The sequence below is a fragment of the Erpetoichthys calabaricus genome, chromosome 3 (assembly GCF_900747795.2).
Source record: "Erpetoichthys calabaricus chromosome 3, fErpCal1.3, whole genome shotgun sequence".
Classification (NCBI taxonomy): domain Eukaryota; kingdom Metazoa; phylum Chordata; class Cladistia; order Polypteriformes; family Polypteridae; genus Erpetoichthys; species Erpetoichthys calabaricus.
In genome coordinates this window covers 38,961,097-39,249,454 of record NC_041396.2, presented here as the reverse complement: position 1 = coordinate 39,249,454, position 288,358 = coordinate 38,961,097, and the positions used below count along the sequence as shown (strand labels likewise).

Here is a 288,358-nt window from a genome sequence, read left to right as displayed (position 1 = left end):
TGCTGCTTAACTACACTTTCCCCTGCCACTACTTTGCAGTCTTCAATCTCCTTCGGATTGACTCTTCTGCATAGGATGTAATCTACCTGTGTGCATCTTCCTTCACTCTTGTACGTCACCCTATGTTCCTCCCTCTTCTTAAAATACGTATTCACCACAGCCATGTCCATCCTTTTGGAAAAATCCACTATCCTCTGACCTTCTTCATTCTTCTCCTTGATACCATACCTATCCATCACCTTCTCATCTCCTCTGTTCCCTTCACCAGCATGTCCATTGAAATCTGCTCCAATCACCACTTTCTGTCACTTGGGTACACTGTTCATTGCTTCATCCAACTCACTCCAAAAACCTTCTTTCTCATCCATTGCACACCCAACTTGCGGGGCATATGCACTAACAACATTCATCATCACACCTCAAATTTCCAGCTTCATAATCCATATTACTAACTGAGAATGGTAAACCGGATGGCATGGACGCAGGTACACGGCGATGGGACCATGAGACATACTGCGCAGGCACGTACAGCTCAACTAACGGAAATAGCAAATAAAACAACCGCCATATTGTGAGTGGCACTACTGCGGAGTGAAGTTAGGAATAATGTGCTGCGTGGGATTGTACAAACCACTGAACGCTTTACACCAAATTCAAACACAATACAGCTCAACGATACACACACGAGCCCACCTGGATAAGATCAATGAACGCGGGCGCCTACAACAAGCGTCAGAAACTGCGGAAGCAAAGCAGGCACGGGTTAAGACACTACGGGGTCCACAAAGGTCCACAAAGAGAGTACGGAATATATAAGAGCACACCGATCAAAAAAAAAATCAATCGTGTACAAGCACATAGTACACACAAATCATGTGCTCTCAGCGCATAGAAAGCGTATAAGGACAATACGGAGAATAGAGACCCAAAGGTATTGGAGACAAAAAAAGGCAGATAAGAGATTATGAAAACAGTAGAATTCCAAAGGCTCAAACGAACGATGGCACAATACACATGCAGACAAAGGGACACAATATGAAAGCAGTAAAATTCGAAAGTATTGTAGTGTCCCACCCAGGGTGAGGGCTTTTTGGTTTTAAGTGCGTCCACTATTAATGAACATTCATTAGGATTAATGAATATCATTTGCTGTCATTGTCATTCACTTAACTTCCCTGAAGAAACAACTGCCAATACAACTAATGAGTTTACACGTTGTTGTCAAATGAGTCAGGTTAGACTGCCTCCTTTAGATGAATATCCTGAATATCTACGGATGTTTCTAACTAACAATGTACCCGAACTTCCTTTGTTCGTCATCTACACCTTTACAATTCGATATATCTCATACATTCATCAATGCATTTCGGGTTACCCAACCCTGGGGGTAGGCGAGCGAAGCGAGCAGGGGGCGGAGCCCCCTTGTCATTACTCTGTCTGACACTCTTTTCACCTACAGAATACTCTTGACATACTGTTCCTTCAGAATAACCCCTACTCCATTTCTCCTCCTATCCACACCATAATAGAACAATTTGAATCCACCTCTGATCCACCTGGCCTTATTCCCCTTCCATTTAGTCTCTTGCACGCACAATATATCAACCTTCCTTCTCTCCATCATATCGGCTAACTCTCTCCCCTTACCAGTCATACTGCCAACATTCAAAGTTACTACCCTCTGTCTTCACTTCATCCATTGAGGACAAATGTGTTCCCTTCAGGTCACTTTTGATTTTTGTGAACAAGTAAAAATCACAGGGAGCTAAATCGGGTGAATAGGGAGGATGATCGAGGACAGGAATGTTTTTGTCAGTCCAAAACTGATTTGCGGAAAAAGCAGTACAATCATTTCGAACAATCTGATGCACAGTTTTGATGTTTTCATCCATCCAAGATGAGCGTGGGAGACCTGGGTGATGAACGTCTTCCACATTTTCTTATCCTTCCTTGAAACGTGTGTGCGAGACAAACTTATCACCGTACACTGTTTTTATCATTTCATAGGTTTCTGTGGCTGTTTTGTTCAATTTCGCAAGAAATTTGATGTTGATTCGCTGTTTGATGTTTTTTGACCGACATTATAGCAACAACTCGTGTAGCGATTGTTGTGCAGTTACTAACTGGGCTATTCACAGGATATACCTAGCCAGTTGGTGGTTTGAGAGGGTGTGTAGGAGGGGATATAGTTCTATGATTCTCGTTCGGCTGACCTCCACGCGGTTTTCAAGGAAAGCCCCAAGCCCAGACCGGTTATTTTTGTGTCTTACCTCGTACTGTGGCTTGAAGGCTATTTTTAGTAAATAGCATTAGTAAAAATCATACCAACTGAAAATGTAACTTTGGTCTTTGCTACTTGTCAACCTTTATTGTTTGCAACCTGCAGTCATGTACATTATGATCAGTGTATCTGAAACAAACTTTCTAACAGATAACACTGCTTCCTTATGCTGCCTTTACATTTCCAGATCCTTTACAGCAGGGGTGTCAAACTCATTTTGGTTCAGGGGCCACATACAGCCTAATTAGGTGTCAAGTGGGCCGGAGCAGGATTCATAACATAATTACCTATAAATAATAGTAAGTCCATGTTTTTTCCCTTTGTTTTCGTGCAAAGAAGTACAAGTACATTAGAAAATCTTCATATTTAATGAAATGTTTTACAAAACATATCAACATATCAAAACATATAAACAACCTCAGATTTCTTAAAACAAGTGTTTGCACAAATACAAACAAAACTTTAAGTCAGAGGTATTTGGAACTGAAAAATATAGTACTGCACCTTAAAATTTATGGCATTACATGAACAATAGGATTCCACCAAACCAAACTCTTTTGTAGTGAAGCTGTTAACTTACATTAAATTTAACATTTTTTAACTATTTCTACAGCAAGAATTCATTTTCACAGAACTGAATTCTTTAAGTGCAATCGGTGTCTGAAGCAATATTGTAAAGGAGTTAGTCACATCTAGACTACTTTGTTTTTGCTCCTGAAACTTGGCATCTTTTGGTCTGCACAAGTGCATCAATATCAGGTGTCATGTCCTGACTAGTAGCCAATCTCAGAATGTCATCTAAGTGCTTGTTTGTGAGCCTTGAGCGCAATTTTGTTTTATTGATGTTCATTACTGAGAAAACTTGTTCACAAAGGTAGGTTGTCCCAAAAATGCACAAAATTTTTGCAGCCAGGGCTGTTAATTTGGGGTACCCTGGCAAGAGATATTGATAAAATGTGTCCAAGCCCACTGAGGCAAACTTGCCCTTCAAATCTGCATCACATTGCAAATCAATTATCTCTAGTTGGATGTCGACAGGGACATCAGAAGCTTTGACTGTGAAGGGTGAGCGAAAAACTGCAAATTCTTTCTCGAGTTCACCAAAGATCTGAAACCGTTTCTCAAACTCACACAGCAATCCTGCAATCTTGTCTTTATACCGTTTCATGTCAGCATTAATGCCTGCTGCACATACCTCTCTTAGGCAAGGGAAATGTGCAGGGTCACCACTTGACAGCTGTGTCTCCCACAAAGTCAGCTTCAACTTGAATGCACATATGCTGTCATAAAACTGTGTGACAACTTTTTTGCGGCCTTGCAACATTTTGTTCAGAATATTCAAGTGCTCTGTAATATCCACCAGAAATGCAAGGTCCTGCAGCCATTCCTGACATTGTAATTCCATCACTGGATTTCCTTTTTTCTCCATGAACTGTCCGATTTCCTCGCGTAGATCAAAGAAACGCCTCAGCACAGCACCTCTGCTTAACCACCTTACTTCAGTGTAGTATGGCAGGGTATTAGTAACGTGATTGTCACTGAGAAGGACAATCAAACTGACGATGATTCAGGCCTCTGGCTCGGATGAAATTAACAGTTCGGACAACCACCTCCATGACGTGATCCATTTTTAACGACTTGCAACACAATGCCTCCTGGTGCAAAATACAGTGAAATGTCCAGAAACCATCTCCTCCATTAGCGGCTTGTACTTTCTCTCTTAATTTTGTCACAACACCTGCTTTTCTTCCGATCATTGATGGCGCGCCATCTGTAGCCAGGCTGACGGCGCGGGACCAGTCCACTCCGACTCTGTCCAGCGCGCCAACCACAGAGCCGAAAATGTCCTCAGCTGTTGTGGTGTCACTCATAGGCACCAACTCAAGGAACTCCTCAGTGACGGTCAATGTGTCATCAACTCCACGAATAAATATGGCCAGTTGAGCAACGTCTGTAATGTCAGTGCTCTCATCAATTGCAACAGAAAATGCAAGAAGTGACTTGACCTTGTGTTTCAACTGCCTGTCTAAATCAGCCGATAGTTCCGATATCCTCTCTGCCATAGTGTTTCTCGTCAGACTAATGTTGGCAAATGCTTGTTGCTTCTCAGGACACACGAGTTCTGCAGCCTTCATCATGCATCTTTTAACGAACTCACCGTCGGAATACGGCTTTGATGCTAATGCTATTTCGTTAGCAATTACGTAGGTGGCTTTTACTGCTGCTTCACTGACCTCTCGGCTCCGAGTGAAAATTGACTGCTCTTTTCTCAGACCCACCAGCAATTCATTTATCTTCTCTCTCCTCAGTCGTCCTTGCAAGATGTCGTATTTTCCACCATGATGAGTCTCATAGTGGCGCCGAATATTATATTCCTTGAGCACCGACACTTGTTGATTACACACCAAGCACACAGGTTTCCCATTTATCTCTGTGAATAAATAGGAAGTGGTCCATTTCTCTTGGAAAACCCTACACTCGGTATCCACTTTTCTCCTTTTTGACAAAGACATTTTGGCTAATGAGGGTGTCAAGGTGAGTAGAAAATAAGGTAGCCTACAGAGTGACAGAGTTGTTGCTTCTTTTACTCTAATTAAAACAGTGCACCCCTCCCCTTTGACTAACACAGTGCGCCCCTCTCATCTGACTAACACCCTAGCGGATGATTTAGGAATTGCATTTTATTATGAATTTCGAGTTCGTGTCTTTTATTAATTTTTTTACTTTCAAAATTCATCCAGTGGGCCGGATTGAACCCCCTAGTGGGCCGGTTTTGGCCCGCGGGCCGTACGTTTGACACCCCTGCTTTACAGGATTCTTATCCCATTTACATATCCCTATAAAATGTATTAATTATCCTCATCAATTTGTTTAGGCGATGGTTCAAAAGAAGAGCATATCTAATAGACACTTTTTCTAAAGTGGTCTCAAACTTAGCCCACCATGTCTTCTAAAATTTTTTCCTTTCTTGCTAGCCCTTCAAATGCGCCTTTTGCATCTTCTCCCCCATCTCCTGGCTGTCCCTGACAGTATGATGTAATCACTGAGCTCTGCTTGTTACGACTTCTTGTCATGTGCCTGCATTTATTTTTTCCAAAACTCCTTTTGAAATACATACAATTAAAAGCAAAGCTAGTTTTCCATTATGGGCTGTATAATATAGTTATAATCATGGTTGCATAGTTTATTCACTTCAAAGCTACATCTTATCTAAAGAACAAAATTGAATTTAATATTATGAGTCTTATTTAATTAACTAAAAAAACTCCAGTTTTTCATCCCTATTACAGTACTCCGAATGATAAAGTGAAAACAGGATTTTAGAATTTTTTGCAAATTTATTCAAAACTAGCCACTGTGGTTGAAGGAAGAAACACAAGTAAGGTCAATAAATGTTGTGATGCCGCCCCGGCCATCCCCATTTATCTAAACAAAAGAATAAACAAAAGTAAAAGCACTCAAGAAAAGTAAAGCATAGATAGCCAGATATGGGCTTCAACATAGGATTCCTTGCCAGAACATTAGATATGCAGGAGGTTTGTTCTGTGATGGTTCCTTCCGTTGACTCTGTGATTTATAGACAAAAGACTGAAAGAGGCGGAGTCAAGTTCTCTTACTGGTAGTTTTCTCAGCATTATGGAGGGAATAGGAGAAGACATGATTGTCCCAGTGTGGTACCACATACCTTAGATGAGCCCTGAGGGTGATCCACTGACATGCATGCATGACATGACGTAACAGGTAATAGAATAAATTGTAAAACATTTGATATCTCTTGCTTTGTGTTTACCTTCAGCACCTTTCCTAGGCATATTTGTGTGTCTTATCCTGTCTTGTCTGGTACTTCATTTCTCAAACTCATTCCCATAAAGCCTGCTTCTCAGATTCTGTCATTCTTAGTGACCTTGCTCACCTCCTGTCCACTTCTATACTTACCATCTTCAAAGGAGACTCTCAGCATACCTGCTACCCCTTTAGTCCTCATTTTGTGTCTCCGACTTGCACTTCCTCTTTCAATCACGTCACTAAAGCCAAACTGACCCATCAGATTGCTCTGAGGGACTGGACACATGCAGACCTTAGCGTTTTATTACATCTTCATAGAGATGTTTCTACACCTTGTTGCATGCCCACCTGTGGTAAGTTCAATTGATTGCACATGATTAAGAAAGTCACACACCTGTCTATAGAAGGCCCTACAAAGGACAATGTGGATAAGAGTCAAAACCAAGCCATACGGTCAAAGGAATTGCCTACAGAGCTTAGAGACATGATTGTGTTGATGCATGAATCTGGGTAAGACTACAAATAAATCTGCAGCATTGATGGTCCCCAAGAGCACAGTGGCCTTCATAATCTTTAAATGGAAGGAGTTTGGAACTTTCAGAGCTGGCTGCCCAGCCAAACTGAGCAATTAGGAGAGAAAGGCCTTGGAAAGACAGGGGAACAAGAAGTTAATGGTCACAAAGGCTGAGTTCCAGAGAACCTGTGTGGAGATGAGAGAATCTTCCAAAAGCACAACGATCCCCTTAACACTCCACCTATCTGTGTTTAATGACAGATCGGCCAGACAGAAGCCTATTTTCAGTAAAATAGACATGGAACCAAGCTTGGAGTTTGCAAAAAGGTACCTAAAAGACTCCCAGACTGTAAGAATCTAGACTCTCTGGTCTAATGAAACCAAGATTAGTGTTACAGTATGTCTGAAGGAAATCAGGCACCACCTGTTCAATACTATTTCAGTGATGGTGACAGCATCATCCTGTGGGGTTGTTTTTCAGTGGTAATTCTAGGAAAGTAGAAAGCTGAGTGGAGCAAAATATAGAGATAACTTGGGGGTTGGTGACAGGATTGGCATTCCAGCTACTGTTAAAAAACAAAAACCTCACACTCTTCCAGTGTGGTAATGAGGTGTCACCTGTTGTATGGCTGCAATAGGGTCCCAATCCGGGTGGTTTGTCATGTGGTGGGTGCGGCAACACCCTGTAATCAGTGCATGCTCCCAACCTCTCCTCCCCTCTCCTTAATAAAACCTGCTCCAAAGTGCTCTGATGTTCAGAGTTAGTCAAAGGTTCACCATCCAACAGGACAATGAACCTAACCACAAAGCAAAAATGACACAGGAGTGGCTTAGGGACAACTCTGGGTATGTCCTTGACTTGCCCAGCCAGAGCCCAGATATACAGTATCTGCAGAGACCTGAAAGTAGCTGTCCACTGATGGTCTCCGGTCTCCTTCGTCCTGACAGAGCTTGAGATAGTCTGCAAAAAAGGAATGGCAGAAAATTCCCAAATCCAAATGTGTGATGCTTCATGTGATATTTTTATTGGGGCTTTTTAATAATGAGGCTGAGTCTCAGTACTTTAGCAAAACCTACTTTATTTTACTTAAAACAGGAACAGCACTGTCATTTATTGCAGTGCACTCTCCTATACACAGACACAGCAAACAGGCAGGGTTGGGGCCAGGTCAGTGGCCAAGTGATACTGTTCCCCGAGTTTTTAATGTTCCTTGCATCACCCATCGGCGACAGGCGCTTATAGCGTGACCGCCATTGGCTCGTATTTGTTTCTGTGACACTATGCTACAGCCCTGCCATTCTACGGTTGCCTCTATGACGGACAAGCAACCTTCCATAGACGTGGCAATCACGCTCAGTGTGTCGTCCTGTGGGAAGGGGTCCTAAAAGAGTTCAGAAATATGAATAATTGTTTGCATATTTATTGCTTGAATTTTAAAAATGTCAATTTTCCCTCTGAAATATTAATTTTCTCATGTGGCGCAGTGGTAGCGCTGCTGCCTCACAGTTAGGAGACCCAGGTTCGCTTCCCGGGTCCTCTCTGCGTGGAGTTTGCATGTTTCCTCCGGTTGCTCCGGTTTCCTCCCACAGTCCAAAGACATGCAGGTTAGGTGGATTGGCGATTCTAAATTGGCCCTTGGTGTGTGCTTGGTGTGTTTGTGTGTGTCCTGCGGTGGGCTGGCACCCTGCCCGGGATTGGTTCCTGCCTTGTGCCCTGTGTTGGCAGAGATTGGCTCCAGCAGACCCCCGTGACCCTGTGTTTGGATTCAGCGGGTTGGAAAATGGATGGATGGATAGTTTGTCAATAGCTTCCAGTTTTTTTTTATTAATTTATTCTGTTATTGGTAGTTTCTGGCAATAACTTTTTTTCACTTTCCATCACAAGTCTGTCTTTTCTTCCTTTGTCTTTTTCTTTCATACTAATAGAAGTTAAGGCATTGTCACACACATGCAAATAGGAGTCAACTAAAGGGCCTGAATGATGGCAATTCCACGTCCGACCAAGGGGTGGTGGGGTGCACTAACTGTCTCTCTCGATCCCTTGCAGACTATTCTTGGGAAATCCCACAGGGTTCCGGTGCCCCGATGATGTCACTTCCGGCCCCTGCCTCTGACAACGTCACTTCCAGTCCCACTTCTTTCAACGTCACTTCTTACACTGGCCTTTAAAGATGCCATTTTGTCCTTCTTCAATAGTTCTGTTTTGGACTCAGTAGAGTGAACAACTCTCTAACCTTTGAATTACCTTTTTGCAGCCAAAGGATATTACACGGGTGGCTGGCCCAAACCTTTATTATGTCTAAGTGTCGTTCTTGTCACAGCATGGTATCTTTCTCTTTTGGTGTTTAATAAGAGTGCATCCTGGCACGTTTTTCACTTCCAAATTATAAACGTGTATACTGACTATTTTGTCTCATCCTATATTGCAAAGTGTAATTAGCTGTAGCAGTAACTTAACTGGCTCCATTTTACACTATTGAAATGAGAATTGAAAAAATGCTGCCATACAAAAAAGAAGTCATATTGATTTTTACGATAGTAGAGAAGAGAGCAGCTTTAGCTTATTAAAGTGTAACATTTTGAACTAGTGACAGATGCAAAATCAGTCTGGGATATCAACTGACTTTACTAAATGTTAACATGAGGTCATAAGTATGTAAAGAGTATGTTTTGTACTACACTCTTTCATACTGTGATATAAATTGCCCAATGCAAGAATAAATTAAATTGAATTGAATAAGATGACCTTAACATTTCCGCTGCCCTAATCCAAAATATTACTCTGGGGCTGTAAAACTGTTGGAGCTTATTTTTGGCTTGCTGATATACCATATAATAAAGTCACACTCATTGGGGCTGCAAAAATATTGCAAATGACTGGATCTGTGATAAGTGGAACCAGTGGTTTATCTGGCATGAAATTTCTGGTGGGGCCTTCCTGGGGAGACAGCCATAGTGTTTGTGTGCGTGTGTGTGTGTGTGTGTGCACGTGTTTGTGTGAGAGCAACAGTGAGAGGGAGAGTGCGAAAACGAGCAAGAGACGTGACCAAGCACTCCAAGAGCAGTATTTAGAACACATACTGGATCCCCACATCTGCTTAAAACCATCGGCATGGACACTTTGTGTGTCTCGGGAAGTATCTTGGCTCCGATCGATTCACAGAGTTGAGGAAAGTGAGTGCAGATGCCGTTTCCACTGACGCCAACTGAGTGGTGTGAATATGCGGGGGAATGGACAATGGTAGAGAAAAGATCATTGGAACCACATGGAGGGAGCTGGGGAAGATCAGAGCACTTTTGGAGGGCAGACGTTCAAGGAATCAGCTTTCAGTAAACCCTGCGTGAGAAAGCAATAGAGAGATACAGCATTTCATAACATATTAGGCTAACAGTGTTATATTTGTTGTGATCTTTCCATCTCCAACAAGTAATGATGACAGTCATGGACAATAAACACACTTTTACTCAATTACAGACTTCCGATACATAAATTTCCTTTTTCCCAACAAGGGCAACACCTAAACATTTTGCTTATGTAAACTGGAGTATTAATATTGGAGTTTTACAAAGGCAAAAATACATAACAATATTTTTGAATGGTATTTCTTCTGGTGGCCATCTTTTGTACCTTGAGTGCACCGCAGCTTGTTCCAGTTGCCAGGGTAAGCTTTCTCATCGTTATGGGGGTTGTGGCACCCAGAGGTTCGTCACCCAAACGTAACTGCAGTAGTGGCTTAAATAGTCACTCACTCCATAATGTCCTAATCAGAGCTGTGGATAAAAAGCCTTTGCTAAACCTATAGCAAATATTTTTTTATTTTCTGAACTGTTAGGATTTCTGACATTAGTTGTGTCCTTCTGGTCTCAATTTTCATCTTGCTCTTTGACTTCATTGTTTAGGCACTTTTCCATCTCCTAGTTTTGACCCTTTTCTGGTTCAAATCTTGTCTGTTTCGCAAAATTAAAAACAGCATCAGTGATGATAAAATTTCAGCCAAATATTATTTTGTCATACAGTACGACCACAAAAGGATATTATTTAAACTGATGTCAACATACAACAAATCCTCAACATTGAAAGCAGAAACACAAATGAATATTTATTCAGTGTATGAATATTCATTCACACTGCATGGCTAATACATAACAGTCAACACTCAGCATAGTCACAATTTCAATCCAAGAATGTAGAATAAAATTCTTCAAGTCGATTTAGATAGATAGATTTAGTCCTAATTGTTTAATTTGCAGTTTTTGTTCAATGGTTAAATAATTGGCATGATTCATGATAATGATGATGACAACTATTCTAGTGCAGCAACATGTACAGGTTACTGGAGCCTTTAAAATTGCTTAGTGGAAAATTCAAGTAATGGTTGAAAGGGCTCTAAGCTTCAAGTCCAAAGCAGAACGGAATAGTTCTGACTACACATACAGACAAATATGGCACATATGGAGCAAAGGTATGGGAACACTGGGGGTCGCTGTTGCCCCGTTAGACCCAACAGACAGACGCTGACACCGGGTAAAAGCACTAAGAAGTTTTCTTTTCATTCTTTTTTCCCTCTGTAGTGCCTCCAAAGCACCCTAGCCACAGCAAATACAAATAAATCAAAACAGAAACAATAATTTTCCTCCTCTCCTCCCAGGAGCTCTGTCACACTCCCTCCCAACTCCGGCTTCCTGCTGGGTTCCCATCCATCCTTTAAATAGTCTTTGACCCAGAAGTGCTTCTGTCCTTCCGACCACGTGACTGGTTGGCACTTCCGGGATTTTCTTCAGCCCGGAAGTACTTCGGGGCTTCTGTCCTCGTGATTACCTCTTCCTTCTGGGCTATACTGAAAGAATATGTCCCCAGGTCCTTTGACAGCTCCTCCTGGTAGTGTCCGAACTCCATTTCCCATAGTGCCCTACAGGAATCCGGGGTACCACTGCACTCCAGAGAAGCTGCCATCTAGCGTCTTGGGGGAAGCAGTGTTGGCAAGTAGCTGCCTTCCCCCATCCTTCTATTCCAGGGGCATCCCGGCCAGGTTGAGCTGCCGGCCATCCATCACATTGCCCCACAAGGGTTTTCCTTCTCCAGGAGGGGCTGTCTACAGCATCTGGACCGTGGCTTCGTCCTATAAAATAAGAATTGGAGAACTGCGGGGAGATATTGCACAAATGCTGTCGTTTAACCACCTCCCCAGTTCTCCATGGACAATTCCTCCACACATGGCCCAGTCGGCGAAATTCATAACACAGCTGTGTCCCTCTGGATATTCTGGCCCTGCAAGACTGAAAGCAGGCTGGAACTGCCTGCTCTGCCCCTCTATCAACTGAGGTTGGATTGTCTTTCTGACCTCGCAGCGAGCATCCTTCAGACACACATGAGCTTGCAGCTCCACGTACTGTAATATCAGGAGATCCCTGCTTTTCTCTTGAGACCTCCTTTTTAATTAGGGGTTTAATCACAGTTTGAGTCTTCCTATGAGTAACTGAGACACTCTTTACTGTCTGCACACCTTTGGATTTAAATGTGCCAATCAATGATGTCTTTAGGGGCGAGGTGATTCGGAAATCAGCACTACACCGCTGTTCCACCACTCCCAATCCTTCCACCGGGTGATCAGTCATCATTCCCCTCTCGACTGTAGGGCTCGAGATTACTTGACACCCGCTACTAAGTAATCTTGGGGCCATTTCACTCTGCGTCCCTATTCCCTTTACGGTACCGGTTATACTCACCTGTACCGCCGAATTCTTTACTTGGAGAAGCTTCCTCCCTAGTCGCCGCAGGCACTCTTCCACCCGCCTTATCGGCGTCTTGGGCGTCGCTTCCAGCTCCTCCATTATCTGCTTCATGGAAGATATCACTTGTATAAACTCGTGTACATGCCGGATCAGCCTCTCCAGCTCCCGCATGTCAAAATCGTTATTTTGATCGGCTGGTGACAGGCTTGGACCTTCATAAGCCCCATCCCCCAGCTGTGAGCTGGCAAGCATGCCATTTCCCAGTGCATGTGCCGTTGGGACTCACACATGCTGTTGGGAGTTGGAGTTTCTAACATTAGAGTTCCAGGGTTCCGCCACCGGCTGACTGTGATCCGCCTGTTCTAATTTATCGGTGAGTCGTTCAGTCATATCCCATCCCTCTTTACCTTCGTATATGGCGGGCGATGCTAAAATAAATAACAGTTATCGTGGAATTTCTTTTGTCTTTATTCTTGTATGATCTATGATTCACATGTAAAATGTAGAATGACTCACCAGATGTTTTGGCTACGTGGCAAATTGTGAATTGTTCAAGTAATTCAAATGCTGTTCCCCTTTAATGGGAAAGAGGGGGGCTCGCCTCCCCCTTCCCCTTCAGGGAGTTCGAATCCGTCGGGGGAAATGACAACCTCACATACGGGATGACGCTGACCTTCTCCTTCCCTCAATCCTTCGGGGCAGGTCACGTGTCCCGCTTCGGCAAACTGCAGGAAACCCTCCTTGTCACTCGGCTGATTGTCGGAGAGGCATTCCTCGTCTTCAGGTTTGTACCAGGCTCCTCGCCAGTCTTCCGGATCATCTTCATCTGTGAGATACGCGCAAGGGACAAAGTTTATTTACTCATAAAAATTCTTGGCACATACCTCACCCTGGATGTTAATATCCGGAAGATTCTTTCCCTGAAGACGACAATCTCTTCCTGTCTCTTCACTGACACTTGACAATTCCAAACGTGGGTTTCCTAGTCGTGCTGCCGATTTGCCTCGTGCCTTCCTTGTGTTGCAGCACTGTCTGTTGGGTTAGTGTTCACGTTAATTTTAATGGTTTTCTGACCAAACTGACGGCCAGAATCCTGCCGACTACGCCAGATGTGAACACCAGGGGTCGCTGTTGCCCCATTAGACCCAACAGACAGATGCTGACACCGGGTAAAAGCACTAAGAAGTATTGTTTTTTCCCTCTGTAGTGCCTCCAAAGCATCCTAGCCACAATAAACAAAAAAAAATCAAAACAGAAACACAATACTTTTCCTCCTCTCCTCCCAGCAGCTCTATCACACTCCCTCCCAACTCTGGCTCCCTGCTGGGTTCCTATCTGTCCTTTAAATAGTCTTTGACCCGGAAGTGCTTCTGTCCTTCTGACCACGTGACTGGTTGGCACTTACGGGTCTAAGAAAGAACAGGGATTTTCTTCAGCCCGGAAGTACTTCGGGGCTTCTGTCCTCATGATTACCTCGTACTTCCGGGCTATACCGAAAGAATATGTCCCCAGGTCCTTTGACAGCTCCCCCTGGTGGCAACAACAGCACCCAGCAGGGCTGTGTGTCCGAACTCGATTTCCCATAGTGCCCTGCGTGAATCCGGGGTGCCACTGCACTCCAGGGAAGCTGTCATCTAGCGTCTTGGGGGATGCAGTTTTGGCAAGTAGCTGCCTTCCCCCATCCTTCTTATCGAGGGGCGTCCTGGCCCCAGCCAGCCATCCATTACAGTATATACTGTATGCTGAAACACTGTGGGGTTGATGAGTCCAACATCAGGCACAAAGAAAATTTCTCAGTTTCTATAAAGAAATAGTTTTCAGGATAAGAAAAACTGCTTCAAAGCATATTGTGAAAACAAAATGGTTTAAAAAAATTTGTTAATAAATATTGTAACAATACATTAATTTTCTGAGATGAAGTTTCTGCTTATTAAGTTTTTGCAAAACAGCAGCATCTGCTGCAAATCAGTGACACTGTCTCACTTGACCCAAATGTAGAGACGCCAGTGAGGGACTGAGCTGCTCTTTGATCACTTGATAATTAAGTACAGTAAGGATGCTCAGCTATTGCTGGTGGCATTGAGCAATCAATTGATCTCCAACTAATTTGATTGTAATTTTAAATAGTGTGTAAAATAATAACATACTGTACAGTTGAAGTGAAGTATTCTCCTTAAGGATTCTCATTTCTGTCATTTATATATTGCTTGGGGCAGGAGTTTGCAGTGACTAATTGCTAATTCCAAAACAAAATGCTATTTTTGGTACTGTGAGTTTATAAGACCTAAGTGTGAGTTACATAGGTGTAGCTTAACTTGAAGCTAATGTTTCATTTTCTGTCACCTGAAGCACTAAACAGCTGCAGATTCCACAACTGCAAACAGGCAGTCGTCACTGTTTAGTTTGATAATGCTTGAGATCTTGTAATGCAGGCCCTCTCACTATTGTGATTAACACTTTCTTTGAGTGCTCAATTTATTTTCTGACACTCTCAGTGCTGGTTGAAGTTCATATGGAGCCCTGGGCAAGGATCTCCGCTGGCACACCTTCACTCGCACAAATGCACAAACACTGAATGTAAAAAACACAGGTGCCTTTGTTTAAGACAACAGACCAAAGTGATGGCAAACTAAACATGTGTAAAGTGCATGTAAAATATATATATAAGAATATAACGATAAATTGAAGAACATAATTACCTCTGGAACTATGTATATTATACATTATGTCACTTAAATATAACAATAATTGCGCAGCTAACATTTAACAAAATTTAAGGACTGACATAACATTGTCCTGGACACCCAAGTATGTATCCCTGTAGCCAAGAACTTAATGTTGAGTAGGAGGGGCAATGTCAAGTGGGATGGGACATACTTGACTGGTAGGATGAAGTTTTCAAAATAAAAGTTTCTCACACATGAAAGTTGTCAAAATAAAAGTTTGTCATGGATACTCAGAAGTTTTACCACTTATACTGCATATAATAGGCAAAATATATAATTTAAATATACAATTTAAACAGAATTGACAGGATATGCTGCAAGAAGAGTTAAGCCATGTTCCCAAAACACAGACCTAGACCAAGAACAGCCAGCCTAAGGCAATGTTAATTTCAAGCTGTCATATTTTAAATTTTACTTCATGCTAAGAGTTTTTTTCAATCTTCATTGCATGCATAACGATTTCAAGTGCACATTCTAGTGTCAAGTTCATGTGCTCAGATTTTACACTTATATTCATGCCGTCAAAACCCCCAGCAGCAGCTGTTTGGTGCACAGCGATTGCAGCCGTCTGCTGTTCAGGAACACCGGGTTTGCTTCCTGGTCCATCACTTTTCACTTTTCACTTCACATTCTGCATTTTTAATGTCACTTTCAGGCCGTCTCGTTTTCCTCATTCCATGCTCTCAACTTTTAGTATTCATTTCATTCCTTCACTTTCTCTTCATTTTATCTTCTCACTTTCTATTCTTCATTTCACACTAAACTTCATTTTTAATCTTCATTTCAGGCCGTCACCAATCTTGCCTAAAATGAATTCAGTGACATTCGCCTTCATATTCTTATCGCTTGCTGTTTGGCTCACCTCACCTACCCATTAATATTATTGTTTATGTTTCTAATATATCATGTGATTGGACTATCGAGTAGTCCTAATACATGCAAGCAAACAACATTGCAGTGGTTTTTGGCTTGAAGATGCAATACACTTAGCAGACCGTTCTTCAGATTCATAAGATGACAGTTGAAATGCGGGCCCTATTTCCCATTAAAGGGGAACAGCATTTGAATTACTTGAACAATTCACACCGTCAGCCTGAGCTGCCACGTAGCCAAAACATCTGGTGAGTCATTCTACATTTTACATGTGAATCATAGATCATACAAGAATAAAGACAAAAGAAATTCCACGATAACTGTTATTTATTTTAGCATACTGTTTGGACAAGCAAAGCCTAGACTGGGATTTCAAGCCAATAGTTCCTTCTTTTTGCAAGGCAGTGTGCGCAATGACAAGAGATTTCCTATTCACTTTACGTCAGGAGCAATCAGAAGTTAATAGGCCATAAACCCCTCCTACTTGACACTGTAGTCCCTCCCACTCATCATTGCCCCTCCTACTAGACATTCGGCTTCTGGCTACAGCAATACCCTTCTCTGCACACCTGAGGAAGATGTGTTTGTTGAGGGTGACCCTAGATATTGTAAAAGTGCATCTGAAATTCGATTACATTAGATAAACTTTATTTATCTCGTGGAGAAATTCATGACATAAATGACAGTGTTATAAAATACATCTAAGTAGTTTCTCTGTTACCTTTTATTATTACTCGGAATGAGTGAACCACACAGAGTTTGCTTAACCAGGAGTTTGTTTGAATCACAGAAATGTTTGGAAACTTCACAGAATTCCACGAAATGCATTGAAGTCAGTGGGGAATGGAGTAGCTGACCTAGTTTTGAATGGCTGAGATCTAGGTAATCAACTGCCAGCTATGCTGAACTGATTGTGGCCAACAATGTGATCTGAGCTGTGAGGCAGCAGTGCTAACCACTGTATCCAGCAGGGGGTGCTCTTTCTCTCCTGGAATGTGTCCTTTCTTGATGCAGAACAGACTAGGGCCAATACCCATCCCTTCTGTGACCATAACAGAAAAATAATCAGACATGGTACAAAAAGAGTTATGTATTTAATCATTAATACAAAAATAATCCATTTATACATATTCAGGCTGGAGAGAAGCCAAGGGACATCACAACCAGTTCTTCAATTGGGGAAATGCTGACCACCAGATGCCCCATTCGGCGGAATGTTTGACAGCATGGAGATGTTTCTGTCTTTGCGCTAGATCTTCGGCATTATAAACACTTACATATTTACATATTCATAGAATTCTTGTCAGATATGGTCAACTGTCAGACGGGCTGTCTGGTTATATGCCTTCACCTGTTCTCATCATTTCTGACAAATTGTGTTTTTTAACCATATAGGTCAAGCAAACAGCTTGTGTGTCCTTCGTATTTTCTGTCTATTTCTCTAACCTGCCTTCCAGTTGTTATTTGTCCATCTCTCTGGCAGTCTTGTTCTCTCAGCTGAATTGCATGGCTTAGAAATAAACTTCAAGACAATGAGTCAGGCCTACTTTAATCAAGAGAAATCCCTGCCCCATGGAATTCATACTTAAATTAGTCATGCACCAAATAGGGCAACTATCCTGCTGTGCCATTTTCCAGTTGTTTGTGTCATGAATCTCAGCCAGCTTGTCTCACACATCTTTTCTATCAGCTGGCTCACCTAAGTGTGTCTGGTTTCTGCTCTCTCTGTTTTTCACTCATATGAGTAAAATCAGATACAATGAAATAAACTTTACAGATCATAGTGACATATTGCAAATTTTGGCTACAATCACTGCACCACTATGGCTCAAACATCAAAAGATTCAGATGGGATAATAACCATAAAATACAACACACTGCCACAGATTAGCAGTAAGTACCGTATATACTTGCGGATAAGTTCTCCCGCTGATAAGTCAGGACTTGATTTTATTGTATAATTTCTGATATTTTATAATATCGGTCAAATGCAGAAAACTCACGCTATTGGTCCAAGAGATTATGATATGTTAATGCCTACCTGAGAGAGTAACCACAGAGCACACTATCTTTTTTTTCTATGTAGGTGTGGCAATGCGCTGTATCAGCGCGTGCTCCTAACCTCTCTCTCTCTCTCTCTATTGTGCCTATGTGACCACACAGTAATATCCGAACTATTCCGAAGCAACGCTTGCACTCATGTATGTTTTTTGTATCTCACACCTTCATATACCTTTATCGTAAGAGCATCCCTTTGTCTAGAAGGGAATGTTCAATCAGAAGAAAATATGAAGCTGGTTTTAAATTAAATGTTGTTGAAGTAGCGAAAGAAATTGAGAGATTGGAGGAGGCAAGAAGATGTAAAAAATAAAAAATGTAAGTTTCACATTTTTGAACGGGCGTATAAGTCGGGGTCTGATTTTATGATCAATTCTTCGGGTTTCAAGACCTGACCTATACTTGAGTATATACGGTAAATAAAAATATAGTTCTAGTTTTGGTTCACACATTGACCATGCCATTTAGTGGCGGCATGGGACTTGCTTGGCTCTGACTGCAAGTTCCCACCTACCTCTGCAGATGCTTCATATATTTTTTCCATCAAAAAGAAAATAATGCCTTGTAAAAAGTAATAAATCTTTCGGTTTTATAGGATCTCTTTTGACATGAGAATGCAGTGTTTCTCATCCTTTATGGTCCAGCGATCCAGTTTTGCATTTTAAAATTCATTGACGACCCACTAGCAGCCAATGCAAAGCGCCCCCTTGGTGAAACGAGCTCACTTGTAAAGAGGGAAACATATTGCACAATGTTGTCGATCATTTAGGAAACCCACTTATGAACCAACGGCAGCAACCCATGACCCACCAGTCATGACCTGGTGGTTCAGAACCACTGAGCAAATGTAACCCTCAAATGAAAATACTGTAAGTTTTTTTTTTTTTTTTTAAACATGCAGGATGAAAATACAACTGGATTACTGATTGAGCCATGATGGGAACTTACAATAGGCCTGCATAAAAGTTCTGTGAATGGTTGCTACAGCTTTGTGATGTCACACTGGCCTCACAAAGTATCATGGGGCACTGGGAAAAAAGGTTCAACTAAGACAGACCAAGGAGAATTTGGGGGAAAAATATTCGGTGAACAATCTCATTCAGCAAACAGACCTTATTAAGTGTGAAAAATGCATTTGTGAATTTTGCTGATCAGCAATAATTATAACATTACTTACCCGTGTCACTTAGTGCAGCTCTTAAATGATCAGGGATATAAACACAATCAAACCCTGGGGAATATTAACTCTTGACTTAATATGGCTATGAAAGCACATTTAGATAGGATTATTAAGATACTCATTATGACATTACAGCAACTTCAGGCTGAATGTGCAGAATTTTCCTTAAAACCATTCTGACTACTACAAGACATGTCTAGATATATCTAGAAGTGATGTCTCCTTTTCTTCCTTTGTCCTTTTGTGGTATTGAGCACCTGGTGGCTTTTGACTTTTCCTTTTGAAACAATCCTCAACAAGTCCTTGTCCTCTTGTCGTCACTTCACTTTCAATGTATTATTTTGGTGGGGGTGGTGGGAAAAGTTGGTCACACCAAACTAACCAAAAGCAGCCTTGACACCTTTCCTATCTGCCAACATCACATATCTATTCTGTGATGTCACCACAGAAGGCGTGCATTTTTAAGTAAGCAAGGAGCTTGTAGAGCATGGCACACACTGTCTGAGACAAAGATTAGCTTGCTGAATTGGCACTCTTGCAGAAGATGGTGCCCTAGGCAGATGCCAGTGCCATCTAATGGGATCACCAGCACTGCTCTCTCTCACACATGATCCAGTGGAAAAGCCCAGTCAATCGAAATTGTTCAACTGAAATGACACCATTACATGAGAAGAACTAAGAGACAACAGAACAGAACTGATTAAAAAAGAGTCAGCCCATGGATCTCTGGCACATCTCCTGTTTGTCCAGGTATAGCTGTTGCAGCTGCTATAACATGTCCTCATCCTGACCTAGGAGCTACTGAAGTTCCATGCCACCAGATCGTTGCAGTTTCTTTTCCTTCCAGAATCCACCAGAAGTTATATTAGGATACTTCCATGCTTTTGATGTTGGACTTCATGATACCTGAAGGCCTAAAGCATTGTTTCTGGAAAAAAGAATAAAGGTGAATAATGAGATGCTTAAAACTATGTGGAAGCAGTATGAGACAAGTAATAAATATTTAGGGCAGCATTTTAAAAAAAGGCTTTTGCTTTATTTTTGTTATATTTATTTTTGTGGTATTGATTGATATGTCTAAAATGGGTTGTTTAGATCAAAGTAAATAATTTAATCATGTGTCCTGGAAATGATGACTGAGCAGGCACTGAATGTAAACGAAGCAAGAAGGCCAAGTAACTAAAAGCAAGGGGTCCATTTCAACAATAGAGAAGACAGAAATTCTTAGGTACTAGAAACAGCAACAAAAAATGGATGGAAAAACAATACATTTATACGTCTCTCTGGACCTAGTCAAACAGTGGGTAATCCTGTATCTCTCTACTGCAGATAGGGTGGGTGACACACTTTCCTATGTCAGCTTTTCTTCCTGTTAACTCCTTCTACCTTTTCTCTTTTTCTGGCCTTTTCACCATTTGAACCCTTGTCAACAGGAATCCTCTCGACATTCAGGTTGCCTGTTAGAAAGTATTTTTAAGCCCCTGCTAGCATTTACTTTCAGGACAGGTCCAAGAATTACTTTCAGGGTCTGAAGTGTCTCAGGAACAGCCTCATAGCAGCCTACAACTCTGATCCCCATCTCCCCCACCTGTCTATCTCACAAGATAGCAGAAAGCCAAGTTTAAGCTAATGGACCTCCTGGCTGACACCCCTTTTACTTTTCCCAAAAAAAATTTTTTCCCTAAGATGTGATTATCTCTTGGGCCCCTAATATTACATTGGGCCAAAGCATCCCCTGTCAGTGGTCCTATAATCCTACCAGGGCATCTTACATCCCAACTACTGTCCTTCATCACTTTATTTGTGCTGTTGTTTCAGTCCCTTCTTTATATGTGGAAAAGATGAATTCTTTAAAAAGATTAACAAATTTTAAGGCATGTTTGTTCCACCATTGGAACTCTCCTAAATCAGATTTCAAACATGGCCGGTATCTTCAGAACACAACAGGTGCTCCTCATTTAAAGATGTCCATATTTCTAACAAACACATACCTTTTGGATATGAGTCAAGGCCGTAAATTAGTTGTCTGGGTCAAGAAAGCCAGGGACTGAGTTCTCATCTGCTCTCAGCAGGGTAGGGCTTTGAGAGACATCTGGCCACAATTGCTGGAGAAGTCATAAACCCCATCTCCCCCCACCCCCTCCCAAATTTTCCTTTGGTGGAATCTAACAGATTAGGTGCCTTCAAGAATTTTGAGAATGTATTCTTTTATTACAGACAATGAGACTTTGCTTTAAAACTTAAATAGTAACAAGTTAAAAAATTCACCAGAAGCAGGATTACCAAATTTTCCTTATACCATGAAGATTTTAACACTAGAATCCCTGAAGCCTACGAAAGAACTCGTAATCCTGGCCCACCTTAAATCCCTTTGCACCTCTCCATTAGCATCTTTTGTTTTGTAAATGCGTTGATCAGCACAAGCAGTAAGCAGCCTGCTGTCTCATCCCCCACCTTGACAGAGCTCAACTCGGGCAAAATGTTCTCCCAGCTCAAGCCTAGGCTCCTTATCTGTGTGTGAGGTGCCTGGAGTTGTATAGGGTAAATAATACAGTATATCATTATTTGGAATACATGCATTTCTTGTGTGCTTCATGTCTACACAGATCTGGTAAGTGTAGGGTGAAAGGAAATGTGAGGCAAGAAATGCTGAACACATACCTAAAGCAGAAACTTTTTCCATGTTATACTAATGATGTGAAGTGTATAATGTGTGAAGACCTTAGTCCAAATATCAAATAAACATGTGCACTTTTATTCAAGTGTATAACCAAAGAAAAAAAATGTGAATTTTCCCTACTTATAAATAAAATGTTTAACATATAACAGTTTGTCCTTTGAGTCGCAGGCAGCAGCACCAAATCTCACATATCACATACCCTGTGTAGCATTCTCTTTGTATTTAGTCAAAACCTGTACACTATACTATCCCAGACAGCTTTGCTAAGTACTCTATATAATATGGTGTTCTTAAAATGTCCAATTTCCATAATGTTGTATTTCACAGAACGCATTGTGGACAATAAACGGTGCATAGCTGTAATAATATTGTAAATTATATATTCTCTCTTGGCTTCCATACAAATAAGGAAAGGGACATGACACAAGAAAATCCCTCTTCTGAAAGCCCAGGGGAGATTTTGCAAAGTTGATATCACTTAATTTGATTGGTTCAGAAAAGCCAACAGCTTACTTGTTACATGGGCCCCTAAATTAAATCACAAGAATTGGACACATGTTGAAGGAAACACTCACAAATACCCATGAAATGAGAAGTAAGGAAGTGTTGACTGAAAGGGTAAGTCTAAACTGCAAAGCAAGTCTTACAGATGAGGTCTTAAACACATTAGTAAGAAATGAATAATTCCATGGTTTCAGCAAAGCAGCAATTCTGCAAGCATGTTTTGCATTCTTATAACATAAGGTTAACAAAAGGGCAGATCTAAAGTGCAAAAATGAAATTTTGTTTCAGTCTCAGCAAATCAGGTCCAGACTTATTTGCACACTTACTTATAAAGGATTTATCATACATATGGCACTCTCAAACAGACAAATATTGTCTGCAGTGAAATAAAAGCAGCAGCCTTGAAGATTATATCATGAAAACTAATGCAAAACCAGCACTCATTACTGTTAAAATTCTGAAACCAAACAGAAATCAGATAAGCAAAAATGTGCAAAATGAAAGTGTGGAGAAGCTCAGACTGCAGCTAATCATGGTTTTGGTAGAATACCAGAGTATTAGTGTGGGTCATTTTCATGGTCAAATTCAAGTGTATTATTATTTGAACACAGTACAAAAAAGTTCTTACATAGAAACTTATGGCAATTATGCAACACTAACAAGATAGAATGAATATGACACTATAAATTAAATAAAAACATCAAAAATGCACTTACAGCACCTTTAGAAAGTATTCAGACCCCTTCAGATTTTCACATCTTGTTATATTTCATCCTTATGTTAAAATCATTTAAATTACTTTATTCCTTCATCAAACAACACTCCAGAATTATTAATCAAAACTATGATTTTAGGAATTTTGGCAAATTTATTAAAAGTAAAATTTTACATTGACACAATTATTCAGTCTCTTTGCTATGATATTTGAAATTTGTCTCCCATGCATCCCATTCTATTGTACCTGGTTGGGAGTCTGGCTATGGTCATTTCAATTGATTGGATACGATGATGTAAGACACACATCTGTCTACATGAGATCTTACAGTTGATAAAAAAAGCCATGAGGTCAAAGGAATTGCCTCCAGAGCTTAGAGACAGGATTGTGTCAAAGCATAGATCTGGGGAAGGTTACAAAAACATTTACGCAGGTTCTGAAGAGAACAGTGGCCTCCATAATTCTTAAATGAAATAAGTCTGGAACAACCAGGACTCTTCCTAGAGCTGGTTGCCTGGCCAAACTGAGTAATCAAGGGATAAGGGCCTTATTGAGAGAGGTAACCAATAACCCAGTTCTCACTCTGGCTGAGCTCCGGAGTACATGTCTGGAGATGGGAGAAACTTCCAGAAGGATGGAAACCACTGCAACACTCCTCTAATCTCATGATACATGAAAGCCTGCCTGGAGGATGCAAAATAGCACCTAAAGGACAATCACATGGTGATAAATATGATTCTCTGGTCTGATGAAACCAAGATTGAAGTGTTTGGCCTCAATTCTATGTATCACATCTGGAGGAAGCCAGACATCATTCATCACCTGTGCAATACCATTCCAACAGTGAAACATGGTAACGACAGTATCATGCTGTCGGGTTGTTTTTCAGCAACAGTAACTGAGTGACTATTCAGGTTTGAGGAAAAGCTGAACAGAGCAAAGTATAGAGAAATCCGTAATGAAAACCTGCTCCAGGGTACTCCAGGCCTCAGACTGGGGAGAAGGTTCACCTTCCAACAGGACAATGACCCTAAGCGTAAAGAAAAGCCAATGCAGGATTGTCTTAAGGATAACTCTGGAAATGTCCTTGAGTTACACAGCCAGGACTTTAAACAAATCAAGCATCTACGGAAAGACCTGAAAATAGCTGTCCACTACCAATCTCCAACCAACCAGACAGAACTTGAGAGGATCCACAAAGAAGAATGGTAGAAAATCCCAAAATCCAGGTATTTAAAGCTTGTCTTTCATAGGAAAGAAGATCTGGGGCTGTAGAGGTTGACAAAGGTGCTTCAACTAAGTACTTACTGTAGTAAAGGGTCTGAATACTTGCCTCAATCTCTAAAATCTTATTTTTGCTTTGTCATTGTGGGTTATTGAGTGTTACCTGATGAAGAAAAAATACATCTGAACAATTTTAGCACAAAGTAAGAAATGTTTTATTGATTTTAATAAAATAAAATATTAATTAAAAAAAAAACTGAAGTTCCAAGAACAACAGCTATCTCAGTCAGTGAATGCATACTTCACATATGCATCACTGTGATGTACATTGTTTCCTGTTGCTTTTCAATTAACTTCTCTGAAATTAGCAAGCCTAACTACCAGTGCCTCCTACTGCATGCGTAGAGCCATGTAGGCAGATTGCTCAAGTCTTTACTTGCTCTTCCCGACTGCTCGGCTCCCTTGGGCCAAACCCACAGCAGCCACAATAATGTACTCTGGGACTGATTAACTCTGACATTTTTTTCTCCCATGTCAGCCTTAAGCCAACATTTTGCGTTTAACATTTTTATTGCCAAGCTGATTAGAATTCTATTTCGGCCATCCCTTCGCTACCACATGCCTCTGTAGCAATAAAATCCACAACAGCTGCACTCTTTATTACTTTCATTATAAACGTTGTGCCAGTTTTAGGCTAATCTAACTAAAAAAACCAACTTGGACACAAAATAATCATAAAAAAGATTTGTTTTTTTTTATTACACCCTTAGTGCTTAGTGGGAAATACTGAATGGGATGCATGTGCTGCTCATGTTATTACATTACTTTCAATAGTGGAGAACTTATGTATTAGTAATGGGTGGTGTGACCCAGTGGCTAAGACAGTGGTCTATAAAGAACAAAGCCATTAATTCAGTTCTCCACTTTTTTTTAAAGGTTGATCAGGGCGACCAGATTCTCAACGAAAGCATACGGGATGACCCCTTTGGGGGAAGCAGGGGTCTATTGTGAAGCAGTGGTATCGTGGTTTTACAATGCTGTATACAAACACGTTTACACTGCTCATACACACTACAGCTGTAAAGAATTAAACTAAACAAGTGCAGCCTTTAACATCATTCATGTAATAGAGCATTTTATTATTTTTGTACTTTAAACCAGTGGTTCTCAACGTTCAATCTTCGTGGCCCCCTTAGGCTGCAGGTTTTTGTTCCAAATAGTTTCTCAATCAGTCATTGTTACCTTTGATTGATCTTATTGTTATTTTTATTAACTGACAAATTTCTTCCCTTTAATTTTGCATTTAGAAAAGTGTCAGATTTACACTTATAGGAAATTAAGATTTATTTTCTGTATATGCAAATGCTTACTTTGCTTTGCTATTTTTGAATTAACTTTTTCTGTGGAGTTTGCTTTCTTAATTTTATCTGAATACCAACAATTAATAATGAGCAGAGTAGACATCAGCACAGATGACTCTGAAAGGAGCAGCTACCTCAGTGTTATCCATCTGAGTGCTTATTAGCAAATAATTGTCTAAATAACCAGAACATTAATAAATTAAAAAGGTAGCATTTTAATATAAGTACTGCAAACATGCATCTATTCCTCACGTACTCTTAAGCAGCTAGACCTTAACAAAGGCTTCTTTTGGTGTTAATTACACTAACAAAATATCAGTAAAGTGGTCATTGCTGGTAAAGTTACTTGTGAATATGGAGGATTCACAGGCCCATCTATTGAAGTGTGCAATAAGAGCAACGCCCCTCACTTAAGTCACGTCTGGTAGTTCCAAAGTGAAGTTATTTTAGTAGGCCACATTGTACTGATGCATTGGAAGTGGTATGAAGAGTGTTATGAGTAATAAATGCATGTTAACTAAAGTGTTACCAAAAAATATGTAAAAGGGAAAAAGAATGAATTCTTGCTCACATAACACAAATAAATCCCAGCTTCCTTCAGTAAAAATATAGCATAACCAGTTTGTAATTTCCAGTTGTAAAAACCACTGAAACTGGAAAATAACAGCTGGCTTAATTAAGGTGGGAATCCAATTAAGAGGAGAAATGGTTTGAAACAAAAACCTGCTGCCACTGGGGTCCCCCAGGACTGAACTAGAGAAGCACTGCTTTTAGATGGGAGCGCACTGCTATGTTACAGAGCTGTCTACAACACAGCTTGTGCATACAATAACTCAAGTGAATTTGAAATTCCCTTAAAGACGCGCTGATCGTATTTTGTGTATGCTGCATAATGATATGTGAACATCTCAACACTTGCACAAATTGTGTCTGCTTCAAATCTTGGCCTCCCTGGCACACTTACTGTTCTTTTTTTGTTTTTTTGGAATTAATATGCTGAGTAATATTTCTTTGTCCTCAACAGGAAGTAGAACATCTACTTCCACGTGTATGGCATGTTTGACAGTTTGTTGTTCTCCAAACCAGATACATCATTTTACAGAAATTGGAGTTCTTCATTAAACAAGCACACATGCATAATGTGATTACCAGGGGGCATTGCAGCACCCATAACTGCAGACACAAGTCCCGGTATAAATATTGTAAAAAGTTTATTCTCTCAAACTACTTTGTACAAAGGCTTCAAAAACAGCATAAACCAACACAGTTCTTCCTCTTCTTTTTTCCCCCCCTCAGTCCACTCCTTCGGGCGAGCTTCTTTCTATTCCATCTGACTCCAACTCTCCTGGGTGAGGTCAAGTTGTTTCTTTTGTCTTGGACTCTGGAGTACTCCCGGTGCTAACCCAATGGAAGTACTTCCAGGTCAATCAGAAGTCCCATAAAATAGGGATTGTGAATCCTATTAGCTCCTCCTGGCAGCCTCCACAGAACCCAACCCAAGGCTGCCTCCGCAGAAGTACAGGTTCCAGCATGCCCTGCGGGTGTTTGTGTGGAAATCCTAAACCATGGAGGCTGCCATCTAGCATTATGGAGGAGAAAATATTTATCTATGCTTACCACCCTCAGTCCTTCCATTGCACTTGGCTTCCCAGCCGGGTAACGGTCCTTGTTCTATTCTAGCCAGGATGTCATTCCTTGCATGCTGCCCATTACAACAGTCATATTGACGGATTAAGCACATAGCTAAAGCAAGTTGTTTTTAGGACTAAATGCCTTGATATTGCACAAATCGCATTTAAACTTTGCTTCATTAACAAAGAATATATGATTGGTCAGATATTGCCTATTCTGTATAGAGTTGATATGATTGGTGATTTTTAATACTCCAAAATGCTCATTCTGCAATGACGTGAATACTACTCTGTAGATGAACTGAGAAATGAGTCTTGCATGCTAAAAAAATACACCAGGAAACAAAATATTGTCGGTAAGCCTAATTTTGATCCTCATTGGCTTGTTTAAAGCAATGGGTCCCCAACCAGAGAAATCTTAAACAACTTATGATTTGAATAAATACATCATCATTCTATCATCTGGGACCACTTGTTGTCCTTTTGAGTCTCTATGAGGTACAGTATACTATTTTGGTGATCTCCCCACCTTAGTACTCTTCTACATATGCATTTTGGGAGCCTCTCTTGACTGCAGATTCTCAAGTCGATAATTATTAAGGAGCTCCATATCCATTTTAAAGCTATTTGTAAAGCTAAGCCTGTAACTATATTTGGAGAGTCATCAAAAAATCGGAATCAATTCTTTGTATGCGTGCACACTTGGCCAACAAATGTGATTCTGATTTTGGTTGTTATTTTATCCAATTGTAGGTTGAATTGGGCCCTGGCGGCATCAGATGCAACTGTGGATGAGGCTGCTGGGCCCGCTTATTTATATACCTACAAATGGAAAACTTGGAGTCCCCTTTCAAAATAACCTACAAGTCATGTTATTCATGTTGCATTGTGTTTTTGTGATTTTTGTCTCTGAGATTTACAAATGCAAAATGTTAGTTTTGTGTTTTATTACACTACTAGGGGGCTCCGCCCCCTGCTCGCTTCGCTTGCCAACCCCTGGTGTTGGGGCATGACAAAGAGTGAGATGTATGAATGAGATATAGAATAGTGTGAAGGTGTGGATGATGCATATAGAAAGCAAACAATAAAATGCTTGGCACAGTGTAATGGTTTATTGGAATATTTCTTTGTACACAACATTAGTAGTAAAGATGGTGTCTTGTCCTTGAATGAGTCTTCCTTGGCATGGAGCATTTATAACTTTAACTTTAATGTCAGATGAACATCGAACACGTGAGAAGGCAACATAAAGTTGTCCATGTCCAAAAACGGGGTCAGAGAGGTAGATGCCAACCTTGTCTATGGTTTGTCCTTGTGATTTGTTGATGGTCATGGCAAATGCAGGTTTAATGGGGAACTGTCGGCGTTTCAATGTAAAAGGTAATTCCAGGTCAGAACTTGTAAGGTCAATTCTAGGAATCAGAACAGTATTGTTAGCATGTGATCCTGTAAGAACTGTCGCTTGAATAACATTGTGTGTCATGGTGTTGACGACTAAACGTGTGCCATTGCATAAACCCTGTTTAGTGTTAAGGTTTCTTAATAGCATGATTATTGTTCCGTTTTTAAGGCTAAGATTGTGTTGTGGTAATCCGGCTGGGTTAATAGTGTTCAAATATTCTAAGGGTAAATTAAGATGGTCATTGTCGTCATCAAAGTCAAGTTTGTCAGAGCTTAGAAAGAGCCGTGCCTCTCCAGGAAGTAATGAAATGACCTGGTTATTAATGTGATTAACATTAATATTTTTTGGACATAATATAGTCCGTTGTGTTAAAAGGGGTATTTGGTCTAATGAGATTACTGTTCCAAATATCTCCGTTAAGTAAGTCGTCGCAGATAAAGGGTTGAGGAATTGTAATAATATCTGGGTGAAGTACATCTGTATTGGTGAGTGTACCATCTCCCAGTTGTAATAAGCAATTGCTATATTCGGGATCTGGACATCGCATGTTTTGTACTAAGTGTATATTTTGAAAGCAATGCCAATTGTCCGTGTAACATTTTTTTGAAGCGCGTTGTAGGTTCCCGACGTGAATTTTTTTTTTTTTTTGATGCGGGTGCGTGTTTGTGGTCCCATTACTCGAGCCGTCTAGTTTTGTACCCGTGATCGTATCGTTAGGAATATGGATAAGTAATAAGGAGGATCGCACTCACTGTTAATATGCAGACTGTTCGTTTCTTCGTATTATCACCAATCAGGTCTCACGCCTGTATATGTATTGTAGTTCGCTCTCTTGTTGTTTATGTATGACGTCGTCGCGTATTTTAAGGTGGACTGAATAATAGCTGAGCACATGGCATGTGGAGCAATAGCTAAGCACTGTCTAAAATCTCCTCCTAATAAAAGTACCTTTCCTCCAAAGGGAAAATTATTATTCATCAACGCAATGCCAATTGTCCGCGTATTTTAAGGTGGACTGAACAATAGCTGAGCGCATTGCATGTGGAGCAATAGTTAAGCACTGTTTAAAATCTCCTCCTAATAACAGTACCTTTCCTCCAAAGGGAATATTATTATTTATCAACGTTTGTAGAAGTTTATCAATGGTGTTGAGTAAGTGAGTGGATGCCATTGTAAATTCATCTATAATTAATAGTGTGGCAAGACGGATGTCACGTGCATTGTTACTGTTCATTTTCATAGTGGACACCGATGTTTCTGTGATTGGGATTGGTATATTGCCTTTTGGTGGCCTGATATTTACTCCGGTATATGCAAAAGCAAATGAACTATTGTAGGATCTAATGCAGTTCGTAAAGTTTTTACTTTCAGGTACTTCGTTAGTTAGAAGCTTCTGTAGATATGCAGGATATGAATGTAAAGGAGGCAGTCTAATTTGACCCTTGTGACAACAACGTGTAAATTCATTACTTGTATTGCCAGTTGTTTCTTCAGGGAAGTTAAGTGAATGACAATGATTGCAGATGACATTCATTAATCCCAATGAATTTTCATGAATAGTGGACTTATTATTGAACGCGTTGTCAGCCAACTGGCGCAATCATTTAGCAGGTGTCTGTCATTGATGTCCTTGACGTGTATGTTTTGCTTGTGCCATTTGAGAGGCGCGTCGTTGTATGTGCAGGATTTGGGACGTGCTATTCTGGAGCTGTAATCGATTTGCCTGTGCTGTAGTTTTGAACCCTTGCTTATTTGAGCTTTGCGTTTTTGGAGCCGAGACATTTTTTCTTGGCGCGTAGCCTCACTTTTTTTTAATCTCTGTTAGTGGAGGGGGTGTTTGTGTGAGGTGGGTCTGAATCGTCTTTTTTGTGTGCGTACCGTTTTGTGTGCTATGTGGCGCTTGCGTCTGACTCCTTTCTTTTTGGTTTTCTAGGGGTGCGTCGCCTCATTTCTTATTTCAGTTACTGGAGGGGGGCTTTGTGTGTCGTGGGCGTCTGAGGAGGGGGGGGTGTTGCTTGGAGGGGGTGGTGGGATTGGTGGGGTGCGAGCGGCTTCTTTTTTTTTGTGTGCTAGGGGCTTGTGGAATCCTCCTCTTTGTGTGTGTGTCCCGTTTCGTGTGCAATGGGTTTCGTGCAGCGCTGTGTGTGTCGCCGGCGTCTGACTCCTTTTTTCTGTGGTCGCGGCACCTCATTTCTTGGGGTGCCTGCGCAGTATGTCTTTTGCGTCCACGGCCCATGGCCGGATGTCCCTGCGTCCATCCGGTTTACCATTCTCGGTTAGTAATGTGGATGGAATGCTCCAAGCTTTAAATGAGAAATGTATTATATGAAGATATGTACTGCAACATTTTCAGACCTACTTCATCCAATTCAGGGTCCTCAGGGGGCAGAGCCTGAAATAAAAAAAATAAGGCAGACACCAAATCTGGAGTGGAGTTCCCCTCACACCCACACTTGCACTAATGTGGGAACAACCAGTTAATCTAACCAGCAAACTGTATTTTCAAAGTTGGACAACAACTGGGTGTAAGATGCAAACTCAATACTTTGCATCCGTGACACATTCAGTTACAAGTACGCATTACAGTTGTTTGCTTATTTGTATAGTGGAGCTAAGTGGCTTCTTCAGCGCCAAATAAAGTTAAACCATATCAAATTTTATTTTTTATTCTGCAACCCTTTAGGAAGCAAGAGGAGGTCAGAAAATGAATGAATGAATAAATTAGTTAATCTTTTGGGAAATCCATCCATTCATGTTCTGAATGCCATCTGTCCATTATAGTGTCTCGATCAATAGAAATCTAATAGGTATAAGGCAGTAAACCTCCTAAAAATAGTGAGAAGACACTTACTAGCACACCTAAGCCTGGCCAGTTTACACAAAATGCTTTGGGATGTGGAATGAAATTTAGGTACTGTACTCCGAGAAAAATGAGATAATGCCACACAGTTTGAAACAAAACTCAAGTCAAGGGAGCTGTGAAGAAAAAGTCTTCTTTAACACACTACAGTTCCATCCAGAAATAGCAAAACAAATCAAATACAGATGTAGCTAAGCGAACAAGGGAGGATACCGCATTATCGTGTTCTACCTGCGTTGATCAGTTGAAGTTTTTTGCAATGTGACTGCAGTACCACAAAAAAACATCAGGGGGAGAAGTGAAAGCAATTGGACTCTTTTGGACTCGGCATCTACTGGAAAAAAATATGTTTCGATCTCAATCAAGAACCTGTGACATTGTTTGTTCACATGTACAATTTAATTTGCACACTGTTTACAATTTTATTGATTTTAAACTGATGTTATTCTGTACCTACTGTCACACACGTGTGCTAGGGAGGCAGTTAAAGAAAGTCAGTACCATGATGCTTTAGTTTCCTGTTTATGATGTGCACTGGTTATTCTGAAAGTATATATTTAAAAATATTTTAGCAAAAAAGCATGTATTTTGCATGTCTTGAGTATACAACTGGATGACTTGACAAGTGGATTAAGCCACAAGAGTAACGTGAGGTTTTATTTATCTTTTTTCCATGGACGTTTTTCTTATTGTTTTCTCTTGAACAGCATTTGTCACTTTTGGCTTGTATTACTTCATAAACATATTTCTCTCAATTCTGCATGAAAATGTGAGATTAAAAATCATGACAAACTAATGTATACTGGGTAAGTAACATATAAAAAATATGTCATTTTTTAATTGAGTATTACTTTATTTTTTGTGGTTTGATTATTTAAGGAAAGGTTTTCCTCAAAGGTTTGGCCTTCTTAACAGAGCTTCCTTCTTTATTGTAAGGAGCCATCAGAACAGAACATTCAAAACATTGATGGGTGACACTTGCAGGCTCATTTGATTTCTGCCCGTGTTTGTTTGATTCTCTCTCTTCTGTTCAGGCTTCTAAACAGGCAGCTGTGAATTAGACAGTTGTGTTAACTGACATTTGGGCCATCCAGTCAGCATGAACTGTCCATGCTGCCAACCTAAGCTTACATATTCTGTTAAAAGAGGCCAATAATAAGAATACTGGAAATGAACAGACATCACTGGAGCTGGGGGAGCAGATACTACCGCCATTCAATGAATTAGTGCACCAAAAAGTGTAGCTTGCTCAGAAAAGCTGAAGCCAAATGCAAATGGATTTCCTGCGCTAACACTATAGCAACACATTCCAGCTTCCAGCACCAAATTCTCAAATATGCCACTTTGTAACCTTTGCACCAGGGGTGCCCAGCTCTGATCCTGGGGGACTTCAGTGGCTACAGGTTTTCGTTCTAAACATTTTCTTAATTAGTGACCATTTTTTGCTGCTAATTAACTACATTTAATCGATTCGCTATTTAAGACTCAGACTCCTTAAATCAGTGCTTAGTCCTGGAGGTCCGAAGTGGCTGCAGGTTTTTGTTCCTACCTAAACGCTACATGAGAAGTCATTTATTACTGATGAAGCTTGTGTTGCTCAGGAGACATTTTTCCAGTTCATTTTCTTTATCTTGCATGTTAAGATTTTGAACCCTTAATTGCTTATTTTAGTCTTAAACAGCTGCAGTCACTATTTTTTATTGGCTCATTATTAACAATGAGATGCAAATGACAAAAGGACCAGCAGTTCTCCATTTGGCTTGTTTCCATTCACACCGGTGTGTATTCATTGTAAACTATTTGTTTTAATAAAATACTCTGAAGGAAACTGAAGAGAAAGCAAAGAACTGAAAAATACTCATATGTTTTAGGCTTCAAATCATTTGGATGATATCTTCAGAAAAGAAAAAAAATCTGAAATTTAAGAATGACCTGACATTGTGGAGTTAAAACACTAACAAGTCATGATATTCACTACAATTTATTATTGGCAGGGATTGTTTTTTACTTAAGTAACAGGGTTGGAACAAAAACCTGCAGTTGCTGCGGCCCACCCGGACCAACACTGATCATCCTTGCTTCACAATATACTGTGATGTCCCATCGAATAAAACACAGTCAGGAGCCGCATCTATCTTTTTATATGGTCCACCGACTACCCATCCAAGTGCAGTCTTACAGTGTCCATTTTAGGACATCCTCCTCCCTCCGAAAAAACTCCATCCTTCCTACTACCTTCGACAAAATATTCCTCCTCCCTGCGAGGAATCCCCAGTCACCCCTCCTCCCTCCTCCCTCCTCTCTCCTCCCTCCTCCCTCCTCCATCCGCTCTCAGTTCTCCGCTGTCCGTTTTCCGCCATCCACCCTCCTATCTCCGTCATCCGCCTTCAGCTCTCCATCAAACCCAACACTCCCCCCCCCCCCCTCATCGACATTTTCGTTAATGAAGTGACGTAATACTTCAGCTCCACCTTCTTCACAAGTTCATTAACCAAATTATTTGTCAATTATATTTCACAGTAAGAATTTACAGCACGACTCAAACGTGGGAACGAAAGTAAATGACGTTAATTGTTGAGTGTCTTTTAATATTGTTTAAGCATACATATTAACACATGTGCAATTAAACGTGTGCATTTACGGTGTGATTTTTCAGGCTTAAAAGCTCGCCTTTTATTAAAAAGGTAAATGCAAACTTTTTTCATTCTGAAGGGCACAAACCACGCAAAAATGTCGGTACACCAGATAAATAAGCGCAACATATTATCAGTTGTATTGTATGCTTACAATACATATAGAAATGTGTTAATCGTTAACTAATAGTATGGGATGGTGTTTTTCAACTCAGCTACAGATGCAGATGGAAACCAGAACTGCTTTGAAAAATACGAACGCCTTAGGACCGATCTGGAATAAGGTAGCACAGCGCCTTGATTTAAACGATTCCATGTCTTGGTGGGTTTGCGTTGCTTGTTGTCAATATCTTTACACCTCTTTTTAAGGCTTATTGACTGAAAGGGGCTTTCGTGAAAAAAGTTAGGGCTTTGCTACAGGATACACCCTCCACAAGTTAAGGAAGTTAAAAATAAAGGTATATATTTCTGTTTTATTTAAACCTTTTAAGTTTGTATGCGGGCGGCATGGTTAATGAACTTGTGAAGAAGGTGGAGCTGAAGTATTACGTCACTTCATTAACGAAAATGTCGATGAGGGGGCGGGGGGAGTGTTGGGTTTGATGGAGAGCTGAAGGCGGATGACGGAGATAGGAGGGTGGATGGCGGAAAACGGACAGCGGAGAACTGAGAGCGGATGGAGGAGGGAGGAGAGAGGAGGGAGGAGGGAGGAGGGGTGACTGGGGATTCCTCGCAGGGAGGAGGAATATTTTGTCGAAGGTAGTAGGAAGGATGGAGTTTTTTCGGAGGGAGGAGGATGTCCTAAAATGGACACTGTACAGTCTTCATAGCATAGGGTCCACCTCCTTGGCTATATATGGTTCGTGACTTCTCAAAGATTTCCGGGTAGTTGATTCCTATTAAAAGATCAACTTCAGAGTCTATATGAGTTAGACGTACCTCTTTAAGATATGTCCACTTATCGATATCTTTTTGCAGTGGTCAGCATATCCTTGCTGAATGTAGTAAAATCAAAGGATTGCCACACAAAGAAAGAATTGACTTTTTAAAATCTAATGGTTTATGTTTTCGCTGTCTCAAACAGGGGCACCTTGGTAAGAACTGTAAAGAAAGAATGAAATGTCAGACATGTTCTTTTCAGCACCCAGACATCTTGCACATCAAAAGAGAATCCAGAACAACATCTAAATCCCCGCATGTCTGGGGGAGTCTTCCAAATGCAGACTGGCATTTTATTGGATATGCCATGTTATAAATGGTGTCCTACTGCCGCCCGTTGTCTGGGTCATGGTTACACCTCCAAAATAACAAATATAACCTGCTTTCGTCCTATCTACCTCTTGCCTAGTCTTTCACTATTCACTCCCTTCTCAACCTCATGCTGTCTTCCTTTCGCTCCAGCAACAACTACCACTTCCGACCACTCCATCCCCTTTTCTCCATGCACCGTTACTGAACCCTGATCCCTGTCACTCTACTCTCTCACTCGTCCTAAGCGCTTACAAAAAGTGTTCTCCCAAGACGCCACCCCAACACTTCTTCCACTCCCTACAGCCCATGCCATGGTAAGACACATCACAATGCTCTATTTTTGTAATGGGGTCAGTATGAAAATTGCTATAAAAATGAAGTGATAAACTGGAAAACTTAATCATATCAAAATAACCCACCTCTGCCCTTCTTCCTTTTTACATCCAATGTATATGCTTTATTGGTGCAGGATAAAACAAGTTTTTGATTTCCTGGAATTCTTTTAGCCTAACTAAGTATTGCTCTTGGTTTTTTTTTTTTTTAAAAATATGTAAGCCAAAAACAAAACAAAAAAAAACATTAAACCGCATCGTCTGTGGCTGGCTGACATGTTTTGCTTTCACACCTTTAGCTACATCTGTATTTCCCCCTTTTGGTTCACAGAGCGGCTGTTGAAACCAATGCCGACTCAGCGTGATGACTTCTTAGAAATAAGGTTCTTAAGTTTTCTTTGGCAAAAGAAGAAAAGCTGCAGGACCTGTAGTGTTGCAAGAGTGTCTTATGTGGCTTGTTTTAAATTAACCTCTCAGTTCAAAGTACAAGAGTTTAATTTCTATAGATGCCGGCTGCTTTTTCACACAAGAGGAAGTAACAGGGCTGAAGATTATGAGAGCGTATAACTTAATATGCACAAAAGCAGCATACTAGGAAAGCAAAAATGCAGACATTGATACCCAAACAACGACATGTCGGTTAAAGTGAGAATCGCTGTAATTTTTTTAAGGTTTGCTAGTAGCAACAGATACACAGTTGTACTCAGCCAGAGACAGTTCCAATAGCCCATCACAGGTCACAGTCACACATACCAGTCCAAATCAGAGCTGCATGTCGCCCTAGTGGGATGCCTTTGGAATAAGGGGAGCCCTCAATGGATACCCTCAAAACAAAAAGAAACCTGCACTCAGTACATCAGTCCAGTTGGCAATCAAGCTGTGACCCAAGTAATTTGATGCAGATGTACAGTAAATGACAAAGCACCTTCTAATGTCTCTCTATACACTATTAAAATAATATTTTTTCAAAATCAGACAACTATCCATCCATCCATTTTCCAACCTGCTGAATCCAAACACAGGGTCACAGGGGTCTGCTGGAGCCAATCCCAGCCAACATAGGGCACAAGGCAGAAACCAATCCCGGGCAGGGTACCAACCCACCGCAGGACACACACAAACACACCCACACACCAAGCACACACTAGGGCCAATTTAGAATCGCCAATCCACCTAACCAGCATGATTTGGACAGTGGGAGGAAACCCACGCAGACACCATGCAAACTCCACGCAGGGAGGGCCCGGGAAGTGAACCCGGGTCCCCAGGTCACCCAACTGCGAGGCAGCAGCACTACCCACTGCGCCACCGTGCCGCCAATCAGACAACTAGAGGAGTCCATTTAGTCTATCAAGCTTGTTTGATTAGCTAATAGCTAAGCTTTCTCAGTATCTCATCCAGATGCTTCATGGTTGTCAGGGTTTCTGCTTCACTGTCTTTGTAGTTTTTTTCCAGTTTCCCACAACTCTTTGCAGTTCAGTCTTAAACATCCTTCCCTTTGATTTCTACTGGTGCCCTCAAGTATGCTGTTCACCTTTGTCTTTGAAGATTGTGAAGATGTGGATTAGGTCCCTATGAAGGCTTTTATTCTTGAGAGTAAACAGGTTTGTTTAATTCTCGGAGTCTGTCGCAGTACAACATGTCCTTAACCCCCACAATGCACTGGGAGCTCCCTTTTGCACAGCTTTATGTGTTGTTATGTTTTTTTTTTAGCATGGTGACTAGACTTGCACACAACACTAGTGAATTATATAGCCTGAGCGTGGCGTAACTTGATTTATATTAAACAGTTCTTAAAATGTAAACTAACATTTTATTTGCCTTTTAAATTGCTGCTTCACAATGCTTAGATGGTAAGAGTGTTATCAACATATCAACATAAACCCCTAAATCCTTTTCAGAGGTTGTTTCCTGTAGGACAGTTTCTCCTATTCTCTATTTATAAATGATGTTCCCCTTGCCTACACATAGCACTTGCACTTTTGTACTTTAAAATTCATTTTACAAGTTTTTGCTAAGTTCCAGGGCTTGTCCAAGCCTTTCTAAATAGTTATTTCTGTGTCCATTTTCACAAATGTACTAACTACACCAGAATCAATGTCATTAACATAAATCAGAAAATGAAACAATCCAAGGACAGACCCCTGAGGGGCTCCACATGGAACATTCTCCTCTTATTTGTAGTCTGTCTCCTCCCAGTTAACCATCTTGAGATCCAGTTTTGTAGGTTACCTCTGATGCCTGCAGCTTCTAGTTTTAGAGTTAATCTGGACTGTATTAAAGGATTTTTGAGAAAATAGGAAAATCATGCTGCACTGCTGATCCTAAACAGGCTTATTCACCACTCTTGCCTAATTATGGTTGCTCTGCTGCTTTATTGCCTATCCTGTTCCACACATACATCTCATCTCAATTGTTGTCTCTCTCTATTTCTCTCTTTATGACTTATGAATCAAAAAAGCTTAGATTAGGGGCACATCCACGAGACCCTATGTAATACATTTACTGTTACTGCTATTACTGCTCTCAGTTGTTTTAGCTTTAAGAAGAATCAAGAAAGAGTAGAGAGTGACTGGCTGTTGGTCATCCTCCAGATTTTTTTAGGTGAATAAAATTATATGCAGCATAACTACACTGGAAAGAAAAATGGGCAAGGCCACCACACAAAAACTTTCATGGTAAGGCGCAATCATCCCTGCTAATAGGACAACTCCATTTTTCTCAAATCTGCGTTTCCAAGACATGCAGACAGGAGTTTTCAGCACCTCTGGTTTCATCGATCACTTTCACTTTCTATCTCACCCCCTCATGTACAACATCCAAACAACCCTTAAGAAAGTAATGCTAACCTCTGTTACCAATTTCAATAATTGTTAACATACTGGAAAGATCATCATCCAGTCATTTTTAAAGCCTTTTTTTAATTACTTGACCTCTTGCATTACGAATGACAGGTTTATCTATTGGAGTGTCAGAAGAATCCTTATCCTCGTTTGGATTCTGGATAGCAAAGTGTATTATTAAAGAGTTAGAAAAAATAAAAACAATGATGACATTTCAGACAAGAATAAGGTTTCTTATGCATGCATTAATGAAGCAATGAAACCCACCGAGTAATCACAAACACCTGTGATGCCAATTGTCCAAGACATTATGGTGCCCTGAAATGGGGGACCAGGTATAAAAAGTGTCATCATGTCCACATTGGTGTGACCAAAATGTATACAAATACCCTTAAATGAAAGTCTGTGATGGGCACTTTAATCTTGTCTAAATTGTTTGATTTGTAATTTTAAACTGTGAGAGCAGACAGGTAAGACAAGGAAAAATGTGTCTTTGACCCAAACATTATGGAGGGCACTGTATTAGGATAGTTCACATAGCTGGAAATTTGTTATTAATCATATCTTAAACATAAGATTTAATTTATTTGAATTTATTTTGTTTTGCTTTGTTGTTTATTTATGCTATTTAGCTGTCATATGATGATCATGTCATTGATTGCTATGATAGCACATGTCTCTGGGACGAGAGACTATGCATTAATATGTCTAGGCATATGATAATGTGATAGGCCAGATTGCTCATGCTCTTGTGTTGTCCAAACTTTGGTTATAAAAGGCAAGCCTTTATCAAGAAAAAAATAGTTTCTCTAGCAATTTCTTTTCAAAGTTTTTTTTACTTTGGTTTTAACTTGTGTATTAAATTCAAGTCTTTCTGATTCCTGTATATGAATTCTGCTCTGTCCTGACTACTCCTTTACTAAAGTCTCATTAGCCTCCTGCCACAGTCTTATTTAAAAATGGAATTAAATAACCTTTTCTCTTCTGTCAAAGTGTGATCAATTATGACAAAGGGAACATGCTGCTATTTTAAAGTTGAAACATCACAAGGCACAATGTACACTAAGTCTAGTTCAAAAGTATTCCTGTATAAGTGTTATAGAGTATCTGAAGGCATGCTTTGGTATTAATACCCGATACGTAAGGCAGCTATAACTCTAGAAAATATTTACAAGAAGAGTCTAATTAAGACATTACACTTCAATTAGAGAGCAGATTAGAAAAAATGATGGTTGGACTGACGATTATTTTTGTTGTCACTCAGTGCTCTCAAAAATGGCAAAGGTAACTGACTGTCCAGCCCAAAAATAAGTGTCACCCCAGGAGAGTCTGACACTTTGAAATTGGGAGGTTTTGGTATACTAGGTTCTTGATAATGAGGGCTTGCAAAGTGCTTAGAAATGCCCCAAAGTCTGGAAATATCTTACTATGGACAGAAAAAAAAACTCTGGATCTAAGATAGATCCAGAAAAATGTTTTTGATAAAGACAGTTTATTTAGCAAAAGATAGCAACATCTTACAAGAGAAAAAAGGCACTGTCCTTTCTACGTTTACCTGTTGCAATGTACACACTTCTCTCTGTGCTGTATTACTATTACACTGAAGGGGCTGGGGAAACGGCGGTTCTTGGAACAGAAGCTTGTCGATGTTGAATCCTCTTTTGCTTTATCCATCACCTTTTCTTGTAAGAAGCGATGACTAAGTTCCTCTGCAAGGTGAGCCGTGAACACTCTTCTCAGTGGCCCCGTGCAAGCCTTGTACAGTACATGTGCGTTGATTGCTGCCAAGTCAAGCGTGTTATAGCACAAGCAACTGGCTACCTGCATGCTCCTGCTGCACTGAATAAGCTCATGCCTTCTGGTGCATGATGTCAGCGCACCACCGGGCAAAAAAGAAAGAGACAAATATATGTGACATTTTGAAGAAATAATTTTATGACCTCAATAGTACTAATCAGAAAACATTGTTGCACTATACACATTATACAGTTCATGTCTACATTTTGTTATTTATTACTAAAACATGAAAAACGTTTCTGTTTTAACGATGTGTTTACACAGATTGTTGTAGACACAAAACACACATCAAATTATTTCCCCTTACAATTCTGGGTAGCTCACTCCCAGATAATTAATCAAGGCAGAAACTGGGAGAACTTCTTTCCTGTTCTGAGGCGGTGGGGGGATAGTATAGCAGGCTGATTGCTGCTTGGGCTTATCGACACATTTAGAAGACAAAAGACGCTGACGGAGAGGTGCGAAGGGATTTAAGGTGGGCTGGATTTATGAGTTTTTTCATTGGCTCTGGTAATTCTAGTGTTAAGGAACACAGTAAGAGAAAAATAGAATATGAAGAACTAAAAGAACTAAAAAGAACTAACAGAACTGCAGCTATGAAGAAAGATTCACTGATTTTAACAATACCATGATCTTCACAGAGATCAATGGAGGCTCTGAACAGGGCTCTCGAGAGACTGAGCGAGGAGTCTGAGTGTCTGGGCTTGTGAATGTCCTGATAAAAACCAAGATCCTGGCCTTTAATGACCTCTTGGGCACAGCCATTAGCAGTGTGTCTGTCTGTAGAGAGAGTGTCGACCTCATCGAGGGGCTTCTTACCTTGTCAGTGACATTCATGTCTCTGGTGACTTTTCCTATGAAGTCAGAAGACGGATTGGGAGAGCATGGGGGGGCGGGAGGTCATGAGGTCGCTGGAAAGGGGTGTGTGTTGCTCCCAAAATCTCTGCAATGGGACAAATGCCCTGGTGCTTCCTGTCTTGCTATATGGTTGCTAGTCATGGATGCTATCCAGTTACCTGAGACAAGACTGTGTCTCTTCATAGAATCTTTGGGGACCGATGGTTTGACGAGCCATTCCTTATTGAGTTCTGAATGAGGCCCATTGTCTGCTTTGTGGGGGAGTGTCAGTAATGGCACTATGGCCATGTGATGTGATTCCCAGAGGGTGATCTGTCTCATAGGATTCTCACTGTTGGGGAACTGAGCGGCTGGACCAGGCAAAGGGGACATCCATGTAACACCTGGCTGCAGCAGATAGATGGTCTTTTCCAGAGGGTGGGACTGGGGCATGTGTCTGGCTGAGGGGTTGCCAAAGAGGATCCCTAGCTGATTCATTGTGTGGTGGGTGCGGCAGCTTGCTCTATCAGTGCATGCTCCCCAACCTGACCTGACCTGAAGAACTAAAAGAAATATGAGCTCTGGGTGTAGTGTGTAGATGGGTGCAAATTTAACTAAAACACAGGAAATGAAGGGTTGTGATGTAAGGAGCTGGTAGCTGATTACAAAAAGACTTATAATGAAAACCTGCAGCCACAGTAGCTCTCCAGGACCGAAGTTAGAGACCCCTGCTGTAAAGGAAAGCCATGAAACAAAAAGAAATGCGAAAAGACCATTCAAACTGGTTTGGTGAGTTAATAATGAAGTTATCACAGAAACACATCGAGAAACTTTTTAAATGTTGTGAACATTTCAACTTCAACTAAAGTATATCAGTACCTATCTCCTGTCTGCTTTCTGACTGCCCCCAATGGTATTTGGTCCCCCATTACCTGCTGTGAAAGCATCCTTCCTATTCTTGCAAATACTTCCCATTTTTGAAGGTGACTTAGGTTACAACTCATTAGTATTTGGGAACCAAAAGTCACTCATTCCTGTCATAATCAGGAATTGAATTTTGCACCTGTAAAGTATCATGTCATCCTCCCTACATAAGAGCCACCAAAGCCAAACAGGCCAAGCAGACCAAAGCTAAACTGACTAATCAGAATGGTAGGAGGAACCGGAAACATATACACGCACACACACACACAGAGTGTTTTATTATGTAGTAGATTTCATAAGGAAGCATATCATGCTTTCAACATCTCTCATGTCAAAAATGATATGGATATGGATTACATACCACTTAGACTTGTATGGACTAGAAGAAAGCAAAGCTATTAAAATTATGTCTAGATTTAAGACAAAGCCAAATCTGCCCCCATATTGCAGTTTCAACAGCATTCATGTGGCTTGCAAAGGCAAAATGACATTTTCCAGCAATGCTTAGATTTCAAAAAAACTGCATGTATAATATGACAACTAAAACTCCCAGCTAAACATATTGAAGACATTTAAAGAGGCAGGAATGGGACCTGCCTTAAAGGCTCACATGGAACTTTAAAGAGAGTATGGATTTGATTAGGAAGCCATTACTTAAGAGTTGGGTTCTTTCAAATTTACATAAGCATTTCAAGTCTTCATCCTGAAAAAAACACAGCACCTCCTTCTTTACAAGTCACCTGCGATTATTAAATACTGAACAATTCTTTTAAGCAAGATTATGGTTGACTACATTTTAACAATGAACTTGGCCTGATTCAATATAAAACAAAATAACACGTTTATATGAAGCCTCTGATAACAGAAACACAACTTATAATAAACTGAGTGCTTCAAATGACCCAAATGTATTTTTGCACTGAAATACACAATTCTATCATGGAGATACTGCATCTTCTGGAACTGACAAACAAAATGATAATGAGAGCCTGGGAAAAGTAAGGTAAGTAAGGTTTAAAAACACATTGAGATTTGGAACATCAAAATCAATTAACTGAATGCTTATGTAAAACTTTGAAGAACTCTCTGTGGGTGACTACTCGTGCCAAAATTAAACAGAATCTAACGTGTAAAATATATTAATTTTGGCACAATTTTTTGTGTTGTAATTAAAAATAAATCAATCAAATGATTCATTGCTTCTCAAATCAGCATACAATATCTGTGCCAATTTGAAATGCATTGCAAAGACATATTATATTTTAATTAACTTCCATTCCAATTTGGAACTGAATATGCCTCAAGTTAAAGTAAAACTAACTCATTACATTTCACTTTTGTCTACTTGGATCACTCCTTTAAATGACCACATGTTAACTGGGCTAAAAGTGAAATCAAACGATCAATCAGCCTAAAAAGGTGGGGCAAGAAGGCATTCCAATCAATCACCACAAGAGAGGATGTGACTAAACCAAACAGTGAAAGGAATAATTCTGATGTTGCTGAAAATATTTACTTTTTAATTAAATTGTATAATGCTGTTTGTTGCTAATTACAAGTGTGGATACCTAAATCCTGAATATTAACAAACATTTCCCATCATTACTGTGATTACTGAGCTTTCATTTGTCATATTGTATTTATTTTTTTATTCTCGTTCCTGGTGACACTCACATATGACATCATTATGTCACGTTTTCCCGTATTCATCTCCGTTTTGCAGAATATATGACAGATGATGATGCTGAAAAAAAATGACCACAAATGATGTTATTGAGTTATTTAAGCATTATTCTCAATGTCACATTATGCAGCCTTGTTTTTTTTTAATTTTTATTTAAATGGCTAACTTATTTAGATTCTCAGCAGTAGTCTTTAAATCTCATTTTCTAAAATGGTGAAATATTCATAGTAATGTGTATTAAAATACATATCTATTTGCTTACTGAACATTTTTGAAAACAAGAAATTTATTATTACTTAATAAGGTAATGTGAATTTTTTTTATGTATCAGCCAACTAACCACATTAGTACTTGCTGTCTAGATCCGTCCATCAATTCTCTTCTGCTTATCCGAGGTCGGGTGCTGTCTAGATATAGATTTATATTTTTGTTTTATTTTTTTTTTTACCCTTTATTCTTATTTTTTACCCTTCATTCCTGAACTAAATAAAAGGGCTTAGGAATGGACGGAGTGTGGTTCTTACAGCAGAACTAAGCAATTGTATATAGTACAGTACTTTATGTTTTTATGATTAATCACAGTTTTACTTACAGGTGACCTTATCAACAAGCTCTTTTCTCTCTGGGTCATTTCCTTTGTGCAAGTAAAAGAGCAAATGATTTATATGATGATTGAGAAGAGCAGTCAGATTTAAGAGGGCTTGTAACTTATAACTTGTAAACAGATTACCGTATATACTCGTGGATAAGTTCTCCCGCAGATAACTCGGGACTTTACTGTATAATTTCTGATATTTTATAATGTTGGTTGTATAAGTCAAATGTGGAAAACTCACGCTGTTGATCCAAGAGACTATGATATACTAATGCCCACCTGAGAGAGTGACCACGGAGCACACAGACTTTTTTTCTATGTATTCTGCCTACGTGACCACACGGTAATACCCGAACTGTTCTGAAGCGAGGTTTGCACTGATTTGTGTTTTTGTATCTCACACCCTCATACAACTTAATCATAAAATATGAAGCTGGTTTTAAATTAAATGTTGTTGAAGTAGTGAAAGAAATTGGTAACTGTGGTACTGCAACAAAATTCAGACACATTGCTGTGTCTGAGAAACTGATGCAAGATTAGAGGAGGCAAGAAAATGTAAAAAAAATGAAGTGTCGCGTTTTTGAACATATGTATAAGTCGGGGTCTGATTTTATGATCGGGTTTCAAGACCCGACTTATACATGAGTATATACGATAATTGCTAAAGAGACTAGTTTAACAAGAAGTCCTTCCTCTATTTACAACAAAATATAAACTCTTGAGAGTGTCTGCTTAGGTTTAGAGTTCTTTTTTCATTTTGAATAATTCAGGAAAGTTTTGAAATGTTATTACTACTATTTTTAATTTACATTTATTTTTCTTATAGCCATTTAATTTTCATGATCAACACCATTTTACAATGATTAGACATAAAGTAAGGATACTGGCAGGTTCCTTTAATGGACTCTGCAAAGGAGAAAACTGCATTTAGCACCCCTAGTGGACACTGGCAATATCCCATCCTTCCAACGTCTGGTGGAGAGAGTGTTATGGCCCCAAAATTCTTATAGTGCTGCTTACCAGGATGATGTTGTTGTCTATTCCAGCAGCTGGAAGGAATACATTCAGAATGTTCGGACTGTGCTCCTGACACTGAGTAAGACTGGTCTGCAGATTAACCCCAAGAAATGTTATTTTGGGTTAACCTAGACCAAGTATTTAAGCTACCTGGTGGGCTGGAGTATGGTTCCAGCCACAGAGTTCAAAAATAGATGCCATTATAAGATTTCCCAAGCAGCATGTTTGGGCTTTCTTAGGGTTAGCGGGTGACTACTGTCACCCTTGACTGATTTAACAGGAAAGCATGCTCCCAACATGGTGGTATGGAGTACAAGATCAGAGACTGCATTCTGCGACTTGAAACAGGCCCTGATGTCAGCACTTGCCTTAATAGTAGACTTTTACTTTTAGTAATAGACTTTTCTTTACCCTTTGTCCTCAAGACAGACTCTTTAGATACAGGTATGCCATGCTGAGCCAAAGTGTTGACGGTGTTGAAACTGTTGGACCGAGAAACAAGGTAAGTGGCAGTGGAATGGGAGACCTTTGTGTTCAAGTGGGATGTTAATCCCCTAAGGCCTTTTTGGCCGAAAATGCCCCACTCCATTGGATGGCACAGCACAAAAAGTCAAACCCAGATGTCACCAGATGGTTTCTGGACATCCAGCCTTATCAGTTTAAAGTTCTCCGTCATCTGAGGTACCACCCAACGGGTCTGTGCTGATGGGGTGGCTGTGTCAGATGATGGTAATTTTCCAATCAAACCAGGTGTTGGTGCTGTCCTCAAATGCCTTATCTCTTCCCACCTCTGCAGAATGGATGTGTGACAACCTTTCCACTGATGAAATCTCTTCCGTTGTGTGCCATCCTGGACCCTCCCCTTCCTGCCCAGAATCCATATGACCTCATCCAACATCATTGCTGGCAGTTCTTGTTTGGAACTTGCATCTGGAAAGATGTACTTTGTCTTTATAAGTTTTTTTCTTGTGTACTTTTGTACATCTCACCTGCTGGCCTACTCTATGGATGTGCCCCAAATGTTTCTCTGTGTTGAGTCGCTTCTTTTACACCACGTAACTCCTACTCTTCTATTCTTAAATCTTTATGCTGTTTTTCAGCTAAGTTTAGGGTGGACATCAAAACATTTCTTTATATGTATAAAGTTTTCGAATGGTCAGGACACTGCTTATGTATCTGAAATTATCATTACTTACAAAACAGAGCACATATTAAGATTTCACAATGCCATCTTCCTTATGAGTCCAAGATTACTAAAATAACAGTGGGATGTCAAGCTTTTAGTTAGGGAATGATCTGCCTGTTTATAGAAGAGATGCCCTGTCAGTTTCAGCTTTTAAATCCAGGCTGAAAACTCACTACTTTAGTCTAGCATACCCTAAATAGACATGCAGACTAGATGTTCAAATTGCTGCTCTGTTTGTTAGTCAAAACAGACCGGTGGATGCCTCCAAGGTTTAGTTGTAACATATTTACAGTATATCATCATCAGTTTATATGAATCAAAATAAAATCTGTTCTGCTTTATTATGTATTTAATTTAATTTAATTTGATTTGTGTGGTCATGTATGTAAATGTGTGGCAATGAAAACAATGTATGCCATACAAAGAATTTAGCAGCTAAGTCAAAACTGATTTTATTCATCTTTTCATTGCTCTGGTCCCATCTCTTGCTTCTTCATTCTTCTCACTCATTCACTCTTCTACCTTTTATTTATAATTCATGATACTCCTTATTCCCCACACCAAACCCTGTATAGTTCCTACTCTTCTCTGGGGTTCAAGCCCTCTTGACCAATGTTCCTGTGAGTTTGGCCCCACTGCACTTCTCTGGGCCATTATGTCATAAGACTGTATTTTACTTATTCAGTCAAGTGTATTCACTCTTTTGGACAAAACCTTTATGTAGCTTTCACATTGATGGGTATAGTGGGCTCCAGTCACAAAGTCACATAACCTGCTGGCCTACATGTCCATCTTAATATAATTCCAAATGACCAGCTGTAATTTACCCTTCTATCTTTTGGCCATTTGTCCAAATTGCAGTCCTTTGAAGAAAGACTGCTCATAAGCAATGCAAATTTGTAACATACTGAAAATGCTGAACATATTCTGTTTGAGTGGTCCCAGGCTATTAAAAGGTAAAAGCAGCTTAAAGACAAATTTGTCACTCAATTATCTTAACCCCAAGCAGCTCAGTCTGAGAAACACATAATTCACACGCTCATTCCTGATTTAATTTCACACACTTTTGTCCCTGTGCTGTTTGTCACAGCAATGACATTTCACACTGGGATTTCCAGTTGATCAAGTGGAAACTCTTACATAAGTATGTAATGGCTGTGGGTTAATACCGCTGCTTATAAACAGCTAAATGTCTTGTTTTGAACATTTGATTCTGTTCTGAAAAGAAATATCACTGCTTAAAAACTTTTCAAATTGCTTAAAGCCAGTGAGAAATTTAAGTTCAGTTTCAAATTTAATTGTTACTTGGTGTTTGCATCAAACAAAAATGATTTTCTCTTTATTTCTGTTCTCAAAGTAACAAATATGCAGAAAGCAGAAATAAATTAAAAAAAAGAACTTTAGATAAGTAGCTGAAAAAGACACTGCCATATAGCATGCAATGTGTTAATAGGCAGAAAACAATAAACATATAATGGCTGACAAACCTTAGAGTAGCTCTAAGTGATTTAGACTGTGGAGACTGCGAAAATATGTTTATCTATTTCTAAAAGCGAAGAGCACAGCTATTTTGTTCCAGAGTTTAGGTTCATATTACAGACTAATCACTATCTTTATGGAATTTGCCTGCTTTCTTTGTCCCCACGTGTGTGTATTTACACCACAAAGACAATATTTTTAGGTTGATTGCTAACTCCATAGTCACTGGTGTGAGAGTGGGTGGTTTGGGTATGTGTGCTGTGGTTATCTGGTGTTGGATTCAATCTGCAGAAATTGTGTGATGCAATCATGGACCAGAAACTCAAAGGAATTTTTCCAACATCTTGTGGAACCCATGCCATTAAGAGAACAAAAGGATGTTTTGTTTTGAGAGCTAAAGGACGCCTTACTCTGTATTAGCATAACATTCCTGAAGATCAGTATATCAAGAGCAGCAAAGCTGTCCAGGGTGACTGGGCACTTGTCCTGTGTTTATGCATATTTTGTGCCACTGTCCTGGAGAAAGTTATTTTTTGCAACTATATCCTATAATACAGTTTATAGACAGTATAACAATAAAGCCACTTAGCTTGATTTGACTTTGTGAGTGTGTTTTGTGGTGGACTGATGTGCAATTCATGGTTGGATCCTGCTTTGCAACCAGTGTTGTCAAGACAAGATATATTCCACCTGCTGCTTTAGTTAATTAATGGAGCTGTACAATTTTGTTTTTGCTTTGTCAGTTGTGTGTTAATCAACATCTTCTTCTTGTTTTTTTGACTGCTCCCATTTACATCTTTTACATCATTTTTCTACCACACCTACTACCTTCATGTCCCTCCTCACCAGGTCCATAACCCTCCTCTTTGGTTTTCCTCTTTCCTTGTGGTTCCATCCTAAACATTCTTTTCCTGATGTACCCCTTATCTCTCCTCTGCACATGCCCCAACCATCTTAATTTAGCCTCTCTTACTTGGTTACCAAACTTTTCTACCTGTGTTATCCCCTTTAATATCCTTGTTCCTAATCCTGTCTACTTTTGTTACTCCAAGCGAAAATTGTAGCATCTTCAACTCTGCCACTTCCCGCTCTGACTCCTGTCATTTTGTCAGTGCCACCATCTCCTAACTATACAACATAGCTGGTCCCACTATTGTTTTACAGACCTTTCCTTTCCCTCTTGCAGGTACTTTTCTATCAAAAATCAATCCTGCCACTCTTCTCCTCTCATTCCATCATGCCAGCACTCTCTTCTTCACCTCTCTGCTGCACTCTCCGTTGCTTTGGACTTTCTACCTTCGCCAACTCTGCTCCTTGCAGTTGCACCCTTCCACCTCCTTCCCTCTCATTTATGCCCATGTACTCCGTCTTACTCCTACTGACTCTCATTCCCTTTCTCTCCAGTACATACCTCCACCTCTCCAGGATCACCTCAATCTGCTGTCTACTGTCACTACAGATCACAATGTCATCCACAACCATCATAGTCCACGGAGACTCCTGTCTGTCTGTCAAACTGTCCATCACCATTGTACACTGGAAAGGGCTCAGAGCTGATCCTTGATGCAATCCCACTTTCACCACTCCTACCACAAACCTCACTACAGTCACACTGTCCTCATACATATCCTGCACCACCCTCACATATTTTCTGCTACTCCCGACTTCCTCATACAGTACCATAACTCCTGTTTAGGCATCCTGTCATACACTTTCTCCAAGTCCACAAACACACAATGCAATTCATTCTGACCTTCTCTGTACTTCTCCATCAACACTCTTAAAGCAAACATCACATCTGTAGAGTCTTTCCTGGTATTGCAGCTCATAGATCTCCACCTCTCCTCCCAGTCTAGAATCCATCACTCTTTCCCATATCTTCATGGTGTGACTGATCAATTTTATACCCCTGTAGATACTGCAGCTCTACACATCTCCCTTGTTATTGTTGATCAATATAAAAAAAGAAGGGCTATGCTCCATGAATATACTGGAGTTATCCGGTGATTTCTGACAGCATGGAATTATGCAGTATTGTACTGTAGTTAGTAGTTCTGTCTGTCTACTTCACAGCTAAATAAAAACTGATATCACTTTCCTGAGATATGTGTTTATTAGATTAGATTAGATTAGATTAGATTAGATTAGATTAGATTAGATTAGATTAGATTAGATTAGATTAGTTATAGTTCTGTGTGAGAAAATTTCAGAAAAGAACATATCATTTTGGTAACCTGTCGTAGTTAAAATTCCCTGACATTCATGCACAATTTTGGCATGCATATTGAGATACCTTGCCATTGACAGATGAGAATTAAAAGACTTTATACAGTAAATTATAAACACAGATATCACTGATCAACCCTATCACGGTCACCTGTGAATTGCTTGTACATAGAGTGACCACAAAAAAATCAATGAGTACATGAAAGAGAATAGATGTTTGCCAAACAGAGAAATGGATATTGGAATTTAAGGTAATTTAATTAAAGGATACATTTGGTGTTTTTCAGGTTAAAGTTAATTCTTGAAAATTATGTTATATATTCATTTGCCACATAAAATTGTGTTCACATTAAAACAAATTTTCAAATTGCAAATTAACCACAATGTATGGACTTTGTTGAGGGTTTGCAACAATGCCGTCCTTTAATTGCATTATAATTTTTATGTAGTAATATTTTTATCACTGAACATTTTTAACACTGACCATAGCGTTGCAGTCCGTTAGACTCTCATCTGCCTCTTAACATGGAGGGGGAAATGAAAAATATTTAACAATACCAATAACTATGTTGTATTAGGTTGACAGAACAAGCATGACTTGTCAAAACTGTTCTTGGGCAACACATAAACATGTCTGATATTAAAATGACACAGTTTTCTCACAAATGTAATAATAATACATATTTTAAAGTAGCCATAAAACTGTCATGTTTTCTTATCCTTGTTGTCTGGATCTGCATGTTCTAAAAAAATGCATCTCTCACGCTAAGTTTAAATGTTTCACAGCTGGGAGGAAACACTTTGATTTCATATGCTGACAAACAAGTCTTATGGTATGCTCAAAATTTAATGTAACTAAAATCCATCCATCCATTAACTTCTGGAAGTGTATTTACTAATGAAAGGGTCATGGGAGCATCAGTTACTAAATAGGACAGCGCACACCCAACGCACACACTCACTTTCCAAACAACCTAATGTGCATGTCTTTGAAAATGAGGGGAAAAATTGGAGTAATTGGGCAAAACGCGCTAGAGAGAAGTGACATCCATACAGAAAGTGAAGGGACTGGGTAATTAGTCTTTGTTGTTTAGGGAAATTATTCCTTGAAGTCTTTATCTCAATGGAGCTTAATCTGAGTATTGGATCTTGGTGCACTGCAGGCTGTTTTCTCACAAGGTTTATAGTCCATAAGAAGACACGCAACAACTGCCTGAATTTTTTAGATCAGATTCTTTCTGCAGTAGTGCTTTGTCTTCATTCTTCTTGTAGAAAAATCCATTCTGGTAACAATATACAAACTAGGTCATTATGAGACATTGTTGTGAACTAAGCCTCAGGCCCCTCTTCTTATGTACTTATCTTGTTACTGTCTTTTGCTTGATAAGTAAAAGAAGACCAAAGCACAGCCTTCTGAAGGAGCTCGACCATTGTGCCACATTGCCTCTATTATCTGCCTAAAGGTTTGGTATTTTGGATTTTAGCCAGTTTTGGGATTATACCTCCAGCTGTTGTTTTTGTTCTTCTTTATCACACCCTTCTGGTTCTGCTTTTTTTCATTATCACCTCTGTTTTTATTATGGTTTCCATTTCTGATGCTGTTTTTATTGGATTTTATTGGATTTATCAGTTCCATTGAAGGTTGCACCATTGCATTGCATTGCTACAGTTGGGCTGTAGAATGCCCAGGTAGCAGGAAGTGCTGTCATCGTTAGTGACATTGAGTGACAGTCTGGTTAATGACTCCTGGGGCAGTAGTGTAAGCTCAGGAGACTGAAATCCACCATAAAGTTAAATGGTAGCAGAAAGACTTTAATCTAACATACTTGTATGTCTTTGTGATCCCCAGTATGACGGACAAGTGTCTTGAGATATCACATAACTCTTTATTGGAAGGCTGGGGTCCAGGAACGATGGGACACTTAATCCAAACAGGGGCAAAGTTTCTACTAGGATGACTCCAGGTACTCATAATGGTAGACAGGTCCTCCACTGAAGCAGTTTTTAGGTTGGAAATTAAAATGCTTCTGTCTAAATGCAAGCTGAATTTAGAGTTGGGAACAGAGTGAACAAGAGTTCAGCTGACAGAAGGACGAGTGGTCAAAGAAGAAAGTCCTCCCCCGACAGCACCCTCCTGTGGCACACAGGAACCCTGACAGGGTTGTACTTCCACACTCCAGTTCCCATTAACCCCTGTGGGTGTCCAAGTTGGCACACCTCCAGCAGACCACTGCCACTTAACATAAATGGGGAAGAACTGTTCCTAGGCTCCAGTTTCTGTATGTCAAGAGGCCATGCTGCTATCCAGTCAGGATGTCTTTCTGTCCTCCATGGTACTCACAGAGTGTATACAGCTATGTTTCTCTCATTGTTATTCCTTTTGTTTTTATTTATTTATTTATTTATTTGTTTGTTTGTTTATTTGTTTAAAGAGCTTCTGTAAAAGCCTAAAGCCCCTGGGACAAATAAAGTTCTATCTATCTATCTATCTATCTATCTATCTATCTATCTATCTATCTATCTATCTATCTATCTATCTATCTATCTATCTATCTATCTATCTATCCGATGAGAATGGTTGTCAGTTGTTATATCGTTATTTATTTTATTAACTTTTTATATTAAATTATTATATGTGTAACAATGCTTTGAGTTTTTGTACTTTCCTGCTGCAAACAAATTTCCCTCTCAGATAATAAAATCTCCCTAACCTAACACAATAAGAAAAAGCCATGGAAAGCAATTCTTCGGCGTCTGCTACATTGTGTTGGAATAAGGTGTTTCTCCTAAGAAAGGTGACCAATCAGGGAATGAGATGTTGTGATGAGCCAATTCCAATCATGGAAGGGCCATGTAATAAGCACAAACAAGTCAAAGGTCAATTGAGTCTTCATTGTCACCTGTCCACACTATAACACTGAGGCTATGTTTTCAGAAGAGTGTTTTTAGGAGTCTCTGTTTTTGTGTGTTGAAAACACTTTGGTAGTATGGAAACTGAAACTAATGTCTGTGTTTTAAACGAAATGAAAGCTTCCTTTCCCCAAGTTATCAGCTACCACAAGCCAGTTATCTACCGCATATGGGGAGGGGAGACACAACAACACCTGGTACGATAATTATCCCACATAAATGAGCTATTTCAAATGCTTTCTAAAATACGAGCAAAAATCAGGTGTACATGTAATCAAATTCTAAAATTAACTGCTTAATAACAAAAAAATGCAAAGCACATAAGTGTCAAAAGGCAGAGTTTGGGAAAGTCTTACTACACACATATACCGTACAGATGTGGCTCCCCTGTGCTCCACTAGCTCTTTCCACTACTTTATCTAAGCCAGCCTGCTGACATACATGTATTTCTGGACTGACTTTTATATTTATCAGATGCGTGTCCTCCTCTTGTTATTTTCTAAGCTGCATATCAGAAACAGCTTCAGCTAGGGAAATGGGGTTTTAAAAATATAAAAGCACCAGGATTTGCAGATCATGTGCATTATATTTAAGCATCAGTAACACACGGAAATCTTTATGAAAATGTCTTTATTGGTAAAATGACAAGCTGTAAATGTCAGCTGCTGTAGCACATCACATGTGATGCCAACAAAGCTTTGACTTATAAACAGTAAGAAGTGGAATGTGAAAGCTCCATAGACAGAAGAATTGTGCCACCCTCTGGCAAGGACTGGTTATTACTATATACATTTTTTAAACTTAGGCCCAAGTAGGCAGCTTTATTGAGAATTCATTGTTCCAAGGTTTTCCAAAATCTGTCTGCTGTCATTTGTTTCATGTAAATGAAACAATAAGGAGCTAAAGGGAAACAGAATGTTCAAGGCCATGGTGGACAGTTTACCCAAGACACCAGGGTGGACCCTACTCTTTATGAAGGATGCCCAGGGATCTTATATGACTACAGAGAGTCAGGACCCCAGTTTTACGTCTCATCTGAAGAATGGGACAATTTTCTTACAACATTGTGTCCCCGTTACTGCATTGGGTCATTGGGATCCAAGCCCAAACCACAGGGTAAGAGCCACCTGATGACCTCACTGATACCTCTTCCAGCAGCAACCAAAGCTCTTCCAAGATGGTCTCACATCCAAGTACTGGCCAAGTCCAAATATACTTAGCTTCAGGTGATTTATATGTTCTGATGATTGCAGATTGAACCTTCTTTTTTACTCACGGGGTGGATTTATTTTCCTAAGTTTATTTTCTCCTTCAGGTGTGGTGGTAATTGCTTCTGTATGAAACACAAGTTTTCAAACTGAGTATTCTCTTGGTGCATTTAACATGTTCTTGTTGTGTTTATGTTGATTTTCCCAGCATACTATAGTTTTCTCCATTATCACAGAGATGTCAATTCTATGACTGTTCAAATGTGCCTGATGGAACCAGTGGAAAAAGGAATTACACAAGGGGTTTGCAGAAAATATCATGGTGCTCATGCATCAGCTTGATTTATCAACAGGTACAAAGTTATTGATCTGGAAACAGATTCCGAAAGTACCACTCTTCTTCCCTTGAAAAGAATATCAGCAGCAGAAAGATAACATCTCTTTATGTCTTGAAGATTGTGTACACTCAACCATGAGGGTGTGATTTTGTCAGACACCAATATTATTTAAATACATCACACACCTGCCACTAACAGACCTGGTAACAATGTTTGAGAATAGAAATCAGTGTGCTGTTTCCCAGCTAACAAATTTATGAGGGCACACCATTAATACTTTGCGCTGCTGGGGTTTTGCTTGGCTTTGTTTCAGGAGGAGTTCTAAATTCTGGATCTGTCTTTGCTTTCCTAGTATTGATGGCTTTTAAGCAGGTGAGAATTCCTTTCTCCCAGAAGGGCTATGTACAAGGAGGTCCTGCTTTAAAAAGTGCCTACTGTGACGATGAAGTCAGTATATTCATAGGACATAGCAGTGTCTCTAGCTTCCAGGCCCTCACACCATAAACGTGCTTTGATCATTGAATTCAATACCTAAGCAGGCTCTGCTTATTCACTGGCATTCATTTTTGAGTCCTCTCTGTGAATCTCATTTACTGAAAATGCATTGTTTCTCCATGGCTGTACACAAGCATGGTCCCATTAATACTGTTTGTGTACCGCCACCTGCCAGGTTTGACATTATTTTTTTCTCACAGAAGATCTCTGCTGATTACAGATACACACTGAACAATGGTGAAGGCATCTGTTTTTGTCCTTGTGGCCAAAGAAGTTCTGACTCCTTCTAAATTACCTGATTGATTGACCATAAAAAGTGATTTTGTCCAACATCTCACATTAGGCAGCCTTCAGTTTAACTGTGGAATCACGTCATATCTATTTCCCTGAAGAACTAGTAAATATAATAAAAGTATTAAGTTGGTGAGTAAGCATTACATGGCTGTTAGCTGCACCTTCTGCACTCATTCACTACCTGACCCCAAATAGGTCACTTAGCCTGCCAGGCCTCCAATTAGAAAAATAATGGAATGGAAATAGAAATTACAATGGAAATAACTGCAATTTTCTTGTACATTAGTTTGAATAAAAGCTTTAGTTAAATACAGAGATGTAATTGTAAGGTGTAAAGCCCCAAGATTTAAGTAAGTAAAATCATTAGTCATGTGTTACTGGCTCTCCTGGCATATTGGAGGGGCTACAGTGAATATATGACATGCTATTCTACATGTTCTGATGGCCTCCTTAATCTGACATTTGAAAGTGGAAAAATAAGAAGCACTCTTAAGTGGAACATGCCCGGATTCTCTAAATGGAGTTTGCTATCAGCACCTTCAATCATAACATAACATAGCGTAACATAACATAGCAATTCAATTTGGTTTATTTTTGTATAGCACTATTCTCTGAGTGCAGGCTCAGAGTGCTGTGACCACTCCTATAAAATGCAAGTATAAATTTTACAAAATACTGAATACAGAATTAGTACACAAAAAGACAGCGAACCCTAGACACCCTAGAAAAAAAAGTAGTTTGAAGATGAATCAAAGAAACAGTATCTGTCCTATAATTTAATTGTTGAACTATCACCAACTGATAACAAAGGACAGGAAAACAAAAACTCTAGTCAGCAGCAACCCTGGAGAGAATAAACCTCTGTCCATGGCCAACTGTAAAAAAGAAATCCAAAGATAAAGTTAGATACAGTGTCAAGTGAAAGGATCCAATGGGAATTAATAGCTGTGTTCATTTGTCACTGCACTGTTTTGTTGGTACTCATTTGTCACTGTGCTGTTTTGTCCTACATGCTTTTATCGCGCCACCCTCTAGATAAAAAATACTAATTAGCGGTGAGCTTACAAGCTGCTGCTACACCACCAAGAATGCATAAAAAACACATTTGTGAATAAGTGAATGGGTCTGGCAAGGGGCCGTATTGTTGGTCTTCTCGAGACCGAGTAGCCAGCACATTGTATAGCAATTCATATTCACCATATGGATATGAGGGTAGGCTGTTGTTAATGATTCAAACCCATTTGGAAGGAACTGGGAATCACAGATGAACCCCACCATAAGAAACCATTCAGATCAGTGGCCATCACAGTGCTGCTGCATGTCAACCAATTTGACCATATACAGAAATGTATTGCCCCTTAAAGGCCTAATTAAATGGCTAGGATGGATAGGATAGCAATCAGTTCAAGTTGTGAAGCTGAAGTTTGGGTAAAATCATGTGAAAAAAATAGAGAAGCAGGCAAAAAGTTGAAAATAGAAGTAAAGGGTGATTTATCTTTTATATTTTATGTGAGCCTTTAATATTTTATTATAGAGAATTGAGGGGTATAATTTTAAACAGCAGAGAAGGTAAAGCTTCTGTCACCCTAAGTTCAAAGTCACAAGGTTTCATTTTCTTCTCTTGAAGTAGAGGCATGATGGGGTCCTAAATTCAAGGCAAAGTATTCTTCCCTCTTTCTGTTAAGGGGAAGATCATCAGCGGGGCGAGCAAGCAGCTGAAAGCGCTATGTGAAACATTTCAAAGAAAAGAAATCAACAAATTATGAAGGACTCTGAAAATGATGTTAAATTTAACAGTAAAATAAAATTTATAGGAAAAGCTTGGAATAAAGTACCTGAAGAAAGGGTCCTTTAGTCCTCATCAGCTTGTAAGCAATCCACAGTGGGACCATGCAAGTGGAGGACAAAGTAAGAAGCCAGCCAAGGATGTAAGCCCATGATGGGTACACATAAACCTTGTTGAACTTCAGAGGAGTGTACTTAGCCACAAAAAAGATGAAGGTACCCTGGAAAAGGTAAAAATGTTTAAGCAATTGGATGTGGTGCCTTTTTAAATATTTCCTCCCACACAGGTCTTATAATATCTTTGTATGCAGATAAGCAGTTGTGTTTACAGATAAGAAAATGATACCATTCTAATGTCAATCCAGGGAGCTGACTGCCTACCTGAAGGATTTTGTGTCCACACAGACTTGTCCAAATTGACTGAGCATGTGCTTTAAACAACGCACAAACATCACGTTTCACCAAACAAAAATGCACAGATTCAAACTGTGACACACAGTAACCCAAATGGTGGCAATAACAGACACAGAAATTAAGTATAAAAGGATAGCCAGACATTTTCTGCAGTTCATATATGCTGGCTTCATGTTCACTGAACAGTCATTCAAATTCCTGGGGACTACTTTCATTAATACAGGTATATTAAAATGGGACAGGCACATCACTTCCATCATCAGACAGAGATTGTTTTTCCTTTGCCAGCTTAAGAAGCTTTGTTTATCAAAAGCAGATATTGTGAAATTTTTACTCAGCCATCATAGCTGAGAGTCGGTTGCAGCGGGTGATTTGTTCAGCTGAGGAAATCATTGGCTGTTATCTCCCAACATTAAAAGCTCTGTTAGTTACCAGAGCAAAAAAGAGAGTAGGAAAGAATGCAACTGACCCCGGCCACCCCAGCAGCCATCTGTTCATTTAATTGCCATCACAGAGGAGGTACAGGTCTATTGCGACCCAAACTACACGCCATCTCCACAGTTTCTTTCCTCAAAGTATTCAGATCCTAAATAAACGTAAATAAGGTTACTCCTAACTTTTTACAATATATAACTGGTAACTGTTTTGTTTGTCTATTCATAAATACGGTACTTCATACTTAATCATCTTGTACTATTTGATATCTATTATTTTCTATAGTTTATCTATTATTTGAAGGTATTATTGAAGTTTATAAATGTTTTTGTTCAAGAAATTGTTGTATTTGTATAAGTTTTGCACAATGTCAGATTAATGGTGGGTTGAAATGGTGTTGTCTTGAGTTGGTAATGTCTTGTATTCCATGTTTTTACACCTAACCAAAGTCAAAGCTGGTATGTTTCACATGCTAGCAGTGAAGTGATTCTGCATTATGTGAGGCCATTAATTGCATCATTGGTTACCATTATTTTTTTAATTGCATTACACATAAAAATAACTCTCATTTTGATTTGGGATAGGTTTAAAAATGGATAAAGAAACTTAGTTGGACATGACAAGACATGGGAGGACATGTCTGAATGCTGAAATATTTGGTTTTTGATAGTCTCAGACTTCCCCAGGCTTTGGTCTGACTGATTGAGATAAAAGCCAAGATGAGACTATACAGACCAATAATCCTATTTCATATTTCCTTTATTTACCCATCTAAATTCCATTTTCGGCTTACTCCATCGCATGGTTTCAGGATGAAAGGGGTCTATCCAGAGCACATCAACTACAAGAAAGGACCTGACCCTGGATAGTTCTCTGGCACATGGGAAGAAACACCCACACTCACTCTTACAGTACATGGATACTTTACAGTGTGTCACACATGTGCACATAGAGGGCATCTGCAAAGCTCCTGTATGGTAAAACCACCAACCCGAATGCCTGAGGGATCACATTTTCACTGTCTTCTTTTCTCTAACTATCATAACAGACGATGAGCTCTGAGACAAATTCTGATGTCACCTCCAATTTGACTGGTCCTCTTCTGCCTCTGGAGTTATTTAAGAAACAATGGCACCAGAAATCATTATTCAGCTGGAGCTCATCAGAGGAAAACATAGATATATAGATCATAGTGTACAAGAAAGACTTTCCTTGAGAACCAGTAGCAATAGGCTACAGAGAATGGAAGACATCCATGATTACATTTGAGATTTTCTAATTTTCTTTATTTTCTTGTATTAAACGGGATACCCAAATGGTCTCTAGCCTTTCATGATCTCTCTTTTTGTTTGTTATTTTACAAGTGATTGATCAATCTAACGGGCAAATCTGTTGGAGCTGGTAGGAAAGAAGCTCATCTGGAGAACATGCACCCCAACAGTTGGGGAACATTCAGCCTTAACACAGACACTAACTGCAATGGGATTTGAACCCAGGGATATGAGGTGATCACTGTTAACCACTGTGTGCCACTGAAAATACATCTTATGTAATGCAATATTTCAGTATTTCTTCATCTCTTATTTCTTCACAGTGCTACAGTTAAGCTGCTGTGTAAATATGCATGCAATACTTCAATATAAACATTGCAAAACTCACAAACTGCTCAAATTATGGAATTTTCTATCATCAATGACTTACAATGCAAACTGTTGGGGTGACAATTGTCCAGCAGTATTTGAAGGGAGCCCAAGGTCGATAGCCAATCATGTCCTTGATGTTCTCAAATAAAAGGTCAGCAGCTAGAGAAGAAAAGCATAAGAACTAGAAATTAAATAACGTTATGTCAGAAAAGGGAGCTCCAGAGTTCTGGGGTCAAATCCCAGCTCAGTCATTCTCAGTGGGAAGTTTGCATGAAACCCTCTGCATGAACATTAATTTTCTACCTATCTGTGGGTTTTCTTCACATTTTAAAGACATGACAATTGTAGTAACTGACGTGGACTTCTGCAATTGGTGAACCATCTAGGGTTTATCTCCAGTACATTTCCCAGTGTCCTTCGGATTAGTAGTCTGTCATGCTCTATTAAGAATCCCTTCCTCCAATTTTATGTTATTTTTTTTTTTACTAGACCTCATTAATATTTCTATAACCCTGTAAACCCTTTTGTTTAAACACTGTTAGTAGTTCCTCTGTATGGACATACTGCTGGTGTCCCTTCTACAGGTAAACCACCCCTGCCACTACTCACCATTAGAATTAAATAGACTACCCTTAAAGATCAGCAGTTGCTGGTTCTGTAAAAATCATATATTTTCTAACCTCCTTCATATCCTTGACGTATCATTATATTTCTCATTTTTGTGTTGAGCACTTTCTATATGATACAGCAAAATGGTGATTATGGTTAACAACAGAAATGGCCAAAAATAATGGGGGAAGAGGGACTAGAAGTAGAGATATGTCATGGATGTGTACTGTTCCTATTTCCATGATGATGGTAATTTTATGAGTGGTAAGATTTGTCTTTTTTTATTGTATAATATTTGTTTTGCCTTTACAATTTGAATAAAATTGCCATAAAAATACTCACAATACATTCTACTGATGCAGACTGATTCAAAAATTGCAAGGAACAGGAGACAAATTCCACTGCCAGCATAGTAGTCTAAAAGCTGGAATATGTAGATCCCTCCCTGTGTAAAGAGTAAACAGCAGAAATTCCTCATAATTTCATTCTTTCAGTTAATAAATATTTCAATTTTCTGAATCCATTTCTTCCTTTATGGTGTCAAGGAGAGGCCAGCACCAATAGCATACAATACATGGACAAGACATCAGGCTAGAGTAGCACAACACACTACTCGGAACCATCTCAAAGCATGCCCAAACTGGCTTAATGCATTTTAGGGTCATTGGCACCAGATATTATTGTGACAGGGCAGCGTGAAAGGCAGGAACCAGCAATGATCAAAAAGCCAGTCCATTGTAGGACCCACTCAGGCAAACACACACCTCCACACAGGACCAATTATCAGATGTGGCGGAAGTGCAGCTAAATAGAGCTCAGGAAACGTCCAGGCGCCCCCAGCCAGGTAAAGGCTCCGGCGGTCTGCCCATATGTATGTGTGTATATATATATATATATATATATATATATATATATATATATATATACTGTATATATATATATATATATATATATATGTACTGTATACATATATATATATATATATATATATATATATATATATATATATATATATATATATATATAAAATCCAATGTCTGTCTGTCTATCTGTATGTCTGTCCGATTTTCACAAAAGGAATAATTAACGAATATAGATTGGATTTTTTTCTATAATTTGCTTGAACATTTCAGTTGATTTTGCGACTTCTCTCATTGCACTAAGAATCATAGTTCGCTTGCAGGAGCGTTATATTTGTGCTAATCCCAGACAGAGGCTGCAGGCTGAGAGGAGTGGGAAGCATGGCATCAGGTGTAGGGAGCTGAACAGGGCCCTCCTCACTGTCCTTTTTCACTGGTGGAGCTGCGAAAGACGGCTAGTGTATGTATATATATATATTGTGAGACTTGCCCAGACACCACCAGTCGGAAACCACATCTTTATCAAAAGTCACACGTTTATTAATCACAAGAATAAAGTCTCGAAAACCACACAATGTACACAGCAAGTAAATCTCCCCAATAAACCTTCTTTCTCAGTCTTTTAGCCGCCAATCTCCTCCTGGGAGCTTCGTCCTGCTCCCGCTCCCGCCTCTACCTCCTCAACTGTTAGGAGGCGGCTCCTTTTATTCCCGCCCGGATGTGCTACAGGTGGCTGATTATGATCTTCCAGCAGCACTTCCTGGTGTGGCGGAAGTGCCACCCTTTTCCCTGGAAGCACTCCGGGCATCCCTGGCAGGTTCATCCACCATCTTGCCTGGTGTGGCGGAAGTGACAGTTCCCCAGGTCCCATGAGGCTTAAGGCGCCCGCTGGCGGTGGCCATGGTTCCCAACAGGTCAGAACCTCTTTGTCCCTTTCCCGTGGTCCTCTTTTTATCCAGGGCGGCTGCCCCCTCGTGACCTGGAAGCTATTACTGTCCCTTTCCAGTCCCTGCAAGCATCCCGGCCAGGTAATGACCCCGGCAATCTGCCACTATATATATATATATATATATATATATATATACAGTGATCCCTCGCTATATCGCGCTTCGCCTTTCGCGGCTTCACTCTATCGCGGATTTTATATGTAAGCATATTTAAATATATATCGCGGATTTTTTGCTGGTTCGCGGATTGCTGAGGACAATGGGTCTTTTAATTTCTGGTACATGCTTCCTCAGTTGGTTTGCCCAGTTGATTTCATACAAGGGACGCTATTGGCAGATGGCTGAGAAGCTACCCAACTTACTTTTCTCTTTCTCTCTCTTGCGCTTTCTCTGATCCTGACGTAGGGGGTGTGAGCAGGGGGGCTGTTCGCACACCTAGACGATACGGACACTCGTCTAAAAATGCTGAAAGATTATCTTCACGTTGCTACCTTCTGTGTGCAGCTGCTTAGTGAAGCGACATGCTGCACAGTGCTTCGCATACTTAAAAGCTCGAAGGGCACGTATTGATTTTTGCATGTTTGTTTTTCTCTGTCTCTCTCTATCTCTCTCTCTCTCTCTCTCTCTCTCTCTCCCTGCGCCTGATGAGGGGGTGTGAGCTGCCGCCTCGGTGCTTCACATACTTAAAAGCAAACAGCCCTATTGATTTGTTTGCTTTCTCTGTCTTTATGACAGTCTCTGCTCCTGACGCACACTCCTTTGAAGAGAAAGATATGTTTGCATTCTTTTAATTGTGAGACTGAACTGTCATCTCTGTCTTGTCATGGAGCACAGTTTAAACTTTTGAAAAAGAGACAAATGTTTGTTTGCAGTGTTTGAATAACGTTCCTGTCTCTCTACAACCTCCTGTGTTTCTGCGCAAATCTGTGACCCAAGCATGACAATATAAAAATAACCATATAAACATATGGTTTCTACTTCGCGGATTTTCTTATTTCGCGGGTATATATATATATATATATAGTCACTAACTGAGGGACCCACAAAGAAATGTAAGGATACCAGGCAGGTTGCCCCTTTTAATAACTAAGTAGTCTAACAAAATAATCAGGCACATGGAGGTGCGAACAACAGATAACAAAAACAGGCAGTATCATCTGGTAATGGATAATATCAATTCAAGAGCCTGCAGAGAGGTCAGATGGGTCAGGTTAAAGCTCAGTTTGCCAGTTGGCTCTTGCCTGAAATCAGATGACTCCTACTGGGACAGTCTCAGCTTTACAGTCACTGAACAGGAAGGAGAGGAGTCAGTTGCCCTCATTGGGCGGTTTCTCTGAACTGTGGTTAGAAAAAGAGTGATAGTGCTCACTTCTGATGAGCACAGAAAGTGACACTTTGATGCGTATGCACTTTCATGTAGGGAGGAATCTCCCCGTGACAAGAGAGCCTGTCACCAGCAGTTTACCCCAGTGGCACCTAAGGACCCAAACAGGACAACCCACCAAAACTACAACTCCAATGCAGCCCTGCTTGTGTCTGAGTGGGAAGCATGCCAGAGGAAAGTATTGGGGAAGCACATGGCCCTGAGAAGCAATCTTTCCCCTGTCCATCCACTACAATTGCCTCAAAAACTGGGAAAGGCACCACTAACCATCCTGGCCCGGATTCCTCATTTATTACTATATATATATATATATATATATATATATAATATATATATATATATACTATATAATATATATATATATATATATATAATTTATATCTGTAGTGCCTAGATGAAATCTCCAAATACAATACTGGGGGTGAAGGGTGATTAAATAAGTACCATCTTTAGTTGTATGTAGCAAGAGCTCAGTACTTAAAAGAAGTGTGGTCCTGCAAAACAGTTCATTTGCTGGAGGGGTCATGGTGTATGCCAAGAAAAAAGTTTAAAGGCCCTGGTCTGGTGATATTACACAACATTTGATCACACATAAGTACATCAACAGTCTGCTGTAGTTAAGCGTTTCCGCTGATTAATAGATCTACTAAAAATCATACTGTATGATTACTGTTGGCAGTAGCTTGGTTTAAAAGAAACCCTTGGTATAAGGCACAAGGCTGGAATCCACCCTGGAAAGAAGTGTCAGTCCATTGCAGGATGTATACCCCACAAATACCCAATTCAGATTTAATCAAACTATAGCTGCGTTTGTCCAAAACCTCCAAAGTTCTGCAGCTTTTAGCTTACTTCATAGAACGGTTCAGGTAATAGTGTGACGTGTTTTCAAATAATTCCACAATCCAAGCTTCTTTGTTTTAAAAGTTTTAGTAAAATTTGTAGTAACACAATTCACAAAAAAACCAGAGAAAACTGATATTACAAAGAAAAGAAAAGTTCTTGATTAAAGAAAGTTCTGTTTAAAGCTTACTTATCTTATTTCATTTCTAGGTTTGGTCATACAATCATATGATGTGTTCAACAATCAGAAAACTACAAGCCAATGCTCTATTTGTAAACTAATCTAACAGTCCATACTTCTAGAAGTGAGTCTCTTTTCTAACCGGCTTAATTAACACCATGTTTTTACAGGCATAGCTAAGAAAATTCTATTTCATGTTAACTTACAGGGGTTAAAAGATTATACCATAATCTAAGTAGCTATGAGAAACTGATATATTTATTGAATTTAAGCAGACACATATATAAATTTAACATTTAACATTAACTTTCAAAGATTGGCTGTTACACAAACTAACATGCAAGTCTTTTGGGATGTGAAAGGAAAAACCCCATCAGACTTGAGAAGAATGTACAAACTCCATGCAGTGGTTGAGGCATTCAAGTACCAAATACAGTGCCCCTATGTTGAAAATTAGTACAATAATAGCCATTTTTTGGTAATTTACTTTTTAAAAATTCATTTTCAATTTTGATTTCATGGTAGACTGGTCATAGACTGGAGAGACTAGACATTCTACACAACTACCCAGATGGGTCGCCTCAAATTGGAACCCAAGTGCTGCAGGGCAGTTGGCAATGCCTCAGCACCATGCCAGTTCCGATCCCCGCCAAGACTGACCTCATTTTGACTCTTCTGGGGATTAGGCTCCTGAGGGCTTTCCCCTATCCCCTTCATAATACGAGCAGCCTTCTTTAGGGTGGCTGTAGCAGAGCTACTCCTGTGGCAAGCAGAAAGGAGTCCTGTTCTGTTTATATGGTGGCTGGAGTGCCAAACCTTCCACCAACCCTCAAGTTTTCCCTGCAAGTTGGAGGACCACTTGCAGGGCCAGATGCAGTTTAATGTTATATCCATGTTATCTCTTAGGACACAGCCATCAACAGTGTGTCTGTTTGCGTAGAGAATGTCGACCTTGTTTTGAGGTTTGCTTAACTCAGCAGTGACATTCATGTAAAAGGTGACTCTTCCTATGAAGTCAGTGGACAAACTGGGAGAACATGGGGGGTCATGAGGACATTGGAAAGGGGTGTGTGGCACTCCCGATATCTGTGCAAAAGGACGAAAGTCCAAATCATAAGAGTCCTGGTACTTCCTGTCTTGCTATATAGTTGTGAGACATGGACGCTATCCATTGACCTGAGATGAAGGCTGGATTCCTTCGTTACTTTGTCTCTTCGGAGAATCTTTGGGTACCTGAGTCATATGAGTGGTTGCTTATGGAGTCCCAAACATTACCTGAATTGTAAGGGAGCATCAGTTACAGCACTACGGCCTTGAGGTATGATTACCACAGTGTGATCTGGCTCGCAGGGTCCTCATATCAACATCCGGCGCCACTGAGAGTGGCAGCCTTTTCAGCAGCTCTGTGTAGGACTATATGTGTATGTGTATTTTTCTACTTTTATTTTTCTATTTTTATTTATTGATCACTCCTACCACTTTATTTTATGTGGATTTGTTCCCTGGACACACTTACTTTTACAACGTGGGCATGGATTTTTACACGCCGAGACTCGCCTATTCAAGTACTCAACTTCGAGCGCTGAGAACAAATGCCAGTGTCGGTGTGGTTCCCTATTTACCCGACGAGGTAAGAAGGCGATATCGTGGCAGCAGAGCTGGCACTAAGCTAAAAATGAAGCGGCTTGCGAGAAAGTGGCGTTTTAAGCCTTCGGTGCCTTCTGTTATTCTGGGGAATGTGAACTCAATCTCAAATAAGATCGACGAACTGGCTGCGCTGGTGAAAAATGTCAGAACCTACAGAGAATGCAGTTTGTTGTGTTTCTGCGAAACGTGGCTAACTAAGACCATCCCAGATGCTAATGTGGAGCTACCCGGGTTTAGCACAGTTAGAGCGGGACAGAGACGCAAGTACCTGTGGGAAGCACAAAGGAGGAGGACTCGCTCTCTATGTTAATACACGGTGGTGTAACTCTGGACATGTTAAAGTCAAAATCTCCACTTGCTGCAGGGACATCGAACTGTTGGCCGTAAGTCTGCGACCCTATTACTTACCCAGAGAGTTTGGACACGTCATTGTTGTCATCGTGTATATTCCTCCTCGGGCGGACGTGGAGATAGCGAGTGACATCATCCATTCTGCTGTTGCTAAGTTACAAACGCAGCACCCCGAGGCACTTGTGCTAATCGCTGGAGACTTTAACCATGTGACGCTGGACAAAACATTACCTGCATTCTCCCAGTATGTGGACTGCAATACCCGGGGAAATAAGACTATTGATTTACTGTATGCAAACGTTAAAGACGTATACAGCGTCACCCCCGCTGCCTGCGCTTGGGAAAGGAGATCATAATCTGGTTCTGCTTCAGCCTCAATACAAACCAAAAGTGAGAGTCCTACCTACAACCACACGATCATTCAGGAAGTGGACCCCGGAGGCTGAGAATGCTCTGAGACAATGTTTTGGAACTACAGACTGGGATATCCTGCAGGATCACATAGTGAGAACATTGAGGAGGTTGTTGACTGCACTACTGACTACATCAACTTCTGTATGGACATTGTAGTTCCAGTAAGAACTGTACGCTGCTATGCTAACAACTAGCCATGGATTACAAGTGACATCAAGGGCCTTTTGAACCAAAAGAAAAGGGCCTTTAAAGACGGTGATCAGCATGAGCTCAAGCGCGTGCAGAAGGAACTCCGAGTCCAGCTCAGGGCGGCGAAAGAGCAGTACAGGAGAAAGCTGGAGCAGAAGTTGCAGAACAACAGCATGAAGGAAGTGTGGGATGGGATGAAGATCATCACTGGCTGCAGCTCAAAGCGGGGTACCACCATCGAGAGAGACGTGAAGAGAGCAAACCAAATGAACATCTTCTTTAACAGGTTTGACCACCCTAACCCACTCTCACCTCGGAGTACTGCACTCTCTACACATCCTTCTGCTGATACCAACATAGGAGAGACATCCCCACCCACAATTACAGCAGCGCAAGTGAGCAGAGAGCTGAGGAAACTTCGTGCCAGCAAAGCAGCAGGTCCAGATGGAGTATCGCCACGACTGCTGAAGGTCTGTGCATCAGAGCTGGGGGGGTCCTCTAAAGCACATCTTCAACCTGAGCCTGGAACAGGGGAAAGTCCCGAGGCTTTGGAAAACATCTTGCATCACCCCAGTCCCAAAGGTATTACGTCCTGGTGAGCTGAATGACTTCCGGCCTGTCGCTCTAACATCACATGTGATGAAGACCATGGAGCGGCTGCTGCTTCACCACCTGAGGCCACAGGTCCAACATGCCCTCGACCCTCTGCAGTTCGCATACCAGGAGAAGGTGGGAGCGGAAGATGCCATCATCTACATGCTACACCGATCCCTCTCCCACTTAGACAGAGGCAATGGCGCTGTAAGAATTATGTTTCTAGACTTCTCTAGCGCCTTCAACACCATCCAACCTCTGCTCCTTAGGGACAAGCTGACAGAGATGGGAGTAGATTCATACCTGGTGGCATGGATCGTGGACTATCTTACAAACAGACCTCAGTATGTGCGTCTCGGGAATTGCAGATCTGACATTGTGGTCAGCAACACAGGAGCGCCGCAGGGGACTGTACTTTCTCCGGTCCTGTTCAGCCTATATACATCAGACTTCCAATATAACTCGGAGTCCTGCCATGTGCCAAAAGTTTGCTGATGACACTGCTATCGTGGGCTGCATCAGGAGTGGGCAGGAGGAGGAGTATAGAAACCTCATCAAGGACTTTGTTAAATGGTGCGACCTTAAACCACCTACAACTGAACACCAGCAAAACCAAGGAACTGGTGGTGGATTTTAGGAGACCCAGGCCCCTCATGGACCCCCGTGATCATCAGAGGTGACTGTGTGCAGAGGGTGCAGACCTATAAATACCTGGGAGTGCAGCTGGACGATAAATTGGACTGGACTGCCAATACTGATTATCTGTGCAAGAAAGGACAGAGCCGCCTGTACTTCCTTAGAAGACTGGCATCCTTCAACATCTGCAGTAAGATTGCTGCAGATGTTCTATCAGATGGTTGTGGCGAGTGCCCTCTTCTACGCAGTGGTGTGCTGGGGAGGCAGCATTAAGAAGAAGGATGCCTCACGCCTGGACAAACTGGTGAGGAAGGCAGGCTCTATTGTTGGCATAGAGCTGGACGGTTTGACATCCGTAGCAGAGCAACGGGCACTCAGCAGGCTCCTATCAATTATGGAGAATCCACTACATCCATTAAACAGTGTCATCTCCAGACAGAGGAGCAGTTTCAGCAACAGACTGCTGTCACTGTCCTGCTCCACTGACAGACTGAGAAGATCATTCCTCCCCCCAAACTATGCGACTCTTCAATTCCACCAGAGGGGGTAAACGTTGAACATTATTCACATTATTCAAGTTATTGTCTGTTTTTTTACCTGCATTTTTTATTACTCTTTAATATTTTTTGCTGCTGGAGTATGTGAATTTCCCCCTGGAATTAATAAAGTATCTATCTATCTATCTATCTATCTATCTATCTATCTATCTATCTATCTATCTATCTATCTATCTATCTATCTATCTATCTATCTATCTATCTATCTATCTATCTATCTATCTATCTATCTATCTATCTATCTATCATTGTTGAGGACCCGAGCAGCTAGAACAGGCCAAGGGGACACCCATGTTATACCTGGCTGTGGTAGATATATGGTCATTTCCAGAGTGAGAGACTGGACCGTGTGTCTGCCTTGAGGTTGCCAACCGGTATCCCGAACTGTTTCATTGTGTGGTGAGTGTGGCAACGCACTGTACCAGTGTACCTGACCTGACCTGTAGACTGGCATCTCACCCAGGATTGGCTTTGCTGCATTGCACATAATGCTGTCAAGACTGCCTTTAACTACTTCCAATCAGGATCGGGATATGGGCCGATGGTATTTATAGTGTGTGAAGTTTTGATTTATTAGTGGCATCATTGCACAGTAGTTAGTGACATTGCAGGGGCTGCTCTTTATTCAACAAATAAGCCAACATTTATGCTCACAAATTCTTTCAATTTACATCTTGCTTCATATAAGTTACCATCTCACTAACTGTTCTCTCCATGTAAAACACCGTTGACCTTGAAGATGTCTCTGATCTACTAGGTACTAATGGAATATGTAACTGTATAGTCTTAGGGTACTAACCTCTGTGACCATAAGCAGACCAATGAGATAACAGGAAGAACACACAAGGAGCAAGAAGATTTTTCGTCTCTGCCCTTTCCGTAAGGTTGCAGGGTACAGGTCCACTACGGCAGTGATTAGGCTCTCTAAACCCACAAACTCGAAGAGAAAAGATAGAAAAAGAGACAGAGAACCCATTATGGTGAGCTTAGTGTGAAGGAAAATATTGATTCAGACATGTAGAAGAAAGGGAACTATCACTCACAGTTGTGTCCAGTCCCAAGAGGATGACCATCAGAAAAAAGCAGCAAGCCCAAAGCTGAGGGAGAGGCATCATGGCTACTGCCCGAGGGTAAGCAATGAATGCTAGTCCTGGACCTGCAGGCAGAGAAGTGGCAAACTGAGTGTTAAATTTGAATCTGTCTCCCCTCTGTGCTTTATCAAAGAACTGTTATGTATGCTTAGGTGCCTCCTTTGTGTGGTTGACACATATCCATCATGTTTGCTGGGGCTTCTTTCAAAGACTCCAGTTTACTCCTACAGCTAAAAAATGTACAGTGTGGTATAAGGGCATTCTGAACGTGCTTCTCTGTGAGAATAATGCACTATGAAATGACTTTCCATCCAGCATAAATTTCTATTGTTTTTAGGAAAAGCGGCTATTGAAATTATTAGGGAACTACAAAGGAGGAATGGACATTCTTCAAACAACTGCTGTTACTTGTACAATAACTTAGAAGACATTTTGTGTATCTCTAGGTGTCTTTCCTCTTCCACAGCACATACAGTGTAGTCAGACATTATTCAGACCCCTTCACTTTTTTTCTGATTTTGCTATGTTGCAGGCTTCTCCTAAAATCATTTAAATTCATTTTTAAAAATAAAGTTTTAGAAATTTTTGTAAATTTATTAAAAATAGAAATGGAAATATCACTTTACACAAGTATTCAGACCCTTTATTCAGCATTTAGTTGAAGCACCATTGGCCGTGATTAGAGCCTGGAGTCTTCTTGGGTCTGACACAAGCTTCACACACCTGGATTTGGAGGATTTTTTGCCATTCTTCTCTGTACATCCTCTCAAGCTCTGTCAGGTTGGATGAAGACAGACAATGGACAGCAGTTTACAGGTCTCTTCAGAGATGTTCGTTTGGGGCCAAGTCTGGTGTTCTGCCTCGGCTACACAAGCACAGAGATGTTCCTAAACCACTCCTGTATGTCTTTGCTTTGTGCTTAAAGTCATTATCCTGTTGGAAGGTGAATCTTCATCCCAGCCTGAGGTCCAGAGTGCTTTGGAGCTGGTTAGGATAATGATATCTAAGTACTTTGGTCTCCACAGCATGATGCTGCCACCAACATTGTTGGAATGGTATTATACATGTGATCAGCGGTGCCATGTTTCGTCCAGATATGATGTCAGTCTTGGTTTCATTGGAAATTCTTTAGGTGCCTTTTTGCAAACTCCAAGTGGGCTTCAGTGTGATTTTACTAAAGAGAGTTTCTCCCTGGCTACTCTTCATAAAACCCAGATCGGTGAAGTGTTGTGACAATGGTTGTCCTTCTGGAAGTTTCTCCCCATTTACACAAAGGCTGTCTGGAGATCAGCCAGAGTGACAACCAGGTTCTTATTCACTTTCTCTTACTATGGCCCTTCTTCCATGATTGCTTAATTCAGTCAAGAGGCCAGTTCTAGTAAGAACTGCTACAAATTTCTTCCATTTAAGAGTTTTGAAGGCAACTATGCTTTTCGGAATCATCAATGCTGCAGGGATTTTTTTTGTACCATCTTAATATCGATGCCTTGACACGTTCCTGTCTCGATTTTCTGTGGACAATTCTTCTGACCTCATGGCTTGGTTTTTACTCAGATACACATTGTCCACTGTGTGGCCTTCTATAGATAGGTGTGTGTGGCTTTCCTGTTCATGTCCAATAAATTGAAGCGAACACAGGTGGACTCCAAACAAGGTGTAGAAGCATTTCAACAAAGATCAATAAAAAGGGATACACCTTAGAAAAGTTTTTCAATTTTAATAAATGTACAACAATTTCAAAAATGCTGTTTGTCATTCTGGGGTATTAAGCATTGCTTGATTTGAGGAAAAAATGAATATGCATAATTTTAGCACAAGAGTGCCACATATGACAATGTGAAAAAAGGGTCTGAGTACTTTCTGAATCAACAGTACAAAAGCATTAGGCACGTATGCAAGCTCTCAGTGGTCTCTCATTAACAAAATTCTTCTTGAAGTGATTGGTACATCTCAATAAATATTAAACCTAAAAATGACAATATATGGGTGAAGTCCTCAGTGCTATGCCTAATGTCAATTCCAGAGTGGTCACAACATGAGAACAAAAGCAACACCTAGCTCTCTCTCACCTGATTCTGCCACCTTACTGATGTGTAGGCCTTGCTCATATGCCATGAATCCCAGCACAGAAAAAATGGCAAACCCAGCCACAAAGCTGGTGGAACTGTTCAGGAGGCACAGATATAAGGAATCTCTGAAAAACAACAACAAAATGACTTAAAATAACATTCTTTAGCATTGAGCTTAATGGAGGAAGCTGGCAATACTCTAACTGGAATGGTGCAGCCTTAGTTTGTGGAAGACAGACACAAATAAAGACATGAGCATAAAATGATGATTGTCAATTTCAAACTGTGTTTCCTCGATGTGCTTCTTGAGAAAAAATGCATCATTTGAACCAATCTCAGCCTGAACAAACTGATTGATCAAAGATCCACTGACAGCTTGCCCTAATGTCGACTGTCAGATAACACGCTCAGCTACTTTGACCACCTTGACTGTACTCTCAGAAGGAATCATCAAACCTCCTTTGTTTTATAATGTGAGCAAGTGGAAGCTTTGATCATATGATGCCGGTACAGCATCTGTTACCAAACTAGCACGGCACACATCAAGGGACAGCTTTCTCAAAATCCCGTCTAAGGGCTACCTCCCATTGCTTTCTGAGGTGGATTTCTTTGAGAAACCTTCAAAGTTTGAGAAATGTTAACAGCTAACAACATTCTACATAGTTAGTGACTAAATACGTTTAGCCAAACATTGTTTGGAGGCTCACTTGAGCAATAAATGCATAGCTTTGCTGGTTTAGCCTGGTGTAGCTAAAGTTAAGATTATAAATGGATTTTCTAATGGCCAAATATTACCAAAACAATTGTTCAGCCTTACCTATGAAATGTAATCCCCGGGATCTGGTTTGGAGCATACAACGGTTTGTACAAGCACAAGCAGCACATGTGTGAGGCATCTTTATTAATTACTTCACTCCACAGCAGTGCCACTCACAATATGGCAGCAATGTTGACGTACGATGCTGCTGGTCATGCGGCGTCTAGTAATTCTATGTCTATGCCCATGATGACATCACTTACTTTCCAGATGATGTCACTTCCACTCCAGACCTTTAAAGTTCTGTTTTGGACATTGAACCAGACATGACTCCACAAAAATTAACTCTTTTGCAGCCAGAGCTTAATACACAGGTGGCTGCCAAAAAAACATTTTATGTCTCCTGTCCATTCTTGTGACAGTGGCGTAGTCACAGATGAGAAGATCCAGAAGAGAAGGGGACAGGACCTGGAAAATAACCAGGGTTCCGGCGCCCGTGATGATGTCAACTGGACAGGAAGTGACGCCATCACGGGTGCTGGAACCCTATGGAATTTCCCGTGAATGTTCTGCAGAGGATTGAGAGAAAAAGTCAGTGCACCTCACTACCCCCCTGGTCAGACATGGAATTGTCGCCATTCAAGCCCTTTAGCTGCCTCCCATGAGCACGTGTGTGACACTGCTAATTAAGGGAAAAAAAACAATTCAATGGTCTGAGTTTTCAAGAGCAAGTCAATTAAAATGAATTCAAAAGAAGTTAATTAGCAGGAAAAAAGGTCACTAATTAATAAAAGGGTTAGAATGAAAACCTGCAGTCACTGCAGCCCTCCAGGACCAGAGATGGGGACCCCTAGTATATGACATGGATTTTTAAAGGCATATTGCGCCCAAGTGTTAGGTAGGACGACAGAAGCTCCTCAACTGGTTCATCATTGTTTATACTCCCAAGAAAAGTGTGGTACACTCTTTTTTTTTTTTAAAATAAAGTAAAAGTATGTATTCTTTTATCATTTGCTTACCCGTTACCTTCTCATACCAATGAATGGATAAGTCTGACCCCACATATTTCTGTATTAACCATTTCAACAACAATTTATTCAATTTTACCAACTAAAATGGATCTTTCTAACCTTTTTAAATATAAATTTCAGCTATTTTGAAGGAATAAGAAGAGAGAAAAAAATACTGAATGAGACCAAAAATTGTGTAGCAAATACTTGATTTTAGGGCTGTTTCCATTTCAACTAATGTTTAGAACAAGGAAGACTGACGCTTTCATGCTCAGAGTATACATCAATTAATATTATGAGCATGAAAAATACTTCTAGTATATCATAAAACATATTCTTAAAAAGTCAACAACTTTCTTCATAACTGTGTTATACACTTAATCCGATATCTAACAGAAGCGGTTTGTGGTAGAAAATTTCCAGTATTAGAAATGGATTCAGCACATCTAAATCTATAAAGTACACTGATTTTTTTTTTTTTATTTGTAGGATTTTGGTACAGACCAGAGTAACTAGTACCTCTTTATAATGTAGCTTTTTAATTGTTATGCAGACATTTATGTATTTTATTTTTCTATACATAGATCTGGCTTGCATATATATTGTATGCACAGATCATGCTGGGAATATTATTAATTTAATGTAGGTAAAGTGAGACATTTTCTTATTCAGATGTAAACATTTTGAGACACTAGATAACAAGAAAAAGTGGAACATCAAGTGCATGTTTTCTACGATGAAAAATGTATTCAGATTACATGCAGAAAGAGACAGAAGGGGTTATGGGTGGAGCCGCATCATTTATTGGGCTATTTGTACAATTGAATAAGATAATAAAAAGGGTGGATCTATAACATGCCTACTCACTTACTGCTCTCTGGGTGTCTGTCTATCACAGTACTTTAATTTCAGAATGCTGTCTTGCCGGAAGACATTGACTCATCCAGCCTTTGAATGTTTTCTCCAAATTTAGCCACTTGGAAATTGCTAAAAACACAAGACCTCTCCTAAATATGCATAACTTGCTCCTGTTGTGCCAGAGGCTCTTGTTGGATGACTTTGATGTGGGCCACGTTTTAATCTAGCATTAACAGTCAAGCCAAGTGCTTTATTACTGAGTGTTAACTTCTAATGACTTCCACCTGTTCTGATGTGTTTGGGTGTGTTTATGGGCTAGAATTTAGTTTGAGAATAAAATAATCTATTTTACAGAACATATACCACCTTCAAAATGACACTAATTACACTAATACACTAATTGCAATTCAGAATAATTAGTAGGCTTCAGACAGCACGGTGGTGCAGTGGGTAGCGCTGCTGCCTCGCAGTTGGGAGACCTGGGGACCTGGGTTCACTTCCCGGGTCCTCCCTGCGTGGAGTTTGCATGTTCTCCCCGTGTCTGCGTGGGTTTCCTCCGGGCGCTCCGGTTTCCTCCACAGTCACAAAGACATGCAGGTTAGGTGGATTGGCGATTCTAAATTGGCCCTAGTGTGTGTGCTTGGTGTGTGGGTGTGTTTGTGTGTGTCCTGTGGTGGGTTGGCACCCTGCCCGGGATTGGTTCCTGCCTTGTGCCCTGTGTTGGCTGGGATTGGCTCCAGCAGACCCCCGTGACCCTGTGTTCGGATTCAGCGGGTTGGATAATGGATGGATGGATGGATAGTAGGCTTCAACAATTAGCAGCATTAGACAAAAGGCATGAATCAACCTTGGACGTGGCATTACTTCATCTCCGAGGCACTCTGACTTACAGTGATTATTATTATTAGTATTAGTAGTAATCGTTTTTATATAGCATTTATGTAACACTTTTCTAACCTACTGAAAGTGCTTAACATAGAAAGTAGGAAACCACTTCAGTCATTATCAATGTGAAGCATCCCCTTGAAAGATGATGTGATGGCAGCCATTATTGTGCCAGTATGCGCACCATACTTTAGCTATCAGTTGGTGAAGGAATCAGAGTTACCAAGGGACAGGGGATGATTAGGGGGGTACAATTATCAGGCTGTGGTGGGCATTTTAGCTAAGACATCAAGAAACACCCTACTCTTTTTAAAAGATGCCTATGGGCCTTTTATGACCACAGATTCAGGATCTCATTTTTCCTTTTCATTCAATGGAGAGCACCAGTTCTTACAGCACAGTGTCACCGTCACTGCACTGGGGTATTAGCACCCACATAAAGACCAAAGGGTAGGCATCTCTTGATGGCCTGACTAGCACTTCTTCCAGCAGCAACATGGTCTCCCATACAATACTGGCTCGGCCCAAACATGCTTAGCTTCTGGTGGAGTACCTGTTTTGAAGTGTAGGTGGTATGGCTGATAACCAATGCGCCAATTCATAAACATCCCTTAGCCTAACATAGACATTTTGACATATGCGAGGAAGATCAGAGTATGTAGAGGAAAAATTCAAACAGACATGATGACATGTAGGATCCTCAATTTGAGCTCCAGGGACACCTCAATTTGAGCTCCAGGGACAGGGATTAAAGCCCAGCACTAAATGAGATTAACACTTTTTTCTTTTCACACATAATGATTGTTTAATTAGAAGCCACATGGCAGCTGGCTGAAACCTGGTGGTTTGCCCACTAAATACCTGGCAATTAACATAATCCTGAGATACGAGAGTCTTTGCAAGCAGACACACAGTAGGCATGGAGAGATGCATGCTCAATCTCCGGGGTATTCCCAGGTGATATCTGTTTTCAACTCTTATGCACCTGGCAATAATGAATGATCCAAAGATTTTATTTTTTGAGAGGCAATGATCAAACACTTAAAAAGAACATAGTTAATAATAAGCAAGTTCAAAACCACAATTTTTCTTCCTAGAACACCAAATTAACAGAGCAAACCAAACTTGATGGTTTTCAGAATACTTAAGACCAAGACATCATGCGTCATTAACTACATGTATGTACTGTATGTATTAGGAACAGAGGTGACTCACCTGATAGCAAAATGTAAACATAAAATCAGAAATAATCAATCTTAGAATACTGCATATACTGCAAATGAAAAAAGACTACAGTTGAACATGGCCATATTCTCACAACAGCGTGTTATAGACTGATATCTGTTCCTTATTATGAATAACTCCATCATAGAATTAAGAAAATTAAATAAAACTGAATATAATGAATGAGATTGCCAGCACAGTGGTATAGTGCTTAGCCCTGCTGCTTCACAAATTCAGAATACTGAGTTCAAAATCTTCTGCCAGTGGTTGTCTGCCTTGGGTTTGCATGTACTCTTGTGTCCATATGGATTTTTCTCTGGATACTCTTCCTACATCCCCAAAGACATGTATACCAAGGTAAGTGTGAATGTACATATGAGTGTGTGTGTGTGAGTGTGTAGGTCCTGTCATGGGTGCCTACCGCAACTATAAGTTTAAATATTATGCACCCTTTCTTTTATTTCACCCACTTTGCCCCAGTGCTTATTATGGTACATGATAACACAAACTATAAATAGTGTCTACACCAATATTTGTTTTCTTCTTGTGTGATTTTGACAGGACTTGTTCTTGTTCTTCTTGTTTGTTTTATTTCTATATTTCTTGAGCTTCTGTAAAAGCTAAATGTGGACAAAATAAAGTACTTTCTGTCTGTCTGCAGCATTTATCCATCTACAGTGGATTCAGAAAGTATTAAGACACCTTCACTTTCTGCATAATTTATTGTGTTGTACATAAATTAATTACAAGTGGATAAATTTGCCATTTTTGTCTATCAGTCTACACTCAATTATCCATTAAGACAAAATGAAGATATGTTTATAGAAAGGTTTTCAAACTTATTCAATATCAAAAACTGAAGTTCTTCTTTTATATAAGCATTCAGACACTTTGCTGTGGTACTCCAAATTGTGGTCAAGTGCATCCTCTTTGTGTCAGCTCTCCTTGAGATTTGTTTAGGATTTGATTGGATTCCATCTGTGGCAGATGAAATTGATTGGACATCATTTAGAAAGACACACACCTGTGTATTGAGGGTCCCACAATTCACACTGCATGTCAGGATGAAAAAAAAACAGCAATGAAGTTTAAGGAACGCTTCATGATCAAATTGTGATGAGGTATAGATCATAGCAAGGGTATAAAACCATTTTTAAAGCTTTGAATGTTCCCAAGAGCCCAGTGGTCTCAATAATTATGACATGGAAGAAGTTTGGAACAACCAGGACTCGTCCTAGGGTTGGCCATCCTGCTAAACTGAGTAACTTGGCAAAATGATTTTATTCAAGTAGATGACTAAGAACCCAATGGTCGCTCTACCAGAGCGCCACATCACTCCATCAATCAGGTGTTAGTGATAGAGTAGTTAGATGGAAGGCACTCGATTAAAAAGCATATGGCAGTTTAAATGACACTGAGAGGGGTGTGATGAACCAAAAATTGAACACCAAGCACTATGTCTGGTAAAGTCTAGGTGCTACTTATCAGCTGCCTAATATTATCTGTAGTTGTGAAAGCATCTGCCTATGGGGTGTTCTCAACAGTATGGACAGGGATACTGGTCAAAATTGAGGGATAGATGAATGCAGCCAAATACAGAGAGGGTCTTGAAGAAAATCTGCTCCAAAGTGAACACAACCTCATACTGGGAGAACAGTTTACCTTTTAGTATGACAATGACTGAAAGTAAATAGCCAGGACAACACTGGATAGACTACAGGACATGTCTCTGAGTGTCCTTGAGTGGCCTAGCCAAAGCTCCGTAGAACATCTGTGAAGAAAGAGACCTGAAGGTGGCACTTTACAGAAGCTTCCCATCCTTCCCATCCAATGTTATGGAGCTTGAGAAGATCTGCCAGGAAGAATGGAATGAACTGCCCAAATCCATATGAGCAAGAAATTGAAAAACTTAATCAAGAATTATGGAATATTGAGTGTAGATTGATATGCAAAAAAGGCAAATTTATCAATATGTCAATTTAAAACTAAGTGTGCAGAAAGTGAAGGGGTCTGAATACTTTCGTGAATGTACTCTGTTTATCAATCTGTCTATCATGATGATTTGTTCCTAGCAGCCAAGTCAGATCAGCCGTTTGTGAAGTCCATTTCAGATGAAACACACAACGTTCTTGGCTATGGCTGTTAAGCCCATGGTGAGGTCAAAACTGTGGCCTATGTTCATAGGTTTTTGATACTCAAATCAAAAAGGGCTAATAAAAGTTGATGTCCTGATGGATGCAGCTTATCCAACCTGACACATTAGACTATTATGTATTTAGGAAATGCAGCATGTACAAATAATACACTTTCAGAACTGAGATGAAGCTTTACGGCTATCTCCTGATAATGACCATATGTGTTATGACTTGCAGAAACCAAATCAGAAGACTTGCCCACTCAGACTTTAGACTACCAAGATATGAAGAGGTTACCTACTTGTAGCAGTTGTTGTTATACTTGTTGTAGCTTCCCAAGGTTGTCAGTCGTCCCATACAAACGCTGTAAGAGAAGAAGATTTGTGTGCCAGCATCCATCCAGACCTGTGGAAATAAGAAGTGGGACACACTTAGCTGCATTAGAAACATGGAAAGAATGGCTGTAGAGCTAGCACAGAAGGTACACACATAGAAGGAGAGACATTATAGAGGCAATTCTTTGGATTCCGTAGAAATGAATAGCCTACAGTATGGGTATTTGGTTCTGTTCTTGGACGACTACAGTAGCTACAGAGTTTTTCACCAAACAGTTATTTTTTAAGCCAGTTCTAAGTGAGAAAAATATTATGACATTTCCTTAGATGGCTTCATTGAAGTCTCTGGCTGTATACGGCGTGGATGTTATGTATTCTAAAAAATTCTTTTGATTCTTTCATTTTTTCTTTTATTCTTTCATTTTTTCATATTTCTTTCATTTTATATATTTTATTTTTGTTTTATTTATTTTTATTTTATATATATTATTTTTTCATTTTATATATTTTATATTATTTATATAATATTCTTTCATTTTTTTCTTTTATTTTACTTTGATTCAGTGCTACACACACATTTATTTTTCTGTTTTCCAAGCTACTTTTCTTCTTTTTTTGACACTAGAATCAACCTCAAAGCAGGAACCCACTCTGGATGGGGTGCCAATCCATATCTCAGTATGCACTTATGCATACACCTGTATTCACTGGCAAATGCACCAGTCATCTGAACCTGTATGTCTATGGGATTTTGGAGAAAACTCAGGGAGAACATGTAAAAATCTACTGAGACAGTGACTGGGCCAGCATTTTAACACTCTGAGGCTATGAGACAGACATGCTAAACACTGCGCTGCCTTGTCACCTACAATATTCTTTATAGTTTTCCAGGAAAAATCCATTGGTAACCAATATATTGTAAACATTGTATATGCTGTGGCATGGTGAAACAATGATGAGTGATGCTTTCTCACAGCTCCAGAGTCTGGAAATCTGAATTCTAATTTCAGTTTCTCTGTGGAGCTTACACATTCTGACTACGTTTTTCTCCAGTTTTCCTTTTACATCCCAAAGGTGAGTATTTGTTACTTTAATTGGTAATTATGAATTGTTTCTGTAATGGTTAATGTGTTTGCATATGTGACTGCGCCCTGCAATTAGCTGACATAACACACCGGGTTAGTTGCTTCCAGTCTGAACAGGACAAGGGGATTACAAATGGTTGCATGGATATTTAGAAATGAATCTATAAACATTTTTGTTCCACATCTTCATAGAAGAACTACCTGTGAGTCTGCAAGTCTTTCTGGAACAGGATAGAGGTAGAAGCTGATCCCTTCAGCCGCTCCAGGTAGTGTGAGGCCACGGACAAGCAGAACACTTAGCATCAAATAAGGAAAAGTGGCTGTGAAGTAAACTGCCTACAAAGGAAGAGAAAAAAGTTCAAACGATTTGTTCTAGTGATTCTTGTGAATTGTTGAACATGACAATGAACAAGTTCACCTTGCCCGTGGATTTAACTCCTTTCCAAACACAAAAATAGCACACGACCCAGATGAACAGGAGACAGAGGGCCATCTCCCACTGAAGGCTGCCAAGCTCTTTGATTCCTCTTGAGACTTTCAGCACCTTTCTCCTAAGTCAGAGAAAATTTTACAAACTCATTGCCACTGGCCTCCACTCTATGATCCTGAGTATCCATAAATCATTCACTTACTCCCAGAATTCAGTGGTGGGAGATGTTGCATTTTCGGGCGCTATCAGGTTTGAAATGTTGCCCAGTGTCTCAAACTGCACACACCTCTCTGTAAGCAACAAGAAAACAAAGAGTTTTTCTAAATAGTCAGTCCATCTGTTTTGGAAAACTGTGCAGACTACTCCTTTTAGTTTTTTTTTTTTTTTTTTAAAAACTAAATGACATACAGTAGTAATAATCAGAGCCACCCCTTCCTGTACACACATTGTGCACTATGCATGGGGCATGTGATTGAAGGACTGATGGGGCATAGCCAATCAATTCATTAGGTGATATAAGCGTCTCCCTAGAGTACTGCTTATGAATGTTAAGGAGCGTGTGCTATGGATCCTGAGAGGCACTGTTTATGAAACTCAAGCAGTGCATGTTTGGGAGTCCTACCCCAGACCCCCAGTCATGCTGTAGACACCAAAGGGTGCAATCTTGGTAACTCAAATGGCTTGTGATCAAGATACTGTGGAGGACTCGCCCATCCTCAAAGTCTAGTAATATTAAATGAGCACTGTGGACACTGAGGAGTGTGCACTCTAGACTTTTTCAAAAGTCGGTCTTATGGATACTGAGTGGTGCCACTTATGAAACTCAAAGGCTCCATAAGGACTTCAACTACCATTGCGATGGGGTGATTAACCTGGCTAATGGTGTTATTGCTGTTTCATTAATCTTCAAATTAACGTCATTGACCGTCACCTCTTGTGATTATCTTCCATTAATAAGCAAGTCAACATTACCCAAGCCACAGAAAAGAAAAGAAAAAAATGCATGAAGATGCAGCTCATACTGCACTTGCAGGTGTGTTAATAAATCTAAATTTGTCTAACTGTCAGTAAGCTAGCTAACTTTATGTCAATTGCCACTACGCTAAAGCTAGTGTTTTACTAGAGTGACAATGCAGTAACAATAGCATTATGTGTAATAGTTTTGTTATCAAGTGTTTATTATTATATTACAGTACATAGCATAAAAAGTGGCTGACGATTATTAAATTCAACCTGTGGAGAATCAGCCCGACTGCAGACAGACACAGGACTCCCAATGTCCAGAACACACACGTTTATTTTGTTTTTCTTCTTTACAGCACACACACATTGCCCAAATCCCCAACAATGCTCACTGTCCTTTTCTTTTCTTTCTCCCTCTCTTCTGCCACCTCCACTCCTCTCCTGCAAGCTCTGCCTTCTACCTCCCAACTCCGGCTCCCCGAATGAAGTGAGGTGGCCTCTTTTATACTGCACCCGAAATGTTCCAGGTGCTCCCTGATCATCTTCCAGCAGCATTTCCGGGTGTGGCAGAAGTGCTGCAATGGAATTCAGATCCTCTTCTGGCAGCACTTCCGGATGTGGCGGAACTGCTGAAGACTAAGGCTCCAGAGCTGTCCAGGCGCCCCCTTGTGGTATAGTGGGTCCACAGCTCTCTCAGCAAAGGCCAGTTTTTAAATGAATAATCACCGCGCTCGCGGCGTAGCAAGGGGCGTGGTAATGTGGCTGAAGCGGTTTCTGGGTGGATTCGTGCTGCGGTCGTTTCTCACCTAAGTGCACAGGTGAGAGATGGTCTGCAGCATAATTGTTCCCGGGAGCTGTTGATTGCAACAGCTGCCACGTCCATTATATAGAGAAGCCTGAGATGGTTAAGAAAGGAGAACAAGAACAAAAGAAAAAGAAAAGAGAAGGAAACGGAGGTTGCAGGAGGAAGCAGTGAGTGAGTGAGAGTGAGCAAGAAAGCCGGTGTGGGAGAGCGAGCGTGTGCAGGCTCGCTGTAGCTGAGCAGACAGCCAGGGTGTTTGGCCGAAACCCAGGGGAGTAGAAGATGTGTTCACTACTGTTGAAAGCACTTCGGAGAGCGGGAGTGACTGGAAGGTGGGAGACTCTCAGCGTTAGGCCGCGGAAGGCAGTGGGAGTCGGGACTTGGGACGTGGTGTCCCCAGCGTGACAGCCTTGGTCGTTGGGGAATCCCAAGTCACTGTCAGGAGGGGCCGACCAGAGCCAAGGATCGGTAAGGCGACTGACAGTAGTAGAAGCAGGCACAGAGAAGGTCAGCTGCGGAGAGAGCGTCTCGCCTGTTGCAGGGCCCGCATGGGAGAAGCAGGTGAGACACTAGTTTAAAAGAAGCACCAGGCTTGGGCTTGTCATTGATTTTTTAAAAGACTGCTTCCTGCATTGCGTTTTAACTTCAGCTTTTAAAGGATTGTTTTTTCTATGATTTTTAACCTCCACAGTTTCACTTGCTTTTATTTAATTATTTATTTATTGAACATTGGACACTGCACTTATTTATTTGAACACTTTGTTTTGATATATTTTAATAAAAGCACTTTTGTACATTTTCATCATCCCCTTGCTGTGTTGTTGCCTCACTGTCTAGCTCATCTCGGTTATAACTATCGATGGTGTAGGGTTCAAGGGCTCCCGAACAGTGGATGGAAGCATGGAGCAGAGCCCGCATCGTCACACCCCTGTCGGTAGCCACGGGCCCCAGCAGGGTTGAGCTTCTAAGCTCTAAGTCCTTGGCCCTGATGCAAACCAGGGAGGCTGCCCTCTCGTGTCCCGGGGGAGGTACTGCTGTGGACATGTCCTCTCCCCCGGTCCTCTCCTCTGAAGTTTGCTAACGTTAGTCGACATATGAGTGTTGTTGCATTGAGGACACGTTTGTAAATGTAACCAACACTCTCAGGCTCTCTGGCTTACTAACTAGTTAGTTACTGGCAGAATTGGGGAAAACACCACACAAGCTTCTTTTACATACAAAAAGAGCAATAAGCCAAGAGGAACTTCAACTGTTTGTTAATTTTATTGGTAGGTAACATTACTGATTTAGTTAATGCCTTATTGAAATCTGCTGTCATCAGAAGGACAAAATGAAGTTTAGATAAATTCATAAGTGTAGGTGTTATATTCACATGTTCATTTTTTAAATATCTTAAAATTCAGGTTAATGTTAACACTGTGTTAACTGCATTAAGTAATTTTTAAGCATATTTAGTAGTAATATTAGTAGTTTTTATATTATTATTGGTGGTAGTAGTAGTAGTTGTTGTTGTACTTACCATAATTTTAGTGTGAAAAAAAGAAGAAAAAACATTTTCACATTTGGAAGCTTGTTAAGGGTTAAGGCAATAGTTTTTATTCACACAGACAATCAATGACACATGAAATGAATTACCAAGTAGTGTGGTAGACAGTAGGACTTTAGGGACCTTCAAAACTCAACTTAATGTTATTTTTGAAAAATTAAGTATATGGGACTGGCAGGCTTTGTTGGGCTGAAAGGCCTGTTCTCATCAAGATTGCACTAATGTTCTATTCTTATTAGTAGTAGTTGTAATGTGTCATAGAAGACACAGGTTGACTGGCACCATGGCCACGGTGGATGGTTCCTTAATTGGCCAGGAAGCCTTGGTAGAGGAATAACATGGATGGATGGGCATCCCGACCTAGTTGGTTAGTGGTACCTTTCCCAGTGGGGTGGCCATTAGGAAGAAAGGACCGAGGGCAACTGCCTCCTGAAGCTTTGTGTTTCGTCAGTGCACCGGGTGGCACTGTCCCTCTGGTAGGGCTCCCGTCTGGACACCTGCAGGGCTGCATGGGGGGTCAGGGGGGTTACTGCTGTTGTCATGTATATAACTGAGAAAAAGATCAGGGGTTTAAGCCTCTGAGAACCCTATGAAACTCTCAGTGGCTTCTGGCTGGTCTTGGACTGGAAGGACACCACTTCTGTCTCTACTTCTCCCTCATTTTCTTTTTGCCTCTAGTCAACCAACACCTACTCACAGCCACAGTGCTGGGCAACACAATTGGAGGATTAGCACGCTTTCTAACCATTGATCTTAGCATCTTCCTTTTGCTCCGAGGATACACAAGCGAGGCCAGCACGTCGGAAAAGCGAGACCTCTGAAGAAAGAGTCACTCGCTTAGTGGCTAATACAGAAGCAAGGCGAGCACATTGGCAAAACAGTATCCCGTTTACTTTTCCTCCTGCCGCTAAAACACAAGCGAGGCGAGCATGTCGGCAAACGAAACCACCAAATAAAGAGACACTCACTTAGCAGTTAATGCACAAGCAATGCGAGCACGTCGACAACACAAAACCTCCTAGGAGAGAGATGCCCAGAGCAGTTCCTTTCAATTACCTGATATCTCTACATTTCAACTTTTTTTCTGACAATTTCAATAGTTTCTAGGACCCCGTACTTTTTACAACACGGGCTAACACACCTAGTATCTAATAAGAAAGAAAGAAAGATATAACAATATTTTATATTGAGGAGTACTGTGGTAAATGATTAGCTCCAATTGACTGGGTTCAAATCTACCCCAACATCCATGTTACACACTTCACGAGTTAAATTGAGCCTTTTTTTGTACTCTGGTTTTCATTCTGAAAGTGATTTCCTTAAATTGCTCAGAAATGAGTGAGTGTGCGTGTGTGTTTGCCCAACAATAAGTCCATGTCACATTAATGGTTGTCATGAGGTTTGATCAGAGCAAAGACCCTGCTAAGGACTACTGGTCTCTGGTCATTCTCTCTGCTAAACAGCATACCTGTGTTCCACGTGTTGTTGCAGTTGGCCCATGGAAGCACCTGGCTGAAGCAGTGAAGCAAATAGAAAAGTGCCCAGGCCTGAATGATAATGTAGCAGATGCAGCAGTAGCCATTGATTACCAAACTTGCATAGCCAATGCCTGAAAAAGAATCATGAAAGGAATTAGAGCTGCCCATTCAGACAGCTCCCTGGCACTTTTAGTATTAGAATTGTGGCTATCAAATGAAACACCATTAACAAACACTTGGACATGAACCCAGCATATGCAGGCTTAAAAAGAAGAACTAAGAAGAATCGAAATAATAAAAAATACTTAATAACACCTTCTGAACCCCCCCTCCTTCCTCATTTACTATATATTGCCTTTGATTACTGTATGTCTAATCATTTTTCTTCAGATGATGACACCTGGTAGGTTGTCGAAAGCTTAAGAATAAAAACTATTTTAAGATATATGATTTATTTTCATAGCTATAGATCTAGATATAGATATATATAAATAAAAATAATATATAAAAAATAAAACAACAAAGAATGGGAGAATCAAAAAATAAAGTGACTGGTGACTAAACATGGTCCTCAGGGGTCAGTTTTTGCACAGCATTTAACTTGAGACCTGTTTTGCTGAAATCTGTTAATTAAGGTCTCAGTTAGTATAATTAAAAGGAACACCAGGAGATTAATGTGAAAGGACTAGATATTTAACAATTTAAAAGAAAAGTTTTTTAATGAAAATTCCACAGGATGCAAAAGTAGGCACCTTGTTTATGGATAAAATAAAAGTACATATTATTCAAGAAGCAGACACAAACCTTCAAATAAGGGGCAGACCTTCCTCCAGCAGGTGATGCCCCCCTGGCTAGTGTACTGTCCCAGGGCTGTCTCCAGAAGGAACAGAGGAATACCACAGGTCACCAGGAACAAGACATAAGGGACAAGGAAAGTTCCTGTTGAGCAGATTATGAAAAGACAAAATCTTAATTGTGACTCTTCCACCTGAGTCAAAATGCTACTGAGAAATGAAACTTAAAGGAACACTCTGCCCAAACATGATGTATTTTTATATGTCACTTAACCCATGTAGTTTGTGGTGACGGTCAAGAAAAAATTTTAATCCCATGTTTTCATGGAGAACTGGCATAAAAAATTGATAGAATTTGACCCAATGGAGACTAACGCTTGACAATAAAAAAAATTGCAAAAATGTCCCTGAAAAAATCTCATGTTATTAGTATTGAATAATCCACATGTGAAGTCATCTAGTTGTATGCTCACAATGTACAAAACACATGTATTTTTGCTGAAATATCTATACAAAAACGTCTGTGTGTGTCAGGTCCCTCCAAGCAGTCTGATTGGTCGGTTTGGCTTTGTGTGATTGGTCACTGTTGCTGTAGTTGCACAGTCAAACCTAATTGAGACAGAAATCGTGAGGTTGATACACACAAGTTTACCAAGGAAACCAAGGAAATGCATAGGAAGAATCCTGAGAGTCACCTGCAGACATGGTAAGTAAGGCAAGAACACAAATAATGTTTTCACAGTGGGTATTGGGGCCATCTACCATGGTACTCAAAAAGTGAACAGGCCTCAAAATGACAAAGTCAGGGAAGCAGGCTTTATAAACATCAACCAAATCGAAAGAGGAAGAAACAGCCAACACAGGTTGAGAAACATAAAGATACTGAGGAAAAGTGCAGGATGAGCACTGATGGTACACGTAAGGCAAAAAATATCAAATATTTTTCAATTTATTCTATTACCTGTCTTCAACAGGCAGCATAGCTGATTGTAAAATAAATAACTCCGGAAGATGAAAGTAGTCCACAAACAGGACACCCCTTCACACAGGGTTGTGCTTTTGAATTAAAAGCAGCACTCTTGACCAATTAGGGATGTGGGGAAGTAAGATGGTCCTATTGTAACAGCTTTTTATTTGGAATATTTTGTATTTTGCATGTTTTCCAGTTTATTCATAACCCCATATAAAAGTCTGATTATAAATTTGTGTGCATCGATGCAGAATTGTTCAAAACAGTGTGACACACGTGTGAGTAGGAGGCAGCTAAAGGGTCTGAGTAAGTGTAATAAAACATCCGACCAGGGGGCGGCGGAGTGCGCTGACTGTCTTTCTCAGTTTCCTACAGACCTTTCCCGGGAAATCCTGCAAGGTTCTGGCGCCTCAGAAGACATCACTTCTGGAGCCGGCCCCTTTGCTGACGTCACTTCCAAAGCCGGCCCCTTTGCTGACGTCACTTTTGAAGCCAGCCCCTTTGCTGACATCACTCCTGAAGCCGGCCCCTTTGCTAACGTCACTTCTGGTTCCGGCCATTTTGTTGACATCACTTCCTCTACAGGCCTTTAAAGCCTCCATCTTGGGCTACTATAGTCAGTTCTGTTTTGGACTCTGTGATATGCACATCGTGCTACTTATTTCAAACCCTGTTGCAGCTGGGAAAAACAATATACAGGTGGCTGCCCCAAACCTTTATGATGTCTTGGACTCTTGATTGTCACAACAGGAAATTGCGAGGCATCTGAGAACTGATTTTCTCCACTCTTCCTACAGAAGACTAAACAGACAGGTTAACTGCACATATTACAAGCAGAAAGTCATTGTCCTTCCTGTGAGTTGAATTGAATGAATTTTTCAGCTGGAAAGCAAAACAAACTGCTTTTTAAAAGTCATGAACCAAGTCTTGTAAAACTTGACTTATTTGTACAGAATGTTATCTGTTATTAAAATCAATAAAATCCAAAAAAATAAAATAAAATAAAAGTCATGTAACAACAGAATGTGATGAATACATTTAGGCTGTGTGACATTTTTATGTTTCTAAATTTTGAGGGTTCTCAAAGCTCTAGCTGGTTCCTATGCATGCTGTGTGTATTTGTGTCTGTTCATTTCATTCTCTTCCTCGTCCACCATGTGTTCTCAGAGGGCAAACATGCAGATGGCTATATTGACCTGCAGATTTCTTTGATTGTGTATGTGAGCATGTTTAAATAAATTTTTTATCTCAAAAACTACTCAGACAAAAAATTTGCAAGTCAAGAGAACTAGTCCAATGACTAAATGGAGCAGACCGCACAAATCCCTAATAAATTAAATAAATTCTACAGACGTAGGACTTAGGACTTTGAAATTAGGTTATACCATTTTTGAAGGATATTGAAATAAGTACTGGACCAAAAGACCATACGTCCATAAGGCTGGAACCTGTAACAAGACAAACATGATTCAATCTGTTTAAAGAAAATAGGTCAATTTTTCCAGAAGGTATCATTCTACAGAGGTCTCAAAGTTCAGAGCAGATATCTCAGAAACCACCTGTTCTAAATCTTTCTATGCTTCTTCTTTGCTAAGATGTAGTCATCCAGAAGCTTTACCCAATGCAAAAAAAAGCAATTTTTTGAGGAACGTCAAAATTTTAAGATGTGAAAATCAATTTTAATTTTCCTTGGACACTCATACAGACACACTTACACACATCATTCAATATGAATCTGAAAGTAACTTGATAGTCAAATTCTGACCTTATCAACAAACTTCAATTTTTCAATTTATATGGAAGTGGAAGGGGGAATGGCAGCAATGAGACATGGATACAGTTACATTCACAGTTCCTGGGTCATGATTCTTACTTTGGAGATTTGTTTATTCAGTTTAGACACATTTGTTTTCTTTTTATGCATATTTCTTTTGGCTATGATATTTAATTGCTAGTTATGTAACACTAGCTGAAATACACAGCATTGCCCGGAAGGAAAATAAAGTTTTTTTTTTTATTGTTTGAGAAAAATAGAATTAAAAAAACAACAACTTTAAAAATAAAAATAAATTAACAAACAATGAAGACTCACTAATGTGCTTGTCTTGCGGTCTTGTATGTATGTTATCATCCAGTTGATGCTCGGAACTGGCCGACTCTATTTAATTTAAAAAGCAACAGGTGAGCGGTGTCACTCAAACATAAAGAATGTTGGCAGTCACCTCCAGTTCGCCCTCTGGTGGTCGTTCCGAGTGTCAACTGGATGCTAACATGCATACAAGACCGCAAGATCACCTCCTACCCTACCCAGAAGAGGGTGGGTTAGGGTTGATTTCACCCTACAGTATTTTTAGTCGACCAAAGAGAAACACGTGTACCAAGTTTCATTAAAATCACTCCAGCCGTTCGGAAGTGATGCTGGAACATGCATACACACACACACACACACATTGACTTTATATACAGTATATAGATTTGGTTGTATCAAGCATCAACATTTTGTGGTATGTTTCTATGGCTTCAGCCATGTTGTTTATAACAACAGCTTGCACTGCCAGTCACATTGAACTTATGCCACTAAATGTGATGCCATCACATTATCAGTATTTAAGATGGTGGCATGGCTATTCCTGTTTCCACGTTTTGGGTGGAAACTCTTAAAAAACAAACGTGTATTTTGCAGGTAATTAGAAAATGGTTACCATATGCAGCAGGTAGTATGATTGTGAAATAACACAATACTTTTGTCAAATAGCACAGTACCTTTTTTTCTTGAGGAAGTTTCTGTAGAGTTAGTTTTTATCTGTTTGGTAAAAATGGTTTCTAACATATTTAATATTTTTTCTGTCTTGTTTTCCTGGGATGCCATATTAGTTAATGGATGTGGCAATTTTTGACCATTGTTGCTAGATTGCAGGATTGGGTTGCACGGGGGTCTGCCCCAGAAGTCTTTAATGCAATGTTATTTAAACCTACGCTATACTGTATGTGCTTACATACAAACATTTTAAAAATTGATAAATGAGAGGAGACCATTCACTCTCTCAAACTCATTTGTTTAGCTAAAAGCTAACATGTCCAAATATCTCATGCTATGTTACAACTTGAAGGCTTGGGTGACAGTAATTCTCCACCAACATGGGAGGTGGCACTGTGTAGTAACAACCTCTATTCTTTCCTTTCTGTAGAAAGGATGATTGACACCATTCCGAGTAACGTTACCTCTGGGGTTTGTCCACGTGGACCCTCCTCTTCCTCTCAGCATGCCTTAAGTTCTGAGGAGCTTCCATCCTAGTCAGTCTACCTAAGAAGGAAGTCAGGACGACTTGCTTCCTGTATTATAACACGCGCTTTCTTTCAATTTATTGCCTAGAATTATATTGGTTGGCCACAAGTGCTCCAAAACTCTAATCTCATCCTATTATTTTTTTCACACCAGATACTAATTAAAGGTTGTCAAGGTTTCTGCTTCAATGACTTTGTAGTTTGTTCAGGATTCCCACAAATCTTTGAGTAAAGAAACGTTTTCTGGCTTCAGACCAAAATGCACTTCCCTTTAATTTCCACTGATGTCCTTGAGTATGTGATCCGTGGATAAGTTGAAGCAATTCTTCTGTTTCTACTTTATCAATGCCTTTGAGAATTTTGAAAACTTGGATTAGGTCCTCATGGAGTCTATTCTGTTTGAGGCTGAACAGGTTTAATTTTATTAATCTCTGAGTCTGTCAGAGTAGGCCATGTCCTTAAGTCCTGAGATGCACTTGGTTGTTGTTCTCCTCTGCACATCTTCAAGTGCTGCTGTTAATGTTTCGACTGTGGAGACTAGAACTGCACAGAGTACTCTAGATGTGGTCTCATAAGTATATTATATTGTCTCAGCATAACATCCCTTGATTTATATTCAAATAATAAATATTCCGAAGCCAGCAGAGTATACATTATGATAGAGTTAATGATATACAATACAATACACTACAATTTATTTTTGTATAGCCCAAAATCACACAAGAAGTGCTGCAATGGGCTTTAACAGGCCCTGCCTCTTGACAGCTCCCCAGCCTTGACTCTCTAAGACGACAGGGAAAAATTCCCCAAAAAAAACCTAGTAGGGAAAATGAAAGGAATCTTGGGAAAGGCAGTTCAATGAGAGACCCCTTTCCAGGTAGGTTGGGCATGCAGTGGGTGTCAAAAAGAAGGGGGTCAATACAATACAATACAATACACAGAACAAAACACAAGTAATCCTCAATACAGTATAATAGTAAAATAAAAATATTATAAGTACAGAGCAGAATTTAACAGTAGATGATATCACATGGGCGGCACGGTGGCGCAGTGGGTAGCGCTGCTGCCTCGCAGTTGGGAGATCTGGGGACCTGGGTTCGCTTCCCGGGTCCGCCCTGCGTGGAGTTTGCATGTTCTCCCCGTGTCTGCGTGGGTTTCCTCCGGGTGCTCTGGTTTCCTCCCACAGTCCGAAGACATGCAGGTTAGGTGGATTGGCGATTCTAAATTGGCCCTAGTGTGTGCTTGGTGTGTGGGTGTGTTTGTGTGTGTCCTGCGGTGGGTTGGCACCCTGCCCGGGATTGGTTCCCTGCCTTGTGCCCTGTGTTGGCTGGGATTGGCTCCAGCAGACCCCCGTAACCCTGTGTTCGGATTCAGCGGGTTGGAAAATGGATGGATGGATGGATGATATCACATAATATGATCTGGTATCTCAATAAGCTCTGAAGGCACTGATGGTTCTTCATTCTTGCACAAGTGGGGTGTCATAAATAGAAACAAGAGGAGTTCTCCACAGAGACAGTACTACAGAGTTCAGTGGGTATTTGATGAGAGATGAGTAGCTGGTTTTTGGAAGCCTCTATTATCTGATGATGAATGTAACAGAAGCAAAAGTTATTAAGTGTTTTTATTTTGGTTCCCCCTGTTTACCTTTTAGAACTTTATGAAAAGAATTTGGGGTGTTTGCACTGGAGGTTACACCTGGTGTTTTGGCTTCTTATTGAATTTATGTTGAGAGTCAGATGGCAGGTTGGCTAAGAGGGGGTAACTTTGAGGATAACCAAATGGGGTTGTGAACAAATATAGGCCATTTCGTTATGACTCCTATCTGTGTGTGTGGCTCACTGGATGAGCATGTGAAGTGGACAGATAAAACTTTCATTTCACCTTAATCACTAATTGCATTCTAACTTCTCCAACGGTAACTGCAGTATGAAAGACCTGAAAAAGCTGAATAAATAATTAATCTATGTAAGTGAATTATAAACTATTGAAAAATAAGTAACACTTGGGGTTTTGTCTAATGTTATACTTTCACACTCTTATTAACCGAAATATGTTAACACAGCTTTGGGCTTATTCAGCCCTGAGGTGTAACAAACTGTTTAGCAGACTGAGTTGTTAGCCATATTCAGGCAAAGTTGCCTGTGGAGATAGGGGCCCACATCTTCTGGCAGTTGTTGCTCACTTCCTTGTCAAACTGGTCATTACTGAGCACACCATGAAATCCAATAAGACACGGGTATGTCACATTCTGTGGGGTTAGCAGTTAAATCAATCCAGTGCTCACATGAGAAAAAAATGTTTGGATTCCTAGATGACCCTACCATGTTGCTCTCCCATCATCTTTAACTTCCCATAGCCTTGAACTTTAGAAGTGATGGTGTGGAATAGCCCTCCTTTTTTACATTATTTTCCATTTTCCAGTGTTTATGATGACAGTGTTGTTCTCATTAGAAAGCAGGCAGTTGTTGAAGACAAACAGCAAATGAGGAAGGCACTGTGCTACACAACGTGTTCATTTGTACCTTTATCTTATTACCACTATGGTGGATGACCATTTTGACAAAAATTTCCACAAAAAACAAGAGAATACCATTTCATTTAGTACAAAATTCTTCAAAATTAAAAAAAAGTACAGAAATGAGATGCAGTGATCTACAGTTATACAAGCTAAGAGCATTCCTAATAAATTCAAACGATTTTAGCATTAGAGAGTACCTGACAATTGGATATGAAAATTTAAATAAAAAAAGAAGAATGTCAGGCAAACGCATACATTCCCATGATACTTGTGTACATTTCATCCATTTTTTGCCTTATCCTACATTCCAGAAGTGGACTCAACTAACAGTCAAATCTCTCTATAATAAAAAAAAAATCTTGGGAGGGAGATAAGGCAGACGAGACGTGATCTTCTCAGAAGACACTTTGATGTCACGCGAGACAAGGCAGTGAGACAAAAGGACAGCTGCTGTACAGGCGCAGCTAGGCAGCAGCGACACAACAGATGATCCAACTGCATCTCCTTAGCGTGCATTCAGCCCCCCCACCCCCCACCCCCCCTTCACAACGCGAGCAGCGTTTTACGTCTCACAAGAAAGAGATTTAACCACGCCCGGGGCCAGAAATAAAGGACACAGAGTAGATGACAAAGTAGAACGTTGTAAAGAATTCAAAAATGTTGCTGTGGTACACATGCAGAGCAGGTTAGAGATAATGGAAGTATGAAAATTCAAAAGTCTCAAAAAAAGGATAGGAAAGATCACATTAGCGCAAACAAATGGAAATTATTACTCGGTGAAGTGATGGAACAGTGAAAAGAGATTGAATATATTGTTCGGATTTAAACTTTAAGTCAGAGACTTGTAGATCGTCTAATTCGTGTTGCCAGTGAGAATTAAAAGATTCCAAAAATGTTGGCATGATGTGAAGTCCCGTGAGACGGAGACTTTTAACATGAGATTCTTTCAGGTCACGCCCTACTTACAACTATTTTCAAACAAGACCACGGTCATCTAACCTCAGTCAGGTGAATGCTTTTGTCAGACACATTTCCTGCATTCTCAGCTCTTATAAATTTTATCAGGACAATAATTTTATACATTCTAGATGACAAGTCAATGACAAAAGTGAAGAAAAAAGAGCAAACATTCAAGAAAGTCATTTTCCTTGATATTAAAAACATCAGTAAAGGTCCAAAAACACATAGAGAAAAATAAGTTAAGCTGCATTTGTAAAACAGAAAATCAGAAAAAAATACTTAAAAAATTCAAAAATGCAAAAAGACAGTCAGAAAGCAGAAGTCGGACCCAGTGATGTTGTAAGTGGAGGGCTTTTGCCCCTTATATCCAGCTTGTAGCCCCTGATCTTTGATAGTCCTCCTCATCTGTTTAATGCATATATGCCTACAGCCTCTGATCTCTTATAGGTTAGCCCTGGTTTATGCTATTTACCATTTTGAAAATGGCAGCCAGCAATGTGAATACCGATCACCCAGACTCTAGCACACCCTAGAAACCCCAAGGGCCTACTCTGTTTCGCTACAAGTGCCGCGGCTAGTAACACCCCTGGTCCCAACTAAAGCCTCAACAAGGAGATGATGCCTCAACTTATTATAAAGGTAAGAGGAGTCCCTCCGCTTCAAGGTAGGGGACCAAGCTCCCATATATACAGTGCAAGGAATATTTGAAAACATGTAAATATACTAACTGTGTTGCCCGTCCACAACCAGGAAATTTCCTAAGACAGTCAGTCTCGGTTATAGTGCCATCAGTTAATCTATGTATCAGAGGTACTATGTAGCTAAATGAGTGCTTTTAGTATTAAAAAAGTGTGGTTGATGATGGAGTGAATGAGTCAATTAGTCAGCATTGCTTTTTGTATGTATAGTTAATGAGTATACTACAATAATAGCAATTAATTAATAAACAAAACTATATTATTGTAAAAACAGTACAATTTAAACTAAAAGAAAACACAGTCAAATTCAATGAAAATATTTTAAAATAATATTCAAAAGTCAACAAAAATAATAAATAAAAAGAAAAGACACTTGGGTCATGGCAGATTAAATGAACAATGTGTGATTCCATTTTTTTAAAGTAAACACAGAACAAAATTAGTCGCCCACACAAAAAAATCTCTTTACTATCTCTCTCCTTCATTCATTTCTTCAGACTAACAATCCTGCTGCCATCAACCCTAATTACCCAATAAGCAACCATCCACCACTGTAAGGGACCACTGAAGACCCAGCCACCACAACTACTGTAACTATGACACTTAAATACCCTATGCGGGTTGATTGTGATGGCACCCCAAAACTTCACTATCTGTGCATTACATGCACGGACAGTTATGGTACAGTCAGGGTTGCTGTTTGTATTATTTTCCTTTGTTAGTGTCATCTGCCCTGTCTCCAATATATATAACCTAAGGAGGCGGGGCCACCTGTTTATGAAGCTGGGGGTCTGCCCCAGTAGTATAAATGGAGAGCTTCAGCATTGTTAATTTTCATTCTGGATTTTTAGCTTTGCTGTTCTTTTGCTCTTTTGGATTCCTGGCTTTTGATGCTTTCCATCTTTTTAAGGTATTGTTTCTGGTTGATGTTTTAGCAAACCTTTATTTTGCTGTATTCTTTTAAATAAATCTTTAAATATAGGAAACTTTGCTTTGTTTATTCTTGATCCAGAGGTTTATTGGTTTTCCTCTTCTTTAATTTTAGGACATTTTGAGACTTTTATTATTTAAGAGCCTTAGGCCATTTTTGGCTAGTGCAGGTTGAAAAGCCTGGTTATTTGAGGCCTATCTAGTAAGATCAGACCTGAATTAAAGGTGAGTCTGTCCATTTTTTGTTTGTGGAATTTTTGATTCACATATTCTGTGGACTACTGTTTCCTCAATAAAACCAGCAAGAAGATAGCAGGCATGCAGAGCAAACTACAGCTTGTGAGCCTGTAAGCAGACAAATCACAAACCAACTGGGGTCTCCCTTATTTTGGAACATTCAGTCTATTTAAAGTGCCTCAATAAGACTCAGATCAATAAACAGAAATGATACATTTTTTTATATCACAAAACAAGAAAGTCTTACCTCCTCCATTTTTGTAACAGAGGTAAGGGAACCTCCAGACATTGCCCAACCCGATAATTTCTCCAGCCACAGCCAGGATGAATTCCCTCTTGTTCGCCCATTGTCCTCTCTCTAGTACTTTCTGCTCCTCTGAAGTAGAGAGATCTTTCTGCTTGTGTTCCATTCCAACTGATCCTGGATAAACCAAGTTGAGGGACTTTGCTCAAGGCACTGGCTGATCTCACACCTACCTGCTTCTTTGGTTTTAAGCAAGCCAAAAAATGCTAAAGTACTTTGGACTGTGCTGAAAGTTTGTACTTTTTCTAAGAAATTAAAATAGTATTACTCTCAGGATTATGACACCATGGAAGGTGTTTACAACTATTTAACAGCCTGGAAATGTGAACAGAACAATGCTAGGCTGAGCAATATGCAGAGAAAGCCAAAGAAAACATTGCGAACATGGTGAACGCAGCCCCAAGAGGTTGTGGCCTTTCCTCCAAAACCCCCTCTTAAACAGTGATACAATGGGAAACAAACACAGCTTTACATCTACTCTTTGTGGGTCACCTGCTAGCCTGCTGCTTGCTGCCATGCCACATGTTCTGCAAAAGACCACACTGCAGCTGCCCTGGTGTCTCACTGTGTCTCTTCCCCAAGGCATCCTCTACTATATTCATTATGCTTTATTTTGCTGTATTCAAATAAAGTTTCTGTCTCTTGAAAACCCTGAACGAACCTGTGCAACTTTGTGACCCAAGCATGACAACATAAGCCATATATTAGAAATGTCCTGATTGAGCAATGCATGGCAAGAACAGTAGTTTTACTGAACAGTCAGCATGGGTTCAGAAGAGGGAAGTCATATTTTACTAACATGCTGGAATTCTATGAGGAAGCAACAAAAGGACACCGCCACAGTGGTGCATATGAGATAATTTATCTTGACTTTTAGAAAGCATTTGATAAGGTGCCACATGAGAGGTTGGGCATCAAACTGAAATAAGTGGGAGTTCAGGGTGATGTTTGTAGATGAGTGCAGAATTGGCTCAGACACAGAAAGCAGAACAGAATTGAAAGATGTGAAGAGTGGTGTTCCACAGGGGTCAGTACTAGGACAGCTGCTATTTTTAATATAAATAAATGATTTGAGTAGGAATATAAGTAAAAAGTTGGTTAAGGTTGCATATGATACCAAGTTAGGTGGATTGGTAGATAATCTTGAATCCATTGTATCATTACAGATGGACCTGAACAACATACAGGCTTGGGCAGATTTGCAACAGATGAACTTTAATGTGAGTAAATGTAAAGTATTACATGTAGGAAGTAAACATGTTAGGTTTGGATAAATAATGGGAGGTCTGAAAATCAAAAGTAAACCTTATGAGAAAGATTTAGGAAATTAGTAGACTCAACACTATCATCTGCCAGACGGTGTTCAGAAACCATTAACAACGCAAACTGAATGGTAGGTTATGTAGCGCCTTGATGTGTGGAGTACAAGTCCAAGGAGCTTTATAATGCACTGGTGAGGCCTCATCTGGAGTACTATATACAGTTTTAGTCTCCAGGCTACAAAAAGGACATAGCAGCGCTACAGAAAGTTCAGAAAAGAATGACTAGGCTGATTCCAGAGCTACAGGGGATGAGTTATGATGAAAGATTAAAAGAGCTGAACCTTTTCAGTTTAAGAAAAAGAAGATTAACAGGAGACAGAACTGAAGTGTTTAAAATTATGAAGTGAATTGAGACTATTACTTTAAAATGAGTTTATTAAGAACACAGGGACTCAGTTCGAAATTTGTTAAGGGTAAACAGTGCAAGATGGTTACTTGAATGTTCCAAAAGTCTGAAGGCAGATAAATGGTTTATGGAGTAGATGGAATTCAGCTGAGTGTAGTGGTCTAATTGGAGAGTACAAGAATGTAAAAAAACATGCAGTCAATATACCATATTTGGGCATAATCATGCAAACATATACAAATGAAAGAACATTAGAACAATCAAGACGAGAACAGGTCATTCAGCCAAACAAAGCTTGCTAGTCCTATCCACTTAATTCTTCTAAAATAATAGCAATTCGAGTTTTGAATGTCCCTAAAGTCCTACCACACTACTTGGTAGCTTATTCCATGTGTCTGTGGTTCTCTGTGTAAAGAAAAACTTCCTAATTTGTTGTGTGAAATTCACCCTGTAGAAGATTGTGGGTTCGCTTCCCGGTTCCTCCCTGTGTGGATAGCGCTTTGAGTACTGAGAAAAGCGCTATATGAATTTAATGAATTATTATTATTATCTTCTTAAAACATCACACAAACACACTAGCCCATGTTAGCCAAGATAATCTGCATGAATCCTGGGAAAACATCCAAACTAATGTGAGAGGTTAAAGAACAGAACCCAGGCTCCTGAAGATATCTCAACCCTGTAATGTAGAATAATGTCTTGAATTTTGGAGACGCTGAGTATATTTCCTCACAGTTTCCCCTTTTTCTCATATTTTTGGTAGTTTTCTGCTTTTATATGTGGCTAACATTCTATAAGCCCAATGCATATATTGATACCCGTAAGTATGAGCTAGCTCAGGGGTAATATCACAAAAATCATTTTGTAAATTGAAGAGAAAAGCATAGATGTTGTTTTACTTCTGCTGCTAATAAAAGAAAAAAACTATAAAAGAAATGGCAACTGTATCTTAGTTTTGGAGTAATGAACACACAACGCTGGGTTAAGGAAGATGTAGAAGTCAATATCTAATGTAGGAATTCTTTGTGTGGTTTTTTGTCTACCTGGTCCTCTGTTTGTTAAGACCAGTAAGAAACTCTTCATAAAGGAGAGGAAAATGCTGGTGTTTTTTTTTAATTATTCAATATGGTTTACAATAAATGTCAAAGAAAATGCCATCTTTGTCTGGTAGTCTTTGCTGTGATAGACTTTTTGAAATATAAATGACTACCACCTATTCCACATATTCTAAAGCGTTTGCACAAAAAGATTTGCTTTTCACATCTTAACAAACACAGAAATTATCTTAGTGCCCAGGTCATGCTGGTAGCTGGAAGACAAAGTCTTTTGTGAGGATGACAGGAATTTCATTTAGGTTGCCGCCCTGAAGTCAGGGTCCTCCACAGCACAGCTGATAGACTGACAATATTTTGAGGTAAGCTGACGTAATCTCATTGTTGTTCTTTGAGGAACTGGCAGGTCATCAGCAGGGAGAAGCAGAAAGTGAAGACGCTGAAAAAAAATAAAAGAAACAGATGGTTTCAGGTGTACCCAAGAGATAACAATGTGCCAAGAAGGAAATAAACAACCACCCATCACAGAAGAAGGCCATAAACACAATCAAAGTGCATTTGCGTATGACAGGATTGTTGTCTAGGAGGTACCTTTTGACAAATATCCACATAATGTTGGACAGTTTTTGTGTAAAAGGTATGGTTGGCTTTTTAACTATTATTTACAGCGTTAAATAATTACAAGTGAAATTCTACCTAATATTATTGTTCAATGTTTGCAAGTAGTTATAACCATTAATATGGCATATACTGTATGTTAAAAGGGCATTTGCGTAAGTGTGTTACTAGGGACGTTCAAAAATTTTCCACACTATTTATTAAGAATTTCAAAAACAAATCACATCAATTTTCTACATAGTCTCCTTCCTTTGTGATGCAATTTTCCAGGTGTCGTACAAACTTTTTAATGCCATCAGCAAAAATCTTTTTTGGTTGAGCATGTAGCCACTGATGCACCTCTGCTTTCACATCATCATCTTTCTTCATTCCTCATGGTCGTGGCTATAGCTGGACGTCCGAAGCGCTCTGCCTTCGTCACACTAGTATGGCCATTCATGCATATTTCAATCCACTCATAGATGACTCTACGAGAGAGAACTTTATCCCCATACTGAGCACACATGTGGAGATGAATTTGTGCTCCCAGCACACCTTCTGCCCACAAAAATACGTATGACACAAAGCTGTTCCTCTTTTGTGCTATAAGTTTCGTAGCCACCTTCATCACAGGGTGACAACTATTATACTAAACTGCAAGAGCAGCTTGCCAGACAGAACTAGTCACATGACACTCTCAGGCACGACCAATTACTACTCCTCCCACCTTCACCGTTTCCAACGAAAATATAAAAGTGCGGAAACTTGTTGAACGTTCCTTGTCAATAAATGTTAAAGACCAGTAGCAGGCCATAGCTGTGAATACTACACTTTTGTGCAACAAACTTCTGTGGAGGTGAGTGTAGATAAGGAGTGTGTTTTACTCAGTTGCCCAGTTACACTCCGGCATTTCCACTGAAACCATTTGCTGTTAACAGCAGTGTTGGGGGGTTAACGTGAAAAATAATGTGCCTTACATAGATTATTTTTTAAAGTAATGAGTAACCTAACAAAATACTTATTTTATTGAAGCAAAAATACCAGTGTTTATTTAAAAAAAAAAGTCTTACTGCATTACTATGAAAGCTTATTCCTGCTGTGGCAGGCGGCTGGGGGCGGTACGAAGCCGGGACACCTGGAAGGACCGGGAGAGGGACTACGCCTCCTCCGGACCACGAGAGGGCAGCCGCCCTGGTTTGTATGGGGGCCACGGGATCGAAGCATGGAAGCTCAACCCTATAGGGGCCCGTGGTCACCGCTAGGGGGGCGCCCGGACACCTGAGAAGCCCTGGACATCAGCACTTCCACCACTCCCAGAGGTGTTGGCGGAAGGAAAACCAGTGACACCCAGAGTGTTTCCGGAAGCGCATGTAGCACTTCTGCCACACCAGGAAGTGCCGCAGGAAGCTTGTCAGGAGGCACCTGGAGCACATCTGGGTGGACTTAAAAGGGGCCGCCGCCCTCCATTCGTAAACTGCAGTCGGGAGGAAGAGGACAGAGCTTGGCAGAGAGGAGTGGAGGCGGTGAAGGCTTGAAAAGAGGGTGATTAGTGCAGGGGGACTGTGTGCAGTGAACTTTATATAAATAAATGTGTGCTTTGTCGAACTACAGGTGTGTGCCTGTCTGTGTCCGGGACTGGACTTCCACACCACCTATCAAAAAAGAAAAAAAAATCACTGCGTTATTTTGTAGAAGTATTGCCTTTTTTCTCAAAGGAGCTGCTTGCTGCTTTTGTAGTAACATCATGCACTCATACACTTCTTGTTCTTGTTCATACTCCATCTTGTGACAGCTAGTGAAGAAGAGGTAAAGCAAGGTAGCAAGCGAATAAGGGTAAAGAACTGAACAAAAGTTATAAGTGTACCTCTATACTGCATGTGCTGAGGGGAACATTTAATCTCCTCATTTTCTGGTCACCCATGATTACCACAGCAGCACCAGGTGTAAGACAAAAAGCAAATATGGTGGATGGTATTCTGGTCCGTTGCAAGATTCAAGCACACAGCCAAGAAGAAAAGAGTGTGCTGCATGCAATCCAATAACAGAAACCTATAAATAGAGTGTCAGCGACTTTCTACAGATATTTTAAGATGGTGTGAATGGGTGGTGCCAGTGTTTATACCTCAGATCTTAGGAGGAATACTTTGGGGATGGAAAAAGGGGATAGACGTTATTTACTTAACAACACATGACAGTCTAAACATATTTATAAAACACAAAAAAATTATCACATTTGGCTGTGCTTCTAGTCAGTTTTAAGAAGGTTTATATATGGGCTTAAAATTTAATAACAAAAGCTGGCCAGTGAATTGTGCAGTTTTACATACAAAAGAAGAAAAAGCAATGCAAAAGTAACTGTTCTGGTATTGAAAATCTGCACATTTTCATCTGCAAACTGTTTATATTACATTTTAATAATTTTGCTCAAACAAACTGAGATGAAAAGAATTTACAGGACTTATAGGCATTGAAAGCATCCATTTGTATTATATGCATTTGTTCTGGTCAACTTCTTTTCAATTACTTTATTACCTAATCACATACCACAGAATAGGTTTGATTCAGTTATGACCTGCAAACAGATGAATGCTGTAGGACTAGCAGGGAAAGGAAGGAGTGCAAAGGTACTTAGGAGATCAAACTCTTTTATCTGCCATTCATCATCAGGACAGGATGGCCAATCAAATGTGTACAACGTCACATGTCCATCACATGTGCATTTTATTTTAAATATGGCTCGTCTGATGGAGCAAAGAAGAGAAGAAGAAAAACTGGAGGTGAAAAGTTGAGGAGAACCGAAGTGGAAGAAAACCCACGAAGGGCAACGTCAGATGAAGACATGTGAGATCATTTGATTTGGATGACAAAAAAACGTAACAAAGAAAAACGCTAATTGCTTAACCAAATGCTGCCCAGAACATACACTCCTTGACACTTCTGATTTTCAGTAAGAGTTTCTAGGACTGTTTATAGACTTTGCTATCTATTTTATTTTCTATTATATTTTATTCTATTTGGTATTGTTATATATTAATAAATACTAAATTGCTTTTCTCTTCTATACTTTGTCTTTAATCTAGAGTGACTGAAATAATAAATGGGTACCAAGTGTGAGTCTGATTCTACATTTCCTATTCATAGAGTTTATCAAGGCTGTTGAGGTCACTCTTCAATAATCAGAGCAACTGTGGTAAAAGCAAGACATAGTATGGTTAGTACGTAGCATACAAGCAAAAGAACTTTTCTGTGTGTCACAATGACACCCTCATGTTTGTTAGTGCTTGCGATGGTGACTCCCTATATTGAGAATCTTATGCAGAATATTGCAGAGTGACTGGCAATTGGCACCACTCGAGACTTTGTCTGAATTGGATCGCTATGTGTGTTTATACCTCTGTGTGTGTGTTAATATTCAAGGGTGAGAGTAGATGAGCCTAATTAACATTCCTGGTAAGTCCCACAAATTTCATGATAATACAAGTACAGTACAGACTTTGTTATACATTACATTTTATAATAAGTAACAAGATAACATATTTAGTTACTTTTTGTTGTAAGTGATGAGTTATGTAACTAAGGTACTTTTAAAGTTAACATTCCCCAACACTTGTCAACATTCCTCTGTGTATTCAGCACAATCTTGAAAAACTGTATTATCATTTATGATTCCTTTCCATTGGAAATGACATACAAAGAAGGACAAGACGCCAAAATATTGGTAAGTTAAGAGCACCTGGAATAAAAATATGGAGCTATTCTCATTTGAATTACAGTATATAATTGATTGAATGAAACAAATCAATATGTACAATTAAAAACATCTGTTTGTTGTTAGTAGTGAGATATTTCTCTAAGTAGTAAGAAAGCAAAAACGTACTGTATATTTGAGTATATTATTAAGCAAAGTCAAACCATACTCAAAGCATTCATAATGCAATGCAAATGAAAATAGGACTTTACTGCTTCACATCTGTATTACTGAACGCCTTCATTTCATGTTTTCACTGAACACATCTTAACCTCTTATATTAACTGCATGCCTTCACCACATGTGTTAACTGCATGCATTCATTACTTCATTGAAATTCTTAATCTGTTCATGCATTTCTTCATCCCGTCAATAGTGAGACTGCGTGTTCCAAGTAAATATTATTTATGTCTTTAATCATACTGCTTTAAACTTCACTGTTGACTCATTATGTGAATGTAACTAGTCAGTGCCCTGAATGTAGAAATTAGGAATCCAAGACAGTTTGCATTTGTAACTTATAAATTAGATAAAATGGTCAAAAAAATAAATAAATACAGTATAATAGATAGATAGATAGATAGATAGATAGATAGATAGATAGATAGATAGATAGATAGATAGATAGATAGATAGGAAAGGGGAAATTTGTTTTTTTACAGAAGAACAATAAATATATATTATTATATTATTGTAGACTACAAACCCCTTTATGAAATACACATAAAAATGACTAAAAAAGAAAGTAAAAGTTCTGACTTGGCTATAGATGAAAAGAGCAGTCAAAGTCACAGTGAGGCATTATAAAGGCATATTGTATACATTGGTTTTTACACTTCTGCTGAACAATAATGTGTTAGAGAACTGTAGTTACTTTGATTTTATTTAATATCTTTACAATATGCATTTTAATTTTGCAATTGGAAGAGCACATCATGAACACAAAGCACATGCTGACTTGATAATATGACAGCACAGTAAGACAAAGCTGAAAGCTATATGTAACATGATTATGGGGGTAAATATAATATTAAAATTATGTTTACAAGCAATGTAGATATTTCTAGTTTAGCTAGCTCAGTATCAACAATACGTTTTGTTCTATGTACAATTCCTTTTTTTACTATAAGAACACTCTAGCTTCTACTGGAGGTATTATCTTCACCATATTCTTCCTGCTCCTTTGGATACAGCAGATACATTTGGCAGAGGTCCTGCTTATCTAAAGACAGGACAGGTAGACAGAGACTCATGAGTGAAAATAAACTGAGGAACAGTGATTTGATAAGAAATTATAGGGAAAATCAGTATGCTACCTCCAGATCTTTAGAGGAGACCCAAAACTTCGATTTTTTTAGTCTCATAATGGCCACCTCTAGCAAATATGAATCTTACCAAAACTAAAGAAAAACCATTGAACAATTATGCAAAATGCAATTACAAGACATCATAAATAGTGTAAGAGCACAACAAAAAGTACATGACATGAATATGTAACAGGTGTTGCCATACCTTCCGTATTGAACCTTTGGCCTGCAAAAGTTGATAAATGATCCAGAGAGGAATGCAAATGATGGAGGAGAGAGCGATAAACCATCCCAAAGCATACCCCCAAGCTGGGTACACATACGAGTTGTTCATCTTGAGTGGGGTGTATTTGATGACAGAGAAGACAAACGTGCCCTGCATATGGAGAGTTATAGGTCAGGCTGACTTAATTGCATTCTAAAAAAGATATAATTGAAACCACTTCACTTTAATGGATTCGTAATACATTTCTATTGCTTTAAGTGGCTGAACATAACATTTGCAGGCCAGACAGGAGAAGTATAATTATGTGTACTGTTAATAAGATCAAAGGTAAATTATAGGAGCAACACACGTGGATTACCTGCAGCACTGTTAAAAAGTCAAAACACTACAAAGTAAGACTAAGACTATCTGTTGATTTTTTTCTACACCATTAATATGCACTGGAGATGTTACTTTTGCTTCACAGTTGGATGCTGGTGTTGTAAGAAACAGTTTCTAACATTATTAAAGGGTGTGAGGCCTCTAAAAGTACCAGCAAAAGTGTGCCCCCTGGCTTTTTTTATGTCTTCTGGCTTTGCTTTAAGCGATTTTGTATGTTTATTGAAATTTTGCATTTTAGGTTATGTATAGAAAAGCCAAGCAAAATGACACCTTTTATTGGCTAACTAGAAAGATTACAATATGCAAGCTTTCGAGGCAACTCGGGCCCCTTCTTCAGGCAAGATGTAATCACTGCCTGAAGAAGGGGCCCGAGTTGCCTCGAAAGCTTGCATATTGTAATCTTTCTAGTTAGCCAATAAAAGGTGTCATTTTGCTTGGCTTTTCTCTACATTCATAATGGCTAACACGGTACAGCACCCTAGTACTGCATTTTAGGTTATAAATATTCTATTTATTATTTGATTTCTGTGTGTAATGTGGTGTTTTGATATTTCCCTTGTGTTCTTTGGGCGGTACGCCAAAGGGTGGGGCCACTTCTGGCATCACCACTTCTGAGACTTCTCTTTGGTTATTTAAACCCTGTAAAAATGTAACTCAGGACTATAGTGCATTGTATTTGGAAGAATGACCAGGACCTTCTCCGACCTGCCCAGAAGAGACTTGACCCAATCCAGCGTGCTTCAGCATCTACCTGCCAGCTTTGACCTGGCTAGGTCCGAAATGGGAAAACTGGATGTCAAAAATTTCTTATAAGAAGGAAAACTGTGAGAAACCCCAGCTTGCATAGAAATAAGTTTCACCCAAATCTTTGTAAAAAATGATTTATTTATCAAAATAGAAAAAGTAACAAGAAATGCTCAAAAAGAGTAAGGAAAAGTTGTCTAAAAGGCCATCCTAAGCAAACAGGTCCCAAAAATATAATCTAAAGGGAGAGTCCAATAAACAGAGCATAAGATAGCCCTAAAATCCAAACACACAACAAAACTTACAAAGACTCCTTCCAAATGCAATACAACTATAGTCCTGAGTTCCATTTTTCCAGGATTTAAATAACCAAATAGAAGACTCAGAAAAGGTGATGCCTGGGGTGGCCCCACCCTTTGGAGTACCACCGAAAGAACACAAGGGAAATATCAAAACACCACATTACACACAGAAATCAAATAATAAATAGAATGTTTTTAACCTAAAATACACAATTTCAATAAACATACAAAAACACTTAAAGCAAAGCCAGAAGACATAAAAAAGCTCGGGTTTGCACACTCCGGCTGACACTATAGTGTGTGCTTTGAAAAACAGAAAGATTATGCAACAGATATTGGATGTTAGTTTGCTGAGAATATCATTAGGAACATAAGGAAGATAATAATTTCACTAGTTGAATATGCACTGTTAGTTGGTAAGAAATTATGAGGTCCACATGTTTTGTACCAGATAGAACGGTCATTCCCTTTAGAACAAAATCAACAAGGTGTGATTAACACATGCCTTATTGATATTGGTTCTTGCTGGCTCAACAGAATCACGCAGTTCCTATGAATTTTTTGACTACACAACCTTGCTTTGAACCTCACATTTCATCTCATGCCAAAGGTGCCCTATTAGTTTGAGATCTGAGCCCTATTGTAGAAAACTTGAAGTTCCCCTCATGGATGAAGGAGTAGTGATAATAAAGGTCAGCAAAAATGATTAGATATTTTTACATTCTAAATTGATCAATATCTGTTAAATAATGCCTCTTGTCCATTCTAATGTTTGGCTGAACAACTAAACTTCTTGGCCGTGTCAGCATGTTACATACACTTACTGAGAAAACTATTAGGAACTCCTGTTCACCTGCTTATCTGTACAATTATCAAATCAGCCAAGCATGTGGCACCAGTACAGTGCATAAATTCATACAGGGATACAGGTAACAAGCTTCAAGTAATGTTTCCATCAAAAATAAAAATTGGAATGAAATGTGATCTTAGATAATTCGACTATGGCATGATTATTAGTGTCAGATGGGCTGATTTGAGTATTTCTCAGGTCTTTTAGAATCCATGCCACAAAGAGCTGAGGCTGTTTTGAGAGCAAATGTAGGACCTAACCAGTATTACTAGAGTGGTCCTAAGAATTTGCCCATTGAGTGTATGTTCAGCTGCCATCACATGACTAACTTATTGGATTATCAGGCCATTTATAAGTGTGAACATGTGGACCTAATTAAGTGGCCACTAAGTCTTCATGTGACTGACAATTTAAATTAAACATCTAAGTAAATTAAGAAATAAATTTAAACTTAAAACAGATGCTTCTTCATAGTTTTAGTCACTGAGATAAAGAAATATACAAATATCCAGTCAAGTTAAGGGTCAAGTATAAAAGTCCTCAGCCGACTCGATTACTCATTGGTTTAGCTTCCATGACTAAAATAATAATCTCAGTCACTTTGAGAACCAAAGAACTGCTTGGGATTGTTTGGTTTGGCAAGAAATACTTAACATTACATTCTGGGTTTACGTATTGGAGTTAATTACAAAGATAGGACACCATAAGAAAACAATGTTTTACATGTTTAACCACACTTGTCAAGTTTTATTTCCAAGCCTGCCTATATATGTAGAAGTGGGAGAGATAAACTTAAAAAACTGATTTTACTGAATACTCCATTTTGGTTGTATTTGGTATTATTCCCAGAAAAGAAAGGGAATAAAAGGAGCAATAGGAAAAGACATAAGAAAACTATAGGACAAAAATCTGTGCAGGTTCAAGTTCGAAACCAAAAGAAGCTCTCAAAGCCAATACAAAAAAGTAACAATCATAGTTGGGAATAAATGTTGCAAAGTCCTCACACTAGCTTGTCTTAATTGAACCCAACTAACTACAATCTTTGGTGTTTGTTTTAAGAAAAGGATCCACTGCATAGACAGCAGAAGCTATACACCACCATCTTAGATAGGTGGGATAACATAATATATCAGGTGAGTTTCTTGTCTAGTAACCAACAACAGGCATAAAAACCATAAACAATGTGGCCACAGCCATACAAACAGCAACGCCAAATAGCAGTGGCCATGGCAATCACAATGAAAAATAAAATAAACAAGAGAAACAAGTTCTTAAAAATGAAATGGACAGATAATAAAATTTCCTGAGGGGCTTTATGACAAACTACGGGTCTACATACAGTATCAACTGCAAGTATCTCCTGGATTCATGTTAAGATTTTGTTTTTGTGAGGGTTTTCATTTAATACCCCTTTTTGGTCCATCCTCACAGGGCAACATATTTTGGGTGTGCACCATATTAACATCATTCTGGAAAAAAATCTCTGAATACCTATCAGAGAGCCTTGGTGTCGAAATCACTCCTAACCCATTAACAGCCATGTTCAGTGGGCTCCCAGATGGGCTTAAAGTGGAGAAGGACAAACAAACTGTAATTGCCTTTAACTTACTACTAGCACGTAGACTTATCTTGCTCAAATAGAAGAATTCTATCCCACCTGTTACAAGTCAGTGGGTAACTGATGTTCTATATTATTTGAAATGGGAAAAAAAATAAATTCTCACTTAGAAGATCAGTTCAAAACTTTAAAATATGGCAAGATCTAAATAATCATATCTTAGAATAAGCATTTATATTGGGGAAAACAACATTCTCCTCTCTTTATTTTTTTTAAAGATTTGCTCATGTTGTAGTCTCTCCTCTCTTTATCTCTAGTGGAGGTTGATCTATGGTTTGTTAAGTTTGACACAATTATAGGAATGCTATTTTCTTCAAATATTATCAATAAAATTAAATTTTAAAAATATCCCTTTTCAAGCTACAAAACCAATGTGACTTTTCTATTGAGTGCCACAGCCATGTGTATGATGTAAAGGCACGTGGAGCCGAGCAGACTACCATATCATCATTTTGTTGTGCAGCTAACCGACTTCTCTCACTGCTGTCATTGTTACATTTGGCTCTTGACTGTAACTTCTAGACCCCTTCACCCTTTCCACTGCAGTGGAAGAGAAAGAGGCAGACAACATAGATGATCCAGGAATGGAAATTGAAGAACTCGGGGCCTTTTCCTCTTCCACAGCAATGGAATTTGTTCAGTGAGTGTAATATTGATGACTTTTTTCTATCTTTTCTATACAGTTGTTGTTTTGCTGTTACTTTTTTCAAACCTGAAGCTCACATACTGTGCATTTAAACAAAGAGTTTCACATGTATAATATGTTTGCAAATTTTGGTTTATGCTGTAATATAGTAGCTATGAACAAGTTTATAGGGGGCGGACACATGGCAGTATTACAGAGTCATTAATGAATGGAAAATATACTATGAGCTATTGAAGTGATTATGTTAATTTTAATGAGATGTGGTGTTATTTTTAGGAAAAATGGGTGTGATAAACTTACTGCACAGATGGCCGGAGTGATGAAAAGCCAACAGTATTTAATCAGTGGGGTAGGCCGATATCCAATCATATCTTCAATATTGTCATAGAAGCGATCTGCACCTGACAACCAATGATATGAAAGAGGAATTAGTCTGCAAACTGCTATTCCTAATGAAAGAAGTAGTGTCTGGTATTTATATTCATGTATACAATGTATTAATGAAATTTAGTTAGATTTCTATTTTGATTAAGTTCATATTTTCTACTGGTGGTAAAGTAGATAGAGAGGTCAAGGGTGAACTCAAAGCAATAGCACTCAAAGAATGATAGCTTTCTGTTTGTTCATATGCTGTTTGGATTTTTGCAGACTGTTCATGTTCATTAGAACCTTAGAACAAAGCTCGCCAGTCCTATCCACATAATTCTTCTGAAATAACATCAGGTCTAGTTTTGAAAGTCCCTAAAGTCCTACTGTCTACCATACTACTTGGTAGTTTATTCAAAGTGTCTATGGTTCTCTGTATAAAGAGAAATTTCCTAATATTTGTGCGAAATTTACCCTTAACAAGTTTCCAAATGTGTCTCTGTGTATTAAAGTAACAGTCTCGGCCCACTGGACTAATTCCTTTTGTAATTTTAAACACCATAACTTTTAAACACAATCATATGTCCTCTTAATCTTCTTTTGCTTAAACTGAAAAGGCTCCGCTCTTTTAATATTTCCTCATAATTTATCCCCAGTATCCCTGGAATCAGCCTAGTCGCTCTTCTCTGGACTTTTTCTAGCACTGCTGTGTTCTTTTTGTAGCCTGGAGACCAAAACTGTACACAGTATTCCAGATGAGGTCTAACCAGTGTGTTATAAATCTTCAGGATAACCTCCTTGGACTTGTACTCCACACATCAAGGCGCTATATAACATAACATTGTGTTAATCTTCTTAATGGCTTCTGAACACTGTCTGGAAGTTATAGTTTATAGTTTTGAGTTCACTATGACTCCTAAATCCTTCTCATAAGGTGTACTTTCAATTTTCTGACATCCCATTATGTATTCAAACTGAACCTTCAACTACATATTAAGTATGCCTCCAGCCTTAGTGGACAAGAATACTGTATAATAAATAAGCTGGAAGGGCTGAAAAAATTGTTACTGAGGAACTTGGGTAGGGTACGGGCTTGGGCAGATTTGGGCAGATGAAATTTAATGTAAAGGAATGTAAAGAATTGCATGTTGGAAATAAAAACATTAGTTTTGAGTACACAATGGGGAGTCTGAAACTTGAAAGTACTTTTCAAGAGAAGATTCTAGAAGTCATAGTTGACTCACAACTATCAACATCAAGACAATGGACATAAGCTATCAAGAAAGTCAATAGGGTTTCAGGTTACCTAATACGAGATGTGGAGTACAAGTCAAGGGAGGTTATGCTTAACTTATATAACACAGTAGTGAGGCCTCACCTAGAGTACTATTAGCTGTATTACTTTTGTAATATGGTCTCCATAATACAAAAAAAGGCATAGCAGTTCTAGAAAAAGTCCAGAGGAGAGTAACTAGGCTAATTCCAGGACTGAGAGGTTCGAGCTATGAGGAGAAATTGAAGCAGTGGAATCTTTTCAGTTTGAACAAGTGTACTGAGAGGAGACATGATTGAACTGTTTAAAATTATGAAAGCAGTTAGTATGGTAGATCCCAACTCTTGCATTAAAATAAATTCTGCATCAAAAATGTGAGCACACAGTTGGAAACTTGTTAAGGCCAGAGTTTTCAGATATGTTACAAGGTTTTAATTCACAAAGAGAACCACAGACATATGGAATAAATTTCCAAGTAGTGTGGTGGAGGGCAGGACTTTAGGGATCTTCAAATCTCAACTTGATGTTATTTTGGGCAATTTGGGTGAATAGGATGGATGAGCTTGATGGGGTGAATAGTCTGTTATCACCACAATATATCTAATGTTACAATGCTTTTAGTGCATCTGTATTCTTTTATAAGCCAGAAGATTTGCACTGTGGCTGTCGAGCAGATTCTGCTTTCTTGGGTTTTCTGCAGATCTTCTCAATTTAATTCAATAGTAAGAAGTCCCATTCAGGGTTGGGTCTTGCTTTACATTCTGTGATATTATAGTAGGTTTCTGGCTTGACCACCCTAAGTTTGCTATTCAGTAACGGCTGCATTTGCAAAAGTAGACCCATTTCTCTATTCAATGAAAAAAGATTAATTAAAACATGCTTATCTATTAATATATACTGTGTACCCAGACAGGTGGATGAATGCAATGGTAGCATGAATGTTTTTCAAGGAAAGATGCTCACGAATCTTTCAGTTTAGTGCTGCATTTTGGATTGTTTGCAGAAGATGCAGACTGTTCCTAAGTCCTTACCATAAACCCAGCTGACACAGATAGACTGAAAAATTGCCAGGAGCACAAGGCTTGTTCCACTGCAGGCATAGTAATCAAACAGCTGGAAGAGGTACACACCACCCTGAAGACAAGAAGACCAGCAAATAATCTTTTTAAAGTGCATTTACATTTTCCACCTTTTAATTAATGATTTGAGGGTCTTTCAAAAGTTTCAATCCTACCTCTGTGACCATCAGCAAACCAATCAGGAAGCAGATAAAACAGATCAACAGAAGAAGCAACTTTCTAGAGTGCCTCCTGCGCAAGGTTGTAGGGAATAAGTCTGTGATGGTGGTGGCCAAGCTCTCCAGTCCCACAAACTAGGGAGACACGGGAAGAATAAAAGACAAGATTATGGAAATAGTTTTATAGATTTATAAAGTTGGTATTGTCATCTGTACAGAGTGCAGTGAAATTATTACTTGCATGTGCTACTCAGCACTCTCTTGCATCATGATTAATGAGTATAACTACCTTACCTTAAAACTACTGTTTTCCTTAGCTGAAAAATCTCAGAAAATTAGCATTACATTTTTATGATTTTGTTAATACTTCAAAAACTAACTCGGTGAGTGCGACAATGCCATATTTATCATCTCCTTTGTTATTTTTTCACTACAGGATATGTTAGATCTGTTGAGTAATTGACTTCTCAACTTATATTTAGAGTAGTAACTCAAACCCGGTTTAAATTAACCAGATCGTTTCAGCTTATAAAAACTACATCATGCCTAGTAATATCTGACTCGGCAAAAAATAAAGCAAAGTAATTTTGTGTATACAATACTTCTTATAATAATTTTACAATACAGAGTAAACACTGTAAATTAATGGAGGCTTTCAAGTCTAGTTCACATCAAATAAGTGACTGCAATGTATGACATTAGGGACCTTGATTGTGTTCTGTCAACGAACTGGCAGATAAACCTTTGACCATAAACTGAGTGATGCAGTGAAAAAGATCCTTACCTCAGAATCCAAACCAAGAAGGATAACCATTAAAAAGAAGCAAAATGCCCACAGTTGGGGAAGGGGCATCATGGCTACTGCACGGGGGTATGCAATGAATGCCAAGCCTGGACCTGCAAGGAGTAAACAGACATATTGAATGTTAATGAAACTAATTTTTGTCATGATCAAACTTCCATTTTAGGAGCCAGTGAACTATGCAATAATTATAAATGCAGCATGAAAAGTGCATATTGAGAAAAGTTGACAAATATGAAGGATTTTAAGAAAGACAATTCATGCACAGCGTGTACAAGTGGCATTTAAGTAATAAATCTTAAATTCTATCCATAGCTTCAGGTAAAAGGCGAGAAACAGTTCTGAATGTGATGGCAGTCAATCTTAGGGCACATTCACATACACATCCTCACTTACTTACTGTATATCAGGCCTCGTTAAAGTCAGCAAACAATAAAACATGTATGTCTTTGGGATGTGGGAAGAAAACTCAGACATGTAAAGAACATGCAAACTCAACACAGATTAAGACAGGCCAAGTGTTTGAGCCTGGGAGACTGGAGCTGTAAAGCTGCACCACTAAGAACTGCACCATCATATCATCATCGCCTTAGCCAGAGAAATTTGGAGGAGAAGAAGTGGAATAATATTAACAATATTCAATTCATTTAATGCACGTCTAAACAGTGTGTTTGGCAAATTCTCACCAGATTCTGCCACTTTTTCAATTCCCACTCCTTGTTCATAAGCCATGAAGCCCAGGACAGAGAAAATGGCAAATCCTGCCACAAAACTTGTTCCACTGTTCATTAGGCAGAGAAGAAAGCAGTCTCTAAAAATGAAAAGGAAAGAAACAGAACATCGCATCTCAGCAATTCCAATTTCAGAGGATGTCTCAAAATGCCAACAAGAGCAGAATCTACTAGATCTCAAACTAAATTTTGATAAAATGTTGAGGTGGCATTTCACCAAACTATTAAACTACAGAGGGTGTTTTATTACTATTGATTCATTTTGCAAGCCTGAATATTGTATTGTATTTTATATATAAGGGTGGTCAGACAGAGCCCATACAAGAATCATTAAGCAGGAGCTCACTCATATACACACCCAGGAGGAAACAGGAGTGTTCAAAAAGAACATGGGAGTGTTTAAATGGGAAGAATGAGTAGAATCCAAACAGAGAGTGGCATTGGCTGGAACAAAACACAAGTTGGTTATACATAGAGATTATAAATGGAAAAAAAATCAGAAAAATAAATGTACAATTTGGGAAGCACAGTTTCTGTATAATATATAATCGTCTTCGTTTAGTGGCATAATTCATAGCACATATTACCAGGGACACTAAGAAACATTCTAGAATAAAAATAAAGGATAGCTCTTCTGGGACAGTAAAGAAGTGAACAGTTGATACCTTTTACCAGGGAATTGAGAAAACAAAATAAATCTGCTTTAACATGACTTAACTGCCATTGTTGCTTTGTTGGAGGACAAAGTGGAGACCACAGTGCTATTACTTCTACTCCAACCTGAACTTTATGCCTTCCCTCAGTGACTAGCTTTTTGTTCATCCATGACTGCTTAAATCAGAGCCACCTTCCTCCTAGTGTTCAATACTGATAAACTGTAAAACAACTAACAGAGGTCCTATGGGTTATCCAGGACCACCTACCGGTAACAGTCATTATTGTACTTGTTATAGCTCCCAAGAACAGTCAAGCATCCTAAACAGACTGCATAGGAGAAAAATATTTGTGTTCCAGCATCCATCCACACCTGTAACAAAAAAGAGCCAATGAGTAAAAGACATGCTGGTACCCATCCTCAGTCATTAAATACAGTATGTTTATTATTGACCTCATTAAGGGACCAGAATAGAACAGAAGGAGAAAAAGAACAGAATAGCAGTGACTCTTAATAAATTCTGTAGTCATTACAGTTTTGTTATATTTTACATACAGTATATCATGATGTATGGAATACAAGTCAAGGGAGTTAATGCTTAAGTTATATTGCATGCTAGTGAGGCCTCGCCTAGTGTACTATGTACAGTTTGGTCTAAATATTACAAAAAAGATATAGCAGCACTAAAGAAAGTCCAGAGGAGAGCAACTAGGCTGACTCCTGGGCTGAGAAGTACTGTATGTGTATTGAGGAGAAACTGAAGGAGGTGAACCTTTACATTTTAAGTAGGTTTAAGAGATAAAATGATCAAAGTGTTTAAAATCCCAAAAGGAATTAGTACAGCTTTTACTAAACTTCCACAACAAGAATGTGAAGACATGTTTAGAAACTTTTTAAGAGAAGATTTTGCACAATTATTATAAAAGCTTTCCTTTATGAGAAGAACAACAGAGACATGGAATAAATGACCTAGTAGTGTGGTGGAGAGTAGGACTTTAGGGAATTTCAGATCTCACCTTGATGTTATCTTGGACAATTTAGATCAGGGTTTCTCAACCTTTTTCATGTTGCAACCTATTTCTTTCCTATTTGAATGAATTTGTGACCCACACAATGGTGAATCCAGTACAATCATCAGAGCACCCTTGGTAAATCGAACACTCGCTAAGGTCGACCCAAACTTGATGAATAAGATGGACAAGCTTGTTGGGCTTCTTCCTGTCACTTGTTATAATTGTTGTAATGTTTTAATAATAATATAAATGCATTTTTTCTATCAGTTTGGAATTCCTCTTTGTGATTTTTGATCAATGAAAACTGTAATTATTTTTGTTTTCTTGACCTTTATTCTCCATAAAATTAGCAATCTGTTCAATCCAAATAGGGTCACAGAGGTTAGAGCTTTCCAGAGAAACCAACCAAAAACAATCCTTCATACCATCACAGGGTAAACCCACACAATCACCTTCTCCAATCACCCCAATACACACATTTCTTGGATGTTAAGAAAAACCCAAGTACCTTTAGAGAAAGAAAAAAAAAACATGAAATCACCTAAATGTGCAAAGTCCACATCTCCACATACACTGTCTAGAGTTGCTGTTTAAACCCAGGACAGTGAAGCTGTGAAGCAGCTGTGTTAACCACATTGTTGCAGCAATTTGTTTTGCTTATTGTTTTAGGCTCATCTGCTTCATTTGTTTTGGATTTCTTAGACTTTCATAGATTGACTCCGGCTCTTTCCAGACAACTTTTCTTAAATGGTCAATAAAAACATTAGTGTCACTCAAATAAATAATCTGATCTTTTCAGATAACTTTTATGAAAACATCAAGTCACTTGTAGCCCTTTAGTGCCTCCTTTAAGAATAACATAAACATAACTTTACAGGATACAAAAACATTGCAGGGACACTTAACAAGATGCCATCTCACCCATTTCATTTAGTTCTACTTCTGTTTAAGTCACAACTTTGCTTTTAACCTAGTATCAGGTGCACAATGGCCTGCTGCACATATGGAGTCAGTTGTGATTCCTGCCACATGACAATAGTAAAAGGGAAATGAAGGCCTAAAGAGACAAACTTGCAGGTCCGGAACTACTGAGCCGACTTCACCCTAGGCCTTACCCTTCATGGGTAAACACTTCAATCTTATCACTTCTTAATCTTTATTTTCTTAAACAGAAAAGGTTCAACTCCATTAATCTTTGCTTATAACTTGAGCCCTGAAGTCATGAAATCAGCCTAGTCATTCTTCTGTGGACTTTTTCTAGCATTGCATAGTCATTTTTGTAGTCCAGAGTCCAAAACTGCACACAGTATTCCAGATCAGGCCTCACCAGTGCATTATAAAGCTTCAGCATAACCTCCTTGGACTTGTTCTCTGCGCATTCTGTTAGCCTTCTTAGTGGCTTCAGAACACTGGAAGTTGATAATAATGAGTACACTACAACTCCTAGATCTTTCTCATAAAACATTTCAGACTCCCATTCAGTAATGCCCAACTTGCATCATAAGTACACAAAACAAAACCCCAGATAGAGGCACCTGCTGAGAGAATAATATAGATATTGTATACCGTACCTGAGGGTCCCCAAGGCGTGCTATATCTGGTTTAAGATAGAAGATGATGCCTGCCCCAGCTCCAGGTAGAGTCAGCCCTCGCAGCAGGAGGATAACCAACATGACATAAGGGAAGGTGGCAGTAAAGTACACGACCTGCAGGAACACAGGGCTGCATTGAAAAAAAAATCTTGGAAGATATAGAGAGTTTCAGTGGACACCCTGTGACCTCCCTATTCTGGGTTTGGTGTCTCCCACCTTTCCTGTGGATTTGACTCCTTTCCAAACACAGAAGTAGCAGATGATCCAGGCAAGAAGAAGGCACAGTGCCATTTCCCAGTTTACACTGCCAAGCTCATCTATCCCACCAGAGATCTTTAGCACCTGTCTTCTAAAGACATGAAGAAGCACAGAACAGTTTAGAGCTTTGCAAAAGGTCAACCATAACAAAGAAACTGTTTTTGGTTACACACTGTGGGCTGGTTAGATTAAATAGTTGAGAATGTGTAAACCAACCCCCACACAACATTAGTCTCTAAATGTATTCATATTACAATATCAATATTTTTAGTTGGTATTAAATTAGCTTTAACATCAGAATGGTGCATAATTAACAAATTAGCAATTGAAGAAAATGAAAGGAAATTAACAGTACAATTGGACCAAAATATACAAATCAAAATACAAAGCCAAAAAATGACTTTACGTAACACATTACTTTAACATGGCTTTCTCATAGCTTCATTTTAGTTTAATCCTGATACTCTGCATATGCATTTAATTATCATTATCATTCATGGTGGCTCCGTAATCCGTACTAACCCCTACTTTCTCTTCTGTTCTTTTTCCGGTTTTCTGTGGTGATGATTGGCACCACCACCACCCAATCAAAGCACCGTGATGTCCCTACATAGATGGATTAAGAGCCAGAAGTTCACATGACCGTCATCATCAACTTCTCCCATGTGAACCCTTTATACCATGAGGACTGATTGAGGTCATTTATGTTAGGTAGAATGCCTAGAGGGGCTGGGCGGTCTCGTGGCCTTGGAACCTCTGCAGATTTTTTTTTTTTTTCTCCAGCCATCTGGAGTTTTTTTTTTGTTTTTTCTGTCCTCCCTGGAAATTGGACCTTACTTTCATTCTATGTTAATTAGTATTGCCTAATTTTATTTCTTATATATTTTGTCTTTTTTTCTCTTTCTTCATCCTGTAAAGCACTTTGAGCTACATCATCTGTATGAAAATGTGCCATAGAAATACTGTAAATGTTGTTGTTGTTGTTGTAACACTGCAGGCAGTATGGTGTGATGACTATGGCATCTGAGCTAATGCAACAAGCTTGCTGGTTTAATTCCCATCTTCTTCTTCTTCTTTTGGCTGCTCCCTTTAGGGGTTGCCACAGCGGATCATCTTCTTCCAAATCTTTCTGTCTTCTGCATCTTGCTCTGTAACACCCATCACCTGCATGTCCTCTCTCACCACATCCATAAACCTTCTCTTAGGCCTTCCTCTTTTCCTCTTCCCTGACACCTCTATCCTTAGCATCCTTTTCCCAATATACCCAGCATCTTTCCTCTGCACATGTCCAAAACAACGCAATCTCGCCTCTCTGACTTTGTCTCCCAACTGTCCAACATGAGTAGACCCTCTAATGTGCTCATTTCTAATCCTATCCATCCTCGTCACACCCAGTGCAAATCTTCGCATCTTTAACTCTGCTACCTTCAGCTCTGTCTCCTGCGTGGCTTTTTATTTCACCTTGAGCAAGTCAACTAACCTTACTGTCCTGCAACTGTAAAACAATCCAAACAGGTGCAACATATACTGCTGTGGGATAAAGATGTCAGTCAGATATACGACAACAAGGAAACTAAAGCTTAAAGTGTTGAAGCACAAAAATGGAGTCCCTGTTAAAATGACAGGAAAGACCCGAAAGAAATCATAAAAGGGTAAGCCAAAGTAATGGACCTTCAAGCCTAGCACAATCCAAAATCTGTATAAGTTGCTATTTACAAAAGGTATAGAAATTTAAAAATAAGATAGGGCCAAGACTATGCCTTAGCAAAGCTTCCTGCATTGCTCTCTTTTTAAGGCCCAAGTTTCATCCCATGCTTAATATGTAACAGAACAATAATCTATATATATAATTCACTAGGCCGCCAGCAAGCAAGACACCCATGGAGCACGCAAGACAGAGCCACGCCCACCAACTCAAAGACCATTGGATACGACGACAACTCGCAGAGCCACGCCCACCAACTCGGACACAGCAACTCACAAAACACAGCGTCATTCGCGTTCATCTCTGCCACAGTCCACATACACCTCTGAGCCCCGTTGACTTTTCATTATTCTTTTCGGTTACGACGCACGACCGCGTTCACCATCGCAAACTGTTTTACACGCTGCATACAGCATTTCGCATCCGCAACAAACATGCTTCTTCTTAGATGGTCCTGCAGGAACACGGAAAACGTTTGTCTACACAATTTCATACCATACTCCTTATTCCCCGGCCTGCGTCCACCCTCGCTCTCCAGGCATTCACACTGCCTGCTCATGTGCCCGAACGCAACAACTCACCAAACACCACGTGAGTCGATTTCGTCGGTACTACAGTCCACATGCACCTCTGAGACATGTTGACTTTTCATTATTCTTTTCGGTTACGACGCACGACCGCGTCCACCATCGCAAACCATGGGAAACGAACGACAGAGCCCCGCCCACCAACTTTAACCCTCCTCCCACATAATAAGGAATGCACCTCAGAGCCCCGCCCACCAACTCTAACCGTCCTCCCACATCCACCGTCACTCTTGAGGCACTGCTTTCTCATGTGCCCACCCAGAGTTCCATCTTTTCATTCACCTACAGTCGTATCCTCAAACCCATGCCATTTGGACAACTGTGTCTTTCAGGAAGTGTTCACACATCAATACATAATAATGCGGCGTATGCTACACCGTGGGTTGGCTAGTTAATCAATATTACAACTGCCCAAGAATGTAGAGGCTGAAAGAGAGTTTTATTTAATCAATTGGAAAAGCAACTCATCATATTTGGCAGACAGTAACCAAAATGACCAAGGAAGGGAATTTGTAGAAGACAAATAATGTGGGCAGCTTGCTCAGTGACAATAGGCTCATTTGAGGGTCCTGCTTCCAGAATTACCTACAAGCTAAACATCTCAAAGTTATTATAAATAAAACAAAATAAAACAAAAAAGAAAACTACCAAATTTAAAAGTAGAAACTAATTAAGGTATACATGTGCATTTAATGAATATTTTATATACTGCAGGCATACATTTTTATATTTTCACTCTTCATGCATTTATTTATTCATTTGATTCTTATTTCTGACTTTCTTAAACCTCTGTTTATGAACCTTTGGCATGCTTAACCATTATTACTGCTTATAAATTGCTTACGTCCAAAACTCGTTGGCTGGTGAAGTAAAATTTCTTCCATCAGTCCAATTCAAGCTCCTGTTCATCTTATCAAACTCCACACAGTAGGCTGAAACAACAGGGAGACTCAACTTATATAATAATTAGAAGAAGTGTGCCAGCTTTCTAGAGCTCTGATTTGAATCACAAAGGTTACCTACTGTGTCTGACATGACATAGGGTTGTGGCAAAGCCTTTATAAATGTGCAAAATTGGCAGGAGTCCTTTCAAAAAAAATACATATAAACTCAGTTTATTCATATGTCTGCGGTGGGTTGGCACCCTGCCCAGGATTGTTCCCTGCCTTGTGCCCTGTGTTGGCTGGGATTGGCTCCAGCTGACCCCCGTGACCCTGTGTTCGGATTCAGCGGGTTGGAAAATGGATGGATGGATGGATTCATATGTGCTTTGATGTAATTTAAAGCAATTTTTCCAACCTGCTGATGCTGGAGCCTATCCTAGGGTAGACAGAAGGAACAAAGATTGGACAGGGCACCAGTCCTTCACAGTGAGAACAAACATACACACACACACACGCACACACACACACATGAGACACACAAAACATCTTGCATCACCCCAGTCCCAAAAGTATCACATCCTAGTGAGCTGAATGACTTCCAGCCTGTTGCTCTGACGTCACATTCTTTAATTTAATATTATTTATTGTATCAGTATGCTGCTGCTGAAGAATGTGAATTTCCCATTGGGATTAATAAAGTATCTATCTATCTATCTATCTATCTATCTATCTATCTATCTATCTATCTATCTATCTATCTATCTATCTATCTATCTATCTATCTATCTATCTATCTATCTATCTATCTATGAGGGCCAATTTAGCACTGCCAGTTCACCTAACCTGCATGTCTTTGGACAGTGGGAGGGAAACGGAGCACCCAGAGGAAACCCACATAGACATGGGGGGAACATGCAATATATTATGTACACAAACAAATGTAGAGTGAAATGAATAGGAAATTAATTCTACAGCTTTGACAATATTTTAATTCAAAATAAAACACATTGGATCAAGTAAACTATATAAGCTACATAGACAAGACTGATAGGGGTATAATGATATAATGCCTCTGGACACATATTAACAGCTTTAGGTGTGTGTGTGTTCATTTCTTTCCCTTTATCATCTAGCCATATTCACTTACACATTTCTTTGAGATAAATTATGTATCTCAAAAACTATTCATGGAAAAATTTTGTAAACCAATAGGCCTGGTCCTCTAACTAAACAGAGCAAAATGCAAAACTCCCAGTTAAATTAAAGAATTTCTTTGGCAGAAGATTTTTGAAGGATATGAAGATAATGCTGGACCAAACTGGAACAAAAATAATAGATCTGGAGCCTATAACAAGATAATTATGAACCAACTTGTTTGAAAAAGGTTCATTTTTCATAAGTTATCATTGCTTGTAGTTTTACACAGATACACACACACACACGCACTTCTTTTCTCAGTGTGTGTTTTGAACATCATAGACTCAGAAACTGAACTTAACTCAATAATAAATTTTTGAACCCATTTACATGGAAGTAAAAAGCTGATGATTCAACTGAAGTTACAAAGCAAGTCCATGGTTGGCACAGTACCTGTGTTCCAAGTGTTGTTACATGTGGCCCAGGGCAGGTCCCAGGTGAAACAGTGGAACAAGTAGAAGAATGCCCAGGCCAGGATGATAATATAATAGGTGGTGCTATAAACAATAATGACCTGAGTAGCAAAGCCAATACCTGTGAAGACAAGAACAAAAGAAGTTCAAGTTCATCATTCTCATCTTTTGTTCGCGCAATACAATGAGAATCTTACTTGCGTTTCTCCCACAGATTTATGACAGTAGTCTTAAAAACACAACAGAAAATGAATACAATTCTATAGATTAAACGCAATGTCAAACAATAAATACTAAAGCATCCATGCTGTTGTCAGTACAAACATCTATTGAGTAGCAGTGTGGCTGTTGTATTTCAGCCAAGGTTCCTTCCCTTAGCTGGTGTTTAAATACTTTTATATTTTGGTCTTTCTTATTTATTTTGTATTCCTTTCTTTGTGTTAATGTTGTTGGTCATTTAGATTTCGGTGTACCTATTTGTTTTCTTTAACTTTTAGTGCGTTCTATGGGTGGTGCCCTAAGAGTAGGTCACCCTTCCTATTACTATCAAAGGACTGCCAGTAGCCCTATAAAGGCTAAAGAAACCCACAGTCCCTTGCAGTTCATTGTGAATGTGCTCATGTTTTGGTGAGTTCTCTTCTCAGATGTGCTACCATTCTTCCCATGTACAGTATTCTTGCATTGTGCCTTGAGAGTTGCACTTGGAGAGGAGTGCTGTGCAATAACAAAATAGTTAGTACTATTACTACTACTAAAAACAGGGCCTGTTAAAGATCACTGTGGCATTCTTTGTTTGATTCTGGCCTATTCAAGAAATACATTGCTGTTGTTGTTGATCTGTTGAGTTTATTATGTGCAATTTGTGATTTCTGGGTATGTTTGTTGTTTTGGGTTCACATTCTGGATTTTGTATTTAGACATTTGTTAGCCTGTGGTTTCCTTATTTTGAAGGCTTTGCGCTCCTATGAGCTTTTTTTTGTTTAACAGATAGTTTCATCAAAATAAATCATATATATTTCTAAAGATTTTTAGTTGCCCTTATTTGTAACTAGCCAGGGTTTGATGGTATTTTCCTCTCTAGTGGGTATTTTGGGATTTTTGGGGACTTCTGTTCTTAGGAACTCTTTAGCTCAGCTCTCCCTGAATAATGGTCCTGAGAAGAGAAGTGTGAAAGGTAACTTGTGGGTGGGATACTTGAGGCTTTTTCAAAACAGTACATGTTATGTACAGTATGTCTTTAACAGAAGGAAGCTTTGTGCCAGTGATATTCTAGGTCAGCTTTTCCACCCTCTGTATTGCTTTGCAGGTCTGAATTAAACATTTGTAGTAGCAGAATGGCATGCAACCCTGTCAGGATGAAAATGATATGAGACATAATGGAGTTCTATCCACAGCATAAAGTTTCTAAAACAATAACAGAGCTAAAGAAACATTTAATCCATCTTGCTTTTTTAGTTCATAGCTTTGTTGCCTGGATATCTAATTCAGTCAATTCATTAAAGATAGTGGGTTGTACTCTACATTAGCATGACACCCAACAACACTGCATTTTTTTCCCATTGAAAATATATTTCTCTTACCTTTTTAATAGATATCTTCTTACATGCGTTGCACTACTAAATGTCTATATTTTAAGTGAAAGGCCTCAAAAGAATTTTGGACTGTAACGATCAAAATGGATTGAATCATGACAGACCAAAAAGTTATTAACCACACACAGTTTAGTGTGAAAAACCAAATAAATCAAAAGAAATCTCAAATATCAAAATCTACGGTAATATGTAAACTACAGACAAAGTCAAAACAGTACTAAAAATCTTAAGTATCTGAAAACATTTTAACTAGCTACTGATAGCTGGGTTTTTGACATGTTTTTCCAGAAACTTGGATTCTGTGACAAATGCAATGGCATCTTTTATACCACTAGTGCAATCACGCCACATGTCGCCACTTCCAGTCATCACAGGGTAGCAAAAGAGCACTGTTATCAACAAAAGAAATAAACACAGTCAACTCTAAATGGTGGCACCTAAGCACAAAAACAATGCAAAAATGTGATGTCATGCATATAAAAAAATAGCGACAATATTTTACCAATGTTTTAAAACTAGAACTGCAAAAATAAAGAATGGACACTAAATCCAGACATACAAAAACCTCCAAAAATCACAAAATGTACTGCACGGAGAAATGGCAAAGAACAAAGTGTTCATTGTCTTTTTTATCAGAAGGACAGTACTCAAGTCTATGATCACATAACAATAAAGTTGAATTTACTGTAATTCCTGGGCTTTTGTGTTATTTTAATCTTCTTGCCACTCTTGTCCTGCACTAACCGGATATGTTCAGCAGCAGAGCACTGGTGTACATACTGTTTTATTCCTATGACTTTTATTGCATGTGTCTCTCACCTCTACTTGTTCACAAAATGTCCCCCCTTAGAACTGTATTGACCTGATAATGTCTCTACTAGGTCCATACAATAACAAATTTGCATAGACTACAGTTAGTCTACAGTTTCCAAGAAACTTAAATTCAGTGCAGTAGGAAGTTGTAATCCAAACACCACACAAGAAAAAGTACTATACAGAATTCAACTGCATGCAAATTCCATTGGCAGAAGAGCTCACACCTAGATGGAGTTTGAGGTTAAGCTGCTCCTGTTGTGAATTTCTCATGGCATTTTCCTCTTGCACCAGAACTCAGTTCAATTTTAGTGGTTTCAATATTTCCTGGAACTGCATATAAAATGTATGCCTGCCTCCTTCTGGCTCCTGACTTCTTTACTAATCTCTACTTTTCCTTCTTCTACAGTTCTTCTGTGGTGGTGTTAAGCACTACCACCACCTGACCGAGGTCCTGTAAAGCCTCCTGTGATTCTGGAATGAAAGCGGGTGGCCCAGCTGTGCATGAAACTGTCTGCATTAAATCCTCTCAAATGAAGCCTGGAAACAATGAGGAATGAATTAAGCATATCTGTGTTAGGTAGAATGCCCATTGGGGGTTGGGTGGTCTTTTGACTTTGAAACCCTTGCAGATTTTGTTTTTTTTCTCCGGCTTAACTGGCTTAATTGGAGTTTTTAATTGTTTATTTTTTTGTCTTCCTGGCCATCTGACCTTCTTGATAGACAATATAATACAACGTATATTAGAATGCTACTCCTCAACTAATTATATATCTCCCAGTAATGGCACATTGCATGATAACGTGCAGTGAATACACATGACTTGACCGTTCCTAGTTTTCATCCTCTTTTTCTGTATGTTTAGCATTCGTTTGCTCAGAGGTTGATGTGCTTACTGCTTCATGAGCAGCTCTTGTTTTCTCCACCCTAGCGGCCCGCTGCTTCTCTTCTTCTGTCGGCATCTTTTCACGTTAAAACTGATTGTCAGTTTTTGTGTTGCAATTACTTATTATATTTTCCTTCATTTTTCACTTAAGCTGGCACTTAAGTCTTCAATCTACCTCAAGAATAATTTAAGAAATGAAGAGGAAGGAGAAATGAAGGCGAAGGTGGTAGGGAAGAGAATGGCACCCGTAAGCATGCGCCACACTGCCGCCCGCTGCAGAGAGTTGACTCTACAATGAAATAAAATAAAAATAAAAAGTGGAATAACCTTGGAGGTCAACCATCACCACGAAAGTGGACAGTAGATGTCACATAGTATATGTGTATCAAATTTCAGGTCAATAGGTCAAATGGTTTGCAAGCTACAGGTGATTTAAAATCCTGTACAGGCAAACGAACAGCCACAATAGCGTATTATATATAAAGATGTTTTATAAGATGGATTTTATTTTTCTTTGTTACTTATTCATTATTATTCTTACCAAAATTTTTCTTTTCTTGTAACTTTCTCTTTGACATCTTGTAAAGCACTTTCAGCTACACTCTTTGTATGTACTTGTGCTATAGAAATATATGTTGCTGCTGATGGTGGTTGTGTTAGTTGTAAATGACCATTACAAGCTTTGTCTTTGCCCACGTTATTTCAAATGTCGCCTTTTAATTTTTGTTTCTTTGTTGCAGCACATTTGTATTAGTGAAGTCAGAGTATTATTTATGGCAAACCACAGATAAAACATTATACCATAAAAGTTGTTGCATTCTGAAGTAAGTTATTTGCTAAATGAATTACACACTGCTTAACTCACATTTTTGATTAGGTCCAGTGGTACCATATAGCTGTGATGTATTTCTGAGTGATGTCAAACTCACGTGAGCGTGCAAAAGATGAGCTCACCTGCAAACAATGGACAGACTTTCCACCAGCATGTGATGCCCCCTTGCTGGGTATATTGACCCAGGGCCGTTTCCAGAAAGAAGAGAGGAATACCGCAGGTAATTAAAAACAGCATGTAAGGGATTAAAAAGGCACCTGTTGAAAAATTACAAACAAAAGTCTTTGTCACTGGTCTACAAATGGGGTCACTAGTGCATGCATCCAGCAATACCTTTGGCCAGTCATTTGGATATGGTAAATAGAAAGATGATACATTTTGTATGAAATGTAAATGGTTACATTTGTTTTTCTTCGTTTTGTTGGTGAAGTGCCTTGCTCATGGTCACACAGTGTCACTTACCAACACATCCTCAGGATTTGTAGTCCAAAGCCTTAACCACTATGCCACAATACTTACTTAAATACATATGAAAGTTGGAAGTACCTGCATTACTCATTGCAATAGAAAGCACACTACAATGAAATACAGACTGCCAGAAAACACATTCTTTATTAAATCTACTGGGTTTATTTAAGGATAAAAAATCACAAGTGAGGGATAAATAATGGAAGAATACAAAGTAACACATGGGAAACAAAACCCTATGCCTCTCTGTGGGTCGCTATGTGGGTTTTTAGTTCCTGTCAGTGAGGTTATTGATCCAGCTGCCCTCTAAAATAGTGCCTCTCTTCCAATCATCTCCAAATCTGGCCACTCTCCTTCCTTTCCAGTTGATCCTTTTGCCTCCAGCTCATGTCCACGATCCCAGCTCAAAGTGGTAAAGATGCTGAGACGCTTTATACTCCATCCTGAAGCCATTCCCTAGGTTAGAAATGCACTAAGAAAGTCCAGTGGGGCTCCATCAGACTGCACTTCATAGTTCACAAACTCAGTTAAAGGCTCAGGCATCCCACCTGGTGTCTGTGATACCACCTGTACCCCATACACGACAAAGGGCTTCACTCGTACCAAATGGGACCTTGTGGTGCCATCTGGTGGTTTGGGGAATTTGTCCCCATGGAATGTCAGTTAGTTTGGGTCCATCAGAGTAATTACTTCCAGGGAACTTCGTAAACTTGCAAGGAACTCAGATGCCTAAGGGCTCCATGATGGTATAAACCCAGGACACAGGGAAGCACTTAAAAACTGTCCATCTACATTTTCAATATAATCGCATATCTTAGTTGTTCTAGAGATCTGAGGTATAAAGCATCCTTCAGTCTAACTATGTTGTGTCCAGTTGGATTTTCCAATGTTCAGGGTCCTGCATGCCCTGAATTCTAAATACATATTTCAGAACTGTGGGGTGCAAATTTCAGCAAGCTGTGTAAATTGGAAATTCTATTTATGTATGCAATGTGAAGCCCTCTAATCCAATTACAGCATTATGTAATTGTAGCACTTGGGTGTAGGCAAGATCCAAACTTGAATGGTGTACCAATTCATTACAAAATAATCTTCAGTTCAGCGCTTCACCAGGCTAATTTATAAATAAATAATTATTAAACAACACACACACATGCAGGGACAATGTGTAAACTAACCAAACATCATGAGCAGACTGCAATTTGGACCTAATCTCCTGAAGGTATGGGACAGCAGCACTAACCATTTACATGCTGTTCTCTCTACTTAGCAATATATTATCTACACCACTACAATAATATCTTATCCTGGTTAATATCCAGTCACTATACATCCTTTCAAGTTATTAAGACTTACCTCCCCCATTTTTGAAGCACAGGTAAGGAAATCTCCAAACGTTTCCCAGTCCAATGATCTGCCCTGCGACTGCCAGAATAAACTCTGATTTGGTAGCCCATTGACCCCTCTCCAGCAGTTTTTGCTCTTTGTCTATGAGTCCAGTTTGGTTTTCATACTGCTCATCTGTCTGGGGATCGTTGGTCATCCTACTCTGAGCCACAGGAGGCAAAAAAAATTAAATTCTTTATAAACATTTGCCTGCGTTGCAAGGAGTGCAGTTGTGTCCAATTAATCTAATGAATATGTTTTCCTGGCAGAGGTTCGCTTCTAAAAAAAGTGCTGATCTGCCAAGATACATGGAGTCAGATACTTTGGACTTAGCCTCTCTCTGAAATCACATAATAATGACAATACAAAATGTGTTTATGTAATCTCTGAGCTGTATTAATTGAAGTCGAATCAGAGCTGAGTATTGTCAGTCCTAATACACCATTTACTGCACCATAAAAAATGCAAATCAATCAAAATCAAAAATATTATCTCACCCTAAACACCATGCTTTTGGTGCAGAAATGAAAAAAAAACAAACAATTTTCCATGTTTACTGTGGAATCTGAGAAAGTTCTAGAAAGTTGCTTCTCAGTGGTTGGTGGATACTAGAAGGCTGACATCAGAAGATCTTAAGCAAGTCCTACAGTATGATTCTGTAGGGGTAAGCAGGTTGGAAATGTTATTCTGAGAGTTAAAGGACCAAAAGAGAGAATAATTTAAACAAGGGAGGCAGAGATAATTTAAAAGAGGTGAGAAAGAGAATAGCCCAGAATTGAAAACAGAAGTACTGCAAGAAACATCAAAGACAAATAATAATAATAATAATACATCTTATATATATCGTGCCTTTTCCATGCAGGACAAAGCAAGGGTTAAGTACAAAATTAGAAAAACACACAAAAAAATTGCCAAAAATAATAGTTTTTCCAATCCAAACAAAATGGCCTACCTTTTGTTTTGCTACAACAAAATTTAGAATGTTAGTAAAACATTTCATGAGAACAGGCCATTTAGCGCACCAATCCTACACACCTAATTCCTACAAAACAGCATTAGGTTTTGAATGTCCCTAAAGTCCTACTGCCCACTACACTACTTAGTAACTTATTCCATGTGTCTATAGTTCTCTGTGTAGAGAAAAACTTCCTAACGTTTGTGTGAAATTTACCCTTAACAAATTTCCAACTGTGTCCCAATGTTCTTGTTGACCTCATTTGAAAGTAATTTGATGCACTGGACTAATTCCTTTCATAATTTTAAAACATATCAACTCTTAATTCCCTTTTGCTTAAAATGAAAAGGTCCAAATCCTTTAATGTTTCCTAATCACTTACAGTCATTTGAAAAAGTCTGGGAACCCCTCTTAATTCTTTGTATTTTTGTTTATCATTGGTTGAGCTTTCAAAGTAGCAACTTCCTTTTAATATATGAAACAGTAGTATTTCAGCAGTGACATTGTTTATTGGATTAACAGAAGACATGCAATATGCATCATAACAAAATTAGACAGGTGCATAAATGTGGGCACCCCAACAGAGATATTACATCAATACTTAGTTAAGCCTCCTTTTGCAAATATAACAGCCTCTAGATGCCTCCTATAGCCTTTGATGAGTGTCTGGATTCTGGATGGAGGTATTGTTGACCATTCTTCCATACAAAATCTTTCCAGTTCAGTTAAATTTGATGGCTGCTGGAGCATGGACAGCCTGCTTCAAATCATCCCATAGATTTTCGATGATATTCAAGTCAGGGGACTGTGACGGCCATTCCAGAACATTGTACTTCTCCCTCTGCATGAATGCCTTTGTAGATTTTGAACTGTGTTTTGGGTCATTGTCTTGTTGGAATATCCAACTCCTGCGCAACCTCAATTTTGTGACTGATGCTTGAACATTATCTTGAAGAATTTGTTGATTTTGGGTTGAATTCATCTGACCCTCGACTTTAACAAGGGCCCCAGTCCCTGAACTAGCCACACAGCCCCACAGCATGATGGAACCTCCACCAAATTTGACAGTAGGTAGAAGGTGTTTTTCTTGGAATACGGTGTTCTTCTTCCGCCATGCAAAGAGTTTTTTGTTATGACCAAATAACTCAATTTTTGTCTCATCAGTCCAAAGCACTTTGTTCCAAAATGAATCTGGCTTTTCTAAATGAGCATTTGCATACAAGCAACTCTATTTGTGGTGTGAGTGAAGAAAGGGCTTCTTTCTCATCACCCTGCCATACAGATGTTCTTTGTGCAAATTGCACTGAATTGTAGAACAATGTACAGATACAACATCTGCAGCAAGATGTTCTTGCAGGTCTTTGGAGGTGATCTGTGGTTTGTCTATAACCATTCTCACAATCTTGCGCATATGCCGCTCCTGTATTTTTCTTGGCCTGCCAGACCTGCTGGGTTTAACAACAACTGTGCCTGTGGCCTTCCATTTCCTGATTAAGTTCCTTACAGTTGAAACTGACAGTTTAAACCTCTGAGATAGCTTTTTGTAGCCTTCCCCTAATGATACTGATACTGATAACGATACTGAACAATCTTTGTTTTCAGATCTTTTGAGAGTTGCTTTGAGGACCCCATGCTGTCACTCCTCAGAGGAGAGTCAAAGGGAAGCACAACTTGCAATTGACCACCTTAAATACCTTTTCACATGATTGGACTCACCTGTCTATGAATTTCAAGGCTTAATGAGCTAATCCAACCAATTTGGTGTTGCAAGTAATCAGTATTGAGCAGTTACATGCATTCGAATCAGCAAAATTACAAGGGGACCCACATTTTTGCACAGCCAGTTTTTCACAGTTGATTTAATTTCATACAACTAAATACTGCTTCACTAAAAATCTTAGTACGGAAAACACCCCAGTACTCAGATGTTTCTAGGAAATGAAAGACATACCACTGTTTACGTTTTTTTGAAAGTAGAGTAAATTATTATGCAGGCTGAGAGGGGGTCCCAAACTTTTTCATATGACTGTATACCCTACAGTCCTGGAATTAGACTAGTTGCTCTTCTCTGAACTTTCTCAACTGTTTTTATGTCTTTTTTGTATTATGGAGACCAAAACTGTACTCAGTACTCCAGATGAGGCCTCACTAGTGTATTATAAATTTTAAGTATAACCTTCTTTGACTTGTACTCCACACATCAAGCTACTGCATATAACCCAAAATTCTGTTAGCCTTGCCTGGAGGTTGATAGTGATGAGTTCACTATGACTCCAAAATCCTTCACATAAGTAGTACTTTCAAGTTTGAGACCTCCCATTGCGTATTCATATCTAACATTTTTATTTTCAGCATGTCATACTTTGCATTTACTTACATTAAATTTCCATCCATCCATCCATTATCCAGCCTGTTATATCCTAGCTACAGGGTTACGGGGGTCTGCTGGAGCCAATCCCAGCCAACACAGGGCACGAGGCAGGAAACAAACACTGGGCAGGGTGCCAGCCCACTGCAGGGCACACACACACCCATACTGCAAGCACACACTAGAGACAATTTAGGATCGCCAATGCACCTAAAATGCATGTCTTTGGACTGTGGGAGGAATACCGGAACACCCAGAGGAAACCCATGCAGACACGGGGAGAACACGCAGGGAGGACCCAGGAAGCGAACCCAGATCTCCTAACTGCGAGGCAGCAGCGCTATACTTTAAATTTCAGGCGTCACAAATCTGCCCAAATTTGTATGCTTTCCAAGTACCTCTGTAATGATTTGATGGATTTCAGATGTTCTGATAATCTAGCTTGGTATCATCTGCAAAGTGCAAGTGGCTAAACCTTATAAGGAAGGCCACCATGACCAAAAGGCCAAAAGAAAAAACAAAACCAGCAGTTTAAACCAAAATTGCAGTCAAAAAAAGGATTCTAAAACTAATATCATTTTAAATGTGCATTTTTGCTTCCTATACAGTAGCAAAGTGGAAAATGAAACAGTAAGGTTACCAACACTTGGATGCTTGTGCGGCCATTCCACAAACATTTAACAGAGGGTGTGATTACATTGTAGAAACAAACATTGTGAGCATAGACAAGGTGACTGCGGTTATACAAATCAAACCCTCAAATACATCACTGTCTGTTATGAGCCTGAGAGTTCCCAAGCACACAAGTCCCAAACATACTCAAAATGCTCACAAGAGGGAGAATTACCATTTAACCCCTGTGTTGTGTATTCAGTCAGTTCAAACAGCACGTTGTCTCCTTTGTTCAAAAGCTTTTATTGAAGAACTCAACCTCAACCAACCAAAATGGTCCTCTTTCACCCGTTTCTCTTCATTCCCATCTCACCCCTTCCTTCCATGCATACTGCCCTCTACTGAACACAGCAGGAATACCATACCCTGCTAGAAATGAAAAGAGCAATAGAGAATCTTGATAAATAAAAAATGTATTTTAATAAATGCTCTTCAGAATAAAAATAAGCTCAGAGGAACACAAAGGTACAGAAGGCAATGCCTTCAAAAGGCAATTCAAAATCAAAGAAATCGGTATAATGTGTGAGCACATTAAGAATGAACCACAAAGGACAGTGAGTTGTCTTCTGCCTTTATAGGGCTGAGGGCAGTCCCTTGATGGTGATGGGAAGGTGGCCCCACATCTTGGGAAACCACCCATAAAACACAAGGAACACAACAGAATGCAAACTGACATAAAGAAACTAAAAAATCAGCACTGTTAACATAGAATATGTATAAAATAAATATACAAACAGCACTTGGGAGAAACCCTGGCTGAAATAATGCAATTTTTAAAACATGAAGATTGGGCTTAGCTGATAAATGTTAATTGTCCCCCATGAGACTGGGCTCTTTGATGGACTGATGATCTGTACTAAGTTATCTGCTGTTTTGTGCCTAATTATGGGGATAGGCTCTTCACCTTCACACCCCTGAATTGAATTAAGCAGGTTTGAGAATGTTATTTTTCCTTCATGAGCATTTGAGTTTACAATAAAAATAGAGACTGGCTCAAGATGTGCATGTGTTATCTATAATCTGAGGCCAGACAATTCACCAAAAAGTAATGGCTAACAACACCTCCTGTGAAGGTATCTGAGGCAGAATGAGCGTTCGTCAAAGAAATTAATATTTCTACTTGATGAGCTGATTCATTGACAGCATTTGGCATGTCTCAAATTGTTTTGAGTTTTCTTTATCCTTTCAAATTGTAGTGGCGATGCTGCACGAGATGATGGGGCCTGACAGACAGAGAGAGATCAGCTGACGTCACCAGGAGGAGCACTGGACACATTGTTAGGGAAGGGCTCAGCGCAGCTGACTGAAGGAGCTCGCCACTTAGCTCTCGCTACAAGCTGGAGACTGCAGGTTTATGACTTGCTGCTGACAGTTCATAACAAAGGAAATCTTTGAACTAAAAGAAACTGGTTACAAGGGTGGGATTTGCACTGTGGATGGATGGAGTGTAGTAGAGATGCTACCCAAGATGGTGGAAAATAAATACTTCTTTTTAAGCTGAATTCGTTCACGGTTAGTGTCTGACTTTATCAAGGCTGCATCTTGTCACCACTCCTGTTTGAGGTTTTTATGTACAGGATATTTAGGTGTAGATAAGGATGTGAGAGTGTCCAGTTGGGGAGGTTAAGGGTAGCATCATGCTTTATACAGATAAATGTTGTTCTCTTTCCCTCATTTGATTGTGACCTTCGTAGATTTGCTGCCAAGTATAATGCAGCTGAGATGAGGATCAGCACCTCCAAGTCTAATGTCATGGTTCACTTACAGAAAAGAGTTCTTTGCTCTTTCTAGGTGATGTATCACTGGAACTTGTTCACAAGTGAAAGAAAAAGAGGAATGTGAGATCAACAAGTAGATTAAAATGGTGCCAGCTATTTTGTGGGTGCTGTACCAGTGGGTGGTGGTAAATTGGGAACCAGGTCTCAAGATAAAACTCTCAGTTTGTCAGTTGATTTAAATCCTTGTCCTCACCTATGGTCATGACCAAAAGAATGAGATTGAAAGTATGATTGCAATTCTGGGGAGCCTCAGAGTAAAGTTGGTGCCCCTCTAGATTGAGATGAAACATCACACATTTTCAAAACTCATTTTAATACAAATTAGCTCAGTGCTTGGGAAATTTACATCTGATATTTGAGAATTCATGTGCAGAATATTGTTTCAGCAAATTACAGTTGAACTACATTACCCAGAGGTCTCCATGTTTCGTCTCACCCCAATACACACACACTGAATAAGTTCAGCACAGACACACATACAGAACAAATAATGCACACACACACAGAGAGACGTCAGCATGCGCTAGGTACCTTTCAGGCCAAATACAGTGCACATTTCTTTTTATCTCATCTAATTATATTCTTTCCCCAGAAATATGTGCACAAATATATACAGATACACACGCACAATCTATATACTTACAAATTCTTCTATCTCTTAAATTTTTCTTTTGGTGCTTTTTCCCACTACTCCTCTCTCAAAGCTGATTTGCTTATTAAATTAAAAATATGGCTCAAATTGGGGCGGCACGGTGGCGCAGTGGTAGCGCTGCTGCCTTGCAGTTAGGAGACCCGGGTTCGCTTCCCGGGTCCACCCTGCGTGGAGTTTGCATGTTCTCCCCTTGTCTGCGTGGGTTTCCTCCAGGTGCTCCGGTTTCCTCCCACAGTCCAAAGACATGGAGGCTAGGTGGACTGGTGATTCTAAATTGGCCTTAGTGTGTGCTTGGTGTGTGGATGTGTTTGTGTGTGTCCTGCGGTGGATTGGTTCCTGCCCTGTGTTGGCTGGGATTGGCTCCAGCAGACCCCCGTGACCCTATGTTCAGATTCAGCGGGTTGGAAACTGGATGGATGGATATGGCTCAAATTGCTATTCAAAGGGTCTAACATGAAGTACCAGTTTTAAGATGAAGTTAACTCTTTCAACACTTCTCTTACATTTTATTATCCAAATTCAACTTAAAATACTTTTCTAATTCCTGGTCCGTACTTGTAATATTTTGATTTTTATACTGTATTGAGGATTTGTTCTGTTCTGTGTATTGCATTGTATTGACCCCCTTCTTTTTGACACCCACTGCACGCCCAACCTACCTGGAAAGGGTCTCTTTTTGAACTGCCTTTCCCAAGGTTTCTTCCATTTTCCCCTACTAGGTTTTTTTTGGGAGTTATTTCTTGTCTTCTTAGAGAGTCAAGGCTGGGGGGCTGTCAAGAGGCAGGGCCTGTTAAAGCCCATTGTGTCACATCTTGTGTGATTGTGGGCTATATAGAAATAAATTGTATTGTAAATTGTATTGTAATTCCCATATGCTTGCACTGTTTCCACTCCTAATATTCTTACGCTTGTTTCAGTTATACTTCTTGATAATTTTATTAAATCTTAATACACTGAAAAAATGAAACCTAAGCTAAGTGAAAGTATTTAATTCATGGCATTAAACTTACTTTAAAAAATCTAATCAAGTAGAATTTATTACTCTGAACTACTTTGGCTTTCATATCTCTAATTGCTATACCTCCCATCAGCGACACTATCTAGACAAAAAATCTGTCAATGTGTTTCCATGAAAAACGTGCTCGATTACGAAATCCCACTCACACTCGTTATGTGCTTAGTTTCTTTACTGTGTCTCTCGTTACCCACTAGTTGGGTCCTGGAGCTCTTTCACACTCACACTTGTCTCCGATCCTGTGACTTATCTTACTGCCACTGAGAGATAGCGGAGCTCATGCAGTCACTCATTCAATCATTCCTTATTCAGGTGATGGGGCATTTAAAATATTTATGTACCTACACTTCACCTAGGTGCTTTTGTAATTTAATAATGTTAACCTAAAACCCTACACCATCAGTTCATTCTCAATAACAGATATACTGTACACTGGCATTCACTTACACAAAATTATATTTTATTCAAGCTTATAACACAACTCAGCCTTACATGCAAAGCTTATATTTACATCTGCGCAAAATCCTCATTCAGTCAATTAATCACTATTTCCGCACATACTCAATAACCCCTATTCTATCCTATGTGCACCTATTTTTTTTTTTTGTAAAACTGTTATACCAGCCCTATTCTTGCCTATGCTTTCCTGCACTTTCCCTAAACTAGTCTGTCAGTTATACAGCCTCTGCACCCTTTTGCATTTAGGGACATAGGCACAATTCTAATACTATCTCCGTGGAACCAACACAAACATTTTTACAGCGAAAAGTATCACTTACGCTCTGTTCAGGTGGCCACCGTTTGTGTGTGTTCCCAGACCCTCGTCCCAGCCTTCAGATCAGTACACAGCCTTCTTCTATCACGTCGGTTGGTCACCAAGTTTATGTTGTGGCATATGTCATGACATTCCCATCTTTTCTCAAGAAGGCACACGGAGTCTCAAGAAAGCAGCAGAATCAAGCTTTATTGCATGATGCATACATGGACTCAAATCAAGTGAAATGAGCAATTAGCAAATTCAGCGAGCTTACATTTATTACAATTTTAATCACTTATGCAAAATACTCTCCTCCTTCTGGCTCTTTCCATCATTACCTAATGTTCAAACTTACCATTACCTAATGTACATCACTTAGCTGAAACTTCCATCATTACCTCATACCCTGTGCAGTTGTTCGAAACGTATTCATTGATCAAGTACACAACTTAAGTCGAAACCAAGAGGACCCACATATAAAATACCATGCTGCTCAAATGAAAGTTACTTGACATCCAAGCATCTGTCAAGGTTAAAGTTTTAAGCAGCTGCATTTCTAAAACAATGGTCTGCTTAGCCCTCTCAAAGTACACAGTGTCCTTGACTAAAGTTTTTTTTAAATGTAGCAGCAAGATATTGGTGATTTGCAGCTGCAAAGAGAAAACTAATAAAATATGCAGGTGAGTGCTTTTTATGGTTTAACCCTTACAATACTAGCGTGTATTAGGATACTTATTTTCATACTAGCTGTGTAAGCCCATACTGTTAAAAGCCTGGGCTCCTAGAAACTATAGAAATTGTCAGAAAAAAAATTGAAATACAGAGTCAGTGGTTTCATTGTGCTCACCCCCTTGTCTATCAGCGGCTTAGCGAGTTTCTCTCTTGTTTGTCTTTCCTTGGTGGTTTCACTTTGGCGACAGAGTCGCTTTCTTTCAGCTTCATGCTGTAGCCTCGTACTTCTTTCTTCTTCTGACTCATTAACTTGGGGCCACTTTGCCAGCTCTTTGAGCTTCATGCTGTAGCCTCGCACTTCCGGGTCTGAAATAAAAGACTGAAACAAATTTAAAACCCAGCCATAATTGCAACAAATTATATGCTTTGTGTATCAAAACTTGGGATTGTATTTATGAGATTGAAGATGGATCATGGAATGGAAAATATCTTGATGGCAGCAATGCAGTGCATGTTGCACTCTCAAAGAAACTACCACTTTGGTGGGCCAGTTAGCCATGTTTATGGAACTTCTGTAATGAACCAGAGAATAGAATCCTGGGGGTTGGGGGGGGCACATTTCAGAAAGCAACATTAAGAATATTTGTATAAATATTTTGCTATGGCAAGTCCAATCATAACTTACTTAAGTACTTCAGTAACTAAAAATGTTTATGAATAATGTAAATATGGCGTTCTGTGATCTGGCAAATGGAAAGGAGCCAACAGCACACCTCATAGGTTCTACAGATAGGCCAGTAGAGGTACAGTCATTTTTGCATGGAGAGCAAACGGCTGGAGATGGAACACACCCCTGAGGCAATCCTGTGTTTATGACCAAGTTCTCTTTACACATCAACCCTGCTGCACAGCCTAGAATATACACCTCACAAAGTCCAAGATCAGAGACATGTACAAGGTTTTCATTGGATACTTTATTTTGGAGAGGTTCAGCTACAATTTTACTAAATGATGCAATAAAATCCTTAAACGGGATTGTTGACTAAGTATCTTGGAAGTTTGAAAAGTGTAAGATATATTAAAATATTATGTTTTTTTTAATGATGTACAGTTAAAGGCCTACAGTAGTTAATCAAATGTCTTTGCTTCCTGAACATTATTAAGTGTTAGAAAAGGTGAAACATAGGATAGACTGTTTCTGTTAAAAAGTGGAAATCACAAAATACTTGCAATTGAAGTGGAACTTGAAGTCAACCATCATAATATTTTATTTGAAAATTAACTTTCAGTAGCTTTCAAATTTTCTTAATCAGCTAAAGAACACTTCATGATACATCTCAGGGAAGCAAAGAAGGAAAGAAATGACATTGTTTCCCTTTTATTTTATACTTATCAAAAGAACATCTCTCCCTAAAACTTGATCAGGATCTCAAGGAAAGAAGCTTTGTACATTTATAAATATTTTTATAATCAAAAGTCGAGACGTTTTCATTTTATGAAACATCACACATATTCAAAACCCATTTTAACACAAATTAGCTCAGAGCTCTGGAAATTTACATCTGATATTTTAGAATTCATGTGCAGAATATTGTTTCAGCAAATTACAAAGATCTACATTACCCAGAGGTCTCCATGTTTCGTCTCGCCCCATTATACACACACTGAATAAGTTCAGCACAGACACACATACAGAACAAATAACGCACACACACACACACAGACATCAGGTACCTTTCAGGCCAAATACAGTGCACATTTCTTTTTATCTCATCTAATTATATTCTTTCCCCAGAAATATGTACACAAATATATACAGATACACACACACAATCTATATATACTTACAAATTCTTCTATCTCTTAATTTTCTCTTTTGGTGCTTTCCTCCTACTCCTCTCGCATGGCTGTTTTGCTTATTAAACTGAAAATATGGCTCAAATTGCTATTCAAAGGGAATAACATAAAGTACCAGTTTTAAGATCGAGTTAACTCTTTCAACACTTCTCTTACATTTTATTATCCAAATTCTATTTAAAATACTTTTCTAATTCCCATATGCCCGCACTGTTTACACTCCTAATTTTCTTATGTTTGTTTCAGTTATACTTCTGGTAATTTTATGAAATCCTAATACACTGCAAAAATGAAACCTAAGCTAAGTGAAAGTATTTAATTCATGGCATTTAACTTACTTTAAAAAATCCAGTCAAGTAAAATTTATTACTCTGAACTGCTTTGGCTTTCATATCTCTAATTGCTATACCTCCCATTAGCGATACTATCTAGACAAAAAATCTGTCAATGTGTTTCCATGAAAAAGGTGCTCGATTATGAAATCCCACTCACACTCATTATGTGCTTAGTTTCTTTACTGCGTCTCTCGTTACCCACTAGTTGGGTCCTGGAGCTCTTTCACACTCACACTTGTCTCCGATCCTGTGACTTATCTTACTGCCACTGAGAGATAGCGGAGCTCATGCAATCACTCACTCAATCATTCCTTATTCAGGGCATGCACTGCAAAAAATGAAATCTTAACAAGCCAGACAATCTTGAAAAGAAATAATAGATCTTGTTTTTTTATTTTAAGAATAACTGACTTGAGTAGATTTGTATGTGTAAGATATATAATCTCATTTTTAGAAAATTTAACAAGTTAACAAGTTAAACTTTCTCACTATATTGCCAGATATTTTTACTTGATTCTAATACCTTTTTCTTGTTTTTTATTTATTTTTTCTCATTTTTTCACACTAATTTTTTTGCAGGTATTAGAATCAAGAAAAATTATCAAGAAAAAGTTCATGCATTAATTAATTGGATGTTTTAATATTCTTGCTTTCGCCTTTTTATACGTTCAATCATTGCCTTTATCTAATAAATTTTCTTCACAAATTTGTTCCAGAAATAGTTCGTTAGAAGTTCATGCATTAATTAATTGGATGTTTTAATATTCTTGCTTTCGCCATTTTATATGTTCAATCATTGCCTTTATCTAATAAATTTTCTTCACAAATTTGTTCCAGAAATAGTTCGTTAGAAGTTCATGCATTAATTAATTGGATGTTTTAATATTCTTGTTTTTGCCTTTTTATACGTTCAATCATTGCCTTTATCTAATAAATTTTCTGTAATAATTTTGTTGCATTTGCCTTTATTCGCTGCGCCCAATTGAGGTCGCCCTTTTGAAGCTCGCCTTTATTTACGCGCCCTTATTGAAGGATACCGTCCAACCCTCCACTGTAATCACAATAGAGCATTTATCCATAGGAATTTGGCCTGGCCTGTGTCAGACCCTTGCCCTTCAATTCAAGGGGGTAGCCGCCAGCCACCAGCTCAAACTCTAAAAGACGCAAACACACACTCACACTCAGTCAGTCACGTGATTTCACAGCAGCAAATACAATTCACTACAGCACAGCCGGCTTTACTTTAATTCTTCATGCCCATCGTTTTCTCCGTTCCGTTCTATACTGTTCTTTTTTAGAAAGGCCACTTCTCTGTTGGAGGTGCAAGATCTCGGTAGAACCAACACAAACATTTTCACAGCATAAAAGTATCACTTACGCTGTTTTCAGGTGGCCACCGTTTGTGCGTGTTCCCAGACCCTCGTCCCAGCCTTCTTCTATCACGTCGGGTGGTCACCAAGATTATGTTGTGGCATATGTCATGGCATCCCCAGCTTTTCTCAAGAAGGCACATAGAGTTCTCAGGAAAGCAGCAGAATCAAGCTTTATTGCATGATGCGTACTGTACATGGACTCAAATCAAGTGAAATGAGCAATTAGCACAACTTAAGTCGAAACCAAGAGGACCCACATATAAGATACCATACTGCTCAAATGAAAGTTACTTGACGTCCATGCATCTGTCAAGGTTGAAGTTTTAAGCAGCTGCATTTCTAAAACAATCTGCTTAGCCTTCTCAAAGTACACAGTATCCTACACTAAAGTTTTTTTAAGCTTAGCAGCAAGATATTTGTGGTTTGCAGCTGCAAAGAGAAAACTAACAAAATATTCAGGTGAGTGCTTCTTATGGTTTAACCCTTACAGTACTAGCATGTATTAGGATACTTATTTTCATACTAGCTGTGTAAGCCTGCGCTGTAAAAAGCCTGGGCTCCTAGAAACTATTGAAATCATCAAAAAAAATTGAAATGCAGAGTCAGCGATTTTGTTTTGTGGACGTGTTCGCTGTCCTTGTCTATCAGCGGCTAAGCAAGTTTCTCTCTTGTTTGTCTTTCCTCAGTGGTTTCACTTTGGCGACAGAGTCGCTTTCTTTCAGCTTCATGCTGTAGCCTTCTTTCTTCTGTGTTAACTTGGGGCCACTTTTCCGGCTCTTTGAGCTTCATGCTGTAGCCTCACAATTGTTGCCTCACACTTCTGGGCCGGCCAGACAGACACATACACACACTTCAACACGTAAATGTTTAAATATAAGATATGCTTATGATTCTCTTTGAAAATAAGCAAATCATCAACTTTAAGTATATACTTTTCTACCACTGCTGCATTCTGAACTAATTGATTGATATCTTTCTTAAGTAGTCTTTTCAGGAGTGAATTACAGTAATCTAGTCAACTTAAAAGAAAAGCTTGGACTAATTTTTCAACATTTTGTAAATTAATAAGAGGCCTAACTTTTACTATGTTCCTTAAATGAAAAAATGCAGAACTAGTGATCTGGTTAATATGCGATTTAAAGTTTAGGTCAGGGTCTATGATTACTGCTAAATTCTTTATCTCTGCCATGACTTTTAAGACTACGTGATCAAGTTTATTTCAAATGCCCCTGCTATATCCATGTTTGCCAATCATTTAGATTTCTGGTTTTTCCTTATTTAGTTTGAGAATGTTTTTACTCATCCAATCGCAAATACTGCTAAGACATTGGATCAGAGACCCAAGAGCATCAGGGTCATCAGGCGTTATCGATAAATACAGCTGTGTGTCATCTGCGTAGCTGTGGTAGTCCACCTTGCGCTTTGAAATAATCTGACCTTGTAGAAGCATGTGGACTCTAAAAAGCAGGGGGCCCAGAATAGATCATTGTGGTACACCATATGCAATATCATGGGTCTCTGAAGTACAATCACCAGAACTCACAATGAATTTTCTACTTCTTAAATAAGACTGAAACAAATTTAAAACCCAGCCATATTAATAACATCATCATTCCAGCCCAGGCACAGGGGATGCACAAACCAGTGTCTTTCTTCATGCTAGTCCCAAGCCTGGATAAATGGGGAGGGTTACATCAAGAAGGGCATCGGGTGTAAAATTTTGCAGATCATCATGCGGACAACAATACAGATTTCCATACCAGATTGGTCGAGGCTCGGGTTAACAACTGCCGTCACCAGTACTGTTAGCCAACAGGGTGCTAGTGGAAATTGGGCTACTGTTGGCCCAAAAAATGAGAAGCAGAAGGGGGAGACGTGTCCATGATTAGTTAGCAGCAGTATGATTTAATGCTAGGAAAGTGCATCACAGATACGATGTTTGCTCTGTGGGTGTTGATGGAGAAGTACAGAGAAGGCCAGAATGAGTTGCATTGTGTCTTTGTGGACCTGGAGAAATCATTATGACAGGGTGTCTCAAGAGGAGTTGTGATATTGTATGAGGAAGTCGGGAATGGCAGAGAAGTATGTAAGAGTAGTACAGGATATGTACGAGGGAAGTGTGACACTGGTGAGGTCTGTGGTAGGAGTGGCGGATGCATTCAACATGGAGGTGGAATTACAATAGGGATCGGCTCTGAGCCCTTTCTAATTTGCAATGGTGATGGACAGGTTGGCAGACAAGATTAGACAGGAGTCCCAGTAGACTATGATGTTTGTTCATGACCTTGTGATCTGTAGCGAGTAGGGAGCAGGTTGAGGAGACCCTGGAGAGGTGGAGATCTCCTCTACAGAGGAGTGGAATGAAGGTCAGTAAGGGCGACCGCCCTGGTGGCTTTGAGGACCACAGGAACAGAGCTTTGAAGCTCAACCCTATAGGGACCCATGGTCACCGCCAAGGGGCGCCCCAATGCCTATGGAGCCCTGGCCCTCAGCACTTTCGCCACACCCGGAAGTGCTGGGGGGAAGAAGACCAGGGACACCCGGAGTGCTTCCGGGTGCGCAGCCGGTACTTCCGCCCCACTGGGGAGTGCCGGCAGAAGTTAATCGTGATGCACCTGGAGCACATCCGGGTGTGTATAAAAGGGGCCGCCTCCCTGCATTCGATGGCTGGAGTCGGGAGAGGAGAAAGACAGAGCTCAGAGAAGAGGAGAGGAGTGGAGGCGTCCTGAAGAAAGAGAGGCATTGTGAAGGGCCTGGACTTTGGGTTGATTGGTGCTGTGGCACTGGGGTTGTGTCTGTATTGTACATAGTGTAAATAAATGTGTGTTGGGTGATTAAACCATGTCTACCTGTCTGTGTCAAGGCTGTTCCCAACAGCATCCACATACTTAAGAAATTATAGACACCAGTGAATACCACACATCAGGAGCAACAAGATATGGGGTGAACTTGCCAACTCTAAGCAGACAGTGATTAGACTGCAACTCGAAGGGGTGTTGTTTACTGTTAAAAGTCAAAGTTGCTCAGATGATTGGCATTCATAAGTGTTAATCCATCAACTGCCCAGAGAGTTGTCATTTTTGTCCAAACTGTAGAAAGCCGGACTAAAGAGAATTTTTCAGACTGCTAAGTCCACGGTTTTCAAACTGTGGTACGCGTACCACTGGTGGTACTTCAAGTCATGCCAAGTGGTACTCGTGTGGTCCTTTATTTTCCACGAATCGATGTTGCTAGAATGCCAATATGTTGCATATAATTATATATAGTATAAGTATACTACTGTAAATGCGTGGAAGACTCCAAGCCGGCTTTTATTAGCGCGGGCACCCATTTCCTTAATTAGTTTAATATCACTTTAACGTCATAATTATAGTCATTATAGTGATTATAGTGACTTTTTCTTCAAAATAACACGGGCGTAAATTAACGATTCATTGACAGTGGTACTTCAGTTTACTGGTCCTCGCGGAGTGGTACTTGTTCAAAAAAGTTTGAAAACCGTGGTGCTAAGTGACTCCTCACACATCAATAGGGGTTGATCTGAGGGGATGCATGGTGTGGATAAATGATGATAGAATGTTAATATTGTTGTTACAATGGCCCTAAGTACATCTTTTAGAACATTAGAACAGACCAATCTAGACAAGAACAGGTCATTCAGGCCAACAAAGCTTCTCAGTCCTATCCACTTAATTCTTCTAAAATAACTTCAAGTCGAGTCTTGAAAGTCCCTGAAGTCCTACTGTCTACCACACTACTAGGTGACTTATTCCATATGTCTATGGTTTTCTCTGTAAAGAAAAAATTCCTAATGTTTGTGCCAAATTTACCCTTAACTATGTCCCTGTGTTCTTGATGACCTCATTTTAAAATAACATTCTCGATCCAATTCACTAATTCTTTTCATATTTTTAAACATTTCAATCATGTCTTCCATTAATCTTCTTTTGCTAGAACTGAAAACACTTAGCTCTTTTGATCTTTCTTTGTAATTCATCCCCTGTAGCCCTGCCATCAGCCTTGTCGCTCTTCACTGGACTTTTTCCAGCTCTGCTTTTTGTAACCTGGAGACCAAAACTGCACACAGTACTTCATATGAAGCCTCAACAATGTATTATAAACCTTGAGCAATGTCTCCTTGAACTTGTACTCTGCACATCAGGGCACTATATAACCTGACATTCTGTTTGCCTTCTTAATATCATCTGAACACTGTCTGGCAGTTGATAGTGCCAAGTTCACTATGATTCCTAAATCCTTCTCATAAGTTGTATTTTCAATTTTCAGACCTCCCATTGTGTATTCAAACCTAACATTTTTACTTCCTATGTGTAATACTTCACATTTACTTAGATTAAATTTAATCTGCTACAAACCTGCCCAATCCTGTATGCTGTCCATGTCCCTCTGTACCCTAGCTGGGTATCATCTACAAACTTAACCAGTTTTTTACTTATATTCCTATCCAAATCATTTATATATATTAAAAATACCAGCTGCCCTATCACTGACCCCAGTGGAACATCTTTAACGTCAGCCAATTCTGATAAGGTTCCTCACAAAATAAGCCTCTGCTTTCTGTGTCTGAGCCAGTTTTGCACCCATCTAAAAACATCACCCTAAACTCTCACTTCTTTTAATTTGAAGCCTAACATCTCATGTGGCACCTTATCAAATGCTTTCTGAAAGTCAAGATAGATAGATAGATAGATAGATAGATAGATAGATAGATAGATAGATAGATAGATAGATAGATAGATAGATAGATAGATAGATAGATAGATAGATAGATAGATAGATAGATAGATACTTTATTAATCCCAATGGGAAATTCACAATAAATAATAAACATTATTTATTAATAATAAACAAAATAATAACATATGCTTCACTTTGATCGTATCCTTTTGTTGCCTCCTCATAGAATTTCGGCATGTTAGTAAAATATGACCTCCCTCTTCTGAACCCATGCTAACTGTTCAGAAAACTCCTGTACTTGCCATGTGCTGGTCAAACATATCCTTAATAATTCCTTCCATTAATTTACCTGTGATACACGTTAAGCTTACTGGCCTGTAGTTTGGTTGGATTTGCCCGGTCACCCTTTTTATATAACAGGACAATATCTGCTGGTTTCCAGTCCTTTCAGAATTTCTCCATTGTACAGTGACTTCCTAAAAATATGTGTCAAGAGTTTATATATGTACTCTCTAGCCTTCTGAAGAATCCAAAGGTAAATATTATCTGGTCCTGGTGATTTGTTTGATTTCAGCCTATTTAATCTGAGCAAAGCTTCCCCTTTCTACACTTTCCAACTCCTTCAGTACCTCCTTAGTAGTTCCATTTACCAGCGGGAGGTTATTCAGTTCCTCACATGTGAAGACCTCAGAAAAATGGGAGTGTAGAGCATCTGCTATTTCACTGTCTGTATATTTTAATTCTCCTTGACTATTCCTGATGCACTTCACCTCCTTCTTGACTGTTCTTTTACTACTAAAATACAGAAAGAATCTCTTAGGGTTGTCTTTCACCTTATCTACTGTATTCCTCTCTAACTGTCTTTTAGCCTCCCTAATACCCTTCTTAATGGTTGCCCTCATGTTGTCATATGCCCTGTGATTCACTTTGTACTTATTAGTTGTATATGCCTTATAGAGCTGTATTTTTTTCCTTTGCAGCTTCTTTTCAGCTCTTTTTTGAACCACTGCAGAGTTTTTTTTAGTTTCCTACTAATTCCAAACTTAGGAATGTTCTTGTCATGCATTATATGTAAAATGGTTTTAAACCCGTTCCACTACTCCTCAACTGTCTCCACACTTAAAAGCTTCGCCCAGGTCATCTTCCTTAGAATTTGCCACATGCGATTTTGTTTAACATATTTTAGATGTTTCCCTTTTCTCACATACCTAGTTGAGTGCAGATTCCCCAGGTCAAAAAGGCACAGGTTGCTTTATAAGCTGGCACTGCGGTCATTTGGCAGGTTAAACTTTATTTGTATTTAATAGCTAGCAGCCTAGTGTTTAACGTTTGACATAAGATAAGCATTCATGTGTAGCTTATCTATGAAATCCTTGAGGGGCAGTAGTTTTCTGTTAGAAGATGTTAATCAGATAAAACATTTGCTATCAGGAGCAGCATATCCATGAAATGCCCAAGGATCTGTAACTTTCTGACAAATGAATGGAAAGCTACCCTTAAAGGAAGCTTTTGGGTCAGGAAAACCTTTTTGGAACTGCTGAGTGGACCTCTCTCACGGCAGAAACTGAGAGTGACACCATCCTGAGAGCTCTATTCCCCACTTACAGTAAGATGAAAGTTCTTCATTCTTTTAATGTTTTTACTTTTATAGACGCTCAGACTAATTATTATGACCATTCAGTATTATTTTAGTTTCATGAATAGTATAATTAGTTTTGCTTCATATATTCTGAGGCCTTTTTTAATCTTTATATTACGGCTGAATGGTGAGAGTGATCCATTGACATTACTGTCATGTTTAATTAACTGCTTTGAAAATTTTAGCTAATAATTATACTGTACTAGATTTGTAGTACTAGGGTGTTGTACCATGTTAGCCATTGTAAATGTAGAGAAAAGCCAAGCAAAATGACACCTTTTATTGGCTAACTAAAAAGATTACAATATGCAAGCTTTCGAGGCAACTCAGGCCCCTGAGTTGCATATTGTAATCGTTTTAGTTAGCCAATAAAAGGTGTCATTTTGCTTGGCTTTTCTCTACTGTACTAGATTGTAATTTTTGTAAAACAGGTCAACATGGTGGCTGAGTAATTAGCGCAGTTGCAATACATATTTCTGCCTGCCAGGGCAATCACTACTTGTCTGGAGTCTGCAAAACTCTCTCTCCCCATAAATCTTCCTTCAGATACTTTGGTTTTCTTCCATGTTCCAGAGATGAGCCGGTAAGGCTTATAGTGACTGTAAAATGACCTAACACTTTTGGATATGCCCTCTGGAGTTCATTGGACTTCTTTGAATTTTCCATTTCCGTCTTCTGTATTCTGTAATATAAAATGATTTACATTACTAACGTCTCTTAGGACATCAGAACATCTGTAACTATCCTGCATTCTTCTTTATTAGTTAACATGTCTGACTTGCTACTGCTAAGAATTAATGTTATTACTCTGCTTCATAAGTCTGTCATTAATATTCAACAGTTTTCTCTATTGCTATATGTACTATCTGGATTATCCATTCCATGAGAGAAAGTAAATGGCTTGCAGAATGCAAGCTTAAATTGCTACTAGCATATAAATATGCTAGTATATGAGACAATTCCCAGGTTCAAATACAAGATTTAATAACCACAATACCTTACAGAAGGGCTTCTCACATGTTGTATAAAGTACAAATGATCTTTTTCTCTTCTCTCCCTCTGACTCTCTCCCTTTTTCTTTCACTCTGTCATTCATTCCTCCACTACTCCCAGGCAAATGTTGTCCAGCTCCTCTTTAGACTCCAACTCAATCTGAGTGAGGAAGAGATGTTCCTCTAATACAAGACCCAAAAGTACTTCTTGTAGCAGGGCATTGTCCATAGGACATATGGGTACCAAAGTGCAGGAATGCTGCAATCTATGGTCTCAGGAAGAGCAAATAGTTCACATAAGTTTTCTCCCTCTGTCGTTCCAGCATACTGGTTCTCCGGCCCGTTAAGGATCCTAGACTGAGTGCTTCCGGGATGCCAGCGTCTCCAATATGCTATTGGTACCTTCTGTCAGTCTCCTGATTGAGGAGAGGAACACCTTGCCTTCCTTCTTGCCAAATTAGTAGCTTGGCCTCCTTGGTAAGGAATCTTAGGACACTAGCCCATGTTTGCCATCCTTTCTAGTACTCTCTCTCTCTCTCTCTCTCTCTCTCTCTCTCTCTCTATATATATATATATATATATATATATATATATATATGTACTCTCTCTATATATATATGTACCCTCTCTATATATACAGTATATATGTTCTATATATATATATATATATATCCTCTTTAATAAAACCCCTGTGTGCGTCCATGTGTCCGTATGTGTGTGTCTTCTGGTGAAGTGCGCATGCGCGGGGCACTCTTCAATGCATATTACGTACAAGGCGAAAGTACAGGGAATGGCGGAATGAGTGGCAGAGTCACCGGCCTCTAGCAGATGCTTCAAAGGCCGCCTGATGTGTCACACAAGACAGAGAGGGCGGGACCTATAAAATATCGCGCGGCCAATCCAATCGGATTTCGGTAAATGAGGTAAGACCTAAAACATAACGCACGAAAAATCCAATCGGGTACTGAAACGTGGAGACCAGCTTCCCCAAAGAGTTGGGATTAGTGTTTGTTGTTGTGCAAGTGTTCACACTGAGGATGTCAGATTTGCAGTTAAGAAGCTTGGCCCGGTAAAGTGTAAAGTGTCAGTCGTTGAAGGGGTTTTCCTAAATATACAAATTTCTATGATATTACAATAGGATAACTTTTAAAAGTAGATTTATTTTCGTGCACATAAAATCCGTTGCTGGGGAGACGCCACACATACAATAATCAGCTGCACGCCAGCACAGATTAAAATACTTGCTGGGGAACTGCACAGTACTTGCTGGAGAGACGGCACAGGCATGATTATCAGCTGCACGCCACACATTACATCAGTTGCTGGGGAGACTCTGCTGATTGCCCACTGTTGTGACAGAAAATTAAACGCATATTACGGACATCAAAGCCAGTATTACTGTCAGAGAAAATTAAAGGCACACAATACAGTAACGCATATTACAGCCACATACAAGCCAGTATTACTGTAAGAGAAAATATTATGGACGTACAAGCCTACTACTAACAACATGCCACCCAAAAAAAAGGACACGTCAAATAGGACAAAAGACACAGACAATCAAATCCTATATAAGCAACATCTCCTGGAAGAACGGTCAGCTCAGCAAGTAAACATCAACAAAAGAAAGGCTCAAAGACAAAGAAAAATGCGAGCAAATAGATCGATGAGTGTCAGAAAAATGCTAAAGAACTGCCGTTCTTTATTATATTCTGTAAGTGCCTTGAGCATGGGAAAGGCGCTATATAAATAAAATGTATTATTATTATTATTATTAAAAGAGGAAAATGAGCATCAGAAAAATGCCAAAACACACAGAGCTAAGAGAGCAAGTCTTACTGCGGATGATCGAAAATCACTGCGTCAGCAACAAGTTAAAATAAAGAGAGGCAGAATAAGAGATCTTCAAACAGACACAACACATCAATCAACAGCCACAGAGGAGAGGATAAATATAATATTAATTATAATTACTGTATTGTCATATACATTTCTATTTTATTTTTATTATTATTTTACTTTAGGCTTCTTGCAAAAATATTAAGGTCCCTTGCCATTTAATATAGACTGTTCCTATGAATGTTTATGCACTACTGTTCTAGCGCCCATTATTGTAACGGGCTTAATGTCTAGTATATATATAAAATTATACACAGGGTGACACAGGGAAATGGGAAATCTTAGAAATAGGTGTTTGGGTGTTTGGTACCAATTGAACTTTGTTTAGAAGCCCATGCCATTAGTTATAATGGAGCAGTGGTGTGGTGTGCAACAATTGTTCACTGTGAAAGCCTATTATAAGAATGGTGATAGTGTGACTGCTGTGCAAAGGGAATTTCAGCGTCTTTACCAGTTAGGAAGTCATCATCGTGTCTCGTCTGCTCATGTGATTATAACGTGGGTGCGTAATTTTCAAGAAACAGGTTCAACTTTTATAAAGAAGTCCCCAGGTGGAGCCATTTTGCATACTGCCCAACAATCGACGATTGTTTGGAAGGTGCGTGATTTCACACAATGGTGACATTCCATGGCCTACAAGATTCCCAGATCTCACTGTTTGTGATTTTTTTCTGTCAATTGAAAATTTCCTGTTTACCTGTGCCACCCACTATATATATATATATATATATATATATATATATATATATATATATATATATATATATATATATATATATATAATACATACTGCGGTGGGTTGGCACCCTGCCCGGGATTGGTTCCTGCCTTGTGCCCTGTGTTGGCTGGGATTGGCTCCAGCAGACCCCCGTGACCCTGTATTCAGATTCAGCGGGTTGGAAAATGGATGGATGGATGGATATAATACATATAAGACCATACTGTACATATATATATATATATATAAACATCATTCATTCAACACTGTACTGTATATAGGATTGGATTACAGTAGAAAACTCCCCCTTTACCATTCCAACAATGATACAGTAATCCCATCACCAGTCACAGTGGTAAATGTGCTTTAGTGAGTCCAGTGGTGTGTTTCCTCAATCAAGTCTTAAAACAACTCTGGTGGATACTGTTTCACTTCCGGTGAGTGGAGGCAGGTTGGGGTCAAAGGTCTTCTTCCAAGTCATAAGTTTCCCAATACTAGAAGAAACAGACAGCTAGTACATTCTGGCAGATTTAGGCTATTTCCACACTACTACGTTTTTATGTTGAACAAAAACAATTTCTGTACACACTAGCATTTACAAAAGTATCTCCACCCACACTAGAATGGCTGAAAACGCGTATGTCATAGACAGTCACTTACATTGAGCATGTGCACATTGGGAGAAACTTTAAGAGGAAGTGTCAAAACATGCTAGATATTAATTTGCAGCTTAGATTTACACACTGAGATCAGAAATGGCAAGTACAAAAAATAAAAATAAATTGTTTTGTTTGAATTGACAACAAGGTGGAATTTTTATTAAGAGTAATGGCATTATAAGTTAAACAAGGCAACTGATACAATGTAATAGGTCAGGTCTGGTCCGATTGGGGAGTATGCATTGGGTACAGCACATTGCCGCACTCACCACAAGATGAAACGGCTCAGGATCCCAGTCCCACCCTCTAGAATTGATGATCTATTACTGTAGCCAGTTGTTAGATGGACATACCCTTGACCTTGTCCAGTTGCTCAGGTCCTCAACAATGAGGATCCTGCGAGTTGGATCCCCACCCCACCCCCTGGGAAATGACACCACGTAGCTGTAATGCCATAATTGACACTACCTCACAATGCATGTAATGTGCCTCATTCAGGACTCCATGAGCAACTTCTCGTTTGACACAAAGTCAAACCATCAGTACCCAAAGAAATATAGTACCGAAGGAGTCCAGTATTCATCTCAGGTAGTAAAACAGGTAGTACCAGGACTCTAAAGACTTGGACCTTTGTCCTTTTGCAAAGATATCAGAAGTGTCATGCACCGCTTTCAAGGGACTTCATGACTCCATATGTCCTCCTAATCCATCTACTAACTTTATAGGAAGAGTCACCAGAGACTATCACTGCCTAGGTAAGCAAACCTCTTAATGTGGTTGACACTCTCTCTGCAAACAGACCCACTGCTGATAGCTATACCCAAAACAACATTAAAGGCCTGTATTTTGGTTTTTATCCAGGACACTTGCAAGCCCAGACTCTCAGACTTCTCACTCAGTCTCTGGAAAGCCCCCATCAGAGTCTCTATTGACTCCGCAAAGATCACAGCATCATCAAATAAGGAAAAGCTTTAAACAGCTGCTCATAGTAGCTAGCCCAGTGGTCACAACTGCAGCGTCATTTGTAAGAACAGTGAATCTTTCTTCTTCAACAGATCATGCAAGCACTGAACAAGAACACACACCTGACAAACCCTAGAATCAACTGGGAAAAAACCAACAACACACAGAGTACCAGTGTACAGGCTGGCCATGATATCCAGCAACTTTTGGGGGGATCCCACAAAATCTCAGGATGTCCCACAGGGCATCTTGATCAACTGAATCAAACGCTTTACGAAAATTGACAAAGCCTGCAAAGAATCTCTGCCGATATTCACATTTGCTCTCAATGAGAACCCTCAGTGCCAGGATGCGGTCAATGGTAGACATAAAGACCATTCCATCACCTGCCCTGACTGCAACTTTCAGAAGAACAGATTCAGGTGAGCATAATGCTTCCATTACTCTGTGAGCAGTATGTGGGTCACTAGACCATAGATGGGGTATCACTTGCTCACAGATTCCTCTAACAAATGCCTCCTTATGTGCCCACAGAAACCTCACAGCCATCCTTCTCAGTTCCCGGGGCAGATCACAGCTGCCATCAAGCTGTGCACTGTGAGTCCTCTCAATATAGTCCAGGATATGTAATGGGCAGAATCTAATTAGGGTGGTACCATATAATGAGAATGAATAAATCAGAGCACGATTGGAGTGTGTGTTTTCAAAGATCTACATTTTCAGTCATCCAAACTGCAATGCTGAGCTGCAGCTTTCAAAAATACCCAGCTTTGGAGAGCTTTTTCTAAAGTTTCCATTTTCAGGGGTTAAGAAACACCAGGGGAATGTGGCCAAAAGGTGAAAAAGGAGAAACATGCATGCTTGTGTGGATGGGATTTTAGTCACAATCCCTCCCTGTGTTTTTTTATTTAGCTCGGTTCACTTCTATATTTTTTAGTGTGGCTTACTTTTACCATTCATGTATAGTAACAAAATATCAATATGGATGCTTGTAAGTGTTTAAATTATTCCTCTGTTTTTGTGATTTCTCATCTTACAGAGCAAAAACATGGAAAATGGTGTCTTGGAAGAAGCTCAGTTCCAGCTCATGGAGCAGGACACCATGCCAGATAAGAGGATAGTCAAGAGAAGCCAGTGGTCAAAAAAAGCAGAATATTTCCTGTCTGTCGCTGGAGAAATTGTTGGGCTTGGAAATGTCTGGAGATTCCCTTATCTCTGTTACAAAAATGGAGGAGGTGAGAGGATAGTGTGTTAGCTAACCAAAGACCAAAGGTCCCTTTTCTTCTATTCCCTTAAGCTGTTTAATAAATGACATTTTCAGAGAAGATAGTACAGTATAACATTTTCCAGTCTGCTTAATTCAATTCAGGGTTACAGGGGGTTGGAGTCCATCCTGGAACGAAGGCAGGATTCAGCTTTGGATAGGGCATCAGCCAATGGCAGGGCTCAATCACACACACCCACCTAAAGTCAATTTATTACTAAGTAACATAATGGCACACATAAGTAAGAATATTACTGTAACTTGCATGTGTGACAATAATGATCCTATAAACCTATAACATGCAGTCTTCGGAAGGTGGGAAAAAAGCAGGGATATAAGATTTAGAAAGAACACAATACAAAATGAAGGAGATTTGGGTTTGTGGGAGGGAAATCCTGTGTGCTGCAGTCATTGATATCATAGCTTTCCAAAGCATTCTCAAAAAAATTGAGATTGGTGGAACCAAGGAACGAGTGGAAGATGCAAGAAGTGAGCTTTAGAAAAGCAAAAAGGGTCCAAAACTTTTTATGTGCTCACAAACTCTGTCACCAGTGTAATATTTAACTTGGCCCCTTTAGGAGCTAAAGAAGGGTCACGACTTTGACAGAGGAGACATAGAGACGGGAGTAGTAGTAGTAGCAGCAATATTGTCAAGTGTACAGAGTACAGGGAAATTTCTACTTGCATTCCCTACCAACATGAAACACACCACCACTATCTGGAGCCAAGATAAACCAGATGGTATTTAAATTAAATACTGGAGCAAAAAGGTTGCAGCACTACACACTATGATGGGGTGTCTGTTATAATGTATAGCATTATTCTAATAATAATAACAGTGGACGGCACGGTGGCACAGTGGGTAGCACTGCTGCCTCGCAGTTGGGAGACCTGGGGACCCGGGTTCGCTTCCCGGGCCCTCCCTGCATGGAGTTTGCATGGTGTCTGCGTGGGTTTCCTCTGGGCGCTCCGGTTTCCTCCCACAGTCCAAAGACATGGTGGATTGGTGATTCTAAATTGGCCCTAGTGTATACTTGGTGTGTGGGTGTGTCTGTGTGTGTCTTGTGGTGGGTTTGCACCCTGCCTGGGATTGGTTCCTGTGTTGGCTGGGATTGGCTCCAGCAGACCCCCGTGACCCTGTGTTTGGATTCAGCGGGTTGGAAAATGGATGGATGGATAATAACATTTATTTGTATAGCACATTTTCATACAAAAAAGTAGCTCAAAGTGCTTTACATAATGAAGAACAGTAAATAAAAAAAAAAATATGACAACATAAGAAATTAAAATAAGACAATATTAGTTAACATAAAAAAAGAGTAAGGTCTAATCGCCAGGGTGGACAGAAAAAACAAAAAAAAAAATCTCCAGACGGCTGGAGAAAAAAAATAAAATCTGCAGGGGTTCCAAGCCACGAGACCGCCCAGTCCCCTCTGGGCATTCTACCTAACATAAATGAAATAGTCCTCTTATGTCTAGGGTTCTCATGGAAGGACTTGATGATGATGGACATGCAGACATCTGGCTTTTAATTTTTCACTGTTGGAACATCATGGTGCTTTGAGTAGATGGTGGTGGCAAAAGCCACCAACAAAAGGACACCGGAAAAAGAAACAGAAGAGAGAATAGGGGTTAGTACAGATTTTAGAGCTACCATGGATAGTTATTATAATGAATTGGATATACAGAGTATCAGGATTAAATTACAGTGAAATTATGAGAAGGCCATGTTAAAATAATGTTTTTTCAGCAGTTTTTTGAAGTGCTCCACTGTATTAGCCTGGAAAATTTCTATTGGTAGGCTATTCCAGATTTTAGGTGCATAACAGCAGAAGGCCGCCTCACCACTTCTTTTAAGTTTTGCTCTCGGAATTCTAAGGAGACACTCAGTTGAGGATCTGAGGTTACGATTTGGAATATAAAATGTCAGATATTCTGATATATAAGATGGGGCGAGATTATTTAAGGCTTTATAAACCATAAGCAAAATTTTAAAGTCAATCTTGAATGACACAGGTAACCAGTGTAGTGACATCAAAACTGGAGAGATGTGCTCGGATTTTCTTTTCCTTGTTAGGATTCTAGCAGCTGCATTCTGCACTCGTTGCAAACGATTTATGTCTTTTTTTGGGTATTCCTGAGAGGAGTGCATTACAGTAATCTAGTCGACTGAAAACAAAAACGTTTTAAATGGGAAATGGTTGTGGAGATAAGCAGTAGAAAAAAACTAGAGAAAAAACACAAATAGAAAAAAGGTCATAAAATGTATAATAACTTACAAATGAATAAAAAGAAACCTTATATTTCCACTAAATAATTATACATAGATATCATTTTAAACAATGCTTAAAAGTGTGAACATTCAAGGGCATTGGACTGCGTAAATGGTCGTGTTATTCAATAATCAAATGACAGAAGTAAAACCTAAGTATGAGGAAAAAGCCATAAAAGAATAGTGTGAAAATTAAAATTTAATTTAATTTAATAAACAAGTCTAAAGTGGATGATCGTTTTCAAACTTTTGAACCCTGACAAAAATCCTCAACATTAGATTCTCTTATTTTCTTATGCTAGTCTTTGAGTATTTTGCATTGGACTGCACACTTAAGTGCCTTTTACATTCACATTAGCGCTGCAATATTGTATCTGTTCACTTTCATCAAACGCAAATGGTGAGAGAAGCTAAAGGTTATTCAGCTCAGAAAAAGTTTAATAAACTGTTAGCACATGGCACAAAATGCAGCCAGACTCTACTTTGCAGAATTTGTTATTAATCCATCCATCCATCCATCCATCCATTATCCAACCCACTATATCCAAACTACAGGGTCACGGGGGTCTGCTGGAGCCAATCCCAGCCAACACAGGGCACAAGGCAGGAAACAACCCTGGGCAGGGTGCCAGCCCACCGCATTGTTATTAGTAATAACAATAATAATAATTCTTTACATTTATGTAGTGCTTTTCTCAATACTCAAAGTACTTCAGTGAGTTGGGAGCCACTTCAACCACCACTAATGTGTAGCATCCACTTGAATGATGCGACGGCAGACATTTTATGCACCAGTCCGCGCACCACACATTAGCTGTTAGGTGGTAAAGTGGTGATAGAGATAGCTAATTACAGACAGGAGATGATTAGGGGGGCGGAATGACTAGGCAGTGGAGGGCAATTTAGCCTGGACATCAGGATACACCCTACTATTCAAAAAGAATACCCAGGGATCTTTTATGACCACAGAGAGTCAGGACATCTCATCCGAAGGACAGCACCATTTATACAGCATATTGTGCCCATCGCTGCACTGGGGCATTGGGATCCACATTCAGGCCACAGGGTAGACATCCCCTGCTGGCCTTACCAATACCTCTTCCAGCAGTAAACCTAGCTTTTCCTAGAAGGTCTCCCATCCAAGCATTGGCCGGAACCAAACATGCTTAGCTTCAGGTGGATGACCTGTTCTCAATTGCATGTGGTATATTCACAATTTGTGCTTCTGATCGACTACTTCCGAAACTTCCATGAACAGGACTTAAAACTACTGCACATATTACTCTGCAAAGCCATCAATGATTCACACTTGTTAATAATTAATTACATTATACATATTAACAGACCCAAGGTATGTGGCTGTAAATACCTCTTGTAGAAGAAAACAAAAAAAGCTGTGCTGCTCTGTTTACTCTTTGATATTTATACATGGAATCAAGCCCTATTTTTGTCTTTAACCAAATGTGAGCAATAGAGAGCACCTTTGAACTGATCCTAAACCCAAGTTATGCCAAGGACGCCAAAGTACATAAAATAAACGGGACATTATAATACAGAAGGTATTGGAGACTCACAATACACCATTACAGAGTTCATCCTAGACAGGGTTCAAGTCTTAACTGTCTCATAGGGTTGTTGGTCTACTTACTTACCTGAATGGCACCTTTCTTAGCCTCATTTTACTTTCTCAATTCTTCTTCCTTTGCCTACTTTTCCACATACCAGCTGAGCCTTTGCTTCTTGCTACTCTCTGCCTCTGACTCTCATTCTGGTTTAGTGAAACTGTTTTGACGATTGTTTTGTGTTTCTGTTTATTTCCTAATTTATGCATACTTTCTAATGTATACTTTTAAAATTATTTTTCATGTTTTTTCTGTAATGTCATTTATTATTATTAATTATTTAGTATTTATGTAATGAGTCTTTAAGTCATATATGAACTTTGTGCTTTATGGCGGGCCACCTTAAGTCATACATGAAGGAAGCACACTCCACCTTTATATTCTGGTGGATGAAACGGACGGCTTCTCTCAGATTCTTATTGAAAGTTGTGTGTAAGTATTGTCTTTGTTTGCTTTTTCTGGTTACTGGATTTTATTCTTGCTTTATTTCTTAGATTTTTCATCAGGTAGTGTGTTGGAACTTGCTTATTTTGGATGCCCTTTTAGGTTTCCTTTTTAATATGTTGTCATAATTTTCTATTGTTATTAAATTTTCATTTAATAAAGATTCTTCTTTGCCCTTTTATTCAAAAGCTAGAGGTTTCCTGTCATCCTTTGCCTTTTATGGCATTTTGACATATTTCTGAGGCTTTGTATTTTAAGCTTTTAAAATCAGTTCCCAATTATTTTTTTTTTGCCTATTTAGGCCCAAACCTTCAATGTAGAAGTTAGCGGAACTGACGGGCTTGATGTGCACTTCAACTGGACTGTCTTTGGGGCTCATTTTGGAGGCCTTACACCCTGTAAACCATGTTTGGAACTTTGGCTCACAACAGTTTGATGTTAAAATTTTCTGACCCTAGCCTGATTTTGACTCCTTTGTCTCCATTTCCTGGTGTGTTTCACCATAGAATTCTTTAAAAATTTTACATGATCACTTGCTCTGTTGGATGTGATCATAACAGTGTCTACCTTGTCACGGCCATCAGGGGCTCTAATTCACACTGTTTTAAACTGTGATTTATTTATTTTAATCAGAGATTCCAGAAATGATTTGACTTGACTTGGCCCCAACACACTCACAAACAGAGGCATTAAAACTAAAAATGCGAACACAGAACATACCTAAATAAATCTGGACATGGCAGTAACTAATTAGTTAAACCAAGATACCAAACAGCCCACAAGACAATGCGCTCTAAACACTAAAATCTTACAAATAAAGTCCAAAACTTAGTCCAGTACCAGATGCAGATGATGATGAAAAATGAAATGTCCCCAGTGAAGAGTCTTCTGAAAGAAATAGTGTTTGTCCTACCGTGAGGATACTTTCTGTTGATGATTTGTAATGGAGGGAGCATGCTCTGTTGACAACGATTTCAAAGTTAAACAAAACCACACAAACAAATCAGGCACAGGACACAGAACACAAGTCCAGGAAAAATTGTAATTCTCTGAATTTTCATAATTGTATTCCAACCCGAAGCAACAAAGAATACAAAAGATTAATGCAATTCCTTGCTGCCTTTTTATGATTTTCTTTTAAATCCAGCACCTCATCTCTTTCTCCCAGCAGCTCCCTAGTGGTGTGGTGATCCAGAGGGTCCTGGGAATTGTAGTCTCAAACTGCAACCTTTGGTTAGGATCTGTCCCAAGGGCAGATTGTTATGACTGGTATTCTTTGAGACCTTTTGTTGCTACAATTTTGGGTTGTTTTTACGATTGGATTTATTTGACTTTCCGGATACAAATATTTGCTTGTTTATTTTTCGGCTCATGTCTACTCTTCTGGTTCTTCATTTAAAAATGTCTCTGACACCTTTGCAACTCCAGAACACACAGATGTAAACCAGTAAAAAGGGATATCTATAGAAAGCAAAGGTAGGACCTGATGTGATGTTTCCACTTTGGTCTTGCCCCTGGTTTCTTTTGTATTTATTTTCCTTTTTTAATTTTGTTTTTGTATCATTGTTTCATAGTTAATTGTATTAATTTTGTGAATCACCTTCATTAATCCCTATGTTAGTTTAATTATTTCCCCTTGTATTTTGTTCATTATTATATTTAGTTTTAATTATATACTGTATGTGAGACATGATTCCTAATCAGATAACAGCCCTCTGGTGCTGTGTTTAATTTTGGGATTTTTTTCTACATTTATTTTTCATTAGTGAACTGAAAATTAATGTGCAAAAAGGAAAATAAACTTGTACCTTCTGTTTTCCACACAGGAGTCTTTTTAGTCCCCTATTTGCTTTTTCTGATGACTTGTGGTGTTCCTTTGTTCCTTCTGGAGACGGCTTTGGGTCAATACACAAGTGCTGGAGGCATCATCTGCTGGAGGAAGATCTGCCCTTTGTTTGAAGGTAAAGATCCAGCTCAGTTCACAATTGACTTTCTCTGCTTGGTCCTCTGTGCTTTCAGTTTAAGCAAATTACATAACAACAGCCTTGGCTCATGTAACCACTTATGTATAGTGCATTGTACAATCTTCGTGTAGGTGTACAAAACTATACATTTGTCAATGGGAAGTACACTCTTTAGCTTAAATTACTGAAAGTACTGAACATCATCCTAAAACACTCTGCAGTAGATTAAAGCTGGACCTGCTTTTTCAAATGTTAATGCCTTTTAATAGAAACTTGTGGTACGATCTGAGCAGGTCTCACCTCATCCTACTCCTTTAATAGATATATACATGATATTTACATGTGTTATTTGTATTAATAATAATAAAGTATTTATTTTCTTTTGAGAACAAATAAAATATTCTCTAATCTAATCTAAAATGAGAGCAAAACATTCCATAATTAGTAATGTACTTTCCACTTGTTAGTCAAACTAAGTTCTAATTGCTGGGTCTATTTAGATGAGATGAAGCCTGTCCTTGCAGCACTTGACAAAAGGCAGCAAATACTACAATAAAGAGTAAGCAGAAAAATTAACACAATTGAAGATGTGAGTTCCAAAATCTGCTAATTACACCTTTTGGTAAAATTTAGTGAAAACGTGATTGCGACTTTTCATGCAGTTGGTCACGCGCCGAAAAATATGTTTGAGCTTCAAAACCTGCTAATTGCAACAGTGTAGCGCTATAGTTTTAGGGTGTAGCAGTAGAGGCTTTTGTCCACCTCTTGAACCCTCAGGTACCACTCCAAACACCAGGTGAAAGTACAAGACTCTTTTATTTTCTTATAATAATAACACAGTGCACCAAGCACCCTCCACTCCACACTACTCATATACTAAATCAACTCTCTACAATAATCACAAATCCTCCTTCGCCCAGACACTTAGCCACCCTACCTCCCAGCTCAGCTCAGTGTCTGGGCTTTCCCAGAGTCCTTTATACACCCTGACCCGGAGGTGTTCCTGTCCAACAGTTCACAGTTCCTTATTCCTTCCGGGTCAGGGTAAACAGTCCTTATCTTCAACCTGGAAGCACGTCATCTCTCCTGCTCACATGACCAGGACGTACTTCCAGGTTTTAGGGCACACATAAGTCCACAGGCTTCCCGACAGCGACTCCTAGTGGTCCCCAAGGTATCCAGCAGGGCTGTGTATACAAACTACATAGTCCATGAGGCCCTGCTGGAACTCGGGGCATGTCCATGCTGTTGGGAGAGCTCCTCCTGGCGGCCTGGGGGTGAGGGCCAGAATAGGAAGCCGGCAATCCACCACAAGGGATTTAGTTTCAAAATCTGCTTACAGACCCAGATTTTCCTATTTATCTCCAAAATTTATCTTTTGTACTTAGCTGATTTTGGAACTGAGCTCTTCAATTGTGTATATTGAACAAATAAAAAATATAAAGCATTAATCAATCATTGAGTACAAAAGAGCCAATCTATCAACAAAAATTATATAGTTCCAATATATGCATATTATTTATCATAAAGGAGAAACCAATTTTACATACGAAAAAATTATTTTAAAGTGATTTTAAATGATATAGTTTGTTAATCTCCAAGGGGAAAATTATACAAAAGGCAAAGAAACAACGTACTAAAACTAAAAATTGAATTACAATGAGAAACATGTAACAGTGAAGTCAATCCATAATCAACATATACGAGGGGGAGTGAAGCTAAAGTTAGAAAATGGGATTTATTTGAAAATGAAACAAACCTTAACAAAACTGATTATGTCAGTTTTCAATGTGGTCTCCACCCTTCTCAATGCACTTGTGCCACCTGCCTTGAGGTGCCTGGATTCCAGCAGAATAAAAGGGTTTTGTCTTGTCCTCACAACCACTCATGCACCGCTTTCTTCACATCGTCATCTGTCTTGAACTGATGACCACCCAGATGTTTTTTAGTGGTCCAAAAAGGTGGAAATCACACAGTGCCAAATCTGGCAAATAAGGAGAATGTGGCAATACCTCAAGCTTCAGTATCTCCAGACTAACCTTGGTATTCTTAGCAGTGTGTAGGAGGGCAGGTGGGCATTGTCTTGCAGCCAAAGGACTCCTTGAGACAGCTGTCCCCACCGCTTGTATCGAATAGCAGGCTTCACATTGGTCTCCAGCAAGTCACAGTAACTTGCACTAGTGACTGTAGTACCCCTTGGCATGTAGTGTTTGACAATAACTCGGATGCTGGTCAGAAGTACAAAGTGAAATTGTTTGCTAATTGCATATTGTCTACTTAACAGATGCATATACTAAAAGACAGCATTCAACCTAGCTAAGTTATTATACTGTATATTCTGTAATACCAAGGCTTCAGTGTTATATCAGCACTGGAGAAAACAGAGGCACCTTACCATTGGGTAGTACAGATGCCAACTGTCATCCCATCTAGTCTTGTTACCTGCTTTGTGCCCAATGTGGCCAGGGTAGATTTCAGTCCTCAATGACCTTTTAATTCAATACTGAAAATGTTTCAGTGAATGGATTACAACTTAGTTTTATGACCTAAAGGCTTCCAAAGATGAAAAATTTAACAGAACAGTAGGGGTTAAATTCAATAAATTCAGAGATATATATTTTTTTAAAAATAAGAAAATGCATTGAATTTTTACAGATTTTGTAATCGCCAAACACAGGTATTGATGTGCTTGCCAGGTGATCTATTTAAAGAAATTGTAACTGAATAAAAGTAACAGGTTACAATTACACACACAGTGACATACAAAACTTTTTTCATAACCCAAACTATTATGTTACTTTGACAAATCCCTCAAAATCTTACTGTAATTTCTGTGTTTGAATTTCTAGGTATTGGCTATGCCAGTCAGTTTGTCATCATATTCAATAATGTCAGTTATATCATCATCCTGGCATGGGCCCTCTTCTATCTCTTCCACTGTTTCAGCTCAGAGTTACCCTGGGCCAGCTGCAACAACACCTGGAATACAGGTAAGCCACAGTGACTGCAAACCTGGGCTGGGTAGGGTCTCCATGAGGCCTTTGGCCTCGGCCAGTGTAGCACAGTGGCACAATGATTAGCAGAACTTCAGAATGCTGGATTTGCTTACTAATCTGTGGCCATGTTTATCAAGCGTCTCAGAGTAGGAAAACAGTCATGGCTGGCTCAGAGATCTCAAAGTCATATAAATGAGGCCATTCCTTTCAGAGCAGGAAGCATTGGACATTAGGCAGGAACCAATCCTTGACAAAACACCAGTATGTTAAAGAGCCCATCCACACACACACATCCATAATCACTCACACATGGTCAGTTTGGAGTCAAAACTGTTTGTCTTTGGGGATGTTGGAGGACAACTGGTGATCCCAGAGGAAAACCTGCCAGACAAGGGAAGAATGTGCAAAAGTCAAACAGGCAAGCAGCAGGATTCTGTATCTTTGATGCAGTTGTGCTAACTCCTGAGCCACCATGCTGCCATCTATTTATTGGGCATAGTCCCCAAAGTGCTGATAAATAATTTGATGTGTTTAAAATAATAAATAAAGTAATGTGTTTTGCTGCGATATCAGCATTTATATTGATATTGTGATAAATATTTTTTATGGCAAGTGTTATCACTGTCTTATCGTCCGCATCTATAGATACATATAATGTAAAGTGAAAGATCAAAGTTACACTACTGCCATTCAAGAATCTACAAGTAACTTTCAGTGTGTATGTACTTTTTGAATACAGTCAACTAGTTCTTTTTGTCTCTCTAATGAATCAATGATGTGTGTCTCCTTTCTAAAACTAACAGCTGACTGCAAACAATTTGACCAGGACGACCTCACTATCAACTGGACAAAGCAGGAGAATGCCACCTCACCAGCAAAGGAGTTCTGGGAGTAAGACAGCTGGTCCTTGAACACTGCTTTAAATCACACTTTTTCAAAAACTTCTAGGATGGTCCAGTGCATCCTTTAATTTTGCCTGAATAGTCAGCAAACACATAAATCACTGTCAGTTGTTCTTTTACTCCAGTGGTTCTCAATGTTCAGTCCTCGGGATAGCCTGTGGCTGCAGGTTTTTGTTCCAACCAGTTTCTCAGTCAGTCAACAACAACAACAACAACATTTATTTATATAGCACATTTTCATACAAAAAGTAGCTCAAAGTGCTTTACATAATGAAGAAAAGAAGAATAAAAGACAAATAAGAAATTAAAATAAGACAACCTTAGTTAACATAAAAAGGAGTAAGGTCCGATGGCCAGGGTGGACAGAAAAAACAAAAAAAAACTCCAGAAGGCTGGAGAAAAAAATAAAATCTGTAGGGGTTCCAGGCCACGAGACCGCCCAGTCCCCTTTGGGCATTCTACCTAACATAAATGAAACAGTCCTCTTTGTAGTTAGGGTTCTCACGGAGTCACTTGATGCTGATGGTTATACAGACTTCTGGCTTTTAATCCATCCATCATTGTTGGAACATCATGGTGCTTTGGGTAGATGGTGGTGGCACAAGCCACCACCAATAGGACACCGGAAAAGGAAACAGAAGAGAGAGTAGGGGTTAGTACAAATTTTGAATGAATAGTTATTATAATGAATTGGATATACAGAGTGTCAGGATTAAATTACAGTGAAGTTATGAGAAGGCCATGTTAAAGTAATGTGTTTTCAGTAGTTTTTTTAAAGTGCTCCACTGTATTAGCCTGGTGAATTCCTACTGGCAGGCTATTCCAGATTTTAGGTGCATAACAGCAGAAAGCCGCCTCACCACTTCTTTTAAGTTTTGCTCTTGGAATTCTAAGGAGACACTCAGTTGAGGATCTGAGGTTGCGATTTGGAATATAAGGTGTCAGACATTCCGATATATAAGACGGGGCGAGATTATTTAAAGCTTTATAAACCATAAGCAGAATTTTAAAGTCAATTCTGAATGACACAGGTAACCAGTGTAGTGACATCAAAACTGGAGAAATGTGTTCGGATTTTCTTTTCCTGGTAAGGATTCTAGCAGCTGCATTCTGCACTAACTGCAAACGATTGATGTCTTTTTTGGGTAGTCCTGAGAGGAGTGCATTACAGTAATCTAGCCGACTAAAGACAAACGCATGAACTAATTTCTCTGCATCTTTCGATGATATAAGAGGTCTAACTTTTGCTATTTTCCTTAGGTGAAAAAATGCTGTCCTAGTGATTTTATTAATATGCGATTTAAAATTCAGATTACAATCAACGGTTACCCCTAAGCTTTTTTACCTCCGATTTGACTTTTAATCCTAATGCATCCAGTTTATTTCTAATAGCCTCATTGTATCCATTATTGCCAATCACTAAGATTTCGGTTTTTTCTTTATTTAATTTGAGAAAGTTACTATTCATCCATTCTGAGATACAGGTTAGACATTGTGTTAGCGAATCAAGAGATTTGGGGTCATCAGGTGCTATTGATAAATACAGCTGTGTGTCATCAGCATAGCTGTGGTAGCTCACGTTATGTCCCGAGATAATCTGACCTAATGGAAGCATGTAGATTGAGAAGAGCAGCGGACCCAGGATAGAGCCTTGTGGAACACCATATAGAATATCATGTGTCTTTGAGTTATAATTACCACAACTAACAAAGAATTTTCTCCCTGCCAGGTAGGATTCAAACCAGTTTAAGACACTGCCAGAGAGGCCCACCCATTGACTAAGGCGATTCTTAAGAATATTATGATCAATAGTGTCAAATGCGGCACTCAAATCTAAGAGGATGAGAACAGATAAATGGCCTCTGTCTGCATTTACCCGCAAGTCATTTACTACTTTAACGAGTGCAGTTTCTGTGCTGTGATTTGTTCTAAAACCTGACTGAAATTTATCAAGAATAGCATGTTTATTGAGGTGCTCATTTAACTGCATAATGACTGCCTTCTCTAGAATTTTACTTAAGAAAGGCAGGTTAGAGATGGGTCTATAATTTTCAAGAGCAGAGGGATCGAGATTATTTTTCTTAAGTAGGGGTTTAACTACCGCAGTCTTAAGACAGTCTGGGAAGACCCCCGTATCTAATGACAAATTTACTATGTCAAGAACATTATCAATAAGCACACCCGATACTTCTTTGAAAAAATTTGTTGGTATTGGGTCAAGGGCACAGGTGGATGGTTTCATTTGAGAAATTATTTTATGTAAATCAGGTAAATCTATCCTAGTGAAAGACTCTAATTTATTTATTATGGAGTACTGGGGTTTCGGGGGATCCTTAGTGTTGGGGAGATATACTATGTTATTTCTAATATCATTAATTTTTTGATTGAAAAATACAGCGATAGCCTCACAGGTTTTACTGGAAGTACTTAGGAGGCATTCCTTTGAGTTACCTGGGTTTAACAGATGATCAATTGTCGAAAATAAGACTCTGGGATTACTAGCATTGTTATTTATAATCTTAGAGAAATAGCAGCGCCTCTCAAGACGGACTGTGTTATTGTATTCTGTTATTTTAACTTTTAATATCTCATAGTCAATAGTTAGTTTAGTCTTCCTCCATTTACGCTCAGCTCTACGGCATGTTCTCTTTAAATCAGACACTCTTTGGGTCTTCCAAGGTATAACAATGCTAGAAGATTTTTTAACTGTCTTTTCAGGTGCAACTATGTCAACAGCAGCCCTCACTTTAGTATTAAATCTTTCCACCTTACTATTTACATTCTCCTCGCTATTATAGTTGGCACTATAAACGGACTGATTGGTTAGAATGTTTGTAAGTTTTAAAGTTGCTGATGAGTCAGAGAAGCGTTTTTTAACAATATGCTTCTCATGAGTGTTTTCTATCATTATTTCTATATTAAAAAGTAGAAGAAAATGGTCTGAAAGACCCGTATCAATGACCTGCTTTATATCAACTTTTAGTCCTTTAGTAATTACTAAGTCTAACGTATGACCTGCTTTATGTGTAGGCTGATTAACGAGCTGTCTCAAATCAAAAGAGTCCAGGAGGTTCATAAATTCTTTTACTTTTTGGTCACATTGATTATCTACATGAAAATTAAAGTCGCCGACTATTAAGAGTGCGTCATAGTTCGTAATTAAGATTGACATCAAGTCAGAGAATTCCTCAAAGAAAGACGCGTTGAATTTAGGAGGTCTATACACGGATAATACTAGAACGTGAGAATCTCCCTGAATAACAATGGCGAGATACTCAAAAGACTTGAACTTACCAAAACTGATATTTTTACATTTTAACCTGCTAGAGTAAATGTTTGCTAGCCCTCCACCTCTCTTTCCTTGGCGATCAGCACGAGTAAAACTGTAATCCGGAGGCGCAGATTCGATTAAAACAGCTGCGCCATCTGAGCTAAGCCACGTTTCACTTAGTGCAATAAAATCTATTTTTTTTTCACTAATAATGTCGTTGATAAAAAACGTCTTGTTAGTTAAAGCTCTAATATTTAATAGTGCCATATTAAATGTTTCGGAGGAGCAGAGATGAATACTATGTGCGTTATTGATATAGGGAACAGGAATTAAGTTATTTTTATTAGCGCCGCTCTGTGTGTATTTTTTGTTTAATCTATGATCTGTTTTTACAGTTTTAATACATTGTTCATCTAAAGTAGTAACTTTAATTAAATTATTGGCGTTTATGCCGTATTGCCTAGATTTTCTATGTGCATTAAGATTGGTTATTACAGTATTTATGTTGCGCACTTTTATGGAAGATTTTTTTAAACAATTATCATGACCAAACACAGGAGTGGCATTTCGGAAGGGGTTAAAAGCAGAGATAGATAGTCAAGATAAACGAATTACCTTCGATATGTTTTCGGAGAGGACCCGGGCGCCGAAGCTGTTCGGATGCAGGCCATCTCGCTTGAAGAAACGCGGTCTTTCCCAAAAGAGGTCCCAGTTGTTAATGAACCCGATGTCTTGATTCTTGCAGAAGCCCTGCAGCCAGTTGTTTAAACCAAGCAGACGACTGTAATACTCGTTTGATCGTCTGACGAGAGGGAGTGGACCCGAGATGAATATCTTTGCCGATGGGGTCCTCTCCTTTGTGTCTTTAATTAATGCAGTGAAGTCTGCCTTGAGGATCTCCGACTGTCTGTGCCTTATGTCGTTTACGCCAGCATGTATAACAATGGCTCCAACTGCCCTGTTCTTGTAGATCGCCGGTGCACGTCTCGTCACATCTCGGACACGAGCACCGGGAAAACAAGAAACAAAAGATTTTCTATTAGGGCAAGTGATATTGAGGTTCCTAACAATAGAATCACCTACCACAATTACATCACCAGGAGCTGAAGGCGAACTGGGGACGCTTAGAGGGTCAAACCGGTTCTGGGTTACGATGCTTGCCTGTGCCGATGGAGGTGTTCTGGCCTTGAACCCCCGCCTGCATAGCTGAAATACACCGAGGTCATCATCGGTGTCGCTCCTACGAGGCGCGGGGGTGAAGGTGACTTGCGCGGCACAACGCGGGGTTGCTGTTACGCCGATAACAGATGGCGAGGACGGTTTATCCAACAGCCGAGCCTTCAGATCTCTGAGGTATCTTCGTCTGGACAGAAGATTCTGAATCTGTTCATCGAGTGCCTGGAGTTCCTCGACTACAGTTGCAATGCGATTCACCTCACTGTCGGCCATTGTCCGCTTCTGCTTTGCTTCCGCTTCCGCTTCGTGCCCTAGGAAAAATGAGAGAGAGAGAGAAGTAAGCAGCTTAATAAAAATTCAAAGGCAAAATTCAGTCATTATTACCTTTAATTGATGTTATTGTTTAATTAAATCAGCGCTGCCATGATTCATCAATGTAATCGACTAAAAAAAATAATCAAATCATATTTTCTTAATTGACTAATCGTCCATCCTGAACCACTCAACGCGCACCCCCATGTTGCGTGCCTGCATTCTGCTCTATCTGTACTCAAAGGACTCCTCATGTCCACATAGAATTTAACCTTTGACCCCACTCCTGTGCAGGCATTCCAGATAACGATTTTTTTTTATTATCAAAAGATGAGAGATGGAGATGAGCTATCTTGCGGGAGTGCAGGAACAATCACTGTGCCACCGTGTTCCCATGTTTAATTCATGCTTTAACTGCTATCATCATGAAAATGATATCAAGTATACATCTCAGTATTTTAATTGTTCAGAGAGCTGTAATATCACGTAATGGATTCTGAAGGAAGAGAAAGCCCGTTTAAGAAGCACAAAGTGATTCACACACACAGAGCACATAGAAGAACATACAAAACAAAGCATTTAATGTACTACTTTCGTTACGATGGGATTTGAGAAATTAGTAATGACAAAATAAACTACGTGATTAAAGTGGAAATTTCGAGATTAAAGTTGACATTTCGAGCTTTTTTCCCACTGTGTTTTTTTTCGTTTATCTGTACCCTAATAAGCTTTCATATGGCACTCAGACGGTGGGCTACGACTTGCCTTTTCACGGCGACTTGATATCTGACAACTTCTTTTTTATTTTGGGCACTGTGCGACTTTGTGAACTTGAGCTTTCGAGTTTCTCCGACACTCTAACTCGATCAACTTCCTTTTGTTGTTTATACCACTGTTTAAACCAACAAACAGTATGTTTTTCCTTGCCTCCACTTGGTATTCGCTGAAATTCTTCTATTTCCCCCGTGCTTTTGCCATTGTCTTTTCACAGAACAATGAGCTTAAGGGCTATTTATATTGATTTGCATATTCAAAGAGGCATAATTCTGGGAGGAGTTTGGGAGTGGCAGCAGGCGCGTGCATGTGCATTACTTTTCACGCTGACCGGGATTTAGGGAGCGGAAGAACGTGAAAGTTGGCGAATGCAGATTTATGCATCTGGATTTTTTCGTGCGTACGCACATTTCCCTTTTGTCCTTATGCCATGTTATAGTGTGAATTCTACGCACAGTGTTATGCATGAGGTTCCTGGAGCTTACAGAAGTGATCGAGAAGGCTGTTAGTATATATCACGATGTGTACAGTTCAAGTCAAGGGAGAGCATGCTTAAGTTATATAAGATACTAGTGAGACCTAACCTCGGTTACTGTGTTCAGTTTTGGTCTCCATTGCAATGCTAGTTAAGGTCCAGAGGTGAGAGACTACTCTGATGCTGAGACTGAGATGTATGAACTATGAGGAACAATTGAAGGAGCTGAACTTTTTTTGTTATTTTGTTTTTTTTTTGTGTACTAGCCAACCCACAGCGTAGTATTGATGTATTGATGGGTGAACGCTTAAAGAAAGACACAGTTGTCCAAACTGTGGTGGGTTTGAGGATACAACTGTAGGTGAATGAAAAGATGGAACTCTGGAGAGGGCAACATACAATTGTCCGTGACTCAAAACTGGAGGACCACCATCGCGCCTCCACCTCCCAGAGCGAGGGACGGGGCTGGACAGCGCTTGGGCGCAGAGGGCGGAACAGGGGGAGAGGGGAAGGACGCCCATTCCGCCCCCTCCGCCCCGGCCCCCCCGCCATTCTAGTCTGCTAATTTCTTAGTCATCGTTCACTACGCACTGCCTGCTCATGTGCCTGCCCCCAACTCCTCACCTGAGTCGCTTTTGTCTGTGTATAGTCCATATGCACCTGTGAGTCACGTTGACTGTTCATTTTCCAAACACCGCCTCAGTCGCTTTCATCTCTGCTACAGTCCACATGCACCTCTGAGCCACGTTGGCTTATCATTGTTCTTTGCGGTTCCAGCTGCTTTTCTACAGTATATATAATCCACGAAGTCACCCGACCATGGTAGTAGTGACGGGGGGTGTGTACAAAGGGCACGGACTTAATCAGTGTGAGCGTATGACCCGCATTTACTGGGAATTCCTTGTTCGTGGGGAACAATTGCAAGCCCTGGTCTCCATCACAAATGGGGCTCAACGGCTTAGCCACACCACTCGGCGCTGGGTAGACACACATTGATCCATTCACTGTAGCGCGCGTGCAGCACCGGACATCTAAGGCCATCACAGACCTGTTATTGCTCAATCTCACGTGGCTGAAAGCCACTTGTCCCTCTAAGAAGTTGGACGCCGACTGCTCTTTTATCACATAACTATTTAGCAGGAGGGAGTCTCATTCGTTATTGGAATTAACCAGACAAATTGCTCCACCAACTAAGAACGGCCATGCACCATCACCCACAGAATCGAGAAAGAGCTATCAATCTGTCAATCCTTTCCGTGTCTGGGCCGGAGGAGGTTTCCCGTGTTGAGTCAAAATAAGCGAAAGGCTCCACACCTGGTGGTGCCCTTCCGTCAATTCCTTTAAGTTTCAGCTTTGCAACCATACTCCCTCTGGAACCCAAAGACTTTGATTACCCGGTTGGCTGCCCAGCAGGTCATGGGAATAACACCGCCGGATTGCCAGTCGGCATCGTTTATGGTCGGAACTACTATGGTATGTGATCGTCTTCGAACCTCCGACTTTCGTTCTTGATTAATGAAAACATTCTTGGCAAATGCTTTCGCTCTTGCTTGAATTGTTGGTGGGCAGGGCTCTGTGAGTTGGTGGGCGTGGCTCTGTCATGCATGTGCCATGGTCGGCTGCTTAGTGAATTGTTGGTGGGCGGGGCTCTGTCTTGCGTGCGTCTTGCTTGCCATGGACTTAGTGAATTCTTAGAGTTGGTGGGCATGGCTCTGTGAGTTGTCATCGTATCCCATGGTGTTAGAGTTGGCGGGCGGGTCTCTGTGAGTTGGTGGGCGTGGCTATGTCGTGCGTATCCCATGGTTGTCTTGCGTGCCCTGTCGGCTGCTTAGTGAATTATATATATTGATACCTTGTAGATGTATGAAATTTAAACACCATTTTTTTCCTGTTACCATGGATCTGCAGTGGTTATGCCCTACAATGGTACAGTAAAAATCTACAAATGTTTGACAAAATACACCATGACTTCATTTGTTGATATAATGAAAACAGTGCAGAGAGATAGGAAACTCATCATGAAGACTTCATTCAAATAATACCTACAATCTCACTGCATGCCTATTTTTTGTTATTTTAGTTTCAAGACCTTACCGGAGTTCACAAATAATAAAGAATAGTGAGGAGTATTGACCAGAATGAAAAATTAGCAGGCAGAACTTTTGCTTACTGTGTGTATTCTGGCCATTTAGAAACCAGGCACTGAAGATCTCTAGTGGGATTGAGGAAATCGGTGGTCTACACTGGCAGATGGCTCTGTGCCTCCTACTCGCCTGGATCATCTGCAGCTTCTGCATCTGGAAAGGAATCAAATCCACAGGAAAGGTGAGGATTATCATCTGAACACAAGTACTGTACAGAGCACATCAGGGGTCTGGAAAGTTGGTCCCAGAAGGCTGTAGTGGCTGTAGGTTTTCCTTCCATACTGATTGCTTAATTCAAAACCAATCTTTGCCAAAAACAGATATTATTTCATTTTGTGACTCTTAGTGCTTTAATTCTGCCATGACAGCTTATTTTTATGTCTGTAGAGTTCTTCCTTTCCAAGGATATCATCCAAATTATTTGTAGTCTGTAACAGATTAGTAATTCTCAGTCCTTCACTTTTTCTCTTCAGTTTCCCTCCAAATATTTTATCAAACCAGATAGTTCACAATGAATTCACACGGGTATAAACAGAAACAGTTGAGATGGAACACTCCAGGTTCCTTTGCCATTTGCAGTTTATTGCTTAGAAGAGCAGTTAAAAACTTAAAATTAAGCTGTTTGAGATTAAAACAAGCGATTAATGGTAGGGAATCTTAACAAACAAGATAACTAAAAAGAAGCATAAAATACTGCTTGAGCAATACGTGCTTCAACAACAATAACTGACTACACAAAACAACTGGGTTGGATCAAAAACCTGCAGCAACAGACAGTTCTCCAAGTGCCAATTTTTCAGACCCCAATACATTATAGTTTGAGTTAATGGGAAAGAAAAGGCTGTTCTGTGAACCCCAAATTTTCTGGCTTTTTTTTTTACATCTGCTACCTGACTTCACTGCTAGGGTTTTAATCAAATGCCATAGTTATTTTGTACATTTCCAGTATTACAGTATATGCTCACGTATAAGTCTGGTCTTAAAACCCTAATGATCGATCATAAAATCAGACCCCGACTTATACACCCGTTCAAAAATGCGACACTTAATTTTTGGTTTAAACATCTTCTTGCCTCCTCCAATCTCGCATCAGTTTCTCAGATGCATCGAATTTTGTTGCAGCAGGGCAATTACCAATTTCTTTCGCTACTTCAACAACATTTAACTTAAAACCAGCTTCAAATTTTCTTCTGATCGAATGCTCCATCGTAGATAAGGGATGCTCTGAAGATAAAGGTGTATGAGGGTGCGAAATACAAAAACACAAATCAGTGCAAACGTTACTTCGGAATAGTTCACGTATTACTGTGTGGTCACATAGGCACAATATATAGAAAAAAAAGTTCAGTGTGCTCCGTGGTTACTCTCTCATGTGGGCGTTAGCATATCATAATCTCTTGGACAGATAGTGTGAGTTTTCCTCATCTGACTTATACGACGACATTATATAATACCAGAAATTCAGTCAGTCATTATCCAACCCGCTATATCCTAACACAGGGTCATGGGGGTCTGCTGGAGCCAATCCCAGCCAACACAGGGCGCAAGGCGGGAAACAAATCCCCAGGCAGGGCGCCAGCCCACCGCAGGGCATACGCACACACACACACCCACACCCCAAGCACACATTAGGGACAATTTCGGATCGCCAATGCACCTAACATGCATGTCTTTGGACTGTGGGAGGAAACTCACGCAGACACGGGGAGAACATGCAAACTCCACGCAGGGAGGACCCAGGAAGCAAACCCAGGTCTCCTTACTGCAAGGCAGCAGTGCTACCATTGCGCCACCGTGCCACCCCATACCAGAAATTATATGTTAAAGTCAAGTCCCGACTTATCCGTGGGAGAACTTATAGTTATATAGTATAGTTATACGAGTATATACAGTAGTTCAGCACCACTTTAAATGAAATTGTTTTAGAAATGGTTTTGTATATTCTGTGATGTGTCTCATAGACTGTCACTTAATATGGTGCATACCTACAGTTTAATGCTCCCGTGGCTTAATATCTTGAATGAAAGAATCTGTTAAATAGACAAATGTTTAATGCCACTTGTGGGCGGATGCATAAATGACAGTTCGGGACTGTAGGAAGAAATTTTGGGGCGCCAACCTGGTCATCTCTTTTATTCATCCGAAGACAAGAATTCATAACAAGGAGAATATGGAGTTTTTGTTGTTCTTTAGCAGAGTTTTATCTCTTCGGTCGTTCTAGCCAAAAGCGACACCTCCTTCCAGGATGACCAGGGTTTTATGAAGATTGGGACCAGAAGGGGAGGAGATAAATGCCTTCACCGGGCAGCTTCTCTGCATTGCGAGGAAAGAAGGAAATGACAGTGTTAGTGGCAGCACCCCCTCTTGCCTTGGAGAGTAATCACATGCCTCAATTGAGCCTGCGAGGAGGTCCTGCAACACAAATGCATGACTCACTTTTTCTATTTAAAAGTGCTATCCTGGTTCTTGGTATTTTTCTGTTAGAGGTCGGTATGATATTATTGATTTTTAGATGTCACTGGAACATCATCAGAGCTTTGTAATCAGTCTCTGATGTTCACAACCAGAAAGTGCACAAAAAAAACCATGCAAACTACCCCAGTTTAAGAAAATGTTCTTTGAAGTTGGATGAAAGACATTTGTCATCATTTATTATTCTAAAGTTGGTGGGTTTTTTTAATGCATTTTTGAAAAACTGTGAATTTGCGTGTATGCCATAACTAGTTTATAAATTTAGAAGTGTGGTGTCTGTGCAGACCTCCACCTTTAGCATGTCCTTGCATAAGAGATAATGGAGTGTCTCATTTAGCTTATTCTGAGGGGTGCTGGAATTCAAAGTTTGCAGGTTCACTGCTGGCCACTGGCAGTTACCACAGTCCAACTCTGAGAACTGAGAAGGCTCATGGTGTTTGTCTGTGAGCCCACAATAGAACACTTGGCAGCCTTTACACTGTGATGGGGGTGCAGTGTTGTGTCAGCGCCGAGTTGCACAGAAGAGTGGGTGCTACGTGGGTGCTACATTCCATCTGACATCACCAGGCAGCCTGTTCTTGTGTAAGACATTAGAGAGTGTGTCCTTTAGCTAACAAGGAGACTGATTCGGACAGCCATTACAATTCAGGTCACAGGTTTGCAGCTGGTACTAAAGTGCAAGTGTATGAACTGAGAAGGCATGTGTGAGTGAGCCCACAACAGAACAGAGGCTAACATTAAAACGGTTTGGTTGAAGGTAAAATCACTGAAAAGAAACCTGTTCATATCAAATCCACCAATGCAAAAGAAGTTGTTACCTGATAAATATCAGTTAAATGAACAGACTTATTCTTATGGAGCACTTGTTTCTATAGATCTGCTCTGCGTCCTTAATTATCCTTCGCATTTGCTTCCATCCATTCATTGTCCAAACCTGTTTTTTCTTTTAAGTTTAGTGAGAAGTTAGTACTTTTCTGAGCAAAATATATCATATGATGGAAACCTACCCCAGACATGATGCCAGTCCATTGCAGGACATCCTCACACACAGTATGCTGTGTCAGCCAACTAAACTAATACACACATCATTAGGCTGTTGGAGGAAACTAGAGGACCTTAAGCAGACATTGCACAAACCTAACTAAGACAGCACCTGGACTTGAGGTTAGTCCAACTTCCCTGGAGCAGTAAGGCTGCAGTGTAAATCAGTGGGCCACTTGGCCACCTGTTCTTGGCTCTTGTGGTTAAAAAATAATTTTTAATAAGGCTACTAAATATAAATGCAAATATAAATATGCTAATGCAAGAAACTCATCTTTGCAGTAAGTGTTGTAACTACAAAGAATTAACCTACAGCACTCATCTTGCCTGAAGAAGGGGCCTGAGTTGCCTCGAAAGCTTGCATATTGTAATCTTTCTAGTTAGCTAATAAAAGGTGTCATTTTGCTTGGCTTTTCTCTACCTACAGCACTCACAAAGAAATGTTACTGTAAGTAGAAGAGGGCATAAAATTTTGTATGGATTGTGCAATTTTGATTGCATACCTCAGTTTGGGAGTTGAAGCTACTTCTGACAGGGGGCTCTGCCAGACATTCCCAGCAGACCCTCACAACACGTTTGGGCCTACCACGCCTGACCGGCATCCTCCGCCATTTGCTAGCCTATAACTTCATTACTCAGTTGCTGAATGACATATACAGCAGGTCCAGGGACAGTCACTGACTGCCAGATGAGTACTGAAATCCCATACATAAGATATGTAAACTTCTTCAAATAAGGTGTTATAATGGTAAAGGCATGCTTTTCTGGAAAAATATTACATAACTGTGTACTGAGCAAAATGTGCATTATTGATATATATGGCTCAGGGCTCTGGAATTAGATTCGATTGGATAAACTTTGTTAATTCCATGGGAAAATTCAGATGTGACATTAAAATAAACAAAGTACATGTGACAAAGCATCATTCAAAGTTGCTTGAAAAATAGAAACCTTTAAAAGAATGCTGTTCTTCTTTTGTTGCTCTTTCCTGCAGGCAGTATACTTCACAGCCACGTTCCCCTATGTGATTCTGCTCATCCTCCTGGTGCGAGGACTGACATTACCTGGTGCTAAGGATGGAATCATCTTCTACCTGTACCCAGAGCCATCTCGACTTGCAGATCCACAGGTGCCTTATACTGTAAAGATAGTCTGACTGTGTCAGCATTCATTCATACACTAGCCTATGTGATTGAATTTTAGATAGCAGTATGAAAGTTTGAGTGCAGGTAAGGTGTAAGGTGGTTCTGTATTACTTATACTCAGGGATCAGACTCCTAAAAATACATTTAGTACTGTTGAATAAAATTAGTTATTTGACACGAGTGTCTCTAATTCCCCATTGTTCTCACACTTAGGAAATGTCTCTGATTGGTTTCAACACCCAGTTACTGTTTAGATCACTATGTAACTGTTAAACCTTGATCTCTGAATATTATATAATAATATATTTCTACAGCTGTAAATATAATAGTGATGCATATATCATTATTTGTGCAGCCATAAGGCACAGTAATTGTAAATAAACATGGCTGCAGCCATTAAAGAAAAATGGAAATTGGCATTGACTGCAAATGAATGAGTTTACAAAATGGCACCATGATGATGAAGTCACAGAAATGCCATGAAATATAAACAACAACTGAAAAAAAATAAAACAGTGAAAAAGAAAGATCACTACAGTAGGATGAAGCATGCTTTTGCTAGTGTTAGTTTTATATGAGCCCAAAATGGTAATGACCATTAAAAAAAATGTTGTCAAGAAAATAATACAGGTAGACTCAAAAAGTAAAGTCAGCTTACCCTTTAATACCAGTAACTGTGAGCAGATGAACATAACAGTTCTATCACTTCTCCACAGTCTCCCAGCAAGTTCATGTGCTTCTTGTATCATTCTAATACCTTCTTCATTCCTTGGGAGAAGAAGCTTCCCAACTGTTCCCAAATTAATGTCTGCGCCACTTCTTTAACCTCATTACCTGAGGAAACTTGTACCCAAAATATGCAGCAACAGAGGACAACATAATCCATTGGTCTTCTCTGACAAATGCATTCACCATGTGGATCTGGGCATGTGTGCACGATGTTGATGGCTGACAAGATTGCATTTCGTTGGTTACATTTGTTCCTCCTGCCTTAAACCTTTCTACCCATTCAAAAACATTTCATTGAGTCATGCTGTTTTTACTTCCATACTGAGCCAACATCCTTCAGAGAATTTCAGCAGGTTTCACTCATCCTGCCCAAAGAAATCTCAATACAACAGGTACTGTTCAACAGTGGTACAATTCTGCAGTGGAGCATCCATGTTCATTTGACCTTGGTTTCAACAAGATTAATAGCAGAGCACTGCACTGTGTGTGTTCGAACTACCCATAAGCCATCACAAACGTGTTGTATTGTGTCAGCTTCTACCCGCTGCAGTTACGACACAATATTCAAATTGACTTTATTTTTTGATTTACCTTCGTAAAATAATAATAAGTCTAAGTGAGCAAAAAAATTAATGTGAAATTTAATTTAGCAATGTTCAAAAAATCTTAATCATTTTAATGCAGTGCCAATTGCCCACTCCAGCTGTGAGTATACACATAGCATAGTGCTTTAAAGAGCAATGATGATGTATGAATTCAGACAAATTCACTTTAGTTTTTAAGCATGTGGTGCTGTGTCACCTTTTCTGTTTCACTAATCTAGAGGACTTAACTGAAAACTAATTTCTCATCTGGCAGGTATGGATGGATGCTGGAGCTCAGGTTTTCTTCTCTTACACCTTGTGTGTTGGCTGCCTAATAGCACTCAGCAGCTACAACAAGTATACAAATGACTGCTACAAGTAAGTCCTCAAATGTTTTTTTTAATTTTAAGACCATATGCCTTGCATTGCCTAACCAAAGGGGTATTTTGAAGAAATCAGCAGACTGATGAATGGCAAATAAAAGTGAAATAATAACCAGCTGGAGTATTTCTAACCTTTGAAGCTTAAAACAGACTTACATTTTTGCCATGTAGCAAGAGAAAGCACAACAGGTTTACATGGTATGAAATATTTACATGCATTTAATTCAGTTAATTTTGATTTGTAATGTGGCACCATTTTGTTTTTCTATGGCTACCACCATTTTAGTGTACTGTTGCATAAGTGTTGTTCGGGAGCTTGTCCCAGTAGTTGATTAATTACTGTAATTTCTTTTATATAGTACTTTTCTAGGTATTCAAAGTGCTTACATAGACATTGCGGAGACATTTCAGCCATCACCAATGAGTAGCATCTACCTGGATGATGCAATGGTAGCCATTCTTACATCAGTACATTTACACACTGGTTATTAGGTGGTGAAGGGGTGGGAGGGATAGTTAGTCAATAAAGCTAAGACATCAGGAAAACACCTTACTGTTATCAAAAGATGCCAAAGGACCTTTGATGACCATGGAGACGCAGTTTTACATCTCATCCAAAGGATAGGACCATTTCATTCACCACTGTACTGGGGAATTGGAATTCATACACAGATCCTGGAGTAAGTGCCCACTGATAGGCTTCACCAACAAATCTTCCAGCAGCAACCTAAGTTTTGCCTGGGTTATCTCCTATTCAAATGCCAGGTACAAACACTTAGGTGCATTACCCATTCAGAAGTGCAGGTGGTATGGCTGCTGGCAATCTGCGTCACGTGGTATGATCAGTATGGCAAAATATAGGCCTGCCCCACACATGACTGATTGCTGAATTTTGTGGATACAATCTGGAGTCTAATACAAAGTCTAATGAAGGTTTCTCTGGCAAATGAACCAGCTGATGTGTTTAGATGATTTAGTTTAAATTCTGGTTTTGTAGAAGGATAGCCTTAATTTATTGTTTTTGACTTGGCACATTATTGACTTATGTTTTATTATCTGACCTGTCCGTTCTTGCCTTTGTAGTCTCCCACTTTTTCCCCACTTGGTAATACAGTTTTGTAGAGCACATTCAACAGGTTAGGACAACTTATGTTTGTGCATAAAGTGTACATTGCATTAGTCTGTCATACCCACTTGTGATTCCAGAGGTAAGCTGTGTGATTCACCAAACTTTGAGGCAATTTCTTCTTCTTCTTTCTCTTCATCTTTTCCCACATCATTTTGGGGTTGATGTGCTTGATACACCTTCCCCATACAGCTCGGTCCTGCACCTCGTTGCCAGTCAAGCCCTTTTCCATCAGATCTTCTTTTACTTTAACCATCCACCTCAGTTTTGCAATCCCTCACTTTCTCATTGTCCATACCACTTCAGCCTACCTTCCTGTATTGTGTTAAATATATTTTCCACTTTTGTTGCACCTCTGATTGTCTCATTTCTTATTCTGTCCTTTTTTGTAATTCTGTCTTCTTCTTATTTTATCATTAACCCTCTATCTTCCAAAGCCCTTCTCCATTCATCCAACTTCCTCTTTTCTGGGGCTACACAACACAACACAAAGCATTTACCAGGGAGATTGGTCTTTTATTTCTTGACTCAATGCATCCTTAACCAAATTAAAGAGGTAAGGACTTCAACAAGATCCATCGTGTACACATTCTCTAATTGGGGTCTTGTCTGTTCCCCCAACTCTGTGTGTAAACCAAGTCCTCATACTTATCCTGGACAAACTTCCTATATGCCTCTGGTACTACTTTCTGTCTTATATGCCTCTAGATATCTTGATGTGGCACACTATCATAAGCCTTCTCCAAATCAATAAATGCCACATGCAGTCCTTTTTGTTTTTCTCTATGCTTCTCTATAAGTTGTTTCAATTCAAATACTGCATCATACTGGTCCTCCCTTATGGTGGTCTTTTCCCTAAGTTTTTTCTCTGTAACCATTTGCCAAATGCTCACTCTATGTGACATCAGTGTTATTTCTCTATCATTTCCACAATCCTGAATATCACCCTTCTCTTTATACTCCTCTGATATTCTCCCCTGTTAATAAATCTTCTGTATTAGGTCCCACAACACATTTACTTCCTCTTCTCCTAAATTCTTCCACACATCTGCTGGTATTCTATCCAGACCTGTTGCCTTTCCATTTTTCATTCTTTTCCATGTCTCATTTACTTCCACCCTTCTTATTCTTGGTATTAGCCCTTCATTTGGGGCACCATCCCCAAATATTAACGTTGGATTTATTCATTGAACAACTTTTTCAAAGCACCTCTTCCATCTAATCTTGATCCTCTCATGCTCACTCAAGACCACACCTTGTTCATCTTTCATTTGCTTTATCTGACTTAAATTCTTTCCAGCTTTGTTCCTAGCCTTTGCTATTCTAAAAATCATTCTCCCTCCTCCTCTTTTTTCCAGTTTTATCTCTAAACTTTAAAAATTCCAAGCTTTGGGAAACAGCCTCAAGAGTCTAGCAGCAGTTCTGTTTCCGGTACCAGTAAATACATCCATCCATCCATCCATTTTCCAACCCGCTGAATCCGAACACAGGGTCACGGGGGTCTGCCGGAGCCAATCCCAGCCAACACAGGGCACAAGGCAGGAACCAATCCTGGGCAGGGTGCCAACCCACCGCAGCCATTAAATACATGTTTACCGATATATAGGTCTGAATGGTTTATTGGAATAGGACAGGAGATTACTATTGAATCTGTCAGATTCATGACCAAAGCACGACCTGTAGAAAGGAAAAAAAAAAAAACACACCACACAAAATGGCTCTAGCTTAAAAGGGTTAGGACTCCTGCAAATTGGCACTAAAGCTCAACTGAAGAAAATGAGCTCCTTTTCAATTCCTCTAGACGATGATCTCATCAGTCCTTCTTCTAATGCAAAGAATTTCGGTGTCATTTTTGATTCCTCCCTTTTTTATTCCACCCATATTAACCATATTAAAAAGCTTTCTTACTTTCATCTCCATAACATATCCTGTGTTTGCTCATTCCTGTCTTTTTTCTAATGCTGAGAATTCTGTACTGGAAGATGCCTCTTCAAATCTTATATCACAGCTCCAGTTCATTGAAAACTCTGCTGCAAGAGTCCTTACAAGAACAACCAACAGTGACCCCATAACACCCATCCTTCTTCACATTCACTGGCTGCCTGTGTCTTACAGGATCAAATATAAAATTCTATTAATAAATTTCAAGGCTTTAGATGGCCTTGCACTGGACTACATCAGTGACTATCTCTATTGCTATTTTTCTGTTCCCCCACTAAGGTCCTCTGATTCTGGTAATCTTGTTGTGCCCTACTCTAACCTGCACTCTATGGGTGACAGGACCTTCATCTATATAGTGCACAGACTTTTGAATGACCTCCCTAAATTAATTAGATCAGCTGACTCAATTCATTCTTTAAAAAAACAACTTAAAACTCATCTGTTCACAAAGGCTTTTAACTTAACCTAACATTCTGCCCCTTCATTAAGTTTACGTCTCTGTCAAGATGTTCAGGATAATTTGTGTGTGTTATATAATAAATTGTTATTTGTTCATGCTTTTCTTCTAGTATTAAATTTAGTATTTTATTCTGGTTTATTTTCTTTTTAATATTTAATGCTTCATATATCCTGTGTTTATCTGTTGTAGTCTTACACAGAAAATATTTCTATCTAATGTTACATATCCCCAACTGTTCTTTCTAAGACTCTGTGAAGCAAGTTAAGCATGGGAAAGGTACTATATAAATAAAATGTATTATTATTATTATTATTATTATTACCTAAACTGAGTCTAATGAGTTATGACCTTGCCTGTCTTGTAGGGACTGCATTCACTTGTGTTTGCTGAACGCTTCAACAAGTTTCTTATCTGGGTTTGCCGTTTTCTCTACATTGGGTTTCATGGCATATGAACAGGGAGTGCCCATCGAGGAGGTGGCTGAGTCTGGTGAGCTACAAGTATATTAAAATCTTAAGTCTGAATATTGTGTAGAGTATTTAATAGCTGAAAATTAGTGTCCTTCTTTGTGCAGGACCTGGCCTTATCTTCATTGTGTACCCATATGCTCTTTCCATGATGCCTCTACCGCAACTTTGGTCCTGCTGCTTGTTCGTTATGGTTATCCTCTTAGGATTGGACACTCAGGTAAAGGAGAAACAAAATCAGATGTTAAGCAAAATGCAGCTTAAACAATTGTCTGGCAATGACACGTTACCAGTGCTGGGGTTCACTTGTTAAAAGTAATATGCTTTACGTAGTCTAAATAACAAGTAATGTAATGCAATACTTATTTTCTTGAAGTAAAAGCACCTGTGTTACTTAAAAAAACAGATATGCATTACTGTGTTTAGTATGGAAGATTATTCTGGTCACTCCAATCAAAATAGAAAGAAAAAAACCCACTGCGTTATTTCACAGGTATAATGCCTTTTTCCCCAAACATAGATAGATAGATAGTGTGGAGAGCAGCCCGGACACAGACAGGCAGACACCGATGGTTTCAAACCACACACACATTTATTATACATACTATTTACAAGTGCGTACACAACCCAGTGCCCCTGCACCAAGCACCCTTAAGTCCAAGCCTTCCAACAATGCCTTTCTCTCTCTCAGACCGCCTCCACTCCTCTCCTCTGAGCTCTGTCCTCTTCCACCCGACTTCAGATGATGAATGGAGGGAGGCGGCCCCTTTTATGTTCACCTGGACGTGCTCCAGGTGCCTCCAGATGAGCTTCCTGCAGCACTTCCTGGTGTGGCAGAAGTGCCGCACGAGCACCCGGAAGCACTCTGGGTGTTCCTGGTAATCCGTCTGCCAGCACCTCCGGGTGTGGCGGAAGTGCTGACGTCCAGGGCTTTTCAGGCATCTGGGCGCCCCCTTGCGGTGAGCAAGGAGCAAGGGTTGAGCTTCCATGCTCTGTTCCCGTGGTCCCCATACCAACTAGGGCGGCTGCTCCGTCGTGGTCCAGAGGAGGCGTAATCCCTCTTCTGGTCTTTCCAGGGGTCCCGGCTGGGTACCGCCCCCAGCCACTCACCACAATAGATAGAATTCTTTATTGTCATCATGCATACACATAACAAAATTTTTTGTTGGTAGGACTCGGCTTCAAGGCAGAATACTTAAAATACACAATACACTATAAATAATAAATATACATAATAAGTATAAAAGACAGCAGCAATAAAACATCATCAAGTCCAGACTTTTCCTGAGGTAGTACGCCTGCAGAGACCAGTGATCTGTGTGCTTAGGTCTGCAGGGGAGGAATACGAGTGTGTGTGTTTGATTACGAGGGAAAGTGCGTGTGCATGTCTACAAGGGGCAGGTTAGGGGTAGATGTAGATGTATGTGTGTGTATCAGCAGGGGCAGATGGACTTCACAGCTCTGGGGAAAAAGCTGTCTTTCAGTCTGCTGGTACGTGTTTTTATGTTTCTGTACCGCTTTCCTGAAGGAAGTGGTACAAACAGTCCATTTCCCGGATGGGTGAGATCCGTAGCTATACATTTGGCCCTCTTCTGCACCCTTCCAGCATATACAGAGTCCAGGTCTAAGAGAGGACTTCCCACGATCCCCTGTGCTGTTCTCACCACCCATGCCAAGTCCTTCCTGTCCTGTGCTGTGCATCTGCTGTACCACACTGTCATACTGTGACAGAGAATGCTTTCTACAGCAGATCTGTAGATGTTTGTGAGCAGCCGAGAGGAGAATCCAGCACATCTCATCTTTCTGAGGAAGAAGAGTCTTTGTTGGGCCTTCTTTACCAGGTAAGATGTGTTCAAAGACCAGGTCAGATCTGATGTGATGTGGATACCCAAGAACTTGATATTGTCCATGCACATTACAGCCTCCTCATGTATGAATATAGGAGCATGTTCTGTTCTTCTGGACCTCCTATAGTCCACAATGAACTCTTTGGTCTTGCTGTTGTTCAAGATGAGGTTGTTGGCTGAGCACCATAGTGCTAGGTGTTGTATCTCCTCTCTGTAGTGAGTGTCATCATTGTCTGATATGAGACCCACCATGGTCGTATCATCCACAAACTTCACAACCATATTTATGGCATGGATGGCAGAGAAATCGTGCATAAATAATGTGAAAAGTGCTGGGCTGAGCACACAACCCTGTGGCATGCCTGTGTTCAAAACCAGTGTGGCTGATGTACGATCTCCAATTCTAACCACCTGAGGCCTGTTGGTGAGAAAGTCCCTGATCCAGAGACACAACAGTGTGGACAGACCCAGATTATGAAGTTTTGTACCAGCTTGTACAGGATTATTGTGTTAAACGCTGAACTAAAATCAACGAATAGCATCCTAACATAAGTGTTAGGGCACTGCAGATGAGTCAGGGTTGTGTGAAGTACTATTGAGATGGCATTCTCTGTAGCTCTGTTCCTCCTGTAGGCGAACTGATGGTTGTCAAATCCAACAGGGATGGCATCCTTGATGTACTTCAGGAGGATTCTCTCAAAGCACTTCATTATTACTGGGGTCAGAGCCACAGGGCGGTAATCATTAAGGTAGGTGACTGCTGATTTTTTAGACATTGGCACAATAGTTGAGGATTTGAGGCAGATAGGGACCATTGCAAGTTGTAGAGAAAGGTTGAAAATGTCCAGAAAGACTCCTGCCGATTGATCAGCACATATTTTCAGTGTCTTACCCGACACCTTATCCGGTCCTGCAGCTCTGTTGTTGTTGATCCTCCTCAGGGTGGACCTCACTTGGTGTAGTTGCAGGACTATAGGCTGATGCTGCTCCTCCAGCCAAGGGAGATGTGCAGTCTCCCTGCTGCTGGATGCATCAAAGCATGCAAAGAAACTGTTCAAGGTGTCAGGGAGACTAGGGTCATAGCTGACCTGCTGATCGCTGTGCTTTTAATCCGTTATGGTCTTTAAGCCTCTCCACATGTTCCGTGGGTCGTTGTTATCAAAATACTCCTCAATACGCGGTTTGTATCTGTATTTTGCCAGGTTTATTCCTTTTTTTAGTTCTTTTCAGGCTTTGCTATAAGCCAGCCTGTCACCTGACCTATATGTAGCATCCCAGGCTTTAAGCAGGGACCTCACTGTACTGTCCAGCCACGGTTTCTGTTTTGGAAACCCCCTAAAGGTCTTCGTGGGCAGGACAGCATCAGTACAGAACTGCACATAGGATAGGACAGATGATGTTTATCCCACTAGATCTGAGCCCTCTTTGAACACTCCCCAGTCAGTATGCTCAAAACAGTCCTGTAATGCTGAAGATGCCTCCTCAGTCCATACCTGTACTGTTCTGGTAGCTTCATCTTGCAGATCATGGGAGTATAGGCTGGGATCAGCTCCACTGCGATGTGGTCTGACATGCCCAGATGTGGGGCTGCTACAGCCTTGTATGCTCCTGGGATGTTGCAATAAACTTGATCCAGATTGCTATTGTCTCTAGTTGGAAAGTTTATAAATCCTCGAAATTTGGGAAGCACTGCTTTTAATTCTACATGATTAAAATCACCAGCCACAATCACAGCCGCGTCTGGATTGGCATTCATTTGTCTGCTAATCAGGCAGTACAGCTATTCCAATGCTAATTTAGCGTTAGCTAACGGTGGGATATAAGCAGCCACTATCAGGATGGAGGAGAACTTTCTTACCATCTTGAATGGTCTTCATTTCACTGCCAGATATTCCAAGTCGGGGGAGCAGTATGTTCCAATAATGTTTGTAGCTGTACACCAGGATTTATTAATGTACAGCGCCAGCCTCCACCTTTACATTTAGCGGAAGCTTCAGTCCTGTCTGCCCGAAACAGAACGCGCCCCTCTAGCTCGACCACAGCTTCTGGGATGTTATTATCCAGCCTGGTCTCGGTAATCATTGCCACACAGCAGTCCACCCTATGTGAGGCGATCCTCAGCCGAATCTCGTCCATCGTATTGGCGAGAGACCTGGTGTTCGTGAGGAAGAGACTGGGAAGAGCCGGTCTGTAGGGGTTAGCATGTAGCCTAGCATGTATGCCGCTCCTTCTGCTCCGCTTTTGTTTATGGTGTCTCCTCCGCCGTCTCGGCCACAGAGAGGGGATGGTAAAAGCCTCAGTAGTCTGCTGTACCTCTGCTGGAACAAAGTCTAGCCTTGGTGATTCGTGGAGCTCGAACCACTTCTCTATATTAATTAAATCAGCCCTTCCATACTGGATTAACGGTTCAAGTGGTTTAACTAACAGTAAAAACTTAATTACAAATAAAACGAAGCCAAAAGCTGAGAGCCACCGAGCCGCTGCGTGTGTCCGCGCCACCATGAAAAAGTTCATGTTGCCTGCTTCTGTCAAAGTTTAATAATAATGAAACAAAAGTTATTGATATTGATTTAATCCTGCATGTGCTGAGGGGGTCAAATTCTGGCCAGTGAATCGTGCCATTTTTCATACAAGTGAAGAAAAAGTAATTACTGTTTGCAACACATTACATTTTATAATAACAATGTACCATACTGTATTTAGTTACTTTTGTTTGTAAATAATGAGTAGTGTAGCTGTGTTACAGAGTGTTCCCCAACCCTGCACAACAAATAATTCAAACATAACTTACACTTCTTTCTACTTTTCTAGTTTGTGTGCATGGAAAGTATTTTGACAGCCATTGTGGACATGTTCCCTCATCTATTTCAAAAAGAAAGAAGACGACAGCTGCTGTTGGGGGTTACCAGTGTCCTCTCCTTCTTAGTGGGGCTTCTAATGGTCACTGAGGTAGGAAAGCAGGAACTCTAATTGATATTGATGTAAAAATGTAATTGAACAAACTTGATGTCCAAGATTGATCTTTGAAACTTTAATAAGTGGCTTTGAAAACACAGTACTCCTTTATACAACAATATTAACTTAGTGTGAATAAAGATTCAAACCAAAAATTATTATAATATTACATTCAGTTATTATGAATATGAATATCACTGGTGCTGCCAATTGGTTTTAGAAGTCACAGAATTAGTTCATTAGAGATCACTGTCTGGGGTTTCGGTTGATATTTGTCTAAATGTGTGTGGAAGGGCCAACGTGTGGTGAGTCAGTATGGTGGCCTAACCCACACAAATAAAACCAAAGAATACTCCCACTCAGTGAAAAGGGGATTGAAAAGCACAAGTCAGGGGATGGAGGCAAGAACATATTAAAGTCAATGAATATCCCTTGGAGTTCAGTTGGGTCAATCATTAAGAAAGAGTAAGAGTATGGTACAGCTGTAAATCTGCCCAGAATAGGCCATCCACAAACACTAACTGATCATGGACGAGTAGACAAGTGAGGAAGGCCACAAAGAGACCTCTGTGAACAGTAAAGGGGATACAAGCTCCCACAGATGAGATTGGAGAAACTGTGCAGACAGCAACTGGCTTTGCCAGTTGCAGCTTTAATGAAGAGTGGCAAAGAGAAAAGATGCATACGACATCTTGGTTAGAGTTTGTCAGAGGTCACAAGAGAGACTCTAAAATCAGCTGGGAGAAAGTCCTACGGTCTGATGAGAGCAAAATGTATTTTTTTTGGACATCAGACTAAATGCCATATTGGAACATTGCACATTGTGAAAAATGCACCATCCCTACTGTGAAGCATGGTTATGGCACGATCATGCTGTGGGGATGCTTCTCTGCAGCAGGTCCTGAAAGGCTTGTTAAAGGTAAAAGGAAAACAGCAAAATGCAGATAAATCCTGGATGAAAACCTGATGCACTCTGCCAGCAATGTATGTCTTGGGAAAAGATTTCTTTTCCAGACCATAACCCCAAGCATAAAGCTAAAGCTACACAAGAATGGCTTAAAAACGAACCACTCTAATGTCCTGGAGTGGCACAGTCAGAGTGCAGATCTCAATAAAATCTAGAATTTGGAGCAGGATTTGAAAAAGGTCGTTCACCCTTGATCCCCTGATAGAACCTGGATAGATTTACAAAGAAGAATGGGGAAAACAGATGGAAAAAACTGAATGAGAAAGAGAGACCTGTGCACAGAGACTCAAGGCTGTAGTGACTGTAAAAGGTGTGTCTATTAAATGCTGACTTAAAGGAGATGAGTACTTATCCAGTCAAATATTTGGCAGTGGGTAGCGCTGGGAGTTAGGAGACTTGGGTTCGCTTCCCAGGTCTTCCCTGCATGGAGTTTGCATGTTCTACCTGTGTCTGCAAGGGTTTCCCCTGGGTATTCTGGTTTCCTCCCACAGTCCAAAGACATGCAGGTTAGGTGCATTGATTCTAAATTGTCCCTAGTGTGTGCTTGGTGTGTGTGTGTGTGTGTGTGTGCCCTGCAGTGGGTTGGTGACCTGCCCGGGGTTTGTTTCCTGCCTTGCGCCCTGTGTTGGCTGAGATCGGCTCCAGCAGACCCCAGTGACCCTGTAGTTAGAATGTAGCGGGTTGGATAATGGATGGATGGATGGATGTTTGTAATTAATTAAGACAACTTTGTACAGATCTGTTTTCTCTTTGAGATTTGAGAGTCTTTTTCTGTTGATCAGTGATTCAGTGTTGTCCATCCATTTCTACATCTATCTCCATAAACTGCTTATCTAGGGCAGGTTGGCAGAGCCTATCCCAGAAAATCATTGCAAGAATAACCTTGCAAAGGGCACCAGCCCATCACAGGGTGAACACACGCACACATACATACTAGGGCCAATTTAGCAATGCAAATGCAACTTACCTGAATGTCTTTTGACTGTGGAAAGAAACCTGAGGAAATCCACAAGGACATGCAGGAGATTCAATGATATATAAGAATAAAATGTGAAAATAGCGAAGGGGTGGTATAATGATTTTTATAATACTATCAAACATGTCACTAGATACTTTAGACTATCTATCTACATTATCAATGCATCTTCTATGTCATGTATTAGTACCGGCTTTGCTACCTGTCTAAGAGGGGTTGATATCTAAGAAATCAACATAAACCTTAGTGTATTCAGAATTAGCTTTTGCAGTGCACCATCTATTAGAGTGTATTTTGTAATTTTGAAGTATGTAAATGTATTGCATTTGTCAGTCCAACAGATGGCATATCAGGAACATTTGCGGTAATAAAATGCAACACAATTTTCATCCCAACAACAGGCACATCAAAAACATTAGCACTGCTTTTTCAAATTCCAGAGCAAATGGCAAATAACATGAGATACAGCAACCGGAAACCGGAAGGATCCACAGACACACAGACAATTGTCCTTTTATAAAGGTGGAACACTTGGCATGAACTCTGCTCCTTGACAAATAAGGTGTGGAGCTGCTATTGTGAGATCCTCACCAAGCTGATTTAAACAATCTGTAAATGCAAGAAGAAGTAGTCCACAAAGCAAACCTGTCAAAATCTTTATAGACTATAAATCTGGAAATCATTAGACCACACGAAAATATAAGATTATTTAATGCAATGTGATGTGATGACCAACAGGGAAATTATAGCCTAATGATATGCACAGGTGTGGACACTTAAGCTTGGGTATTTAAAATATTTTAACTGACTAGACGTATCATTCCTGTTGTCTTTTGATCTGCAGGGTGGGATGTACATCTTCCAGCTTATTGACTATTATGCATGTAACGGCACCTGTCTTATGTTTATTGGTATCTTTCAGTCCATATGCATTGGGTGGGTGTACGGTAAGTGAGCTGAGCTGTACTTCTTTTACTAAATAAATATAAATATATTAATATTTTATTTTGTAAAATATATTTACTTCATAAATGTAATTTTAGCAACTGGCCATGTTACTCCTGCCATGATGTTTTCCCCTTCCCTTCCCTGGGAAAGGTACTATATAAAAAATATATTATTACACTGAAGCTGATTAAAAAAGCTTTGATATTGAAATGCTATTGATTAGCCAGTTTTTATAAACACTCTTTGGCTATATACAGTGTATAGTTTTTACACTTAAACTTTATGCACTGCTTGCTCTTGTCATCAGTTCTCACTTTCTTTCTTTTTTCCAAAAATGTAGACCTTGGTGTATGTAAAGAAGTGCTTACCTGTGGACTGATTACTACCAGCTAAAAGACAAATCTTGTCTTTCTCTAAACTGTAACTTTTACAATAAATTCAACTTAACTTGTCCCTTACGTAGCATTAATTTTTCTTTATATTCCGCTATTTCCTGATGATCATTCAATATGTTAGGTTTAAGAAACAGTAATGACTGATTGCCTTGAGGTGACCTGGAGATCTCCCAAGGTGGTTTCCCACTGCAGGAACTTTGTCTTCATGAATCAGTGAGTTCTTGTATTATGTAGACCTTGGACCACTTGTGGTCACTGGCTGTACAACAGGAACTGTAACCTTTATGCAAAATATGTGATGTGCAAAGAGGAGAGATTTGGTGTGAAGTGAGGTGTGTTTAGGAGATCACAGAGGAGCCTTCACCTTATTGCTTCAAAGCAATAGTGACTTCATAGGGAAGATTATTGCTTCAGTGCAGTGCATGGCATGGCATACCAGGTAGGCAGTTATGTAGAGTGATGTGGCGTGAAATGTGGTGCTTCATCTTCACTGATAATTCTCCAAAGTCCAAACTACTAACAGATTTGCAAGATGATGCAGTGCTTTTGGTCAACTAATCAGCACATTAAAAAAATTCCATGTTTCAGCCACACCAATGGTAGTTTCTGGCTGAATAAAAAGTACATATCCTAGAATAGGAGCTCAAATAGTACCAGGAACTACCTATCAGAAACTACAAATAGCCAGAGTTCCTGCAGTGGGAATGCTACAAAAGTTTCTGTAGTTTCTATCAAGTCCCTCATTCCTGAAAAAAGTTCCTGGAGTTGGAAAGTGCCTCTAGACTCGTGATTTGTCATTTCTCAATGTCTTCTGCTTCAGGTGCTGACCGCCTGTATAAAAACATTGAAGATATGATTGGTTATCGTCCCTGGCCTCTGATTAAATATTGCTGGACTTTCTTTACACCAATCATTTGCATCGTAAGTCTTTATTTGTATGTGTACATTTTCAAAACACTTACCCAATGAATGTGAATGTGTCTGTCAAGCACAGTGACAAAGAGCTACCATGAAACCATCTGAAGAATGGGTCAAGGTGTCAAGCCTCAGGCTCCATTCTGCTTGTTTCTTATTTTGGTGCTAAAACTCTTTGCTTTGCTTCTCTATTGTTTCTCATTTGCAGGGTACTTTTATTTTCTCACTGGTGGATTACACCCCACTGAAATACAACAATGTTTATGAGTATCCATACTGGGCATATGTTCTAGGCTGGGTCCTTTCTATGTCTTCTATCACCTTGGTACCACTTTGGATGCTTTTGAAGATGACACTGGCAAAAGGAACTCTGCGTGAGGTACAGTGTATACCGAATCTGAGGGACACACACACACACATATTTCTTGTATAAGAACTTTAAAGGGTTTCACTTTTTCTCTTATTTTTCTCTGCTCTTCAGCGTTTGGTGTTACTGTGCCAGCCCAGCGTCCAGTCAGACATATGCAGAACCCAGAGGAGAGCAAACAGTGCAGGACCTGACTCGTCTGCGCAGTAGAAGCACATCTGTCAAAAAGAGATCTCCAAAATAAACACTGAGACACTATTAAAAGAATATTCTATTCCCAAATGTGTTTGTCACACAGCAGAGCTCTGTCCTACACACAATCTAAAGATATCACAATGATTAGATTGCATTTTTGCCAGCAAATTATTCTCTGTGGTTGTGTTAAAATAATCATAAAAATGTTTATCACAATTACTGGTTGTCAGAATCTCTGAGGCATAATGATTACTATTTTAGACAAGCATTAACCAGAAATATCATAAGCCACTATAAACATCATAGTTGTCAGAACTCTACCTAGACACGTTAGAATTATTAGTGCTTTAATGTAAGGCTGCATCATTTAGTAACTACCTCAGCTTCCCTGGAGGCAAAATACATTTTTACAAATTTGTATTATTAAAATCTATTTAAAATAAACTAAGTGTGCTACACAGAATATATGGTCTTATGTTTTTATTATTTTTTAAAAACAAAGTAAGGTCAAATTGAATAAATTTATAGTTCATTTGGTTATTATTTTCAAGATAACAGAATTAAATATAAGAAAATTAAAAGTTAATATGTTTTAGAAATATATGGTTTAGAAACTCTATGTTAGCTTTAAAGCATATAAAGGGCAACAAACTCTTCACCAATTACCTACTAACTACACTGTGTATTACAGTATATTCAGGTTCAGAATGTTGTAACAAGTCCACAGGTAAATGCAATTACAAAGTTTTCATTATGTAATTAGTAACATGTACTCACACAGAGACACAGATCTGCTTAAATAAACAGGATACAAAGTGGTTCGAAAGTGATTAGCATAAATTGTTGAACTATGGCCAGCTGAAAACAGAGGAGTGGAAAATGAAAACTCCAGACAGCAGCATCCCAGGAAGAAATAAAAAATAAACCTCTGCAGGGTTCACAGACAGTTAAGTCAGACACAGTCACAGTCTTAGAGACGTCAGTCAATCTGGCATTGTACACCAAAGTATGTGCTTTCCTTCTGTTCATGCAAGCAACTAACAGATTAAAGTTCTCCTCAAGGCTAGTCTTATTCTTTAATATGTTCTTACCAAACACACACAACTTTAATAAAAATAAAAAACATTTAGAGGTCACTCCATTTGGTAATTTTTATATCACATGTGCCATGTTTCAGACTGACTCCGGTTCAAAATCTTGTTTCATGTCTTTTATGTTAATTGTTGTGCTATTTATTTACATTAATGTTGTTTTTGTTGATTATGTGCATTATTTTTTGGTTTCTATCTTGTTTATACGCTGCCTTTGTTATGCTCTATATACAGTATAGTGAAGGAGACAGGGCCACCTGCCAATCACCATCTGGATCTGCCCTCTGCCCTATAAATCTGGAGGGTCTTCCACAGTTCCTGGTGATTCATTAATAACGTGCCTGGGAATGTTGAATTTTCTTGTGCCTTTATCTGTGCTTTTATTAATTACTGGATTTTCAGTTTGTTCTTGAGACCTTGTTCACGTTGATTGTATGTGTTTTAGCTAACTCCACTTGCCATTTGTGCTTCACAAAGCTTGCTTTTGTTTCAAAGCATTTCTGTGTAAATAAACCTTTTAATTACATAAAGTTATATGTTTGCCCTTATTACTAGCCAGGTTTGACTGTTTTCCCCATGTAGCTGGCATTTTTGGGACTGCTTAGATACCTCCTTGGGAGTTACTGAATGTGCTTTGTGATTCCAAGGCCATGACAGTCTGAACTGAACAGCAGACAACTGTTCCATGTAGGTCTACAACATTAGCACTGTCTTTGGTGAAGGTGGAAGACTCTTGTGATGGTTTGTGACCAGACAAAGAATAAACTGTTTCTGTTCCTCGTCCTTTGTCAGTGTGTCATTGTACTTTTTTTGATGAGATTTACTCCTCTTTAGCTGCGTCTTTCACTGCCATCATTTGTGCCAATAGTTCTTCAAATTCATTGAAGTCTAAATCATCTGTACACTTTTCTGATGGTATCTTGATAACCGACTGAGACTTTATTGCTATTTTCCATTAGAACATCAAAGAAATACGTTGCTCTTTCTGTTACCAGATCCTGCAACTTCAGTTGTTCAGATTTATTTTCAGCTTAAGATATCAAACAATGTCTGGAAACTGTGGTCGCGGCAAGCTTTGCACCATCTTTCCCTTTCCTGTGTTTCTGCTAAGACCATGTTATCAAAAAGAGCTAAGCCTGTCAAATGTTCCAACAAAAGTCAGAGATGCATTGAAAATGCTGCATATGCACTGCCGGCAACAAGCCTGATTTGGGTAAGTCTTAATGAAATGACAAAAATTTGATTTTATTGAATGCAAATGGTGCTTTGTTCCACTGTCTGATAAAAAGAAAACTAACAAATCGAGCAAAATCTGTGATAATTCTGAATTTATATGCAGCCAACCTGAACTGAGCCTTAAAAAGGAATATTTTAAATACATAAATGTCTTTTCCCTTTCACCTGGAGTGGTGTCAGACCTGGAGCTCGAAATGACTTACTACACCAAGAAACAAGAGTGAGAAATGTAAAAATTCCTGATAATTCTCACTTGGATGCTGGGCTTCAAGGGCGTGTGGACTGTAAGTAGTCAAATTTTTCATGTCGCAGTTTGAACATTATTGGGTCTGCAAATGGATCATCAGTACCCGCAGAATATGCATTTTGATTTCATTCTGAAATTGCTTCCACATAGCAGATGATGGGGCTTCTGTTTGACCGAATAAGAAAGAGAAGATGTTTGACAACACTACTTCAGTAACTTGAAGACAGCATGAAATCCAGACCATTTCAGTTCCTACAGCTTGTTCAGTTCTAATACATACTCGTCTATGAAGCCTTGTGTTATTGGCTGTTGTAGGTGTAATGATTTATAAGTTATGAAGTTATCAACACTTCATATAGACAAAGTCATTACTAGATGTTTCTAAAAATATCTGTGTAGACCTCAAATAAATTAGAAATAAAACAGAAACTCCTGCTTACTATGATAATCTTCTGAAAGTTTCCACTTACTGCTAGAATGTACTGGGAACTCCACCTAAGTACTAGAATGTTCTCTTTTTCATTTTTTTTATTGTTTACTAATCACTTAACCAGGCAAGAACCCTGTACATATGTAGTAACAATACAAATACTGTAAAATGTTCAGAAAGGAGTAACCGTTAAATGTTTCGCAATCAAGCCTACATTTCACAGGTAAGCAAGCTATCCCTAATACACAAAAATAGGCTTTGTGGAAAAATGATCACACAAACATCATTTCTTTGCATAGGTTTTTTGACCACAACAATATACAGTATAAAGGGCTGGGGACCCCATTTAATGTGCACAAAAGAAAAAACGAGATGGAAAAGAAATTTATCTCAGACATATACATCCTTCGGTGCTTCTGTCTCAGGCTAGGAAAAGACTTGCTCTCTGCTGTGGTTCTCCATTTTGTTCTGTCATTAGTCCAGAAGTGAACACTGACTTCTGGTAACATTTTTGTTTAAATAACCTTTGGGTGGGAAAAGCAGGACCTCGAAGCCGCAAGTGTGGATGTTGTCATTTCACATGTATATAAAATTGTTTTATATTGTCAGGCTTGGGTCACAAAGTTTCACAGGAGAGTTCAGCAGGTTTTCCAAGGAGTAGAAACTTTATTGCTGTTCTGCCAGACACAAACACAAGTCTGCTACAGAGGCGATCCGGCCTTACAAGGAACAGCCGTCAAACTTGATGCATCGGCCCCGACTCCTGCTCAAAAGAACACAGTCTTCTTCATCAAGGGGATCCAGCAGGATGGTAGCAGTGGCCGAAGCAGAGGGAGTCTGGGGGAAGAGAGACAGGAGAGTGAGAGAGCACAGGATGCCCACAGCTCGGTCTTTTAACACTAGAATTACCAGAGCCTACGAAAAAACTCATAGATCCATCCCACCTTAAATTGCTTCGCACCTCTCTATCAGCATCTTTTGTCCTGTAAATGTGTCAATAAGCACATTTAAACTTCACCTGTGACGTCACAAAACCCGTGAAGTTTTGATTACCAGTCAACAGTTGATACCGTTGCGCCACCAAAGCGATCGTAGCAAATGCGTGTCAATGTCGCACCCTAACGCGGGTTCTTTTTCTGCAGTTATATACTTGAATAGAAGCGCACTTGTTCTGTTATATTTGTACCTTTTATGAAAGTGTTTATTTGATATTTGGAATTGAGGCTTAACACATTATACACTTCATGTCTACATTTTGTCAATTATTACTAAAACATGAAAAACGTTTGTTTTAATGATGTGTTTACTGTACATAGATTGTTGTAGACACGGAACATACATGAAATGCATGTCTTCCAAATAACGATATAGTATTTATAAAAGGTGTCATTTTGCTTGACTTCTCACTCTATACAACTCCAAGCAACTGACACGCAGGTAAACAGACTTGAGCTGAGAAACCTGTGCGGCAGTGGGGGATGAGATAGCAGGCTGCTTGCTGCTTATCGACACATTTACAGGGCAAAAGACGCTGATGGAGAGGTGTGAAGCGATTTAAGGTAGGACGGATCTACATGTTTTTTCGTAGGCTCTGGTAATTCTAGTGTTAAATGTTCGGAGCCCCACACTGACGGACAATAAAATCAAACAGCTGCAAGCACAACAACCACTGCATAAGATGACTGTTTGTATCCTACTGCCTGTAGAGCCATTGAAGGAGAGCGTGACAGGTCACCAAGGTAAACTTACGCCCCCACAAATAATAACGGAGTATTCCCACGAGCCAAACACTCCTTTCCATATTCATGATATCATTTAAATATGGCATTTATTCAGTTATCTGCCCTTTTTCGTTTATGTGGGACCTATGGAGGTGGTGCCACCCAAGATACTGACTTTAGTATGTATGTAAGGTAAAGCGCTTCCACTGTTGTGCTGTGGTTAGTTATCAACTTCTGTTTGTGTTCTCGCTTTATTAAAGGTATGTTTTTGGATTTTAGTTTTTGGTTTTATTTTGCCTTTGGTTTAAATGACCAACTGTCTTTTGTCATTTTCCCATTAATTCACATATTTTCAGTGGAGTTTGCTCCCTTAATTGTATCCTAATAATTACAATTTAAAACAAGAAAAACAGACAATGGGGTAAACAACATAAAACACTGAACCACTGCAGCTACTTTATGGTCACAACCACTGGGGGGCTCAATAAATAATGTTGATTAAAATCTTTAAAACCAAGATAGAAAAAAACATTCAATTATCTCCATGTAACATACATAACTGTTTGCCACATTCCAGTAAAAATTGAACAAGCCCAGTTTGTAATTTCTGTGTTTACACCAAAACACAGGAAGCAGCAAACAACAGCCTGGTTAATTAGGGTACAAGTTGGTTGGGATGAAAATCTGCACCCACAGTGGAACCCAAGACTGAGCGTGAGAGTTGTAAATCCCTTTAATAAAGCAATCAACCAAATATATAAAATAAAATAATAAGTAACTCAGATGTGACTGGAAATGAATGTTAAGTTCAGTACAGACTTAAAACCAAGAACATCACAACGACATACATTTTGCTCATCAAACAAACAGGAAGGATGGGTGCTGAGCCACAATCCAAAACTTCTGGTACTATCTGCCCCAAAACACATTCACACTGTGAAAGGATGTTCTGTCTCCAAGTGTGGGTGCTTTAAATTTGGTGGTTTCCAAATTAAATCCTGATTTCTGGGTTTCAGTCACCTGCTTGAAAATGCCATTCCTTCATAGTGTACAAACGATCAGTTGAGCCACCAATTAACAACTTGCAAAACTTTAAGATGTGGGCAAAAAACAGGGTTCATGAAGGAAAGTGGCATTGATGTGGGTGAGTAAACCTCATTCGGTCAATGAGTGTAGTCAAACTCAAGTCTTACGAGTCTTCCTCTGCTTTTACAATGATATTCAGAATTTTATAATGTTACCTTGTACAAGAAAATAGCACTGAATGATCTTACTATAGCTTGTGCAATGAATCCATTCCTATGAAAAGAACATATACTGTAAATTGAACCACTTAGTCAAATTTAGGAAGCCAGAGCCTATCTTAGCTTGACAAGTAGAAGCCCTGGATGGGATGCCAGTCCACTGCAAGGCTCACTACTGCATACATCCAGTCTGACACTACTACCAACTTTGAATTAAAATTATTTTAGGAAGACGAGAGGACCCATGAAAACACAGCTAGGACATAATCAAATCTAAACAGTGTAGGTAATTCCTCGGGTGGTACTACAGCTAGGTTCCCCTTGTGAAGTTACCTTTCTACAGTATGTCTGGCAGGGCTACACCTATCATACAGTATCTATAGCTAACTGAAAAATTGGTCTTTATCTAGCACACTTAATTGCATATGGAAACAGAAGACACATAGAGATACTATGTGGAGCAATAAAAAACTCAACCATGAAACGCACTCCCTATGAATAGACAGCTGCTTTTCCAAGAACTGTAAAGACTCAATTTGCCTTGTTCATATGTCATAAACCAGTCAGGCATAAATCTGTGGCTCACCTTTACAATGTTGTTACTAAGCAAACAACTTACAGCAAGCTTTTCTGTATCCATGTACAATAGACAACATCTCTATGATAGCTTCATTATTTTTAACAATAATGTATGTCCTTATTTATGGTTGAAAAACAGCAGGGAAGTGAAACTAGGAAGTCTCATTAAGTGGCTATAAAAAAAGGTTGTCAGCAGTTTGCTCCTAATGCCTTTTGAATTTATAACACTTTATGACAACAAAACAGTTCTTTCTAGGTTGTAAAACCATTCAGTTTTTAAAGTTCCAAAACTAGACAAACACACAATGCGGTGTTGGAAAATTCATACAGAACAGATATGTATGATGGCAGAGTTAGACAGATAAAACAGCTCAATTGCAGCACATCTTATTAAAAATTAAATATGGAAATAAATGCCCAAATGTGCCTTAAATGTCAAAGCATTAATCACATAAATGCCCTCTCCTGCAAGCCAATGTGTTTTTATTTACCTCTTTCATACAAATGTTCATAATTTGCAGAGAGGTTCTCTTAGCTCGCTGTATTTTACTGGAAGAGAAGAAAAAGAGATAAAAAGAGTATTTCATTTAGTTCTTTTGGGAAAAATGACTTGCAAACTTGTTGATATTTAAGATATAACTGCATCAAAAACTCACATTTTTCACCACGGACAAGACCATAAAAATGGTACATGAAGCAATTTCACAAAACAGAACCCTAAGAATTCTAAAGCTGAAAGAAGAAAACTTCCATGGATCACTGAATGTTCACATGCATTTATTTTATCATGATCTAATAGAACTTTAATTTTAGAGATCAATGTTATTTTCTCACCACATTGTGGAGTTCTGTAAGCATATGTGATATACGCTGTCAACGATTTCAATATTTTCATAGATATATACAGTATAACTTTATTCTTCCCCAGGGGGCTATCTGACTTTTTACAGCTGGTCTTTAAGTAAATAAATGCATAAATAAGTTGATAAGAAAATAAATAAATAAATAAATATACACACTCACTTTGGTATGAACACACACCAGAATTACTATAAAGCAAGAAAATATAAAAGAAAGAAAAGTTCTGACTTGGCAGTTCTTGTCACAGTGAGGCATTATCTAGACATACTGCTGTTGGTATAACAGTATTTGTTGGCTGAAAGTATTCAGTGTTAGTGTGTCAGAGACAGTATGTGCAGCATTGTTCATAATGGCACTTTTTCTAAGAACAGGTTTGACGAGAACAAGCCTTTCAGCCCAAAAAAGCATGTCAATTCTATTCATCTAGATCATCCAAAATAACATTAAATCAAGATTTGAAGGTCCCTAAAGTCCTGCTCTCCACAACAGTAATTTGTAATTTATTCCATGTACCTATGGTTCTTTGTGTGAAGACAAACTTTCTAACATTTATGTGAAATCTGCTCTTAACAAGTTTCCAGCTCTGCATCCATGTTCTTGCTGCAGAATTTATTTTAAACTACAGTAAGAACTTGGATCTACTGTAATAACTCCTTTCATAATTTTGCACATTTACTTAAATTGAAAAGGTTTAACTCCTTCAATCTCTCCTCATAGTTCATACCTTACAGACCTCTAATCAGCCTTGTCAGTCTCCTCTAAACTTTCTCTATCACTGCTATGTCTTTTTGTAATATGGAGAGCAGAACTGAATACAGTACTTCATGTGAGGCCTCACTAGTGCATCACATATCGTAAGCATAACCTCCCTTGACTTGAACTCCACACATTGTGCTACATAACCTAACGTCCTATTAGCTTTCTTTATCACTTCTCTATACTCTCAGGATATAGAGAGTGATGAGTTCATTGTGATTCCTAGGTCCTTTTTATAAGGTGTACTTTCAAGATTCAGACCTCCCATTGTACATTTAAATCTAATACTCTTTCTTCCTATGTGCAATACTGGTAACACTTTAGTTTAGGTACTGCAGAAATGCATCTGTTCCTCATTTCCTCTAATGTAACAAGACTTTAACAAAGATTTCACTTGGTCTTCATAACACTTGTAAAACATCAGTATATCAGCTATTCCTTTCTGTGTAGTGTATCATATTGACATGATGGTGCAATGACTTCTTAATATGAAGGATTCACAGGTCTTATACTAAATATGCAACATCAAGAAAAATGGGTCTCAGTTAAGCCACCTCAGACCACTCCAAAGTGACGTTTTGTTAGGAGGTGACATTACAAAGATGAATAAACACTTTACCAATGCTTTGTGTTATGAAGACAAAAAAGAGTGTTTGTTAAGCTCTTGTTACATAAGAGTAAATGCGCAACAGATGGATTTTTGCAGAGCCTAAAATGTTATTATAATATTTTACGTTTACTTACATTTTACTTTCATTAGCCAAAAATCTGACCAAGCCTGTGTGCTAATCCACATCTCCCTGTAAAATGTAGCTTATTCTCCATTATCTTCTCTTCAAGCTAGTTTAGTGTCATCTGCAAACTTAACCAGCTTATTAATTATATTCTTGTCCACATCATCCAGGTCTTAGTTGGAGGAGGTCATATCTTAATATATTATGACAAGACTCTGATTTCTCCATTGTTCTGTGTATTTTACATTGCTATTTTATTCTATCATTTATTATGAGACATCACAGGAATTCCACCCAGCATATTTTCTGAACACATAACCCAAGCCCATATCTCCCTCTGTCCTTCCACTATGACAGAAAGGGAACACCGCAAACGCCAGATGAGATGCACATCACAAATGCTACAAAAGGTATAGAGAAGAGTGACTAGGCTCATTTTGAAGTTGAACTTATGTTATACTTATCAATGCAGTTCAGTGTCCTCTCTTTTTACTTTTTTTAATGAATTCTGTGATTTGTTTGATGCTCGGTAGATGTCACTTCTTTTTTCTTTCTGCTATTTGTGGTTTTGTGCTGTAAACACAGGACCACAGTTCACTTTGCCATTCTCTGTTTACATTTAATAAAGTTTGATGGTCAATGATAAACAAACATAATAAGTACACTTAATAATTAATTCTGAACAGAAGGACCCTGGTTTTCTTAGAAAAAGTTTCTATCCACCAGAACAGTAGACATCAGGTTGCCATAACCTAAAATGTTTTGAATATCCACATCATATCAGGCAATATTCAGGATTACTTCTTCCTTGTCTATGTGCTTCAATGTCTTGTCTGCTTATTCCTTCTTGTTCTTCATTACTAAATCACTATCCATGATGTGCTTGAGGCTCTTCTTTTTCTTTCTGCCATTATGGTGGTTACCACTTAGTTTCTGGATCAGTTTGCCATTAACACATGACCAGAGGTCACTTTGCCACCCTTTAGGGACACTAGGTTGCCACTACTTAAAAAGTTATATTCTTGTGTGTGTGTGTTTCAGTGTCTTGTCTTCTTATTCTTTGTCACATATTCACCTTCTGCAATGTGTGTGAAGCTCAGCAGGTGTCATTGTTCTTCTTTCTGCCATTATGGAGGTAGTAAATTAATTTCTCAATGACTTTGCTTAAACACAAATGTTCTAGCCACAGTAATTCATAAGTGGCCTCCGACAGGGGGTGCCTGGACAGCTCCGGAGCCTTGGTCTGCAGCACTTCTGCCACACCCGGAAATGCTACTAGAAGAGGATCTGGGTTCCCATGCATCACTTCCGCCACACCCATAAGTGCTGCTGGAAGATGATCGGGGAACAGCTGAAGCACATCCGGGTGCAGTATAAAAGAGACCACCTCACTCCATGCAAGTAGTCAGAGTCAGAAGGCAGAGGACAGAGCTTGCGGTATACAGTAGGAGTAGAGGCAGCAGTAAAAGAGAAGGAAGGAAAAGGACTGAATATTGTGGGGTTTGTGCACTGTGTGAAAAGAAGAATATAAACGTGTGTGTTTTTGGACTTCCTATTGGGTCTGGTTGACCAGTGGGACTCCAGAGGCAGCTGAGGGGTACCGGCGGGCCAAGCACGTGGCGGCATCGGCTGTTGCAGAGGCAAAAACTCGGGCATAGGAGGAGTTTGGGGAAGCCATGGAAAACGACTTTTGGTCAGCACCGAGAAGGTTCTGGCAAACCGTCAGGTGCCTCAGGAAGGGGAAGCGGTGCTCCACCAACACTGTGTACAGTGCAGTGCCTCTGGATTGACAAACCGGGGTGGTGGTTCCCCTTTTTAAGAAGGGTGACCGGAAGATGTGCTCCAGCTATAGGGGGATCACACTCCTCAGCCTCCCCAGTAAGGTCTATTCAGGGGTGCTGGAGAAGAGAGTTCGGTCGATGGTTGAATCTCGGATTCAAGAGGAACAATGCAGATTCTGTCCCGGCCGTGGAACACTGGACCAGTTCTACACCCTGGCCAGGATCCTGGAGGGGGCATGGGAGTTTGCCCAACCAGTCCACATGTGTTTTGTGGATTTGGAGAAGGCATTGGACCAGGTCCCTCGAAGCATCCTGTGGGGTGTGCCTCAAGAGTACGGGGTACAAGGCTTGTTGTTACGAGCCATTCAGTACCTCTACAGGAGGAGCAGGAGCTTGGTCCGCATTGCAGACCTGTTTTCCTGTTGAGGTTGGACTCCGCCAGGGCTGCCCTTTGTCACCGATTCTGTTCATAAGTTATATGGACAGAATTTCTAGGCACAGCCAAGGAGCGGAGGGGGTCTTGTTCGGTGACCTCAGAATCTCATCTCTGCTATTTGAGGACGATGTGGTTCTGTTGGCTTCATCGGACAGTGACCTCCAGCTCTCACTGGAGTGGTTCGCAGCCGAGTACGAAGCAGCTGGGATGAGAGTCAGCACCTCTAAATCCGAGGCCATGGTTCTCAACCGGAAAAGGGTGGAATGCTCTCTCCGGGTTGGGAACACAGTACTGCCTCAAGTGGAGGAGTTCAGGTATCTCGGGGTCTTGTTCACGAGTGAGGGAAGAATGGAGTGGGAGGTTGACAGACGGGTTGTTGCAGCATCTGCAGTAATGCGGGCTCTGCAATGGTCTGTCGTGGTGAAGAGATAGCTGAGCCAAAAGGCGAGGCTGTCGATTTACCAGTCGATCTACGTTCCTACCCTCACCTATGGCCATGAGCTTTGGGTAGTGACCGAAAGAGCAAGATCGCGGATACAGGCCGAAATTAGTTTTCTCCACAGGGTGGCTGGACTTTTCCTTAGAGACAGGGTGAGGAGTTCAGTTATCTGGGATAGACTCGGAGTAGAGTCGCTGCTCCTCCGCATTGAGAGGAGTCAGTTGAGGTGGTTCGGGCATCTGGTTAGGATGCCCCCTGGACGCCTCCCTGGGGGGGGTGTTCCGGGCATGCCCCACAGGGAGAAGGCCACAGGGCAGACCCAGGACACGCTGGAGGGATTATATCTCACGGCTGGCCTTGCAACGCCTCGGGGTCCTCCCAGAGGAGCTGGAGGAGGTGGCCGGGGAGAGGGAGGTCTAGGCTTCCCTGCTTAGGCTGCTGTCCCCGCGACCCGACCTCGGATAAGTGGTGGATAATATATGGATGGATGGATGGAGGTTTTTGGACTTGGGTATCCTGCATCTGTCTGTGATCTGGGCTGGAAACTTCCACAATGGCATCCTAGAAGGGACTGTCTGCCTGTTAACCGGCAAGGGACCCAACAAAAAAATTATTTTGTGGACAGCCCAGCACAGCAGACGAAGGCGTGCACACACTGCAGCTCCAGAGCTGTCCAAGCGCCCCTGCTTGGTGGCCACAGGTCCCAGCATGGTTGAACTTCCAAGCTCCAAGCCCATGGCCCTGATGCAGACCAGGGATGCTGCCCTCTCGTGTCCCGGAGGAGGTACTGCTGTTGACAAGTCCTCTCCCCTGGTCCTCTCCTCAGAAGGCCCCCAGCTGTCTGCCACAATATATAAACATATATATGTACATACATACATGTGTGTGTTATATAGTACCTACCAATCGCAAAAGTGACTACACCTGATGAGCCCCAAATAGGGTGAAACATGTGTCATATAGTCTTTGCATTATTTGGCAGGCACTATATAACATGTCTATGATCTGCTTCTCGCAGCTGAGAGGAAGTGGCGGATGTCTTCCAGCTGGCCAACCAACCACATGCGTTACACGGTAGGTAACCACCCAACTATCAGATTGTGATCAGACCTAGGCATACATATATATATATATATATATATATATATATATATATATATATATATATATATAAAATCAGCAATTAAAACTAAATATGAGCAAGCTATTCATATGAGTGTAAATCTCATTAAATACATACTCTTCTAGCATAGCCATTAAGTTGAAGCCCTGTTTTCTTTTAGAGAAAAAAGGGTGCTGACATGGAAATGTAATAGTTTTTCTGTTTATTTATTGATATATTTATTGAAAAAACTTGTGTTTAATAATAATTGTTTTTTTTCTTTTTATCAATTATGCATGCAGATTGCAATGAAGAGATGCATCCATCAACATGCTTCTGAAGTGTGAGTCCAATACTGTGTGTTATGTTTTTCACTAAGTCTCTAATTCTCTTCTGAATAAACACAAAAAAAAGATCTCATTTGACTTTCACAGAACTTTTTAGATCAGTTAATGTCAAAGTTTGTGAGTTTGAACATTTGAAGTACACCAGTAGTGTATTCAAATTGTATGAGTGTAAATGCAGTAGCGTCACAGCAAGATAACACTTCAACATTTCAAGTGAAATTGATTGCCAGTCTTGTATCTATGAAATCAGAACATTTTAAAATGTATACTTGACACACAGACGTCATGAATAATCAGTGACGTAAAAAACACTAATAACCACCTAGAATTCCACATCTTACGAGTATAAAAGGAGAACTGTGCCAGTAAAGCAGAAAGAAGAAGAAAACTCACAACACTAACAACAGACTGTGGAAACTGTAAGTCGAATCCTCTTCTTTACATAGATTCTTTCTCTCTTAGATTATTGTATTTGTTTCCTTAGATTTGCTGTTTTTTTTCTTTCATACTTATCTTTGGTCTTATTGACACATATTTAGGAAAACCTATCAATTAATGGACACTAAGTGACATTTGTTTAGATAGAAGTACAGTAATAATTCTACATTATAGACAACTGCTATGAAACATTTCAAAACACAAACCTCTAAGATTACCAATAACTGGATTTCCATCAGTTTTCTAATTATTTTCACTTTGCATGTCTTTCAGATTTATTAGTTGTATCTTTATTGATGACCATCTAAAAGAAAATATATTGATGAATCAATTTAATATATTGACAACAAAACAAATATCACTTGGAGTAAAACAGCAATTCAAACAATGCTCTTATCAGTAGATACCGTAAGAAACATTGAAGCATACTTCAGAACTATAACAGAATATAAGAAGGGTGAAAAAAAATCATCAAATAATATATCTAAAAAGTGTAAACATATCAGGTATAGCATTCCTTATCTTCACAACTGGGAATGGAACTAACCAGTTGTTTTATAGTAGAAAAGGTAATGTGAATATAAGCACTCTGACTTGTTACTTTTTTGTTCTGGAAGTTACTTGATGTTCTTGATTTTGCTTACAGAACAAGTAGTAGGAGTAGGAGTTAGGAGTAGCAGTAGTAGTAGCAATAAGCCCCTTGTTCACCATCTACCTATAGCTCAATAATCTTCAACAACCAAACATAGGAAGGTCCATCTGGCAAACCTGTGGACTTCCTTAATCTAAATCAAATTAGCCTGCCATGACTGCACCAGGAGTAACCAAAAGTAAACGAGACTCCATTCCATCACAGAATAGTCACACTTATTCATACATGTTCAACTTAGAGTCTCAACTTAATATTAGGAAAACGTGAAAACTCTACACACAATGACCAAACTGGGTTTTGAACCCAGCATTCTGAAATTGTGAGATGGTACTTCCATCCCGTGTGTCTCCAGGCTACCCCAGCAGCACAGCTTTTCTTTACTTCTTTAGTTATGGAATTTAAATATTATGAAGAATATTTTCTATTACAATCTGTGCTTTCAATGACATGGAAGTCAAGCAATGTTTAGGACTTCAGAGACCTCAGTTTGATTCCCAGCCTGGTCATTGCCTGTGATGATGCTGCACAGCTCCTCATAGTCTTTTTTTGTGTTTCCTCTTTATTCCCAAAGATGTACACATTAGATTATCTGCTGACTCTAAATTGGTCTACAGTGAAAGAAGCGTGTGAGTGTGCCCTTTGATGGACTGACCTGGCTAGAGTCAGATTCTTTATTGTGCTTGACATTGCCACCATAGTCTCCATCTCCACACAAGTCTTTAATGAAAAAACATAGATTTGGGTGGTGGGTGAATTTTAATTTTTAAAATAAAAACCCACTTACATATTTGTTGTATGCATACAGCAGCTAATAAAAATACAATTAGTTAAACCATACATAAAATTATTTTTATCAAAATATGTTTAAATCACTACACAATTAATGAACTTCTGCTTTACTGCTGATAGAAAATTTGTGTGGACACAGAGTAAAATTTTTAAAACTATATTTTGCTTTCCTCCTGTAGGTTTTTGCAGTTTGGGTTGAGTTTCAGTTCCAAAGACATCATGGCTCCTGGACGAGTGATGGTCAGTCTACTGCTGGTGTCCATGTTACTGGTGCTAGTTGACCAGACTGAAGGATTTCTCAGCTTTTTCAGCCCCACAGACATGAAGAAGATGCTGGTAAGACACAAACTTATTTAAACAAAATGTTGTCAGGATAGACTATGGTTCCCTTGACACTAAAGCGGACTAAAAAGGATTCAGAAAATGGATCCATCATTACTCAATGCTTTTATCTTCCATCACATTCTTCTTGGGTCATCTTGACACATTTTTAGGTGACATAATTAGAAAGAAAATTATCAAAGTAAGAATGGGGCTTTTAAATGTACATATTGTGCTAAGTTTTTATCCAAAATGATCTAGAAATAATATCACATAATGCAGTTGTTCTCCTAATATTACAGTTAGAGCACTGTCAGTTTAACTGACTTAAATGGGTAAAAGCGTGAATCAGTGGTGCAGATTGGACTGACATCCTTGTGCTTTACAAACCATGCTTTAGCTGATGGGCCACTCTGGCTTTATAATTAATACAAATGACAGCATAAAGTGCTGTGGTTAGTGTTTTTACATCACAGCTCCAAACCCCTGAATTTTAATCCCAGCTCTAAACACTGCAGTTTGAGGAGTTTGCAGGTGCTCTTCAGCTTTTCATTTTTTCTCAGTATTTAAGGTTTTCTCCACATCACATAGAAGAGCAGGTTAGGGTTAATTGGCCAATTTAAACTTGCTTGGTATGACTGAGTCTGGGTATTTATATCAGTGTGCCCTTTGATGGACTGGTACCTCATCCAGACCTGGATAGTTTCTGTTTTGTTTCTACTACAATAGACTCCTGAACCTGATTAACAATGGTTCGATGGATGACTTATTACACAGGATTTTGAACAATCTCCACAATGTCACTCAAGGTTGGATTAAGATCCTCACAGGCTCCTAGGGAACTTAGGTCCTTAACAGAGAATTAATCATAACTTTAACAGTGAGGAGTGATATTTCCGGCGCAAGACATAAGCGTTTTATAGTCTACTTTGGGTCCATTTGGTCACTTCTGCACTCAGGTACTGCATCATTTCAACAAGCTTTGGGAGCATTTCATTGAGCTGAGCACCAACCCAGAATGCTCTGATGGTAAATCTGCCCCTGGTGTTACTGATTAATGGCTTAAGTGAAAACTATGTTTACTATATACTTACATGGATTTTAACATGAAACTATGGTAGCTCTGAAGTGTAATGCGCAAAAACAAATTAAATCATGCCAAAACAAATCAGAAAACACAAAAACAAATCAGAAAATAGAAAAACAAATTGAACACACAAAAGCAAATGAGAAAATGCAAAAACAAATGAGAAAATGCAACAACAAATCAGAATATGCAAAAACAAATTGAAAACGCAAAACAAATGAGAAAATGCAAAAACTAAATGAGACAACGTAAAAGCAAACTGAACATGCAAAAACAAAGCAGGAACAACAAATGGCAAATGGAGTAGCATGCAAACAAAATGATGACTATACAAACAAATTGAGAAGCATGAAAACAAAAAGAGCAGCGCATAACCCAAAAAGAAAGAACATCCATCCATCCATTATCCAACCCGCTATATATCCTATCTACAGGGTCAAGGGGGTTTGCTAGAGTCAATCCCAGCCAACACAGGGCGCAAGGCACATCAAAATGGTGTTTTTATACAGAGACAAAAAAATGGACATAGGAAGTGAGTTGGCAGGAGATGACATTGAAGCTGCGTTGAATGCTTTGATGTAGCATATCTCCCTGTAGTGCCCCCTGGCAGCACTAATTGATCCCGAGAGGACAGGGTTGTCAGAATACTTCTCCCAGCATGCCTTACTTGATTCCGTACTGGGCATCCATATCTGTAGTTGCTGCCATCTAGTGTCCTGAGGTAATATAGAGTCCCCAAAGACATATTCTTCCTTCAGTGGGCTGTTATTGTTTTTTATAGTTATGTGTTTGAGAGCACATACCAGTTGAAGAAGTGTGAAAATACCAGGACCGTTTGTTACTTTAAAGGTAGCAACAGTAATTTGAAAATAAGCAAGGGGATTCATGCTTTGTTCACAAGACATCATGCTGTGTCTTCGTTTTTTAATCACCTCTGAGGATGACCATTTTGAATTTGTAAAAGCCACCATGGAAATCTCTGTGTGCTCCTTCTATTTTATGGAAAAGAAGCTAGCAGTACAACAGTCCTGTTACATAGAAGCTCAGAAAAAAATTGTATAATATTTATGTAGAAACTCAATTTTTAATTGTTTACTGGCTTTAGTGCTGCTACCAGACGTGTCGTGTGTGTAGTCTTTGAATTCGTTCTGCTTTGTTGGCGCTTGTCTTTTTTCAACTCAAAAACCTCTTGACTAAATGTAAGGTGTTGCTGTTTCAAATATGACAGTTCATAGCCTATACATTTTTAAGAGTAGCAGGTGGTTGTGAGGCTCTCACTTCACTTGGCATTTATATACTACGTGCAACATAGGGGGTTCCTTTTTATGTAACTCAAATGGCATCCACCTCAGACACAGAGGGGCGGCATTAATACAATTCAAACGGCACTTGTTCCCGAATACAAACAGCACACTATGTAAGTCATGTGTTGCACACTCTGAACACCAAGGGGACCCCCCCACGCAGGCCTAGGGCTCATATAAGTTTCAACGAGCACCATCCTGAAAGTTATATTTTTTTCAGATAATAACGATTTCAGAGGGTATCACAATGACACAAGGCCAATTCAGACAGACCAAGCACCAGCATTCCATTGTATGATTGATTTTTTTGTAATTTGAAAAGTGTGTGAACTTGGTGTCTCATTAGTCATTAATAAAAGATGGACAGACATTATTAGTTAGGCAAGCGCAGGTAAACGTTAGAGAAGTCTGCACGCGTATAGGAAAATTCTGCTGTGGATCCACAATAACTATCATGCCAAAACTATGCTATTGTCATAAGGTGGCGTTAGAAACTAATTACTTTATATATTTCATACTCTACTGTAATCTTGTTTACACCATAAAGCAACATGTGATAATCAATAATGATGCTATATAAGATGAAGATTTAATAACTACAAATAAAAAACATTAATTAAATAATCTAGGGCGCCTCAGAAGTGCAGCAGTAAGTGGTGCTGCTTTATAGATGCTGAGGTGTAGGTCTGAACACCACACCTAGTTATTGTCTGTATGAAGTTTGTATGTTCTCAGTGTGTCTGCATGGATTTTCCTCAGGAAATACTATGGTTTTACTTTCACTTTCAAAGATTTCAATGTTAGATTAAGTGACAATTCCAAAGTGCCCCCCATGAGTTGTGTATCAGCAGGCCTTAGATTAGACTGTTATTCAAATCTCTTTATTATATTAAAAATATTTTCCATTATGTCCGCAATATTCAGACTTGACAACTCCCTTTCACACCACTTGCCCAATCATTACTCCTACCGCACACATCCACTCTCCGTACCACCCCGTGACACTCTCAGTGGTAACTAGCCCTTCAACACAGTCGTTTATAATGGCAAGGCAGAAAAGCAAATTATCTATTCAAGAATATCAAATTTTAGATCGCGACAGAAAAAGAGTGGCAAGAGCTGATAAAAAAGTCGAAAAAATTAAAATGAACAAAAAAGTACTGCATATAATAAAAATCAAGAACAAAAAGAATCATCCAATAAATGAAAAAGAGAAAAATATCCCAAACAGTATGCAAATAGAAATACAAAAAAGCTACATTCATAGAATGTAAGTTAGACGATAAAGTAATTCATAATATTGTTTTTGACAAGGCGTTAATGTAAGTTAATTTTTCATTTACTTTTTATTACATTTTATTAAAGTTTACTTTTTTACTTCTACTTTTACTTTTTTACTTTTTACTATGTTTCATTATTCATTGGTATTTAAAATAAGCAATTGTAGTGAAATACTCAAGTAACTGACTTTCTATCTATAATAACTAACCACCAAACCGACTTCCTCATGTGCCACACATATTCTTTTATACCAGTAATGGCGCATTGCATGATAACATGCAATGAATATACTTGACTTGAGCATTCGTAGTCTTCATCCTCTTTCTCTGTATGTTTAGCATTCGTTTGCTCAGAGATTGATGCACTTGCTGTTTCCTGAGCAGCTCTTCTATTCTCTACCCTAGCGGCCCATTTCTTCTCTTCTTTCATCAGCATCTTTTCACGTTAAAACTAATTAAGTCAGTGTTTGTGTTGCAATTACTTAGTCCGTTTTCTTTAATTTTTCACTTAAGCTGGCACTTAAGTCTGCCTCAAGAATGATTTAAGATATGAAGAGGTAGGGGAAGTGACGGTGAAGGTGGTAGGGATGAGAATGGCGCCCGTACACATGCACCACACAGCCGCCCTGCTGGCCACTGCCGAGAGTTGATTCTACAATAAAATAAAATAAATATAAAATGAGGAATAACCGTGGAGGTCAATCATCACCCTGAAAGTGAATAGTAGACGTCACATAGTATATGTGTACCAAATTTCAGGTCAATAGGTCAAATGGTTTGCGAGCTACAGGTGTTTTAAAATCCTGGACAGACAAATGAACAGCCACGGTAGCGTATTATATATAAAGATATCATCTCTTTAAATACAATTGCTTTCTGTAACAAACGAGCACCCCAACGCCAATCAAGAGGATCAGCTGGGATATAGCAAGCGCCCAGTGCCCATCCCTGGTGATTGGTGAGTGAAGTGAGCAGGAGGCAGATCCTCCTAGCATTAATTAAAAATAAAAATATTATGTAAAGTATCCCCTTAATATAATGTTTAGAATTAATTAATATCCCTTTAACAGGTATTATTCTTGCCTCCTCAGGAGAAAGAGAAATTAGGAAAGAAGTCAGTAAGCTTACAACAGCGATCAGAAGAGAGTGTACCAGGGGAGCTGCCCAGTGCTGGATGGTACATCGAGAAGACTGAAGTATGAACACGCAGCCTCATTGTCACCAGCGTGATATTTCTATTCTATTTTTTTTTTTATTCTAACAAGCTAATCCCTTGCTCTCTTTGCAACTGTTAAAAATCTGTCTTCATTCCACTTAACGCAGATGAGCTGTCCAATGGAAATTGGGATGAGGTTAACCCCACAGCAGATCAAGAAATATGGACCCATTTTAGCAGAAATGTTGAATCAGCTTCTCTTGGAGAAAGGAACAGGTAGAGTATGGCATGCAAGTGACACAAAAAGAATGCCAATTTGCACTGAAGTGCTAATGCTCTCAAATGTGTTACAGGGAGATACCAGCACATTTATGAAACAAGACCTATAAAGCAGACTCTGACCATTCATGTCCATTTAAGACATAAAATTTTTATTTACTTAATAGAAAATAGCTCTTACAGTACAAGAGGAGTCAGCTCTGTAATCTTGTAAACTTTTGTTAAAGCACACAGTAATTTTCTAAAAACTAGGAATCCTAATGTAGATTTTTTAACTGATATGTTTTTTTAATTTGTTTTTCTTGTTTAATCAGCTAAATAGCAGGAATCTGCTCCCACAGTTCCTGGGCAACATCAGTGGAGCCTTATAAAGAAGAAAGAATTATGACTTGAAGAACCTATTTATGTAACCCTAATTCCATGTACTTTCAGAATTTTAATAAAATACACAATTTTAACAATACCATGACTTACTTCCCTGAAATGAAATGAATGATGTTATGTAATGTTTGAGACTAGGATGGTACGCTAGCACAATTTTTTGTGCTGTTGTCGCACACATCCATCTTCCTGTGTTTGTCTGTATGCAGTTTGCATGTTCTCCCCAGGTAAGTATGGATTGTCTTACAAGTACTCCAAATTTCCTCCTTCATTGTATGCTTTAGGTTTACTTTTTTGTACATGCTTCCTCAGTTGGTTTGCCCAGTTGATTTCATACAAGGGACTATTGGCAGATGGCTGAGAAGCTAGATTGCTTACTTTTCTCTCTCTCTTGCGCTGACTATCTGTGATCCTGACGTATGGGGATTGAGCAGGGGGGCTGTTCGCACACCTAGACGATACGGATGCTCGTCTAAAAATGCTGAAAGATTATCTCACGTTGCTATCTTTTGTGCAGCTGCTTCCTGAAACGACATGCTGCACGATGCTTCGCATACTTAAAAGCTCAAAGGGCACGTATTGATTTTTGACTGAAAAACAAACTCTGTCTGTCTCTCTCTCTCTCTCTCTCTCTCTGCTCCTGACGGAGGGGGTGTGAGCTGCCGCCTTCAACAGCTTTGTGCCGCGGTGCTTCACATACTTAAAAGCCAAACAGCCCTATTGATTTGTTTGCTAGAGATTGTTTTCTCTATCTACGTGACATTCTGTGCTCCTGACACTCAATTTCAGACTGTCCACATGTAGGAGTGGGTGGGAGTGCATGTGACTGCAGTGGACTAGTTCTCCATCTAGGTGTTTTATTGTGGAAGGTTCCTAGGGTGACCATAACCCTAACTTAGCTATAAGACACCTTACATATTAGGGTAACCAAGGTAAACTGCATTGATACAATATTCATGCTTCTCTCCTCCTATTCAAATGGATATGCAAATCTTTCAAATGTTAAACAGCACCAAAAGCACAACATCTTATAGGTTTTATCATGGAAGGATCGTATTGTGACCCTATTCTCACTCCAGACTCTTAATTACAGAGTGCCCCAAACCCCCACTATAGCCATTATATTTACACTTAACAACCTTTTACAAAGCAGAAAAAGTGTGAGGGAAGGTTTACACTTTTATTCATGCATTACAGATTACATAAGATTTCTACTGTGCGCAAAAAACAGAAGCATGAGAAAATGAGTTTTACAAAATAATACCAATACAACCTGGTATCCAATCTTAATGAGGTGATTAATCACCTGGGGCCTCATGCATAACGGCGTGTGTAGAATTCACACTAAAACATGGCATACGAACCAAAGCGGAAATGTCTGTATGCACAAAAAAAATTCAGATGTATGAATCTATGCGTACGCCAACTTCCACGTTCTTTTGCTACATAAATCCCAGTCAGCGTGATAAGTAACGCACGTGCACACGTCTGTTGCCACTCCCCAGCTCCTCCCAGAATTATGCCTCTTTGAATATGAAAATCAATATAAATAGCCCTTAAGCTCAGCATTCTGTGAAAAGACAAAATCACGGGGGAAAGTAAAAGAATTTCAGCGAATACCAAGTGGAGGCAGAGAAACTCGAAAATTTGAGTTCACAAAGACGCCCAGCGCCCGAAATAAAAAAGTTGTCAGATATCAAAGTCGTAGCCCACCATCTGAGAGTCATATGGAAGCTTATTAGGGTACAGAGAAAAGACGAAAAATAGACACACAGTGGCAAAAAAAAACTCGAAATGTCAATTTAAATCTCGAAATTTCCACTTTAATCACGTAGTTTATTTTGTCATTAAAGTAGAACATCATAAACTTCATCTTAAAATTGTTTAATTTACTAGTTTTTCAAGTACCATCGTAACTAAAGTAGCACGTTAAATGTTTTGTATTGTATGTGTTCTTCTATGTGCTCTATGTGTGTGAATCACTACGTGCTTCTTAAACGAGCTTTCTCTTCTTCTGACAGGACGCAGAATCCATTACAATCATGATATTACAGCTCTCTGAATAATTTAAATACTGAGATGTATACTTGATATCATTTTCATGATGATAAGAATTAAAGCATGTTATTAAACATTGGAACAAGGTAGCGCAGTGATAGTGACGAGCTGGCACCCCGTCCAGAGATTGTTCCTGCCTCACGCAAGATGCTTGCTACGCCATGCGCAATCTTCGATGAAATAATTTATTTCAGCAGTACTGTCTCTTTCAAATGTACTAACCCCCAATTCCTGTCCTTCCTTTTCTTTCTCCAGGTACCCAATCACCATACAATCAGCACTGTAATAGATGTCAAGCCATCTGTAAGTTTAGAACGCATATTCTTCAAAACTTTTAAGGAACATTGAAGTAGTACATATTTAATTATTCTATACATCTATCCATCCTGTGTCGCACCAGTCCCAGCAAGAATACAGCACAAGACAGGAACAAGGAACAAGACAGGGCTCCAGCTCGTCGCTAGCACTGCAACACCGAGTCCTCACATGTTTAACTATTAACAATATATTAACAATATAGATTTATTTATTATGTTAAAATTGTATCTGTACAGTATATTGTAAAAAACATATTTTGCTGCATTTCATGTTAAAAATGATATCGGCATCATATGTAAATACGCTCTTTATAAAGTGGCTCAGGTTGTGCAATATTATAACTGTCTCACAGGTTTACAGTGAGGTAAATGTACTTATAAGTACAAACAGTTATACAAGAAGCACTTGATGGACTGATTGAGTGCGTTTAGAGCTGTTGGGATGAAACTGTTTCTGAACCGCGAGGTCCCTACAGGAAAGGCTTTCAAGCATTTGCTGTATGGAAGCAATTCAAATAGGGCATGGCTGAGGCAGCGTGTGCTTGATGCTGTATACCGATAATTTTCTTTTCGATCAGCTGCTTGAGAGCTGTGATTCCACACTCAGTCAGATACAGTGGGATTAATACTTGAGAGTAACTATGCTAAAGCAGCTATGGTACTTGGAATAGTGTGGCCATTCCGTGGACCATTATATTGTTACAGGTCAATTACAATCAGATGCCTTAAACTAATAAACAATATGCGGTTAATTTCAGTGTATTTGATAAAGCCGCGTCAGGGATGTGGATCTAAAAAAGAAAGGCAACACTGGAAAAAAAGCACTGCTTTGACGCTGGGTGCCACCAGTCTGCAAAACCGAGCAGAGAACTTGCATATGCCAAGGATTTAGCTGGCATGAAAATGTGTGTGGCTTTACGCCAAGTTTAGTTTTTAATACATCGCGATCTGAGTGTGGACACGTAACGTTTATACATGAGGTCCCAGGTCTCTGATTTGCCGTGACCACTGGATGCATGGAATGAGAATTTATGCTAAGTGTGTGCTTCCTTGATGTACCTCTTGGGCCAGTAAGACATCATAGTGTAGTGCAGACTCCCTGTTTGTGCATGACTAGGTTAAGGTTAAACCTGCCTTTGTTCATGTATGCCCACAAAAACTGTAATCTAACATAGCCTTCTGCTGCAGCCCCACAGGCAAGGTCATGTTTGCAACTTACTGGTTCTGATGTTTTATTCTCAGTAGAACATGCATTATCACAATAAATCTTAACAAAATTTCAATACAAAATGAAAAAGGGAATAGGATTTGCCCAAAAACAATAAGGCAATCCAATCCAATCCAAAACTACATCAAAAACAGAACATGAACTCAAAAACCAAAAATCACAATAATCAGATAATAGATAATAGATCTGTTTTTACTTTTTCAATTAGAAGTCTTTTTTTGTCGATTAGTGTTGAAAATGCCAAACTAAATCCACTGTATCCAATTAAAAAAGAAAATGTGAAAACGTTTTATTGTCTTGAATTTTTATGGATACTGTATATAATAAATATTTCCTGGGTGGGACATAATGTATATCCTATTGAAAATCTGGCAGATACCAGATATACATGTTAAATGTACTGCCTAAAACTTTAAAATAGTTTATAGATGTTACAAATCAGGTTTAATTTGTAAGTCAACTCAAAGGGCAAACAGATAATTCAAATCAGCAAGGTTAACTTTAAAGGTTGCATGTAAAATGTAAAAATTCATGCAAAAATGATTACAATCATGCAAATATTCATGCATATCAGTTTGAACTCTTTACTATGGCATCACTTTTCTGCTCTCAGAAGGTGCTGCACAGAGAAGTGTGTACAAATCGCCATTTGTTCATTTGCACAGTGTAGCTTGCTGAGGCACAAACAGATCTTCAGTTCTAAATGATGCCACATGGTGTGGGTTACTCGGTATAACACATACACATATCATTGTGTATTCAGACTTGTCTTCTGTGGTGTGCCTTTTCACTTTGTTTATTCATTTTAGCATTTCTTCTCACTTTTCAATTTTTGTAATTAATCCTCATTTATAAAGATTTTTTTGGTTATAGTCTCTACTAGTGAAAGTTTTTAATAGTTAAGATTTTTGTGACATTTTGGTACCTTCTTGGGTGAAGCATGTCAGTAGAGTTGGGGTTAAACTGTTTGGGTGAGGCCTATTCTAGGCAAGCAGAGGAGGCCTGGTCTAGCTTGTGGAGATTTTAGAAGACCTCACACCCTCTCTACCCATGATTCTGAATGATTTTCACAACAATAATGAATGCTAGTGTGGATAGAGTCTGTGTGTATGTGTGTCTTTCTCCCAGGGCTCCAGACTGTGACTAAAATGGTTACACATACAAGCGAAAGTAAGCTTTGGCAATTGTTATTTATACTTATATCAACAGGGGTGAATGAAATCATTTAAATTTTAAACTAATTATATTGTAACAGATGCAAAAGGTCATTTTTTTTTTATTGTTGAGCAGATGTGCTATTGACGTATGTGTTGGTACGGGCTCCCCCTTGTATATACGTGAACCCCATAAAGGCTGGTTTATACACTTCAGGCGTCCATGCTGGGTATGAGGGACGTGCGGCAGAAATAACGTCAGACTTGGAGACACACGTGAAAATACTTCTAAGTATATGGTGAGGCTGACTGGAGGGCAGTGTATTCCAAATGGTGAATTTCAGTGAGAGAGAGGCTGGTTATGCTTGTGTCAGAATAATGAACAAAGGACTGTATATGACTCAACCGGTCATCAAAACATATGGAATGCAAAATATTTGAAATTCACCTGCCCATTATGTACTGTAGATCCCTGTTAAGAAGATATCTGTGCCCTGTGGAATTCAGTTGTCCATTCTGATTTGGTGCAGGCATAGTATGGTGTGATTGTCACGAATCTCCTCGTGTTCACACATCTTTGCATGCCATTTCTCTTTCGATTTAACGCATGCACCATGGAAAATGCAGGCCTGTCCGTCAGTAAATATTCACTCACAGCCACCTGCCTGTTGTGATGAAGTCTGTGTTTTAAGGTTGCAGGTGTATTACATGTTATTGTCGTTTTAATGGACTGCTCTGTGATTGATGGCGGACAGTAAACTTTGTTAAAATGGTATTGATAAATGCCACTTTATTTGTTACTTCAGTCGATCTGGCATGAACACTATATGTTTTTACCAATTAATTCTTCAACCAGATCTTGTCAACAAAGAAACATGGAAAATAAGATTTAGTAAATGTGACTCAAATGTTCATGAAAAATCTTCTTCTTTGTAAACACAAAAAAAATTAGCAAATAAATCCCACCTTTTCACTAATACTGGCAAAAAGAAAACTGAAATATAGATGGTACAACAAATAGAATGTTGCAGGCCTTGTTGACACTTGAAAGCAGTGCAGCCAAAACAAGTGGCTCCTTTGCCCCTGTACAGCAGACCATCTGCAATGGGAACAAAATAATCTGTATAGCTGACGTTGTGTTAAAGTTAGTTTTGTTTCTGCATTTTTGTATGCAATATTTACTGGGTCGTGTTTAAACGTTAATGGCAAGGCAAAGCACAGTCACAGATGTCTGGGAACTCAGAACGACAGCTACAGGGGAGTTCATTTTGGAAGTGAATGTACATCATACTATTTTTCTTTTTTTCTTAGTAATCTTGACATTAGTGGAATGATGTTTGGTTACATTAGTTGGATTGATTATGTTTACCGTATATACTCGCATTTAAGTTCTCCCGCCGATAAGTCGGGGCTTGATTTAACCGTATAATTTCCGGTATTAATAATGTTGGTCGTATAAGTCAAATGTGGAAAACTCATGCTATTGGTTCAAGAGATTATAATAATTCATTACATTTATATAGCGCTTTTCTCAGTACTCAAAACACTATCCTCACAGGGAAGCGAACCCACAATCTTCCACAGTCTCCTTACTGCAAAGCAGCAGCAGCACTACCACTGTGCCACCTGTGAGGATATGCTAATGCCCACCTGAGAGAATAACCATGGAGCACACTGCCATTTTCTTTTCTATGTATTGTGCCTACATGACCACACGGTAATACCCAAACTATTCCGAAGTGACGTTTGTACTGTTTTGTGTTTTTTGTATCTCACACCCTCATACACCTTTATCGTAAGAGCATCCCTTATCTACAATGTAGCGCTCAATAGGAAGAAAATATAACGCTGGTTTTAAATTAAAAGTCGTTGAAGTGGCGAAAGAAACTGGTAACTGCACTGCTGCAACAAAATTCAATGTGTCTGAGAAACTGTAACGAGATTGGAGGAAGTAAAATGTAAAAAAAAAAAAATCTAAGTTGGGCTCTGGTTTTATGATCGATTTTTCAGGTTTTTATACACTTATGTTTCCTTGTGTACAGGCATGCTGTACAGGGGAATTGTTTCATCTATATAAGTATGGCTGTGGCCACAAGAGGGGAAGTTTTTCTTCTGATTAATGATTGATTGATGACAGAGACTTGAGAAATGGAGTCAGTGTGTGCGATGTGGTGTGGAGGCTGGTGGCTAAGCAGTTGCTTGCTGATAACCAGTTGTACTTGTTTTTGTTTTCTTTTAAGAAACTGAATAACAATCAGAGCAAGAGACTTTGTTGTGTTTTTTATTTCTTACTCCATTTTTACTTCTTTTTTTTTGTTTCTTTTTTCATTCTAACAGTACGAATTGTTTTAACTCTGTACTGCATTTTTTATTGTTGTTTAGTGAATTGTACACTTTTACTCTGTAAATATTTACACCAAGAACTGTGATTTTATTTATTCTGGTATAAAAATCTACTTTTTCTTGTACATGAGCCTCTCTTGTGCCTATCTTATTATACCCTCAGTCCTGGTCGATCCCGTGTTACTAGCAGGCCATCTCCATCAGTAGACAGTGTGTGACATTTTCATTCAATGATTATTTTCATTTAGAGTTTTGAAGGGTTCATACGAACACTCCACATTTTTTAAAGGCATTCAATGACACCCTAACTTAAATAAAAGACACCTTCTTGAACCCTCCTCCTTAAAAGTTATTGTCTATTTTTACCTACATTTTTTATTACTCTTTAATTTAATATTGTTTTTTTTGTATCAGTATGCTGCTGCTGGAGTATGTGAATTTCCCCTTGGGATTAATAAAGTATCTATCTATCTATCTATCTTACTATGGTAACCTACATCGATACGATTTTTGCACTTCAAATGCAAAACTGCATCATCAGATCCTTAAAGCTGTTTGGATATCATCCATATTTTTTTTTTTTGCAAATTGCTAGTCAAATATAAGAAGAGGCTATCACAGTATAAATGATTACAATTTCCATAACAACACTCTTTTAGAGGTTCATTTACTTACATGAATACTATTGAAATTTGACAAGAATGACTTCCAAAGGAAAATTAATTTAAAACCTGTTTCCACAAAATTGCAAGGCATGGATCAGCCTGGTCTCTTGAAATAAACAGTTCAGCTTTTCTGGCAGTCTTTTTCAGTAAGTACACCTTTACTCATCAGAACTTCAGATTTGCTTTCTTCTATTTAGTCTCCTTACTGTTTCCTTTCTTTGTATATTTGTCAACAATATTCATTCATCAAATTTTTTTAACTGGTTATGCAGCTCAGGTTTGCAGTTTACTATACCATTTTTTAAGTTACTCTGTTAAGTGTGTTATTTTAGTTACTTTATGTCAGTCTTATGATGAGATACTGGAGTACTGGAGTAGATGTGAACCTTGATTTGTGAAAAAGTATGTTTAATATTTCTTTTTTAATTCAATTTATTAAAAGTAAGTAACACTCCATACAAACAAGTCAAAATTAACAAAACTCAATTCAATACCCACTTAAGAGAAAGAAAGGAAGGCCAACAGCCAGAGTAAAACTTTAAGAGTAGAAAAGAAGAAACTGAATCTTTCTCTCCAATATAAACGCTCATTCTAAAATGTTATTGATTAGATCCTGCCAGGTTTTAAAAAATTTTTTGAATCGATCCTCCAAATGAGAATTTGATTTTTTCAAATATAATATAACATCACTTACACACTGACTTAAAAAAGGTGGTCTAGGATTCTTCCAGTTAAGCAGGATAAGTCTATGTGCTAGTAGAGAAGTAAAGGCAATTACATTTTGTTTGTCCTTCTCCACTTTAAGCCCATCTGGGAGTCCACCAAACACAGCTGTTAATAAATTAGGAGGGATTGTGACACCAAGGCTGTCTGATAGGCATTAAAAAGTTTAGGTCCAGAATGGTTTGGTGCATGTCAAAACATGTGGCCAACAAGGCTGGAGCTCGATTGCAACGTGCGCAGATTGGGTCTTGCCCTGGAAATATTTTGGACAATTTTAAAGATTAATTTTAAGATGGATGTGCTCAATATAAGATTTTAAGTCGAATAAGTGTATGCTTTGCACATATGGTGCTAGAGTTATTCTGTGCTTGGCTGCCTTTCACTCCTTTTCTAAAATGTTGAGAAAGAGATCCCTTTCCCACTGTACTCTGGGATATTTGGAAGAAAGATTTTGAATTTGAATTACATTAATATACAAAAATCGCAAAGAAATGTGACAGCTCATCATAACGGACATCAGACTCATATGCAGCCTGGAATTTGGCTTAGTGTGTGCTGCTGTTTGGTTATTGTCATGATCAGAGTCAAGTTTGTCAGAGCTTAGAAAGAGTTGTGTCTCTCCAGGAAGTAATGCAATGACTTGGGTATTTATGTTTTCCACATTAATATTTTTTGGACAAAATATAGTGCGTTGTGTTAAAAGGGGCATTTGGTCTAATGAGATTGCTGTTCCAAATCTGTCTGTAACTAAGTCGTCGCAGATAAAGGCTTGAGGAATTGTAATAATATCTGGGTGAAGTCCATCTGTATTGGTGAGTGTACTATCTCCCAGTTGTAATAACCAATTGTTATGATCTGGATCTGGACATCGCATGTTTTGTACTAACTGTATCTTTTGAAAGCAATGCCAATTGTCTGCGTATTTTAAGGTGCACTGAACAATAGCTGAGCGCATGGAATGTGGAACAATAGCTAAGCACTGTCTAAAATCTCCTCCTAATAAAAGTACCTTTCCTCCAAAGGGAATATTATTATTCATAAACGTTTGTCGAAGTTTATGAATGGTGTTGAGTAAGTGAGTGGATGCCATTGTACATTCATCAATAATTAACAGTTTTGCAAGACGGATGTCACGTGCAGTGCCACTGTTAATGTTCATAGTGGATACCGATTTGTAGGATCTAATGCAGTTTATAAAGATTTCACTTTCAGGTACATCGTTAGTTAGAAGCTTCTGTAGATATTCAGGATATGAATGTAAAGGAGGTAGTGTAATTTGACCCTTTTGACAACAACGTGTAAATTCATTACTTGTATTGCCAGTTGTTTCTTCAGGGAAGTTAAGTGAATGACAATGATTGCAAATGAACATTCATTAATCCCAATGAATTTTCCTGAATAGTGGACTCATTATTGAACGCGTTGTCAGCTAACTGGCGCAAGCGTTTAGCAGGTGTCTGTCGTTGATGTCTGTGACGTGTATCTTTTGCTTGTGCCGTTTGAGAGTCGCGTATGTCCAGTATTTGGGACGTGTTGTTTTGGAAGTGTAATCGATTTGCCTGTGTTGTGTGAGAAGCCCGTTGTAGTTTACGGCGTGCATTGTTTGTATTGAGCCTTGCCCGTTTTTGTATGTCGGTCAGTTGAGCTTTCTCTTTTTGGAGCCTTGCGTGCTTGTTTTCCTGCAGTCCAGATGCGCGGTGTAGACGTCTGCGTTTATTTATTTTGTCCCTTCGCTGCCGTTTCTGTATGTCTGAGACGGGAGGTGTTTCGTTTTGAACCCGTGCCTGTTTCGATGCAGTACTGTGAGACACGCGCTGCATGCGTCCACGTTCAGTGTGTCTGTCCATTTGGGTTCGTTTCTGTAATTGTGTTAGTTGAGCTTTGCGTTTTTGGAGCCGAGACATTTTTTCTTCCAGAGTTTCAGAAGCGCGTTGGAGCCGACGTGTATTGTTTTTTTTCATGCGGGTTCGTGTGTTTGGCCCCGTTACTCGAGCCGTATCGTTTTGTACCCGTGATCGTGATTTCATGAATTGTTTGTTATTCAGCGTTAGAAATATGGATAAGTAATAAGGAGGATCGCACTCACTGTTAATATGGAGCCTTTTCTGCGGTTGAACGGTTAATAGTGCCTCATTGTAATGAGATCCACCTATGCTGCATAGTATGAATTGTGTTTGGTCCCGTTACTCGAGCCGTATCGTTTTGTACCCGTGATCGTGAATTTATGACTTGTTTGTTCTTGAGCGTGATAAATATGGATAAGTAATAAGGAGGATCGCACTCACTGTTAATATGTAGTCTTTTCTGCGGTTGAACGGTTAATAGTGCCTTATTGTAATGAGATCCACCTATGCTGCATAGTGTGAATGTGTTGAGATGACGTATGTTTAATACGGTTCATTTAGAAACGGGGCTTTGTGTGTCATTTGTTATTTATGTTACTGTGGTCGAGGGTCTGAATCGTCGTTTTTGTGTACGTTTCGTGTGCTATGGCCGTAGTCTGTCCCGTTTCGTGTCCAATGGGCTTTGTGTGGTGCTCGCGGCTTCTTTTTTTTTGTGTGCTAGGGGCTTGTTGAATCCTCTTCTTTGTGTGTCCCGTTTCATGTGCAACGGCGTCTGACTCCTTTTTTCTGTAGTCTGACTCCTTTTTTGTGTGCGCGATGCCTCATTTCTTATTTTACGTTGCATTCCATCCGGGATGGGGAGATTTGTGGGTCGCCTGCGCAGTACGTCTTTTGCGGCCACGGCCCATTGCCGGATGTCCCTGCGTCCATCCGGTTTACCATTCTCGGTTAGTAATGTGGATATTTTGATTCATTTCAGGACACCTGCAGCTCAGGTTAGCCTAGCCCTTGCAGTCCAATTATTATAAAAACTAAAAGTATTTTTTGCAAATTATTATTTCATTTCAGTCTTTTCAACTACTTTAATAGTTTTGTTTAGTTTTAGCTTTTCATTTTGGTTTTGTTAATTATTTTATTTCAGTTTATGAAAACTTTTTTTATTAATAGTTTTAATTTTGATTTTAGTTTTCATTAACTATAATAACCTTAGATGACAGAAACACAGGACCCACTGCACCAGCATAGGGTCTGACAATGGGTCCAAGGATTTTACCCCAATACCCAATGGCAGTCAAGGTGCCATTGTCTAGCCTATAGAGATCTGTGTGTCCCTCCATGGATATGCCTCCCCAGACCATCACTGTCCCACCACCAAATCGGTCATGCTGAACAATGTTACAAGCAGCATAACGTTCTCCACAGTTTCTCCAAACACTTTCACGTCTGTCACATGTGCTCAGGGTGAACCTGCTCTCATCCGTGAAAAGCACAGGGCACCAGTGGTGGACCTGCCAATTCTGGTATTCTATGGCTAATACCAGTTGAGCACCACGGTGTCAGGCAGTGAGCACAGAGCCCACTAGAGGACGTCAGGCCCTCAGGCCACCCTCATGAAGTCTGTTTCTGATTGTTTGGTCAAAGACATTCACACCAGTGGCCTGCTGGAAGTCATTTTGTAGGGCTCTAGCAGTGCTCATCCTGTTTCTCCTTGCCCAAAGGAGCAGATACTAATCCTGCTGATGGGTTAAGGATTGTCCTGTTCAGCTCTCCTAGAGTAACTGCCTGTCCCCTGGAATCTCCTCCATGCCCTTAAGTCTGTGCTGGGAGACATGGTAAACCTTCTAGCAATGGTATGTACTGATATGCCATCCTGGAGAAGTTGGACTACCTGTGCAACCTCTGTAGGATCCAGGTATCGCCTCATACTACCAGTAGTGACACTGACCATAGCCAAATGCAAAACAACTGAAAAAACAGTCAGAAAAGATGAGGAGGGAAAAATGTCAGTGGCCTCCACCTGTTAAACCTTTCCTGTTTTTGGGATTGTCTCATTGTTGCCCCTCTAGTGCACCTGTTGCTAATTTAATTAACACCAAAGCAGCTGAAACTGATTAACAGCCCCCTCTGCTACTTAACTGACCAGATCAATATCCCAGAAGTTTCATTGACTTGATGCTATAACTCTAATTGAAAAGTGTGCCTTTATTTTTTTTTAACAAAAGTGTCTCCAACCACACTAGATTGGCCAAAACGCATATTTCATAGACATTCACTTACACTTGGCATATGCACATTGGCAGAAACATTAAGAGGAAGTGCCCTCCATGCCAGACATTAATTTGCAGCTGGCATTTACACATTGAGAACAGCAATGTCCGATACAAAAAACAAAAAGAAATTATGTTGTTTGGATTGACAACAAAGTAGAATTTTTGTAAAGTGTAACGACAATATAAGTTGAACGAGGCAGCTGAGAAAATGCAGCGAGCAGGATCTAATTAGGGTGGGACCACATAATAAACATGAACCAGAGCATGATTGGAGTTCTCTTTTTCTTTTTTTTTTATTTATTAATTTTTATTGTAATCATTCCATACAAATAGATCAATTTATAACCAAACAAAATTGAAGACAAATCAAACCCCACCCCTGAGAAGGAGAGCTTAGCCAAAGGAGAATTGCTTAGGGCTTTTTAATAAGGCAACAATAAACAAAAGAAATAAATACATATGTAAATAAGTGATGGAGAAGGGAATTAAATGTGGTAATAGTTATTTCTCTTATTCTAAAATAATATTAATTAGATCCTGCCAGGTTTTGAAAAAATTTTGTACAGATCCTCTAACTGAGAATTTGATTTTTTCCAGTTTCAAATAATATAAAACATCGGTTTTCCACTGACTTATCAGAGGAGAGTTAGGATTCTTCCAATTTAACAGAATAAGTCTGCGTGCCAAAAGTGTAGTGAATGCAATCACCGTTTGCTTGTCCTTCTCCACTTCAAGTCCGTCTGGGAGAACACCGAACACAGCTGTTAATGGGTTAGGAGGGATTGTGATACCAAGGCTGTCTGAAAGGCACTTAAAAATTTTTGTCCAAAATGATGTTAGTTTGGGTGGCACAGTGGCGCAGTGGGTATTGCTGCTGCCTCGCAGTTGGGTGATCTGGGGACCTGGGTTCGCTTCCCGGGTCCTCCCTGCGTGGAGTTTGCATGTTCTCCCCGTGTCTGCGTGGGTTTCCTCCGGGCGCTCCGGTTTCCTCCCACAGTCCAAAGACGTGCAGGTTAGGTGGATTGGCGATTCTAAATTGGCCCTAGTGTGTGCTTGGTGTGTGGGTGTGTTTGTGTGTGTCCTGCGGTGGGTTGGCACCCTTCCCAGGATTGGTTCCTGCCTTGTGCCCTGTGTTGGCTGGGATTGGCTCCAGCAGACCCCCGTGACCCTGTGTTTGGGTTTAGCGGGTTGGAAAATGGATGGATGGATGGATGATGTTAGTTTGGTGCAGGCCCAGAACATGTGACCCAGTGAGGCAGGAGCTTGGTTACAGCATTCGCAGGTTGGATCCTGCCCTGGAAACATTTTTGACAGTTTTAAGCGAGACAGATGAGCTCGATACATAATTTTTAGTTGAATAATTCTATGCTTTGCGCATATGGAGCTTGAGTGAATTCTCTGCTTTGCTACCTTCCACTCCTTTTCTGATATATTGATTAAGAGATCTTCTTCCCAATGTCCTCTTGGATCTTTGAAAGGTAGGGACTCTAATAAGATTTTATATAATGCGGAAATGGTGTTTAATTCCTCGAAATTGAGCAGTATTTTTTCCAGCATTGTGGAGGGTGCGAGGTGGGGGAAATCGGGCAATTTCTGTTTAACAAAATTTCTAATTTGAAGATAGTGAAAGAAATGTGTAGCTGGGAGGTTGAATTTTGAATGTAATTGTTCAAAAGATGCAAATATGTTGTCTATATAAAGATCTCTGAGCATTTTAATCCCAAAACTTTTCCAGGTATTAAAAACTGGATATGTTTGCGAGGGTTGAAAGAGGTGGTTCTCTTGCAGAGGTGTCACAGATAAAAGATTTTCTATCTTAAAATGCTTTCTAAGTTGGTTCCATATTCTGAGTGAGTAAAGCACAATTGGGTTATTAGTATATTGGCGATAACTTGCATTTATTGGAGAGCAGAGCAGGGAGTATAAAGAAGTACTACAGGATTTTACTTCTATTGCAGACCAAGCCTGTGTATGTTCATTTATTTGTGTCCAGGTTTTTATGGCTTGTATGTTTGCTGCCCAGTAATAAAACTGAAAATTAGGTAAAGCCATGCCACCTTCTGCCTGAGGTCTTTGTAGGGTCGTTCTTCGGATTCGTGGGTGTTTTGAGTTCCAAATGAATGAGGTTATTGTTGAATCTAACTGTTTAAAAAACAATTTATTGATATATATTGGAATGTTTTGAAATAAAAAGAGAAGTTTAGGAAGGATATTCATCTTAACAATGTTAATTCTTCCGGCTAGAGTGAGATGAAGGGTTGACCATCTATGCAAGTCTTGCTTAATTTTTTCCATACTGACGGCAAAATTTTGTTGATAAAGAGCTTTATGTTTACTTGTGATATTTACCCCTAGGTATTTAAACTGATCTGCTATGGTAAAAGGTAGGGTGTCCAATCTAATATTATATGCTTGTGAATTCACTGGAAAGAGTATACTTTTATTCAGATTAATTTTAAGACCAGATATCTTTTGAAATTCTGTTAGTGCTGTTAAAACTGCAGGGACAGTGTTTTCTGGGTCTGATATATATAAAACCATATCATCTGCATATAGAGAAATTTTCTGTTCCAGTCCTTCTCTGACAATCCCCTTTATCTGAAAAGAATTTCAGCAGTGAACCGCCAGTGGTGCAATGGCAATTGCAAACAGCAGTGGTGACTAGGGACATCCTTGTCTGGTACCACGTTCTAGCTTAAAGTAGTCTGAGCAAATGTAATTAATACAAACTGAAGCTTCTGGATTGGTATACAGTAGTTTGATCCATGCACAAATATTCGGGCCAAACCCAAATTTCTCCAATGCAGTGAAAAGGTAGTTCCATTCAATCATATCAAATGCTTTTTCTGCGTCTAATGATAGTAGTATCTCTGGGGTGTTTGATTTTGCTGGTGACTATATAGCATTAAACAAGCATCGGAGATTGGAAGATAGGTGTCGGCCTTTACTAAATCCAGTTTGATCCTGTGATATTACCGAAGGCAGCACTTTCTCCATCCTTCTAGCTAGAATTTTTGAGAGTATCTTAACATCATTATTCAGGAGTGAAATTGGTCTGTATGATGCACATTGTAACAAGTCCTTATTTTGTTTAGGAAAGATGGTGATTAATGCTTAACGAAATAGTTTGAGGTAGCATTTGGTTGTCTCTAGCTTCTGTAAATGTTGCCAATAAGAGGGGAGTTAGCTGAGTAGAGAATTTCTTATAAAATTCTACGGGGTAACCATCAGGGCCTGCTGATTTCCCTCTTTGAAGTGACTTTATAGCATCTAGTAATTCTGTTAGCGTCAGAGGTTTATCCAGTTCCTCAGCACTTAAAGCATCTATTTGTGGTGTCTGTAATGTATCCAGAAATACATTAGATGTGTGTTGTCTTCTTTGAGCTCAGTAGAATATAAGGATTTATAATAATCTCTAAATGCGTGCATTATATTTTTATGGTCAATAATTTCTTCTCCTTTCGTGTTGGTGATTACTGGTATTGCATTGCAAACTTCTTGTTTGCGAATTTGTTGAGCTAAAAGCTTATTAGCTGTTCCTCCGTGTTCATAGTAATGATGTCTAGACTTATAAATAAGTTGTTCAGTTTCTTTAGTTGTTAAGATGTTAAGTTCTGTAGGCAGGGCCTGTCTTTTCCTGTGGAGAGCTTCACTTGGACACCTGGCTTGTTCTTCATCTATTCTAGTAATTTCGGTTCTTAGCTCTGACACTTTCTTGGTTTCTAATTTATTTCTATGGGAAAGATATGAAATAATCTGTCCTCTTAAGAAGGCCTTTAGAGTTTCCCAGAGTGTTCCTGCAGAAACCTCTGTGGGCGTGTTTGTCTCTAGGAAGAAGCTGATTTGCTTGGATATAAATTCTGCGCAGTTCTCGTCGCCAATAGAAGAGGGTTAAGGCACCATCTATGAGGTGAGTGTGAGGGGCTTAATGATTTTAGCTCCAAGACTAGATTGGAGTTTTCAAAGCTCTCCATTTTCTCTCATCCACACTGCAACCCTGAGCTGCAGCTTTCAGAAATACCCAGCTTCGGAGAGTGTTTTCTAAAGTCTTCATTTTCGGGGGTTAAAAACACCAGGGAAATGTGTCCAAAAGTTGAAAAAAAGAAGAAAAATGCATGCTTGTGTGGATGAGATTTTTGTTGCAATCTTTCCCTGTGTTTATCCTTTAGCTTGGTTCACTTCTATATTTTTTAGTCTGGCTTCATGTATGGTAACAAAATATCTATATGTGACACTTGTGTTTAAATTATTCCTCTGTTTTTTGTGATTTCTCATCTTACAAAGCAGAAAGCATGGAAAATGGTGTCTTGGAAGAAGCTCAGTTCCAGTTTATGGAGCAGGATGCCATGCCAGATAAGAGGCTAGTCAAGAGAAGTCAGTGGTCAAAAAAAGCAGAATATTTCCTGTCTGTCGCTGGACAAATTGTTGGGCTTGGGAACATCTGGAGGTTCCCTTATCTGTGTTACAAAAATGGAGGAGGTAAGAGAATGTTGTGTTAGCTAACTAAAGACCAAAGGTCCCTTTTCCTCTGTTCCTTTAAGGTATTTAATAAACAACATTTTCAGGGAAGTGTAGTATAAGGTCACTTTATTACTAAGTAACATAATGACACACATAAGTAAGAATTTAACTGTGTCCTGTAAGTGTGACAATAATGATCCTATCTACTATATATATATATATATATATATATATATATATATATATATATATATATATAAAATCCTAAGCCTAAAAGTGCAACGATTTTGTGCAACGATTTTATGTGAAGTTTTTATGTCACGTTTTTTGTCACGCTTTAAATCGGGCTTATTTTAAAACCTACATATATCTGCTCGGTATCATTCTTTTGAGAATTTATCAAACTTTAATGTGATGTTGTTAGATTTTCAGATTCTTATTCCGTTTTTAAATTATTTAAACTAAAAAATATAATAAACTTGTGTCGCGAGATTTAACCACAGCCAGGGCCGGAAATAAAACACAAGAAGTTGGACAGCTGCTGTACAGGCTTTTAAATGTCTGAAGCGCTATGTGAGATGCAGATCACACGGCACAGCAGCTGATCGAGCAAAGAGGAGGTAAAAAAAAAAACTGTATTTGTTTCCCATTGTATCACCGTTTAAGAGGAGGTTTCAGAGAAGCGACTGCGTCTCCTTGGGGTGCGTTTAGCCCCCCACTTCACAACACAAGTGGCAGAGACACGAAGTGGCTGGTGCATAGCGAGCAAAGCGAGCATGGGGCAAACCCTGTAGTAAATCAATAAACCTATAACATACAGTCTTTGGAAGCTGGGAGAAAAGCAGTAATACAAGATCACAATAGAAAAAAAGAGCACAACAGAAATGATGGAGATTTGGGTTTGAATGAGGGAAATCCTGGGTCCTGGAAATATTGATTATATAGCTTCCTGAAGCAATCTCCAAAGAATTGAGGTTGATGAAACCGAGAAAGGACTGAGAAAAGTAAAAAGGGGTCAAGACTTTTTATGTGCCCACAAAATCTGTTTACAGTGCAACATTTAATTTGTAAGAGCTAAAGAAAGGTCGCAACTTGAACAGAATCTTAATAAAGATTCTTCATTGCCCTTTTGTTCAAAAGCCAGAGGGTTTTCGATCAACTTTTCCCTTGTATTGAATTTTGACATATTTCTGGGATTTTGTATTTTGAACTTTTAAAATCAATTTCTTGCCTGTTTAGACCCAAGCCTTCAAGGTAGACGTTAGGGAGACTAGCTGGCTTGATGTGTGCTTCTGTAGGCCCTGGACTGTCTTTGAGGCTCATTTTGGAGGCCTCACACCCTGTTAACCATGTTTGGAACTTCAACTCACAACTGTTTGATGTTTTAGTTTTCTGACCATGGGCTGACTTTGATTCCTTTGTTAGTCCCGTTTTTATGCTTTCCATTTCCTGGTGTATTTCACCATAAAATTCTTTAATAATTTTATATGATCACTTGCTCTGTCAGGTAATAACAGTGTCTACCTTCAGTGATTAATTTATTTTAATCAGAGATGCCAGAAATTAAACCAGCCTTGACCTGGCCCTAACACACTCACAGATTGATGCATTAAAACAAAAAACAGGAACACAGAACACACCCAAGTTACATCCGGAATGAATGTATCAGTAAATAATTAGGTAAACCAAGATACAAAATAGCCCACAAGACAATAATCCACCCTAAACACTAAAATATTACAAATACAGTCCAAAACTTAGTCCAGTACCAGATACAGTTGATGGTGAAGAATGGAATGTCACCAGTGAATAGTGAGAGAAATATACAGTTTGTCCTACTGTGAAGATACTTTCTATTGATGGTTTATAATGGAAGGAGCATGCTCTGTAGACAACGATTTCAAAGCTAAACAAAAACAAACAAGCTAGGCACAGGACACAGAACACAAATCCATGGAAAAACTGTAATTCACAGAGTATTTATAATCATATTCTTTCTCCAAGCAGCTCTCTAGTGGTGGAGTGACACTGAGGCTCCTGGGAATTGTAGTTCTTGTCAACCTACAACCTTTGGTTAGGATCTGTAACAAAGGCAGAGTCTTATGATTGGTATTTTTTTTATTTATTTCTGCACTTTGAGTCCTATTTTTGCTTTCCTTTATTCATGAATATGTGTTTTAGATGTCGCATAACTTAATTCTGTGGTTACTTCCAGTCTAGAAAGTTGCTGTAGAATATTATTTTGAGCTGTTTTTTGGATAACAGTTCGAATTCTGCTCTGTGGCCATATTGTGGAGTTTTCTGATCAAATCGATAGGCAATTGAACCAGAAGCATTTGGGTTTCACTTTCAAGGTATAAGTGAATAACTGCAGGAGTGGAGACACAACACTGCCAGAACACCCTGTAATCTTCATCCTAGCTGGGATCAAAGTATAATGGATAAACTGGGTGAACATGGATACTGGGAGCAGTTCATACCACCCCTAACAGAAAGTGTCAGTGTTCCTCGAGGCTGAATTCAATAAGGACACCCGCAGGGTTTCATGGGAATTGGAGTGAAGAAGTGTAGTCCTACTGAGGTCTTTGGGTGCTGCCAGAGGGCACTGCTGAGGGAGGACAACACTGGTTTCCATGTGACTCAGAAGTACTCCCAACATGCAATTCAGTGACAACAGAAGAATTCTCAGGTCCTACTTGAAAAGGAGCTTACCACCTCACATCAGAGAGTCAGAGTCTCAAAACTCACCAGGAGTTGAAGGAGAAGACATTTATTCAAGTGAAATGGTGGTATTTGTGGCTGTGTGCACTGTAAATGGAGGTCTGTCAAAATAAAAATGTATTATTTAAAACCTGGAGTTGTGTTGGGTGATATTGTATCTTAGGTTTGGGGCTCAGTGACGCTCCCTTGTGCTTACAATAAGGGTCATAGATGCAGTGTTCTTCCCAAACACTTTGTTCCTTTCCAAGTTTACTGAAAACAACAAAAACATAGAGTGTGTTTATTAAGTTCATTTTCCTGGTAAATGACTTCTGCATATTTTCAGTTTGATTTTGGTTTTACGATTGGATTTATTTGACTTGCCCATTTCAAGTATTTGCTTGTTTATTTTTTTGGCTCATGTCTCTTTTTCTGGTCCTTTATTTAAAAATGTCTCTGACGCCATTGCGATTCCAGAACACACAAATGCCAACTTTTAACAAGGGATATCTATAGAATCAACGAACACAGCAACGGTAGAGCCTGAAAACATATATGTGATGGTTTCACTTTGGTCTTGCACAAGGTTTTTGTTTTGTATTTGTTTTCCTTTTTTTATTGTGCTTTCCTGTCATTGTTTCATTGTTAATTTGTTTTAACTTGTGAATCACCTTCATTAATCCCTTTGTTAGTTTAATTATTTCCCCTTTATTTTTTTTATTATATTTAGTTTTAATGATATACTGTATGCGAGACGTGATTCCTAATTGGATAACAGCCCTCTGGTACTGTGTTTAATTTTGGGAATTTTTTGTGCCTTTGTTTTTCATTACTTAACAGAAGATCAATGTGCAAAAAGGAAAATAAACTTGTACCTTCTGTTTTCCACACAGGAGTCTTTTTAGTCCCCTATTTGCTCTTTCTGCTGACATGTGGTGTTCCTTTGTTCCTTCTGGAGACGGCTTTGGGCCAATACACAAGTGCTGGAGGCATCATCTGCTGGAGGAAGATCTGCCCTTTGTTTGAAGGTAAGGACTCAGCTCAGTTCACACTTGACTTTCTCCACTTGGTCCTCTGTGCTTTCTGTTTAACCTTTAACTACTTGCACCATTTCTCATCTCATAAGTACTTGCACCATGTACTTTATGCACCAGTGTTAAAATGGCTATTTATGTGCACGCTGTGAAGTTGTAATATAAAATATTGCAATAATTTAAAATTGTACATGTTTTTAATGTAATTTAATACCATATTACTGAATAGTATGACACAGTCTAGGACTAAACCTGATCCACTTCTCTAGTGCTCATTCATCACCAGTCACACTTTCATCCACAACATTGCACATGGATCACATTTCACTTCAGTTGTTGAATGTCATTGCAAGAAGAACATCTCATTGTTGTCATGCATACATAAGTACCCGCTCTGTGTACCAAGTGCACCATATGGAACTTGCAACTGTGCATCCACTCACAAATACTGGTTGGGGGCACACTGGAGGGAATCAATTGCAACACTGTTCTTGTAGTGAATCAAGCTGAGGACAGATGGTGGATGCTGCCAGTAGGTATAAGTAAAAGGACTTTGGAGAAGAATAATTGAGATTGGTGTACAAAATACACCAGCGTGAGTAGTTAAGGGTTAAGTAAATTACATAAAAACAGCCTTGGCTCATGTAACCATTTATATAGAGAGCCTTTAACAGTCTTCATGAAGTTGGACAGAACATTGTTAATGGAAAGTGCACTCTATAGGATAAAATACTGAAAGTACTGAACATCATCCTAGAGCACTTTGCAGTACGTAATTGTGGGATCTGCTTTTTAAAATAATAATGAATTTTAATAGAAACTTGTGGTACAAACTGAGTAAACTACAATACAGAGTAAGCAGAAAAATTAACACAATTATGTACTGAACAATTAAAAATTATAAAGCATTAATCAATAAATTGATAAAATGATACCCACTTTTACTTTTTCCACAAGTCTTTACAACAAAAATTTGCAAACACTACAAAAAAGAGAACCAATTGAAAAATTACAGGTGCCTATAAAACACACCAAAGGATACAGAATAAATACTTTCAGAAAATGTATTACAAAGATGGAATATTAAAAAAACAAACAAGGTGTACAAAATTAGATACAAAATAAATACAAAAATTAAAAAGCAGTGTGAGTAAATGAAACGACCAATCCTAGGTTTATACAAAAAATTTCAAAAAATATTATGAAGACCTAGACAAGCATATGGCATTAGGAAAAACTGTGAGTAGTTTCACTGGATTCCTAACCCATTCATGTGTTTAAAATTTTGGCCTGGCCGATGCATTTTCAGGAAGGAGCTCTGCTTCGGGACACAGCATATCAATATTGAACTTAAAAAGAATAATAGAACAAAATAAATAAGTAAAAAAGTGTTGCAATCCGTGGTGGCTGGTGAAAAAAATGTGGGCGGGGGTTCAGTTTTTGGAGAGACAAACTTAAGCAGCACTTCATAGCTTAGGAGATAAGAAAAAACACATACACAAACCATAATGTTTCCTACACACAGAGCATTTTTAGTAGTGAGAAGTGTGCTATATAAATGTAAAGAATTATTATTACTGTATTATTAGTAGTAGTAGCATAGCCAGAAATGTTTTCGTGGGTGGGCATATATGAAACTAGGTGGGCGAATAAAATTTTAGCAACATGAGACGGTTTATAGAACTTGACCATGAGCAGCCAAACAAAACAAATCCTTTAATAAACCCCTGCTCAGTAATGCACACAATGTTGGAAGATCCACACAAATTCAAAAGCCCAACCATTAAAGATAAAAATTGTCTTGGTTATTATAAGAAGAAACCTAAAAGAATGGCTTTATGATGATGCAAAAAAGAAAATCAAACAAAAAAAAACATTTAACTGGCATGATAGCATCAAAACTATAGACACCAATAATAGCCGATGGTGAACAACACTGTGAAGCGAATGTTTTTCTCTCTCTCGAGCGCTCGCTCAGTTCAACCTTTTTAATCTGCATGACCTTAACAAACAGTAGGCCTATTACTAAAGCACACTAAGGGAATAAAACACACAATGTATACAAAGACAAGAAAGTCTTTGCATGTTTTGTAATTATACAGGATGGTGTTTAATACTACGGTACACTAAGAATTATGTAAACATGTACAGTTACTGCATTATCAAATCAGCTATAAATATTATAATGTCAGTATTATGATATACAGTACTGGAAATAATTCTCAGAGGATTTCAAAAATAATATTTATTGTCAAAATTATAACAAAGCAAGCACAATATTTTGGACATACTGTATCTGTAACACTGCTCAAGGCCAATGCCATCATTATTTTTCCTTCTTAACATTCAACCAGTTGCTAAGGCTCACAAGTTTGTTCACATTTTCAGATGCTAGAATACTCTTTTTGTACATAATATGAAAAAGAAAAAAAGGCAGCTGCACAATGCAGCATGAAGCAAGATTATCAAAGACTGATTTTTAAATGCTTGCAAGAATAACAAACCACCTGAATCGCAGCATACCAAGTCTATTGTCAAGTTGTATGCAAATAACTTGTTTATATTTATTAATATTTAGTTTTTCCTTTGTGAAATAAATAACATTGCTTCGCATAGCATTGAATTGCTTCTCTGATTACTCATTTTGGGTACTTAATCCCACACAAATTGACATTACACCCAGTTAGTCAATTTCCATTTGTCATAAAAAGAGCTGGAAAATGTCCTTGGGTAAACTTGTCCTCAATCACTTGCCTGCTTCAGTCAGGTTTGTCTGGTCTAACCTCCTATACCTTTTTTTTTTTCTTCAAGCGAACGATTTATGAAGGGGTGTTTCATTAAAGAAATATACAAATTTTCTTTGATTTCTGAAGTTCTGCTTGAAGCTGCCATCTTCTTAAAGTCACTCTTGCTCAACATTAACGTTAAAGACGGGGGTCAACTATGAACCATTGACAACAACGTGACATCACATTAGATTATGTGACATGTCCATTCATATAGATTAAAAAAAGCCTAAAACAATACTAATTCACTGCCAATAAATGTCACAGTGTCTGGGGTGTACCTGGAAAACTCTGAAAGCAACCAATTAAAGGGCAGCCTCAGGTCACCTGCTTGGCAAAATATCAATGACTTACATACACTCTCATTTGGCCAGCGTGCTTCACGCGGAAATATAGGTATTCACACAGAATTTTTTTTTTTTAATTCACACAGAAACAAATACAAGTCGGAACCAATTTTTAATGCATGTTGAGATGTGCTGACACCAGACACGTTGTGCAAATAAACAAATTTATTTAATGATTATTTCACATTACCTAATTAATTTAAGTAGAGTTTTTAAAATATCTGGGGGGGGTAGCACCCTAGTGCCCCGCATTAAAAACCACTACTGGATGCAATATGTAACTCAAACAACAAAAAACAGAAACCATTGAACTACCTATTGAATAAGGTCAGATGTTCATTATAGCAGATCCACCTTCTACCAAGTGATCAAAAATGACACCTGGTGTGGGGGAGAACATGGAAACTCCATACCAACAAAGACCAGACTCCAACCCAGAAGGCTGGACCCATAAAGCAGCAGTGTTCTTGTACCATCCTAACTTAGAAATAATAGTCAGACTGTACATACTCAAATGCATTCAGTCATATTCTCAGTCATGGGGTCGCTACTCTCAAACACGCACACGCACACACACACACACACACACACACACAGAGGCCAATTCAATTCAGTTTATTTTTGTATAGCGCTCTTCATTTAGTGCAGGCTCAAACAAGTCCTCAGGTGAAATTCAGGTATAAATTTTAAAAATTACTAAATGCAAGATCTGTACACATAAAGACAAACAAAGTAGTCTGAAACTGATACACATAAATTGGTCCATTAATTCATTATTAAACTACTGTAACATCTGGGGGTCCACCATCAGTTATGACACTCAAGTTGAACACAGTGACAGTCCTGGTCATTCTATGGAGGAGTCTGTGCAGTCTCTTTGACAGAATCTTTCCATCCAATGATTTCAAGGCTCCCAGTGTCTCCAATTACTTTTCTATGGGCAGGATGTTGGAGGTGTGATGTGATGGAGTTTGCAGAAGCGGACAATGTTTACGTTTGTTTACACTCAGAAATGACCTGCTTCTGTCATCTGTGTTCTTAACTAGAATTACAGCACTGGACTGTGACAGGGTGTCAGAATGGTTCATATGCACGTACCTCAGTCTACTTGCTGAAATAGCGATTTTAGCATTGCACACATGTTTCATGAAAGATGGATGTATAAGTGATGCTGGTCAGAAGTACAAAGTGAAATTATTTTTGGATTACATATCCAAGTGTAATGTAATTTGTCTTAAGAGATGCATATACTAAGAGACAGCATTCTACCTACAGAGGCATCTAACCATTGGGTAGTACAGATGCCAGCTGTTATCCCATCTAGTTTTGGTACCTACCTTGTGCCCAGTGTGGCCAGAGTAGACTTAAGTCCTCTATGACCTTGTAATTCAATACTGAAAATGTTTCAGTGAATGGATTATAGTTTGGTTTTATGATCTAAAAGCTTCCAAAGGTGATAACAGAATATAACAGAACAGTAGAAGCTAAATTCAATAAATTCTGTGATATATATTTTTTAATGAAAAAATGCATTACATTTTTACACATTTTGGAGTCACCAAACATAGTTTTTAATGTGTTCACCAGCTGATCTATTTGCAGAAATTGTAACTGAGTAAAGGCAACAGGTTACAGTTATACACACAGTGATGCCCAGAACTTTCTTACGCTTCTTTGACAAATCGCTCAAAATCTTAAAGTGAATTCTTTGTTTGGATTTCTAGGTATTGGCTATGCCACTCAGTTTGTCATCATATTCAATAATGTCAGTTACATCATCATCCTGGCATGGGCCCTCTTCTATCTCTTCCACTGTTTCGGCTCAGAGTTACCTTGGGCCAGCTGCAACAACACCTGGAATACACGTAAGCCACAGTGACTGCAAACCGGGGCTGGGTAGGGTCTCCATGAGGCACAGTGGCACAATGGTTAGCAGAGCTTCAGAGTGCTGGGTTTGCTTGCCAATCTGTGCCCATATTTATCAAGCATCTCAGAGTAGGAGAATGATCATAACTGGCTCAAAAATCTCAAGTGACACAAATTTTGGAGTAGGAGTATTAGCATTTTATCAAGTTTCCTAATTTAGGAAACTACTCCTGACTTCACCAGGACTTAGGAGTACTTGTGAGCTGTCCTAACTGGCTAGGAACTGCCAGAAGAGATTGGCATGCACATTCTGGGAAGTGCTGGAATTTTTTGGAAATGCTAGACCACAATGAGCTCATAAAAACATAATGATTTGACAGAGTTGGAATAATTCTTATCACAAACCTGGTACATTGTGTGATCACATCAATGCAAAGAAGTCATGTGATGTCAGCAAAATGAGTTATACATTTTCTACATACAATTTATACATTTTCCCAACAATCTATGTGAGGTAATATGAAAGCAAGCTGTATTCATGCAGATTGCTGGTTTATTTAGGGTTGTTGGTGTGATTAATGGCACACACATAAAGACCATTGTCCTATGTGAATCTCAAGCAATGGATGCAAACTGTATTATTCTTGATGTTTTCGTGAACTGTAGAGTACTCGGTGAGAGTGGCATAAATCTTCTATTTCAGTGTAATCATGCCCCCATTTTATGTCATCTTCTTGGAAATAATGGTTTCCCTCAAAAGAGATGGCTGATGACTCCATTTCCAAACCTAACAGCTGGTGCTTAGCTTTCTTACTTTTATTATTATAATAATTATTATTATTATTATGATGATTATTATCATCTTTGTGGTGAAGCCTTAGTTTTAGTATCAGAAAACTATAAAACATCATCTTGATTTCCAAGAAAACTACAATCCACTTCATGAGTGCTATTTTGCAGTCTGGGGTGCCCTATAATTGTGACGTCATTCATTCTCACATGTGAACTCCTACTCCGCACTGGTAATGGGTGTAGGATGCTTCATAACTACTTCTCATGTCCTATTCTTTACTGCAATTCCGAGGAGTTCTTCTAAGATACTTGATAAATGAGTGGCACTGATCTGTATGTTTGTACACTTGCCCCATATCTACTTGGGTTTTGTCTGGTTCTCTTTTTTCTTCTCCATCACAAAGATATGAACTCTAGGTTGATAAATGAATCCGAACTAGCATGGTGCCTGTATGACAATGAGAATGTGACCTCCCATTGGACTGAAGTACAACCCAGGGTTAGATCCAGCCTTGTGCCCAGTGCTGCCTGAAAATAAATGAATGAATGAATGAATCCAAATTAAAGATAAATATAACAAAAGATTTGACTTCATTTGGTTCTGTTTCTGGATCTAAACTCCAATCCTTTCCTGAGCATAGTAAATCTGAGAGAAACTGTTCCTAAAAAAAGCCCATCTTAAGTCTTAAGTAAGTCCTAGGTATATTTCTACTCTAAATAAATTATACTAATTTCCATTATATATCTACATGTTTTGCTTAAAGAAAAGGGAGAACTTTTGATTCTTCTTCTAGGAGGGCAAACCACTGCCAAATGTAGATGCTGTACCACAGTGTGTAAGGTATTGCAATTATAGTTCAGCATATTCATTCACATGTTCTCGACCTACATTTTTCAAGAAGGAGTCATAGGATGCAAGGACCAGTTTTAACTGTATTAAGTATTTTTCTGATTAACACTCTGATCCTGAACTGGATTAGATGTGTTCAATGATGGATGAATGAATGGCAAGCACAGATGAGGGGACGCTTGTTGCTGCCGTTCCTCCCTCTTAACAATACTTTTCTATAAAATTCGAATTAACCTTGCACTTTTTGCACTTCTTTCATTTTATTTTGTTTTATGTATAGTTCTTGGATGCAATCAACTCGAACAGTATTGATTTTGGATTAATTTTTATGGACATTGCCTTGACTGGATTCGCAGCCTGAGGACAACTGAATCTGGCTGTGGTTCACTCGACAAGTCTTTCCTTTGATTATACGCTCCTGCCTGATGCTTGATCTACAAACCTTTTTCTCTGCACCTTAGAGATCCATGAGATGGAAATGTCCTGTCTCCTTGATTATAATGGAAATGCTGGACTGCTGTCAATTCCTTCTGTACGTGCTTTGACTTGGAATGACTGACAAGTGATCTGATGTTTGCAGTTACCTGGGTTTCAGCTTTGAGGCGATCACGCCTGTAATACCCATCGCAATATGGATGTGGTTGTATGTTAGAACTTCCAGATTCTGATAGCTATCTTTCATGTGAATCTTGTAATATTTCCTGCTATATTTATAGATTTTTTTGCTGCTTTGTGATTATTGCTTATTTGCACCACCCCACCCTGCCCATCTATCCTTCTCCACTGTGCTGTTCTGCATCTATGCTACTATCAGATAAGTATTGCTCTCTACTAAGCTGAAATACTTTTGTGACAAACTCCTTCATATTAAACAGTTTGTACAGAGCACGTGGTCAGACTGGAATATCCTAAAAGACACTGATATTGTGTGGCACCCAGATTATTTACATTGTAGGTCAGGTCGCTGTCACTGCAGGGCTGTGAATGAATACTTTTCTGGCAGCATTTGTTCAGGAATATGCCATCCTACTCATGACTTTGGAAATAAGAGTGTTAGTGTGCCAAATTTTCAATATGCTAAAATAATCTCTGGCTGTGGATCTATGCACAATGAACCCTCATCAGCTTATATTGTATTGTTTAACCTACGATTTCTTAATGGCAAAGTATTGGCGCTATCAGAATTCATTACACATTCCAACCTTGATGTGATATGCATAACAGGAACTGGCAAAAACTGAATGACTTTACGTCTGTCACAGAGGTGACACCATCCAAATCCGTTTACTTCTCAGAGGCTCGTAGCTCAAGACAAGGTGGAGGAGTCACAGTAATTGTTAGATCAGAGTTAAACATCAAAAGAGTCCCAACTGACTTTCCATTGTCTTTTGAGTGTCTGGCTCTTAAACTAGTAATGAAACCTGGTCCTGTCTTACTGATTATTGTCTATGTCTCCCAATATACAATGGGTCTTTCTTAACTGATCTGAATGATCTTTTTTTTTAAGCATTTTATTGATTTTATTAAATCAAATAGCTTTCCATACAAGCAAATCAAGTTTAACAAAACTAGGTTCGAAAACAAGTCAACCCCCACCCATGAGAAAGAGACCTAGGCCAATAGAGTAAAACTTTAAACTACTCAAAATAAATAAATAGATAAATTAATAAATTAATAAAAATAAATAGAATAACTCTGACTGATTTTTTAACCCAGTAAAGTTCCCTTTCCCAGACAGTAATACTTCTTGGAGATTTCAATATCTGTATTGACATTCCTACATGTAAACTGTGGAATGAATTCCTGTCCTTACTGGACTGTTTTGACTTGGTGCAACATGTTTATTTTCCTACCCGCTCTGGTGGTCATATATTGGACCTGATCTGCACATCTGGCTTATAACACTTAAACAAGTGATTAGTGACTCTCTGATCATAAAGTAGTGTTTTTCACTGTCTCACTACCTCTCCCTCCTCTTTCCTGTGAATGTCAAATTTCTTTCATAAAAATTAAAAATATCTATCCCTCTGTCCTTGCTGGATCCATTTCTGATCTTTTTCTGTCTTCCCCTATTCCATTAATGCTAGACAGTCTTGTTGACTTCTATAACTCAGCTCTTCATTCATCCATCCATTTTCCAACCTAGTGAATCCGAACACAGGGTCATGGGGGTCTGCTGAAGCCAATCCCAGCCAACACAGGACGCAAGAAAGGAACCAATCCCGGGCAGGGTGCCAACCCACCGCAGGACACACACATCCACACACTAGTGCCAATTTAGAATCACCAATCCACCTAACCTGCCTGTCTTTGGACTGTGGAAGGAAACCGGAGCACCTGGATGAAACCCACGCAGACACGGGAAGAACATGCAAACTCCACAGAGGGACGACCCTGGAAGTGAACCCGGGTCTCCTAACTGCGAGGCAGCAGCGCTACCACTGTGCCTTCATGCTGCCCGCCCTTCATTCAACACTAGGTAAAACTGCTCCTTTAAAACATAAGGAGGTTTCCTTCAAGTATTCAGCTCCATGGTATTCAGAATTATGGTCTATGAAAGCAGCTGGCCAACACCTTGAGAGAATGTCACATAAGACTGGCCTCACTGTGCACATCCAGGCTTTCTAAGATTATCAAATGGGTTACAGAGATGCACTAACTGCTGCCAAGAACATGCATTATGGCAGAATAATAGAAAGTGGCCATGTTAAACCAAGGGGTTATTTTTCTCTGTAGTTAATAAACTGCTTCAACCTGCATCTGGCCCAATTACCTCCTCTACTGAAGTCTGTGAAAAATTCCTCCACTTTTCCCGTAATGAAATTAAAGATGTAAATAATTCACCTAATGTAAAGCCATCATCCATTTATATATTTCCCTGTCTTCCCAGCTTTTGACACTGTCTAACATGTCATTCTACTGTCCAGATTGGAGAACATTCAAGGTTTCTCTGACACTGCCCTCTAGTGGTTTAAGTCCTATCTGACTAATAGGCAAGAGTTTGCAGCAGCAGGTACAGCTCATCACCAGTCACACAAGGAGTTCCTCTGTGCTCTGTCCTTGGCCTCTGCTTTTCTATAACTATATGCTTCCTCTCAGCCACATTATTCATAGCTATGGACTCGTTATCATTTTTATGCAGATGATACTCAACTGTATTTCAGTGTTAAAAGTGAAACTTCATTAGAGCTCTCTAAGCTCACAACTTTCCTCAGTGAAATTAAAACTTGGTTGGAGCAGAACTGTTTAAAATTAAATTGCACCAAAACTAAACTCCTGCTAATTGGCACTAAAGCACAATTTAAGAAAATGAGCTCCTTTTCTCATTAGGCCTTCTAATGCAAGGAATCTTGGTGTAATTTTTGATTTCACCTTTTCTTACTCTACCCATATAAACCACATTAAGAAACTTTCATTCTTCCACCTCCATAACAGATCCTGTTTTTTCTCTTTCCTCTCTTTTTCAAATGCTGAGAAACTTGTCCATGCTTTTATCACATCCTGCATCGATTCCTGTAACTCCATATTGGCAGGTGCCCCTTCAAAACTTATATCACATCTTTAGTTAATTCAAAACCCTGCTGCAAGAGACCTTACACGGACCAGCAACAGCAAGCACATCACACCCATCCTGCTTCACCTCCACTGGCTCTGTATGTCTTACTGGATTGAGTATAAAATTCTGTTAATAACCTACAAAACTTTAAATGGCCTTACACCAGACTATATCAGTGACCTTCTCCATTGCTATGAAACTGTTCACCCACTGAGGTCCTCTGATTCTGAGAATCTTGCTGTGCCTCACACTAACCTGCACTTGTTAGTGACAGGGCCTCCAGTTGTACAGAGCCCAGACTTTGGAATGACCTCCCTAAATTAATTAGATCAGCCCACTCAAATCATTCTTTTAAAAAACAACTTAAAACTCATCTGTTCAGAAAGGCTTTTACCTTAACCTAACATGCTGTCCATTCCTTCAGTTTATCTCTCTGACCAGATGCTCATGTTAATGTGTTTGCGTGTGTCTTATATCACAAATAATGGTATTTGTTCAGGCATTTCTTTTAGTATTGAATTTAGTATTATACTCTGTTTTATTCTTTCTTTTATTCTATTCAATGCTTTGTATATCCTGTATTTATTTGTTTATTGTTCTATGCAGAAAATATTTGTATCTTAAGCACAGTGAGTGTGGGAAAGGCCCAATATAAATAAAAAATATTATTTTGGATGGATGAAATTTTCTGGGTCCCAAACATACCATTTTATTTATTTTAACTTGGACCTTTTTCTGAGTTTATTTCAATTATCCTCAAATCAGGGTCATGGGGACTATCCAGGAAACACTGGACATGAGGCAGGTGCCAATCCTGGACAAGACACCAATCTGTTACAGAGTCCATCCACACACACATGCATAGTCACTCACACATGGCCACTTTCAAGTTACCAATTCACCAAAACTGTTTGTCTTTAGAAATGCTTGAGGAGAACTGGTGATCCCAGAGGAAAACCTGCCAGACAAGGGAAGAATGTGCAAACGTCAACCAGACAAGCACCAGGATTCTGAATCTGTGATGCAGTTCTGTTAACTCCTGAGCCACTATGCTGCCATCTATTTATTGGGCATAGTCCCCAAAGTACTGATGAATAATTTGATGCATTTTAAATAGTAAATAAAATAATGTGCTTTGCTGTTATATCAGCATTCATGTCAATATTGTGATTAATATTATTGTGGCAAGTGTTATCACTGTCTTATCATTAACATCTATATTTACATACAAGATCAAAGTTACTCTGCGGCCATTAAAGAAACTACAAGTGACTTTCGATGCATATGTAAATACAGGCAACTAGTTCTTCTTGTCTCTCTAATGCATTAATGATGTCTGTCTCCTTTCTAAAACTAACAGCTGACTGCAAACAATTTGACCAGGATGACCGCACCATCAACTGGACAAAGCAGGAGAATACCACCTCACCAGCAAAGGAGTTCTGGGAGTAAGACAGCTGGTCCTTGAACACTGCTTTTTAATCATACCTTTTCAAAAACTTCTAGGATGGTCCAGTGCATCCTTTCATTTTGACTGGATGGTCAGCTAACCCACAAACCTCTGCTTAAAAAGTCATTTGTTCTTTTAGTCCAGTGGTTCTCGATGTTCAGTCCTCAGGGTAGCCTGTGGCTGCAGGTTTTTGTTCCAACCAGTTTCTTAGTCAGTCAATCAGTCTTTGTTACCTTTAATCAATGTTATTGTTTAATTGAATGGCTCATTTCCTTTTATTTTGCACTTAGAAAAGTTCAGTTGTGTCAGATTTACACTTGTAAGAAATTAAGACATAGTTGTATTTTTTTCTGTGGAGTTTGCTTTCCTAATTGTATTGGAATAACAAGTTAATAATGAGCAGAGCAGACATCAGCACAAATGTCTCTGAAAGAAGCTACTAGTCAGTGTTACCCTTCCATCCATCCATTTTCCAACCCGCTGAATCCAAACACAGGGTCACGGGGGTCTGCTGGAGCCAATCCCAGCCAACACAGGGCACAAGGCAGGAACCAATCCCGGGCAGGGTGCCAACCCACCGCAGGACACACACAAACACACCCACACACCAAGCACACACTAGGGCCAATTTAGAATCGCCAATCCACCTAACCTGCATGTCTTTGGACTGTGGGAGGAAACCGGAGCGCCCAGAGGAAACCCACGCAGACACGGGGAGAACATGCAAACTCCACGCAGGGAGGACCCGGGAAGCGAACCCAGGTCCCCAGGTCTCCTAACTGCGAGGCAGCAGCGCTACCACTGCGCCACCGTGCCGCCCAGTGTTACCCTTTTATGTACATATTTATAAATACTTGTCTAAATAACCAGAACATTAAAAAAAAATTAAAAGAAAAAGAGTTCATTCTTACCCATCTAAGAGATACAAATTCCTGCTTTATTCAGTAATGATATACAGTAGCATAACCAGTTTGTAATTTAAGAGTCCAATTAAAACAAGAAGTGAGTGGGACAAAAACCTGCAGCCACCGTGGGCCCTGAGGATTAAACGTTGAGAACCACTGCTTTAGTTTGTTAGGTCAGCCAGACTTTCCACCTTGACAGGGCTGAGGAGATGTAACTGAACGGTTAAAGAAAATGAATACTGATAAATCAGAAAGTTCTGAGCCCGATCAATTACAATGTTCAGCACCGATGTCCTCCCGTACACAAAAATCAGTGTCATTTATAGATTTGTTGTGCTGAACCTGTTTCTGAAATAGGAGATTCTCTCCCGCAAAACTGTTTCAGAGAGATAATCAGATTCAGTGAAAAACACAGTTTTGAAAGCAATTATTGATTTTATAAAAAATAAGTTAAGGTTGCTTAACGGCATAAATATTTTTGAGCTGAAAAATGGCAAGCTTACTCATTATTAATGTTAGTGGAGGTAGAAGAAACACAAAATCAAGTATATGCTACACATTTTTTGCAATCTTTCACTATTTATTTATCCCATTCATTCAAAGTAGCCAGAAATGTATATTGAGAAGGTTAGAACAATGTATTTTTACTGTCCAGAAGAAAGCTGTTGTTTAAATGTTTTTTATGCAAGTATGCACGGTCAAGTTGATCTGACCATCCATTGTCTGACCAGGTAACAGGTAAGCAAATAGTAAAATAATACGAAGCCAAAACAAAACAAGCATGTGCCACAAAGGAATACAAAGGCGGAAACCATAAGGAACCAGTTGTGGAGCTTCTTCCTTCCTAGGAGGTCGGGTGCAGTGTGAGTTGGGTGGTGGCCGAAGGCAGGGACCTTGGCGGTCCGATCCTCGGCTACAGAAACTGGCTCTTGGGACATGGAATGTCACCTCTCTGAAGGGGAAGGAGCCTGAGCTAGTGCGCGAAGTTGAGAGGTTCCGGCTAGATATAGTTGGACTCACCTCGACGCACAGCTTGGACTCTGGAACCAATCTCCTTGAGAGGGGCTGGACTCTCTACCACTCTGGAGTTGCCCCCGGTGAGAGGCGCCGAACAGGTGTGGGTATACTTATTGCCCCCCAACTTGGAGCCTGTACATTGGGGTTTACCCCGGTGGACGAGAGGGTAGCCTCCCTTCGCCTTCGGGTGGGGGGACGGGTCCTAACTGTTGTTTGTGCGTATGCACCGAACAGCAGTTCGGAGTACCCACCCTTTTTGGAGTCCCTGGAGGGGGTGCTAGAGGGCATACCTTCTGGGGACTCCCTCGTTCTGCTGGGAGACTTCAATGCTCATGTGGGCAATGACAGTGAGACCTGGAAGGGCGTGATTGGGAGGAATGGCCCCCCTGATCTGAACCCGAGCGGTGTTTTGTTATTGGACTTCTGTGCTCGTCACAGATTGTCCATAACGAACACCATGTTCAAGCATAGGGGGGTTCATATGTGCACTTGGCACCAGGACACCCTAGGCCTCAGTTCGATGATCGACTTTGTGGTCGTGTCGGACTTGCGGCCACATGTCTTGGACACTCGGGTGAAGAGAGGGGCGGAGCTGTCAACTGATCACCACCTGGTGGTGAGTTGGCTTCGATGGTGGGGGAGGATGCCGGTCAGGCGTGGTAGGCCCAAACGTGTTGTGAGGGTCTGCTGGGAACGTCTGGCAGAGCCCCCTGTCAGAAGTAGCTTCAACTCCCACCTCCGGCAGAACTTCGACCACATCCCGAGGGAGGTGGGGGACATTGAGTCCGAATGGGCCATGTTCCGTGCCTCTATTGTTGAGGCAGCTGACCAGAGCTGTGGCCGTAAGGTGGTCGGTGCCTGTCGTGGCGGCAATCCCCGAACCCGCTGGTGGACACCGGCGGTGAAGGATGCCGTCAAGCTGAAGAAGGAGTCCTACAGGACCCTTTTGTCCTGTGGGACCCCGGAGGCAGCTGATAGGTACCGGCAGGCCAAGCGGAATGCGGCTTTGGTGGTTGCTGAGGCAAAAACTCGGGCGTGGGAGGAGTTTGGGGAGGCCATGGAGAATGACTTTCGGACGGCTTCGAGGAGATTCTGGTCCACCATCCGGCGTCTCAGGAAGGGGAAGCAGTGCAGTGTCAACACTGTATATGGTGGGGATGGTGCGCTGCTGACCTCGACTCGGGATGTTGTGGGTCGGTGGGGGGAATACTTCGAAGACCTCCTCAATCCCATTAACATGCCTTCCAATGAGGAAGCAGAGCCTGGGGACTCAGAGGTGGGCTCCCCCATCTCTGTGACTGAGGTCACCGAGGTGGTCAAAAAACTCCTTGGTGGTAGGGCCCCGGGGGTGGATGAGATACGCCCGGAGTTCCTCAAGGCTCTGGATGTTGTAGGACTGTCTTGGCTGACACGCCTCTGCAACATCGCATGGACATCAGGGACAGTGCCTCTGGATTGGCAGACCGGGGTGGTGGTCCCCCTCTTTAAGAAGGGGGATCGGAGGGTCTGTTCCAACTACAGAGGGATCACACTCCTCAGCCTCCCTGGAAAAGTCTATTCAGGGGTCCTGGAGAGGAGGGTCCGTCGGATAGTCGAGCCTCGGATTCAGGAGGAACAGTGTGGTTTTCGTCCTGGTCGCGGAACAGTGGACCAGCTCTATACCCTTAGCAGGGTCCTGGAGGGTGCATGGGAGTTTGCCCAACCAGTCTACATGTGTTTTGTGGACTTAGAAAAGGCATTCGACCATGTCCCTCGGGGAATCCTGTGGGGGGTACTCCGAGAGTATGGGGTACCGGCCCCCCTGATAAGGGCTGTTCAGTCCCTGTACGATCGGTGCCAGAGCTTGGTCCGCATTGCCGGCAGTAAGTCGAACCCGTTTCCAGTGAGAGTTGGACTCCGCCAGGGCTGCCCTTTGTCACCGATTCTGTTCATATCTTTTATGGACAGAATTTCTAGGCGCAGCCAGGGTGTTGAGAGGGTCCAGTTTGGTGGGCTCAGGATTGGGTCACTGCTTTTTGCAGATGATGTTGTCCTGTTTGCTTCATCAGGCCGTGATCTTCAGCTCTCTCTGGATCGGTTCGCAGCCGAGTGTGAAGCGGCTGGGATGAGAATCAGCACCTCCAAATCCGAGACCATGGTCCTCAGCCGGAAAAGGGTGGAGTGCCCTCTCAGGGTTGGTAGCGAGATCCTGCCCCAAGTGGAGGAGTTCAAGTATCTCGGGGTCTTGTTCACGAGTGAGGGAAGAATGGAGCGTGAGATCGACAGGCGGATCGGTGCGGCATCCGCAGTAATGCGGGCATTGCATCGGTCTGTCGTGGTGAAAAAGGAGCTGAGCCGCAAGGCGAAGCTCTCAATTTACCAGTCGATCTATGTTCCTACCCTCACCTATGGTCATGAGCTATGGGTAGTGACCGAAAGAACGAGATCGCGAATACAAGCGGCTGAAATGAGTTTCCTCCGCAGGGTGTCTGGGCTTTCCCTTAAAGATAGGGTGAGAAGCTCAGTCATCCGGGAGGGGCTCAGAGTAGAGCCGCTGCTCCTCCGCATCGAGAGGAGTCAGATGAGGTGGCTCGGGCATCTGATCAGGATGCCTCCTGGACGCCTCCCTGGTGAGGTGTTCCGGGCACGTCCAACCGGGAGGAGGCCCAGGGGAAGACCCAGGACACGCTGGAGGGACTATGTCTCTCGACTGGCCTGGGAACGCCTTGGGATTCTCCCGGAAGAGCTAGAAGAAGTGGCCGGGGAGAGGGAAGTCTGGGCATCTCTGCTCAAGCTGCTGCCCCCGCGACCCGACCTCGGATAAGCGGGAGACAATGGATGGATGGATGGATGGATGGATGTTTTTTAAAAAATAAACATTTCTTACACACTCCTTTGGATTTTTCCCCCAACATCATGGGAGCAGTGTTTTTTTCCAAGTCTATCAATAATTATTAATTATTTTTAATTATTTTTCTCTAAAATAGTGTGTTTTTTCATTTTAAACCTTCATCTTTCATAACTTGGATGTGATAGAGCAATTCTGTTGATAGATATGGATTCAGCACCGTCAAATCCATAAGGAACACCTACAATTCTTTGATAAGGACAAGGTTGTTTTCTTTTTTTTGCAGACTAATGTTACCTGATACCCTAATAATACTAAACCAGTTTTATTTTTTAACATATTACCAATTAAAACTGACACACTTTCAAAACTTCCTGTGCTTCTTAGTCTTGTGCAATGACTCTTTTGTAGCAGAGTTCATTGGTATAACATGTCCCACAAAGGTAGACCTTCAGATTAGGAAGCAGGTGAACTCTCTGAATTCAAGGTTTCACAGGGCAGGCATTTCAATCCCTGCAGTATAAGCAGAGGTATTGCTCTGACACAGAAGGAGCACATCAGTAGTTTTACTTGCTGTGTAGAATGAACTAAACTAAAAGAAGTGGCATTTCAGAACACAGTCCATAGTTGGGTACAAATTGGCCCAAATATAGGAAGCAATTGGTAATGTTGAAGGGAACTTATATTCAGAATCAGGTGATGTTAACAGTTTTTTCTCCCAAGATTGAATGCTGGGGGTGCAGCTCTTTTTTATACACATGAACAATCTGATAAGAATGTAATCAAATGCAGATAAAATCAAACTAGGTGGAAGGGCAGATAATGGCAATTATAGAATCTGTTACAGAGTGACCTAGACAGCATACAGGCTTGGAAACCTGAAATCTAACACAAGTAAATAAAAAGTATGACATATAGGAAGTATAAATGTTACATTTGAATATACAATGGAAGGTGTAAAACTTGAAAGTACGCCTTATGATAAAGACCTGGGGCCTCATGCATAATGCTGTGCGTAGAATTCACACTAAAACATGGCGTAAGGACAAAAGCGGAAATGTTCGTATGCACAAAAAAATCCAATTGCATAAATCTGTGCATTCGCCAACTTCCACATTCTTCCGCTACATAAATCCCGGTCAGCATGAAAAGTAACGTACGTGCCTGCTGCCACTCCCAAACTCTTCCCAGAATTACGCCTCTTTGAATATGCAAATCAATATGAATAGCCCTTAAGCTCAGGGTTCTGTGAAAAGGCAATAGCAAAAGCACAGGAAGAAATAGAAGAATTTCAGCGAATACCAAGTGGAGGCAAGGAAAAACATACTATTTGTTGGTTTTAACAGTGGTATAAACAACAAAAGGAAGTTGATCGAGTTAGAGTATCAGAGAAACTCAAATCCTCAAGTTCACAAAGTCGCACAGTGCCCGAAATAAAAAAGAAGTTGTCAGATATCAAAGTCACCGTGTAAAGGCGAATCGTAGCCCACTGTCAGAGTGTCATATGAAAACTTGTTAGGGTACAAAGAAAAAAAAAATAGGGACACAGTGGGAAAAATCATGTAGTTTATTTTGTCATTAAAGTAGAATATCATAAACTTCATCTTAAAATTGTTTAATTTACTAATTTCTCAAATCCCATCGTAACTAAAGTAGCACATTAAATGCTTTGTTTTGTATATGTTCTTCTATGTGCTCTATGTGTGTGAATCACTATGTGCTTCTTAAACGGGCTTTCTCTTCCTCCGACAGGACTCAGAATCCATTACATTTGTGATATTACAGCTCTCTGAATAATTAAAATACTGAGATGTATACTTGATATTTTCATGATGATAGGAGTTAAAGCATGTTATTAAACATGGGAACACAGTGGCGCAGTGATAGTGACAAGCTGGCGTCCCATCCAGAGATTGTTCTTGCCTCACGCAAGATGCTTGTTGCGCCGTGCGGAACCTTCAATTAAATAATATATTGCAGCAGTACTGTCTCTTTCAAACGTACTAACCCCCAATTCCTGTCCTTCCTTTTCTTTTTTCCAAATACCCAATCACCATACAATCAGCTCTGTAATAGGTGTTAAGCCATCTGTAAGCTGAGAACGCCGATTCCTCAAAACTTTTAAGGAACATTGAAATATCTTCGTAGTACATGTTTAATTATTCTATCCTCCCAGTGTCGCACCAGCCCCAGCAATAATACAGTGTGAGGCAGGAACAATCCCTGAACGGGACACAAGCTCCTTGCTAGCGCTGCGACACCGTGTCCTCACATGTTTAATTATTAACAATATAATTTAAATTAAGTTAAAGTTTTATCTGTATAATATAATAAACATATTTTGCTGCACTTCATCTTAAAAATACATGCTAAAGTGTCTCAGGTTGTGCAATATTATAACTGTATCGCAAGTTTACAGTGAGGTAATTGTATTTATAAGTAAAAACAGTTCTACAAGAAGTACTTGATAGACTGATTAAGTGCATTTATAGTTCTGTTTATGAACCGCGAGGTCAGTACAGGAAAGGCTCTGAAACGTTTGTCGCATGAGAGCAGTTCAAATAGACAGCATGGCTGAGGCAGCATGTGCTTGATGCTGTATACCGATAATTCTCTTTCCGATCAGCTGCTGTAGAGCTGTGATTCCACACTCAGATACAGTGATATAAATACTCTGAGTGGTGCAGTGAGAGTAATATGGAAAAAGATGATCCGCTGTGGCAACCCCTAACAGGAGCAGCTGAAAGAAGGAGAAGAAGGTGCAGTGAGAGTAACAAAGCTAAAGCAGCTATGGTATTTGAAATAGTTTGGCTATTCCATGGACCATTATATTGTTAGAGGTTAATTACAATCAGATGCCTCAAACTAATATACAATATGCGGTTAATTTCAGTGTATATGATAAAGCCGCATCAGGGATGTGGATCTAAAAAAGAAAGGGAAACCACAATGGAACAAAAGCACTGCTTTGACGCTGAGTGCCGGCAGTTTGCAAAACCGAGCGCAGAACTTGCGTACGCCAGGGTTTGAGCTAGTGTGAAAATGTGCGTGGCTTTACGCCAAGTTTAGGTTTTATACATTGTGATTTTAACGTGGAAACTGGAGTACGCAACATTTTTGTGCGTACGCTGTATTTATACATGAGGCCCCTGGAGTTTACAGAAGTAACCAAGAAGACTAATAGGGTATAAGTATATATCACGATGTGTTCAGCTGAAATCAAGGGAGACCATGTTTAAGTTATATAAGATACTAGTGAGGCCTAACCTCAGTTTAGTTTTGGTGTCCATAGCAATGCTAGTTAAGGTTCAGAGGTGAGAGATTACACTGATGCTGAGACTGAGACGTTTGAACTACGAGGAACGATTGCAGGAGTTAAACCTTTTTAGTTTAAGAAAACAGAGATTAAGAGTGGACATGATTGAAGTGTTTAAAATTATGAAAAGGGATTAGTATATTAGATCCCAGTTGTTACTTACTCTGCAACAAGAACATTGGGACACGGTTGAAAACTTGTTAGGGAAGATTTTGCACAAATGTTAGAAGGTTTTTCTTCAAACAAAGAACCATAGACACATGAAATAAATTACTAACTAGTGTGGTGAATAGCAGAACTGAAATCTCGACTTGATGTTATTTTGAAAAATCTTGGTGAATATGATGGATGAGCTTGTTGGATCATATGGCCTGCTATTGTCACAAATTTTCTAATGTTCTAAAGTGCCAAGTTTCCATTGAACTTGACTAGTGTATACCTTGGAGATGTTGAACTTTTAAATACCATTTTTTCCTGTTATTACAGATCTGCGGTGGTAAGGCCCTGCAATGGTACAGTAAAATTCTACAAATGTTTTGACAAAATAAACCATGAATTAATTTCTTGTGATTATGAAAATGGTTCAGAGAGATAGGAAATACTTCATGAAGACTTCATTCAAATAATACCCACAATCATCTACTGTACATGCCTATCTTTTATCATATTAGATTCATGCCCTTACAGGAGCTCACAAATAATAATAGTGAGGATTATTGACCAGAATGAAAAATTAGCAGGCAGAACTTGTGCTTACTGTGAATATTCTGGCCATTTAGAAATCAGGCACTGAAGATCTCTAGTGGTATTGAAGAGATTGGTGGTCTACACTGGCAGATGGCTCTGTGCCTCCTACTCGCCTGGACCATCTGCAGCTTCTGCATCTGGAAAGGAATCAAATCCACAGGAAAGGTGAGGATTATCATCTGAACACAAGTACTATACAGAGCACATCAGGGGTCTGCAAAGTTGGTCCCAGAAGGCTGTAGTGGCTGTATGTTTTCCTACCCACCTGATTGCTTAATTCAAAACCAGTCTTTGCCAAATACAGATATTATTTAATTTTTTGACTTGTTAGAGTTTTCATTCAGCTCATTTTTATGGCGTAAATTTCTTCCTTTCTTAAGGATATCATCTAAATTATTTGTAGTCTGAAGCAGATGAGTCCTTAGCTCAGTCCTTAACTTTTTCTTGTCAGTTTCTCTCCAAATATTTTATTAAACCAGATACAGTGGAACCTCGGTTCACGAACGTCTCGGTACACGTACAAATCGGTTTACAACCAAAAAGTTCGCCAAACTTTTGCCTCGGTTCACAACCACACACTCAGTATACGAACAAGCCAGGTTCCCTTTCGGTTTGTACATGTTCAGTCTCTCCCTGTGCAAGAGAGAGAGCGAGAGCGCAAGACACACACACAGGTAGCGCGAGAGAGAGCCGCACACACACACAGGCAACGCGCGAGAGAAAGACGCTCAGACACACACAGGCAGCGAGAGAGAGATAGAGCCGCGCACACACACAGGCAGCGCCAGAGAGAGACAGACGTGCACACACACAGGAGCGCGAGAGAGAGGCGCGCACACACACAGGAGCACGCTACAGAGACAAACACACACACAGGCACTCCAGGCTCGCAAGAGAGAGAGAGAGAGCGAGAGAGAGAGAGAGGGAGGGACGCATAAAGTAGAGAAGGTGCGTTTTTGTTTTCAGTTGTTTACAGTGATCGGTTGGTAGCCTGCATTGTTGCAATGTTACTTTTCTTGGTGGTTTATTAAATTACGGATTTTTCAGATGTTCATTTTTCCCCTGTGCTTAAAACTCATTAAAAAAATGTGTTTTTAGCGAGCGGTTCCTAGCACTATAGCGCAAACTATTGCAGTGTTAGTTTTCCCTGTTGTTCAAGGTTTTCTCAGTGTTATTCAATGTTTTTACATTTAGTTTACTATTACGCTGTGCATTCTATGGTATAATTAACTATATTTGTGCTTAAAAATTTAAAAAATATATATATTTACATATAAATAAACACGGATAAATTGTATTTACATACAATCCTATGGGGGAAATTGCTTCGGTTCACGACCAAATCGGTTCACGACCAGAGTTTTAGAACGAATTATGGTTGTGTACCGTGGTTCCACTGTAGTTCACAATGAATACACACAGGTGTAAACAAAAAAAGGGTAAGTTGAAGCACTGCGGGTTCTTTTGCCATTTGCAGTTTATTGCTTAGGAGAGCAGTTAAAAACAGTAAATGAACCTGTTTGAGACTAAAACAAGCCATTAATGGTGGGGAATTTTAACAAACAAGACAAATAAAAAGAAGCACAATACTGCTTCATTAATATGTGCTTCATCAGCAATAACTGTTTTCAGGAAGAAATTGGGTTGGAACAAAAAGCTGTAGCCACAACAGCTCTCCAACTGCCAATTTTGCAGATCCCAATTCATTATAGTTTGAGTTAATTGGAAAGAAAAGCCTGTCCTGTGACCCCCAGATTTTCTGTCTCTTATTTTACATCTGCTACCCTGACTTCACTGCTGGGGTTTTAATCAAATGCCATAGATAGGTCATATATTTCCAGTATTAGTTCTGCCAGCACCACTTTAAATGAAATTCATTGACTTATAAATGGTTTTATATATCCTGTGATGTGTCACTTAATATGGTTCATACAGTTTAATGCTCCCATGGCTTCATGTCTTGAATGAACGAGTCTGTTAAATAAACAGATGTTTAATGCCACTTTTTCCATTAACTCTGGGAAGCAGAAGCAGGCTGATGACCTGGTTTCTTGTGTTTTTTCAGTTACAGCTAAGAACTCTGAATGGTCGATATTATAGTGTTGATTTTTAGTTATCCCTAAAACATATATCACAGTTTTTGGTCCAGGACAGTCACTTACTTTATAATCAGTCTCTGATGTCAGTAAACAGGAAATGCACAAAAAAGCCTGCAAAATATCTAATTTAAGGGAAATGTCTCTTGAGCCATTACATATAATTATAAAATAGTTGGGATTTTTAATGCATTATTTAAAAAAAATGTGAAATTGCATATATGCTGTTCCTACTTGATGAAATCAATCACCACCTGAGATTATCCATTTTCAAAGGCATGGACATTAGTTTACAAAGGCAAGAACAGCTGTCAATAACCCACCCTCTTGCATCGAGCTTCAGACTGGGAAATGCAGGTCGACCTGAAGAAGAAGTGATAGTAACTTCACTCAGACCAGACATGGTTCTTCTGTCCAGGAGCGTGAAAACTATTGTGGTTTTCAAAGTGACAGTACCCAGTGAGGATAGGCTAGCCATCTCCCATCAATTCAAGAAGTCCAAGAACCAGGAGTTGATTGATGAAGCTCTAGTCAAAGGATTGCATGGAGTCTTACTCCCCAAAGTCGGCTGCTGTGGCTCCCTGACAACATCAGTGTGGTTTTTCTTACAGAAGATTGGTTTGGAACCTAAATCCCGGAAGAAAGCCACAGGGGAGATAGCCATGGTAGTTGAGACTGGCTTAAAGTGGTTGTGGCCAACAAGACCTCACAGTTGGAACTGGTTTGCAAGAGAGGGCTAACTTAGTCATTGTTGCCCCACTCAGGCAAATCGTACAGGTTAAGGAGCCAAACGCTTGTGACCCCGAGATACCTGCTGAAGATGCAGAAGGGTTTCCAACAATGCATATGCTCTGAATTGCCAAGACGGAATACCATGAAGAAGACGAATGCATAGCTCACGATTTCAAGTAGCTCAAGGAGCTCCTGCAGTTTCTGCTTGTAGCTAGGCATTTTTGATATTTACTTCAGTCCTTTAGATCAGAGTGCTTTACAATATTAGAAGCCAAAAATACAGCTTCCATAATAAATTCAACTACACCAACACTTCATAGATAAGATGTTGTTTTCTCTTATGTCTCACAAAACATTTTGCAGACCCACCGGTAGATGACAGTTTGGTGACTTGGTCACTAAATGACTGCCATCTGGCCTCAGTGACCCAAATGAACTAAAAAGCACACATTTAAGCTTTGCTTGCCTATAACTTTATTACTTAGTTGCTGAGTAGATCCAGGGACAGTCACTGATTGCTAGATGTGTACTGAAATGCTATTCAGGTGGCAAAAATGCATAACTATGGAAGATATGTCAACATCTTCACACAAGTTGTTGTAATGGTAAAGGCATGCTTTTCATTACAGAACTATGTACTGAGCAAAACGCTGTTCACATACATAATGTCTCAGAAATGCAACATGAAAAGAATCTGCTCAGCAATGTATATGCTACAAAGCATAATTCAAATTTAATTGAATAAAGAAACCTTTACAAGAATGTTGTCCTTCTTTTGTTGCCCTTTCCTGCAGGCAGTGTACTTCACAGCCACGTTCCCCTATGTGATCCTGCTCATCCTCCTGGTACGGGGCCTGACATTACCTGGTGCTAAGGATGGAATCATCTTCTACCTGTACCCAGAGCCATCTCGACTTGCAGATCCACAGGTGCCTTATAAAGATAATCTGTCTGTGTCAACTTTCATTCAACACACTAGCCTATGTGTTTGAATTTTAGATAGCTATTTAAAGATTTGAGTGCATTACTGCAACATTTTGAACATTTTTGATCAACATCATTACTACTGAAAACATGATAATGCCAAATCATGGACAATTCTCTTGATTTTGGTACTAAAATGTAAGAAAGTGTAAGGTAGCTCTTTATTACTTATACTTCTGTTAGGGATCAGACCCCTAAAAATACATTTTGCACGGTTGCCTATAATTAGTCATGTGACATGAGTGCGCACACTTAGAAATGTCTCTGACTGGTTTTAACACTCATGTACTGTTCAGAGCACTTTGCAACTGGAAAGTCCCAGTCTCTGACAGAATGCGAGTACTAAATGAAGTGCAATATTCACCACTTTTTGCACCTGTAAGCGTAATAGCGATAAATATATCATTAATTGTGCAGCCATAAGTCACAGTAATTGTAAACAACATGGCTGCAGCTGTTAATGGAAAAGGTAAAGTGGCGACGACTACAAATGAATGTATTTACAAAATGGCAGCACGATGATAAAGACACAAAAATGCCATGAAATATAAACAACAATTAAAAAATTATAAAATAATAAAAAATAAAGACCATTACAGTAGGAGTAAGCATTTTTTGTAATGTTAGTTAAAAAATAACAATAAGTCTAAGTGAGCAAGAAAATGAATGTGAAATTTAATTCAGCAATTTTCAAAAGAAATCTTGATCCTTTAATGCATTGATAAATGACCACTCTGCTTTAAAAAGGAACAATTTGTTTCACAAATCTGCAGGATTTAATTGAAAAATAATTTCTCATCTTGCAGGTATGGATGGATGCTGGAACTCAGGTTTTCTTCTCTTACACCTTGTGCGTTGGCTGCTTAATAGCACTCAGCAGCTACAACAAGTATACAAATGACTGCTACAGGTAAGTCCTCAAATGTTGTTCATTTTTAAATATTCAAGACCATATGCCTTGCATTGCCTACCCAAGGGGTATTTTGAAGAAATCGGCAGAGACGGATGAATGGCAAATAAAAGTGAGATAATAACCAGCAGGAGTATTTCTAACCTGTGGAGCTTCAAACAGCTTGATAAAGCACCACATGATTACATGGTAAGAAAATATATATATGCGTTTAATTGAGTTTGTTTTGATTTGTAACACGGCACCATTTTGTTTTTTTAAGGCTACCACTATTTTAGTGTGCCATTGTCATGAAGCATTGTTCAGGAACTTGTACCAGTAGTTAATTACGAGGTGTGATCAAAAAGTATGGTGAATGTTGATGTAGAGCACCATCCAAGAGCAACACAAAACAATTCAATGCAGGTTCTGACATGTCCATCCTAGAGCCGAGTTTCAAGTTGTGTGATATTGTCAGTCGTTTGTGAACCACTGTTGTGTGTTTTTCAAGTTTGTCATTAATAATTAATATCAAGCAACGCATTAACATGAAATTTTGTTTCAAATTGCAAAAAGCTCAGGAAACCCATCAGATGTTAAAATCGGTTTAGGGTGACACTGCACTGACAATTAAGACTGTTTACAAGTGGTTTGATCGATTTCGTAATGGATCTGACTCGGTTGAAGACAAGAAAAAATCAGGATGTCCTTCAACATCAATAACCGAGGAAAATGTTGAAACGGTTTCATTTTTCATCATGACAACGATCCTTGTTACATATCCCTTCTAGTATGACAATTTCTGTCAAATAAAAACATTACGCTGTGTCTGCATCCACCTTATTCACCAGATCTGGCACCGTGCGACTTCTGGCTGTTCCCTAAATTGAAAATGACCATGAATGGCAAACGATTTCAATCCATTGAGGACATCCAGGCAGCCACAACAGCCCAACTAAAGATATTCTCAAAAGAAAACTTCCAGAACTGCTTCTCAGAGTGGCAGGAGTGTTGAGATAAGTGCATTCGAAGTGGAGGAGAATATTTTGAGGGTGACTAGTAGTTGTAAATCTTTTAAACATTTCTTTTTTAAAACATTCACCGTATTTTTTGATCATAAATAAATAAATAATCAAATCTAATTATATTTATATAGTGCTTTTCTAGGTATTGAAAGTGCTTACATAGACAACAAGGAGCCACTTCAACTAGCACCAATGAGTAGCATCTACCTGGCTGATGCAATGGTAGCCATTCTTACATCAGTGCACTTAGCACATATTAGCTATTAGGTGGTGAAGGGGTGTGAGAGATAACTAATCAATCAGAGACAGAGGATGATTAGGGGGGCAGAATGGTCCATAATGTGATGAGCAGTTTAGCTTGAATTTCAGGAAACACTTTACTGTTTTCGAAAGGCGCCTAGGGATTTTATATTACCACAGAGACTCAGGACCTTGGTTTTACAAGGATGGCACCATTTGTTCAACACTGTGTCCCCATCACTGCACTGGGGCATTGGAATCCACACACAGATCTCAGAGTAAGCACCCCATGATGGCCTCACCAACACATCTTCCAGCAGCAAAGCAAGTACTGGCCAGGCCCAAACACTTAGGTGGATTACTTGTTCTGAAGTGCAAGGGGTATGGCTGCTGGAAAGTTGCATCATATGTCATGATCAGCATGGCCATATACAGGCCTGTCCCATACAAGACTCATTGTTAAAGTTTGTGGATACTCTCTGGAGTCTAATACAAAGTATAATGTAGGTTTTCTGGCTAATTAACCAACCAGTGTGTTTCTGACTATGACTTTGGTTTACATTATGGTTTTGTAGAAGGATAAGCATGATTAATTGTTTTTGACATCTTGAACATTGTTGACTTATGTTTTATCGTCAGACCTGTCCGTTGTTGCCCTTGTAGTCTGCACCTTTTCACCCTCTTAGTATTACAATTTTGTAGAGCACAAACCATAGGTTGCTGTTAAAGTTTCATGATAATTCATTCAACAGGTTAGGAAAACTTACGTTTGTGTATGAAGTGTGCATTACATTAGTCTATCATTCCCACTTGTAATTCCAGAGGTACACTTTCTGGCTTCTTATTATTATTATTCTTCTTCCTCTACATCTTTTCCCTTTTTTATTTGAAATAAATGTGCTTGGTCAACCTTTCTCATTCAGCTTGGTTCTGAACTTCCTCTCCATTCAAGCTCTTTTCCTTCAGATCTTCTTTTATCTTACTCATCCACCTCCAATTTGGCCTCCTTCACTTCTTCTACCTCTATACTTCAGTTCCCATCATGTTTTTGCCCACATATTCATTGTCTCTCCTTATCAAATGTCCATACCACTTCAATTTACTTTCGTGCACTTACTTATTTCTGCCATATCCAACTTCTTTTCCTGCACTCCATTTGCTGCCCATGTCTCAGCCCCATATATCACTGCTGGTCTTACCACGGTCTTAAAAAACTCATCTTTAACCTTTGCCTTAATTATTCGATCACACAATACTCTTGATGTCTTCTTCTAATTGTTCCATCCACACTGCACTCTGTGGGTTATCTCTGCATCTAACATCCTACATGTTTAAATTTATCCACTCTATTCAATAGCTTTCACTTCAGGCAAACTCCTAAAGTCTGATTCTCATTAAGCCTCATACAGTATATTCTGTCTTCTACCTATTTATCTTCAATTTTCTGTCTTCCAAAGCCCTTCTCCATTCTTCCAACTTTCTCTCCACTTCCACTTTTCTGGTACTACACATACATAGTCATAGCAATATATAAGTCTCACACACACACACACTGTGGTCTGAAACACACCAGAACGACTAAAAAGGAAGAAAATTTTAAAGAAAGAACACTTCTGACTTAGCTGTCACAGTCACAGTTAGGTATTATTCTCACATTAAAGGTACGCAGTCTCCTAAAGAAGAAGAGCTTGCAGTGCCTTTTCTTATATAGTTCCTCTGTGTTCCTAGACCAGTCCAAGCTGTCATTAATGTGGATCCCCAAGCACTTTTTGGAATGGACCACCTCTACATCCACTCCCTCAATAGTGACTGGACACAGAGGTTCTTTGGTGCTGTGAAAGTTAACAACCAGTTCCTTGGTTTTACTGATGTTAAGATGCAGACAATTCTCTTTGCACCAAGAAACAAAGTTCTTCACCTGACTCCTTTACTTTGTCTCACCCCATTTATCAATACACCCCATAAGTGCAGAATTATCTGAGAATTTCTGCAAGTAATATGACTTGGTGTTATATTTATTGTCAGAAGTGTACAGAGTGAAGAGAGCAATGGGGTTAGGACTGTTCCTTGTGGTACTCCAGTATTGCTCATATTCATAAAACACAGTCCTTGAAAAACAAACTACCATCTGCTCCAAATATCCTTAACCATATCAAAGAGGTAAGGACTTAAAGAAAATCCCTGGTACAGATCTACTCTAACTGAGATCTTGTCTGTTACCCCAACACTGCTTTTAACCCAAGTCCTCACTCCCTCATACATATTCAGGACAATCTTCACATACTTCTCTGGTACTCCATTCTCTCGCATGCACCTCCAGACATCTTGACATGAACTCTATTATAAGTGTTCTCCAAAACAATAAATACCATATGTAGTCCTTTCAATTTTTCTCAGTGCTTCACTATAAGCTATCTGAATACAAAAACTACATCAGTTGTTCCTCTCCCTGGCATAAAACCAAACTGCTCCTCACCTATGGTGGTCTCTTCATTAAGCCTTCTCTCTATAACCCCCTGTGTGACATCAACATTATCCCTCTATATGTTCTACAATGCTCAATATCTCCATTCTCCTTATAAATATGTACAGTCACACTGTTCCTCCACTCTTCTGGTATTCTCTTCTGTTCATAGATCTTTTGCATTAAGTCCCATAACACATCTATTTCCTCTTCCCCTAAACTCTTCCACACTTTTGTTAGTATTTCATCTGGTCCTGTTGCTGTTCCATTTTTCAATATTTTCTGTGAAGCAGTTCTGTTTCCAGTACAATTAAATAATTATTTACAGAATAATAAATGTACTCTCTGCCCCACGTAACTTACGAATATAGGTCTGAATGGTTTATTGGAATAAGGCAGGAAATTAATATTGAATCTGTCAGCAGCACAGCCGAAGTATGACCTGTAGAAAGGAAAAAAGACACCACACAAAAAGGCTCTAGCTTAAAATGGTCAGGACCTAAACTGAGTCTAATGGGTCTAATGGGTTCTGGCCCTGCCTGTCTTCTAGGGACTGCATTAACTTGTGTTTGCTGAACAGTTCAACAAGCTTTTTATCTGGGTTTGCCATTTTCTCTACTTTGGGCTTCATGGCATATGAACAGGGAGTACCCATCGAGGAAGTGGCTGAGTCTGGTGAGCTACAAGTATATTAAAATCTTAAGTCTGAATATTGTGTAGAATATTTAACAGCTGGAAATTAGTGTCCTTCTTTATGCAGGTCCAGGCCTTATCTTCATTGTGTATCCATATGCCCTTTCCCTGATGCCTCTACCACAACTTTGGTCCTGCTGCTTGTTCATCATGGTTACCCTGTTAGGACTGGACACTCAGGTAAAGGAGACTTTAGAAATGAAATCAGATGTAAAATAAAATGCAGCGTGGACCATTGTCTGGCAGCAACACCTGACCAGTGTTGGAGGTAATGTGGTAAATGGTATAGGCCTCACGTAGTCAAACTAACAACTAATGTAACGCAATACTGTACTTATTTTCTTGAAGCAGAAACACCTGTGTTACTTTTAAAAAAGTAGATATGCATTATTGTGTTAGTATGGAAGATTATTCTGGTCACTCCATCGCAAAAATAAAATAATACATCATTTCACACATGTAATGCCTTTTCCACATAAATGTTGCCTACTCCTGTCAGAGTAAAAAAATAATTGAAAAACGTTAGTAATATATACTGAGGGGCAGTTTTAATCCGCCCATTTTATGGAGCCAGTAGTCATTGCAGCTGTACTGGGCGTAAGGCAAGAACCTGATGGTCTTTAGCAGCCTGGAGATGTAATTGTTTGTAAGTGTTCCACCCCACTTCACTGCTCAGGGGGCTGCATTTACAAGCTTCAGACCGGTCTCAAACACCTACAGAGCATGTCCCTCTCAGGTCTGGATTCTGGGACAATACAGCATTTATAAAACACAAGAAAGCAATCAGATTTGGCTGTGATTCAGGTCAGTTTTGTGCAGGTTCATATATGAGCTTATGATTTAATAACAAATTCTGGCCAGATGAATTGTGCACTTTTTCGTACAATTGAAGAAAAGTAATTGCTGTTTGTAATGCATTACCTTTTACGTACCATACTGTATTTAGTTACCTTTTTTGTAAGTAATAAGTGTTGCACCTAAGTTACCGTTGAACGTAACGTTCCCCAACACTGCATGACAAATAATTTAAACTTAATCTTACACCTTTTTCTACTTTTCTAGTTTGTGTGCATGGAAAGCATTTTGACAGCCATTGTGGATATGTTCCCTCATGTATTTCAAAAAGAAAGAAGAAGACAGCTGCTGTTGGGGGTCACCAGTGTCCTTTCATTCTTAGTGGGGCTTCTAATGGTCACTGAGGTAGGAAAGGGGGAGCTCTAATGGATGTTGATGTAAAAATGTAAATCAACAAAGGTGATGACCAAGAGTGATCATTGAAACATTAATAAGTGGCTATGAAAACACAGCTCCTTATACAGCAATGTGAACTTAGTGTGAATAAAGTTAAAAACTAATAGAGCTGAACATTCAAACCACAAATGATTCTAATATTAAATCTATTTCTCAATTTTATTGTTGAACAGCATCACATTATAGTGCATTTAATTTGTCTTATTTGACAGTGATCAACAGAAAAAGCCTCTTTAATGTCAAAGTGAAATGAGATCTATACAACAAGGTCTAATTTAATTATAAAAAAAAAATATCTGAGCCCTCTTTAATACACCTCTAAACCATCACTGGTGCTGCCAACTGCTTTTAGAAGTCACAGAATTAGTTCCCTGGAGATCTCTGTCTGGGGTTTCAGTTGATTATCATATAAATGTACCTGTGTGTGGAAGGGCTAACTTATGGTCAGTCAGTATGGTGGTCTAACCTAAATAACTCCAAGTCAAAAGGGGATTGAAGAGCATAAGTCACGGGGTGGAGACAAGATAATATCAAACTCAATGAGAAACCATTGGAGTCCAGTTAAGTCAATAATTAAGAAACAGAAAGAGTATGGCACAGTTGCAAATATGCCCAGAGCAGGCCATCCACAAACACTAAGTGATCATACAAAAAAACAGACAAGTGAGGAAGGCCACTAAGAGACCTCTGTGAACTGTAAAGGAGTTACAAGCTACAGTGGTACAGACCAGACCGATTAGGCAGTCAATAGGTGCTTCACCAGCTGCAGCTTTATAGAAGAGATGCACATGATAACTTGATTATAGTTTGTCAGAAGGCACAAGGGAGACTCAAAAATCATTTGGGAGAAGGTACTATGGTCTGATGGGACCAAAATATTTTTTTTTGGACATCAGATTATATGCCAGGTTTGAACATTGCTCATTATGAAAAATGCATCATCCCTACTATGAAGCAGGGTGGTGGCATGATCATGCTGTTGGGATGTTTGCATTGCAGTTTTCTCTGCAGCAGGCCCTGGAAGGCTTGTAAGGGTAAAATGAATACAGCAAAATAAAAGGAAATCCTGGATGAAAACCTGATGAACTATGCAAGAAACCTGTGCCTTGGAAGAAGATATGTTTTCCAGAAAACTACCCCAAGCATAAAGCTAAAGCTGCACAAGAATGGCATAAAAAAGAACCATTTCAATGTCCTGAAGAGGCCAAGTCAGAGTCAGAGTCTCAATTGAATTGAGAATCTGTGGCAGAACTTTAAAAAGGCAGTTCATCCTTGATCCCAATGCAACCTGACAGAGCCTGAGTAGATTTACAAAGAACAATGGGGAAAACAGAGCCGAATGAGAAGAGAGACCTGTGCATACAGACTCAAGGCTGTAGTGATTGTAAAAAGTGAGTATACTAAATGCTAACTTAAAGGAGATGAATATTTATGCGGTCAAATATTTGGTGTGTTATTTTTGAAATTAATTAAGAACACATTGCAGAGATCTGTTTTCTTTTGGGCATTAAAGAATCTGTTGATCAGTGTGAAAAAAGCCAAATTAAATCTACAGTGATTCAAAGCTGTCCATCCATTCCTCCATCCATCTCCATAATCTGCATTTCGAGGGCAGGGTTACTGCACTAACTATCCTTGCAAAGGGTGCCAGCCTATTACATGGTGAGCACACACACATAAAATTTACCAATGCAAATTCAACTAACCTGCATGTCTTTTGACTGTGGGAAGAAACCTGATGCACGAAGAGGAAACTGACAAGGACAAAGCAAGAACGTGTAAACTCCTTGCAGGAGATTCAATGTTGTTAAAGAATAAAATTTGAAAACAGCCAAAGGGTGGTATAATTATTTTTATAGGCACTGTACCATAATACTATTAAATATCGCACTAGGTACTTTACACTATCTACGCTATCAAGGTATCTTTAATGTCATGCATTCATACTGGCTGTGCTACCTGTCTCAGAGGGGCCGATATCTAAGTAATCAACATAAACCTCAGCATATTCAGCATTAACCTTTTCAGTGCACCATCTATTGGAATGTATTTTGTAATGCTTGTAGTGATTAAATGCATTGCAGTTTTCATCCCAACAGATGGTGCATCAAAAACATCAGCACTGCTTTTGCAAATCCCATACCAAATGGCAAAAAACAGAGACAAAGCAACTGGACGGATCCACGGACACACAGACAATTGTCCTTTTATTAAGGTGGATAACTTGGCATGAACTCTGCTCCTTGACAAGTAAGGTGTGGAGCTGCTATTTTGAGACCCTCACCAAGCTGATTTAAAAACTCTGTAAATGCAAGATGAAATGGACCACAAAGCAAACTTGTTGAAACCTTTATAGGCTATAAATCTGGAAATCATTAGAACACACATAAAATATAGGGTTATCTAAGGCAAAGAAATTACCTAGAGGGAATTACATTGTTCAAGAAAAATGGCTGAATGATATTCACAGTTTTGGACACTTAAGCTTGGGTATTTAAAATATTTTAACTGACTAGACGTATCATTCCTGTTGTCTTTTGATCTGCAGGGTGGGATGTACATTTTCCAGCTTATTGACCATTATGCATGTAATGGCACCTGTCTTTTGTTTATTGGTATCTTTCAATCCATATGCATTGGATGGGTGTACGGTGAGTATGCACAGCTGTACTTGTTTCACTAAATAAATGTAAATGTATAAATATTTTATTTTGTAAAATATATTTACTGCATAAATATAATTATAGCAACATGCCATGTTATCTCTGCCATGATGCTTTCCTCTTCCCTTCCCTGGAAAAGGTACTATATAAATAAAATGTATTATTATTATTATTACACTGAAGCTGATTAAATAAGGTTGATATTAAAATGCTATTGATTAGCCAGTATTTATAAACACACTTTAGCTATATACAGTTTTTACGCTTAAAGTTTATGCACTGTTTTCTCTTGTTGTCAGTTCTTACTTTGTTTTTTCCCAATAACGCAGACCTTAGTGAATGTAAAAAACCAAAGACTGGCATCAGTCGTTATAAAGAAGTTTCTGCTTACCTGTGGACTGAATACTACCTGCTAAAAGACAAATCTTGTCTTTCTCTAAACTGTAACTTTTACAATAAATTCATCTTAACTTGTGCTTTAGGTAGCATTCATTTTTTCATATATTCATCTATTCCCTGATGATTATTCAAAATCTTAGGTTTAAGAAACCGTAATGAATGATTGCCTTGAGGTGACCTGGAGATCTCCCAAGGTGGTTTCCCACTGCAGGAACTTTGTCTTCATGAATCAGTGAGTTCTTGTATTATGTAGACCTTGGACCACTTGTGGTCACTGGCCACTTTCATGTGTTGTGTTCCCACTGTACAACAGGAACTGTAACCTTTATGCAAAATATGTGATGTGCAAAGAGGAGAGATGTGGTGTGAAGTGAGGTGTGTTCAGGAGATCACAGAGGCCTTCACCTTATTGCTTCAAAGCAATAGCGACTTCATAGGGAAGATTATTGCTTCAGTGCAGTGCATGGCATGGCATACCAGGTAGGCAGTTATGTAGAGTGATGTGGCGTGAAATGTGGTGCTTCATCTTCACTGATAATTCTCCAAAGTCCAAACTACTAACAGATTTGTAAAATGGTGCAGTGCTTTAGGTCAACTAATCAGCACAATTCCTTGTTTCAGCAACACCAATGGTAGTTTCTGGTTGAATAAAAAGTACATATCCTAGGATAGGAGCTCAAAAAGTACCAGAAACTACAAATAGCCAGAGTTCCTGCAGTGGGAATGCTACAAAAGTTTCTGTAGTTTCTATCAAGTCCATCATTCCTGAAAAAAGTTCCTGGAGTAGGAAAGTGCCTCTAGACTCATGATTTGTCATTTCTCAATGTCTTCTGCTTCAGGTGCTGACCGCCTGTATAAAAACATTGAAGATATGATTGGTTATCGTCCCTGGCCTCTGATTAAATATTGCTGGACTTTCTTCACACCAATCATTTGCATCGTAAGTCTTTAGTTGTATGTGTACATTTTCAAAACACTTACCCAATGAGTGTGAATGTGTCTGTCAAGCACAGTGACAAAGAGCTACCATGAAACCTTCTGAAGAAAAGGTGAAGGGGTCAAGCTTCAGGCCCCACACTGCTTGTTTCATGTTTTGGTGTTAAAACTCTTTGCGTTGCTTCTCTATTGTTTCTCATTTGCAGGGTACTTTTATTTTCTCACTGGTGGATTACACCCCACTGAAATACAACAATGTTTATGAGTATCCATACTGGGCATATGTTCTAGGCTGGGTCCTTTCTATGTCTTCTATCACCTTGGTACCACTTTGGATGCTTTTGAAGATGACACTGGCAAAAGGAACTCTGCGTGAGGTACAGTGTATACCGAATCTGAGAGACACACACACACATATTTCTTGTATAAGAACATTGAAGGGTTTCACTTTTTCTCTTATTTTTCTCTGCTCTTCAGCGTTTGGTTTCACTGTGCCAGCCCAGCGTCCAGTCAGACATATACAGAACCCAGAGGAGAGCATACAGTGCAGGACCTGACTCATCTGCGCAGTAGAAGCACATCTGTCAAAAGAAGATCTCCAAAATAAACACTGAGACACTATTAAAAGAGTATTCTATTCCCAAATGTGTTTGTCACACAGCAGAGCTCTGTCCTACACACAATCTAAAGATATCTCAATGATTAGATTGCATTTTTGCCAGCTAATTACTCTCTCTGGTTGTGTAATATCATCATAAAAATGTTTATCACAATTACTGGTTGTCAGGATCTCTGAGGCATAATGATTATTATGTTAGACAAGCATTAACCAGAAATATCATAAGCCGCTATAAACATCATGGTTGTCAGAACTCTACCTAGACACGTTAGAATTATTAGTGCTTTAATGTAAGGCTGCATCATTTATTAACTACCTCAGCTTCCCTGGAAGCAAAATACATTTCTACAAATTTGTTTTATTAAAATCTATTTAAAATAAACTAACTGTGCTACACAGAATATATGGTTTCATTTTTTAAAAAAACATGGAAAGGTCACATTTTAGACATTTATAATGTATATGGATATTGTCTGTGGTGGGCTGGCACCCTGCCCAGGGTTTGTTTCCAGCCTTGTGCCCTGTGTTGGCTGGGATTGGCTCCAGCAGACCCCCGTGACCCTGTAGTTAGGATATAGTGGGTTGGATAATGGATGGATTGTTATTATTGTTAAAATAACAGAATTAAATAGAAGAAAATGAAAGTTAACATATTTTAGAAAAATATGATTATGAAAACACTGTAAACTTTAAAACACATAAAGGACACCAAACGTCTTACCATCACCCACTAAATACAGTTTGTGTTATATGTTGTTGTTCTTACATGCCATCCTTTAGTGGAAGGGCTGGTGGAGAGTGGGGCCAGTCTCTAAGCCTCATAGTCTTCTGTCGCCTGGACCACTTCGTTGATTCCCATCCTGGTCCAGTCAGAAATATCCTCAGCTCATTTTCTCCTCTGTCACCCTCTGCTGTGCTTCTCTGCTTGCCTGCTGTGCATCCCTGAGTGATGTCTTTCTCCATACAGCTAGCTTTCCATGTGATGTGCCCAATGTAGCCAAGTGTTAACTTTCTTACTTTATGAAATAGTTCTTGGTTTAATTTAATTGTTCGAGAACCCATCTGTTAGTACAGTGTTCTTTCTATGACATTTGGAGCATTCGTCCGTAGCACTACATTTCAAATGATTCTATGCTTGAGGTTCCTTCCTTCGCATGAATATGTAACAATTGTCCAGTTAAGGGCTTTACCCAGCCTGACTTTTGAACTTTTACATATATTTCGTCTTCTCCAGATTGTATTCAATGATGTCATGGTTGACTGACCCATTGCTAGGTGACATTTTATTTTCTGACTACATCCTCCATCATCACAAAAGATGGATCCCAAATAAATGAGGCCTGCAACCAGTTCCACTGTCTGCTCATCAATCTTGTTTCTGACCTTTTCTTATTTCTTTGGAGACACCATTGTATTAGTCTTTTCGACACTGATTTGTAGACCCTAGCCTCTACTAGCCTCATTAACTCTATTAACCATGTCTTGTAGGTCTTCTTTTGTCACTGCATTTAAAATTACATCATCTGCATATCGTAAATGATTTATTACTCTTCCTCCAATTCGGAATCACTTTCCATAATCGTCCAGTGTTTGGCGCATGATGTGCTCAGTGAGTATGTTAAACAGATATGGCGAGATTATGCAACCTTGCCTTATCCCGCTATGGGTTCTGAACCAGTCACTGACTTCCATTCCAATTCTGATGCATGACTGCTGCTTCATGTACAGTTTGCTAATCACACTGATAATGTGTGCTGGAAATCCTATATTGCCATAATGATCCATATCTGATCATGGTGAAGAGAGTCAAAGGCCATTGTTTAATCAAGAAACTACAGGTACAGTACAATATTTGGTTGAATTCTCTTGCTTTCTCAGTTATTATCTTTCAGTTGACCATGTGGTCTCTAGGACCTCTTCCTGTATTACTTACAGGCTCAGAATACAAGTCCACAGGTAAATGCAATTACAAACTTTACAATTTACTTATTACACAATGAATCCACACAGAGACACAGATCTGCCTGAACAAGCAGAAAACAAAGTGGTTCAAAACTGATTAACATAAATTGTTGAACTATGGCCAGTTGAAAATAGAGGAGTGGAAAATGAAAACTCCAGACAGCAGCATCCCTGGAAAATAAATAAATAAATAAACTTCTGCAGGGTCATACACAGTCACAGTCCTAGAGACTTCAACCAATATGGCATTCTACAGTAAAGTTTGTGCTGGGCTCTCTAATATGATTACAGAATCTTTCCATCCGTTCATGCTAGGGTGGACCAACTACAAAAAAAAAAATCAAACAGATTCAAGTTCTCCACAAGGCTTTATCATGCTTATACCAAACGCACACAATTTTAATAAAAAGTAAAGCAATTACAGGTCACTCCATTTGGCACTTTTTATGTCATCTCTGTCATGTTTTAGCCTGACAGAGGTTCAAAATCTTGTTTCATGTATTTTTTTTTTGTTTTTCTATTATTTATGTTAATGCTGCTTTTGTTAATTATGTGCATTATTTTGTGGTTTTGACCTTGCTTATAAACTGCCTGTGTTATGCTCTATGTGTTTTGTGGGAGGCGGAGCCACCTGCCAATCGCTGTCTGGATCTGCCCTATAAATCTGGAGGGTCTCCCACAGTTCCTGGTGATTCATTTGTAATGTGCCTGGGAGTGTTGAATCTTCTTATGCCTGTATCTGTGCTTTTGTGAATTACTAGATTTTCAATTCTGTGCTGGCTGGGATTGGCTCCAGTAGACCCCCTGGGGTAGGACATAGTAGGTTGGAGAATGACTGACTGACTGGATTTTTAATTTGTTTGCTATGTTTTTGACATTGCTCTGGATTCTCTTTTGAGACCTTGTTCATCTGGATTGTTTTTGTTTTAGGCAACTTGCCATTTGTGTTCTACAAAACCTGCTTTTGTTTCAAATCATTTCTTTGTAAATAAACCTTTTAATTTCATAAACTTAAATGTTTGCCCTTGTTACTAGCCGGGTTTGACAGTTTACCCATCTAGTGGGCATTTTTAGAAGTGCTTTGTGACTCCAAGCCCACAATCGTCTGAACTGAACAGCAGACAACTGTTCCACACTTGTAGGTCTACAACATTAGCACTGTCTTTGATGAAGGTGGAAAACTCTTGTGATGGTTTGTGACTAGTCAAAGAATAATCTGTTTCTGTTCCTCATCCTCTGTCAGTATACTTTTTGATGAGACTTACTCCTCCTCAGCTGTGTAATTCACTACCATCATGTGTGCCAACAGTTCTCCAAATTCACTGAAGCCTGAATCATCTATACACTGTTCTGGTGGATTCTTGATAAACTACTGAGACCTTATTGCCTTTTTCCATTGCCTTTCCATTACCTTGTTCCAGCTGTTCAGAATTATTTGTCAGATTAAGACATCAAGTCTGTAAATTGTGACTGCTGCGTGATTTGCACCATCCTTTGCGTTTCTGCTGAGATCCTGTCGTCAAAAAGGGCTAAGCCTGACAAATATTCAGATAAAAACTAGGGGTTCCTTGAAAATGCTGCATATGCATTACTGGCAACAGCCTGGTTTGGGTAACTCTTAAGAAATCTTAAAAATTTCATGTCATCGAGCAAAATGTGTGATAATCCTGGATTTGCATGCAGCCAACCTGAACTGAGTCTGAAAAGGAATATTTTCAATGAATAAATACATTTTGTCTTTCACCTGGAGTAATGTCAGACATGGAGCTTGAAATGATTCACTACCTCTACCTTTATGTACACCAAGAAACAACAATAATTCTCACTTGGATGCTGGGCTTCAGGGGCATGTGGTACTGTAAGTAGTCAATCATTTCATGTCGCAGTTTGCACATTATTGGGTCCTCAAATGGGTCATTAGTAGCCACAGAATATGCATCTTGATATCCTTCTGAAATCGCTTGAACAGTGCAGTTGACGGGCCTTCTCTTTGACCGAATAAACATGAGAAGACGTGTGTCAACACTACTTCAATGACATGATGATGGCATGCAATCCAGACCATTTCAGTTCCTAGATCTTCTTCAGTTCTAATGTGTATGCTCATTTTAGAAGCCTTGTGTTATTGTTGGCTGTTGTACGTGTAATGATTTATAGGTTGTGAAGTTTTCAACAGTTTATATAGAAAATGTGGTCATTACCAGATGTTTATAAAAATGTCTGTGTGGACCACAAATAACTTAGCAATAAAACAGAAACTTCTACCTACTACGAGGATATTCAACTTCCACATACTGCTAGAATGTACTGGGAACTCCACCTAAGTACTAGAATGTTCTCTATTAAATTTTTTCCTTTATTGTTTACTAATCACTTAGCCAGTCAAGGACCTTGTACATTCATAGTAATAAAAGAATGAAAATGTTCAAAATGGAACGACTGTTAAATGTTTCACAATCGGGCCTAAATTTCAAAGTTAAGCAAGCTATCCCAATTGGACAAAAACAATCTCTGTGGAGAAATAATCCTATAAACTCTTTGCATAGGTTTTTAGACAGCAACAATGTACAGTATATAAATTTATATATTTAGAGAAATGTTAAAGGGCTGGGACCCCATTTAATTTGCACAAAAGTACAAAAAAGAAGAGCTGCAAAAGTAAGTTATCTCATCCTTCAATGTCTCTGCCTCAGGCTAGGGATTGAATTGATCTCTGCTGCGGTGTTCCATTAATTCTGTCTTGAATCCAGAAATTAATTCTGACTTCCAGTGACACTGTTCGTTAAATAACCTGTGGGGCGGAAAGGCAGCACCTTGAAGCCACAAGTGTGGATGCTGTCAATTCACGTGCATATAAAGTTGTTTATATATGTGCATACACACATGCAAATGGTGATGGTCTTGCCCATATGTGACCTAAGACATAACTGCAAGTCCACAGTGCAGAATTTTTCAATAATGTCTTTATTAGACAATTCTGCCCAATACAAGCTGCTTCCTTCCTTTTATATTGCAGTATTTACTTTTCTTCCTCATCATGGCAAGAGAGCTCTCGCCAACACTACACTTCTGAGACATGGAGGCATCTTTTAAGGACAAATCCAGTAGTATTCTCTGCACACCACATGAGTAGCCTTGAAGCACTTCCAGGTCAGATAGAGTTTTCAAGAAACAATATGGTCATAACCGTATCTGTTTTCATTTACTTATTTGGCTGATGCCTTTATCCAAGGCATCTTACAACTTTTTTGCTACAATTGGTTATATTTCTTTTTGTTGTCCAATGGGAGCACAGGCAGATCAAATGACTTGCTCAGGGTCACATAGTGTCAGTAGCGGGATATGAAGTCCAAACCCTTAACTACTATACCACTATACAGACCTGCAGAAATCCAAACTGAAGCAGCTGGAAAAAGATGTAGACATTTCTTTAGCAGACATCCATCCATCTATTCATTTTCTATCCTGCTTATCTAATTTAGCCTTAGGTATGCCAGTACTACTCCTAGTAGTATTAATCATAAAACAGCAGCCAAGCTAAGGCATAGAGCAGAGCTCCAGTCATTCACACCAATTAGAGCTGTCAATGCTCATCTTTGTGAGGAAAACTAGAGTTAACAGAGAAAAAACAGCATGCAAACTTCACAAGGATAGCGCCTGGATAAGAATTCAAATACAAAACTCTTGAGCTGTGAAGAAGCACCCCTAAACACTGTGCCACCATGGCTTTTTCACACAGATTTTTTAGTAACCGTCCATGCTGTCAGTCTTTCTCATTTCAGATGATTAACATGAGTAGAATATAAATCAAGATACATGATATTCTTTGTTAATTTAATTTTTTGGTTTCTAAAATATTATTTTGTATATTTTGTTAAATATGTTTTGGTTGAGCAGCATGGTGGAGAACTGGTAGCACTGCTGCCTCACATTAAAGAGACTCGAGTAAACATCACAAGGGCCACCATGTTCTTTCTGGGTTTCCTCCGAATGCTCCAGTTCCCTTCCATAGCATAGAAACATTTGAGTTAGGTGGACTAGTGAGGCTAATTTGTTCCCCTGTGATGTCTGCAGATGTCGCTCCTGCCTTACACTCAATGATTGGTGGAACAGGCTCCAGCTGCCATGCCCTAGATAGGCACTCACGTTATGAAAATGGATGGATGTTTTTCATTTTATTTTGTTTCTATATAAAATGGCAATTTTCTTTGGTATCATGGTGTTTACTGCTTATTTTGTATGATATCATTTAAATATGTAATTTTTTCAGTTATCTGTCCTTTCTCTTTTATGTGGAGCCTATGGAGGTGGTGCCACCTGAGGTACTGACCCCAGTATGTATGTAAGGTAAAGCAGCTTCCACTAGTGTGCTGTGGTTAGTTTTCAACTTCTATGTTTGTGTTCTCGCTTCAATAAATATACTGTTTGGATTGTACTTTTTGATTTTATTTCACTTTTGGTTTAAATGACCAACTGTATTTTCTCAACTTCCCATTAATTTACATGTGTTCTGTGGAGTTTGCTCCCTTAACTGTACCCTAATAATTAAAATTTAAAGCAAGTGAAAACAGACAATGGGGAAAACAGCATAAAACACTGAACAACTGCAGCTACTTTAGGCTCAAAACTACTGGGGGGAGCTCATTAAATAATGTTGATTAAAATCTTTAAAACCAAGATAGAAAAATCACTCAATTATCCCCATGTAACATACACAAATATTTGCCACATTCCAGTAAAAATTTAACAAACCCAGTTTGTAATTTCCATGTTGGCACCAAAACACAGGAAACAGCAAAATACAGCCTGGTTAATTAGGGTACAAGTTGGTTGGGATAAAAACCTGCACCCACACTGGAACCCAAGACTGAGCGTAAGAGCTACCATTGTAAATCCCTTTAATGAAACAATCTACCAAATATATAAAATAAAATAATAAGTAACTCAGATGTGAATGGAAATGAATGTTAAGTTCAGTACAGACTTAAAACCAAGAACATTATAACTTGACATAACTTTGCTTTTGTGGCTAAACTATCAAACAAACGGGAAGGGTGGGTGCTGAGCCACAATCCAAAACTTCTGATACTATCTGCCCAAAAACACATTCACACTGTGAAAGGATGTTCTGTCTCCAGATGCTGGTGCTTTAAATTTGATGGTTTCCAAATTCAATCCAGATTTCTTGATTTAAGTCCCCTGCTTGAAGTGTCAGTCTTTGATAGTGTACAAACATAAAACTGGATAGCTGAGTCCCCACTTAACATAACTTGCAAAACTTTAGGATTTGGGCACATAACAGGGTTCATGAAGGAAAGTGGCATTGATGTGGGTGAGTAAACCTCACTTGGTCAATGAGTGTAGTCAAACTCAGGTCTTATGAGTCTTCCTCTGCTTTTAATATGATATTCAGAATTTTATAATGTTACCTTGTACAAGCAAAATAGCACTGAATAACCTTTTTATAGCTTGTGCAATGCATCCATTCTTATGAAAAGAACATATAAATCAAACCACTTTGTCAAATTTAAGAAGCCAGAGTTTATCATAGCTTGACTGGATACAAAACAAGGAGAAGCCCAGGATGGTGTGCCAGTCCACTGCAAGGCCCACTACTACATCCATCCAATATGACAATATTGGAAACTTAGAATTGGTGGTTAACAAACATTTTTGGAATTATTTGAGGATGACAAGAGGACCTATGTAAACACAGCTAGGACATAACTAAATCTAATCAGCGTTACCCACCGCTCAAGTCAATCACACATTAATGTTTTAACTAATGTACTGGCCCAGGAAGCCCTGCAGTCCAGAGCCTCAGCACATACTGTATGTGCAATGCTAGACAACCATAATACATAACAGGGAGCCCTGCATACTATAAGGGGACTCCCTGCTTTCAAATATAGGACTGAGGTTCGTACCATAGTAATTTAAAAGCCCCAACTTCTTTGTTGGAATCTGTGGCCCTGGACGAGATCAAATCCTCTGGTGGTACTACAGCTAGGTTCCCCTTGTGAAGTTATCTTTGTTATATTATGTTTAGCAGAGCTACATACTGGCCTAGCTGAATGAACAATTGGTCTTTACCTAGCACATCTCTTAAAAAATCAATAATTGCATATGGAAACAGAAGACCCAAGAAGATACTGCTTAGAATAATAAAAAACTCAACCATGAAACACACTCCCTATGAATAGACAGCTGCTTTTCCTAGAACTGTAAAGTATCAATTTGCCTTGTTCATATGTCATAAACCAGTCAGTTATAAATCTGTGGTTCACCATTACAATGATGTTACTAAGCAAAAAACTTACAGCAAACTTTTCTGTATTCATGTACAACAGACCACATTTTTATTACGGCTTCATTATTTTTAACAATAACATATGTCCATATTTTTTGAATTGCATGGCTGAAAAACAGCAGGTAAGTGAAACTAGGAAGTCTCATTAAGTGGCTATAAAACATGTTGACAGCAGTTTGCTCCTAAAGCCTTTTGAATTTATAATGCATTATGACCATGAAACAGTTTTTTCAAGGGTTGTAAAACCAATCAGTTTTTAAAGTTCCAAAACTTGACAAACGCACAATGTGGTGTTGGAAAATTCATACAGAACAGATATGGATGATGGTAGAGTTTGACAGACGAAACAGCTCAATTGCAGCAGTCCTTATTACAAGTTAAATATCTAAACAAACGTCCAAACATGCCTAAAACACCAAAGCATTAATCACATAGATGCCCTCTCCTCAAGCCAGTGTACGTTTATTTACTTCTTTCATACAAATGTTAATAATTTGCAGAAGAGTTCTCTCAGCTTGCTGTATATTACTGGAAGAGAAGAAAAAGAGAAAAAGCCATAGTATTTCGTTTAGTTCTTTTGAGAAAAATCACTTCCAAACTGATATTTAACAGACAACTGCATCAAAAGCTTGAAGACCAAGACCATAAAAATGGTACATGGAGCAATTTCACAAATTAGGAACCTAAGAATTTTAAAGCTGAAACAAGAAAACTTTCATGGATCAGTGTTTGCCTGCATTTATTTTGTCATGATCTAATTAAAACTTTAATTTCAGAGACCAATGTTATTTTCTCGCCACATTGTGGAGTTCTGTAAGCATATGTGATATACACTGTCAACAATTTCATTCTTTTCATAGATAGATATAACTTTATTTTTTGCTAGGGGGAATTTTGACACTTTACAGAAGCTCTTTAAGTAAATAAACACACAAGTAGGTGGATAAGCCAATAAATAAATATACACACACACTTTGGTCTGAACACACACCAGAATGATTGTAAAGCAAGAAAATTGAAAAGAAAGAAAAGTTCTTACTTGCGGTGGGCTGGCGCCCTGCCCAGGGTTTGATTCCTGCCTTGCACCCTGTGCTGGCTGGGATTGGCTCCAGCAGACCCCCGTGACCCTGTAGTTAGGATATAGCGGGTTGGATGATGGATGGATGGATGGATGGAAGTTCTTACTTGGCAGTCCCAGTCACAGTTAAGCATTATGCAGACATATTGCTGTTAGTATAAAGGAGCCCCAGTAGCGTTTCTTGACACATTTGTGCTTAATAATTCATTGGCTGAAAGTCTTCAGTGTTAGTGCGTCAGAGAGAGGATGTACAGCATTGTTCCTAATGGCACTTTTTTGAGAACATTAGAATACTTTTGACAAGAACTTGTCTTTCAGCCCAAAAAACGCATGACAATCCTATTCAACAAGATTGTCCAAAATGCCTTTAAATCGAGATTTGAAGGCCACTAAAGTCCTGCTCTCCTCCACACTACTTTGTAATTTATTCCATGTATCTATGGTTCTTTGTGTGAAGAAAAACTTTCTAACATTGGTGTGAAATCTGCTCTTATCTAGTTTCCAGCTCTTTATCTGTGTTCTTGCTGCAGAAGTTTTTTTAAAGTACAGTAACAACTTGGATATACTGTACTAATTCCTTTTGTAATTTTAAACACTTCAATTATGTCACTTCTTAATTTACATTTGCTTAAACTGAAAAAGTTTTACTCATTCAGTTCTCCTTATAGTTCATTCCTTTCAGTACTCTAATCAGCCTTGTTGCTCTCCTCTAAACTTTCTCTATCGCAGCTATATCTTTTTTGTAATATACAGAGCAGAACTGAATACAGTACTTCATGTGAGGCCTCACTAGTGGCATCACATATCGTAAGCATAACTTTCCTTGACTTGAATTCCACACATTGTGCTATATAACCTAATGTCCTATTAGCTTTCTTGATCACTTTTATACACTCTCTGGATATAGATGGTGATGAGTCTATTATGATTCCTAGGTCCTTCTCATAAGGTGTACTTTCAAGATTCAGTCCTCCCATTTTATATTCAAGTCTGATATTTCAACTTCCTAACACTTTAGTTTAGGTAATGTAAAAATGCATCTATTACACATTAACTCTTATATAACAAGGTCTCAATAATGATTTATTTTGTCTACATAACATTTATAAAACATCAGTAGATTGATTATTCATTTCTGTTCAGTGTGGCATATTGACATGATGGTAAAATGACTTGGTAATACAAAGGATTCGCAGGTCTTATCCTAACAATTGTGAGAGGTTCAGCCTGGACACAACCAGACGGACACTGGCAGTTCTTAAAACACACATGTTTATTAAGACCAAGTCCCCCAAGACACAAGTCCCACACACACATAGTGCTTCCCACACCAAAACATCCTTCCACGGGCCTTTAATCGTCCGTGGGCCACCTTTCTTCCTTGCGCTGGAGCTTCATCCTCCTCCAGCACCTGACTCTCACTCCCTGACTGTTGGAAGGCGGCCCCTTTTATAGTCACCCGGATGTGCTCCAGGTGCTTGTTGATGTCCTTCCAGCAGCACTTCCTGGTGTGGAGGAAGTGCCGCACGAGCACCTTGAAGCACTCTGGGCATCCCTGGAAGGTCCTTCCTCCACATTCCCAGGTGTGGCGGAAGTGCAGATCTCCCAGACTCCACGATGCTTTGGGGACCCCCTGGCGGCGGCCACAGGCCCCAATGGGTTTGAGTCTCGTTGCTCCGTCACTGGAGTAATGTTTTGTTAGGAGGTCACATTGCAGAAATGAATAAACACTTTACCGATTCTTTGCAAGTGTTATGAAGATGCAAAAGAGTGTTAGTTAAGGTCTTGTTACTTAAAAGTAAATGAGTAATATATGCATTTTTGCAGTGCCTAAACTAAAGTGTTACTATAATATTTTTCATTTCCTTACATTAAGTTTCATTAGTCAAAAATCTGACATGGCCTAAAATTTTAGCTGATTCTTTATTATCTGCCCTTCCAGCTAGTTTAATATCATCTGCAAACTTAACCTTAGCTTATTGATTATATTCTTGTCCACATCATCCAGGTCTTACTTGCAGGAGCTCATATCTAAATATGTCATGACAAGACTCTGTTTTGTCTGTTTTTGTGTGTATATTTTACATTGCTATTTTAATCTATCATTTATTATGAGACATCACAGATATACTGCCACCCAGCGTGCTTCTAGCCCAGTGTCCTAGAAACTATTGAAATCGTCAGAAAAAAAATGAAATGTAGAAATGTCAGGTAATTGAAAGGATCTACTCTGGGCATCTCTCTCCTTGTAGGATTCGTTTTGCCGACATGCTTGCATAAAAGTAAAAGGAATACCATTTTGCCAATGTTAACGGCTAAGCGACTTTGACTTTCTTCGGATGTTTAGTTTTGCTGACATGCTCGCTTCTCTTGTGTTAATAATGGCTAAACAAGTTTTCTGTTTCCTTGGAGGCGGAGCCCTTACCCTGACTCCAACTCTCACTTCCAGGCCGGACAGACACACACTTCCATGCATAGACATTTATATATATATCCATCCATCCATCCATTTCCCAACCCGCTGAATCCGAACACAGGGTCACGGGGGTCCGCTGGAGCCAATCCCAGCCAACACAGGGCACAAGGCAGGAACCAATCCCGGGCAGGGTGCCAACCCACCGCAGGGCACACACAAACACACCCACACACCAAGCACACACTAGGGCCAATTTAGAATCGCCAATCCACCTAACCTGCATGTCTTTGGACTGTGGGAGGAAACCGGAGCGCCCGGAGGAAACCCACGCAGACACGGGGAGAACATGCAAACTCCACGCAGGGAGGACCCAGGAATCGAACCCAGGTCCCCAGATCTCCCAACTGCGAGGCAGCAGCGCTACCCACTGCGCCACCGTGCCGTTTATATATATATATATATATATATATATATATATATATATATATATATATATATATATATATATATATATATATATATATATATATATATATATATATATATATATATATATATATAAAATCAGAAATTACAATATATATGAACAAGCTATCTGCAGTCGGCTAGCGCCCTGCCCGGGGTTTGTTTCCTGCCTTGTGCCCTGTGTTGGCTGGTATTGGCTCCTGCAGACCCCCGTGACCCTGTAGTTAAGATATAGCGGGTTGGATAATGGATGGATGGATGAACAAGCTATTCATATGATTGTAAATTTTATTAACTACATATTCTTTTTGTATAGCCAATAAGCTGAGGCCTGACCATTTTTTTTCTTGTACAGAAAAAGAATGCTGAGCAAGCCAGTACCCACATGGGAACTTAATAGTTTTTCTGTTTATTTATTGATATATTTATTGAAAAACTTTTGATTGAAAAAGGTTTTTTTTTCATTTTAGTGATTATATCAGCATATTGAACTGAACTGATGCAGCCATCAACATGCTTGTGAAACATGAGTCCAATATTTTGTGTTTAGATTTTTTTGGTACTAATGCCCCTCAGGTCCTGGTGACCATGAACATACTCCTAATTGCCCATACAATTAATCCAGTCCTGCTCTCCATGGCCAAAGTCCTCTAACTCCCTGCTTAGTAAACAAAAAGAAAGTTTTCATTTGATTTTCATGTATATTTTTAAATCAATTAATGTCAAAATTTCAGTTTGTGAATTTGAACATTTGAAGTACAGCATATTAATAGTGTATTCATATTGTATGTAAGCAGCAGCATCACAGCAACAGAACACCTCAGCACTTCAAGTCAAGCTGATTGCCAGTCTTGTATATATGAAATCAGAACATTCTTAAAGTATATACTTGAGATACAGACGTCATGAATAATCAGTGAGGTAAATAATAACCACCTAGAATTCCACATCTTACATGTATAAAAGGAGAACTGTGCCAGTAAATTAGAAGAAAGAGTAAAACTCCTCACAACGCTAACAACAGACTGGAAACTGTAAGTTAAATCCTCTTCTTTCCAATGATGCTTTCTCTCTTAAAAAATTACATTTTTTTCCTTAGATTTGCTGTTTTTTTCTTTCACACTAATCTTTGGTCAGCTTTGCAAATTTTTAGGAAAACCAATCCATTCATGAACACTGAGAGGCATTTACTTAGTAAGAAGTACAGGAATCATTCTATTTTATAGACAAATGTTGTCTAATATGATATTTCAAAAGACAAACTTCTAAGGTTGCCAATACTGTATTTCCATCAGTTTCCTAATTATTTTCACTTCATGAGTGTTTCAGATTTATTACTTGTACCTTTATTGATGACTATCTAAAAGAAAATATATTGATGAGTCAATTAAATATATTGACAATAAAAAAATATCACTTGGAAATCAATAGCAATTCGAACAGTGATCTTATCAGTAGATAGAAACATTGAAGTATACATCAGAACTATAACAGAATTTCAGGATTGTGAAAATAAATTGTCTAACAATATATCTAAAAAGTGTAAACATATCAGGTATAGTATTCAACTTCTTTACACATGGGAATGGAACTTACCAGTTGTTTAATAGTTGAAAAGGTTACACGAATTTAAGCACTTGGACTGGTTACTTTTTTGTTCTGGAAGTTATCTTGAGATTCTCGATTTTGCTTACAGAAGAAGGAGAAGGAGTAGGAGTAGCAGCAGTAGCAACAAGCCCCATGTTCACCATAAACCTATAACTCATTAATCTTCAACAACAAAACATAGGAAGGTCCATCTGGCAAACCTGTGAACTTGCTTAATCTAAATCAGAATAGCCTGCCATGACATTGCCACCATAGTCTCCATCTCCACACAACTCACTAATGAAAAAGCATAACTATGGGTGGTGGGTGAGTTTTAATCTTTAAAATAAAAACCCACTTACATATCTGTCGTATGCATACAGCAGCTAATAAATTATATAATTTGTTAAATCTTATGGAAAACAATGTTTATTTAAACAATGTTTCTTACACTGCACAATTAATGAACTTCTGCTTTACTGCTGATAGAAAACTTGTGCGGACACAGAGTGAAAATGTTTAAAACTATATTTTGCTTTCCTCCTGTAGGTTTTTGCAAGTTTCAGTTCTTAAGACATCATGGCTCCTGGAAGAGTGATGGTCAGTCTACTGCTGGTGTCCGTGTTACTGGTATTAGTTGACGAAACGGAAGGATTTCTCAGCTTTTTCAGCCCCACTGACATGAAGAAGATGCTGGTAAGACACAAACTCCTTTAAGCAAAATGTTGTCAAGATAGACTAGGATAAACTTATACAGATGATAGCATAAAGTGCTGTGGTTAGTGTTTTTACGTCAAAGCTCCAAACTCCTGAATTTTAATCCCAGCTCAAACGATGCACTCTGTGAAGTTTGCAAATTTTCTTCAGGTTCTCGTGGGTTTTTTTTCTGGGTATTTATGTTTTTCTCCACATTATAAAGAAGTGCAGGTTAGGGTTAATTGGCCAATTTAAACTAGCCTAGTAGTATTGAGTCTGGGTGTTTATATCAGTGTGACCTTTGATGAACTGGTACCTTGCCAGGCCTGATTTCTGCTTTGCATCTGACACTGCTAGGATAGACTCCTGTTCCCATAAACCTGATTAACAATGGTTGGATGGATGACTTTATCACACAGGACTTTGAACAATCTCCACAATGTCACTCAAGGCTGGATTAAGACCCTTAGAGGCTCCTAGGGGACGTACCTCCTTAACAGAGCTGATCTTACCTTTAACAGTATGGCGTGGTATTTCTCACTCTTGCTTTTAGTGCAAGACTCAAGTGCTTTATTGTCTAGCTTGTGTCCATTTGGTAATTTCTGCACTCATTTACTGCATCATGTCATTGAACTTTCCCCTTGGTCATTTTCAGTCATGGACACTGAATTGTTTTATCAAGTGGGTGAGGGTATTCGTAAAAAGAACCCTTGCCGTCACAAGCCCCTGGGAACACACTCAGATATTGCCCTGACTGTAAATTGACCCCTGGTGTTACTAATCAATGACTTAAGTAAAAACTATGCTTGCTATATATTTATATGGATTTTAATATGAAACAATAATTCTCTCTTTACTATCTATAGTTCCCTTCGCACAGTATATCATTACAAGCCACTTTACAAAGCAAGCAAAAAAAAAAACTGCTTTAAGCAAAAAGATTCACTGCAGTTCAAAATCATTTTTGTTATTTTTCATGTGTTTACAAAATTAAACATAAACCGATATAACATAAGTAGACTGATACTTACTTTAAAGGTAGCAGTAGTAATTTGAAAATAAGCAAGGGGATTAATGCTTTGTTCATAAGACATCATGCTGTGTCTTCATTTTTAATCACTGCTGAGGATTACCATTTTAAATCTGAAAAAGCCACCAAGGAAGTCTCTGTGTGCTCCTTCAATTTTGTGGAAAAGAAGCTAGCAGTACAACAGTCCTGTTACATAGAAGCTCAGAAACAAATTGTATAGTATTTTTGCAGAAAATAATTTATTTATTTGTTTACCAATTTTGGGCTGACTAGCAAATACCTGGCTGTATGATATTTTGTGCTGCTACCAGACTAATCACATGTGTAGTCTTTGTATTCTTTCTGTTTTGTTGTGGCTTTTCTTTTTTCACCTCAAAGCCTTTTCATTCTAATCATGAGGTGCTGCTATTTCAAGTTAGAGAGTTCATAGCCAATAGATTTTCCAGAGTAGCAGGTAGTTGTGTGTCTCTCACTTCAGTTAGCATTTACATACTATATGAAACATAGGGGGCACCATTTATGTAACTCAAATGACGTCCGCCTCAGACACCAAGGGGTAGCAATTATTTAATTTAAACAACACTCGCTCCAGAATACAAATGGCACACTATGTAAGTCATGCAATGCACAACCAAGCTTAGGACTGCATATGGGCTTCAACCAGCACTATCTGAAAAGCTACATTTTGTCAGATAATGACAATTTCAGAGGGTATCACAATGACACAAGACCAATCAAAACAGACCGAGCACCAACATCCCATTCTAAGATTGAATTTTTGTGACTTGAAAGGGGCGTGAACTTGAGTGTCTCATTAGTCATTAATAAAAGATGACATTATTAGTTAGATGAGTTCATGTAAACGTTAGAGAAGTCTGTACATGTATAGGAAAATTCTGCTGTGGATCCACCATTATTTTCATACCAAAAATATGACTGCTAATGTCATAAACTAGCTTTGAAAACTAATCAGTGTGGCAAGCGGCTGGGGGTGGCACTCAGCCGGGATGCCCGGAAGGACTGGAGGAGGGATTACGCCTCCTCCAGACCACAAGGGGGCAACCACCCTGGTGGCTTTGGGGACCACGGGAACAGAGCTTAGAAGCTCAACCCTATAGGGGCCCGTGGTCACCGCCAGGGGGTGCCCCAATGCCTGAGGAGCCCTGGCCCTCAGCACTTCCTCCACACCCAGAAGTGCTGGGGGAAAGAAGACCAGAGACACCCGGAGTGCTTCCGGGTGCGCAGTTGGTACTTCCGCCACACCAGGAAGGGGCAGCAGAAGCTCATCAGGAGGCACCTGGAGCACATCCGGGTGTGTATAAAAGGGGCTGCCTCCCTCCATTCGATGCCTGGAGTCGGGTTGAAGAGGACAGAGCTCGGAGGAGAGGAATGGAAGCGGTCAGGAAGAAGGAGAAGAGGCATTGTGTGATGGGCCTGGACTTTGGGGTGATTACTGCTGCGGCACTGGGTTTGTGTGTGTAAATATTGTAAATAAACGTGTTGTGGTGCATTAAAATCATGTCTACCTGTCTGTTGTCCGTCCTGTTCCCCACATCAATTTTATATTTCATACTCTACTGTAATCTTGTTTACACCATAAAGCAACATGTAATGGTCAATAATGATGCTATATAAGATTTAATAAGTACAAGTTAAAAGCACAATTAAATGGCTCAGAAGTGCAGTAGGTAGTGATGCTGCTTCATAGATCCTGAGGTGTAGGCTTGAACACCACACCTGATTATTATCTGTATGAAGTTTGTATGTTCTCACTGTGTCTGCATGGATTTTCCTCAGGGCATTCTGTGGTTTTACTTTCACATTCAAAGATTTCAAGGTTAGGCTAAGTGACAATTCCAAATTGGCTCCTGTGAGTTGCGTGTGTATCAGTGGGCCTTGAATTGGATTAGCAACTCTCCAGAACTGCAGCCAGGGATAGATTTGAGTATGTCACAGTCCTGAATTTGATTAATTGGGTTTGAGAATGTCATTAATCAAAAAAATATTTGTTAAAGTTACCCCTTAATATAATGTTTAGAATTAATGAATATCCCTTTAATGGGTATAATTCTTGTCTTGTCAGGAGAAAGAAAAATTAGGAAAGAAGTCAGTAAGCTTACAGCAGCGATCAGAAGAGAGTGTACCAGGGGAGCTGCCCAGTGCTGGATGGTACATCGAGAAGACTGAGGTATGAATATGCAGCCTCATTTTCACCAGCTCAACACTTCTATTTTTTTATTTCTAGCAAGCTAATCTCTTGCTTTGTTAGCAACTTTAAAAAAAAAAACTGTCTTAATACCACTTATCACAGACAAGCTGTCCAATGGAGATTGGGGTGAGGTTGACCCCACAGCAGCTCAAGAAATATGGAGCCATTTTAGCAGAAATGTTGAATCAGCTTCTCTTGGAGAAAGGAACAGGTAGAGTATGGCATGCAATTGACAATAAAAGGGTGCAAATTTGTAATGAAGTAATAATACTCTCAAATGTGTTACACTGAGATATGACAACTTTTATGAAACAAGACCTATAAAGCAGACTCTTACCTTTAATGTCCATTTAAGACATACAAATTTTATTTACATAATATAAAGCGCAAGAGGATTCAGTTCTGTAATCTTATTAACTTTTGCTAAAGCACATAGTAATTTTCACAAAAACTAAGTACCATATTGCAGATTTTTGTACCTAATATGTTTATTTAACTTGTTTTTCTTGTTTAACAGCTGAATAGCAGGATTCTGCTTCCACGGTTCCTGGGAAACATCAGTGGAGCCCCGTAAGGAAGAGAGAATTGTGACCAGAAAAACCTAACTGTTTATGTAACGCTAATTCCATGTGCTTTCAGAATTATAATAAAATAAACTATTTTAACAATACCATGACTAACATCTCTAAAATGAAGTGAATGATGTTAAGTAACATTTGAGACTAGGATGGCACACCAGAGCAGTAGTTTGTGCTGTTGTTTCACAGATCCCTTTTCCTGTCTTTGTCTGTATGCAGTTTGCATGTTCTCCCCAGGTAGGTATGGATTTTCTTACAAGTACTCCAGTTCTCCTCCCTTATTCTTAAATATGTATGTTTTAGGTTTATTACCAATTTCAAACTGTCCCCATGTAGGAGTGGGTGGGAATGTATGTGACAGCAGTGGACTAGTTCCCCATCTAGGTGTTTTATTGTGGAAGGTTCCTAGGGTGACCATAACCCTAACATAGCTATAACAGAGCCATCCTCTTTACATTTTAGGGTTACAAGGGTAACCTACATTGATATGAAATTTATGCTTCTCTCCTCCTATTTACCTTAATATGTAAATCTTTCAAATGTTATACAGTACTAAAACCACAACATGATAAGTTTCATAGTGTGCCTCCAAATCCCCATTACAGCCATTAAAGTTACACTTATCAGCCTTTTAAAAACCAAAACAAGCAGGAGGGAAGGTTTACACTTTTATTTGTGCATTACAGATTACTTATGATTCCTACTGTGTGCAAAAACAGAAGCAAGAGTAAAATGAGTGTGACAAAATAATACCAGTACAACCTGGTATCCAATATTACTAGACTGCCAGGTGGCTCTTCATCTTAATGAGGTGATTGGTCTCTCATCTGACAAAGTCTCTGATGGTGGAAAGACAGAAACACACCTGTGGCCTCATGCATAACACCGTGTGTAGAATTCACACTAAAACATGGCATAAGGACAAAAGCTGAAATGTTCATACGCACAAAAAATTCCAGATGCATAAATCTGTGCAAACGCCAACTTCCACGTTCTTCTGCTACATAAATCCCGGTCCCTATGAAAAGTAATGCATGTGCATGTGCCTGCTATCCTGCCCCATCTCCTCCCAGAATTACGCCTCTTTGAATATGCAAATCAATATAAATAGCCCTTAAGATGAGCATTCTGTGAAAAGACAATGGCAAAAGCACGGGGGAAAATAGAAGAATTTCAGCGAATACCAAATGGAGGCAAGGAAAAATGTACTACTTGTTGGTTTAAACAGTGATATAATCAACAAAAGGAAGCAGATTGAGTTACATAGAGTGTAAAAGTCGCACAGTGCCCGAAATAAAA

At 39.4% G+C, this 288,358-nt stretch overlaps 5 protein-coding genes across 7 annotated transcripts; 3 read left to right on the top strand and 2 right to left on the bottom strand.

Annotated features, from left to right (window-relative positions):
* Positions 1 to 57,042: 57,042 nt before the first annotated feature.
* LOC114649275 (sodium- and chloride-dependent GABA transporter 2-like) lies at positions 57,043 to 96,605 on the bottom strand. Its single transcript, XM_028798778.2, has 14 exons — positions 96,374 to 96,605; positions 86,536 to 86,670; positions 85,722 to 85,862; positions 81,145 to 81,232; positions 80,931 to 81,063; positions 80,714 to 80,848; positions 79,394 to 79,497; positions 72,224 to 72,348; positions 70,107 to 70,219; positions 69,863 to 70,000; positions 60,806 to 60,908; positions 59,913 to 60,013; positions 57,413 to 57,583; positions 57,043 to 57,301 (listed from the first exon to the last, which is right to left on the bottom strand). Exons 1-14 carry the CDS (start codon positions 96,534 to 96,536, stop codon positions 57,176 to 57,178), a joined length of 1,776 nt encoding a protein of 591 aa, XP_028654611.2. The 5' UTR covers positions 96,537 to 96,605; the 3' UTR covers positions 57,043 to 57,175.
* Positions 96,606 to 99,080: 2,475 nt separating this feature from the next.
* On the bottom strand, positions 99,081 to 128,452 carry LOC114649274 (sodium- and chloride-dependent GABA transporter 2-like). Its single transcript, XM_028798777.2, has 14 exons — positions 128,230 to 128,452; positions 126,528 to 126,662; positions 122,263 to 122,403; positions 120,633 to 120,720; positions 117,455 to 117,587; positions 117,218 to 117,352; positions 114,902 to 115,005; positions 113,934 to 114,058; positions 113,230 to 113,342; positions 112,443 to 112,580; positions 112,240 to 112,342; positions 109,870 to 109,970; positions 105,008 to 105,178; positions 99,081 to 99,589 (listed from the first exon to the last, which is right to left on the bottom strand). The coding sequence occupies exons 1-14, from the start codon at positions 128,414 to 128,416 to the stop codon at positions 99,449 to 99,451; spliced, it is 1,815 nt and encodes a 604-aa protein (XP_028654610.2). The 5' UTR covers positions 128,417 to 128,452; the 3' UTR covers positions 99,081 to 99,448.
* Positions 128,453 to 153,292: 24,840 nt separating this feature from the next.
* LOC114647943 (sodium- and chloride-dependent GABA transporter 2-like) lies at positions 153,293 to 192,429 on the top strand. Its single transcript, XM_028796652.2, has 14 exons — positions 153,293 to 153,496; positions 159,690 to 159,824; positions 162,677 to 162,817; positions 163,627 to 163,714; positions 171,926 to 172,058; positions 176,385 to 176,519; positions 178,123 to 178,226; positions 182,123 to 182,247; positions 182,333 to 182,445; positions 186,884 to 187,021; positions 189,815 to 189,917; positions 191,134 to 191,234; positions 191,437 to 191,607; positions 191,710 to 192,429. The coding sequence occupies exons 1-14, from the start codon at positions 153,310 to 153,312 to the stop codon at positions 191,803 to 191,805; spliced, it is 1,770 nt and encodes a 589-aa protein (XP_028652485.2). The 5' UTR covers positions 153,293 to 153,309; the 3' UTR covers positions 191,806 to 192,429.
* A 12,736-nt stretch (positions 192,430 to 205,165) lies between these two features.
* Positions 205,166 to 287,154, top strand: LOC114649272 (promotilin-like). Of its 3 annotated transcripts, none has more exons than XM_051924391.1 (5): positions 205,166 to 205,213; positions 206,863 to 207,009; positions 211,757 to 211,861; positions 211,989 to 212,097; positions 212,415 to 212,551. In XM_051924391.1, the coding sequence occupies exons 2-5, from the start codon at positions 206,893 to 206,895 to the stop codon at positions 212,420 to 212,422; spliced, it is 339 nt and encodes a 112-aa protein (XP_051780351.1). In that variant the 5' UTR covers positions 205,166 to 205,213; positions 206,863 to 206,892; the 3' UTR covers positions 212,423 to 212,551. The 3 variants fall into 3 exon arrangements, with proteins under 3 accessions (XP_051780351.1, XP_051780350.1, XP_028654608.1); XM_051924390.1 differs by lacking the exons at positions 206,863 to 207,009; positions 211,757 to 211,861; positions 211,989 to 212,097; positions 212,415 to 212,551 and adding exons at positions 283,096 to 283,242; positions 286,356 to 286,460; positions 286,584 to 286,692; positions 286,999 to 287,154 and having other exon boundaries at positions 205,176 to 205,213; XM_028798775.2 differs by lacking the exons at positions 205,166 to 205,213; positions 206,863 to 207,009; positions 211,757 to 211,861; positions 211,989 to 212,097; positions 212,415 to 212,551 and adding exons at positions 281,936 to 281,993; positions 283,107 to 283,242; positions 286,356 to 286,460; positions 286,584 to 286,692; positions 286,999 to 287,154.
* LOC114649273 (sodium- and chloride-dependent GABA transporter 2-like) lies at positions 222,482 to 268,696 on the top strand. The gene is made up of 15 exons (XM_028798776.2): positions 222,482 to 222,499; positions 229,442 to 229,562; positions 233,138 to 233,272; positions 238,136 to 238,276; positions 244,836 to 244,923; positions 253,770 to 253,902; positions 257,360 to 257,494; positions 258,356 to 258,459; positions 262,718 to 262,842; positions 262,928 to 263,040; positions 263,923 to 264,060; positions 266,660 to 266,762; positions 268,013 to 268,113; positions 268,316 to 268,486; positions 268,587 to 268,696. Exons 1-15 carry the CDS (start codon positions 222,482 to 222,484, stop codon positions 268,680 to 268,682), a joined length of 1,722 nt encoding a protein of 573 aa, XP_028654609.1. The 3' UTR covers positions 268,683 to 268,696.
* Positions 287,155 to 288,358: the final 1,204 nt, after the last annotated feature.

Coding starts and splice junctions, on each gene's coding strand:
- LOC114649275 (XM_028798778.2), bottom strand. CDS start 96,536: ATGGAACACAAGCAGAAAGATCTCTCTACTTCAGAGGAGCAGAAAGTA. Junction 81,233..85,721: donor CAACAACACGTGGAACACAG/GTATGCTGTTTA, acceptor TGTTGCTTACAG/AGAGGTGTGTGCAGTTTGAG. Junction 72,349..79,393: donor TATAACAACAACTGCTACAA/GTAGGTAACCTC, acceptor GTTGTTTTTCAG/AGATTCCTTATATCTGTGCC.
- LOC114649274 (XM_028798777.2), bottom strand. CDS start 128,416: ATGACCAACGATCCCCAGACAGATGAGCAGTATGAAAACCAAACTGGA. Junction 126,663..128,229: donor GTGCTTCAAAAATGGGGGAG/GTAAGTCTTAAT, acceptor ATTTTTCAACAG/GTGCCTTTTTAATCCCTTAC. Junction 112,343..112,442: donor GTTTGCTGATGGTCACAGAG/GTAGGATTGAAA, acceptor TCTTGTCTTCAG/GGTGGTGTGTACCTCTTCCA.
- LOC114647943 (XM_028796652.2), top strand. CDS start 153,310: ATGGAAAATGGTGTCTTGGAAGAAGCTCAGTTCCAGCTCATGGAGCAG. Junction 163,715..171,925: donor CCAGCAAAGGAGTTCTGGGA/GTAAGACAGCTG, acceptor CTGGCCATTTAG/AAACCAGGCACTGAAGATCT. Junction 191,608..191,709: donor CAAAAGGAACTCTGCGTGAG/GTACAGTGTATA, acceptor TCTGCTCTTCAG/CGTTTGGTGTTACTGTGCCA.
- LOC114649273 (XM_028798776.2), top strand. Junction 233,273..238,135: donor GATCTGCCCTTTGTTTGAAG/GTAAGGACTCAG, acceptor TTGGATTTCTAG/GTATTGGCTATGCCACTCAG. Junction 266,763..268,012: donor ATGCATTGGATGGGTGTACG/GTGAGTATGCAC, acceptor CTTCTGCTTCAG/GTGCTGACCGCCTGTATAAA.
- LOC114649272 (XM_051924390.1), top strand. CDS start 283,126: ATGGCTCCTGGAAGAGTGATGGTCAGTCTACTGCTGGTGTCCGTGTTA. Junction 283,243..286,355: donor CTGACATGAAGAAGATGCTG/GTAAGACACAAA, acceptor TTGTCTTGTCAG/GAGAAAGAAAAATTAGGAAA. Junction 286,461..286,583: donor GGTACATCGAGAAGACTGAG/GTATGAATATGC, acceptor CACTTATCACAG/ACAAGCTGTCCAATGGAGAT.